Below are 220158 nucleotides of genomic sequence, written 5' to 3'. Positions count from 1 at the left end.
AGATATTTCCAGACCATTTCGATATTAGTACTCATGATTCAATAGGCGACTTTTCTTTATACCATATGGAAAGCTGCTCTGTAACTGGACAGGTGACCGCGATCCTGGCCTGAAACTAGGATATCCCGCAATACTGTGTCGATGATGTACATGGTCGCCAGCCTCGGGTCTGTTTTCAAACCCGGCTCCAGTCCCCATCCCTAAATCAGACCCTGCCACCCCTGCTGGATACATACTCTCGCGCTCACTTGCGTTTCCAGATATGACAGTATCGCCCTGAGCATTACTTCGAGCACTATGAGATTGAGGCAGCACTGAACCGTTGTTTGCAAAGTTGGTCCGAATAGGTTCCGTCATCATCATTTGTCGATCAAACCCCCGCAGGTGCATCGCAGCTTTCTTGGTATGCGTCCTCATATGGGCGGAGAAATTGTCCGAGCGGCTGAACGATTTCTCACAGCCATGGAAATCACATACAAACGGCCTTTCTTTCGTATGGACCAGCATGTGCCTCTTGAGGTGCTCAAATCGTTTAAAACTCCACCCACAGGTGGGAAATTTGCAAGGATGCTTATTGGATCCACCACTAGAACCACCATTATTGATACCAAAATCAGCATTGGAAGCATCATTAGTAGTAGTAATAGCAGTAGTAGCAGGGTAACTCTGACTCATAGAAGATGAGCTGGACTGGCTAGCATTGGAGGATATAGAGTTATTGCGATTTTTGCTCATTGTCATGGCTGGACTCTGATAATTGCTATTGGACATCCGGAGACCATTATTTATAGTAGCGCTAGCTGTATATGGGGCTGAATATGATGTGGAAGAGGACTCGTAAAGGTGTTCAGAAGGATAAGACCCTTCACGATGGTTGTAAGGTTGGCTTTGGTGGCGTTCATCAAAGCTATTGCTACTGTTATTATTGGCACGATAATCCGCATGGCTAACGGCTGCTGCATGATGATAGGCTCCACCGATGTTGGGACGTTGATGTTGATGGTAGTCGTCCCGGCTACCATGGCTTCCCCCGGCTGATTTCGCCGCTGATCCTCCGCCCCGATGATACAAACCTGCCTCTAACTCATGATAACTGGCGCTATATCCTGCCCAGCTTGACCGCGATCCGGCTTGTGCGGAATGATATGGAGGAGGGGCAGGAGGGCAATGAGCACCGCCAGGATGGCTGATGGTCACGCGCCGATCGATGGATGTCTTTCGGTCATGCTGAAGATGATGAAAAGAAGCTACATCGGATGCAGCCGAAGCGGCTGTTGACAATGAGGGTAATGAAGCTGAAGCGGAAAGTGTTGGAACAGAACTCCTCCTAGGCTCGTTGCCTGGTATGGATGGATAAGAGGATAGCGATTGGCTCGATGAGTTTGATGTTGTGGAGTCACCAAAATTCGGCGAGTAGGATATACTGTGGCTATAGCTGCGGTTATGATTATGGTTAAGAGTGTGAAAGTGGGGTGGAGGTTGAGAGTGGCTGTCTTGCTGGCCCTGGGTATGGCCATGGCTATGAATATGGCTATTGCTATGGCTATGGCTATGATTATGGTTATGGTTGTTGCTATGGCTATAATCTCGGGCTGTGTCAAAAGAATCTACAGCAGTAGATGATGTAAGAGGCGTGGAAGCTGTGGTCATCCTGTTTGGAACAGCGGGACAAAAGATTATTTGAGATGATGTTGAGGCAGAAACACGGATAGAGCTAAAAGCGGAAAAGGAAAAGAGGAAAGGTAAGAATAGTAGAAGGGAAGGGAAGCGAAAGAGAAAGAGAGAGTCGCGCGTTAATAACGCGTTTTTTCAGGATCAAATTCCGAGAATGATGAAAAAGGGGAGTTTTGACAAAATTGGTTCCTTCTCCAAAAAAAAGTATCCCTTGTTGTACACCAAGGGATGAAAAATAAGGGACTTCTTCATTTACTGTTAAATAAATGTGCACAAGGATGCTATTGAGGGACAGGGGAATAAAGACACTAAGAGGAACAGCCGGAGAGATTTTATAAAGCGATCCGAGCGCAAGTATTCTAGGGCTATAGATCATCTCACTAAAAAAAAAAAAAAAAAAAAGGTGGAAGGAAGAGATCAATCTGTTTGCGAGGCTGTGTGTGTGGATTCGGATTTGTGTATGGTTTCAGTGCAATCAAAAGGACCCAAGCACAAAGATGAACAAAGAAACATCTGGTAATGATTTCAGGGAGATGGGGAGAATGCAATGAATAACTTGTGGTTTTAACGAACATAGAAATTGTACTATTGAAATAGCAAAGAAAATGGTTAAGATCTTCGATCTGCAACATTTTTTTTTTCAGTACAATGATCAAACGTTAATCGTAATATATAAGGGGTCAAGGGGCCCCAACCACAACGCCAACAGGATATGAACACTAGGCAAGGGATTACGTACTGACAGAACAAACAAAAAAATACAAAAATACATCGGGTTGATCGATCAAGAAAGTAGACCTTGTCTTGCAGGTTTCATGAAAGAAACTATTTAGCTGTGCGTAGTGCTCTTTTTTTTTTTTCTTTACCACTTAAGCTGTAATAACTGTAGGGGGATGTGCAAGAGAAAAGGCAGGAGGGAGAAAGGGACAGGAGGTCCAAGCAAGGATCAAAATACTTTTCAGGAGGTGAATCAGGAGAACCACACACTCATCCAAGGAAAAAAAAAAAAAAAAAAAAAAAAAAAAATTGCCTACTTCCAGATTGATCGACAAGAAAAAAGATATTGAATTGAGTGTGTGAGCAAGTAAACGATCGGTTGTAGACTGAACAAAAGTAAATATAAGCTATACAGATAGATCTCCGCAAGAAGAGAAAACGACAAAACTGGTTTTGATGACCTGAAGGGCAATGGAGGAAGTAAAAATAAAATTAAATATAGGAGTAGGGGTAGTTGGTTTAGTTGAGGAAAATATCCAAACTGGCTTCTGAACGATTGAGATCAAACAAAGAGTATCTGCATGTCAATTCAAGGGCTTGACATGGCCAGTCAGATCAAACGAACAGCTCAAAGGCAATCGATTTAGCTTTAGAAACGCGTATGTAAGCCGCGCTCGGATGATATAGACAAATTCTTCTGTAATACCAACGACCAAGCCGACTTTTTTTCCCACTCTTTTTTTTTTTTTTTTTTTTTTTTTGCGCTCAACCACTAAAGAATTAAATAACTCTACTGTGAATAAGATCAAATATAGAGAAAGCTAAAGAAAGAGAAAAACAGATGTTGAGGACAATAAGCTTGATGAGATTATGATATGTTCTCCATCGCGTCTCTAGTACATTGGACAATACGCGTCGATGCAAGATAGGAAGACAACGGAGAAGGAGCAGAGAAGAGAGCTTGGAAGGCAGGAGGTAGGGGAGGAGTAAGAGGGAGAGAAAAAAGGAGCTCATGTTTGAAGAATAAAGACAGGCTTACAGCTGTGAGTCGAGTGTGCGATGTACTAGCTGTACGAACGAAGGCTTACAAGGGGTGAAGATAAAACAATCTGGGGAAAGTCACGATCAAGTCTGGTATTGTATTCAAATGAGTAGAGAAGGAAAAACGAGCGACAATAACAGAGAGAAGGAAAGGAAGAAAAAGCAGGTTCAAGAGAAAACGTACTATAAACGACAATTTTAACGATGAAGCTGAGTGACTTAATATTGGAAGAACAGTAAGGAGAGAGATGTGCGAGTGAGGAAGGACACACAGGAGAACGAAGAAGGATGTAAAGGAGGAAGGAGAAGAGGGGTGAATGAAGTAGTTCGTCGAATGGAACAGAGGGAATATGAAGATGAAAAGATGTGAGAAGAAAAGAGAGAAGGGAAAAAAAAAAAAAAAAAAAAAAAAAAAAAAAAAACAGGAGACAGACGGTGCGAGCACCCTGTAGAGGCCCATTGAATGGAGTATGAGTGAGGGAAAAGTAAAAGGAGAATATCGCATCGAGTAATCACAGAAGAAACATCTCGGTCCATTTTTCTGCTATCCTGTTTACTGAACAAACCGAGTTGAAAAATACAATCCAAAGGTGGAACATTCAAAACAAAGAGGATTACTCGTATTTACTCCACTATAAAAAAAAAAAAAAAAAAAAAAAAGAGAGATGCTTCCTATTCCAAACCTAGAGGGAAAAAAAAGGGTGAACACGACGAATGTGCAATATTTGGGATAAATGTTTTTGGTTACAACGGTTATAAGAGAAGTATAAATTCAAATAGAGAACAAGCTGTGGATCTCTGTGAAATAACGCATTTCCTATTTGACCGGCAATAGGAGAGAGAACTGGACAAATGAACGCAAACTTGAACGTTTACGATCCGTGCTGGGGCCAGAAGGAAAATGACTTGATACTTTTTCTATTCAGGAGTTTGGCTCGCGGGATGAGCGGGACAGAGGGCAGAGAGTGAATAGACCATTCACCCCCCCTATTGTCGCGTCTTTTTAGAATACAGACGTATCCAAACGACTAAAGAAAAAAGAAAAATACATACGCAAAAGAAGTTTTAAATTCAAGCAAAAAGTCCACCTAATTGGTCAAAGAATGTGTGGTAAAAGGAGCCAAGTAAGGGAGGAAGGAAAAAATATAGATTTAGCAGACTAGGAATAACATTTGGAAATGAAAGGCGAAGGGAGGAAAAAAAAGTGATGGATCAGTGCGGAACCACGACATATGCCACTGTCTTCCACTATCAAGGATTCTTTTGCCTTTGGAATGCGGTCATCCCATGCTGTGGATTACAACAATACCCGTCCAAATGTTTATAAGGAAAAAAAAAAAAAAAAAAAAAAATGATGTGGTTAGACTAGGAATAGCCGGTCGGAGGGAAAAAAAAAAAAAAAATAGCATTTGTGTACATGTACAAACGCGTTATGTGAATGATTTCCATCGAGATCTTGGAGAGAAACAAATAAGCAGGGGAAAAGAGAGGACCAGGGCGTGGGCATGTGCACGAGCACACAAGCATGGGAGGAACAGAAAAAAAAAACAGGGGGAGGGCAAAGAAGGAGAGGAACACAAAGAACATTAGAGATTCGATTGTGTTGCCAATCAGTCGCGCGGCGGGAGCTAATTTTGTCGCGTTACATTTTTGATCTCAAGCACCCATACTAAGTAGAAGCAACTGTTGTTGAGAACTAACTGCTATCATCAAGTATTATTGTTACAACGTTGCTCTCTGTCACTGTGTCACTAAAAGTAACGTTCGAAGTGTGTTCTACATTTTTGAATGAATATGCAAAGTATACTAACTTGAAGTGGATAGAAAAAGGAATGAGAAAAAGAAAAAAGACTGACAGAAGGATATAAACAGATCGAAGGCAGTAGCAGCAATGATAACAACAAAACAACAACAACAACAACAACAACAAACTCAGCGTTCCAGGCTGACAAGCGATATTCATTTTCCAGGCAGACATTTTAGGCAAAAAGGGGTGGTTTTTATGATCAGGGGAATGTTGATGAGGATTTTAGGATTCAAACATTTGTTCCAATAGCAAAAAGGGAGTTGCTCCACTTGTTGTTGCTGCAGTTTGCTGTTTATCAACAACTGACCATGTCTGTGGATCATATGTTGAAAACTAAGTTGCAGAAGGAGGCTTGATCCCAAGTGGAGGAAGTTTAAAAAAAGACTTTGCGCTCTTATTTCATTTCGTACTTTTTCCTTCTGCGATCTCTGAGCTCGGAACATTAACGAGTTGGTAACTTGATGCGAGTAAAAAAAAAAAAAAAAAAAAAAAAAAGAGATGTCTGACACACTGATGCAATTAATGATTCAGAATTAACAATCAGAACGTTGTTTACATTGTGTTAGTCTTGTGTTAGTGGCTACATGTCTGTTCATGTGCACGGAATAGAGCTCAAAGGTACTCTCTATTCAGTCTCTTTTCATGCAGTCGTTGTGCGTGCAGCATAAATAAAGAAGAAATGGATGTTTCGTAAGTGCTGACGGAGACATAGTACCAGGGGTTCTTACAAAAAACCCTTCGACATCAATGGGTAATACAAGGGAAGTGAAGGTGGAGGCGGAGGTGGAGGGAAAAAGGGGAGATGGTGCAAGCTGCAGGTGACAGGTTTACCGCCTGCAGGATGCAGGATGCACAATGTGCAGGTGCAGATTTTAAACGAAAAAAGGGTACAGTACACAGGGGTGGTGTAACCACACATCTCTTTCCTGCGAAATGGTTTTTTTTTTTTTTTTTTGGGGCAAGTGATATCTGAATGAAAGACATGTCCATTTTCAAAGAATAGAGAAAATAAAACTCATCCATCGATTTGGAATTGGTCCTTAGAGATGTGAAATAAAGCCTCCTATCCATCCAACTAATCACAATGGCTCTTTTTTCAATTTACGGTATGTCTAATAAGCCAAAATTTGGACGCATAGTCCTTTTCTCCTGACAAGGTGCCTGCATGTCATCTCCTTTTCTATGTTCCAGCTACTTTTTCATGTTGGGACATCATTTGTGGAGGAATAAAAAATGGAGTACTTTTTTTGTGCAGGATTATCTAACATGGTCATTAGTGAGCATTGAGAGTCTGTGCTGATTTTTTTTTCTTTTTATTTTATTTACGCTGATGGAGATGTGAATCATAACAATGCAAGAATGTGTGTGAATGCTTTGAATATCATTATGGTGAAAACTGTACAAACAAAAAAATAAACAAACAAAAAAAATTATTTACAATAGTTTAAAGGAGAATGCAAAATTTCGTGAGATAAAGAACGTCAAAAAAGATTGGAAACATGAAAATCCTTTAGAATCCTGATTGAGCCATGAATGCCTTAAGCTTTTGTTGCTTGGCGGAGGTGCTATGAAGGATCTTCCTTGCAATATCCACCTCATTTGCAACCTTGGTTGGTAGAGTAGGTACTGGCGGTATCGTCTCCTCCTTGTTTTTCTTGGATTTGCCAATGCTTAAGAGTCCTATACTCTGTTTGCGGCCTTTAGGTCCTGAAGATGGTGGAGAATGGGCCATAGAGAGGCCTTGGTGCTCCAGAATACGCTCTGCCATCTGGATACGCTTGTTTTCGCCTCGATCTCCAGTCCACTCCATCAAAATTGCTCGGCACAAATCTTGAGCTGCCTTCGAGGGTCGACTCTCACTCAAGGGTGCCTCCACTTGGTTTAGAGCGTAAGCTATGCTGCGTGGCTCTGAGCAGGTGATATCTGTGAGGAGGAATAGCTTAAGTAAGTCGACACGCAGATATCTTGCGGCCATACCAAGAGCATTTCCATCTTGGTGAGTCTCCATGCTCAGATTGGCTTCACCACGCTCGCGAAGAAGAGTGTAGAGTTCTGATGCTGCAACTGAGGGTCTGGCACTCAAATGTGGGTTCTTCAAGAACTTGTGGAATGGAGTAATGCCGCGGTTATCCGGGTCATTGACACTCAGCTTACATTCCTGAATCAAGAAAGCGCAGACTTCGAGCGCCAGGTCATAGTCAGTTGCAAATTCGAGCAAAATATGAAGTGCTGTTTGTTGCGTGATTGTGGTCACCAACTGCATAATCGCACCGTGATTTTGTAGCACCTTCAAGATTGCCATCAAGTTTTCGGGCTGATAAAAGCATGCAACATGGATAGGAGCAACCTCAGACAACATGGAGTACGCTGGTAATGAGATGACTGCATTTGGATTGGCGCCATTGAGAATATACCATTCTGTCAGATCAACATTGCCCTCTTGACATGCTTCCCAGATGGTTTGAGCACTACGTCTCTTAGGAAGGACTTCGTACTTAGGGATCTCGACTGAGCTTGACGATGACACATTAGAGACACGTCTAGAGTCGCGGGTAGGGATCGTAGGACCAGATGATCCTGATGAACTGCCACTGCTAATGGACATGGAGCGCTTGGATGGCCCTGGAGAGGACGCTGAAGAGGCTGCAGACACGGCAGACATCTTTCTTCTCTGAGATATCGGTGGGATGGGAGGGAGTGTTGGCTGTGGCGATGATGAGAGAGGGAATTCTGACTCACGGGGCGACAGGAGTTCGTAGGATCGCAACAGAGGGCTAGGGAGGTCCCTGTCATTGTCAATAGAATATGATCTAAATGACTTGACAGATCTGGAGGTACTTGATCCATGGGAGTCGCGGGATGATGTCTTAGCGGAATATGCAGGCCTTTTGGGTTGCTCTTCTGTTTGATGGGGAATAAAAATACGATGTTGGTTAGTGACCATACTTTTTTTTTTTTATCGTGATTGCAAGGTCATATTACAAATCTCCACACACCAAGACTAAGGTCCTCGACCATTCGGGTTAAGGCACCAGAAGGTTGCTTCAAAAGGACGCCAAGAGTCTGGATAATCCAGTCAATTGAAGGGCGCTCCAGAGGGTTGGAGTTCCAGCATCGGGTATAAAGGTCTTCAAAGATGGGGTCGGTACCCTCTACAGGACGCTCCCGACGACCCGCCATGATGCTCTGAGCCAAGTTCATCAAAGAGCCGTCCTCGACACTGCAAGCAGCAATCTGGTTCTCAAACGGAGGGCGTCCGCTTGTAATCTCCCAAAAGACCATGCCGAGTGAATAAATATCACACTCGATAGAGTAACGTGTTCCGTTCTTTGTAAGACGTTCTGGCGCAATGTATCCCATGCGAGCTGGGTGTTCCCGTGAAGAGATCACCTCTGCATCTCGAGTCGATCCAAAATCCGAGAGAACTGCGGATCCGTTGGTGTCGATTAGGATACTTGCAGAGTGCAGATGGCGATGACGGTAGCCTTTGTAATGAAGATAGCGCAAGCCAAGGGCAATGTCCATCGCAAGGTTGTACCGGTCGGTCCAGGTCAAGTGTGGATGAAAGTTGACGAGATATGAATGTAGGCTACCGTGCTCGTTGTGCTCTACTATGAGATATGGGATGGATGTGGATGGATCGACGGTGAATCCGTGCAAACGCAAAATCTGTGAACAGCTATTTCCGAGCTTGTAGAGCAAACGGACCTCCCTCTCGATCGTGGGCAGATCACCAAAGGGTTCTCTGATCTCGATATCGCGGTCCTTCCATCGCCCTGTGTGGATGTTGCCGAAGCGGCCGGGGATATATGCGTCATAGATGATACTATGGATTTCCTCAAAAGCAATATATGGCGCAGACTGCTGCAGGATCTGCAGGATATTCTGCTCGACCGGAATAACTGGTACGGTCATTGATATGTACTATCTTTGAGGTAAGAGTTAAATACTGCTATCAAGTAAAAGGAGAAAAAAAAAAAAAAAGGCACACATGAGAACCTTCTATCGATCATCCAGTCGTATAAGGTTATGAGAGAGGGGAAAAAAGATGATTCATCCTATTGGTTATCTCGATAGACGACCATTGATCATCATCCTTTCCTTCACTACTAAACGTTTAGAGGAAAAAAAAAAAATCTGGATCTCCAAAGGTGATTTCATTGGTACCACTGCGATGTTTAATAAAGTTCCCATCAATAGTAAGTGTAGTGACTTTCTATAACTGCATATCCAATTGTACTTTCTCTCGATGGAACCTGCTTTCACACACAAAAAGAACAGAATAGATAGCAGGATGGGAAACGCTAGAAATGTTGATTGTTTGTTGTACAATTCAGTGTAATTAATTAAGGAAAAAATATTATCTAGGCGCCCTATCATGAATCGTGGAGAAAGCTCTCCCTCACACGCCATGAAATACACACTTAATATTGAGCACAAGCGAGACAAGCCAACGAAACATTAAACGCTACATTGCAGATCACTTGAAAGTTTTGCACTTTTATACTATGCCTATCAGCAATGCCTCAGCAAGATAGACGATTGTGTTCCAAGATAATCTATTAATTTTGAATCTGTGTATCTGTGCTGGATTTATGGTACTGAATCGATACGGAGTACTGATCCCGCACGTGGCCAGATGAAAAAGTGCACAAAGATTTGTGTGTATTTTTTAAGGCGTCCAGAGTAGATAGACCATCCAACAGTACGCTCGGACGAATATATTAAAGGCACCGTGAATAGTGAAATTACTTACAATTAAAATGTGAGTAAGATTTTTTTTTCCCTCCTTTTCGTTAACAGGCTCTTTCTAATAGTTGTAATGGCAAGTTGGAATAATGAAGTTGACGAAGATGTTGAGGATAGAGCTGGAGTTAAGTCTAGAGGTTCGTGAGTTAATAAAGAGAGAGTGATGCTGGCTAGGTTGGTAGGGGATATTTAAATGAGTGGGATAGTTAGATGAAGATCAAAGTGTAGGTCGTCAATGAAGGATAAGGATGATGGCAATTAAATGCGGGGGAGAGAGAAAGAATGGTGGAGAGCGTAAAAGAAATAAGACGACAAGGATGTCGAGAAATGAAAGAGCAAAAGAAAAAAGGGAAAGGAAAAAGTGGAGGAAAAGGAGAGTAAAAAAAAAAAAAAAAAAAAAAAGGGTTTGCCAAGTCAAAGCCCGGTGATTATATAGGATATTAAATAAAGGGCTTTAGTTGGCTGGCCAAACTATGGTCTGGGTACTTTTTTTCAGAACAATGAATCGAGTGAACGGGCGATTGAATAAAGATCAATTGAAAAGCATGATTGCAAACAAAGTTTTATTTAGTTGAAATAAATCGCAACAAGACTACTCAACTATTCAACACACAGACAAATGAACCATTTTACTCAGGATAACAGGTAAAAGAAAAAAAATTATGTGAGCAGTAAGAAAGTAAGAGAGCACCAGGCAAAATAAAATAATAATTATAATTCAGTCAGTAGATGGATTCTCAACCATTAAATTAAGCCCGTCCGGAGTTCGAGTACAATATTCATTCCGTCCTATTTACTTTGTGAGGATGTCTTCGGCAGAACAATATATATTTTACATATTTACCTGCAATAAATTAACTCCTTATCTATTAGTTCCTGCAAGGGAAATGAAATTGGAGGGAAAAAAAGGCCAAAAAATAAAAAAATAAAAAAAAAAAGACTTTTTCCTCTGATGACATCTGCGAATAGCCGCCAGAAATGGAATTGACTAGGTTCCTGCCTTGGCGCGTCGCAATACTATTTTTTTTTTTTTTTTTTTTTTTTTTGTTGATGGTTCAAAACCAAATGTGGATGTAATCGCCCGAAGTGTCATCAAAAGTGAGCGGATGAAGAGTAAAAATAGGGGGACGGCCTTTCTTTTTTTATCTTTTCAGCGACATTGCTGAAGTAAAGGACTTTAGGCCGTTGGTCGCGGTGTTTGTCTGCTTACAAAACGTTCCTGATGACCCCTTATTTAAGCTATTGTTTATATTCCATATAACCCAATACCCAATTGCTCATTGGGTTGCTACTACCCCCATCAGAAATGGCGGGATAATAATAAAGCAAGATCGGCGACAAAAATAACGCTCAGGCGAGCCAAACGTGTCAGATAACTGGACCAACACGACCAGGACAAAGGAATGACTTTGAGGGGAAGGGAGACAAAGAATAGGAATAGGAATGAGGAACTGTTGGGTCTTACCAGAATTGAGATCTTACTTAATACCTAGATACTGACTTAATAAGATGATGGCTAATGATAGGAAAAAAAAAAAAAAAAAAAAAAAAAGTACAGTTCTGGTAAGAATCTGGGCCTTAGATGAAGAGGGAGAGAGTATGCATAGTGTGCTGATGTTGAAAAAAAAATAATAATAATAATAATCGCTTGGTACTCTCTTGTAAAATATCCCACGGCGTTAAAAAAAAAAAAAAAAGACAGATCAACGCGATTGATATCAGATCGATTCTATCTCTACTGGCTTTCTTTGGCTACGCTTTTTGACTCTGTTTGCATTGCCATGATTGAGGTTGCCTAGAACAAAAGTAGTCTTCGAGGTCATCGGTACGTTCTCATAACCCTAACATCAAGAGGTAAAACGGCTTTTGTTCGATGCAATCTGGCCAATTCATTTTAAAAAAGATACTCCTCTGTTAGTACACCGAGGATCGAGATTAAAAATAAAAAATGCAGCCTTTCATCATCTTAGTTGATAGCAGTACCCAATGGTCCCTGATGGGAGTATCGCACTGAATGATATCATCTATACAAGTTCCTTATTGGCTCCGCTTTCCCCATCCTCTGAAAGCATTGTCCATAAGGAAAGATGTCATAGCTCTTTGATTCTCCTACCGGCTGGCGGCAGTAGAGCAGGAACCTGTTTTTTTCCAGTACTAGAGCACCGTTGAAAGAGGAATAGAAAGCAATCAAGGTTCTACCATTAGTGCTATTACCTGCACTCAATCTTAAAAGTAGGCAGATCAAAAGATTAACAAGATTTTTTAAAAAAGGTAGATTGATGGGCAGATATGATATTCAATATAAATATATAATTTATAATAAAATGAATAGTTTTTTCTTTTTTCATGAATGCGCCTTCTCTCTTTCAGGGCTCAATATGGGCTTTTAATCCCATTGTCAGTGTCACACAATGAAATGAAATTAGAATTTAATATAACTCCATTGCCGAAGGTGAATGGATAAGAGAACCCAAAAAAGACAAGGAATCTTTCTATTTTGTCGGTCAGATCACGGATACGAGAATAACATGGATAATGCAAAAAGCATGAGCTTTTGTTGTGCATATTGTTCTCTTTAGGTGTTGTTGTTATTATTTATTTATTTACATCCAGATTTAGATGAACTATGTAAATGAGATATAGAAATGATAGATATTTCTCTCGTCCGACAGTCAACATGTCCTGACATATCACGAGAATACATGTCTCCAGCATTAGGCCCTAATTCCTTCTTTGTGCCCAATAATTAGAGATGTAGCGTAGATCATTGGGTAGAAAGACATAAAAAAGGACGGTAAGGTGCGCAAATAGTAAATAACATCACCAATGAGGTCGTTAGCCAGCGAGAATCAGAACCGTGCGCTGCTCATTGGAGTTTACAGAGGCTTACTGCGAAGGAAAAGGGCGCACTAACCCTATTCTTACATTAGGTTGGGCAATGAAGTGCAGAAAAAGATGGTCAATAAACCTTTCTTCTTCTTTTCATTTGACGTAAAGAATTACAGGAAATCCATTCTCTTTTCATAGATGAGAAGAGACACAATGAGAGATGGCTGCCCACCACATTAAACACATGTCAAAGCCAATTGAAATTTCATCCAACTAAACCATGGGAAAGAACTTTAATCTTCTCAATGCTGTAGACTAAAAAAAAAAAAAAAAAAAAAAAAAAAAAAAGCACCCATGCTCAATTTTACAGAAAATAGATGTTATTTATTCATGATTCAGTACCAAGAGGGTAAAAGAATGTCCATTTTGAAAAACGAGCTACTGCATGCCCTAGCCCGTAACGGAGCTTGAGCAAAGCACGTCATTGGACAAAAAAAAAAAAAAGGCACATTCGGATTCTTCTGGTGTCAGATAGACCATGGCCCGAGATTATTGCGAGTATAGATATCCATTCCTCTCAATCTGCTCACTTGTCCCCCGCTCGCTTTTGTGTGTGTTTTTTTGCACATGTTATGTGGGATAGATCAGTCCTACAAATATAGGATAGCACATACAAATATTGTTTATTTATTTATATATTTATTTTCTTGCTATAAATTCTCATTTCCTTACAAAACTCCATCATATGCATGTTGTTCTTGCCTCCATTGATATATATATATATAAATATGTGAACGCCAAGCGCCCTACTTGGATTGAATATTGAAACCAGGGCTCACATTGAAGCAGGAGAAAAAAGTCAAAGTCATTTCGCGTACGGGCGAAGGAGCGAGCTATTTTTCAGTATGCAGTATAAAATCAACAGACGCGTTTTTTTTTTTTTTTTTTTTTTTTCGCCCACCTTCCAAAACGTGTGTGGTACATTTCTGTACTCACGTCTCACCAGAACAAAAAGAAAATAAATACAACAGCCCAATAATATACACAACGTTGAATAAAAAAAGATCAGAAAAAGTTTACTGTTGTCAGTGTTTGATATCGCATGCGTTGTTAGCATATGAAAAAAAAAAAGTTTATTTTTTTTTTAAAGCTTCAAAGTGAAGGGCTTGGCTTCCAAATTGACAGCTCTCTGATACAACACAGAAAGGCTTTTCTCATGCCTTTCATGTGTAATCAGTTATGCATGTTTGAATATGTTTTTCTTCATAAACAATGAACATCAAGACATTTTTAAGAGCAGCAAGTGGAGCGTGCAGAAGAAATAGAGCCAACTTTCTCCTGCATGTGGAGGGAGAGGGAAAGGTGAGATTGTCATAGAGATAGCCAAAAAAAGATCAATGGGGTTTGTTGTTTAGTAACATCTGCTTTTTCATTTTTCAGAATAACCCAATCGCTTCCGACTCCATGTCTTCTTTAGGCGGTGCTGTTTCTCCTGCATGGGTCTAGAGAGCACCATTGTTGCTTCCTCTCCACGCAAATATTTCTTTAAAACATTGTTTGCTATACCCCACATGTACATGCGCATACACACATACGCATTTTGCTCTCTCCACATCCCATCAGAAGATAGGAATGTAATTCCGAGAAAGCCTCGGACCTTCTTTTTGTTGGGTTGTGTAAGGTAAACCATACCGCTTTATGAATATCAATAACTATGAATCAGTTCCTTCTTTTCTCCTTCACGCGCGTGGCTTTCATCCAAAACAAGATGCATTGTCTCTTTTTTTTAGCTTGTCTGTGCTCCGATATTAACTCAATTCTGTTTAGTGTTAATGGTATATGTGTATTTGAATGTCTATGATTGTATGCAATGTATAATGTACACTTTTTTTTTTTTTTTTTTTTTTTTTTAGCTCTCAACACCTGAACTAGAACTCAATCCTCCAATTTGACTTGTCTATTGCTCCTGCTGCTAAAACAAATTACTATTCTTATCGTTGTCGTTGTACGATGGTGTACCTGCTTCACTTCTACTCCCTAGCATCACGCATTAGCATTCTTGGCACGTGCAACCATAGCCATCGTCCAAGGATCATCCGCCATCAGGAGCGAGTTATTGTTGGTGATGCTGTTCGACCGACTGGAATCACTCACTGGTGTAGAATTCTCAATCGCTCTCAAAGAAGATGGAGATGGAGAGTGGGAATGAGAGTGATGAATCCCTAGTCCTACTCCTAGTCCACCTCCTCCAGAATAGTCCAAACTTGTCTTGCCTCTTGGGAAGTATGAATGACCATGGCTATAGTTGTTCTGAGAAGGCGAGGAAGAAAACAAGGGGTGCTGCTGCTGTTGGGACGTTGGTGAGTTGCGTCCATGGCTATCCTCCCCTCCAAAGCCATTATTAGCACTACCACCACCATAGTAACTGAATCCAGCACCGACCAGCTGTGGTGAAGGTGATCGAGGCACGGGTGTAGAAACATTAACGTTGACAGATTCCTGAGACTTAGATACGTCATTAACGTTGGTGTCAATACTAGAGCTGTTGTTATTACTGTTGATATCGCCTGCTATTGGTGTTGCTCGCTTAAAATAATAAGCCGAGGCTAAATTATCAACCGAGCGTGGCTGGCTCCGCTGATGATTAGCTGTTGCCCTTAAAGCTGCCGTTCGGTCTCGCAAGCTATTATTGCTGTCTCTATCTCTGCCTCTGTCCATGGAGTTGCTACGGTGGTCTTGCAAAGATACTGGCGTACTTGTTCGTGGTTTGAAATCTCCTGTTTTTGACGAAGATGTCATGATAGGGGGAGAAAGCGGTGATGGAGACGATGGCGATGATTCTTTATAGTTGGTGTTGCTGTACTCATCGTTTGGGGCTGTGGGAGCAAACGCTGGAGATACTGAGCCAAGGGATGATGACAACGAGCTTCGGGTCCCACCAGACGATGGCAAACTGGATTCGTTGCCACTATCTGCACCATTGCCAGTAATAGCCAATGGTGTGCTAAATCCAAGCCCTGTCGCTGAGCATGATCCAGACAATGGCCCTGGGCGATGTTCGTTTGCGAGTTTAGTATCAACATACATCACATTGCCATTGCTAGCGTCAGGCCTACTGGATAAGAGCGCTGCTGTGATCGCTGAGGCCGTGCCCTGGAAAGATTTGGACCGGTTCCAGCTCTGACGAGGAGGCGGGGACAATGATGTTTGTGGTGACACCTCTGGAATGCTGGGCTTGCGTACTGCTAAAGGTGCAGAGGTATTAACTGTAGCAGTGGCAAAAGCTGCATTGGCGGCTACTGTCGCTACAGGAACAGGGATTTGGGTAACGTCGATGCTAGGCCGCGATGGTGCTGTATCCGACTTGGAGCGGTTGCCTCTAGCTTTAGCCTTGGAGCTCAGCCTCCTGGAGTTAGATGAGGACCTCGAGAGCAACGAACCCAACGTTGAAGATGAGGTTTGATGCGTTGGAGTTGTTGTAGGGCTGCTGATAGGACTCATCGTTGTTGCGCTAGCAGATCCTGAGTAGGAGCTACTGGGGGCCATTGCAATCGCATTGGCAGGGATTATCAACCCAGGGGACGACAATAGACCTGAATCTTTCTTGGAGGATTTTTTGGAGCTCGTAGAACTCTTGGTCTTGATAGAAGGGGACCTGATAGAGTTGTGATAAAGATCCATGGGATCTTCGAGTGGACTAGCCATGGTCAATAGTGAATCTGAGGCCAATGGGCTGCTAGGAGAAGAAGTCTTGGAGAGGAAGCCCGAGTCAATGGTATTTATGGAACGAGGGTGGCTACTACTATTACTGCTGCTGTTACTCGAAATGCCAGCAGAAACCTGGTTGGGCCTTTTGAACTCGGCCAAGCTATAATAAGGATCAGGGTAATAATATTGCAATCCCTTATCTTCATCTTCCTCTTCCAAGTTGCCCAATGTAGTCTCAAGGGCCAGCGCCTCAACAGTAGCAGGAATAGTGGATCCGCCATGAGGCGATTTCAAGTCACCACCGTCGACTATCTTGTAATCATTGTCCTGCTCATTGAAATCTTGGCTAGGCCTGCTACGGTCCCCACTATTGCTCTTATGAACCCCTCCTGAAAGTTTGGAGAACACTCCCCGTCGAGGAACTTCCTTGGGTTTGTTGCCCTTTGAGTAAACCAGAGCATTATCGAGACCTGAAATGAGATGACTGTTTCGTCTGCTACTTTTAGTCTCCTCCATCGAAGACTCCAACTCGAATTTCTTGGGGGGCCCTGTACGGTCCGTATCATTCTTGTTACGGCTTACAAGCCATTTTTTTCGGAAGCCTGACATAGATTTCTCAGCTGTATTGCTATTTGTGGCTGTAGTAGCTGTGATAATAGAGCGGTAGTTGCTGGGTGAACTCTGGTTCCGAACACTGTCGCTGTTATTGTAGTCAAAGGCGGAAGACGTCGATGATGATGGACTTGTTGATAATCTTGTCCAATGCATAGGACCGTCTGAGTGGGCAGAGAGTGGCTGTTCCCGGTGATCAGTCACAGGAGGTTCACTCCATTCATCGATTTTATCTGCAACAATGCCACCAACTGCGTAATACTGTCGATTTGATGGTAGGTCATCATGCGATGTACGCACGCTGCCACTATGGTTAATGAGCACATCGAGCCGCCTACTATTGCCAGGATTACGCTTGCTGTTATTATCGGTACTTTCGTACATATCAAATGCAGATGAGGAAGGGCTATAGTCATCCATGTCCTGCATGGCCAAGACAACTGGAAGTAATGCGGAGCGGTATTCTGCAAGCTGTTTCTGCAGACCTGTCAGCTCTTGCGGCTGGTTCTGTCTCTGCTGCCTTTGATGCTTTTGTTGCTGCCTGCGACTATTACTTCCAGACCGGAACCCACCACTTGCGCTATAGGTATCTAACAGATCACCATAGGAGTCGACTTCTACAGCTGTGTTCGCAATCGTACTCGGCCCTTCAGAGTACTGTCCAAGTGATACAGTCGCATTTGAAGCCGTAGTACTCGTATCCAGGGATGGTGGGCATAGCTCTAAAGGGCTTGAAAGACTGTTCTCTATCCCCTCCTGTGATGTCTTTCGGATATGACCCCATCCACCGACCTCCCACCCCGTTGTTCCAGTGATAATTTCTGCTGTATCTTCGTACTTTTCCCTGTTACTGCTACTGGCAACGCCATCCTTCGATGGAACCGCTTCATCTATTTTGTGCCGATATTTAAGGTAATAATAGTAAAAAATAAAAAATAAAGGTCAGAAATATTCAATAAAGTATATAAAGCTTGCATGAATATGTATATCAAAAGGAAACTAAAGTCCCTAGGATATTCCCATACCAGGAATGGCACACTTCTCCTCAGGAACACTGCCGCTATCACTACCAGCAGCATCGGCATCCGATAATGAATTATTCATGAATCGACTCATTTTCCAAGAATTATTCATCTGAGATGCGCTGGCTGACGTCAACGCAGGTTCCGGCTTCTGAAGTGGTTCCATGCTAGATGGCCGAAGGCCTGCCAAGGGATCCTTGTTAGGGCTGTTGTTGCTGAAATGGGATGATGAGGCTTGATTGATCGCTGTCGCCTCATCTGATCCCCTAGCTCCCGCCGAGGCCCTTCCCATGTTGCTGTAGTATTGATCAAATGAGTCTGACCGAGCATGCCCGTGTTGATGACCATCCTCTTGATTAAAATCTTGATTGAATACTCTGTTGCTCTCCATTGACGCGCCTCGATTTCGGGATTGAAAGAGGCGCAAGCGACTGTAGGCGTTACTGATGCTGGTGTGATGGTTTCCATGATTATTACTGTTGTGGCTGTTGGTGTAGTAGTTGTTATGGCTACTGCCATCATCGGTGAAGCTGTGACATGGATTCACTTGGACAGAGCCATCGACGGAATCTCTTGGAAGACTGCATTGGTCGCCTTTATCTCCACTAGAGCGGCCACCAAGGCGAGATCCAATAGGAGAATAAGGCGATGATGTAGTGCCATTTCGATTTTCACTATGTATGAAAGAGTCCTGACCACCACCAAAACCGCCACCAAAATCACCAGTAGCAACGCATCCGGCGCTGCCATTCCTCTTGCGAGACGACGACCCACCATACCTGCTTCCTCCATAGCGACTTCCACCACCCACGCTGTTACCTTTGACCAATCGGTTGAAACGTTTTCGATAGAACCGAATCAAAAATGCCGGTGCAGGCAGAAAGAAGATAGGATTGGTAGTCGCTCGTATACACAAGTCGAGTGCTTGAGCCGAAGGTTCAAAAATGTCCTCGATTTTGTTGCAAAAGTAGATGTTCAGGATAGCATAGGCCTAGACCGCCATAAAAAAGAAGAACATAATGTGGTTAAGATCTCATTTTTAAATGCAGGGGGAATGGCGATTGAGGAAAAGCGCGCCAATGTTTAAAAAATGAGTGATGTTTCTTTAAGCTTACCACAGTAAGGATCATTAAGCAGCCCAAGTACCAAACGCCGACGGCCATCATATCGCTGTCGATGGGCCTGCCGACAGAGCTCTGGCGATGATGGCGAACCAAGGGGATAAAGAGAAAGGAGGAGACCCAACCCAAGGTGAAGAGCATTAGCATCTGATGGGTCAAGTATACCCATGTTACGGGACGGTGAAATACTGACTTTAACGCATGAGGTAGGTATTCATAATTAGGCACCCCAGTGATATTGTAGTCAAGGGGAAATAGCGGTGTATTGCATTTCTGGGCCCTGTTTATATGTCTTTCTAGAGTGTCATTGCCCATGATATTGGCGTTTAATATTACGTCCACTACATCTTGGATCTCACTTGGGGAGATGTGATGATAAATGACCTTTTGATACAAATAGCTCACAATGTTGCCAGAGGCTACGAGCGCATAGATAATGATCCAGGCCATCGCCAGCCGCCAAAAGATATTTTTCTTCCCCGCCATCGGGTAAAATCCATTTCCGACGGAGACAATTGCATACGTTAGTGCCACCATCCCTATGCTTTCAGCTGCAAAGTTCCAGAGCCAGAATGCATTGGACGGGACCTTGCGGTTGACATTGAAGGCCCCCATGATTGCAATCGAAAATGCAAGGAACGTACTAAAGCAGGCATATAGGCGCAGTCGAGTCCGCGCACGATAACATATTATGATTGCCGTGATCAAGAGCAAACCAATGTATCCCAATGAGACATAGTAACTTGTAGCTGCTGGGAGAAGATTCTCTCCCATTCCCATGCGTGTGCCTTTCCGAATAGATGTAGTATCGTTAGTGCACAACGACGCAGGGTATGCTTCAGCTGTTTGTGGTGGCGGCATGTTGTATTATAAGTACGAGAGGTTGAAGTATATGTACAAGTGCGGAATTAATGAAACCAAGGATTATAAAAGATAAATGAAGAAAGGCGCGTGCACAATCGTTCTAGAAATGAGAATGAAGAGAAAGAGTGAGTGAGGCTGAGAGAAAGGAGGCTTGATGATCGTCGCTGCTAAGGATGATAGACAATCAAGAATGGTGGAGGGAGTTTAATGCGCGTACACTATCATCAATATCAGTATTTTCTTTCTTGCTGTCAACAATCTCAACAGAAAAGACACCGTGCAGCGGCGAATGTCTGTCAATTAATGTTGAAATCTGATTGGCTGAAACGTCTTTTCAGGAACAATGGCAGATAAAAAAAAAAAAGTAGTGACAGTCAATTGGATGAAAACTCCTCCTCTCCAAAAGATACGAAAGTATGATGATGGAGGATGAGAGGAGGAGGGAAGAGAAGGAAGAGGAGGGGGAAAGCAAGAGAGAAGATGGGAGGGAGTGAATGAGATAGGGATAAGGCTATTCCGCTTTGATGAATAGAAGTGAGCAATCGAAGAATTAGTGTTTATAGGTGGAGAGAGAGAAAGAGTTGTGTGAAGAGAGAGTGGAATTGCGATCAATAAATGAATGAATGAATAAATGAATGAATGAATGGACGAATGAATAAGCGAGTGGATCAATGCCGATGGACGAGTAGATCTGCAAGGCGATGCTGGAGAAAGAGAAGAAAAAAGATAAAAAAGATAACAAGAATTGGTTGGGATAGGAGACACAAAGAGGCACAAAAGACAAAGTATTTGCAACAGACAATGTGTGCCGGGGGGCAATCTGAGTTGAATGGATGGGAACAAGCAATTAACATTAATAGCCATTCAATCATCGTTAATCTATTGCACCCGTATACGCCGTCCATTTTATGAACACTTCTATTGCTCTCATTTCGATGTTTCTGACTTTTCGCTTCAAAAAAGGCCTTGTTAAATTTTTGCCTGTTTTCTCGAAGCAAGTAAAGTGAAAAGGATGGTCGAATGCATAATCGATCTTTTTTTTTTTTTTTTTGCCCCTGCCTGTCGCTGCCGGTTTTTATCGTCCCTCCCTTGTCTGGTCTGCTGGTTAGTAAGTGAGTGGAGGAGATGTTTTGTTTGTTTGTTTGTTTGTGCCATTATTAATTTTATCTGCAATCAATAGACACATCAGCACTTTGGTGCAACAAATGGGGAATAGGGGTTGATGCACCATTCACAAGCACATCAGTTGCTTGTCCAACCCTTCCCAGTTGGCATTTCGCCGAATGCTGACCATAATAGTCAATTTAATCAAAAGTCCTTGAATTTATCATGTCCAATCGTGCCCATTCTTTCATTCTTTATAATCTTTGTGCTCGTTCCCTCGATCTCAAAGGTTAGGAAGGAGTCAGGGGGGAGTTTTCATTGTGATGATTTCTTAGGCTACCAAAGTTACAGCAAATAATGACGGCAGTCCAAAGAAAATTGGGCTGTTGGTACAGATATATTAATTTACACAAAAGAAAAAAGACTTCTCTGCCATTGTCTGTCCAAAAGAGAAGCGGATGTGTAAAAATATGCATTGCCAATAAATCATACTGCAGTGTGCTCTTTTTTTTTTTTTTTTTTTTTTTTTTTTTTTTCGTTACACCATCAACACTATCAGTGAATAAAATTCTTTTCCATAAACAGGTTCCCAAGGCTTATTTTTGCTTTGATGTACATTTACTACACACGTGTAGCGCACATCATGTTTAATACATAAATCTGTCCCAGCATAAACATTAACATTATATCAGCATCAACATCAACATCAACATCAACATCAACATCAACACCAACGTCAGTCTCAATAACAACAACAGTGCAACAGCAACAGCACCAGCAGCAACATCAAAAGAGGAAGCTTTGCCGATAACGATGTATCAGATAAGTGTAGGTCGGCCTGAGCCCAACCATATTTAGCTCTCTTTGAAAATTCTGCATTAAAACTTGCAGCACCACACTTTGATCGTGCGACCATCTGATATAGATCATGAGCAGATTGTTATCTGGTTGGCTTCGATCTGCGAAGGGTGTATAGAGCGACGAATGTATGCATGACACTCATGAAGCTTTTATCAATATTCTAAGGATAATTAATAATACTTCAATGATAAGACTAAATAGCGTTGTGGATAAAAGAAGAAAAAAAAAAAAGCACTTTTTCTTGTTACTCTTTCATATTCTTTCCTCCTTGAATATCCCTAATTCTTTTCATTTATATATATTATTTTCGTCCGCCTCAATTTCCGCCCCACATTCGGAGTTTTTGTTCTTATGGTTCTGTTGTAAACAGAGGAGTGAACGGCATCTCCTTGGAGGGTTGTAACCTAGAATTAATGATGATAAGATAAAAAAAACAAAAAAAAGCCCCCAAAGGAGAGTACCATGCGTGAATAATAAATAAGCAGATGGCGAATCAACATATCATTGGATCGATGGCTCACTCTAATAAATAACATTTGTACCAATTGTCTCCATCGTATTCTGCATTGCCTTCGATCACATGGAATGTGTAAATGTAACGACTCTTGTCGCTACGGTTAGCAGGAGATTTATGAAGGACAGACCCATGGATCAACACCAGCGATCCCGCTTTGCATTCTGCCAGCTCGAATTCTTCATCAGGAATCTCATGCTCCTTTTCACCTCTGAAAGTCACTCCTGTCGAACTAGGATCGCGGACAAATCGGCGGTTGACAGGATACTCTATTGGTCAACACGTTCAATTTTGTTTTCTTTTTTTAGTTAGATCACCCCTTGCTTCAATGAAGGAAAAAAAGATGCTGCCAACGACTTTTTTCTTTTTAAGATGTTATCGTGCCGAGATATTGTTTGGATGCATTCATTACTCTTATGAGAGCCAGGCGCAAATGAGAGAGCGCCATTCTGGGCTGTGCAATCTTCCAACGCGAACCAGAAACCACGAGCAGATAGCGGCTCGGTGTAGAGGAAGGTCGAGTCTTGATGAGGGGGGACTTCGCCACCAATCTTTGGTTGCTTGAAAATCAACATTGACTGCAGAACACGCGGATCCTTAAATTCCAAGTCTTGCGCAAGTGCCTTCATCTGCTTGGACAAAGACAAAGCGCGAAATTTGGGTTCCAACTCATGGAGGGCTGTACAAAAAAAAAAAAAAAAAAAAAAAAAAAAAAAGGTTTTAAGCTAAAAGAAGGGATTTGTACGCCCCTAAAATATCCAGAATAAAAAATCTCACCATGTCCAATCTTGTTGATGGCACGTGCTTTGGGCACGACTAGGTTTCCTTGTCTGTCAAAAGCTTCCTCTTCAAAGAAGTACCGAATCTTGTCGCCCGAATTCAAGAAATAGTCATCGCCAATATGCTTCTTTTCCTATGGATAGAAAGATTGGTGACGTCGAATTTAGCCACCGACGATAACGAACATTACAGGAAGTAGGTCTGTCTGTTTATAACTGGATATTTATATCTATTAGCACAAACCTCCCCTGTGCCAGTCGAGAAGGTGGTCATGGGGTGACCTTCAAGTGAAAAGGTCTCGAGCATCTCTGTTGCTCTGGCACGAAGGTCATCAGCAGTTTCCTTTGTGAAAAAGTTAGGAATAACAAGGTATCTACGAGTGATCCCGTTCGCAAAAACAAAATCGAAGTTGAACCCGATCGGAGGTTTCTTTATTTTAGTACAGGTTAAATACTCCATTCACTTCTTTGTGTGGGTGATATGGATAGTGTCTACAGTAAACTAATGATTGATCACTTTGCTTCGCTTTACTTACCCATCTTCATCAAACTACAAAATCATACGTGATGCATTCAACATATTCAGTTGCAGCGATTGTGTCATAATGGAGGTCAGCAGTTATGCTTTTTTTTTTTCATGTGCGGATACAGACTACGAATCATTAAATGAACGTTGTGCAAGTCCACAAACCTTTTGTTTCTGCTCAGGAGTCAAGAACTGAAGCTGTGTCATGGTGAAGAATGAGTCAGTATATAAAAATAAGAGAGAAGGGAAATGAATGGAGCGAGGCAAATGAATTTGGAAATGAGGACGGTTGACTTTGTTGCTTTTGGAGTTGATGTCCCACGGAGACGTTTTTCCCACATGTGACATGTTGTTAGACCATGTTAGATCAATAAATTGAACTTCCCCACGCCTGTATAAATATATACTTTGCCCCTGTAAAAAATGTAACCTCAGTCTCCGAAATGGCACACAGAATAAATAGCGGAGCCCTGGATGATACATGTGTAATAAAATATATAATATAGAAATGTATTATATATATATTTATCAATCTGTTTTACATGCACTTATATTTCCATGTGCATGTAAACCCAATATGTCTCTTTTTTCTTAATGCAAACAGCCTCGAGAGAAGACAAGACAAATGAAAATGATCCTTGCCTTCCTTGACCTAGACCGATCTTTCAAGGGCTTGTCATCTCAATGTTGAACCGTTAACAAGCAAAATTTATCAGGTAGATATATTGATGCATTGCATGCATTACATGATTATCTGTTTTGTCTCGCATTGAAAGTATAAATTTGAGCATGCGTCCTTTTTTATAGTTCAAGACAGAGTAAGAGTCTACCCGAACTGTACAGAACTAAAACAGAGTCCTCTGGATTACAGATCACTTTGTTACTCTTCTCATTCTCCATCTTGATTTGATTCTTCATTCTATTTGACATCGACATCAAGCCTCCATCATTCTTTTCCTTATTATCGTTTGCTTCTTTTCCCTGGTTAACAATTAACAAAACCAAACGACTAAAATACTCAACTAAACAAACCAACAGGCATTCAGCCATTTATTAACATTAGGCTCAATCTCCCTCCTCTTCCTGAGAAAGAAAAAACACATACACATGCAGAGTGCACATCATTGTCTTTTCTCTTCTCTCTCTTCTCCTCTCTTCTCTTTCTCCGTTTTTACTCTCACGATCTTTATTCTTTTGTCATTTGTTTGTTTGTTTGTTCATTGTCTATTCCTTTATTCCATCCTCATACTTTTCTTCTTTACGCACTCCATTCCTCTTGATTCATTCACATTCATCCATTTTCATTTATTTATTCCATCACCATTGACCGACTTTCAGGAACGCGTCTCTGAGGGCGCGCTTTCTCTCTCCCATTATCGCTGAAATTTGTCAACCTGTCAACTTGTCAATCTGTTTGTCTCTTCTCCCATTCTTTCAGCTCAATTATGCTTAAACACATGCTGAGCGCTATCTTATCCTCCGTTTACGTCTCCATAATCGCTATTCTTTCATGCGTTCAATTCCATCGGTCGCAGACCCCCTTGCGACTCGCTTCAGCAGTGATGGCTGTCATGGGTCTAACAATCGCTGCCATGTCAGTTGTCTATATCGCGGGCAGTGTATCCATTCAAGCTTTCTGGGTTTATCAACTTGTAGTCGAATGTGTGGCATTGACATGGGTCTTATCGACTATCATTCAACTTGGATATGCATTTTATCCTCTGACCAGGCACCAGAAATTGATCTGGCGCACTGCCTTGGGCTCTATCATCATTTATGATCTCGTTGCCGCTGCTGAGCTCATCTACTATTGCTATGGGGTCTGGGATCTACATGCACTTACGACGCCCATGCTCTGGATCTACTGGGTCCGACAGGTGATTAAAGTCCTTGCCTGTGTAGTCACCGTTGCATATCTTTTCGTAAGTGTGTCCATCTTTCACTTAATCTCTTTGTGCTATCTGTCAATCAATATACATGCATTTCTCCGTTGGCTCAGGACTCCTGCAGACACACAGATGCAGACACACAGACACTCAGATACAGGAACGAATACATTTTAGCTTGTGCTATTTCATCTTTTTTATTTTTCAGTCCACAAAAATGTGAATGAGGGATTATGGGCATGGATGTGTGGGCGTGCTTATCTTGCCTGTGCTTATATGTTTATATTACATTGTTGTTATGCGTTGAGGTGTTTCTGTGTGTTTGTTTATGCATTCGTTGTGCAATTGTGTAATTGACAAAAAAAACAGCATTTGGATTTGACTGTCCAGAGACCTGCCCTTATTTTTTAAGGCCGCTTTGTCTCTCCGCCGCTTTGTCACTCTCACTTTTGTGCGTGTATCGAACATCAATCCTTTTTTTTTTTTTTTTTTTTTTTTTTCAAATTCATGCTGCAGTATATCCATGTTATCAAGAGTCAAAATAGGAGGCGAAAACGTTGGGTATTTGTTTTTTGGCGGGGAGAATAAAGTGGGCGCAAATGTATTCCTGACAACTTCCTCCTCTATTGCAATGTTCGCCGTCAGTTTGCGCCTGCACCTGACTAGAGTAGAATTGCTCTAATGCTTATATGGATTTCTTTTTGACTTTTTTTTTATTCTTTAGGTGCCATTGGTTCGACACCACAATAGCAATAGTGTTGCTAATGCCAACATTGCAGATAGTAACACTCTAGCTGTCGGGACATGGTACTTGGCCTCCCTGGGTGCCACATTCTTGGTAGGCTCAAATTTATTTATTATTTACTGTTAAATGGTGTGGGACAATACTGGGATCACTTTCACTTCAGCCCTGATGTTACATCATTGTCAGCATACAGTTCGCCTTGGATGCATGAATTGGATCTATTTTTCCTTTCACTTGGGGGCATACAAGGCAAGATAATAGAAGATGAGCCATAATAATACAACCCAATATGATCACGGGGAGCCCACTTTTTTTTTTTTCCTTTCTCCTATTCGGCTCCTCCCTTATGCTGTGTCCTCACAGCTCGGTGCGAGTGACGCATTAACTCTGTAGGCTATTTACGATCGTCTTCATTCATGCATTCCAAAAAGAATACACTTGCCTCATATCATGATTCCGAACGCAATCTCTGTTTTATTTGAAACATGATTGGGCCACATTCTGTCTCTATTTCTCTCCCACGGCTTCTCTTCCTTCCTTTACCCCTTGAGACACCACGGCATGCGCGGCATGCACGGTGTTACACAGCGCCTCAACCCTGTAAACTGTGTGGTGAGAAAAGTTCTTCACCCAATCCAAGCTCGGTGCGACATCTTAGAAAACTAACCAATATATTATACCTCCCAACTTTTCATCCTATTCTATCTCCTCCCCCGTCGTTTACTCTTTTTTTTTTTTTTTTTTTTTTTTTTGACGCGGTGTCGTTATTTTGTGAGCAATTCAACTAACGCCGATATCCTGTTTCGATGGTGCTTTTACTTTTGTGCTTACTTGAGTAATTAGGCTTATACTATCATGCTCATTTTCTACATGACGCAGGGTGCAGATGTTTTTACTCAACACGCACAGGCTTTAGATCTATGTATCCGCTTGACACCTTGTCCAATCTTCTCACTGCCACCGCCACCGTTCCTTATCAAGTACTTCGAAAGTAAATGTGGCAGACCCGCTCGCGATAATAATCCAAGCACGATAATCGAGGAAGGTATCACCAGTGACCCGCGGCCACGAAGACCTCCTATGCTTGTCAGTTACCCGACCTCGTTTACTTCACGTCGAGGTAGTGGCTATCCTTTCGATCACCATTCTGACCATGGGGAAAGACGCAGCTTAGGAACTTATTCTCCATATGCTTCATATGATCGGGAAGATGGAGATCAGTTCAAGTTGTTTATTGAAGGAGAAACCTATATTGGGACGAATTCAACTCTTGGAACGACCGCAGCAGAAGCCAGCCCGAAAATGAAGGCTCTCTCGATGGCTTCCACCTCGACTCAGAAAGATATAGATTCATCAACAGTTGGTGCTGGTAAAGCGGATAATACGGTACCCAAGTCATTGTCCATCCCAACATTACCCCCTTTGGAGAGCTCACCTATGTCTAGCTCACCCACGAAACCTACCCAGCATGCACATACACCTGTCCTTATATTTGCTGCAGGATATACACCCGACAGAGATGAAGACGAAGAAGCTGCTGAGGCAGCTCGAAAGATATCCCGAAGATTGACTATGGAAGGACGTAAAGATGAGCTGGATATTTTCAATATCTCTAGTATGATGAAATGGCCATATCGTCCTAGCTCTACAATGCCAGCTCTTAGGTCATCTTCCACTACTATAAACTCCACTACTACAAGTGGATCTAAACATCCACGCCCTCCTTTACCAGCGCTTCTCACGGGAAGTAGTCTGTTTCGACCAAACCGCAACTCCACAAACGAAAACCATGATCGTGATCCTAGCGTCCCTGCCTCGGGATTGGAGAAGAAATTTCATAATGTAATCAACGGCGATAACTTTCCTAGGACTGCCAATAATAATGACTTGACATTAACAGAGTCCCATACAAAGGCACAGCTCTCTAATGAATACCAAAGTCATTCTAAAGCATCGACTCTCGACGCTGGATCAGATGATAGTGAAGATCAAACAAAACATCCCCACGCAGATCCCGAGACTGTCGAGCATGATACCCATGTGGATATAAAAAGTAAACACCCCAGCTTGTTACGTCCCAAATCATACGACCATTATAATAATGGTCATATCACTGGTTCCCTCGAACGTAAAGGTAGCAGTCGCAGCAACCGCCATCTCCGCTCTCCCTTGGGCGATAAGTTGTCCATGGACAATATTCGTAGATTCTCCCGAGACACTATTACTCGGCTTCAGGAAGGCGGTCTTGGAGCGGCCCTCAGTCTTCCTGTCGCGACGGGACCAATATCTCCGACGGTCCTATGCTCAGCATCAGTATCGGCAAATGGTGCTGACTCAGGGTCTGGGACCACTAGGAAGACAACCTCATGGGATAATGAGGACGTTGTCGAGACTAGCAGTAGTGACCATGCATCGTCTCTATCCCAGCGTCCCTCTCTCTCACCTCATTCGCAAACGCATGGCATCAACGTTTAACATGAACCATTTATTTTTATTTTATTTTATTTTTAAAATAACCAATCTCGCATTTGTATTTTTTTTTATTATTATTATAATCTTTAATTGCTCTTCCATTCATATCTTCTTTGTTCAAACCTCCCCTTTTTTAACCCTCTGTAATTGTATAATCTCTAACAAAAAAATGTCCTCAATTGCTACAACAGTCTCCCGTTCCTATTCTTCCTTCATCCCTGTCAATAGTCCATCAATAAACATAGTTTCTGTTGTGCCAGAAACTCTAAAACTTGTAAACTTGAGCAATGCTTTTTCTTTTTATTGTTTCAAGGTGATTAAAAAAACAAAAATTAAATAAATAAAAAAATTAGGAGAAGACTGCAACTATTTCATCTCCTCGGAGCTGCTCGGTGGCTGGAGACTAGAAACTGAAGGCTGCAGGTCAAGGGCTGAATGAAAGAAGGATTGGATGATCTGAAAAGAAAAAAAGAATAAAATCTATTTAAATAAGTTTCTTCTATTTCCGTTTAGCTTTGCGCGGTAGTTACTGAGCGGCGCAGTGATAGATGGTTGCTCAAGTGTCCTGTGGGCGAAATTGAGTGTTTTATAGCTCTCTCTTTTTTTTTTTCTCCGCCTTGTGGGATGGAGTATCGCCCCTGTACGGGAGGTTTTACTTGAGCTTGTGGGCCTTGTAGGTAGGACGAGTAACATCACTTTTTTTTTGCGAATATGCTGATGTTTTCTTGATTTTTTTTTTGTTTTTCTTTATACGGAATTATTCAATCCACTGCCTCGTGTCAACTATGCCGTAGATTGGCATTTCCATGGCTCTGCCTTAGGGTTTGTGCATGACTCAGATCACGTCTTTCCAGAAGTTTTGGGTTGAGTTTATGTGTGTGTCGAACACGACCAAAGCCATTGTCCTCAATGCCAGGGATGATGTTGTTGTTGTTGTAAGCAAAGGGATCAGATTCCATCTTTTGACGCTCCAGCCGTTCCAAGATCTCATTCAGGGTCACTTGTGCACGCTTATGAAGATCCGCATCAATCTCAATGGGGACTCCAAAAAGACGATGCGGACGTTGCTGCTGAGGATGTGAGACAGAGGAAGAGGGCTGCTCACGACGGCTGCCACGGCCACGGCTCGATTTTGCCCGTTCCTGTTCTAGCTCCAATTGAAGTTGCTCCAATCTCAGGGCCAGATCCTCTGCAGAAAGGGAGTGATCCAGCAAGAGATGATCATGGCGATCAATGCCATGACCCTCCTCATGTTGATTGATTGAGCTTGACATTGTTTCAAAAAAAATAAAGGAGGAATGAAGATCTTGTTGCTTTAAAAAAAAATAAAATAAAATAAAATAAAATAAAAAAAAAGGTTCTTTGACTTTGGTGGTGTGACAAAGAATAAGAAAAAAGAAAGTGAAAAAGAGAAAGAAGCACCATGCTTTTATACTTTTTTTTTGTTGAAGAATTTTGACAGTGGCGCATCAAACGAAACTCAATTGCGGCAGGCTTGGCTGGCGATGTAACAATGTTATTTATTATTTATTTATTTGTAAAAGGCACTTGCAGAACGACAATTCGCCCACATTTTTTTTTCTCGATTTTTTTCTTCCCATACACTTACACACAGACACAGATACAGAAACAGACCATGGGTAGGACAGAGAGCAAAGTGGCGAAGAGAGTTAAACTATTTTACGTACCCATAAAAACGGAACGGTAAAAAGGGGCGGTGACATGTCACAGTATGAAAAGGAACGATTTCTTTTTTTTTTTTTTTTTTTTTTTTTTTTTATCCCTTGATCTACCGCAGTTAAACCTTTTTTCTGTTATGAGATCAGGCACAAAGATCATGGTTAAAAGGACAGAGGCGTAATAGTCACAGTTTTATGAATCGTTATATATACATCATTTTCATAGTGGCGAAGCTTTATTTTATTTTATTTTTCTTTTTACAACGTGGCACCCAGATCAACTTGGCGTTTTTGCAGAAGAACGGAGGATTGTTCGGGAATGTACTTGAACTGTGCAGCTGCACTCTTTTTTTTTTTTTTTTTTTTTTTTTTTTTTGCCGACCTAATTTTATGTGTATCGCCATGCACATTCCTTTCTCTTTCCTTTTCAATTTCACTACGGCAAGCTTTCTGTACACAACCATACATTTAATATATCTGTCCCCCCCCCCCTCGCCCTCCTTCGCCTTTCTTACAACGCATTATCAGTTATCATTATAGAGAGGTGAAAGATGGCGTTTCTTGTATTCGAAGCAACAAACAAAAGCCTTATCTTTTTTTTTTTTTTTTTTTTTTTTAGTCTTCATGCTTCTCAAACATCTATTAATATGTGTAATGGTCTCTTTTATTTTAATATCAAGCTTCTATAAAGGCGTCTGCCTGGGGTGCCAATATATTGATCATAGGCGTACAACTCAAAAAAAAACATTTTTTTTTTTTTTGTAAAAGAACAATACAAAAAGACATATTCATAAATAATAATAATCACAACGATGATAGTTAAACGAAAGAAAACAAGTAAATATAATGAATATAATGTACAATCAATCAATGAAAGAAAAATCAAACAGAGAGGGGGTAGAAAAAAAAATCGCCAAGGCTCTTCATCTTCAGCCAAGAGTTAACGTAAAAATTAAACCATGGTTTGTGGTTTGTTGTTAGACCTATGTGTGTATGTGTGTATGCGCTTGCACTTGAGTTGCCTGCACTTGGTTCCGATGCTTCATCTGTAGCTTGTTGATTTGTCGCTGATGCGTCTTGACGTGTTGCGCTATGTGATAGAGAAAGAGAAAGAGGAAAAAAAAATAAAATTTAAGATTGATATCACAAAATCCTGCAAAAGTCATTATTATCTTGTTTGTTTACAAATTGCTTCAAATTGCTTACCAAGATTATCAGAACGTGAGAACCGCTTCGTGCAGGTAGCAAATGGACAGTTAAAGGGTCTCTCCAAGGTGTGAGTTTTAATATGCCGCTTTAAATGCTCTAGTCTCTTGAATCGCTTGGAACATCCAATCACAGAGCATGTGTGGTGTTTACCAGAACCTCCATGCTTACTACCACTAACGCTTGCTCCATTAGTCGCTGTTGTTGCTGTTGTTGTCGTTGTCGTTGCTGCTGCTGCACTGGCAGTTGTTGTAGTGCCAGTAGGCTGAGTTTTTGTAGTGGTGGGATCCGTAGTACCATTAACGATACTAGTCATGTTGGCTTTATCAGAATGAGCCGTAATAGAAGCCACATCTACGAAGGATGAAGACGATGAGAGGGACGAAGCCGAAGGCAATGATGACAATGAAAGAGATGAAGAAGAAGGAGTCATCGTACAATGAGTGTCCAGATACCGTGATGATGAGAATGACGAAGGTGATGATAGGTATGGGGACGATGATGCCTCTGAGTAATCAAGACTGGTAGATGGTATGGATGTTGCCATCATGGCTGTCATCATGGTCGGCAACGGATGATGCTGAGATGCCAACATCGGTGTCACTAGTCCTAAATCTGAGGTAGATGATGATGGGGACACCCCCTTTCCGCTGGTCGTAGCAGTGTCCGAAGCTGCGGTCTTTGTAGTCATCATAGGCGATGCAGCAGACGAAGAAAGCTGTTGTGATTGCTGTTGTAGCGTTTTTGTAACCGGCGATGAAGAGCGCGAGGGCGAAGCACCACGCAGCGTCGCTAGGTATGAGAACTGAGGCGAAAGTAAAATGCTACTCGGGTAGTACTGAATTGAGGACGCATCGACCTGAGCCTCATCTGTCGCGCTGCTGCTTTTGTTGTCTGTCTGCTGAGTCTGATTCTGCTGCTGCTTCCTCAAATTGGTTCCTTTGCCACTTGTGGTACTCTTACTGCTAGCAGTCGCTCCTGTAGTGCCAACGAAAAGGGCAGGCGAGGATGATGAATGTGATAAACCACCAGCCGTGGTATGGTCTGGAACAGTAGTTGAGAAGGGCTTCAACAAGCGTGGATCTAAGCACCGCTGATAACCTAAAAGGTCAGTATCATCATGATGATGAAACTGATAATCAGGAGAACAGGCATCCATAGAAAGCTGAGAGGGGTTCATAGGGTTGAATGCCTTACTGCTATTAGTTATATTGTTGGTATTACTGGCGACGTTACTATTGCTACTGCTGTAGAATTTGTTAATATTATTCAGAGAGAAACTTCTCTTCATGCACAGCCCTTTTTGCTTTTTGCCTCGTGAAACTGAGAGACTCGAAGACGGCCTAGTCATAGAAGTGGTTGCCGCTGACGCCGCTGTAGTTGATACAGTTGGTGTAGAAGCGGTAATCGAAGGCGTCGAAGATGGAACGGTGGATGATGTGACAACTGAAGAGTACATGGCCTCGTTCAACCTAGATGCGGGAAAAGCCGTGACAGTGGACAATAGAGGATGAGGTGGTAATGCTGTAGACCCAACAGCTGCATTGATTGGTGAGGATGAGAAAGAAGTAGTTGATGCAGCATGGTGTGGATGGAGTGATGGAAAGCTATGCAGTACTTGAGGCGCGGTCACCTTGGCATCAAAAAAATCAAGGTGAGTCTGTGTGTGGAAAGTATCTGGCTGTACATGTGGATGAAGAGGTTGCAATGGCCCATCCTCGTTCAAGGGCGATACTGCTGGGGTGTAATGGAGTTCAGGCGCTAGGCCATGGACAGCGTTTGTAAATTGGAATCCAGAGTGGTGGAGAGATGATGGAGTCGATGGTCCTGAAGGCAAAGACGTAAAAGAACCAGTGGAGTTACCATCATGTATGGTTGTATGTTGCAGTGGTTGAGGGGTTTGCTGATGTTGGTGTAAGCCTGTGTGACCAAGCGTTGGATATGTTCCATGCAACATTGGCATAAAATGCGTAGAGATGGAGGATGGGAACGCGAATTGTTCAAATTGAGGCATTGGCGATGGATGGGCCGACTCTCCGTTAGAGTCTCTCGTCGTTAATAGTGCTTGTGTATCACCATAACTCTGTTCGTGGGTATCATCGGGTGTGACCGATTTGAAATCTAGGCGTATAGTATCAAATCTAGGGACCATACTGTTTATAGTGTCCAATGGGTCCATCCCATACAATGAATTGCTTCCAAGCGGATAGCTAGAATGGTCCATCATACCAAGCGCCGAATCTTCTCCTTTTAAAATCACATCAGTCGCTAATGGTGTATCATCAGGTGATTGAGACCGAGATCTGTCTCGACCAGACTCAGATGGCTCTTGACTCATGAACCCTGACTCACCATTCTGCTGATCCCGGGGACTTAAAGTAGACTCAATATCGAAATCAAGTATTTCATGTTTGATATCGGTATCGTCGCAATCACCAGCTGAATTACTACTGTGCTGACGGTGTTCACTAGAGCTTTTCTTGGAATGTGTTCGAAGGTGAGCTGAAAAGTTATCGGAACGGCTAAAGGACTTGTTACAACCAACGAAATCGCAGACAAAGGACCTCTCCTTGGAATGAACAAGCATGTGTCTCTTGAGATGTTCATATCGTTTGAAGCTCCATCCACATGTAGGAAACTTGCAGGGGTGTTTGTTATTGGAAGTACTTCCTGTCGAGGACATACTTGTTGTCGAACATACAGAGTTATTGCGTTTGACCTTGATCCCACTGCTGAAGCCACTAGCCTCGTTACTATTACTATTATTGGTGTTATCCGGCAATAAATCTTCGATGGAAGTAGGATTCATACTGTTCGTGGCGGTCCCAGCCATGAAGCCCTCCGGCATGGGAGATGGGCAAGCGGATGACGGCTTGGGCGAGGGCATAGCTTGATTTAGGCTATGGCTCTGCAATACAGTTTGTTGTGGAAATTGAGCACGATAGTAATGCATTATTGCAGGATTGATGTGATTGGGATCCATCTGGTAAAAATTTGAAAGAGGCTCACTAAGAAACCCACTTATGGATATGGAGGACGAGGAGGAACTTGACCAGGATGCTTGGCGTTGTAAAGTCTTTTCTTCCGAGGAACTCTTATGCTTGTGCTCTACTTGACCAGTGCTAAGAGTAGGGACCGAGTTCCGCCGGGGAGGTTCATAAAGGCTGGTATTGTGGCCATGCATGGCCATAAATGCTGCTTTGGTAGAGCTGGGGATAGTGGAGATCGAAAAGTTGGTGGTATCAGAGGTCGGTAAAAGTCCTGAAGTAGTGTGGTTAAAAACAGGGTTGATATGAGTGTAAAGGGAAGTGGTATCTGACTGGAAGTGATTTAAAGAGTTATTTCCAGTCACCATGGGAAGCGTATGTGAGATAGAAGTTGCCCCCAGCATAATATTGTTCTTGGTACCCTTGTGAGGTATGAGTGACGAAATATGAGTGGCTATGGCGGCGGAAGCTGCTGCTTCGTTGTTGGCTGAAATCACTCCCTCCATAGGCGAGTTTGGTTGACCTACAGAACTAGGCTCATCCATGGAGTGGTCCGCAGCTCTGTTTATGCTTGAAGGGAATCCAGGGGCAATGGTCATAGTTGTGGAGCCCTCTATGTCAATGAGTATAAACAACAGAGCATTAGAGGGGCGTGGAGACTGAAAAAGGAGAGGGGAGAATGTGTAATAAAGATGACAAAGGATAGAAGTACTGAAAAGATTCGACCAATTAACCAACGCTTGAGTGTACAGCGCACACTGCATTTGTTTAAGATTTTATAACATCACTAATTACCTATGCTTTCAGCCATGGCTGTTTAAGAAAGAATAAATAAAGTTGAGAAATATAAAAACAGAATAATGCTCTGCTAGAAAGAAGTGACAGTTATGTTGGGATGCAAGGGAATGATGAGGGAGCGTATATTAAAGAGAGTAAAACAGAGGGAACAAAGAGAGGATGGAAGTGGGGGAAGGACGGAGAGAAAAAATGTAGAGAAGGAAGGAAGAAGGGGAGAGGAGGGGAGGAAGATGCAAGTGAAAAGGAAGCAAGGAAGAATATGCACGCCTAACAACGCAGGTTAAGATAATATGCGCGTCAATGTTAAAAAAAGAGATGCTGTTAAATGTGTCTGTGGGCACAAAACGAATGATGGTCCCCAAAGAAGCTCTGCCTGGGATCTATATTTATCGTAAATTGGTCTTTTGGTCGTGTGGGTGGGCCGTTGGGGTTTCTGGTATCCTATATTTCGTTTGCACTAAGAGTGTGTCCAGGCTTTTTTTCCTGCTGCTGCTAAAATATACGAATTGAACATGAAACACAAATATGCGGCACCGGAAATGAGAGATTGGTTAATGCGTGTTGACTGATGGCTTTGTTCGTTTGTGAGCACTTTTTTTTTTTTTTTTCTTTGCTTTTTGTTGCGTGCACAGAGCATGGCCGATGTTTATGTTTGGGTTTATGCTTCGTTTTGATCCAATACCCCTACTCAGATTTGCTGCAACAGAAATGTGGAGGGGACATGCGATGTGTATGGGGGCGAGGGTATAATGCATTAGGTAGCCAAAGAGGCAACGAGTACCAGAGAATGAGTGATAGTGGTCGTCAACAACTAGAAGAGGCGAAACGAGCGATGTGATGGGTGGAGTGATAAAATGAGATAAAATATCGAGCCAGTGAACGGTGCCCGTCGCTTGGTACCAGACTAAATGGCCCAATAGAAAGCATGCTAGTTTAGCCAAACAATTAAACGCATGCACATCTTTTACTGCCTTTTTTTTTTAGGCTAAACAAATCAGCAAGTAATATCAAAGCTTCCTTTCAAATCACCGCTCTTAACATTTCCAAATGGGGACAATGAAATTTTATAATAAATAATTAATATTTCTTTGTTCTTGTTGGGTAGCCCCATCTCGGTTTTATCAAGTTCAAAATTCGTGAGAGATACAAGTCGTATTATACCCCAGGACCGAAAAAAAAAAAAAAAAAAAAAAAAAAAAAAAGAAAAAAAAAAATCGCTGTTTGGTTGCATCAGATGAAAAGGAGCTGTCTGATTGGCGCAATTTGCATGCGTTCAATTTGGATGGATATTGAACCATGGGCCATGGCACACTTCACCCCCTCCTTTTCCCCCAAGCAAAACATTCTCTCACAGATGTACAGATGTTCAATGATTGCATTACACTAAAAAGCGAATGTTCCACAAATATCCTGTCGCGTAAATAGTGCAAAAAAAAAAAAATTTTAAACAAAGCCCCCAATCAGAATAAGCAGACCTTTGAAAAGGAAAAAATAAAGAGAACATCAAACTTATTTTTTTATATGAGGTGTTATTGTGTTACTTAATGTTTGAATGATTTACAGTTCGAATATGAATACAGACAATTGAATCCTGGGCGCTTAAAAAAAAAAGAAAAGAGGAATAGGCTGAAGAAGGTAGGGACAAAAGAAGATCAAGGTGTCTTTTGGTAGGACTCAAATGAAACAGAGAAGGAGATTCGATGAATGTTTTGTGGTCAAGAAGAGGAGCAAAAAAAAAAAAAAAAAAAAAAAAAAGAACCAGAAGGAATGGATAATAAGAGATTGGAAAAGTCATAGAGGAAAATGTAGTTCTCCTGCGTTGACCAGTATTCTTCTTCAAAGCTGTTCAACGTTAAAACTGAGCATGATATAAACGGTCCCAAGCAAAAAAAGAGAGCGAGAGGAAAGCAAGAATGTATGTCTTTAAGAAAAAAATGTTGCTCTACCTGCTGCTTCGAGTTGTGCTTTTTCTTATTGGTGTCTGCTTATAAAGCAAGGATCAAGTGAACTATGGAGCCAAGCAATGGATGAGCCAAAGGATGTAAAAAAAAAGAAAAAGAAAAGAAAACACGCAGATAAAAACAAGGGTGTGAGGAAAAGGGTTCGGAGGACAAGGAGGAATGATAAAAAAGACAGTTGGAATGAAGCAGATACCTTGAATAAATGAGATGTAAAAGAGAGAAAACAAAGGAAAAGAAAAAGGGAAGAGGAAGAGGAAGAGGAAGAGGAAGAGGAAGAGGAAGAGAAGAGACGGAGAAGGAGAGAGAAAGAATAGTTTAATCAAAGAATGGAAAGAAAGATGTAAATGCTGATCCAAGGTGGAAATGGAGTAAAGTATCAAAGACTCTTTTGGTTTGCTTTGGTTCTTACTGTGGACGTCTGGGAAATCAACAGGGAGTGGGCACGTGTGGAAGAAACATAAATCTCGCTTAGCCTCGACAAGCAAATAGGAATAAAGTGTAGATGAGCTTAAGGAAAATGACAACCGCACTAGTATCCTCAACTGGTCCCGATATGTTGCCTTGATGGCCTGCGATCAAAGACATCCTTTGGAAGGGCTTTGCAACACTGAAAGCCTGTGTGATGCAGCCATAAAAAAATAAGCGGTAAATGGCTTTTTGAGCAGCATACTATCACTTTGGAAAACGGTGAAATCTGTGCTCTATTGATTAGCTGATTGTCTAGGCTGAGAAATACACCAGAGACAGAGATAAATAAACAACAAATGCTGTAGAGTAAAGGAGAGCAAGGCTACAGTTTTGGGAGAGGAAAGGAGGTAGAAAGGTAAAACAGAGAACGAGCGTATCAGAAGAAAGGGGAGGGTACTGATATGAGTTGATGGACAGAGAGATCATGGCAGATGTATCATGCTATTTCTGCTTAGATTTAGAAAAAGGGGATGTAGCCAAAGTGAAAAAGAACAGAGACAAAAAGAGGAGAACTGGTTCCAGTCCATCAAGGTGGTGAGTGATAGATGCGTCGCATGTCGCTCTCTCGCTTGGCTTTTATCGCAACATTGCTTCCATTTGTCTTACGAATTAATAAGCCTTTTTTAAGAAGAACAGCCATCTTGGCTACTTTGATTAGGCCGGATGCACCATGCTGCATTCCCATCAAAGAGCTGTAACAGGTTCTACCGCGTTTGTTTATTTCTGTTTTCAATGACGCAAGGCCCTCTATTTATTTTTTTACCAACATCTCTTCTTTCACCCTTCCTATAACAGAAGCTCAGGGGTGCATCCCTCGTTCGATGTGCAATTAATGGCAAACCTAATGAGGCGGTCCTACTAGACTATGCACAGGATGGATCCATGATTGGCTATACAAATATCGTGTGGTGTCTATACTTTAGAGCCGTCTAAACACTTGAATCAGTAATGCGACGCGATTTTATTTTGTTTGTTTAATACTCTCATTAAAAAGGAGCCGTATGCTCAACTTTCGCACCAAGTTGCATCGCATTACGAAATTTTAAAGGTCTCTGGCTTTGTTGCATCACGCTGATATGCCTGTAGGTAGATATATATGGATCAGTTTTTACTCTGCAAACCTACCAATCAATTCCATACTCCCAAAACATTTGTTCTTCTGTACTATTGTCTTTTTGAATTTGATGTTGTTTGAATGAGATTTTGCTGTAGGTTCGTACGACATTGATGGCAGGGTAATAAATAATAGTTGAAAGAAAAATAAAATAAAATAAAAAAATGAAATGCAATCGCAAGGAGAAAGGGGCAACAAAATAGGGAACAAGAAGATTTTATCTGCGCGTTTCTCCCATTCCTCTGTTACAGGTGTGTAACATTCCAGGCTTGCTGCATTAGTTGGCATAGACTGCCGTCTTCATCCACATTAGGTTGTTATATCTCTTTCTCCCAACTTCACTTTTAGCTGCAGGATTATACTTCATAGCATATACATCCCATACAAAGCGTCAATTTCCCCAATCAGATACTATGAATGCTGCTTTGGATACATTTTTCTTCTTTCTTTCTATTGTTGTCATATTGGTTCAGCGGCTTCTGTGTCGGGAGGACAAGACACGATCACTGTTTGGCACAATAGCTATTATTTATTAGCACACTTCGTCACTACAAAAAAATGTATTAAAGTTCTTAGACTCCTTATTTTTTCTACCCCTTTCCCCTTTCCTAGAGGTCAAATCGGGAGGGAGAAATCGTTCTTCTGTACTTCTGTCCTTCCATCGTAAATACTCTGTCTATTTTAATGAAATTTCTTTGGTCTCATATCATTAGTTTCGTTTCCCCACTTCATGGAAGGTATGGCTACTCATTCCTATGTGTTCTCTTTACTGCCTGATTGTACTAGTACTCTTTGAGGTGCAGTTGAGCGAAGCCAGTTTAAGCGTTTTGATCATTCGTTTTCTAGCACTTCTAGAAGAACAAAAAAAAAAAAAAAAAAACAATAATAGGAAATTTCAGAATATCAAAATACACAAAGAGAGTGAGTAGTCGTAATGGGAGATGATAGGAAGAAGGAAGTCCAGAGAAGGAGAACAAAAGTCCTTTGGTACTATAATAATATACGCCACCAAGTATTGTACGTTTGTACGTGTTTTTAAAGCTTCTGTGTAACAAATAGAGTACCCACCACAATTGACTAAGTTTTTGCTGTATGCTCAAAACGAAGTGGATTGAGACAAAGAACTACTCTCTGCGCTTTTCTTTATCGTTATCGTTAATTTATTTCTCAAACACCCATTCAAGCAAGTATGACACCAACTGTTTAATCTAAGATCAGGAAGTTATTACTCCCCTTAAGGAGGGTCCTTCCAGCAGATAAGGTTGGTTAAAGACTCGTGCTTCTGTGGCGATCATCCGCCTAAATGCCATCGAAGATATCGTGAGAAAGCCAGCGGGACGTCCAAGGAAGGTTGGAGACGAAATGGCTCTACATCTTAAACTAGGGCTCAAGCGTGGTCTTTTTAAATCTTCTGTTGATGCTCAAAAGGAAGCCAACAAGTAACTACCAAGCCCTGCATCAAACACCGCCATCAGGAGATGCCCTAAGAGAGTTAGTATGAAGACAAGAAGGGTTGTCAAGAAGTCTTACCTAAAGAAGCAACACAAGAGAAAGTATCTCCAGTTCACTCTATACATCAAGAATGGATTCAAAAGACTGGAAGATTATCGTTTGGTCAGATGAGCCCAAAATCAACCGTATTTGCTCAGATAGGATGAATTGGGTCTGGGATGACCAAGAAAGAGCCATTAATGAGCGGAATGTTCGAGGAGCAGTGAAGTTTGGTGGCGTAGGGTCATGGTATGGGACTGCATGTCATGGAACGGACCTGGCCGGATCTGCAGGATTGAGGGAACCATGACTGCAGAAAAGTACATCGGCATCCCGAGGAAGGATCTGATGCAGTCTGTTCGGGACTCGAGTCATGTAGAGGACGGATTCGTCTTTCAACATGATAGCGATCGGAAGCACGCTGCGAAGACAATGCAGGCGTACTTGCGGTCAGTGGACTAACAGAAGAGCCTAAAAGGTTTCTAATGTGGCCAGCACAATCATCTGATATAAATCTCGTCGAGTACATGAGGACATAGCTCAAGAGGAGACTTGGAACTATCCAGAACCAACCAAAAGCTGCAATGAGCTATGGAGTCGCATTGAGAAGGAGTGATACTCAATTCCGCCAGAGTTCTACCGGACACTGACTGAGAGCATGCTAAGAAGGCTCCAGGCGGTTTACGAAGCCAAAGATAAGCACTATTACCTAGAGATGTAGAACTTTTTAGAGGGTACCGACATAATTGGCAAAGTGACTAGATTACCATTTATTGATCATATTGACACTAGGAATGACGATATTGGACCCAGAGTTGGATATGCTGTTTATTATCCATATTGTTATGTTCATTCAGTTCTTTGCCTCAATCCACTTCGTTTTGAGCATACAGCAAAAACATTTAGTCTATTGTGGCCGGCACTGTATGTTTGGCGTGATGGTTCTGTTTTTATGATGTCACGTTAATTGTTTGTGAAGTCTCATTGATCCCTGCCAATATCCGAGGCACTGCAGAAAATTGGAATAAAACTGATCATAATGAAGGCACTGTGGTCTTTACTGTCCTAATACAAAACAATTGTTACTCGGCCGAGTGTTCTAGCAACAATAAAAAAAGGAGTATAAAAGGCACTCTACAACAACCCTCATCTTCCTTTCATCAACTCCCAACAACAACAAACTACTCAACACTCACAAATAAAAAAAAGCCTCTTCTATTAAACAAAACTTCTCAAAATGTCCAACAATATCACTGACCGCGTCTCGCATGGCCTCTACTCAGGCATTGGGGATATCAAGAAAGCTACTGGTGAAGCCATTGGAAATCCTGACCTTGCTTCTTCTGGAGCTTCCCAGAAGGCTCAAGCTGATGCCGCTCAAGCTGATGGATATTCCAAGACTCACGCCGAGGGCGCTGGCCACAAGGTTCAAGGTCGTGTCCAACAGACTGTCGGCTCCATAACGGGCGACCATGATCCCCAGACGCGTGGCCATGCCAACGAGCTCCAGGGTGATCTCGAGCGCAAAGTCTAAGGAAAATGTCGAAAACTGTCCTTGCTTCAGACAATGTGTAGGACTAATAATTTTAAATTAATTATATATTAAAAAAAACCCTTGATTTTTGGCTTGAGAAAACATATACTTCGCTACCTCTGCTCACGTGTAAGTGGTTGCGGGGCTATCCTTACTTGCTCTTCCGCCAAGCATTATTCACTATTGTTTTATTTCTAAAGCTCCAAAGCTCACCAAAAATGACTTCTCAGAGTAAGAGTGTAAGAGATAAAAACATTTAAAAGAGGGCCAGACTCCTCGCCTGTCTGCAGATAAACAGACAGCCTATGACGCACCACGTGGAGACGGTGTAATTGCGCGTCCTCACCTGGATTGTCTCAAAGTCTAAAGCGGCCTTTCCGATCATTGAGTTCAACACCATCCATTAGGAAACATATCATCAAGGCCTATTTCCTGTAAAAGTTTAATGCGGCTCTAGTAAAGCCTGGGTGCCACCATGTGGCCATCTCATTTGTGAAGCGTTGTGTCGCGGCCTAATTTCCTGAACTGAAAAAACAATGACGAACTTCTGTTAGAGAGAGGTCTTGGTAGTAGAGAAGATTGCCCTCACTTGCAGAAATAAAACAAGGGTGCTGACCAGGTGAAGTATTATTGGGGCCTTCCGTTTATACCAACATCTTCATACCCGATTTGATCCTTTCTGGTCTTGCGGTGTCACTGTTGATAGTAGGTTTTTTTATTTCCTACGCTAAAATGCCGTGATGATGCTGGGAATGACGACAGATTTGCCTTAGTTACTCGGATAGGTTCATGTGCTCACTTTTACATGGACTGACCGTAAGCCAAGCGCACTCAGTTCATGCAATCGCTTGCAAATATCAAATGAGAAGGAGCTCGGTCTTAAACTTTGAATAGCGTGAACCTGCCCAAAGCGACTGCACGGGTACCCCGTCAAGGAGGAAAGAGTTGACACACTAGTTATTAAGCTCGTTGGAGGCTGGGACAATCTGAGCTGCGGTCCGAAGCCGAAGTAGGAGTCACCGCAGAAGCGTTAGGAATAGACATAAAAGAGTAAGGGTAGATACAGAGGGAAAAAGGGGAGGGGTCAGGGCAAAGGGCCCAGTGTGCATTGACAAAGCAGCACTACTGCTCCGGATGCTGTTCAATTTATGATCATTAGTGGAGATCTGTCACCAGCGCTGGCAGCGGGATTGACAGCAGATGTAATTCACTCAAAAGACGGAAAGGGATAAAAGACAAAGAAATCAAAGACGATTGTTGCTCACAGGAAAAGCGGAAGGGCTCTCACAGACACATGTTGCGAATGAAGATAAAAGTAGTGAAGACTTCTGGCGAAGTAAAAAAAAACATTCAACATTAGAGGTTGGATTATTTTGGCCACATCCTTCCTTTTATCTTTACGTTGCTTCTCTTCGTCATCTTTATCCAGCTATAACAAGCACTCAGGACATAGTAATACCAGAGCTAGAACATCGGATGCCGACCACAAGTGAGCTTGCCTTTGGAAGCATTCATGCTCAAAAAAGCTTGAAGCCTGCAGCCTAAATAGATTGTATTTACTCGAAGACATGGCAAGCTTTATTTTTTTTTATTTTTTTTTTTATTTTTTTTTTATTTTTATTTTTTTTCGATTATTGTTGTATCGTGGTTGTACATTTCTTTGATATAGATTTTAGTGGCAGAATTGTCTATAAGGGAAAATATCCTCGAATCTAGGAACCGTACCCGTCATTGATACTGGTTTACCGCTCATGGTTAATTGAAACGTCGCTTCGAATCGGAATTTTTATGAAAAATAAAAAAAAGAAATATAACTACGTTGGCATATTTTTCTATCTTTCGCTTGGAGCACGAACGCTGACTGCGCCAGCTCTAACAATCTCGATATTATCTGTTCAATTCAACAGTCTTCTTTGTCACTGACCTACCTCTGCGTGCAATCGTTGTCTAGAGTCGCATAGTTATTGGGATTTCAGTCCGAGCTATTATAGTGAAGAGAGTGATGTGTTCTCCTCTACCTTTTCCTGACTTGGTTTGTTGGGGAGCTAGATGAGGCTTCAATTGGAAAAAAAAAAAAAAAGATTAAAAAGCCTCCTCGCCACCAAATCTGAATTGCATTGGTCCGCCGTTGAGTTGCGCAACGGACACGCTAAAGTTAATCATGAAGAAAGTAATTAAAATTCATGTGCACAGATCGTATTATCTGCACTTAACCTTTGGGCTGTGCATCTGGTTCTCCATGTTCATGCTCACATTGTCGAGTCGACCATAAAAAAGAGCGATAGAGCCCTCCACTTTAAGATCTCTTTACTTGTGTTCAAAAGTAAATTGTCTAGAAGTCGAATACATGTTTGTTGGTGTCTTTTACGACAAAACGCCGCACTAAAAGTTTTAGGATTTATAAGAGTCTTTCATGCTTTGCCACCGTGCATTCCTTCACTGGATTGTAACATTCTTGCCTTATTTTTTCTCTTCTCTCTTTCCTTCTCTCTTTTCTCTTCTGCACCTCCCTCCAATACACCGCAGAGCACTCAGGTCCTATTTCCTCTTTCTTTTCGCAGCTCCAATACACAATTGCACATCCCTCCATTTCTCACTATCCACAAGGAATTAGGAATGAAGATCTCACTTTCAGCAGCGCTTGTGTTGGCGCTCTCTTCTGCAACGGTGTCTGCCTCGGTCATCACGTAAATACCATCGTCGTATCATTTTTTTTTATTTTATTTTTTTTTTTTTTATCATGCCTCCTTTTTTTTACAAGATTCAAATAACTATTGCAAACGTTGCAGTTTCAACGAGATATTGAAATTTTTCTGCGGAGTATTGAATGAGTTTCCTCTCTTTTCGGTCTACTCATTCCATTGGATTGTGTTTCCATTAAAGTTCATTGTCATTGTCGACAGATGTGATGGCACTGAAGGAAGGGGGAAAGTTGGTTCGACTTTCGGCTCTGGACATAATAGATTTATTTATTGGTCTAGACCTTAATGTTTGTTTACATGGAGAAAAAATCTCTCACTCTCCCTAACCAGTAGCTGCAATTTTTTTTTTATTTCTATCCAACAGACTACCTATCAAGTCATACAGAAATCAGGAGCATCTCAACGCTGAATCCTTAACCAAGCGATACCTTGAGAGACTCGAAAGGCGAGCTGCCCCTTCATTCACAACAGCACCATTGACTAGCATTCGTCAAGACATTGTGTACAGTACGTATCTTCTCACTCTCTCCTTCACTTGATGCTTTCCTCTCTTGTATCATATTAGTTGATTTAATCTTATTATATCAAATCCATCTCATACAGCTGTCCCACTCCAACTCGGTACACCACCACAAGACTTTAATGTCCTCATTGACACAGGCAGCCCTTACACATGGGTATCTTCTGTCGAATGTATTAGTGCGGCCTGCTTGAAGTCCAAGCGATATAGCTGTTCTGCATCTTCGTAAGTCTCTCTCTTTTTTTTTTTTTTTTTTTTTTTTTTTTTTGGTTGTTGTAGATTTTATACACTCTGTAACTCTTTGAATGCAGCAGAAAATTAATCATCGCCACCATTATACTTTTGAATTTTCTTTCTCGTCAAAAGGACCTGCCTTGCCTCAAACACAAGGTTCAAGGCGGAATATGTCGATGGAGACAATGTCTCAGGGCTGTATGTTGCAGTAAGTACCTCATTTACATGCACTTGGTTTAAAACCTGAAGTGATCGTTGATCTTTTTTTTTTTTTTTTTTTTTTTTTTTTTGTTTCAAAAAGGAAAACTATGGTATCGGTTCATTAAAGTTTCGAGCCATTGCTGCCATTGCGACTATTCATGAAGCTCGCATGCCCCCAACGGTCGATGGTATCATGGGGCTATGGTACTATGGAGCAGGAAGCAATATCCCAATCTTGAACGTGCTAAAGAACGATACTGTACTGACAGAAAATGTTATTGGGATCTGGTTGCAAAAGGCGCCTTCTGGATCTGTCACAGCACCTGGAGGAGAGATCACATTTGGAGGTGTCGATTCCAAGCGATTCACAGGATCGATCTCTTATGTTGACTGCATTCCCGGTCGACCATGGACTGTAAGTTGTTAAAAAAAAAAAAAAAAAAAGATTGGCCTTGTATTTTATTATATTTACAAATTTAACACACTTTTTTTTATAATAATGATAATGATATATCTATAGATCCCATTGTCAGGATTGTCTGTAAAAGGACAGAGTATCCCCGTACCAGGTGTAATGGCTGCTATTGACACAGGCTCGACAGCGATGCTTATACCCAAGTCTGCGTCTGATGCCATCCATGCAAACATTCCTGGTGCAGAACAGCTGGTAAGTTTCCAAACGACATAAATGTCATTATTATGATTTAAATAGCCCTTTGGTTTTATCTTTCTAATATAGACCATTCATCTATGAACATATGCTCTATTATCCAAATGCTAGATTAATCAAGGTAATATCTGGGTAATCCCTTGTTCTGGCAACACACCCGTCACCTTAACGTTCGGAAGCTTCACTGCCGATATTCCTTACTCCAGTCTAGCGATGCAAAGTACTCGCCAAATGACCTCTCAAGGAGAGTATTGTTTGAGTGCTGCCATGTTCCCAACGGGCACCACTGCGGTGATTGAGGAATGGATCATCGGAGATGTTTTCCTAAACAACGTGTATTCAGTCTATGATTTCCAGAATAATGCAGCCAGTGGAGGTAGAATTGGATTTGCACAATTGGTCTCTGGAGGGACTGGAGGAGGAGGAGGATCTGATGGTTCTGGCAGAGGTGGAGATGGTAATGGTGCTGGTGGAGATACTGGTTCAGGAAAAGATGGAAAAGACGGAAAAGATGGAAAAGGTAGCTCCGCAGGAAACAGAGTTCCCATTTTGTCCGTCCAAGCATCCGCTCTCATCTTGATCAGCGCAATATTTGCCATGCTTTAATTTTTTTAATTTAAGGGTATCACTTCATCAATGAGATGTCTACGTTAAAGACTTATTAAAATAAAAGATGTATAAAAAGACCAAGTGTAGTTCGCCAATACACCAATTATGAAAAGATGTCCTTACATGCTAAATACAGGCTACACGATTGATGCCTTGCAACAAAGTAATATTTATCGACTGCTATTTGAATATCTGATGACAGACTTTTTTTTTTTTTTTTTTTTACCAAGGATAGGAAATGGTGGCGGCAGACAAGTGGTTTAACATGTTAACATGGGGAAGAGCGAAAAAATACGTCGGATGATGATGACACAATTTTGGGCTTTGAAATGAACTTTATTATGAACTGTGGATTAAAACACATTACACAACAGCAACTGATACATGCCCAACTATGGAGTTAATTGATTTTTTTTCCATGCTCTCATGTCCATGCCCATACCCATGCGCTTCTTCTTACTGTCTTCACGCATTAGCTATTGCTCTCTTTCTTACTTTGCGACAACAGAAAATACATCAGACATAGCGTCTTTTTTTTTTTTTTTTTTTTTTTTTTTTTAATAACGGATCATCCTTTCGTAACGGTGGATCATCTTTCTGCCATCTTCCTCTTCCTTTTGTTTTCCTCTTCTGCATATTTGTCCTAATTCATTATTTCTACAAATCCTACAACCTCCCCCTTCTCCTTTCTTTCTCTCCTTAGTCCACATTGTTGTTACATCTTTGTTCTATCTCGCCTAATGAAGATCTTACTTTCTACAGCGTTGATACTGGCAATCTCCTCTGCTGTATCTGCCTCAGTTATCACGTAAATATAGCCCTATATCTTTTTATTTATTGGACTTGAGGCTCAATCAGCACAGAAAATTCAATTGGAAGAAGGAAGAGGGATTATTCAACAATGCCCTGCCTGCCATTGCCCTTTGACTTCCTTCTCCTTTGCTCGGTTCACAAGGCGGTTGAAATAAATACATAAACAAACATGCACAGCATACATTACAAACGTTTGTGATTATCTACATCGTTTTTATTGTGCAAAAGAAAAGGACTTCAGTTCCTCCATTCACAAAAAAAAAAAAAAAAAAAAGACATTGGAATTAGCGATGATGAAAGAGAATTTTTTTTTTAGCACAAGCTCTCCTATTTTTGGAAAGCGGTTATCCCGAGACCATTAAATTAATACATCCTGTACTGCGTTGACATTAACAAAAGATAAATTAAAAGAGAGACAACGTCAACGTCCTTAAACAGATTAGCAGCAATTGCAACGAGGAGATCATTGCCATATCAAAGAGAAGGCGAGAGAGGATGCAAGGCACGGAAACCAAAAAAAAGAGATACTTCGCCTAATTTCTAATGTTTGCACTATTTTTTTTTTTTTTACTTAGTTTACCTGTGCGATCTCAGAGGAATCCAGAGAATCTCAATGCAGAATCATTGACAAAACGATATCTCCAGAAGCGTGCTGCTTCCTCCACAAAGGTACCTTTGACTAACATTCAAAATGATGTCATCTATAGTAAGTAAGACAGCTACATGTCTCTTTGGTATTATTTTTTTCTCTTTTCAAGTTTTCTCTATCTGCATGTCTAATTTTTAATTTTCTTAATCGACAGCGGTTCCACTTGGGCTTGGTACTCCAGCACAAGAGTTTAATCTGATTATTGACACGGGAAGTCCTATCACCTGGGTCTCCGCCAAGTCATGTGTGATAGGCGGATGTCTCAGAACAAACAAGTTTGATTGTGCATCGTCCTCGTACGTTATTATCCATGAAACAAGCGAAAAAAAAAAAAAAAAAAAAAAAAGGCTTTGTGTCTGAATGACAAAGAGATTAACTATTTTTATTGACTTGATGATTATGATGCGTAATACGAATAGAACATGCAGGGCTTCAACAACACCATTTAATGTCTCGTATGTCAGCGGGCAAGGTGTACGAGGCAACTATGTTGCTGTAAGTCTTTTTTTTTTTTTTTTTTTTTTTGAAGCCCTTTATAGAAATCAACAAAGGCAGACGACCTAAAACGATGTTCTATAACTCATCATTTATCATCATCAACACCATCAATCTTAGGATATTTACAAGATCGGCTCATTGCAATTCCAAGGGATCGCAGGCGTGGTAACGACTAACCAGGCACGTTTGCCTGGAAGCGTAGATGGAATCATGGGTCTGTGGTACTATGCCAGCGGCAGTGACATCCCAATTTTGAATGTGCTCAAGAACACGACAGCATTGACAGAGAACATGATCGGCGTCTGGTTGCAGAAATCGTCCGGATCGAGCAGGGCTACATCTCCTGGAGGAGAGATCACATTCGGAGGCGTTAATCCTGCTCGTTACACGGGTGAAATCACTTATGTCGACTGTGTTGCCATGAGACCATGGAGTGTAAGAGACATTCATATTCTCTCTCTCTCTCTCTCTCTCTCTTAAAAAAAAAAAAAAAACTTGTTCAGTCTGGAGTAACCATTTCATTTTCATTAATATGGATGTGCATAGATCCCCGTAAACGGAATGACTGTGAACGGCAAGGATATCCCAACGAATGGAGCCATTGCAGCTATTGACACTGGAACGACCGCTATGCTTATGCCAAAGACGACAGCGGATGCCATTAACAGCGCTATTCCTGGCGCTATCAGCCTTGTAAGTCTACTTTATCTTCTACTTTTTGCCCAAAGTATGTGTGTTATATATTACATCTTTCACTCTGACATTAGCTTTTTTTTTTTTTTTTTTTTTTTTTTTAACTGGTATAGCCACAGGAAGGAGGCTTATGGGTTTTGCCTTGCTCGGGTGATGCTCCAATCACCATTACGTTTGGAAATTTCAAGGCAGAGATCCCATACACAAGCTTGGCGATGCAATCAACCCGTCAAAGGACCAGCCAGGGTTACTACTGTACAAGTGCGGCCATGTTCCCCACCGGTGAAACGGCCACAATTGATGAGTGGTTGATTGGAGACGCCTTCTTGACCAATGTTTATTCAGTCTTTGACTTTAATACAAATGCTGCCACTGGAGGTCGAATTGGCTTTGCAAAATTGTCGGGTTCTTCCTCGAATGGCGATGGAAACAACGGCGGTGGTGGCGGCAGTGGTGGCAACAATGCTGGAAACGCAGCTGCAGGTAGATCCATCAAGGGCGTCCAAACCTCTTCTATTATCTTGATCTTGGCTAGTATATTCTTTTCTATGTTGTAGTCTTACAAGAGGATAGACAAAAGGAGGAAAAAATAGTTTTGGTTGTAGCTTTATTTACTATCTCATTTAAATCAACAATGAATTCTCCAAAAACATTTCCCTTTATTACTATAACAGGGATTTGGAATCATCGCCAAATAACCATCTTTCCGTTTGCCATGCCACTGGCTAATAAAACACGATTTGGATGCCAGGCATTGACTGCAGGAACGGTTGTCAGAACATGAGCATCCTTGAGATTCGCCATGAGGTCGCCTGTGCCTCTTGAATAGATATCTACAGACTTGTTCATATTTCCGATCGAAAACCAATTGAACTGGTGGGCCCAGACTGCGCGCAACATAGTGACCCAACGGCCACTCTGGTTGTTGTGATGGATTCGGACGGGTTCTGGAATCTTTTTCAAATCCGGCAATGCAGGGTCAAAATTGTTAAAAATGCGCACTTTGTCATCATATGATGTGCTTGCAATGCTAGCGCCTGTTATTTCAATGTTAAACAACAAGGAAATAATTAATCGATCATTTAGCCTTGCTTTCCAGTTAATTTCTATTGTTATAAAGAAAAAATCAATACGTAAAACCTTACCATCTGGGCTCCACATGGCGCTTGTGACACTCAGTCTATGCGGAAACCCGTCCAACTCTGGGATGACATCGTCTTCCTTATTATATTGCCCAAATGTTCTGACATCCCAGATCTTCATCGTCCTGTCTAGGGAAGAGGTGACGATCAAGTGTCCGTACTTTGGATTCACGTTTACACATCCAACTTTTTTCTCATGCAGGATCTTGCGATAAACCATCTCGTCCTTCGGAGTACGAATGTCCTTGAGTGTAACAGCTCCATCATTGTCTGCGAGCCAGAGTTGCTGACCTGTCGAGTCGATCGAAATGGATCCAAGGTGATCTGACACATCAGGCGAGACCACATATGACTCCATGAACTTTTGCTTTACCAAATCCAGGTAACGCACTGAGCCATCATAAGATGTTGTGAAGAGCTTTGTAGGGTCTGTAGGGGAATATTGCATGCTGGAGAGTGTTCGAGTGTGGGCTTTGTATGAATAAATATTAGGCTCTTCGTCTAACTCTGGCTCATAATCATCTGCTAGAGATTCATCGAGGTCCCAGAACCCAAGGTTGCCGTCAATATCACCCCCACACACCAAGACCTTGTCCTTGTTTTCATGGATGGCCATACAGTAGATACGGCCTTGGCAGACCTTGACAGTTGGCCAAGGTCCTCGAATCTTGAGGGCTTGCACCTGTTTTCGCAATGATAGCCCCTTCCCGGATTTGGAGGATGATGTCTTTGTTGGGTGACTAACTTTACCAGCATCGGACGATGCGGTTTTTGAAGCAGAAGTGGAGGGAGAGGGAACAGTTGAAGCTGTAGCGACTGCAGAAGCGGCAGCACGTCTAGCGGGTCTAAAATACTTTCTGATCCCTTCCTTTTTCTCATTCCCATCTTCCTCCTTTTTGATCAATTTGTCTTCGCCTTCCTCTTTCTTGGTCAATTTGTCCTCTTCTTCTTTCTTGACTACTTTGTCTTCTTCCTGTTCTCTTTTGACTGCTGTAATATTATCGTCATTATCATTAATATTAAGCTCGCCATCGCTTTCATCCTCAATGTCCTTGACCCTAGCCTTTTCGGGGACATAGGTTGCTATTTCCGCCATCAGTTTTGCAAATTTGGAGTCATCGCCATATCCACTCGTGACATCCTCCAGTGAGAGAATTCCAGCACGACGAGCTTTTTGGTACTGATTTATTGTAGTGACAGTTTCTTTGTATTCCTCCAGCTTGCGCTCAGCAACAGGACTATTTGGCTACATAAACCAAAAATATTATTATTATTATTATTATTATTATTTTATTTTTTATTTTATTGGACAAAAAAAAGAAACAAATAAAAAACAATGCCACCAGTTTGATATAGGATGATCAAAAAGCAAGAGAAATAGTTTTTTTATGGGAAAATTAACGTTACCTCGATTTTTGCTAGGCGATTGGAAGTTCGTCTAGGTAAAGGAACTTCAGTGCTCTTGATTCGTTTTTCGCGCTTGACGCCTGGAGTGGGGGCAGAACGCTTATTCCGATCTAGACGATGTGATGATAACTGAACAGCAGATACGGCTTCTGGTAACTCGAGCAAGCGCATCGCTTCCCTGTTCTTCCTGATATTCTCCAAGCGCATGCGCTCGCTTGTTGTAATCGTATCAAAATCATATTAATGCATAAAGGAATAGATCAGGAAAAAGTGAAGCAGGATAAGAGAAAGAAAGAAAGAGGGGGAAACAAATGTGTATAGGAATCCAATGGAAATATGTCAGGCTATTGGAAAAGCATGTCTTTTGGCATGCAACGCCACCAAAATGTACAAAAGGTTAAATAATTCAAGTGAAATTACTATTCTGTAAGGCCATCAGCATGAGTATCGTCCTCCTCCTTCTCTAATTCCTCTTGGTCTGATTCTGAAACGTATTCTTCTTCCTTGTCATCATCGCTGTGAGCTTGTCTTTTTTTCTGATGTCTGGTTTTCATTTTTTTTTTTTTTTTTTTTTCTGAAGAGAATCTGAGTAAGAATGAATAAATAAAATCTTGTCTCAAAAAGTGGTGGCAAAAATTTTTTTTTCCCTCTCAATTTTTGTATACGGAGGGATGTGGGCACGAGGATAGAGAATTGGACCTAAAATGACTCGTGCCGATGCCATGCATCATTCACACCAAATTTCTAAACAAACAATATTTTCTCTTTCCTACTTCGCTTCGCTCCTTATTTTATTCCCCTGCAGTAACAGACTCATTTCCATCATTCCCATCAATACCCTCACAACTACTCCCTATTATAACTGTCAATAGTTTATTTCTCAATCACTCTTCTGCACAATCTCACGATTATTACCACTACTATTATCATTCTTTTCTATTTCCATTGATTGAATCCACTTCTCTCACTTTTTTTTTTTTTTTTTTTTTTTTTATTTCTTCTTTCCTGGTTCTGTAAACGCGTTTCATTCATCATTCATTCTTAATGGCACCCTTGACACCTTCAAGGCGCTCTAGTCAACCGCCTCCCGAAAGGAATGGCTCCTCCAAAGATTATACTCATATTACCCCTGTAAGGGCCTTTCTATTTTTTTTTTTTTTACCACGCGTCATATAGCGGGGTTATATATTTTTCTATGCCACAGAAAAAGTCCTTTTGAGAAATGAAGAGGAAAAAAAAAAAAACCATTGACGATTATTATTATAATTTTTCTTGGTCTCTTACTACAGTCAAGAAGTAGGTCCGCACTTGGCACAACCAGCATTCCACCTAGAGTCGATAATCTGCTCTTACCTGGTGTCATCGGCACAACTGTCGAAGGTCCTAAAACACCAAATCGTATGCGACGACTTTCCAATCAACTTCCTAACTCCAGTGTTAACTTCCATGGCATTAGCAACAATGACAGCATCAATAGCAACACTAACAAACGCAACAACAATAGCAAAGGAAGCAATGGCAGGACTACATCACACGTTTCACAATCTGCATCTCATGAGGATATGCTCTACACAACAACAACAGAAGCAGCAGCAACAGACTTACCTACTGCTAAAGCTTATCAGCAGAGCCATTCAATTCATAATAGCAACGGCATGTCGTCTCAGTACATTGATGTAGAAATCAGTAACAAAGGAACGTCCTTTGCACCTTTTGTCGACAATAACAAAGACCACGTTTTCTTTGGTACTCCGCAGGGAAATAAATACCGAAAGGCATTTAGGCCACATGATACCCCTATTGCGCCTTCTAAGCGACAAAGTAACAATCTCTACAGCAGAGAGTCAGCTGGTCATGACCTCCCCTCACCCCATAATTATCTTATTGAGGATGACTATGACGTTGATGACAATGATTACACAGAAGGCATTCGTTCCAATAATGCGGTTAGAGAGGATAATACTCTGAGACTAGAGTTATCGCCTCATCATAGGCCCCCTGAGAGCTTTCCAGAGGGTGTTGACATTAGCGAAGATCATGACGCCTTTGCTAGAGAAATGAACGGTCATCGTGAGAATCAATATCAGGAACTTCACTACGATAGAGACCAATACGATGACCAACACCATTCTCACTTTGTGGATGGGTATAACAGCAAAGGGCTCGACGCCGATGGCGGTTACGACAGCCCTGATAATAACAATGTCTATAGCAATGAGGATTATGACGATGGAGACCAAACACTTGACATCGGTGGATATGAAGATGAAATCTATTCCTACAATCGTCTTCGCCCGAATATTTATGCTGATCCAGCTATTGACGATGAAGACAATTCGAAATATGATACTGGGGTGGACGCCGAGATGGCTGAATTGAAACGAGAGCAAGAACAACTGGGTTTTATCAAGCGCATTGCCAACTTGTTGCGGAAGCAGCGGGACGAGTATGGCTGGAGTACTCCTAAAGGCAAAGATAAAAAACAACCAATAGATGATGGCTCTGATAGCGATATGGATAAGAACCTTACTAGCGCTCGTGTCCGCAAAGGATTCTATCGTAAGCAGCCTCGCACCCGTCCTACGCCTGTAGCGAGCAGAGCAATGACACCACCATTACCCGTCCGCCGTACAATCACACCAGCAGAGCTCCGCCAAGCTAGAACACCTTCTCCACTACCGTACTCGGTGACACGCCGTGTTTTGACCCCTCCAGCCACTGCTCGCCCATCCCTGACGCCACCCTCTGTTTCACTTATGAATGAGTATGTCAAGAAGCCGAATCCTTTCGAAGTCCCTATTATGAGACAACTCGACTCTGGTATTGCCTTGACTGCATCTCAGGACTCTGATGAGTATGATCAAGCAAGAGAGAGCCATGAATGGAGGCGAATGAAGCCTGCTACTTTATCTGGTGAACGTGTTCCCACACGACCTAAGACGGAGACGCACTTTCAGGATGAACAGGAAGTTGCGTACATGAGTGCGGAGAGTGACGCTGATATCTCAAAAGCATACGGTATTTCTTCGTCTACAACTCACCATCGCTATGTCAATTCAGGCCGTAATCTCCGTCAACCTTCCCAGACTCGTATGGGGCATAAACGAATCTATCCATGGCATGTGTTATGGCGTATGCTTCAGGATGGATTTCGTCAGCTTAGAGATCTATTATATGCGGCCATTGAAACTGCTCTATTTCTTTTTGGACTCTTGCTATCTTGGCTCTACCTGATCTTTGGCTGGCCATGGCGCCAGAGACAAGCTTTTTGGAGGACAGGTGAGGAATGGGCCCGTGCGGGCGTTGCAAGTGGCTTGCTGAGTCCAGGAACACTTTTTGGGGTCGCTCTTATGTGTATTGCTGTCTGGGGAAGTCATCAGTTGGGCTATGGTATCTCTTCAAGCCAGGGCCTCGGTGATTGCAACAACAGCAATGTCACTCAAAGCTCTGGCCAGACGCCATACATGAGAGAGAGGGTTTCGGATACATGGAGCAAGCTAAGCTGGAGAAATTCTAGCCTGAAGGACCGTTCATGGTTAAGTTGGATCCCTCAATTCCCTTCTATCAGCCAATGGATCCCATCTCGACCTACTGGTAAAAAGTCAGGATCGGCATCTAGCAGAATCCAAATTCCATCAGAGCAAATTCAGTCATTTGAAGAGCTCGAGTCGGCTGTCAAATGGATTCAAAAGACGTTGGTCGAGCTTGGCCAAGCTGACGATCAGCTTAGTAAGGAATTGCAGAGTAAATTTGACAGCATGTCGCTGCTCATTCAAAAGAAGCTCTCAGATCTTGAACAAGCAGATGAGGTGCTCAGTAAGGAGCTACGGACTAAATTTGACGGCATTTCGGTCTGGGTCTCTGGCGTGGAACACAAGTTGAATCGAGTCTCGGATCGGGTGGATTCGCTTGCACAGTACGTAAAAGATGGACGATGGATTGAGCAGACAGTTTTGGAGCAGATTCGAGATGAAATTCCAAAGCATTTAGTAGTTTCTAGGGATCTCAAAACTGGAGAGCTATCGATTCCGAGCGAGTTTTGGAATACAGCACGAGAACTCTTCGTCACCCCAGAGCAAGTCCAGAAGACTATTGAAGACAGGATTTCAAAACTAGACATGGACCCAGAAGATGAGCATGAGCAAGCTCCATCGTCATCGTCATCGTCATCCGGGAGATGGAGTTGGGGATCTTTCAGGAAGAGCTCAAAAGCAAAGAAAGGCAAGATTATGAGCTGGGATGATTTCCTGCAAGAAAATGAGCGTGCGTTGTCAGATTTCGTAGAAGGCCACATGTTTAAGGTCTCACGAGGCGAATTTTTGAGGCTCGTAAGAACAGAGGCTAATATGATCTGGCAAGGCGTGGAGAAAAATGTAATGGAGCTATTGGAGAAGCAAGGAAAACTCCATGGCAAAGAGGCACCTCGTCGACGGATAGGCTTCTATGGATCATCTTCTACCGTAAGTGGAAACCAGGATGGTCGTGGTAACACTGGTTTGACGGAGTTAGAGAAAGAGTTGGTTTCCGGGTTGATCGATGAGGCCCTAGAAAAATATTCTGCAGATGCAATTGCTAAGCCAGACTATGCACTCTTCTCAGCTGGAGGACGTATCATCCCCCGTCTCACATCTCAGGATTATCATCATACAGTTGCTCCGACCTTTTGGGGTAATCTGGGCCTCAAATACTTTGTCAAGCTACCACGGCGAGAGAAGCCAGCTCAAAAGGCGATTGAACCAGACATTCATGCAGGGGAATGTTGGGCAATGGAAGGTCAGCAAGGTCAGTTGGGGATTCGTTTAGCAAGAAGAATTGTAGTGACAGAGATTACGATTGAGCATGCAGACCCGAGTGTGGTTTTGGACATGGACAGCGCACCCAAGGAGATCGAGGTTTGGGGACTTCGAGGAAGCGAGGATGCAGCGCCCACCGCAACCTCTCACCATGCTTCTGTGGTGAACAATAACGATAAAAACAATGATGGTGAGCTGGAGATCAAGAACAAAAGGAACAATGGTAATGAGGGTATTAAGGAGCAAGAGCAAGATTCACAAGAGAAAAAAGAAGAAAATAATGAGAAAGAGGATTTGCCGTGGCCTGGTGCTATCCTATTGACCAACGTGGAATACAACGCTCAAGGGGAGGGGAAGCATACCAAACCCAAGACAAGGCAGACATTCTCGATTCCTTTGTCAATGCAGAAATGGCCCTTTGTCGGAGTTGTTCTCCGGATCAAATCGAACTGGGGACATCCCAAGTACACATGCATGTACCGTGTCCGGGTTCATGGCTATGAGCCTAACGCATAAGGTCAAAAAGAAAAGAAAAAAAAATAGTGCTGTAATGTCTGCTGTATTATTATATTACCACCATTCTCTTTCGTTCAATGTAGTCTCTTTTCTTTTTTCACTCGTCCTGTACAACTTGTGTATACTATCAACAACTTTAGTCTAGCCAGTTCAATTTATTATAGCGATAAAAATACTCTATTTTCAGCTTGCAACATTTTTTTTTTTTTTTTTTTTTTTTTTTTAAAAAAAAAAAAAAATGGATACAGTCTTTATGCTTTATAAGTTTATTGTTTTTATTAGTCGTACCAGTCGAGGAAGAGTAGGACAAAACTAGCAAGGATGAGGAAAAAGAGGATCCATTTTCGAGTGGTATTGCTCCGTTTACCAGCTTTAATTAACTGTTCGTTTCCAGCATCAATGTGACTGATTGCTGTTAGTGCTTCCTCGTGTAGCCGATTGGTTTGTAGTGTTTGTACCTCAAGATGCTCCTGGATTGTTGAGTGTAGCGATGAAAGCTCTAACATAGAGGCTTCCAGGTGCCTACCATTAAAAACAAAATGAAATAAAATAAATAAAAAATTGAAAAAGAATACGATAAAAGTGATTTTTTTTTTTGCTTGTATAATTTATACCTGACTTGGTTCAATTCTGTCTCCAGTTTTTGAACAATATTTTCATTCTCCATTTGGAGCATTTGTCTTTGCTCAGCAGTCAGACTATTTTCGAAATCTTGTTCATCATTGTCTACAAATCCACCAAATCCATTATTATTATTTCTATGGTTATGACTACCTTGATGATAATACTGTGCAGTTGAAACGCCTGTTGATGGTTGTGGTGAAGAGGTTCTACTGATATTTGTTGAACGATCATTAAGGTCGCTGTCTGTTGCCCCTGCTCCATTACTTGTTATCGTTGCTGTTGCTGTCGTTCGAGCATTAGTATTTCTCCTGTGTGAGAGCCCTGCATTGAATGATATTCCTGAGGTAGACTCAGGATCTTGTTGACGTTTGAGACCATAGCTATTCGAGACTGTCGGTTTTGGTAACGCTTTGTATAAAGAGCTAACATCATAAGGTTAAGTATAGGCAAAAAAAAAAAAAAAAAAAAAAAAAGTTTAATACAGAATACGTATTCTTTTTTTTTTTTTTTTTTTTTTTTTTTTTTCATTAATGTATCTACCTTTCTCTTTTCTCCATCTCGCGAGCTATTCTGGCCTCGTATTGATCTTTATGCAGTGTGGCCAGGCTTGCAAGGCGTTCATTCAGATAAAGAGTGACACCTTGTCGATGTTGAGCCAAGTGATCGACAGATCCTGCACCGCTAGCTGCCATACTCAACAACTGATTCAATCCTGCCACAGCGGCATTGCTGCTATTTGTAGTAGTGTTGGCTCTTTTCCTACGATCTATGTAATATAGAATATGATGTTGAAGATGGGAGGCGAAGAATAAAAAAAGGTACATTAGAAGTATTCTTTCATTGTTCTTTTGTTATTGTTGTTGCTGGCTGTGGTCGTAGTGGCTCATTTATTACCTTGTTCAAGTGACTCTAGTTCCTCAATAGCACCTTTGATCTGTCGCATCATGACTTTGACTTGTGTATCAATACTGTCTCGGTCCTTATCAGAAAGTGATGTCAATGACGAAACAGTGTCCAAGAGATCATTCAACACTTTGGAGGATGTGAACGATTTTGATAAGGTGTTATGGCTATTGTTGACATTGGGTATAGAGTCTGACCGTCGTGGTAAACGCATATTGGCGCCTAATGAGTTTCCTGATCCACCACGCGAAAGATTGAGATATGCAGGACGGGTAATGAGGATAAATGTTCGGAGATCCGCTATAGTCCTCGACTGAAAGTTGTAAAAAATAAAAAATGAGAACTTTCAGCTTAAAAAAAAAAAGTTCTTGGTCTTTCTCGATTCACTTACAATTTGGTGGGCTTCTCGTATCCATGGATCTGTTGGTGCCTTTGGGGTTGGTGGTTTCGATACAGCCCCAGAACGTACGCCAGAGGAGAAGCCTCCTGATGCTTGACTCAGGTCCTGGACTGTTGCATGAAAGATGTTGGTAAGGTCCGGCATGATGGGAGTGTTGTTTTTCTCTTTGTTGTCCTGTGCTTCTTCCTCTGTATCACTGCGCGGCTGAACAAAAAAAGAAAAAAAAAAAAAAAAAAAAAGTCCTTATAATGTCCGTTCCCTGGTTTGATGGAAGAAAAATGCAATAAATGTAACGAATGGAATTTTGACCGGACTCTTGAAGACTGGAGACGTGGCTTTTTTTGTGAGCAATTAAGTATGGTGTGATGAATAAGATACATGCTTTTACTTTTATTCGTTCTTTTCTTCAAAGTCGATAATCCTTTGATATGAGGATGTGATGAAAGTAAAGGGGGGTATATATAACTATCTTTCTTTTTACATGTTCAAGAGAGCTTGTAGCTCTTCTTCGGTCACAGCACCTTGTTCAAATAATTCTTCCAACTCTTCATCATCAGGAATCACAGGGTTTGCAAACCCTAAGTTGTGCTTCACGTGTGTAATATCGTTCTTCAAGGCTCCATCCCAGACTTGGCTTGCGTTCTGGACGAAGCCGGCTTTCAAGCTGCCATTGCTACGTGACGAGGTAGTGGAGGTAGTAGATGTGACTGAAGCCAAGGATGCAGTCGAGTGGAATCGATTTGAAGCAGGAGATAACAGATACATGGACGTTGCAACATCCTTGTTGTTTCCTGCGGAGATCGAAGATCTATGGCCCATACCGTTTACTACAACTGAAGGAAATCCAGCACCTTGCTCTGCATCTTCACCATCTTGAGCTTGAGTTGTAGATTTCACACCATTGCCATTATGGGAATCAACGCCCATCTTGTTACGTGGGACAAATCCTCGGATTCGATCAAAGCCCAAGAATTGAGTTAGCTGATGAGTTTCGATCGCATACTCAAAGTCTTCAAAGATACCTCTGTACTCTCCTCCGGAGAAAATCTGAGGCAGTTGTTTCTCGCCTCCATTCTTGCGGCGCATATACCATTTCGCATCCTCATCCACAGAGACATCCACGAATTCGAACTCAATATCGAGCTGCTCAAGAGTGTCACTGATGGATTGTTGTGCTCGCTTGACCTTCAAGTTACCACTGACGCTAGAGCCATAAATCTGCACCTGCTTCACTTTGTATCTCTTTGTGTTCTTGAGCCTAAATGCAATAATATATAATAAATATTAATAATCTTTGCCGCTAAAAATAAAAAAAACTCTTATTGCATTCACACAAACAAAATGATTGATTACTTACATGGCGCTGATAGAAGCATTTTCCAAATCATCTGTCAATTCATCAACACGCTTCTGAAGCTCTGCAGTCTCAGCTTCCTTGGCGGCCAAAAGTTTGCGAATCTCCTCCATCTCTGCACGGACTTGGTTCAACTGCTCTTGAGTTTGTTCATTGACTCGATTCAGCTCTGCCTCCACTTCTTCTTTGGCTGCCTTCGCAGACTTCAGTTCACTCTTGAGCTTCCCAATCAACTCGTCACTGGCGTCCGCCTGATGAGACAGCTTGTCCTTCCAGTCTTGGATCTGCGATGCGTGTTTCGTATTCAAGTCTGTGATTCGCTTCTCTTGCTCCTCTTCCAAGGCCTTAATCTGTTGTGAAAATGAGTCTTTTAGCTCCTGGATTTCTGCATCCTTAGATACCTGCCTCTTCTCTTCCAGGTCTTTTAACTCCTCTGCATGCACTTTTGTCAGTTCCTGAACCTTGGAGTCATATTTAGCTGTCCAGGCTGCTTCCATGTCCGCACGAAGGACCTCAAGTGCATCCGCATGCTTCAAAAGGACCTCGGCATGCTCTTTGAGAGATTTTTCGATTTGTTCTTCAAGCTCCTTGATCTTAGCATCCTTTTCGCGTTCAGTCAACTCGCCTGATGCTTTCAATGACTATCAATAATAATAATAATAATAATAATAATAATAATAATAATAATAATAATAATAGTAATAATAATAATAATAATGAAAGAAGGCGTTAATATTCTCCTGAGGAAAAACAAAAAACAAAAGGCAGAGAAACAATGCTGCATTATCATGCATGCATGCGTGATGATACAAAAATATGATTGTGCATATTGTTTACCTTCAAGGAATCAGCAATGGAATCTCGTTCCTCAATCATAGCCGATAAAAGCGCATCATGCTTCTCCTTGAGTTCTGCAATCTCCTTTTCACGTTGTGTCGCCATGTCCTCTAGTTGTTTTTGATGTTCTGTCTTGGCAATGCTAAACTGCTTGCGCAGCTCTTCCATCTCGTTCAGAACCTGCTGAACATCGGATGAGATAGGCTTACGTTGGGGTTCAGGCATCATCGTTAGTTCTGCGAGCTCTTTCCTCATTCGCTCCTCCTGTTCTTGAAGCAGTCTCAGAGTATTATCATGCTGTTTGTGATTGTTTAGCAATTATAGATATAAAGATGTCAAAAATAGAATAGATATCACTATTAGCTCACTGTTCGAACTCTCAAGCCCTCTTTTCATTATTTTTTCCCCCCTCTTTCGTGCGTGTCATTACAAGTGAAAAAAAAAAAAAAAAAAAAAAAAAAAAAAAAAAATGCTGTAAGAAATATGAAACTGTTTTTACCTTCTCTTGCAGTCCGTTCAATTGTGTGCTCAGCATTTTGACTTTGGCTGCATCCGTAATCGGACGAGTAGTTGTAGTACTGTTGGATGCAGATGCAGTACGACTAGTTGATGTGGTAGTGGTCGAGGTGGCTGGTGATTTGCGAGCTGTTGTAGCGCTAGTGCTAGTGTTAGTACTAATTCTACTACTTGTAGAAGGTTGTCGAAGAGTAGAATTTGGGGATGGATTTGTAGAACTAGGTGTCCTACGACTGGCTAAAGTACTTGGAATTGAAGCTGTGCCTGTCGATGTCTTATTTGCTGCTGCTGCGGTCGACAAAGATGAGGATGTTCCTGAAGAGGCAGGCGTGCGTCGTGCTGTGCCAACAGAAGAGGCGGATGCTGATACGACCGATGTTTGACTGGTTGATCGTGATAATGATGGAGTGGCCGATGGACTTGAACGCAAAGATGATACGGTCGCAACACCAGAGCTAGAGGCAACACGCCTTCCTAACGTAGCTGGAGTACGTGATGGACTACTATTACTAGTCGTAGCCGAAGTGGGCAAAGCTGGGGTTGAAGGAGATCTACGAATAGCAGGAGGAGCAAGTGTTTTTCTTGTGGATGAGGGTGTTGTAGGTCGAGAGGATGAGATCGATCCTACGGTGGGAACAGAAGAAGTGGAAGTGCTGCTTCTTAATAAACTAGTAGGAATCGGAGGTCGGGACCTGGTAGTCGATGACGAACTAATGGAAGAGGTCGGAGTCTTTGATAAAGACGAGTTGGCGGATTTGACCTTTGTGGATGATATGGTAGTAGCTGTGGATGCTCCGGCAGCCCTTCCTGCAGATACCGACAAAGGCTTCTTTGCGCTACTTGAAGCTGCTGCAGGCTTGATTAATTTAGATGGTTTAAGAACTCCCTGTTGCTTTTGAGATGGTGTGGCTATTGCTGTTGCGTTTTTATGACTATCACGGTCAAGTACAGGATTGATGTTCTCTTTATGACTATCGTCCTTGTCTGAGTTCTCGTTTGATGTTTCCTTTTGTCCGGCAGATTCTGTTGCTGCCGCTGTCACTATCTCTGTTTTTGTTTCTGATTCTGCCTCTGCCTCGATATCAACGGGAGGCAAGAGAATGATTGGCGGTGTAGAAGGGACCGTAGTCAATGTGTTTATTGATTCTGTAATAGATGCACTCTGTTCTATTACTTCTGCCGATACTTTCGTGGGATTAGTTGTCGTTATTACTGTCGTGGGTGTTGTTGGATGTAAGGTGTCAGGAGAGGATGGTGCTGATGAGACAACTGTGTTGGTATTGGAGGAAATGGACAGAGCAGGAACAAAAGGTAGAAATTCTGTTGTATCGCTAGATAAATTCTTGAGGCTGGTACTGATGGTGAAATGGCTGTCATCGTCGCTGTCATCGCTGTTGGGGTTATAGGTGTGGATGTTACTGCTAGCATTAGCAGGGACTTCTTTGCTAAAGTCGGCATTCTGAACTGGACTGAGCACATTGGTTGCAGTGATGCTGACTGTGGGGTTGTTATGTTCAGGGTCCATGATTTTGTCTCAGTTGTAATCAGGCTGTGGAGAGCTAGTTTGTGTGAGTGTAAACTTATTTTGCTACAGGTCAGAGAAATTGGGAATACGACGGAGGTAGAATAAGCTGAAAGGAAATGTGTGGAAATATATGTGGATAGATGTGGATTGGTGTGGACGTTGATAATAAGTTGATGAACAGAAAGTGAAAGGGTAAGAAGAAGAGAAAGAGAAAGCAAAAGAAGCAAAGAAAAAGAAAAAAAGTAGACGTTGCCAGTGATGGCAAATGTGTGATGAAGTACAAAAAAAGGGGGAAGGGCGAAGTCAGCAGAACAAAGTATTCGAAAAGACGTTCGAGAATACATTACATTTTGTCATTTAATGAAAAACTTTTATTGTGAATGTTGTGTTCATCATGTATAATGTATGCAAATGTATATATTTTGATTCAAATGCTATGCTTAGACAAAGGCGGGGGTAAAATGCATATGTAATCCGATCTTTTCAATGACATCGATGACAGGGGGTGAAAGATCATAATGATGCTCATAAAGAATTTATTATTAGTAACTTAAAAAGTGCAGCCCATTCGCTGCACAGGGCGCTTTTTTTCTTTCTCATGTAACTGCAAATGTGGTGCTTATTCCAAAGAAAAGAAAACCTTCTCTCTTCAGCCCATCATGAGGCAGTGACAGATCCTTTTTTTTTCCTTTCTCATTTTACCTTCTTTTATTGCTCTCATGGTGTGGGATAATACGAAAAATATAGACGATACATGATTAAAAGAGCATGTGTTGAATGGTGCGAATAGAGACGTGGCAACAAACGAATTTGTGGCCAAATAATACTTTGGAGCCCATTTTCATATAACCAATATCATAGTTTAATTTCTCTGAAATTGCACTTTTGGGATATCCGAGAGAGAAATACACATGTGGGATAGGAAAAGATGTTTTGTAATGGCAATTTGAAATAGCTGGGGGAGAGGAAGAAGGGGAAGGAAATAAAAATAAAAAAGTATGGGGTTCTAAGAATGCTCCTGGTTTCGTCAGCTGCAAGTGCCTCCAATGTGAGAAAGGAGACCTCATACTATACATGAAATAAATGTTACCATTGGGCTTAATTGAGAACTGTGCCCTATTTAAAAACAACTCGGTAGCCTGAAGAGCAAAGAAATCAACCAGATAGCACTAACCAACAGAAAGTCTCCAAAAACGGAGCGGCCATTCATCACCACTACGTCTGATCAAGCATGTGTAAGAAATCAAACTCAGTTCACCATAAAGGAAGTGGTTTTGACCCCTTGGTCTCGCTTCCGTTGACTCCTGAATATTGCTAACGATAATTATTGCTCCAGACTCCATTTGCTCTTTGTCGTGGCGCAGCCAGAAAAAAAAAGAAAGAAACGCACAGGCCATTCCATGTTCGAAATTGAAGCAAAGGAACATGGCAAACTGCTCTCACTAACACATGAGAAGGCTCTGTTCATTCATTCAAAAGATCCTTTCCCAACTTGTCTTCTCAATTCTAATCAACCCATGCAAAAAGGACACCATTAAGCAGACAGAGCAGGATTTTAAGTTGAAGCAAGCGTTTTTTTTTTTTTTTTTTTTTTTTTTCACTACATGACAGGTGCTTGTGAAAACCAGAATAGGATTCTCGAAACTTGGGATAGTTGACCCTCAACATCGTAATTTGTGGGCCCATATGCTTATTGCAAATGAAGTTGAAGGGTAGCCCTTGGATCCATTTTTAACTAATGCAATTTCACACTGGCTAGGCTTGTCCCTTATTTTTCAAAAATCTTACTCGGTCGAGATACGTGGCGGTTGACTAAAGTGGTTAATTTAAGGAGTTAGGATGATTACTGATCGAATGAGTGGTTCTTTGGTGGCCATAGCAACTATGAACACCTACAAGGGACATCAAGTTTCAGACAATAAGTTTATGCACATTCTTCTTTCAAGGAATGACGCCTATAAGGCCTAAGTTAAATGCTAATGGTGCGCAAGCAATGGACTCGAGTAGAGTGCATACACTATCTATGCCTTTAAGTACATTCAATACCTATCTCGTTGGTGCCAATATGGAAGTAAAATATTCCTCAACATCCATCCACGCTGGGTTAGCTGCCCCCACTACACGGTACCCAATATGTGAATCAGGTCGAATAACCACAATCCCCCCTGAACCTTTGCTCCAACTAAAGCCATATTTTCGATGCAATGCTTTTGTACTGTCCAAAAATAACTTCCCATCACCCAAGCTTTTAGTGGCCAACACATGGAAGCTCTTGCTTTTACTACTGCTGTCCCCCGTATCGTCGCCAGTGCCGCGTAGCAATTCAGTGATTGACCCGAAGCCGCCACTAATGACATGGAGCTTGAAGAGATCCTTGTGGTCCTCGTAACCGTCATCAACCTTAGAAGTATATGACCATTTGGCACGCCAGTGGGATAGATATCTGTTAATGTTATGCTCAAGCTCCTTTGCAGTCGTGGTACTAGCACCCTGAATAACACTGACAGACGCGCTTGTTTTGGATGTCAATAACATATCGGAAGTGAATACTAGAATGTGGAAACGACCTACACCATGTAGGATCTGGTGGAGACGGATGGGCTCCAAATCAACGCTATTATGTATTTCACTACATACTGTAGGGATCGGACAAATGGTGCCATCTCGGGCGCGCACGCCGACTTGAAATTCGGACTCAGGCACGGGCTGGACTGAATGACGTCTATTGATTTCATTTTCATTATACCGAATGTCAATCTTATGATATGACAGAATACAACATAGAGCGTTCCATTAGATAGTAGTATCCATTTGTCCAAAAATAACCATAGAAATCCTTAAGCAAACAACACTCTCAGCCAATCTAATAATTATTCCCATTACCATGCTGAGGTCAGTCGTAAGTGAAAGCGCTTTCATGACGCCAAAGATCAATGGAGCTAGAGTCGTAAATAAGCGCCCTTGAAGCGCTGAGAAATACCCTGCGGCTCTATTCCTGAAAATTTTCGATGACACTGCAATGGACCTATCTGCCGCGGGCTCTCGCTCTGCGTAGGTCTCCAACAGAGCCTTGGGCGCCAAACCATTGATGACTAATCCCAGTTTCCAAGCCAAGTTGTGCGCATCACATAGGCCCGTGTTCAGGCCCTGACCGCCAGCAGGAGAATGGATGTGAGCTGCATCTCCTGTCAAAAAGATGCGATTTTTGTAGACAAAATGCTCTGCACGGCGTTCGTTCACCTTGACAGCCGTCAGCCAGGATGTCTCCTTGATCTTTAATTTCTTGGGTGCAATGCATTCATTTACTAGCTCCTCAAATCTTTCGGATGTAAGTTCCTTGATAGTCTGCTCAAGGTCTTCCCCCGGTTCAATGGTGAAGCCTTCGATCGTGATACGCACTTGGCCATTGCTCAGAGGGAAAGCGGTAATGAATTTTCTGTTGACACCTTGCAGGAACCTAATAGAGGGCATAAAAGTTGAATATCAATTAAGAGTGAAAGGATCAACGTAACTTTTTTTTTTTTTTTTTTTTTTTTTTTTTAAATATAAAAAATTAAACTTACATCACATTCTTGATTTCGAGATCGCCCTCATATGTACCATCCCACAAGAATATCTTAAGGTCGAGCGTACGTCCTGGGAATCCAATGTTGAGCCTTTGTCGGACAGTCGACCGCCCGCCATCAGCAGCGACTAGATAGTCAGAACGAACTACTTGCACTTCATATTCCTTAGTTGCCTGCTCTGTAAGCGGATTGACATCTCCAAGCAGTTTTGGTTCATTTGCAGTGGTATCGTCTCCCGAACGGTCTCGTCGGATTGTGGTTTCTACAAATGATTTTTTCGTCCTCTTCCTGATCTTTTTCTTGCCGCCATCCATTTCAGCTATCTCTTCATCTCCCTTCCATTCTACTTTTTCTTCTTCCACTTCCTCCTCAACCACTTTTGTGTCAATGAGCTCCCAACCACGATCGACTTTCACCCCCATCTTTTCAAGCTCCTCTACCAAAATCTCCGATACCTTGGACTGTTCCATGAAAAGACAATAGCGGTAATAGCAGTCAATATTGCCCAAAGCTGGGAGTGTCACCAAATGCTTAGTTCCATAGTAGAACTGAAGGTGAGTATCAGGCCGTCCCCTCTCAAGGGCCTTATCGACCAAATCGGTAAATTCAAAAATCTCGAGGATCCGGGCTTGGAGGCCCAGAGCCTTGGATAAGGGAGAAATAGCCATCGCACGTTCAATGATGCGGACAGGAATCCCTAGTTTTGTGAGCAAGTAGGCCTCGAAGAGACCTACGGGACCACTACCCGATATCAAGATAGGAACTGAGGCTACGGCGCCATTAGTACTGCTTTGTGAGTGTATAGAAGAGTACGAAGAGTTGACAGGGAAATTAGAAGGAGCAGGGGCGGTCATCATGATGTGATGTTGGATAGGATAAAACTGAACGGCATGAATGTGAAGAAATGATTTTCTTCATTCTGAATTAGAGATGAGGCGGTATGAAGGCACCTTTATAAATGTATAGTGTGATCTTCATAAGGAGTACATTCGTATGAAATGTGACATTACTGCTACCGACAGGAGTATAAGACATCCTCCGATAAGAGGTACGATTTGAGAAACAATTCAGGTTTACACTCTCCCATTGCTTAGTTATCATAACCGAAATACATTCTACAATACTCATTGAATTGGCGGTTAAAACCCTTACCCTGCTTTTTATCGGTGCTCAAGGTCTCTAATATCTGAATAGCATTTGATGACATGTAGCCCGTTTCATTTGGTCATGATACCTTATATTTTTTGAATACTTTCGAGTGTATTGGCAGCCAATTGGCTCGCTTGTTGCGAGTATTGTTGCAAGTCCGTCACGCAGTGAAATGCCATCAGAACAATTCAATCATCGTTTTTACATTAAAAATATAAGGTATCATGACCAAATGAAATTGGCGATACACTCCAGTCTCACTGTTTTTCAAAATGTGGTATCGAATGCCGTATTCCATTTTCTTTTTTATTGGGCAACCTTAAAAAAATCTAGTCGGATAATAAGAAAGGCCAACTCAGTTTTATTAATCAATGACACCTCAGACTCCAATTGCGTATTCTTATCCACTAAACGGGGTATCACCCTCCAAATAAACACTTGGTGTTAAACCTCGATAGCGCAGCCACGCAAATAAACCCCTCACATCAAAACCGATTTCGGTCAAATTAAAATTGATTTATTCATCCTTCACTAGCTCTGTGAAAAGACAGTTCATAACATCCTTGCCCACACATTTCTTTTTTTTTTTGTTCACTTAACAAGAATAGATTCAAAGTATTGGTCAACTTCCTCCCATGATCCCTTGTTGGTACCAAGGACGCGGTATCCAATATGTGAATCCGGTCTGACGACAATGATGGCTCCTGGTCCATGTTTAGCATCCACTCCATACTTTTGATGCAGCAGCCCGGTCTGGTCCAAGTACAGTTTGCCCTCTCCTGGGTTGTTGACCAAGAGTGCATTGATGCCCTGTGCTTGTGTTTGCTGATTAACCCTATTGATACCATTTTGTCCACCATGGCACTGCGAAACTGAGCTAATGACATGAGCCATAAATAGTGATTTTACTTTGGGTTCAAAGGGGATCGCTGCTGACGACCGCGCAGGTGATGATGCTCCAGAATCGTTATGATTCACCGCTTGATGTGCCGCATCCGTATTTGAATCAATCAAAGGATATGCCCACCTTGACCCCCAGGCCTGAAGATGGGTCCGGATCTCATTGGATAGTTCTTCTGCTGAATCGATAGACTCAGGGGTACTCTTTTTGGCCGCTGGCTTTGGTGAGAGGAAGTTGTCCGAGGTAAAGACCAGGATATGGAAAATACCTGGACCAGGCATCAACTCGTGAAGTCGCACAACCACGCCTTCCACCGGCGCGTACCCCAGATCCTGTTTCTCGATGACCTGTAAATCACCATCGCGAGCTCTCTGACCTACTTGGAAGTCCTCGGAGACAGATATCTGTGACTTTGAACGTTGGTTGATGGCATTTTCGTGGTACCTAATCTTCAGCTGTTAAAGACGCGAGAAAAATAAAAAAATGAATAAAAGCGACTGTTAATGCCACGTATCGTAGTAGATAAGAGGGAATAAAGGTAAAAGTCGACAATGGTCTGTTTGGTATACCATAGGAACCGGATTATTGTCGGGAGAGAGAGTAGTGAGATAAGGAGCAACGTATGGAGCTATAGTAAATGCAATATTCCTGATAGTTCTCGTAATAAAATCGTTGCCCATGGCCATCCCAATCATGCTGTGTGACAGCTTGATGATTCCATCTGCTACAGGCTGATATCATAAAAGAGAGAAGAAATAAAACGAGACCAATGCCATAAATTAGAACACTGGACAAAGGCACCCATGGCCTTTTTTTTTTTTTTTTTTTTTGCTTCTTACTTTGCGCTCAATTTCATAAGTTTCAAGGATATTTTCAGGTGCATTTCCATGGAAAACGAGGGCCATCTTCCATGCCAGATTGAAAGAGTCTTGAAGCCCCAAATTCATTCCTAACAGAGATCAGCAATGTGAGTACACACACACCATATTCAGATTCATTAGAGAGTTAAAAAATGGGAGGATTTGTCACAAGCAAACAAAAAAGTATAAATCGAGTACCTTGGCCACCAGCGGGAGAATGCACATGAGCAGCGTCCCCAACTAAAAAAACCCTGTTCTTGTACGCAAAATGCTCTGCCTGCCTCTCATTGACGCGGTAGTATGTCAACCAACTGCTATCGAGACACTTGAGTTTCGCAGGTGCAACACAAGCTGATACCAATTCCTGGAACTTTTCCAATGTCGGCTCCTCAGATTTGAGCGCAGCATGTTGTTCTGGAGTCAAGGTGCCGTTATCGAGTATGATACGGATTTGTCCATCCAGCAGTGGGAACGCTGCCATAATATGATTATTTGCACCATTCACAACACTGACGTATATAAGTTGGTAAATAATTGTATAAAACAGATAATGCACTCAGATCACATTTTACAATAAAATATTTTTCCCACACCTACTTTCATATACTCTTTTTTTCTGGTTCAACTTACGTAATGTTCTCAAAGGGAAAGTCCGACTCAACATTTCCATCATAAATGAGAATGTTGTTATCCAGGGTTATTCCTGGAAATGGGATGTTCAACTTGTGGCGCACTACAGATCTGCCGCCATCGGAGGCAATCAGGTACTGAGATCGTACGATTTGGACTTCATACTGCTTGCCTACCTCCTCTGGATCTTCTTCAACTACGCCCAACACTTTGTTCTCTGTCTCCCGAATGTTGGTTCCGGTCAAGGCTCGACGGATCTTTGTCTCGACCCATGATCGAGTCTTGTCTTCCGGATCTTCCACAACTTTTGTGTCCATCAATTCCCATCCTCGATCGACTTTCATCCCCAAGGATTCCAATTCCTCTGTTAGAATATTGGTCGTTTTGAGCTGCTCTAAAAACAATCCAAAGCCGTAATGAGATTCCTTAGTGGTGAGTGCGGGGATGATTGCGACAGGCTTGGCTCCATTATAAGCATGGAACTCGGATACACGCTTTCCTTGAGCTAGGAACCTGTCTAGGATACCACACATCGCAAAGTTCTCCATCGTCCGTGAATGGACCACGAGAGCCTTGGAGAGAGGGGAGACTTTAAGGTGGCGCTCGACCACTCGACATGGGACATTTAATTTTGTAAGCAGAATGGCTGCAAAAAGACCAGCAGGACCAGCACCAGAAATGAGGACTGGAATATCGATATGGGGCGGAGGGGAAGACATGAGTGGAGTCAATATAGCGATGGATATTTTAAGTATGTATAGATATTGTATTTCCTTTTTACTTTAACTTTTTGGATGTGAGTTGAGTAGTTTAAAGATCGGAAGAAGGGGAAAAGAAGTGAAATTTATATGTTGCAAGAGCTACCACAAGACTTTGGTCCGTGTGCAGAGCTTTTTTTTTTTTTTTTTTCACTTTCTTTTCTAAGTCTCTGACAATTCTTCCGGAGGGTCAGACAATGATTTATGCTTTCCGTCGTCGTGCGTTCATGTATTGCGTGGCCCCACCGCGCGCGCAGTCGATCTCTTTTTCAATAATATTTTATATTATGCATCTTTGAAACATTACGATAAAAAAATAAAATGCTTAACGTGAACATGGTTCTGTGACAGGCTTATTTCCAACGGTTGTATCTTTTCCCGCCTGTCGACTTTGGTTTTACATGCATGTAAAATTTTCCGTTGTCTCACCATCTACTTTGGAGTGCTCACAAACCCTTTGGTCCCTTGATTTTCCATCGTCATCTGCTTCTGCGCAGCCTTTTCTTCCTTACCTTACAAGGCTTCCGAGCTTATGCAGGTTTACCTACATGTAGATTGTTAAACCATAGTATCCACTCTTCACTCCCCTAACTTCCTCATCTTTGGAAGGCACAATATATTCCACATCGCCTCTCTATTGCTTGTAATACTTCATTTATTTCTCAATTTAACGCTAATACTCGTAAGATGAATCTAGGGACAAGCATCAAAGATTGACTTCAAGTACTGATCCACATCCATCCATGCAGATTCATTCGTACCCAGCACTCTGTACCCTACATGTGAATCTGGACGGATGACCACGATGGCTCCAGAGCCCGTCTTCACGGGAACCCCATATCGCTCATGCACAATTCTCAAATGATCAAAATACAGCCTGCCCTTGCCTGGTTCCTTATTGGCTAGAGAATCAGCACGAATTTTGGAAGGATCTTTGAAATCAGGCCCAGAGATGGTCTCTGCCAGAGCGCTAATCACATGCACATTAAACATGGGTCGCTTGCTCTTCGTTTGCCTTTCTGTCAATTCTGTTTGAGATGATGTACTAAAATGAACAGCTCCATAAGCCCATTTGGAAGCCCATTCTCGAAGGTAGTACTCCAGATTTTTCCTCAGCTGAGATTCGGTTGTGAAGGCAATGCCCTGATGATCCGCTTGTTTTGATGTTGAGGCAGTGGTCCTGAGCATATCAGAAGTAAAGACCAGGATATGGAAGGTGCCTGGCCCATGGATCAGTTGGTGCAGGCGTACAGTTTCCTGGCTTGTCTGACCACCAGGCAATACCCTGAGCAAAGGGCCATCATGAGCACGCTGGCCCACTTGATACTCTTCAGCTGGCTTGCGCTGGGTCTTGTGAGGCTGGTTAATAGCGTTCTCATTATACCTGATGGACAACTTTATACATATTTATATATTCAAAGGAAATGGGTCATGAGTAAACATGTTGTGAACATTTCAAGCTTTTCTTGTTGTATCTTTCTTTTATATAAACGGACATCTTACCATAGAAACAGTAGCCGCTGGGACAGCAATAAAGCGAAGAAGAAAAGATGCAAATGTAGTTACGCTCTTACGAATAATTCTGTGATAGAGCTTCTGCGAGAATCCAGTCGCAAACATCCTAGAGGACATGTTGATCACATCCCTTGCGACAGGAATACGCTCCTCTCCGTAAGTTTCAAGTATCTTAGGAGTAGAAAGCTTATTCAAGACCAATGCCAACTTCCAAGTCAAATTGTAGGCATCTAAAAAGAGAAATAGCGTTAAAGGTTAAAAAAAATTACTATTCCGTCATTGCGTCTTAAAAAATAATCCCTGATCTTGCCTAATTGCTTTATTTTGTTTATACCTTGTAGCCCCAAATTCATGCCTTGTCCTCCAGCAGGTGAATGCACATGAGCAGCATCGCCCGCCAAAAAGATCCTGTTCTTGTAGGAGTATGAAGCTGCTTGACGCTCGTTTACTCTGTAAAACGTCAACCAGCTACTGCCCTTGATCTTGAACTTGTAAGGGTCAGCTGTAGCCTGTGCAATCTTTTCGAGGTCCTCGTTTGTGGGCCGCTTGGTTCGATCAAGATGGCTGGCATCTACCATGATACGAACATTCCCAGTACTCAATGGGAATATGTTCATTGTCTGATTATTTTTACCATTGATCACGCTATACAAAAATATCATGTTAGAACAACATCACCGAGAACAATATTTGTCAACTGATTTTCAAAAAGAAATGTCTGTCAGACTTACGTGATATCACCTAACTCTAGATCCGTTTCAATATCGCCATCAAAGAGAATAATATTATTTTCAAGTGTCCTTCCTGGAAATGGGATGCTAAGCTTATGTCGGACCACTGATTTACCACCATCTGCTGCTATCAAATACTGAGATCGGACTACTTCAATCTCATACTTTTTGCCAGCTTGCTCTGCGTCCAGTTCTATTTCTCCCAAGACCTTACTCTCTGTTGACCTGATATTGCTGCCATCCAAAGCTCTTCGAATAATGGTTTCTACCCAAGTCTGACCACTAGCCTGGTCTTCTATTACTTTAGTATCCATGAGTTCCCAGCCTCGATCGACCTTGCCGCCATGAGCCTCTAGTTCTCCATTCAGGATTGCTGTTGTCTTGGCCTGTTCCTGGAATAGTGCGTAGTTGTAATGTGAGATACTGTTGGCCAAACCTGGGAAGACTGAATGAACCCCATTAAAATAAACATTAAAAATCGAGAGAGGATGGCCTTGGGCCAAGAAACGGTCAATTAGACCTGTCTGATCCATGATTTCGAGCGTGCGTGCATGAAGTGATAGGGCCTTAGACATAGGTGAGACTTCGAGTTCACGTTCGATTAGTCTACAGGGTATTCCAAGCCGGGTGAGCATAATGGCCGCCAGAGTTCCCACGGGTCCTGCACCGCTGATGAGAACTGGAGTTTCTGATGTCCTGGAAGGCTTTGTCGTTTCGGTAGTCATGACTAGTTTCCTTATTGGCTGTTGGAAGGATTGGATTTTCTTTTTTGTTTTCTTTTTTCTTTCTCTTTCTCTTTTTTTTTTTACCGTTTTATATCCTTTTCATAAAGCGAAGTGATGAAGAGGATGTAAACAAAAAATAAAAGGAGCATTCTACATAGAAAAAAAAAGAAAGAAAAGATCGGACTAAAAGCGGCGTGAGATTGTCACTCACAAATCATAATATCTCCAAATGCGTGGGCATAAAGTGCCTATGGTTCTCTAGAGGAGCTTTTATGTGTGTATATATGCGCAGTAGGACGGACAACACTGAAAAAGGGAATGTTTCCGACAAGCTTAATTTAAAATAGAGGATCACTCACTTCTTCCTCTCCCTGTGTTTGAACAATAGCGTCAATAGCGAGGAGGCTCCATAGATATTGCAACTCGTAGTGCATGAGCATTACGTATTATACTTATTGAAGCATGTGTATTTCTTATGGCTGAGTTCGTTTGACAGGAATTTAGGAATCTCCCGATGACATTCTCTTGCGCATCCTAAATGTCATTCTGCTTGACTACATGAGGAGGGCCAAAAAAAAAAAAAAAAAACAAAGACTGAATACGTTCGATTTATTGCTATTTCTTCCAGGTGCCTGAATTGTTTTCCTTCTCAAGAACAGGGTAAAAATATTATAACGGTAGCTTTCTAAGACTTCATAGACACAAAGCCGGTTTGCACAACTGTTCCCTAATAAAGAGGGATGTTCTTTAGTTCTTTATGAATGAGCATCTACAATCCGCTCACCATATTTTATGTGTCTCTAGCATGGGAACAAAATCGCATAGCCGCATCGGAGTAAGGATGATCAACGCCACTGATCCAACCGTTGGGACTTCTCTTAGTCAAACCTTGCACATATGTTTAGAAGAGTGGAAATGTCGATCTATCAAAGCCGACGCATTATGCATTTATGTTTTAATCAGAGCTTGGTATTTATGTGATGGTCATGATGGATGCTACTTAGATGCGGCTGTGGCCACGAGTGCTGCTGCGAAACTTGTTATCATTCTTGAGATGGTCAAGCTGTAAATATGAATATTAGGATAGTTTGTAATACCGTAAAGTAAAGCTGAGAGTAGGATGATAAAAATGAGGCGAGAACATGAACAAGAAAAGAGGCCGAGCCTCAGCAGCATGGATTTATTATACTTGGTTCACGGCAACCAGAATAGATAATTGCTTTGGTTGCTTCAGTTGCTTCAGTTGTCAGGATATGGCTGCTTAATATCTTCATTTCACTTTGTGAAAAAAAAAAAAAAAAAAAAACTCGATAGACTATGAAATGCCCGAGTTCGTCCGTTGAAGCATGGAGACTCCAACCAAAGCATGTCTTGCAAGGAAGCGTCTCCACTCCTCTACTACTTTCCACCATCTTCTTGAGCGACCTGTCTACTAGAGTCTTCTTAATCCACTTTTATTCTGTCAGATAACGAATGGGTAGGAAAAGGTATGGTGAGTATTTGGAAAGCATTCTTTGTCCTACGTTCATGCATTCTCTAATTAACAAAGAATTAATAGTCCACTAATTCATTCCAAGGTATTTAATAGATCTATGAAGTCAAAGTGAAGCCCACAATTGTAACTAAATACCAATTAATGTAAAACTGGCTGTACTCTCTCCAAAACAATATATATAATACACCGCTTTTTTTGTCTTAGAGAGGGAAGATCTTTTTTTTTTATTGTACATATGCTACAAAAGTTCGCGCCATATGGAATCAAAATATTCATGGCTCGACCAGTTTTTCTTTTTTTTTTTTTTTTGCTGAAGTTACGTTCTCCTCTTTAGACAATGCGCTCAATATCGCCCTCGAATTCGTTGGCATGGCCTTTTGTCTGGAGCTCGCGATCACCAGTAGCGGATCCGACAACTTGCTGGGCACGGCCCTTAATTTGATCGCCGAGGCCTTCAGCATGAGTCTTAGCTTGTGCAGCAGCTTGGGCAGTATCGGCCTGGGTCTTCTGGGCAGCTCCTGAGGCAGCAAGGTTTGGGTTGCCAATGGTCTCGCCAATAGCTTGCTTGGCACCTCCAATAGTGGAGTTGGCGGCGTTGGAGAGACGGTCAGACATGTTGGACATATTGAAGTTTTTTTTGCGTGGTGAGTTGTTGTTTGTTGTTTGTTGTTTGTTGTTTGTTATTGTTATTTGATGTTGTTATGAGTTGGAGTAGAAAGTCTTGAGGAAAGCCTTTATATACTTTTTTTTTTGCACAGGGACATTGATCATCATGACCTCACCATGATTAGTTTTTTTTTTTTTTTTCAAATTTTAAAAATGGGTCTGTGATTCGAGGATCATCTTGAAATAATGGCATAGTGAGGGGGCCAATGGTATCCCAAAATAATTTTAATAGTAATTTTATAATGACATCATTGGTTTACAGGGGACAATGGGAACCATCTTCTCTCACTCACTTGCAATAATAGATCATAGGTTCTCATGTCTGCGCTTCACATTTCTATGTCATATGAGATTATGCCAATCCTTATATTTCACTAATCATATCGCGTAAATTGTCTGACTAAATGAACAAATCTACCTGTCACAGCCCGCTTGTTCTCAAGTCCAGCATGACTTCCTTCCGCCTTTTCCTCACGCCTACGCGCGCCAAATGGCATCTGAGACTTTGATCACATCTCGAATCTCCTTGACATCATGTACTCGAACGATACTGGCACCGCCAGCTACAGATGCTGTGCAAGCGGCTGCAGTGCCATATGTACGCTTCGTTGCGTCTTTCTGTTGTGTCAAGTGTCCAATAAAGGCCTTTCGGGAGGGTCCAACTAAGCAAGGATAGCCTGCCAAAGGGCTTGAAGGATCTTGGATCATCTCAGGTAAACGACGCAACACCTGCAAGTTTTGATCACTATCTTTTGCAAATCCAATACCAGGGTCCACAATGATATTCCAACGATGGAGGCCTGCTGCAATCGCTCCCTCGATCGACTTGTTCAATTCTCGAGAGATCTCTCCTACCACATCATTCTTTTCCCCATAATCTGTCTGAGACATCATGGTCTTGGAGTCCCCACGCATATGCATCAGGCATACTGGTACCTGCCATTTGGCCATCACGCTGTACATCATGGGATCTCGACGACCTGCAGAGACATCGTTAATTAAATCTGCTCCAGCCTCGATCGCCTTGTCGGCTACACTAGCTCGGAATGTATCCACAGAGATAGGTGTCTTGAATCCGCGGGAACGAAGCAGTAAGATCACAGGAACTACTCGTTCAATCTCTTCTTCTTCTGAAATTTCTGGAGCATTTGGACGAGTCGACATTCCACCGATATCAATGATATCTGCACCATCGTCTACTAGCTGCTGTGCACGAAGAGCTGCTGCTTCAGGGGTGCTGTAGTTGCCACCATCACTGAAGCTATCTGGAGTTGTATTTAAAATACCCATAATCAGCGTCTTTGCATCCCAATGTACAATATTCCCACGCAAAGGAATTGATTTATGGATGATATCGCTCTTGGTAATAGCAGACTTGTTCTCTTGTTGCTTGAGTAGCAACTGTGACAACAGTTGATTGATATGGCGATACAATTTGGGATGTTCCACATCCTTGGCAATGCTTTTTTTTTACAAAAAAAAAAAAAATATAAAATAAAAAATAAAGTTTCAATATCAAGTAGTAAAATGCCGCATGAAACACATGAATCATGAAATAGCTGCAATTAACATGTAACTTACTCGCAAAGTGGTCGAAGTACAAACTCGCGCTCCTGCATGGCCGCATGAGGGATGGTCAAGACATCATCATGATACTCAATATGGTCATACAACAAGATATCAATATCGACTGGACGAGGTCCATTTCGAATCGTGTTAAAGTCTCGACCCATCTCCGTCTCGATCTCCTTGATCTTCTTCAATAGATCCAACGGCTTCAAATCCGTCATAATCTTACAAGCTGCGTTCAAGAACGATGGTTGATCTGTCACATACATAGGTGGAGTCTCATACAAGAACGAGGTATCCACAACACGCACATGTTCACCTTGCTCTAGTTTTCGAAGTGCATTTGTCAAATTAGCTGCGGAATCTCCCAAATTGGATCCCAAAGCCAGGTAGACTACATGAGTTAGATGAGCCGGAACAGGTCCACGGGCCTCAACCTTGAGGCCTACACCCAATGTAGCTAAACCAGGGATGGCTGAGGTATGGGAAGCACGTCTTGCATGAGTCCTCGCTGCCTGGGATGCATTGGCAAAGAAGGCGCGATCGCGTGTAATTTCCACACCTGCGGAACCAGCAAACACGATTGCACTGGGTTTCTCCACCTTGACTGTGATCTTACTCACATGGCACTTCTCAATCGCAATCCTGGCCACAGAAGTCACGAAGGCCTCTACGGTCTTATAAGCAGAAGCCTCAATGTATTTTGTGATCGTTCTCACAATTGTACGGTAGTTGTGTGTCTTTGAGACATAATCTGCCTTACGATCCGAGGTATCGTCGAATCCTGGATAAATCTTCAAATTCACCACGACGACTTGCTCCTCTTCACGTTCCCAAGGGTTCACGCCGATAATACAGGACAACTTTAAATCCTTGACAAAGATAATGTCCTCATGATTAAATCGGAGAGGACTAATGGCTGTCCCAGCAAGCTGCTCCTCTGTGTAATCTGAGCGGGATCGAGTGATTTCAACACCTGCAGAGGCTGCATGCAACAAAGCGCGAGGCTTATCAATCCGAATCGTGAGTTTAGGTGCGTGACATTTAGTGATAACGACGCGGGCAATTGAGTCTGCCAAGGCTTCGACAGAGCGGAACTCGGTCTTTTCGGAATGCGCCTCCACCGTCTTGCAGAGAACACCATAGTGAATTGAGTAGGGCTAATTGTATCACAAAAAAAAAAAAAAAGTTTTACATTAGTACTGTTCTCTTGAATAAAACAAAAAAAAAAAAGTAGTAGACGATGATGGGCAACTTGTTGGATATTTACCAAGTGATCTGTATCTCCAGCCTGTGATACACTGGTGTAAACGACGATGTTAATGATGATAGGTTGGCGCTTAGAGCGTTCCCAGGCATCGACTCCGATAATGTTCCGGACAGTAAGGTCGCGAATGCAGATCTTGTCTGTCATGGGGAGGTCAACGATGGCCTCATTGCTTTTCTGATGCTGATCCATGAGATGCTAGGTCTATTCTGGTGTAATAACAGCAAATAAATACTTGAACTCAAATTTTTTTTTTTGTCCTCAGTCTTGACCCACGATTTTTTTTAATCTTTTTTTTTTTTGTAAAGCTCCCTCTGATCCTCTTGGAATATTAGTCCTGAGCTTCAAAAGTGATTTTTTTTTTTTTTTTTTTTTAGTCAAGGAAGGAAAAGAGGAGGATCAATGTCTTTTTTTTCACTTTAGCCTTGTACCCTCTTGACAGCTTGTCTGTGGGTGACTGTTTGACTTTTTTCATTTATTTCTCATGCGCACATACGATGATTGGCCGATGCGTCTTTCATACTCTATGGCTCCAACGAAAGGAGTCATCTTGTGTCGTCTTTGTCAAAACGAAAAGTTGAGCTTTGGAGGCTTATTTTTTAGTCGAAATGGTTATTTAGTATTTATACAACCATGGTCGGGTTTAATCTCATAAAACTATACAACCAGGGCCAAAAACCCAGGCTCAATTGCTCTTCCGCGTACCCCAGTCACCTACTATCCTCATAGATTCTTGATCACCCTTCGTCAGTCGCTCGTCTGCTAGTAGGCCTCCAAGACATTCCCAGGGGTCCTTACCTCCGCCCCATTTGAGGACATGTTCCCGCAGCCTCTCTCCAGCTTTCCTTGACGTTGGTGACGATCTGAATACTTTATTCCATATTTGGCCTGTTACGGTCCTTCCAAGTAAATACGAATAATACCCAGCTCCATACCCATACAAATGCCCAAATCCTGTCTGCCAGGCAGTCCCTGGTACCGGCGGTACTACTCCAATAGCCCTCTGTAAGTCTTCCAAACTTTTTGTCGAATTAAATGAAGCCTCGCCAACGATCGGTGAGTAGTACAGTTGATCTAGCATGGCCATCGACATTTGAGAATGCAACTCAATGGCCTGGAAGGTCGACCTATTAGCCTGGTGAGCCATCAATAGTCCTGCTGGTAAGGGTGCCCCTGTCTGATGATGAGTTGCAAATAGTCCTAGGACTGCAGGATCTGCCAAAAAGTGCTCCATCAAGATCGATGGGATCTCTACAAAATCGATTGGACACCTTGTTCCGGCCACATTATGGTAGTCTGCTCTTCCAATCATGGCTAGACCATAGTATTATTGATAATAATAATAGAACATCAGTAACGATATACAACCTTGGGTAATCCAAATATTACAAGAGAATAATTAGAACTTACAGTGCATAGCGTGTCCCATCTCATGAAAGAGCGTTTCGACCTCCACCCAGCTTAGCAATGCTGGTTTACCTCCTGCAGGTCTAGAAAATCCACAAGATAACACAGCCAGTGGAAGTTGGTACCGTCCTTCTTTACCAACCATACGAACACCAGGATCCGCCATTGCAAGCTCGATTCCTTCACGCAACACCATTCCCTCTGCAATATCATGTTCTTCATCATCATCATCCACTCGCCGTGAACAGCGTACGGTATAATGGGCAGCATTCAACTGTTTACTCGAACGTCCGTATAGATCGCAGTAGATGGTTCCAATAAGTCCCTCATGCTCGTCCACCACATCCAATTTCTGAACATCATCATGCCACGTCTCTCCTGGCTGGACGGTCCCGGGCACAAACTTGATCCCATAAAGACGTGAAAAGAGCGTTGACAGACCATCCATCGTTGTTCCTACTGAAAAATAAGCTGAGATAGGGTCTCCATGAGGCATTGTATTCGTCCTGCTGCTCACCAAACGAATATAGAAATCCCTGTCCCATGCCATCAGCTTAGCATCTTTATCCTTTGTATGCATCTTCTTCGCCTTTTCCAACATCATCAATTCTCCATCCACCTCTGCTTGGTGACTTTTGCGCAACGTCTGCAAGAATGCACTCACGTTCTCAGGGTTTTTAACCATTTTGTCACCTAGAAACATATGTCCATAACTGGGTAAGCCCACTAGTTGTGCCAATTGATATCGTGTCGTCAGTAAATCATCCAAGACGGCCACTTTGGCCTTATCCTCCGCCATACTAGCCACATACATGTCTCGACGGACTTTCTCATCCTCCACATGCTTCAACACCATCTGTGATTCCCATCCTGTGGTTGGCACGATGGCCACTTTTTCGCCATGTTTATTCGTCCTCGTGATCCGTTGAATATAACTCGGTGCAAGTCCCTGGAGACGCGAAGGTGGACTGACGGGGATAAAAGCCGGTCCTGGACCAGGTGTCGATGAATTCTGCATGAAATCCCTGCCTAACCCTACAATCTTATCCGAGAGCAAAACAAATTGTGCACGCTTTGCATCCGAAAGATGAATACCGGACTTTTCAAAATCGCGTAGAAACACAACCGCCACCTGTCGTTCTGCCTCCGAAAGTCCTTCTGCGATGCTTGGGGTATTCAAAACTTTATGGAGAACCTAAATGAAAAGGTTGTTGGTTTTTTTTAAAATTACGCATATATTTCAGAAGAGCAAAAAAATAAAAATAAAAAAAAAAAGAATGAAGCATAGAGAAACCTACATTGTATAGTCTTGGATCCGTGTTGAGGGTATTCATCCATGAAAAGAGTTCCTCATAGACAGTCTCTGCTCCTTGACGCCATGCATTATCAGGGTGGAGACACCGTACTACCTCTGCTGCATCAATCACCTTACAGAGCACGTCACTCAGTCGGTCGAATAACTTGATCACCTTTCGCATCTCATGTTCACCTCGTTCAGGTGCATTTGCAATCCTCTCCACTAACAAATGACCTCGCGCAATCGCTGCATTCACTGAATCCAAAAAAGTTTGAGGTGTTTTCAAATTCGGATACAAAAACAAGCCCTCTGGTGCAGAGGCTGAGGCATGTTTGGACCGTGAACTTGACACTGCTGGACTATCGAACAACTCACGGAGTGATGGTGTCGTTGTGGTCATCAATGCTGCTGCTAGGTTATCATTGAGTAGTCGTGGTGCCACTGCTGCTGCCGAACTTTGCGTTTGCGTGTTTACTCCAGACGCAGGGCGAGCGTGGGTCGTAAGAAAGGAGGCGCCCGCACGTCGTGGTATTGACCGTATTGTCCTAGGACAAGTTCTATAGAATGTACTCCATGTTCTAGCATTATTGCAGAGAATGCGGCCTAGTGCAGCCGACATTGCTAATTCCGAATTTGAATTGTGTTTGTGTTTGTTCGTTATAAAAATAAAAGACCAGTCAAAAAGTAAATAAAATGGGTTTCTTTTATGCAGCACATGAGCTCATCAATAGGTCAGCCAGCATAAATTCATACACCAAGAAGTGGAGAAAAAGAAAGTTTATTTTCATTCATTTATCGTGTGATGATGCACCAGAAGGCTTGTTTCTTCATGCTGATACACGATATTGCAGACCATTGACCTCCGGTTCAAGCAATTGGCTGCACATTGCTGCTTCAATCTCTTTAGCTTGCAGTTCTGCTTCTTGTTGTGTTGATGAGGAGACCTCCAGATAATACTTGATTTTGGGTTCTGTTCCGCTCGTGCGCAGCGTGAACACGCATCCATTCTCGAGATAGAATGTAATCATTTGTGCTGAAGGAGAGACAGGCAATGTTGGGACACCGTCCTTCTTTGAGGTGTCGTAGCCCAGAGTTAGATCACGCACATTTGTCACCTTGTGAGGTCCGATGTGAGTAGGATATGTGGGTTTGTGAGAGAATCGACCTGTTTCATCATTCTGCGGCGAAGCGCCAAATCGCATTTTGTTGAAGATCCTGTCAATCGTCTCTTTCTCATAGCAAATAAAGTAAGAGTTGGCAGACACAAAATAGCCATACTTCTTATAGAGGCTGTCAAGGTAGCCTGAGATCTTTACTCCTTTCTTATAAAGCGCAGCGGTCATCTGAGCAAAGCATCCTAAAGCACTAACACCATCCTTGTCGCGGACAATATCCCCCAACATGAACCCAATAGCCTCCTCATATCCAAAGATGACATTGTAACCTTCCTTCTCCAGGTCGATGGCTCTGTTACCAATCCACTTGAATCCAGTGAGAGTATCTTCCCAATGGATGCCCTCAGTCTTTGAAACTTTGGCCAACATATTGGAAGAGACTGTTGAGCAAAGCATTGCAACCTTGGCTATAGGAAGGACATGCGGACAAAAATAAAATTATAATCATTAGTCATCCTGTAGCATGTAGCGTTCTCAAACAACCCTGTTTGAAGAAGATGAAGTTGAAGTTGAAGAAAAAAAAAATACCATCACTCTTGCCAGATGATCGCCAATTTTCGAGAGCATTGCATGCAAACATAGTTCCGATCTGATTGCCAGTAAATAAGATCCATTCTCCATTGTCCTGCTTCTCTGCCACCGTGAATCTATCCGCATCGGGATCATTTGCAAACACGACTGTAGCTCCAACTTCATCAGCGGTCTTGAATGCCAATGCAAGTGCTCCTTTTCCTTCTTCTGGGTTAGGGAAAACAACTGTAGGGAACTCTGGGTCCGGCTCAATCTGCTCCTTCGTTGGGATCAAAGGCTTAAATCCGAAACGTTCAAAGACTTGCTTTGCAAATGGGTAACCGACTCCATGCATCGCAGTGTATACAAACTTAGTGTCGGATGCTGCATTATCTTCTTTGGCAATGCATAGCTTCTCAACCTGGTCAAAGTAGGCAGGAACAAGCTTATCTGTAGGGTCAATAAGTGCTGGGTTTTCAAAGGATTTGTAGTCCCAAACCCAGGGATCCAAGTTATCGAGGATCATCTTGGCAATACCCTCGTCATGAGGAGGAATAATCTGGCATGCATTTCCCCAATAAACCTTGTATCCGTTGTCCTTCTTGGGGTTGTGCGAAGCAGTAATCATGATACCGCAAGCAGCATTCAATGATTTGACACCAAAGGGCACCATAGGTGTGTGGACTAGATCCTTATACGCATAAACCTTGACGCCCTTGGAGAGGAACACACCAGCTGTGAGGCGGGCGAAGTCGTTGGAGTGATGACGATGGTCATGACCAATGACAACACCACGCTCCTTTGCATCCTTAACATGCTCCAATACATATAGACACAATCCCTGTGAGGCCTGGATGACAGTCAGGTCGTTCATGCGAGAGAACCCTGCTTCCATTGAAGCACGTAAACCTATTGTTTGACAAGATATGAGGAGATTAGAGATGAATTAGTTAAAACATAAAATTCCCTTGAGGAATCTGCCTCTTCTTTAAAGTTGCAAACGCAAGGACATCATACCAGCAGTGCCAAATTCGATGTGGTTTCGAAGACGAGCCTCCAACTCTGCATTGTTGTTGGTCTCAAGTAAAGTCGAAATCTCCTTGCGGGTCTCTGGATTCTAACATTAGAATGTTCATGAAATTGTCCATTAAAAAAAAAGTTTAAGGGACGGCATTATAGCCTCCATGAACAATCAAGACTGAAACATCCTGATGCTGTACCTGATCAAGACGCAACCATTCCTGTGCGAGTTCAGTGATGGAAATCCTGGATGCCATGAATGTTTTTTTTTTTTTTTTTTTTTTTTTTTTCTTTTTTACTTTTTGCGAAGGCGAATGGAAAGAAGTTTAGAAATGTGAAATAGATAAGGCGGTTGAGAGAGAAAGAGAGAATAGAGATCACTCCCCCTTTATTTGTCTCTCCTGTCTGTGTGCGCTATTTTCGCACGCTACTTCATTAGTCTATGGATAGTCCATTTCCCATCACGCCTCAGTCCCTGGTTCTGTTCAAGTGCCGAGTGAATACCCTGAAATGGCAAAAAAAAAAAAAAAAAAGTGGGTCCAAATTTGCGGGGACATGTCGTTCTTACAACCGATATTTGGAATACCCCTCCATAGTCCTAAAAATGGCGGTGCCTACCTGAATTGAATATTTCAGAAAGAGCCATTTTATTTTATTTTATTTTATTATATTTTATTAAAAAAGTTTATTTTATGTGTATTCTTTTTTTACTCTATTACATACGCTCTACAAGACGGAAGCCAGCAAAGACAAATGGGTAGTTGGACTGATACCAGTTTCTGAAGCTACGGCGTTCTGCGACCCTTGGATGGGTTGCCCAAGATGCACCGAGAACGGCCATATGCTTCTCATCAAAAAAGTCGCTTGAATATCCAGGATACAGCTTGGAGGTCTCAAATGCATCTCGTTCTACCAATGGAGCAAAAGGTGTGCAAGTCCAGTCCCATAAGGCTCCAGGGCCACTGAAGTCAGCAATGGTTGCAGTTCCAGTAGAGATAGATGACTTCTGTTCATTTGGCGCTGGATACCATTGACGGAATCCATAGTTTCCAAGACCGGTCCTAGGAGCAGTTGATTGCTTCAGTTTCAGGGCGATGGAGAGCTCATGCTCTGTAGGAAGTCCGTAATTTTGAGCACGTTGTTCAGAAAGCCATGCAATGTAACCCTTAGCCTGAATTTGAGAGCATGACACAGGCCAATCTCCTGCTACAGACATGGGTGCGGGTCCATAAACGGTCTTAATGAAAATGTCATCCTTGATTAGCCAGGAAGCCGGAATCCGATCATCCTTCTTAAATTTGATGGAGTCATCACTTGTTGCTTGTAAATATGTCAGATACTCCGTATTAGTCACTTGACGAGACTGGATCTTAAAAGTTGGTGGTGGTGTTCTAGTCGTGACCAAGGGATGTTCGTTGTCCCAGCCGAATTCAGACTGAAGATCGCTCTTCTTTGACCCAAAATCTTCTGCTTCTGAATCATCATGACCAAGTGTGAGGATAGCCTTATCCAGCTGAGAAGGATCAATAGTAATCCAAGAAGCAACAGGGGCCTGTGAAGGATTTGTAGCGTTGGTAGTAGATGCCTTGGTAGTTGACCAAGACGCAGGAAGTGATGGAGGAGGGAGAGTGTTGGGTGATTGAACCAACATGTACATAAGGGTTTCTAAGTGCATTACTTCATGCTCAAACGCCATGAACAACACACGGGCTAGCCGGCGGGTCATGGGATACTTCTCCTTGTTGTCCATAACTGCAAACAGTCGTTTCCGGACGCGATCGCGGAAATCAATGATGGACTCGATTTCAGGCCAGGTATCTGGCACTTCTGAATGGGCATGGCATTTGGTAGGATCATCCACATCAGGATCAATGCCTCTCTCAAAGATCAAATTGAAATACTTGGGCTCAGAATATTCTTCATTAAGCACCCTCGAGAGCTGAGTGTCCAGAAAGACAGGGATGTGACCCAAGTAGAAAAGGAAGGGATGACGCAGCGCAATGGGTTTCTCCAAGAGCATCGATGGATGTTGGATCATCGACATGGTGATCAAATCCCAGGACTTCCAGAGCTCAGTCCATTCCTGCTGCGAAGGGCATGCAGGTGATGACTCTGATGTCGCCTTGAAATAGAATGGGGTCTTGCGGACAATATGAAGATCATATCGATTACTGGGACTCGTGAACTGGGCAATCCTGGTCATCTCAGTCTGTTCAAAAAGCTCTGTCGTCTCTGCAAGGGACCATTTGTACGAATATTCTACATTGATAAGCTCATCTTTTACAAGTGGAATACGACTTTGTCTTTCCATACCCGACTCCGTCGTCTCTTTGTAAACGAGCTCGTGGGCCTCTTTCACTTGATAGTAAGCCTCATGACGACCGAGCTCGGCATTATACTGAGCGAAATATTGGAACTTGTTGCGGTCGATAAAGTCCTGCTTCAGTATGACGTTGATATGGTCCAGGCCATTCATTATAAAATCGCGGGTAACACCCTTCGGGTCATTGTATGCGATAGTGATTTCTTGCGGATCATTACGACGATCGATCCCAATGATCCAGTTATCACCAACATTGAGCGTCTTGCGATAGGAAGTAATAAACTCTTGTGCCTCTACCCGGGTCAGATTGCCAATAGATGAGCCTAGCCAGACAAGTGTTTTAGGAACGTCTGATCCGAAGGAACTAACAAAGGCCAGACCTTCTTCGTAGGTACCCCATAGGCCTGCGGTCTTGACATTGACGAAATTACCGAGAGATTTGAGCGACTAGTAAGAAAATACAGGAGACGGACAAACAGAAATGTTTGTAAGTTAGGGTCAATCTGGGATATCCAAATATTGACATAAACTTTATAAACTCAGGCAATTATGCAAACTGTGGTTGAAGTGTCCCATCCATGCTTGAATGCTCACAGAGGTGCATTCACACACATGCACCGCAAAATAGGTGTCAAAAGAGACCCGAGTGCATAGGAGAAAGATGGTTCATGGCCTCAGTAACACGCATAGAAGGCCAAGAAGGATTGGTTTCAGTCTGGAATACGTGCGAAAAATGGAAATATAATTTTAAAAAAAAAAAAAAAAAAAAAAAAAAAAAACGGGGCCAGTGCCTAGTCCCACGTTCGCTTCAAAGCACTGTTGCTGGCCCATATACGTAATCTTTGGCTCTAAACAATCGATACAACAATGCGATCATGCAAGGATGGCTCGGATAAATAGAGCAATTGAGCTGGGCTGACACAAACGCGAAACCACACGCACGTTCATGGGTCCTGGACCAAGTTGCAAACCATAACTACAACAAATAAAAAAAAATAGCGCCTCATCCGTCTCAAAAAATGCAACAAGGACCGTGGGAGCCTTGAAGATTTAAAAAAAGGGACAGACAATGGAAATGGATGGAGCAAAATGGAGTAACTTGTTTGGGAAATAAATAGAACAGCAAATGGCTCAGTTGCTTTATCCAAATGGAAAAGGGGAAAAGGAGACAATTCAACTGCACTACATATTCAATGGACATTGATCGTAAAAGGGAGGGATGCGCGAAATACACATGAATACATGAGCACTTTTTTTAGTCCAAAGATGGCGTCAAATGACGATTTTTTTTAATTTTTTTTTTTTTTTTTTTTTAAAGCTCACCTTGGTCAATTCATCCAACATCAGGTCAAGCGCATAGTAGCGAATGTTCTTGCGTTTCCTCTCGAGCGCATTCAACAACAGCACTGTCTTACGAAGAGAACTATCAATTACAATACACAATATAATTTTTTTTTTTTAGTCTGTCATTCTGGTGTAATGATGTGTGAACGTGTTTCAAAATATAAGATTAACAAAGTGATCGAATAAATTCAGGGATGGACAATTACCCTGCACCAAGCTCCACAACAACACTGTTGTCTGGAATGAGCTCAACAATCTTATCGCCATCGCGCTCAAGGATGTCGATCTCGTCCTGTGTGAGGTAATACTCGTCCAAATACGTAATGTCGTCAAACAGCTGTAGGCCACGATCATCGTAAAGAACCATCGTGGGAATTGTCTTGGGTGCACCAGGAGCTGCAGGACAAAGTCCGGATATGATCATCTTTGGCAGATCAAATGCCGGAGCTGATTCGGCTGCCATGACGTTGTCCTCAAGATCTGAGACACTGCTGTTGCTGTCATTCTCAAGAGTATCATCTCCAGACGAAGCTGCATCCATCATACTATCCGAGTCAGAGGATGAGGATGGGCTCTCTGCACGGGCATCAAGTCGAAGCTCGACCACGTCAGCTTCCTGGTTTAGCTCTTGGGCAGCCGATGGAGGACTTGGGTACGTATTCTGTACATTATTCTTGCTGGCTTGCTTGAATTTGTCAGGCCCTTTTGCGGATGAACGAAGATCAATGATAGTAGGAGAGTGCGATGTGTCAAAGTTTGGAGACAGTGGAGAAATGGGAGAGGAAACCATGGCTATAGAATATATTCAAGTAAATTGCTCAGGAGTGGTATAGGACTGCTAGGTCAGGTTTTTAAAAGGTGTTTGGGGGATAAAAAGGATTGTCTAAGGATAAAAAAAAGAGAGAGAGAAGAAAGTGTTGATATTTAGATCGAGGTATTTATTCGAACGCGTGCCCTGATATTGATTTCTCGGTTAAGAATTATTGAATTATTAGAATTATTAGAAGTAAAAAAAGGGTCCGTGTAATATGCCTTTGCAAACATCATTTGACATCATTCTTATTCTGATGGCTATTTATCCATGTATAGATGTTTATCATTTATCCTATTTATTCTATTTATTAATTTTCAATGTTACAGATCGCTTGCTGGCACAGGTTACCATGCATTGATCAGGCCGTGTTAGAAACTACTCAATCCCTAATCACGTTGACAAGTCCATATTCGAATACTTCAGTCTTAGGTTGTCCCACTTTCAGTACAAGACACAATGTTACAGCCCATTACCTCAAAGTAAACTAACGACGACTGCGCGTCTTGATAACAGTAAACCAAGACGGAATGTAGTAGAAAGCATTATTGATTTTAAAAGCGCCTTGCATCCAGTTAGTGTTTTTTTTTTGCGACAAAGCGCAAATAAATAAATAAAGGTAAACAAGGGCCACAGAATAAAAGCCAAGTTAAGCACAGTCTGAGGGGAAAAAAAAAAAAGCGCATGTCGAGGCCGCTGACAAATCTGAAAGTCCCTTTATAATTGGACCTTGCTATCATCAATTGACACTTCCTGCGGCAATTACAAGCCAAAACGAGGAAGTGAAGCAAGCACTGCGCAAGGTCGATCAATCAATGATCAATGTCAATGGATAGAAAAAAAAAAAAAAAAAAAAAAAAAAGAGCCTTGATCTCCGCAGTGTTCACTTTTAAATTGGTGGCGCACATCGCCAGATGAAGTCTGCGCAATAAGAAGGATCTTCTGTCGATCATTTGGATGCACATTATCATTTACTGAAGTCTTGTATGTAGCTCCTTTTTCATTCCGTGGCTTTCCATCGCGTTAGATCCATTCTCTTACAAAGCATTATGGCGAACGCGCGTCATTTTATCTACATTACGCGGTAGATGCAAAAAGAAAAAAAGAAAAAGCTTTATTTTCATTTGACTATCACATATTCAAATTTTATGAGATAAATTATTGATAGATTGTGATGGGAATCATTTACACATGACAGTCAAGTGAGACGAGGGTCTGTGTTAATGAGTAAAGCAGTAAAAGCGCGAAGAATTGACTTCAGGTCCAATGCAGACAGTGGCTTTTTTTTTTTTACTTTTATTTGACATGAATAAACTTCAAGCGTAATTACATTTGAGTTTGAGGAGATTTGGAAGCAGTTGGCAATTATCCTTTATCGGGTTAGCCTGTCATGCTGTTCTAAATGTCTGCTTTCTCTCTTTCTCTTTCTCTTTTTCTCTCTCAGCACCACTCCAGGTACTAAATCTAAGGTCTTGAACTCCTTTCCAAATCTAATGCTCGAGGTATAGGTTGTGAATTCCTCCGTTCCCTAACATTATTATTAGAATTTACTGTTTGATGATTTTGACCACTCACGGTGACCAAACTAATGGCACTTCCCGGTATTGTTGACGAGGTGCCTCCCCCTCCGCCTGATCCTCCGCCTCCGCCTGTGCCCCCACCATCATCTTCATCAAAAGGAGCAAACGTCCCTGGTTCCTGTTTCTTAGTCCATCCACTCCTGTACCTTTTCAGTGCGAGGCCTCCTACGGTGGCCAAGATGACTACTCCGAGACATACAAGAGTCCAGTTCCGCCAAAGGACAGCTCTAGAAGATGATCCATCCTCAGAGTCGGATTCGGCAGACGCTGGAGCTCCAAAAGGAGGAGGAGGATTGGCTCCTATGACTGTCGTCGGTGGTGGTTTTGTGGTCGTTGTAGTCGTCAAGGTGAAACCGGGAAATAATGTGACATTAGCAGTTTGATAGGCGGGTATTGAAATGATTGATCCATTCCAAACTGTTGTGACGATGTGTGTCTCCGTTGCTGGAGGCCATGTAATGCTTGTGTGTGTCGCTGGCATTTATTGCGGAAAAAAAAAAAAAAAAAAAAAAAAAGCTTTCGAGGAATGTCAATTATGTTTTTAAGTGGGCGTGGTCGTGTTAAAATAATAGCCAATTGTTTTGCTGATTGGTAGCCAAGTAGTTAAAAAAAAAAAAAAAAAAAAAAAAAAGAAATGTCATGCAAACATGTAGAATAAAAGAAGACGAGAGAAAGGAGAGGAAGTGGAGGGGAGTTGCTGGTGTTTCTGTTTCGGTGGTTCCTGAAATAATAAGACGAGTTTTTTGCTTTTTTCTTTTCTTTTTTCCTCTTCTTTGTTCTGAATATAGTTGCAAGTTGTTTTCTGAATGCGTTGAGAGGAATTGAAATTGACAATCGAATAGAAGGGCAGTCAATGAATAGGATAGAAAAGGGGAGGGAAATGAATTGGGCGAGTGCAAATAAGTGAACGGACGTTAAGCATTTTCCTTTCCTCCCATCATCCCATCCATGCATAATAAGCCACCAATCATAAGACATGAATGCAAAAAAAAAAAAAGCGCGGAGGTGTGTTTGTTTTCCAACAGCTTGTTCGCTCATCTTTCTTCTTTACTTTCTTCATCTCCCTCGCCTCATCCACTTCAGACTATTGCAATGGCTCAACCTGTTCGCTCCGTCGACCGCCGTTTTACCACAACCGCTTTTACTTACCCGGGATATCATATTGCAGCCTGTCATGGCGTAGTTCGAGGGCAAGTTGCGTGATATCCATAAACAACTTTTCATTGGAATAGAGGAGAATAAACATCTTGTGGGCGTTGTTTTTCTAAGGCTGTTGGATCTTTTTTTTTTTTTTTTTTTTTTAAAGTTACTTGTTCCAACAGCCAAAAACAATATCGGCAATATCGAACATTCCTCTTTCTAATTGACATTAATGTTTCTTTCTATAACATCAATAGGCTGACCGTTAGGAACCCTAATGTAATGGACATTTTAAAAAAAAATTTAACCAGAGAATAATAATGCTGGGACGCAAACACAGCCCCCCCCCCCCCCCTGCACACCCACGTTGACACGTGTACTCTTTCTTTTTTCTTTTTTTTCTTTTGTTGTTGGCAAGGCCGGAAAAGCAGTGATTGGTGCTTTCGCGTCTCTGGCTGGTGGTGAGAGCTCTACTTATATCGAAATGGCTGAGAAAGCCCGAGAACGTGCCTTTCTCAGGATGCTGGAGCATGCTGCCGCGGCTGGTGGAAATGCTGTCATTGGAGTTCAATTTACTGGCCAGGAGATCATTCAGGTAATTTAGATACACACGTGAAAAATGAAAAAAGAATACTGCTTTATGTTTTATTGCATGAACTTTACAAACTAAGCTAATAAAAACTAATGGGCATTTTTATCAAACTCATGATATGATAGGGGTAAAATTCAAGGCGTTTTTTTTTTTTTTTTTTTTTTTTTTTTTTTTCTCAGGTTTAAATCTTAAACTTCTAACGCGTTTCTTTTTTTTTTTTTTTTTTTTTTTTTTTTTAGAATGACTGAAGTCATGGCCTATGGTACTGCTGTCACCTTGGTTCCTGCTCAGCAAGTTGTTCCTCAACAAGCCATGTCACCCCAACCCATCTACAACGCTTCACCTTACTCACAACCAGCTTCGCCTTACTCTCAGGCGCCCCTTCAGCAACCCACAGGATCTATTCAAGTTCAGCAGCAGCCCTTTTCTCCACCCAAGAACTAAGCTGGTTACATTTCCTTCCTTTTTATCAAGGACGAGTAGTAATTAGTTAATTAATTAATAAAGTGGTAGTAGTAGTGGTAAAGAGAAATGTATTTTCTACTATTTCTAAATGTCAATATGTTTTGGAATGGGTCCTACATCTACACCAATTTCTTTTGCTAGCTGTTTGGCTCTCTTGATTCTGAATTTTTTGCTCTGCTCCCACCACTTACCCGCCCCATTCGTCAAGCGTGTAATCATGTTTGCCGCCTGTCCTTTCGTTAAAGGCCTATGCTGAGCTTTGAGTTGTCTAATCTTCTCCTTTGCCGCTGGATCATCTACTTCGGCCTCATCCTCATCTTGGATTGCGTCATGGTCATATCCTAGTTTGCGCAAAAACCTCAACTGTGATTCACTTGCTGGTTTCTTGCGCCATCGGGCATGTCGTCCCAAAATATCGGGAAAGTGCCCAATGTTCTTGGCGACCCACGTATCTACTCCACGAAGGCAGTCCTGTAATGTGTCAGATTCAATAGGCAGCATGGTTGCTTTAGTCATAAAGTGCCTTGACGGACCACCCTCTTGATTGTTATCATCGATGCCTTCATCCTCCATCCTCTTCTTTGCGGCAGCTGCAGACGCATAATAGTAATTCTTTTGAAAAGGCGATGCAGCATTTTTATCCACCGCTGGCGCCATCATCACGCGTTTTTGGCATCTAAACAGACCATCCTCGGGTGATTTTTCAATCTTGAGCGATAGTGATTGGACGTTGAGCACAAATGTATCTGGTCCTACATTCACCCACGCATTAGGGGACATATTCCACAGACGTTTTGGCATTCCACTACAGTCGTTCAAGATTTGATAGGGATTTTCATATTCCAGCACACGAATACGTGCCACCTTGTGACCTGTGATAGGATTTATTGACTCCACCACTTCTGTCTCTTCTGAGTACTGTGCAGTTGCAGCTTGGGCGATCTCAGTCTCAAGTGTGGTGATCTGCTCCTTTTGGAGAGCATCGACATCCTCTTGACTGCTAATGGCCGCTGTTTCTACAAGGATTCAAACATATTATGTAAAGATTAATGAAAATGATATAGAGGGTAGCTTTAATTGTGATGTTCGTCAGTATTAAGTATACAGCATAATATTGAACTTACTATTAGCTATGGCACTGGCATCTAGTCCAAGCAATGTTGGTAGATTAGCAAGGCCCTCGCCTTTGACAATGTCCACAAAGTCCAAGACGTGGCAGTCTTCTTTGCCAGGATGTAGCCTCATACCACGGCCAAGCATTTGTAAGAAGAGAACATTTGATTTTGTAGGTCTCGCCATCAAAATACAATCAATTCCAGGAATGTCTGAAATAGAAAGGTAATGTTAAGGAAACATGTGCTTCAGTTAAATACATTGGAGTACATCAACTCATGAGCAAGCACAAAGCTCTGTACGGGATCATACCTGTGCCCTCGGTCAAGATACCACAGTTGACGATTATAGGGAACTTTTGTTCACGGAAATCTCGTAGTAACCGTGCCCGCTCTTCGTCACTTGTATTGCTAGAAACCCCTCGTGCGTCGTATCCATATTTCCGAAACGTTTCTGCAAGTGTTTCTAGGTGAGCAATGTCGACAGCGAATACAACTGTCGACTTGCGTCCCGCTAAAATTAACGACAGCGAGGTTAGTTGATGGTTGGAGATATTACCGGACCAAATTAAGTCGATTCGCAATAATGAGCACGATTTGGCTAAACAATATATGGGCATATCCATTACCGCAGTATGTCATGTAGCTCCGGACAACGATGTCGTTGCGAATAGGGTCATTGACTTTGATAGAAAGTTCTTTTTGCGCAAAATCGTCCCCCCTAACCTTAACATCTCGTAAATCAAACTCGGTTTGGATTGCTGATACACGAAGGCCACAAAGCCTAAATAAAGCAAGCAATCAGCATTCCATGTGATAATTTCATAAACTCAACCATTCAGCTCTAGATCACTTGAATACATTCAATGATGGAATCCGAACTAAAGCTCATATTACCATTTGTCTTCAATCATAGTTATGAAACCCTTGTGATATGAGATGTAATCAAATGCGCCTCGGAGCATTAATCCATCGTGACGCCGTACTGTTGCTGAACAGCCATAAACGAAGATGTGAGTATTTGGTGTATGTGCTCCGAAATGTTCCAGAATCCTGATGTATGACTCTGCAGCTGCATGATGAGCCTAGCATTGTTGGCCCCAAACCATAGAAGCGTGGAACAATTGTCAGCCACTAGCCATTATTCAATGCCAAGTCTTGCAGTCAATATGCGAAAAAATGCACTTGCCTCATCGATAATGATGCACTTGAATTCTTTAGGATTATACTTCAGTATTCGTGGTGTCCCAGCTCGTCCCAGCGTAGGAACGCTAGCCACAATCACATCTGCACTCATATCTGCACTACGCTTTCCTTGATCTATTGAGACAGTCTAATATGTGCGTTTTTTTTTTTTTTTTTTTTTTTTTTTTTTTTAAAAAAAAAAAAAAGAAATCATTCGATCGTTGAGCTATTTGGTAAAAAATTGAGGATCTTAAATGGCTTCTCGTAATCAAATGTTACCAGCCCTTCGCCATTGCGGAGAATATGTGAGCGGGTCTGTTCTAAAAGCTCCTGTCGATGAGCCAAGACTAATGTCTTGTTTGCACCTGGGAATGGCGCGGGAACTTTTTTCATTAGGTGTGAAAAAATGACCTGTAGATGAGTATAAATTGAAGAATAAATAAAAAAATAAATAAAAAAAAGGCTTTCATGTAAGTTTCTATGCCTTCAATTCACTTTCTGAAGAACAATCACCTCATATACTGGGCATTACCGTTTTGCCACTTCCGACAGGAAGTGAGACAATCTGTCGCATAGTGCCCTTTTGTAAATTTGAAAGGCATGCGTCGATGCATTCCTGTTGATAGGGGCGCAGTTTCGTTGGCGTAGGTGGGCTTATTGGCACCATGGTAGCAATAGGCTCTTCCGCTACTTTGATTGATTTAGATGATTTTCGAGTCCGAGTCGCTTTTGTCTTCTTCGCTGGCTCATCAGCAGTGACGACATTTGGTTTGTTGGCTATCACCTTCCCTTCTTGATCATGAACAGTTGATTTTTTGTTGCGGGTGGACTTTTTTATTGTTGCCGGTGCTGGTGCTGTTGCTGTTGTTGGCGCTTCTTTTCTGGGTGAGATTATAGTCCTTTCAGTCAGTACATTTTTCTCTGACTCTAATTCGGTCAGAGAACTTACACGGCTCTTCCGTGATATCCGAGTAGCGTTAGGAGAAGGGTTCGTCCTTACAACATTATTCTCATTCTGAGCCAACAAAGCTTCAGTAGTATATAGTCTAAAAGTTGTCCTCGGTGCTGGTAAAACTCCACGCGTTACTTGTCCCAACGCCTGTGCTCCTCGGTTGACACCCGATCCATATTGTAAGTTCTTCTGAGTCGAGACACTAAATAGGCGAGCCGAGCTATCCCCATTCCTAAAACATTGATGAATCCGTTGAATGCGCAACATTGCACGTTGTTGAAATGAATGGTGGCAAACTTCTGTAAAGAGTAAAAAGGGGAGAAATATAAAAAAGTGACTTTTTATTGTTATAGCCCTCTATTGTGATACACCAATTCCAAACACGGCCCAACTTGTCACAAGTAGCACAGACCACACCATTATCCAAAAATGCGCTTGTCTTTTTTTATACTGTGGCACATCGTCCTCGCCACTTTCAATGTGTACACCGAATCGATGCTCCCCACTCTCTTCGTCCGATTCGTCTGAGGAAGACGAATAATCCTCGCGCAGACGATCGCTTTCATGTCGTACCCGGTCATGGCCATATATTATATCTCTATCGCCATCTTGGTCGCGATTTCGAGCTGCAGGATATTGGCTTGATGATGGTGATTGTGATAAATTATTAACTACACTTGCTCCCATCCTTTGCTGAGCAGCGGGTCGAGGGGATCCAGGGTCCTTTGTTCCAATTTCAGTCATTGACATCTCTTCCGCATCCGGCTCGTCCTCTAACTCAAAGATGGGCTCCATAGTCATAGCTTCCAGGACTTCGTGGCTCCTTCGCCGTCGCCTTCGGTTCCTTCTTGAACGTTTCGACGGGACTCGACTTGAAGACCCATCCTTGTTATATACGCCATTGACAAGGCCTGTCTTGCCGCCTTCTCCATCAGTCCAATGGTAATCGCCCCACACAAACACTGAGCATGCAAGGAATAATACAATTCCTACAAATAGAAATAGGCCTAATAGTTGGATGTCTTCGCGCTCCTGCTGTAGTTTGTCTTCTTGAGGCGGGAAAAAGTGATGATAAAGGCGATCGAAAAAGCTTTCGGATATTCCCATGCCATCTTCTTCGACAGCCGTAAAATCTTGCATCATCCCTACAATGGTTCCGAACAGAGTGGCACCAATGCTATCAATAGAACGATGTAGTCCCAGGCCTGTAGGAACATGTTTTGTAAGCACAGGCATACTAGTGACAATAGAGAGAGTCCCCAGTGACAGAGAAAGCGCGAATAGGAACATGGGTATGGTTGGGGGAATGGCGTAAGTCGTGAAGGGTACGAGAAGAATAAGGTGTGTGCTAATGATTAGGCCCGCTGTCACTAAAAGTAACCATGCACGCTTTCCAACATTATCAATGAATGTTCCAAGGAAAGGATAAATAATCGGAGGAACTGCCAAGATAATTGAGGCTTCCCAGGCTGCTTGTTTGTCGTCAAGGTCGTAGCGATGCTTTACGATGTTACTATAGATCACGATTGTTTTTTTTTTTTTTTTTTTTTTTTTAAAAAAAAAAAGAAGGGACGCGTGTCAGTCTGTACGTCCTCAGCAGTGTTTTTCAATCTGCTTTAATTTACTGCCATCAGGGACTGTACCTTGCTTGATGCATGAACGGGTTCCAGCTTGCCCCGACCAGGAAACTGATCGTCAGCAATGACCACAATAAAGTGGAGAACCCATATACTTCTCTCCAGCCAAGATGTGTCCGTTTCTCTTTCAGTAGGATCGTAATTTTGGTCATAGTGTCGGCGTCCTTCTTCGGTTTTTTAAGAAGTAACAAAAACACAATATTCATCACCCATGCAATTACGGATATAATCAATGCTACTACGAAGGGCGTGACGAATCCAAAAGGCTGTAAAGTACTTAGAGGAACCGATGTTGCAAGCGCTAAGAATCCTGCCTTTCATTTCGAAAGATCAAACCCCGCCACAAATAAGAGTTCTGTGAGCTTTTTTGCTTTTCTGCTTTTCTGCCAACAGCCAAGATCATAGCTAAAAAAAAGACGGCCAGTCAGTATGCCGTACCACTTTTCCACTAGTCAACCCCAATGCCAAGACAAAAGCAAGGTTATGCTTCCGGAAATACCTAACCCAAATAGTTTCTTGGATGATAGTAATAGGGGCTGCTCCTAGGCTGTATTATTTCATACGTTATTAAAGGTTGTGGATAGATAATAAAGCGTATAAGCATTCATTTTTAGTGCCAGAACCATCATTGCTCCAGGTTATGCAATAAAAGCAGTTAGAACTCCTTCACCAGGCCTTATTAACATTATATGCAACTTGATGTCATACCCAAATAGACAATATCCTATAATCATGGTTCTGATAGAGCGCGTCCAGCAACCCAAAATCGCAATAAGCTGTCCTAAAATGACAATCGAGGTAAATGCGATCGAACTAGGCCCTGTCCCATAGCGCTCGATTAACAGGCCTCCAATAAGTGGGATAAGTGTGGGGAACAATGTTAACGATGACTGTAATAGTGAGAATTGTGTGTTGGTAATGTTCATGTTCTACAATAAAAAAAATAAAAAAAAAAAAAAAAAAAAAAAAAAAGGATTTGACCATTAGCAATCTTATCCTATAGAAGCCTACACATCCACACACATAGTAAGTAAAGTTCATTTATACCTCCTTGAGCACATCTTTCAGTGGCCCTGTGATGCGCAATGTAAAGTGAGTTGAAACACCAAGCACGACTGCACAAAAGAACGCCTGTATCCTAATGGTCCAATCTTCAGTGTCCTCTTCGTTTGATTTTTCATTACTTCTGTCATGATCCTGTGAATCTATCCTAAAAATTTGTTGTTGACGAAGATGTTCGTCGAACTCTCGCTCTGATGGCCTAACTAACTCCTGGATCTCTGATGCATGGGTCCCTTCACGCTCTTCATCGTCCTCTCCGTCCGGGCCCCCTTGTCCGCCAAAAGGTGACTGGTCTGCTCCTGGTGTGTGTGGTGGGTTACCAAGACGGTATGCCGGAGAGTCCAGTACCTCTGAATGAAGCGGCTGATAATCAATGCCTCGATTCTCGGACATGACGAGAAAAGTTTAAAATGAATTTTGAAGTAGATGCGTGGTCAAAGATGAAGCATTCAGTGAAAAAAAAAAAAAAAAAAAAAGGAGTGTTTGTGACGCTCTGTTTCACAAGCAAAGGATGTAACATGTCGCAGGATCAACATGTTCTCCACATAGGCCTACAGACACAAGGCACTTGGCTGCTCAAGGAGTTGATTGATAGCCAAGGCTCCAATTGATCATACTGAGAAATCATACTGGGAATCTGGACTTGTCTAATGAATTGCGCCATCTTTTGGACTATCTGAGAATGAAGGATCCTTTCCTCTCTACCTTTCATTCGTCATTCTCAGCTCATTTTTAAATGACTCTGAAAAAGTCACCATAAGAAATGGTCACCGACAGTTGTTCAGCATCGTAAAAGTAAAATTGTCTCGGATGAGATATTTGAAAACATTTATTATCGCATAACGTTTTATCATCACCTTTCTGCGAATTAATGAGAATGGGATTCCTCAAAAACAAAACCGAGATTTAGAGTTTCGTCGTTTACATGTACTTAGGGCCCTTAGATCATGTTGTTTATTAGCTCTTAGATGAAGAAGAAAATGCAAGCGTAATCAACCGTCTTCATTTAATCTTATCATACGTACGTGCCATGCACCTGTGTGTTCACATTTGTGGAGGTTGGTTGAGTCAATGACAAAATAGTTTATATTTATGCGCCCCACGATGTCTTTGTTGACGCTCCGCGTATTCGGTACTAAAGTGATCAGGACTGATTTTACTGACTACATATTGGAACTAAACACATGTAAGAACCTTTACTGAGCATTGTGTTCTAACTGCATCTAACGTAAAGGTTACACTGTATTTTTTTTTACAGCAGACATGGGGAAAACGTAATATTGAACGGGATATTGTTTATCTATGACAAGAACAAGATTCAATCACTTTTGTACATTTAAACAAAATGTGGTATGTGTCCAAGACAATTTATCATTGCCCACTTGATTTGAAAACTCCTTGGTGCAAGGAAAAAAAAAAAAAAAGAAGCTCACAAATACATTCATATTTCCTTCCTCGGTCTTTGTGAAGTTGTGCGTAGATGTTTATGGGTGTAGAAAGGAAAGATGGACAGGGAAGTGCCAGTACATGGTGTATACATGGAGTGATCCCATTGTTTGTATGCAAATGTGTTGATTTGTGTGTGAATGTGAATGTTCAAGGTTATAATATGGTGAGCCGCAGCGATATTAAGAGAATAAGAATAATAGAGTACACATTATGATAGAATTGGCGAGGGCTTGTGTATTTATCCGTTCTCTGCCGTATCCTTGCTCCAGACATTTTCTCTTTGTTCCTCGTTCGCCCTACCCCCTTGGTCGTTAGATTCGCACGGAAGTATTGGAATAAAATATATAATTGTTATTATGCTACTGAGTGCTATTATGAGTGAGATATAGTATAATGAATTGCCTGTATATGACATATAATAGGTTCACCAGCTTGGTCTAGTCCCAATCACTGTTCTGTTATATTATTTATTTATTTTTTTGTAGGAGGAAAGGGATGGATCTGTGTATGAATGAATGTATGTCAACCTTGTCTGCAAGCCAAAAAAAGGACATTGTTGGAGACAGCAGCGATTGCATACAGCCAGCAGTAGTGGATTTGAATGAGACGAGCCTGCAGAAATAGCACTCACATATACCACACATATACACACACAGGAAGAACGAATCACAGTGCACTCTCCCCTCTCTTAAAATTTTTTTTTTTTTTTGGCTCAGTTGAATTGTGCATGTGTGTGGTGCGGTGTTGACTACGATCACATATACACAATTCATACAATCTACAGAATAGTTCAACATAGTAATAAAATACTCAATCGAAGTCAGTCAGTTTGTGAGTGTAAGAAAAGTAAGAGAAAGTAGGAGTGCAAGTAGCACAGTGTCGAAAGATCCTGTCCAAATAGAGCGCAATAATGTAACTATAGTCTCAGTATAGGTCACGCTGGTACAAATGCCCCTCGCTCAATTTTTGCTGGGCCATCTGTCTGCTCTCTCACAAAAGGACAGCCAAAACCCGCATTCCCCCCGCTGAATTTTTTTCTCTCTTCTCTCTACTACTTCCACACTCTCTCTCTATACTACCACATATACTCACTCCACTCTACTCCCAAGGAAAACTCCATATTGTAAGTAATCATATCCTCCATATGCTCGTAATATGTTAAACAACCACAAGACACAGGCTTGATTTTTATTATCGCCAACTAAAGAGGCGATCGAGAGGAGAAAATTCATATCCATATCATTCATCCTCACTGCTGGAACGGACCAAGGCTCATCCCCATACCCGAGCCACCATCCCTCATTCTCATCTCACTTTCTCATCCCTAACCCGTCATAAAAGGCTAAATAAAAAAATATAAAAAGACAGACAGACATACATATACACTCCTACATCCACTCCCACACAATATTTCGGAGCTTCTTGCTTCACACAAAAAAAATCAAATATTGCACTTGGAATAAATAACATATCCACGTCAATTTTGCAAACATGCTTTTGCGTGGGTGTCTGTCTGGTGACGGGTAAAAAAAAAAAAAAAAAAAAAAAAAAAACTGATCTGGGAGCTGAGATGACTGACAAACCAAATAAAAAATAAAAAAAATTGACTATTATAGATAACGCATAATGCCCAAGGTCGCAAAGAAAGACGCCAAAGTGTCAAAGCGTGGCAAGAACGAGGAAGTCAAGAAGAGGAAGAGAAAGGCCAAGAAGGACCCCAATGCTCCCAAGAATCCTATGTCTGCCTACCTCTTGTTCTGTGAGGAATGGCGCGAGAAGGTGAAGGCTCAAAACCCTGATTCATCCTTCGGTAAGTCATTCAGGATCCATCGTGAAATACGGTGAAAAAGCAAAAAAAAAAAAAAAAAAATAGCCTTTTTTTTTTTTTTTTGAAGTATAGTGAATAAGGCTTTCTAACTGAATATGTGGCTGGCTGCATATGTTCGCTGACGCGTTCATTCCTTTTTATTTTTTTAGGTGAGATCGGACGTCTTCTCGGAGAGCAGTGGAGGGCATACACTGAAGACCAGAAGGCTGTAAGTTGACCCAAATTGCTTAAATCCGTTTTGACTTTTTTTTGTTTTTGTGACGCGTCGCGTGTTGCTAAATTTTTTTTTTTTTTTTTTTTTGCTTGTCAAAAACAAAAATTAGCCTTACGTTGTAAAGCACGAGAAAGCCAAGGCCAAGTATGCCACCGAGAAGGCTGCCTACGATGCTAAGAAGGCCCAGGATGACGAGGAGGATGAGGATGAGGAATCTGATTAAATGAGGAGGTTTTCTTTTTTTTTTTTCTTTAACATATACTTTACGAGTTTATTAGTTTATTCAACTTGTTCTTTCTCGCGGTGGAGAAATATCTCTATCCGATCCCTTCTTTCTTCGTCTATTTGTACGGATAGAAAACGTTGTACTATTTTCTTTCTCATCTTGTTGTCTTCATTAAAAATATTGCCTTCATATCAGATAAGATCCCATTATGCAAGAAAAAACAAAAACATACATATCACACATCTACGTTATGTGTTGGTCACATGATCTAGATCCCCTTTTCCTAAAAGGAAAAATCATTTTCGAATTCATGCGTTCATTTTTTTTTTTTTTTTAAACTTGCTTTGTTCTCATTTCACAACAACAATAACAACAACAAAAAAGAAACATTCCTTTCCTTTTCAAAATGTCATTCCGGCTTCCGAAGAGTACCATGATTACCATTTTTCATGACCCTACCTGCAAGCTCTCAAAAGAATCCTTGCGGCTTCTGAAGAGAGCAGCTATTACACACAAGTTTGACGTGGATGTGGTTCAATCAAAGAAGATCCCTCCAACGCATGCTCAAGTAGCTGATATTATTCGCTATCTCGGCAATGGATCCGAGGCAAAAGGAGCATCGTTGATTCTCAAGGAGGATGCTCCAAAGGTATCCACTATTAAAGAAGCGCAACTGGCTTTGGATGGTAAACCAGGGTTATTAAAGAAACCGCTGATCGTCGACTGGGATAATCGCTTCGCCATTGTTGCAGATGTAAGTATACCGTCCTTTAAAAAAAAAAATAAATAAATAAATAAATAAAAAAAAAATAAAAAAATAAAAAAATAAAAAAACTTTGTGGCTATAAACCCATGCACGTTTGATCATCGATTCATAAGTCTAAATTCCTTTCTTCTTTCTCTTTATTAGCCACCATCATTGGTCCAAACGTTTGTCGATCATATCAAAGATAGGAGATAATTAATTTCAATAACAATCATAATGATCACATTAATAGAATAATAGAATAATAGAATAATAATAATATCAATTCAAATATTTCAAATTAATTTTTGTTTTATCAAAGCAGCTTAATACAAAAAACTCTATACTGCATGGAAGACACCAAGGAGACCCATGGAGATGCCCTTCATGAACCCAATCTTGTATTCGCCAGGCCTCAGTGTCTTCTGTAACTCATACAATCCTTGTCCTATCTCCTTCATCGGATCAGGCATAAACCCGCCCACCAATACGGGCCTAGGCGCCGTTTCTCCCTTCTGTACATTAAAGATCTTGACGCGGATGGTCTGTGTAACACCACTTTGAACGCGTGCTGTAATAGGCTCCATGATTGAAAACGAAAACCCCAGTACATCATACGTCTCCATCATGGGCATTGCGTTTGCCCCACTACCATTATTCACGATCTTGTACTGCAGAACGTTGATTGAGTGACCTTCAGTGCTAGTCGCAGGCATTCCATAGACCATCAGTGTCCCGAATCCTGGTGTGGGGCAAATACATTTGATTGTCATGATGATACCCTTCTCATCTTCACGAGTCCAGTGACGAGCTGCCTTGATTCTTTCGCCTGTAGTCTTCCAGTCCAGGTGAGATGCCATGAACGCAGTTGCTCCATTCCATGCTTGTTTCTCAAGCAAGATTTCAAGCTCAAAGTAATCATTATCTGTATACACCGTGTGCGTGCTATTCACTCCGATTGGGACAATACCCAGCGTCCATGAATCTATCATTCGGAAAGGCAGCGCGCGATACACATCCACATGAATAGGTGGGTTCAGAAATTGATCTTGTGGTTGATTTGGCCAATGACTATAGATTAACCACTCTGGGCGTATCAGGAAGTACTGTGGTTTAAACATCTTGCTCATTCCCGTTGTCGGATCATCTGCTCCTGCACCCCATGTCGAATCAATTAATAGGCATTCTCCTGAAATCGTTACCGCATTCCACGCATGTCCTGCACCCAACGAGTCACCTCCAACCTCGACCCCATATCCACGAGCAACACCCGTCACCTGTGTCACACCCAACTGTGCCGGAGCCGCAAGAGCCATGAAAAGATTTGAAAACCCTGCACAGACTCCAGTCTTGGTTCGGAGGACGGTCTCGGCAGAGTTATCGCCAAAGTTACCGGATAATAGTCCCTTCATGTTATACTCAATATTAGTAGCGAGCCATGTAAAGATCGTCCTCAGTTGTGCCACTTGGTCACCTTGGAAGGGCGATGTCAAATAGTAAGAGAGTCTAGCAATGCTTTCCTCTTCGGACCGTGGACATGACCTGGCATGGTCGTCCATCGCTGAAAAATCTGCTAGGCTTAGATCTAGTCTCTCACCATTGAATTCTGGTGTAAACATTGGTGAAGTTCGATTGAGTGCACTGACAGCATCTTCGCCTGACTGAAGCTCAATCAATGACGTGCATGATACTGAAGCCTTTTGTGAAAAATGACTGGAAAACCCGTTAACTGTGGTTGTTGAGGTTTGTACGCTCGAGAAAGACTGTGAGGATGAATGATGGCTATGTGTCGTAGTCTGCTGCTGCTGCATTTGCTGTCCAGGGCGCTTTGGTAGAGGGGGACGCTGAGGTAACTCTGGTCGCCGAGGCAGTTCTGGACGTTGAAGAGGTTCGGGGTGTTGCAGTGTTTCAGGACGTTGCGGCAGCGTAGGGCGTGGAGGAGGAGGGGGAGGAGGAGTTGGTTTTTGTGATATAGTTGGGCGCCTTTGTGGAAGAGATGGTGGTATAGGTGCTGGGATAGGAAGAGGCGGCTCGATCTTGAACTGCGTTTGTTGCACACGCTCCGCTGTCTGATCATCACGAACTGGAGTAATGCAGGGTAATCTTCGTGGTTTGGAAGGTGGCAAGGGTGGGTGTGGAGGTGCAGGTGATTCTTCATTTAGATGTAGCTCCTCAATCTTCTTCAAAATGTTTGATCCCGACCGGTTAGGAATAGGTGATAGTTTGTCTCCCTGCGTTGACTCTGACGACCTTGGAGTAACTGGGGATCGGGGCACGGCGCGTTTAGGTAGAACTACACCGGTTGTCTGTGTGACGGAGGACGTGGTTATTGATACTGGTACTGGCTTTGGAGATGTGGGTGTTGTGTGTTTTAGTGAATGAACGTGTGTTGAGGGCACAGGGACCAGATTTTTCTGATATCCATTCGTTACTAAGGTTTGAGGTGATTTTGAAGTGGAGATGACTCGTTTCGAAGATTCGAGAGGTGTTTGAGCAGAATCTGAAGAGATATGACTTGAATGCTCGGCTGGCGGTTTCTTAGTAGAATTCAATCCAGCTCGCCTGTTTTCCAGTTCAGCTAACCAAGGTACAGCAGGCATAGTCGTTGAATGTATCGGAGACATTGGTGCGTTATCCTCCCTTGGCCCTTGCTCTTGCTCTTGCACCTTCACTGGTCCATGCTCCTCTTCGTCTTCTTCATAAATAGAAGAGGTATGTTTTTCAGATGTTCGGATTGAATTGACAGAAACCATGGATGACGGACGAATGATTGGTGGTTTGGCCAGTCCTTCAATAATACTGAGACGACGCGGCGATGGTACTGGCGCAATCCCGGTTGGGGTCTCAGGAGTTGTAGGAGCATGGAGAGTTTTCTCATTATCTTCGCTTTCGATGTGGGTATGAGATGGTGCTGGGATAGAGGGTATAGGTCGATTGGGCTTGGTAAGAGAGACAACAGAGAGCGGGCGTGGTAATGACCGGGGCGGCGGTGCTATGCTACTGTGCTCTCTACTGGTGGGTGGCGTTGGTGGTGGAGGCAGCGATCGCTTTGGAGACGTAGCTGCAGCCTGGGGTAATCGTTCATCATCAGTTGTTGTAGGGAGAGATGGTACTGGTCGTTTTGGTGGTGTAGCTGTTGATGAAGGAATAGGGGGTGGTGGAGGAAGTGAACGTTTTGGAGCCATGATCAGATCGCTTTTCGGGTGGGGTGTAGAACTGTGCGTGAATGAAGACCCACTGTTGTACATTGTAGTGGTCGTGCCGATACTGGAGAAGCGACTCATAAAGTCAGGTAGTTATTGAATATCAGTCAAGATTTTAATGGGATGCACAGTTGCCACGTTTCTGAAAGATATTAAAATAAGAGTACAGAAACGAGAGAACGAATTGAACTTCCAATGGAATGAAATGAAGTAAAAATGAGTAAATGAAAAGAAGGAAGGATGGCCCAGGACAAAATTTATTGCGGTTTTTCGTATCGTACATAGATTTGATACACCGATGCGGGCGAATAAATGAAGAGGCGCCACCATATGTATTAATCCGCCAGGGAGCCCTGTGCGACCTTCACACATCACTGTCATTGTTGAGGATCTCATGTGACAACGGGTAAACCTTCTCTTTTTTTTTTTTTTTTTTTTTTTTTTTTATTTCAGGTCAAAGGGTGGCAAAGTCAGTCACATGATCATTGTCTACTTACCTTGCATCCTTGCCTTTGGAGGAGCGTTAAAGTTTTGCCTTTTCCACCACTCGAAGCAACGACTTGACTTCTCGTTTTCTCCACTCATTCCTTTTTTTCTTTTCTTTTTTTTTTTTCTTTTTCTTTTTTTTTGTTTCTTTCATCCACAAGGTCACCGTATCTATTTCACCTCCTTTGAATCATGACAGCCCATAGTGAATCTAGCCCTCTTTTACATAGCAAACCCAATGCCAACGATACACCCTATACCCCCTCCACTTTAACTTCCTCAAGTACTGTGGTTTCTGCTTCACCTGAAGCTACTAAAGATAGAACTACAGCAGTAGCAGCAGCTCTACAACGCCATCAAGAGACGAGGGGTCTTTTTTATATGACCCTTTCCGCCTTATTTTTCAGTTTTATGTCCCTGTTGGTCTCTCTGACCGCGAAGACCATTCCTTCTTTTGAGATTGTTTTCTTTCGAGGTGTTGTGCAAACATTTCTTGGTGTTATAGCCTGTCGATGCCTCAATGTTTCACCCTTTGGAAATAAAGGCGTTCGGTTTTTGTTGTTCTGTCGTGGATTGGCAGGATCCTGTGGATTGGGGTTTTTCTTTTATGCGTTGAGTGTCATGCCTCTGGCAGATGCGACCGTCATCTTCTTTTTGGGACCTGTCTTCACGGCGATCTTGGGTAGGATTGTTCTCAAAGAGCCTTTCGGTCCATTGGATATGTTGGCTTCTGTGGTTTCGATGATTGGAGTCATCTTGGTCGCGAAGCCCTCAGTCCTGTTTCATCAGGATCCAAAGAGCTTCAGCGACAATAGTTCGTCCGCTGTCATGATGATGTTGCTACAGAGACAAGGAGAAGATCATCATCGACTCTATGGTGCTTTGGCTGGGATTTGTGGAGCAATGTGCTCCGCTGTGGTAAGTCATTTTTACAATAAAAAAAAAAAAAAAAAAAAAAAAAGGGAAAAGGGGAGATTCCAATAGCACTAATAGTAAAAAAAAGGGTCATTTAATATGCTATGCTGAGCTGGATTTGTCAACACACAAAATACGGCAGGCACTAGCGGATCTGGCGATGCAAAAGACAAACCCAATCTTTCTCCGAAACAAAAGCAATTCTTTGATCTGCATACTGCGCAAAAAAAAAAAAATCCGACCTCTTTTCTCTCTTGATTTCCTGTACATGTATTTTTTGCACATCAACATGCATATTTTCCCATGACGTTCGGACTTTTAAGCATCTTGCGGGATCTGAAGGTCTCCTGTTAACTTTTTTTTTTTTTTTTTTTTTTTTTTTCTCCCTTTTTTTGTTTCCTTTATTTAGGCATATGTGATTGTTCGCAAGATTGGAAAACAAGGTGCCCATTCCATGCAACACGTCGTCTACTTTGGTGTTGTGAGCTGCTTTGTAAGCATGATCGGTCTATATGCTCTCCAAGGTGGCTACAAAGCACCACAAGGTACTCTTGTGTGGACAGGCATTATCACCCTCGGTGTCGTTGCATTTATTGGACAGGTTCTTTTGAACTCGGGGTAAGTTTTTTTTTTTTTCTTTTTCTTTTTCTTTTTTTTTTATTTTTTATTTTTTTTGAAAAATGATAGCGTGTACAAACACGAATCTTAATTCTAATACGATGACTTTTTTTTTTTTTTTTTTTTTTCCTAATGTTCAGCCTACAATTGGCGCCTCTGGGACCAGGAACTTTGATGCGCATGAACGATATTGTATTCGCATTCATATTCCAGATCACCATTCAGCATGAAAATCCCGATTTCTTCAGCGTCTTGGGTGCCTCTCTCGTCATGCTCTGCACCGGCGGTATGGGTCTCAACAAATGGAGACTCGAAAAGAAAAGACAACAACAACAGCAATTGTTACAACAGCAGCAACAAGAGCAAGAGGCATAAGACAGTCATACCTTCTTGATGATTGTTCATATTTATCGAGTATACTTCTAGCTTTGTTTAGACAATGTATATACAATAGAACTTTTTTTTTTTTTTCTTTTTTTTTTTTTGTTTAGATAGATTACGTTTATGTTGTTCAATAAAAATATACAACAGGTTAGACCAAAAACAATAAAAAAAAATGGCGGATGAAAATACAAGTGGAGGTTGATGTGTTTAAAAAAGGATGAAAAATGAATGAATAAGTAAATGAAGCTGGGTAAGTGAAGGAACCCTCGTCTTTTTCTTTTTTTTTTTTTTTTCTTTTTTTTTTCTTTTCTTTTCTTTTCTTTTTTTTTTTTTTTAATGATTTTGGCCAGCTCCAGCAATCTTGGCCCGGTATTGTGCAACGAGCATAGCATGTGCCTGCTGCTGCTGCTCTATCGACATCATCCCTGTGGAAATACCCAGTTGAGCTCCCGCACTAGTTTGCAATGATGGTGAAGTCACACCTGCTGCAGCCGCAGCCGCAGCAGTTGTACTCAGATCCAAATTGGACCAGTCCCCATTAAACATCGCCATCGGATTCTGCACTCCTACTGTCAGTCCACTAATACCTCCAGACCCACTTCCCAAAACATTTTCAAGACCAGTCATCACGGTTGGCCCAAATGGTGCTGCACTCATCATCTTGCCATTGGTCGTGGTCATGATGGGAGGTTGTTGTTGTTGCTGCTGCTGCTGCAGCAAAAGCTGCTGTTGTTGATGAAGGAACTGGATCTGTTGTTGCTGCTGGGGTGTAAGAGAGCTATCCATGCTTTGGATTTGCTGCTGACGCTTCAGGTAGGCCATGATTGCCTGTTGCTGTTGCTGTTGGAGTTGCTGTTGCTGGAGTTGCTGTTGACGTTGTTGCTGCTCATGAAGTTGCTGTTCCTGCTGCTGACGGCGACGGTTCAACATATCCTGGTACATCAGTTGCTGCGCACGCTCCAATGTTGCAACGCCTTGCTGTTGTTGAGAGAGCGGCAGAGTTGTGAATGCATAAGGCAATTGAAGTTGATTGGTCTCCAACCCTGCTGTTATTGATCCTAGACCAGTCTGCATCTGATCTTGCTGCTGCGATGATAGCCTTTGTTGCTCTGAAACAGCTTGTTGCTGCTGCTGCTGCTGCTGCTGCTGCTGCAAGATACTTTGAGAGGATGGGTATCCCTGATGACCTGTATTCGAATGCTGCTGTTGCTGCTGTTGTTGTTTAATCTGCTGCTTTTGCTGCTGCTGCTGTTTTTGCTTAGCAGACAAGGGCCGTGCTGATTGACTCTCTGCATTTTGTGCCTGGGCTGCACTAGCCATCGCTTTGGATTCTGAAGAGTACCTTCGTTGACGCTTGGGGAACGTATGTGTCGAAGTGAACGTTGTGGTCCCAGAACTCATTGTTGTTGGTATCGATGTGCTGATTCCACTCATTCCATTCACTTGATTCGAGCCATCTGTACCGACATTTAGCGCTGCTCCTGTAGGCGTGGTTGGTGCAGAACTAGCGTTCGAAGAGTTCAGAGGACCCGAGTTTGGGAGATTGAGATTCATTGACTCCTTCTTGTCTTGAGTACTAGTTGCCGAGTTGAGCTCTATACTTTTACGCCGCTGTGCATTCTTCGTTGGCTTGTTCGGTGCATGCAGGTCGTCTGAGGATTTTGAAGCTTGCGTAGAAACAGAGCTAGATCCATCAGTGGATTCTCCATTTACTCCAGCTGTCTGCCCAGTACTAGCATTAGCTCCGTTTTGGCTCGTGCTGTTACTGGCATTCGCATTGTTTCGGTTTCGTTTCTTGATAACGTCTGTTTTGAGACTGAGCGGGCGGACAACGCCATGCAACTTCAGGAAGAGACCACAGGCATTGCAAAGTGGCAGACCTTCTGGGTTACGACGCCAAAGAGGTGTGTTCTGAGTACTGCAGTTGGTACATTTTGTGGGTATCAGTGGTACAGAAGATGCATTATCTGTAGCGGAATTAGAAGTCGAGATCGAGGTTGAGCTCGAGTTGGGGGTCGAAGTTGATGTTTCAGAAGGATTGTTATTCGGTGTAGAATTAGCAGGTTTCTCAGAGGATTCCTCGGAAAATGCTTTGGCCGTTGAAGTATCAGCTTTTATTTCTGCAGACTGACGAGCATGTGCACGAGAGCGCTTTCCAGGAACGATAGATGAGCTTGATGATGTTGGTGGTGTCTTTTTAGTGATGGGTGGACTGTCAGTGGTCCATGCAGGTTCCTGGTGGTTAGAGCTTAATGAGCTTGGGGGTATTGATATTGGTGGTTTCTCAGCCTCATCTGTGTCCATATTCGCATCTTCTCTCATAACACTGTCCGAAGGAGTCGATTGACTGATAGCAATCCCATTTGAATCAAAGGAAGCCGTCTGTTCGCTAAAGAAAGTGCCCGGCTGGCTGGTAAAAGGCAGCAGCTGTGCCGGGTCGATGAACCCGGAAGGCTGTCCTGTTTGAGAGGTAGCATTCAAATCATTTGCCGCATTGAAAAACCGTGCGTCCAAAAGCTCGGGATCCTGGATAAACCCAGATGTACCATCAACTCCCCCAAAGTTCATCATGGAGATCAAATCTCCATAATTTACTTCACCAAACGCATTAGTCCCTTGTTGTAACTGCTGCTGAAGAAGCTGTTGCTGTAAAAGATGCTGCTGTTGCTGCTGTTGCTGTTGCTGTTGTTGTTGTTGTTGCTGCTGCTGTTGAGCAGCTGCAGCGAGTAAATAGTCGGGATAAAAAATATTTTGATTTGACGTGGCAAGGGTATTCGCGCCTAAAAGATTGTCATCTGTAGTGTAGTCAGGTACACTTTCAGTCTTAATACCAAAGGAAGGAGCACTGGATGGATTTACCAAGAGCTTCTTTTGGGTCGGAGACTCTTGCTTAACAGGTACTTCATCTCCAGATTTTGATCTGGCTTTTGATTTGACTTTTGGTCTCTCTGAGGATTGGGTGGGGAAGACTGTTGTTGGGGAGGAAGGACGGGAAGATTCAAAGTCTGAGTCACCTGATGAAGCATCGTGAGGGATATTGATGCTTCCGAGGTATGGGTTGGGCATAGGGCTGCGGAATGTGCCTGCTGCTACTGACTGGAGGTTTGTTTGTTTGGCCGCCTGTGACTGAGTAATTTTATCTGTTGCTGATCCCGACGACGCCTGTTTTTTTTTTTAAGAAAAAAAAAAAAAAAAAAAAAAAAAAGTTAGAATAGAGGATAGTAACTGTAGTATGAGCATAGGACAATAAATTTACATATGCTTGCATTTAATTTACCTTGCCCTGGTAACTTGATAGTCGGTGTGTGCTATTGCGTGAACTTGAATGTCCAGATTTACTTCCTGTAGAGCTTCGAGAAAGGGTCGGCCTACTACTGCTTCCAGAGCTTCTATTACTTCCAACAGAGTTGAATGTAGTGCCAGCACCAGCGCCAAAATCTATAGAGATGGAGTTGGTTGGTGAGGGTGTCACTCCATTCATAAACGACCCTGTTGTGGGGCTTCTGCTTGGCTGGTTGGAATTATTATTATTGAAATAGCTATTGTTAGTGTTGGTGACGTTGATGTTGTTGCTGACAGACGATTTCTTTTGGCGGGAGGAAGGGGAAACAGATGAAAATTTGAAACCATTTTTCTGTGAGCTTGGAGGACTCTTGATGGGTGTCATCGTTGGAATACCACTAAACCTCATCTCTCTGGGCGAAGACGCTGTAGAAGACGCGTTCGATTGGGAGCCGTGGTCGTCGTCAGAGTCGGATTGCATAGTCGCATCATAAAATCCTGAGGTAGTACCGTGATGATTTGGTGCAGGAATGGCGATGCTCATGCTAGGCATGGGTTTGGAGCTCATGGTATCCATATGACTACAATTTTATCAGTAAATACGACACAATCATAGAGATAATAATGAGTAAAAAGGATCAATGCAGATGACTGGAGGGTCGCTCTTCCTAAAACGCTGTAATCAAGGCATCATGCTTTTCATGATGGACAACATGGCTCAATGTGATATTTAATATACCTTGGTTGACCAGCGGGGACAGGACATTCCAGCTCCATACTTTGTTCCCGCTCCTTGTCTTCCTTTTCCTTATTCTTCTTATGCAATGTCATAGCCATCATACGCCAGGTGAGATTCTCAAGCCGTTTCCCGTTAGGCAAAGAGTCTTTTGCCTTGGTATACAAGCGCCAGACTTGAGCAGCTAATGGATCCTCTTTCGCCTGCTTGACAGCCTCGTCCTCTTCAGAAGTCTCCTCATTAGTAGCCTCACTCGTAGGATGGACATTATGATAGTCAGTTCCGGATATAGGGCCTGGCGATCCCACCTCGGAAGGGTGCTTTTTCCTTGGTTTTGGTTTTGGGAAATCAATGGTGGAGGAGAGTAGAGACTCAGGGAGGCGAGCTGCAGAGGCGGGTTTTTTGCCCTTGGAGCCAGACCTATAGCTGCCGTCGTGAGAGGGTGCGGGGGATGAGGGAGAAGAGGGCGTGGGCGAGGCGTGATCGTAGCCTGGTGAAGTTGGGTAGTGTGGTGAATTATGATTCATGGCGGTGGAATGCTGGTTGTCAGTGGTTTATTCCTGTCTTTAGCAATGGATGTGGAATAGGCCAGAACAAAACCACTGCCTAGAAGGAACAAGTTTTGAGGAAAAAAAAGAAAAAGAACGAAGGGTAAGGATGGTTAGAACAAGTGGCAAGGGCAAAGTGTAATAGGAGGACAAGGATGGATAGAAAGTGATTGTGTTTAATGGCAACATCAATCAACTCTAAAAAAAGAAAAGACTGAAAATGTTGGATCCTTGATTGTGCATTAAGGATTTTAACGAGTATTATTTTTTTTATTTTTTAATTCCTGTTGGGGAGGTTTCAGTGGAGAGAAGAAAACGGACAGCGAAGGAAATTTCAGTGGAGGCTGAGGATGAATTGCAAATATGAAAAAGGGCGTATGCTTACAAGACAAAAAAAAAAGGGGGGGGGGGATGGAAGCGAAGGGAGATGCAATTTGCAATGATGAAAATGGAAGAAAATGATTATATGAAGGAAGGAAGGAAGAAAATGAAATGAAGGAGGAAATGAAATGAATAAAGAAAAGTATTTTTTGACGATGGAATGTGTTGGTTGGTCAACGTCCTTTCAAGAACGGATAGAGAACAAAGAGGGTGTTTGTGTGTAGATGAATAACCAAGCCATTGATTCTACTTTGTATTAAGGTGAGCTGCAGGAAAATGAGAATTGGGTAAACAGGAAAAGAGGAAGATAAAACAGGAAAGCAGATAAACAGGGGCAACCTGTGTGTGGGGAAGAGTCCCTGATAATGTTGGACAAGCAATCGACATTCGGGGCAACGCAAATGTGTTTTTTTGGTTCCTGCCATTGAAAATTGCTACTAAACCCAAAGGAGTCAACAGTGCAACAGTTTGGCTGATATTGAAGGCTTTCTTTTTGACTTTGTTTTTTCTTTTTCTTTTCTTTTTTCTTTTCTTTCTCACTAACTGGCCTACTGGTCTACTGGTCTACTGGTCTACTGGTCAAAGAAGGATTGCAATGGTGGTGGCAAAAGAGAAGTAGGAGGTACCATCATCATAATAATAATAATAATAACTAATAATAATAATAACTAATAATAATAATAACTAATAATGATAGTAATAATGATAATAACTACTAATAATAATAACAATAACAATAACAATAACAATAATAAAAGTAAAAGTAATAAATAGGAATAGAGGTGAGAAATTCTACATGTACATTACATTCTTGTGTGTGAGGAGAAGGAAGAAAGGGGGACGTGTCTTTTCAAGGGAATATTAAGAGATGCAAGTGGGGGACAGGCTGCAAAAGATGAGAGCACTGACAGGATAGAAAAGATTATGATGTTGTGATTTATGAAGTATGCGTCTGTATGATGTTACGGAGTGTACGGGGCTTTTTTTTTTTTTTTTTTTCTTTTGGGATATCTCAAATGCATGCATTGGGAAAGAAAAAAAAAAAAAAAAAAAAAAAAGAGAGAGAGAGAGAGAAAGAATTGGTCTAGGGAGTGCAAAGTACAAAGAAGAATAGGAGAGGAAAAAAAAAAAAAAAAAAAAAAAAAGACACCAGGAAAAGGGGTTGCAAAGAAGAATGTGTACATGTGTACATGTGATTTGCATGAGAATGGAGGCAATCGTGTCAGGCAAAGTCAGAAGAGGAGGTTTGTTACCTGTGCAAAGAAGAAGAAGAGAGAAAGAAAGAAAGGGAGAGTGAAGGTAAATGAAAGGAACAGAATGACTACAGAAACGAAAGAAGCAGGTGGGATGAAAGGAAAATGGATCGACAGCAAGATGAGGAAAACCAAAAAGGACTAAAAGGAATAAAGGATGCAACAGATACACCACAGGAACAATGGTCGATGCTTTTTTTTTTTTTTTTCTGCGTGAGTGTGACGGAAGAAAGAAAAAAGAGAAGAGCTTTGCCTTTCGGTTTGTGTTGGCGAGGGGCTGTATAGATCTCGAGATGGTCATGAAAAGATCGGGAGTAATATGAAAATACAGATAATTGACCATGTCTGGTCTTAATTTGCTGACGACCACTCCACATGACATGAGATCTGTGCTCGTCTTCTTATTTGTGCTGGATCTAATTAAACTCAACTACATCACACAAGCCAATCTTAAAGGCACAGCATCGTCGTCAAAAGATGGTTCTTTATTTATTCAGATTACTATAGCAGTTATCATGCATGAAAAAAAAAAAAAAAAAAAAAAGTGTATCTTGAACTTTACTGATGGACAACTGTGTCAGGGTTCAATCGGAAATCGCTGAAAGTAAGGAAAAAGAAAAAAATACTGGATTAGAATCATAGAATCCCAGATACAAACAAAAAATTTTTTAAGAAAAGAAAAAAAAAAAAAAAAAAAAAAAAAAAAGTATTGTCCTAGCTTTGAATGCTTACATAAATCCAAGACTTCCATCTGAGCTCATCGAGGTCATAAGCGATCGCTTTGGGTGAAAGGCTGCTTTGAAGACGCGTTTCTCTATGTTCACAAGCGTTTGCAGTGTTTGCAATGCTAGTCAATTGACTCCTAAAGACTAATTTCTTTCTTTTTCTTTTAATGGCTCACTTTTTGTCAAAACGTTAATTCTTACCATGAACATCAATTGATTGGCCTGCACCTCGATGGACATCCTTCCATCGAATATCCCAGATATTGATCTTGGATTCAATCTGCATTCCACTGCTAACGATAGCACCAGCAGGGTGCCAAGATGGCAATATCTGCTTTGAAAGTCTGTCCGCACTGTCAAACCCGAACTCGAGAACTGGCGTTTCAAACCTTACTCGGGTATCATGCAGCAACAGCTGGTTATGCGTTGTAGCTTGGCTTATCAAAAACAAATTCGGATCCACAGGATTCTGCAGGATGGAATTGATTCGACCATCCTTGTTTTTGTACTCCACTACAATCTCTGATCGGACCATGTCAAAGCCAATAACTCTACAGTCGCACCCTCCCGAATAGAGGACATTGCTTTGCGAAGCATAGCATAAAGCTTGTATCGTACTAGTGTGCTTATTATGAAGGGGGCTTTGTTGGATCGGAGTACGATTTCCGTCCGTATATTGTGATGCAAACTGCCATTTGACCTGCAAGTGAGAAAAAAAAAAAAATAAAAATAAAAATTAAATAAACACAAAAAAAAAAAAAAAAAAAAAATTAATACAAGAAATCCTTGAGCCCTGACATTTTATCATCATAAACGAGTCTCATGCAAAGTACCGCAAAAGACTAAACTTACAATTTGCTTATCCACACCAGCAGTAACCAGAGACATCCCATTCATATCTTCAATTAAAGAGCTAACACACACAATACCACCTCTGCTCCCATCATGAGGTGATTCTCTTAAAGGTTGAATTGTCCAAGAGATCGAGGTAGCACTCATCCCTAAGGCTGATCTATACGGTTTGGCTTTCTCAACATGAACAAGTGCCAATTGATGCTGGAGTGGGACACCTTCCTTGTGAGCACTTGCTATAGCTAGCGTATTTTGACCCACCCAGCACATATCCTCACACCATGGTTGGTTCAGGTGGCTTCGAGGAATTGTCGAGATCAGATGACGGTTCTCGAGATCCCAGAATTGAATAGACCTACAAATACACATAGCGTACGATATCCACTCTTAGTACAAGTACAAGTAGCAATTTGATCCGCATTACTAACGCGTATTAAAGAAATAAAAATAAACCATGCAGCGTACCCATCCAAGGAGTTAGCCACCATAACCTCTTCCATATCAGCTCCAGCAATTGAAGAATGCATAACCATATTTCTTGGCTTCCTCGCAAAAGCCTTATTACGGATATCGGCATGAATGTTTGTAAAAGTCTCCACGACATTAGACGCAGCAATCCTGATGCGGTCGTCATGCAAGGATGGCCCGGCAGTAGAGTGCTCTCTTTTCGGAACTCTATCTCGGTCGGACGTTGAGAATACAGGTCTCTGAGTCTGCTCACGATGAGATTGAGCTGATCGGGATGGAGAAGGTGGTTGTGGCAAGCCTTGAGTTCTCTTTGTTGTTGTCATAGAAACAGTATTTCTAACAAATGATGCCAATGTGACTCTGTCATTGCTGTTTGGAATACTAGGCCGTCTTGTAAGGGATGTCCGATCCGAGCCAGGACTCGCGACCAGCGTATGCTCACTCATATGACGGAAACGTCTCTCGAGTTTTCTGCTAAGATCCCTAATTTTTTTAGATGAGGTTTTGACTTTATCACTGTATTTTGCATGTTTGGTTCGAGTGCGCTCCAACTAGTTGATACATTTAAAAAAGTACAATGCCAATGAGATTTGTGCAGACAATTAAAAGCATGAACACATGTCCTTATGCAGTCATAATCAAGAAACCCATACCTCAAGCATCAGATCATGAATAACACCATGCATCTTGAGTGCAGAGGCATTCGTCGTTTGTAGCTGTTCATGATCCGAATCCTCAGAGCTGGACGACTCAGAGTCCGAGGTTGATTCTGCTGAAGAGGAATCTTCTTCTTTTGTCGACTTTTTTCGTAATCTCCTGGATAAATCAGGTGATTGACTACTTCTGGGCCTCTTTTGACGACTATCTTCTCCTCGCTGGGGCATCATTTCGGAGGGTGTGGCTGAAGTGGTGGCCTGCGTTGACACTGGAGGTTGAGTTGAGGCTGGAGCAGGGACTTGGGTTGAGGTAGAACTTGAAGAGGAGGGTGGGTTCCTGTCTCGTTGGAAGACGGAGGTGGCGAGTAAGGAGAGAGGGATAAGAGGTTTACCATCCATACTGGAAAGAGATTTTGTGTGTTCAAATTATATTCGTCGTCAGTTGCCACCAAAAATTTAGGCACAAAAAAAAAGCTGTTCTTCTTCTTTAATTGATTATTGGTTTATCAAAATTTGTATTCAACGGGTACAAATAAGCATACAGAACAGAGCAGTGCAGCAATCGAGATGGTACGACAAGGAATGAATTGAAAGTGGAATGAGAACGAATGAAACAAAGAAAATAAAGACCTTTCTTTTTTCTTTTCTTTTCTTTCTTTCTTTCTTTTTTTTTTTTTCTAGGCGGAGCTGTGTTCTGTTGTTCTGTCTTTTTTAGAAAAAAGGTGTGGATACCAAAGTGGCTTTGTCTAGAATACGAGAGCTAATTTATATATTATACTTTATGCTTCTAATGAGATGTTATTAGGCTCGTCACCAGCCTGAGGGTGCAGATGCACATCCTGAAAGGCAAATGTGGCTTGCTCTTGCAGACACTACTCTCTCACTCAGGCTGGTGGTGACCCTAAGATGTTATTACAATATTTGAACCGTTCATTCGGATATTTGGTATTTGGGGCCTACCTGAGCAATTGTCCATAACTGTTATCTGTCGATTGCGGATGAACGCTCATAATGGGATTACGGCTCTGCAGTTTTTTGGCTGTAACACAAATAAAGGCCTTCAGACTCATAGAACTAGCCTTGCAGTCCGAATAGGAATGTTTAAGCTTACAAAGGATAGGGCAAAATACTGACGGCCGAAGTTTGTAAACCCAATGCAATCGAGTTTTAATTGAACATGGTATTGTGGGCCTCGTTGCTTCGGCCTGCCAAGATTGAGTCCATTGTGCCTGTCGTGTCACATCCGCAGTGTTGCTTGTTGTTCCCCTCAATTTCACTCACTTTCCTGAGGTTGCGTCGCGAAACTCCTTTTTGTTCAAGTCTCTTTTCGCATCTACACTGACCATGCACGGCCTTTCAGACTTTGTCTTCACTCGAATGCTCAATGAGGACCCTGTCCTCAAGACGATCGCTATTCTCGGCACATTACCATCACCAACAGACAATAGTCTTGTACAGCCTGCCATCTTGCTCATTGAAAAGACTCATTTCGCAATACAAACCACTGACAGTGACATTACTCAACGCATCTCGGATCTAATCTCCACTGGCAGTAATGACATTTACAATTGGTGGAATGCCATCCTCTCTCCGGGAAAAAGCAATGACCCTGATCTGAAAATGACCGTTATTTATCCGGCCACTGAGGCTGTAAGGAACTTGGCACAGTAAAAACAAAATCAATCATTCTCTTTAGCGAACTTTAATATTGACGCGACGCGTAACATTGTTTGAATAACATAGCATATTGCCAAGTACTCGCACCAAACTCGTAAGATGATCACAGAGACTGCTGAGGTCTACAGGACGGCTGTATTACCATGGATCGAGAGTCAGCCCAAGAGCAGAATCCAATGGGTGGAGAATATTCTAAGTGGTCTTAAAGAGCAAGAGAATGTCCTCTTTCGAGATAACGATCCCAATACGGGATTCATTATTTTGCCTGACAGGTATATTGTCAAGATCAGCTTTGAGATTGTCGCTTTTAATTTTTAATTTTTATATTAATTTGTTGAAACAATCATTCCTTCTGCGATTGTAGTAAATGGGACAAACGAACATTGTCCTCGCTCTATTTATTGGCCATCTCACAGAGGTCGGATGTACGTTCCCTGCGCGATCTTAGGCCAGAGCATCTGCCCATGCTTAAAAATATTCGAGACAAGGTTCTGGCTATGGTCCCTGAAAAATTCCCCGGTGTAGCCTCTGATGAAATCCGCATGTTTGTACACTACCATCCCAGTTACTGTAAGTTTCCGATATCCAAATGTTCTCACCTCTTCTGTTAGTAATATTATGAAGCGCGTAAATATTAATGCCAAATATTGCCGTGTGTGTATATGTATATGTATGTATGTGTGTCTAGATCACTTCCATGTCCATATAACATATGTGACAGCTCATGTTCCAGGCAGCACTGTCGGCCAGTCTCACCTGCTGGACACCATTATAGATAACATTGAGAATATTGATCGGGAGTATTACAGCAAGGCTTCGCTTCGTTTTGCTTTGGGCGTCAACCATCCCATTTATGAGATAATTACCAAGTCCCAGATCGCAAACTGATGGACGTCACAAGCCCATTTCGATGTGCAACTAGACTACGCATATAACTTTCTGGTCCAACATATGATAGTAAATATATATATATTTGCTCTTTTTTTTTTATTTTTTTTTATCAGCCCAATGTTCATGGCTGAGGCTCAAAAAAAAAAAAAGAAAAAAAAAAGAAAAGAAAATCGTTAATCCGAATGTCGTTACGAGGAAGATTTGCTCGTCTCTAGTCTTTTTCTTTTTTATTCTTTAACCCCTGATCAACCAATTGGCGTTGGAGACTTGAATAAAAAGGTCGATTCCACTCATACTACCATGTTTGGTCAGTCCGCATGAAAGCCTCCTCTTCATGCTCGTTTTCTTTTTTTTTTTTTTTTTTTTTTTTTTTCATCCTGCGGTCCAGACAATTGACAACGATGTCGGATTATCAATATGCAGTTGAGCTGTTTTTTTGTTTGTTTGTTTCCACGGATGAAATCAATTCCGTACATTCGGAAGCTGTGCTCCAAATGAAGTTGTTCATTTTGCATGTGGACATGCAGTACATGTATATACATGAATCCCGAATCCTTTCTTTTCCTTTCTATTCTTCATCAAGAAAAAAAAAAAAAATTTTTTTTCTGTTGCCTTCGTCGATTTTCTTTTTTTTCTCTTCCCCCTTCCTATCCCTTCTCATCTTTGCCTTTCATTTCTTTCTTTCTTTCTTTCTTACACTCTTTGACCTAAAAGCGTGCTCTTATAAAACTTTTCTTCTCCAGCACAGAAATATATATTAACCCTCCTCCATTTTCTCCATTTCCTCAATTATTGATAAAATCGCTCTAAACCTTCCATTTAACTCTTCTTCAATTCTAGAAAGTTTCTTTGGAAGATTGTGAAATACATTAATGCCATAAACCCTTTTCGACTTTTAACAAACGGACAAATAACAGCATTCAGTTTTTTTCCCCCCCCCCTCCTCTTATTTTTTTTTTTTTTTTTTTTTTTTTTTTTTACAGATCACGCTAAAACCCGTATTTTTTTTTTTTTTTTTTTATTTATTTCAGGAACAGAACAGAAAGAGTTAACGGATGAATCTATCACCATCAGTGCAATTGAGGAGGAGATGCACGTCCCTCTCAATATCTTCCCACCACATGTACAAACAAAATCATAAACAAAAAGATCATTATGAACAACAACAACAACAACAATATGAGCTGCGCCCACCTTCAAGTAATTTCCTTCTTCAACTTTGTATCCTTTTCTGTGTGACGACATCCATGATGGCTTCTACAACGAATGCATACCCAATCATCGCACTTGATGAAGGCCATCGAGTTGGGGCAGCTCAATTCATGAACGGAACACATAATCCTATAAACGGCTTTGACGGTCCAGTGATCTTGGACGTTGGTCAGAAAACCAGAGTGACCTCCGAGAATGCCATCCTTGGGATCATCCTCATCGCCTTGGGTCTCGTCCAGGTCTTCTTTGGCTTCAGACTCATCCGCGCGACCCTGGTCGTAACCGGATTCGTATCCTGGGGTAAGTTCTTTGAAATGAAATGCAAAAAAAAAAAAAAAAAAAAAACTTTTTATTTTTATTTTTTTTATTTTGCTCCCTGAATTTTGGGGGTAGAGTAGGCAGAGCTCCTCCAAAAGACCACTCCACTCTGTCATCATCCTGCTCACACTTTTTATTCAATTACTAACTTACATGTATATATATATTATATGTATATTTGTATATATATTTCATAGCTTTTGCGGTCATCATTCTCATGGTGACTCTGAATTGGAACATCACGTATCTGCTCCTCAAACCTGAATACTATTATTTCTGGATGTGGTTCTTGGCAGGAATTGTCGGAGCGATCTTGTCATTCCGTTTCTGGGACCTCGGGGTAACGTTTTCTGGAGGGTTCGGAGGCTTTGCAGTCGCGGTTGTGATCATTGCAGCGACGAACCATACGATGTCCGGTGCGGGCCGGTACACACTTTTAGCAATCTTTATCCTCATTGGTGCAGCCATTGCCACATTCTTTGAACGAATCTCCATCATCATTGGGACCAGTTTCGGAGGAGCGTTCTTGTTCATGTATGGGGTCGATGAGTTTGCACAGGTCGGGTACAGAGAGATGTTGGTCATCTTTGAAATTGCGGGGAAATCTCTAGTCTACCATCCGAATTCTCGGGTGTATCTCATGTTGGGGGGCTGTCTCCTCTTGGCCTGTGTAGGGATCGCATGGGAATTCTGGCATCATGCAAAGCCTTTGTGGGTCAGTCGTGAAGCTGTCTTTAGGATCTATGGTCGACCTTTTGGGAAGAGACCCCACGCATTGGCAGGTCAGCGTTTTTCACAACATATTTCCCAGATGGATTGGTATACCTATCTGGTGGGCTGCCTCTGTCTAAGGAGAAAGACAGCAGAAGAAGTTCTCTACGAGGATTATGAGGAAAAGGAGATTGAAGACAGCGACTTTGTCGTCGTTGGAGCCACTGCTAGCCAAAGCCATCACAAGTTGCCATTGAAACTACCACCTCAGCCACATCCTCAACTCCAACTACCGCAATCACCACCTATGAAGGAGGAGGAAGACTCAATAGTCGTTATCGTTGAGGCGGAACATGGTATCAACAGTGGTAGCAGCGCTAACAGTTCAGGGAGTGAGAAACTGTCGGACTCTGAAACTATTGTTCCAGGTGAAAGTGGTATATCCTCCATTAAGCCACCGAGCCATGTCGATCCGCTTGTACCCGAGTCGTCACCATCACCATCACCATCACCATCACCATCACCATCACCATCAGTAGCGCCGGTCGAGGTTGTGGTGGAGGAAATAAGCTATCAGGATGACAGTGGTGAAGGGGTGGTGGTGCCTGCTGAGACGTATACAGAGTCGATTGTTCAGTCCAGTGATGGCACGGCTGTATCTGTATTAGAGACGAAGACAAGCACAATGTCAAGCAGCTCTTCTGAATCTCATGCCTGTCATAGTAGCTCGAGGAACGAGCAATACCAGTATCACCATCAAAGCTCATCTAGGATAGCTACTACTGCTACTACCACTACCATTACTACTACAATTGGCACTAACAGCAGTAGCAGTAATAGCACCGCTGCTGCTGCTGCTGTTGAAATGGTTTCATCTCAGTCCATCTCTTCGTCACAGACAGCTTTAGAACAACAACAACAACAACAGCAGCAGCAGCAGCAGCATGATCTTAACAGTAGTTTAAATGTGTCCTCAACTTCACGGACCGAAACTGTGCCTCATTCGGCGTTGCCTTCTCTGAACAGGTCTAGCATCGCTGTAACGTCGGAAAGTCATCATGTTTCCTCCACGTCGACATTTACTTCTTCCTCTTCATCATCAACAACCGTGACAAGGACTACAGCTACTGAGGGAGGGCAAATATGAAGGCTGCATCAGAAAAAAGAAGCAGCTTGAGCATTTTCCATTGTATTTAGACCAAGGAACAACTTGTATATAATATTCGCTGAATAAAAAAATAAGTAAATAAATAAAGTAGACTAGAATATGATTTTATTTTTTCATCTTTTCTTTTTATCTTACGATATGCATTTTCTGATCCGTCCTCCTTTTTTTTTTTTTTTTTTTTTTTTTTTAGACTTATGATTAATAGTTCTTCATGGCATCTGCAAAGATCTTCTCCAATGCTTCAGAACCCGTTTCTAATGGAGCCAGTTTAGTCACGCGGTGTTGAGGCAGCGTTCCCTTGACCAAGGCTGGGATATCGTCCTTGGTGTAACCCAAGGCCTCCAATCCATTGGGTACGCCTAGGTTCTCCAAAAACTTTGTCAATTGTTCGGCTAATAAGGGTCCTGCACTCTCGGCCTTCCGCACCTTGGATGAAACATCTGCGCCAAAGATCTCAGCCGCCTTGAAATGGCGATCAGGACATGCCTCGCCCGTGTACCGGAAGACTGCTGGTGCTGTTACCGCCACGGAGATTCCTAAAGTGGGGAAAAAAAAAAAAAAAAAAAAAAAATTAATGGAATATAAACGGCCATGCAAAGGGAGCAGGATGGATCACATTTAGTTGCCATTTCATTACCATGGGGAACGATCTTGTGATCGACATTGTACTCTGGATGTTTGTAGCTTTTGTTAAGTCCACTAATGGCTATAATTCAAAAAAAGGGTTTAAATTGATGAATAAAAATCCTAACTCTAGCTAGACCTTGCCTAAGAAAGAAAAAGAAAAAAAAAGAAAAAATGCGTAACTTACGATAGCTCATTCCATGACAGAGCTTCATGAAGTTTGGGGGGAGGAAAAATAAATTTTGGTTAGTGATTTATCCGAGGGAAATATTTTTTGCGACATTTTTTTTTTAATATTTTTACATTACATGAACACCCGCAGAGCCAAATCCAGTTCCGGCAGCAGAGGCAGCTAGACACATTTCAGCATTGGCCTCCTTATCCAAAGGATCATTAGCAGATCGTGCCAAGTACTTGACAGTCAATCTAAGGGCTTCCAAGGACCAAATGTCCGAAATTGGGTTGGATCCTTGATACGCTGGTCGTTCTGCTGGGTTAGTAGGACGGGGGGTGCGTTCGTTATAAGGTATGGCTGTGTAGGATTCGAGCGCATGGCACAGTACATCCAGACCTGAAGCAATTTTGACTTGGCGGGGCATGGTCTGTGTGTTGAGTGGATCGACAATTCCCAGGGTGGGTCGCAATTTACGATTGGCAATGCCTGTCTTCACATTCAGTGGTTTGTAATCAAAGATGGCCGTCCCCGTGGTCTCACTTCCTGTGCCAGCTGTTGTTGGAACTATTGGAGGGGCAGAAAAATTGATTTGAGAAATTTATGTGTGATATTCCCACGGTGCTTGTTCCCTGTCCCATTTTTTTTTTTTTTTTTTTTTTTTTTCACTCACAACTCCACTCTTCACTTTACCAGCAATCAATGGCGATAATGTCTTGTGGATCACGCTGCCCTTCCCGATCGGCGAATTCACAAACTCAAGTAGGTCTGCTTCAGGATAATGCATATACAGGTTGGCTGCTTTGCAGGTATCCATGACAGAGCCACCACCTACTGCCAAAAAGACGTCTGGTTTATGTTGCTTAGCAAAGTCAATGGCGTCCTGGAAGCTTTGGTCGGATGGTTCGACCCTTGTACGGTCATAGATTACGAATGGGACACCATTCGCCTTGAGAGACTCGACTACAGTCTTCATTACAGGCAACTTTGCAATGTTGGGATCGGTCATGACAAGCACCTTTTGCGCTTTCATATTGGCCAGATCCTGACCCACCTCTCTGGTCACCCCTTCACCAAAGCGCATGGTAGAGGAAGCCATTTCGAATGCATATTCTTTATCACTTTGAAGGTGGTCATGACCGCATTCTTGAGTGTGATGATGGTGTTTGGAAGTGTGATCATGTGGCTGTTGACTCTGAAGTGTCTGTTGTTGCTGTTGCTGTTGCTGTTGTCTTTGGACAGCGCGAGCATGGGAATGTGCAGGACAGGTACAAGACTTATTCATGAGTGAGATCAATGACCTGATCGATCCCTTTGAGGACTGAGCTACTCTGACAGCTGACATGGCTCTTAATATACACTTATATTTTTTGTTTCCTTAGCTCTGGAGAGTATGTGTGTGGCAGTATATGAATGAAAACAGAAGCAGCAGAAGAGAAAGAAAGTGAGAGAGAAATTCGTAAAAGAGATGAATGACGACGAAATAAATGAATGGATGGCTGAATGAGTGAATGTATAAATGAATGCGAGCGAGTTAAATGCAAGAACGTAAAGCGAGCCGAACGAGACTTCTCTCACGAATTGCTTGTGTTCCCCTAAGATTGTGTTCCCCCTCCCTCTCTCTTGGTTCGAGGAGTGAAGAACGCGTCTGTGCAATGTGTGTCTGTGTATTGCATTGTGTATTTGTGGTACGCGTTTTTTCACATGGAATCCGTAGTCAATGGAATATACAACTATGCAAATACGTTGGTACGAGTATCTTGTCTTTGGGGCACGACCTCATCGGTTGTCTGGGAGAATGTTACAAACGTGCAAAGCAAAAGGGTCCTGTCAAAGTCACGTCACATCTGATTCTGACCTGTGCTTTAAGGTTTATAGAGAGATTCTCTAAATGGGATTGAACTTGCAAAAGAAGTCGACTCGGAGATGTGGGAAGCTGTCTGATAACTCATAACTGAAACCTCATTTCTTTGGACTCGATCAAACCCATATAATCGACAATATTGCTGAATAGCATGTTCTTATAGTTCCTCATCACCTTGGGTGGTTATGGTGGTGATGGTGGTAATATGTGTGTGTTTGGAAAGATAGGCGACAAAAGAGGACGGTACGAATGAGCAAAGTAGAGAGGAAGAAATAATTAATTGTGGAGACAAAGGGTATCACCAGCTTTTTAGTAAAACTTAATTCAGGAGGAGATGGTGTGTCCGTGTGCGCGATTATAAAAAAAAGGCGCGTAGATACACGCGTCATATTGTCGATTAGACCACTTTGGTCCTCCAAGTGGAGTGCGTTTTTTATTTTTCCTTTTCAATCCGTTATCATCCGCTTCTTATCATTGTGTAGGAGAGTGCCATGTAGTTGTATATAGCTAACCTCTTATTCATTTCCGAATGTATCGAATTAGGGAAGAGGAGGAGGAGGAGGAGCAGGGGAACCTATTAGCTTGTTGTATATACATGCATGAGCCACGGGGTGAAAACCTTTTTTTTTTTTTTTTTTTTTTTTTTTTTTCGGTATTCTTGATGAAGGTTGTTTTTTTTCTTTCCTGGCTACAAAAAGCTCTTTTTTTTCATATTAGCACATGTACCACGGGGCTTTGAGTTGTACAAGGGTGCAACAAGTGGTACTACAGCACAAAACTCATGCACAACATGCGCGTTTCGCCAAAGGAAAATCTCATTTCCTCCACAACAAACAACCTCAAAAAAAGTAATCCGAAAAAAACTAAAAAAAAAAAAAAAAAAAAAAAAAAAGGAATTCATATTGTTATGCTATGCCAACAATAATAACAAGCTTTTATTATTACTGTTATTTATTTTTCCTTCATTCTAAGGGTTCCACGGGTAGATCGAATGTCTAGACTATAAATTGCTTAGGTCTAATGCCGTTTTGTCCAATCGTAAAAAAGCCAGCCAATACACAAATGCAACAACAACACACACATATGATGATGTCCATTATATATCTATCTTTTTATTCAAGGGTTTGCTTGACTACAAGACAAAGATTTTAATGTGGGCTGTGAACCTAATTGCAAACCATAAAAATAAAAAAGTGTCGCAATGGGCTAGTCTACCAATGACTTTAGTTTATAGAGTTTAAAAAGAATTTTTCCTTCAGCCGCATGGGGATTGTGCAGAGCACAGAGCAGAGAAGCAGAGAGTGGAGAAGAGGAAGGGTGAGTGAAAAGACAAGTGCCATTTCTACGAAATGAAAAGCCACCTTATATTTTAGATTGAATTTAACAACAGTGTTTGCCTTCTGATGGCCCTGACAACCAATTTTCCGAATGAAAAAAAAAAAAAAAAAAAAAAAAAAAGAGAGTTTGTAGTCCTATGACTATAGGCTGACGTATGGGGGATGTGCCTGTGAAGGTGTGGGGGATGTGGAGGATAAGATGTGCATTACTAGTTGGGCACACATCAAAGCTTATTGACAAATGAAGAATCAAAAAAAAAAAAACATCCGAAAGGAAAAAAGAGGATCAAACCCTTGAAGTGAGGAAAAGATTTAATTTAGCGCTGTAATGACAATGCTGTAACAACCTGGTTCCTTGATTTGAATAACAGGCTGCAAAATTCGATAGAATGAAGGTTATCTTTTGTAGCGTATGAAACGGAAAGTGTGTCTCTCCAGCCACGCGGCATACCTGTCTGGTTTCCCTTGTGTCCGATATATCCAATAAATATGTATCCTTTTCTTTCTTTTTTTTCCCTCCCCATAGAGATTACCAACCGATCATCCCCCTTTTTTTTTTAAAAAAAAAAAAGAAACCCCTCTTCCCACCACGAGACATATAAAAAAAGTCTGGATCAAGGATTTGGACTGCCAATGGACAATGGGGTGAGTGACAGATAATGCAGAACGATGAGCCTTCAGAGGATCAAAGTTTAAAGATAAGGCAATGTTGTACTATAGTCAGGCCAGTAATAATGATAACAATAGTAAATAATATATTAATTATATATAAATATATTGAATATTTATTTTTTATAATATATACATTGTGTATAATGGACCCATTCCTTTGTACTCCATTGGGCAAGTATTGATTCCCTGGGCATGTATGTATATATAAGACAAAGCAAGTCAGAGAGACACAAGAAGGAGAAACACATCAATAACCAGACCTACGATAGATCGGGAATGTGGAGGAGTGTGAAAAGAAAGAAGCAAAGATGAATGTCGATGCAAAGCAAGGAATGAATGAATAAAAAGATCTGTCCACAAAGAAGGACCTTGGATGACGCATGGTATCAGGAACATGTTATTGTTCACAATGTAATGTAATCCCTTTAGTTTTCTATTTTGGATCCGACTGGACCGCATACTTGTTTTTATCCGATCCGGTTAAAAAAAAAAAAAAAAAAAAAAAAAAGCGCTTCTCTTACTCAATATGGACCTGCCTTCCCACTTTCTGAAAAATGAGTAACCACTTGGAGTACGCGATCTCCTATTTTTTTTTTTGCTCATTACGACAGAGGTATAAATGTGAGATGGAGAAGAGAGGATGGGTAAAGGATAAATCGGGGCATAAAGGCAAAAGCTTAACGCCAACAGCGAAAAGAGGTTGTTGTGATGATTTATAGTTTTATATGTATATATTTGTATAAATACAATATCCAACATGGCCGAGTGAATTGAATCCTTCCACCTTTCTAATTGAAAGTCGGTTCCTATTATATAAAAAATATCGCTTTATAAATATCGCCAATTTTATTTGGTCACGATACCTTATATTTTTAATCTAAAAACGATGATTGAATTGTTCTGGTGGCATCTCACTACGTGACGGACTTGCAACAATACTCGTAACAAGCGAGCTAATTGGCTGCCAATACACTCGAAAGTATTCAAAAAATATAAGGTATCGCGACCAAATGAAACGGGCTATATAATATAATAGCAAATAGAATAATAAGGTTGAGTTTTATATCCCTTATTATATACCAACATCAATGGAGTACTGTTTGGATGTATAGCTTGTTGTGGAGGGGTGAGGATCAAAAATTAAAATGGACATTTGCCTCTAAGCAATTGTTTCCCAACTCGGTTACTAAAAAAAAATTTCTTTGTAGTGATGACAATCATTTTGGGGAATGAAGGGCTCTTAGGAAGCAAATGAAACCTGTGATGAGACCCCCCCCCTAGGCCAGAATAGGCTTGAGATCAGGAACAAAGGATGACGGAATTGAAATCCGATGAAGCTGGTGCTTGATGTTTTATGGAGAATATGAATAAGGAAAGGAATGAAGATTTTTTTTTCTTCTCAATCAAATATGCCTAACGATTTTTATGTTTGTTTTAACGTGCGTACGATAAGGGTGTGTGTGTGGCAGGGGAAGAAAGATGAGGCGTTGGTCAACATTGCAATGTCTGTATCTGCGGGTGAGAAAGAGGGATGGAGATAGAGATTGTGAAATGCTTAGATAAAACAAATGTGTCAAGTATATACATAATACATAAGAAAAAATAATTGTTAATTGTTGCAACCGCAATATAAGGTTGAACAATAGAATTGAATATATCCTTATAGACGACCAAAACAATCGAGGTCCAATGCCAGTCGTATAAAAGAGGCACAACAACATTCACCTTCTCTCTTTTTTCTTTCTTCTTTTCTTTTCTTTCCTTTTCTTGTGCTCTAGCTCATCTTTATCTTTCCTCTCTCCTCTCTCCACTCTTCACTCTCTTTATTTCTTATATATCTTGTACATATAAACAATCTTTTAATCCTCGCATTCAAATAGAAAAAAAAAAAAACACGTCAAGGTAAGTTTGTCGAGGAATGAACATGAATGAGCAAATTGAGCGAATGAGTGAATGAGCAGTTCACAACCATCGCGATGGGTGTTGTGAACATTTCTTTGCAAGTTTGTTCCTAATGATATTAATGTTGTCCCCTTTATTATTATTATTCTTGTTATAGGAAAGTAAATAAAAATGTCCGAAGGAGAAAATACCCTGTACCCCGTCCCTGCCAGACTCCACGATGCATCCCAATGCCCTGAGCCCTATGTCAAGTCTGTAGAGCAGTACAAGGAGATGCACCGCGAGAGTATTGAGAATCCTGAAAAGTTCTTTGGAAAGGTATAAAAAAGTGGCAATTTTGTTATTCCCAATCAATCATGGGATTCTTAGAATGCCACAGTATATACGTGCGTAATCAAGATATGAGAGAACCCTCCCCCCTGGGAAGCATTGCAGATGACTGGAAAGCTTGCGGACTAATATCTTGCTAGCCCCTGGCTGGCAGATTTACAAATCTGGATTTGGTCCTTCACAAAAAAAAAAAGCACAAAGCAGGCTATCCAGGCTCATCTCGCTTGATAATGGCGAACAAAACCCGTGTGTTTTCTCAAAGTGGATGTATCCATTTCTTTTGGGAAATGAAAAGTTTTTTTTTTCTTTTTTTTTTTTTCTTTTTTCTTCCTTGTTAATGTGAACAATGGATCGAGGAAATGGATCTAGGAGAGATATCTTCCTTCTTTTCCCCAATGGTTTTTTTTTCTCCCCTCCCCTTTTGTTCTGCTGTACGTCCTATAGATAAATAATGGTCTTATCAATTGGTCACAGATCTTGAAATGTTGGATTTCTGGTTCCTTGTGGCCAGTCGTTTGCTCACTTGAGCCCAAGCCAATTTCCCTGACATTTGCTTTCTCCAATCATCTTATTTCCATTCCATGATATTCTATGACCTACGATACTCTATGACCCCCTTCTCCCCTCAATGTCTCTTTCAATAGAAACTAATCTTGATAAAATATTTCATACTCTTCCCTTTTGTCTTAGCTGGCCAATGAGCTCCTCACGTGGTCAAAGCCCTTCACCACCGTCAAGCATGGTGGACTTGAACATGGTGATGCCGCCTGGTTCCTTGATGGTCAATTGAACGCCTCCTACAACTGTGTTGATCGTCATGCTTTTGCTGATCCAAACAGAGTATGTTTATATTGACATATTTAAAAGCATATCATCAGGATACAATCAATCGCCTTGATCTCTAACTTTATCCTCGGTTGTTGTTGTTGTTTTTTTTTTTTTTTTTTTTTTTTTTTTTTCTTTTTTCTTTTTTCTTTTTAAGGTTGCCATTATTTATGAGGCTGATGAACCCAACCAATCCGAGAATATCACCTATGGTGCACTTCTTCGCGATGTCTCACAGCTCGCTGGTGTTCTCCGTGCCCGTGGCATCAAGAAGGGAGACACTGTAGCCATCTACATGCCTATGATTCCCGAGGCCGTTATCGCTTTCTTGGCCTGTGCCCGTATCGGTGCTCTTCACTCTGTCATTTTCGCCGGTTTCTCTGCTGAGGCTCTCCGCGACCGTGTCCAAGATGCCGGCTGCCGCTTGGTCCTGACTGCGGATCAGGGTAAACGTGGAGGCAAGACCATCGAGACCAAGCGCATTGTCGATGAGGCCCTCAAGGCCTGCCCTTCAGTTGAGACCGTCATTGTCTGCCAACGTACTGGTGCTGATGTCCCCATGACCCCTGGTCGTGACTATTGGTGGAACGAGGAAACCTCCAAGCGCATGACTTACCTTACCCCAGAGCCCATGAGCTCTGAGGATCCTTTATTCCTTCTCTATACCTCCGGTTCGACCGGTCAGCCCAAGGGTGTCTTGCATACCACCGCTGGCTATCTCTTGGGGGCCGCTGCCACTGTCAAGTATGTTTTTGACTACCATCCTAATGACATCTTTGCCTGCATGGCTGATGTCGGCTGGATTACTGGTCACTCTTACATTGTGTATGGACCCCTGGCCTTGGGCGCAACCACAGTCTTGTTCGAGTCGATCCCAACATACCCTACCCCTGCTCGCTACTGGGAATTGATCGCTAAGCACAAGGTCACTCAGTTCTACACTGCCCCTACAGCCATTCGTGCCCTCCGCCGCCTTGGTGATGAATGGGTCGAGGGACATGATCTCTCCAGCCTCCGTGTCCTCGGCACCGTTGGAGAGCCTATCAACCCAGAGGCCTGGCACTGGTACAATGACAAGGTCGGTAAAGGACGCTGCGCCATTGTGGACACCTACTGGCAGACCGAGACTGGTTCACACATTGTCACACCACTCCCCGGAGCTATCCCCACCAAGCCTGGTTCCGCCACTGTTCCTTTCTTTGGTATTGATCTCGCAATCTTGGATCCAGTCACTGGCAAGGAGCTTGTCGGCAATGATGTCACAGGAGTGTTGGCTGTCAAGAAAGCCTGGCCCTCAATGGCTCGCACAGTCTACGGCAACCACCAACGTTACTTGGAGACTTACTTGAAGCCCTACCATGGTTTTTACTTTACAGGTGATGGTGCCTCCCGTGATGGCGATGGATACATCTGGATTCGTGGTCGTGTAGATGATGTGATCAACGTTTCAGGACATCGTTTGTCAACTGCTGAGATTGAATCTGCATTGATCATGCATCACTCCGTTGCAGAGACAGCCGTCATTGGCGCTCCGGATGATGTCACCGGCCAGTGTATTCATGCCTTTGTCTGCTTGAAGCCCGGTATCTCTCAACACTCCACTGATCTCACCAAGGAGCTGATTCTTCAGGTCCGCAAGGTCATCGGACCATTTGCTGCTCCCAAGAAGATCTACTTGGTTGAGGATCTGCCAAAGACTCGTTCTGGCAAGTTGATGCGCCGTATTCTGCGCAAGATCATTGCTGGTGAAGCTGATTCATTAGGCGACATCTCCACTTTGGCTGATCCTAGCGTCGTTGAAGTTTTGATCGCCAAGGTTGCCAAGGCTTAAAAAAAAAAAAAAAAAAAAAAAAAGAGTAATAATAATCATCATTTCACCCTCTTCTTCCTTTCCCATCATTCCCATTACATTGTAAAAAGAAATAAGAAAAAAAAAAAAAAAAGAAACCCAGAACAACAGGTTGTCTGCATATGGATAGAATGTCGTGGTTTGTAAAATTTGTAGAATTAAATAAACATATAAAATACTCTATACACACACAAATATATATTTATTGAATTGCTGAACACGTGCACAGGTTTGTTTAAATTATATCATAGGCTGCGCGCTCTTTAAAAAAATCAATTGATACAATTATATATATATTTATTGAGCTTCGTCTACTTTGAGAACTGTGCTCCTTCCAATTTTTCAAAATGCTTTCTGGCAACACTGATGTTCATAAGAGTTGCAGCAGATTCTATTCAGGGTAACCATGAACCAAAAGGGGAAAAAAAAAAAAAAAAAAAAAAGGTTAGGATATGAGTGATCAGATCAGACTTCCATTTCAGAGGTGTTAAAGGAGTAAGGGCCTTACGGATAGTTGGGTCCGACATGATAACCATAACATATGTATTGCCTGTCAAGTAATCGATAAATCCTGCAAAGTTGGAATGTCGTACTTCCATGCTTTGGAAGCTACCCTGTGTCCTACTGTAAAATATCATTCATCCATTACATTAATAAAAGGTGTGTTAAAACAGCATGCCAATGTTGGATTAAATGACCATTTGCACACAAAAGCTTTTTCTTTTTCTTTTTTTTTTTTTTGTAAAAGGCGAGCAAAAAATAAAGAAGACAAAAAAAAAAAGGAGGGCACACATACGAGCACGACAGCTTGAATTGCTTGATAATGTTGCTGATTTTTTCAAACCGATGCACATCACCATAATCAATACGTGTGGAATGTGCAATCACCAAGAATGTCATTCGTTCAAACAGGACAATTTCATCCGCTTCACAAATCCTACAAAAGTTGTCCAAATGACTCTCCAAAAGTTGAACATTTGGGATCAGTGAATACACAATGGATGACCATGCCTATGAGCACGATAAAAAAAATTTTAAATAAAAAAAAAAAAAAAAAAATTAGAACCATTGATTATGAAAAAGCTTATTGATGATGAAATGATAGTGCCTGGTAATACTCGTTAAGGCTGGCAGCTGATATATACCTTGTACAATGTCTCATCCCAAATTGAAGTCCTGAAGGGTATCACTTGAAGAGGCAAAGATCGTGTCTGTAATTCGAGGACACGTTCATTATAGATCTTATCACGTTGATCCTCCTGTACAAGATCCATCTTATGAATTAAACAAAAGATCTTTGCATCTTTGGAATTGGTCATGATGGCTTCCAAGCATGATTGATAATAATGCATATCCTTTTCAACATCCCTGCTTTCCACATCGAAGACATAAATTAACACTTCGACGTTTTTAAAGATATGATCACGTTGCGATGCAAAGTAATTTTCCATGAATGCCTCCTGACTGTGTCGTACAATTTTTTTTTTTTTAAAAATATTAATAATAATAAGAAGAACGCCAATTAGTTTTTTTATGCAATTGATTGACACTTGATGAAAAAAAGCAAGCTGAAGAAAAAAAAAAAATCTTTGACCTTTTTTTTGCTTTGCCATAAAATAAGCTCTCTTTCCAATTTGTAATTGACTCACCCTCCACAATCCCACAAGTTCAATACCAAGTTTCCAAGAAAGCGGACGTGTGAATTCTCGACATCAACTATCAAAAAAACAACAGTTAATTGATTATGTTTAGTTTCTTAGTTACAGCTGTAGCAATCATAAAAAAAAAACAAAAAAAAAATGTAGACGAACAAATATGCACATGCATTAGAATGCCCTTTTTTTTTTTTTTTTTTTTTTACGTGTATGCATGTTTCCTTACTGGTTGCACCAAGACGACGAGTGTCTCTTGCAATATAATTTGAGAAAATGATGGAGCGCATGGAGGTCTTGCCTGACCCACTCTTTCCCATCAATAGCACCTAAAAATCATTTTTTTTTTTTTTTTTTTTTTTTTTTAGTAAAGACATGCATCCTCGTGTAAGCTTTTTTCTTTTTCTTTTTCTTTTTTTCAATAATGTATTTTTATTCTCTTGGAGGAAGAAGAGGGATAGAAAAAGGCATTTACTTTTTTCTTCATGGTTCTTCAAGGAATATATGAACTTGAGGCTTGAGAAGGAGAAGGAGAAAAACAATGAAACAATAAAGGCTGTTAGAGGATGGCTGTCGTGTGCTGATTATTCAAATGGAATAGAGTGTCGTGTATAAAAGAGAAAGAAAAAAAAAGATGCATGAGGATGAACGTGAGAAGGTGTGAGCACACATCGTGTTTTTTTTGGCTCCGCCGATCACGTGCGCAATGGATCACGAGCGTCTGGAGGGTTGCGCTGGAAAAAACAATGTTTTAACTTTTAATACGCTTCAAAAAAGCAGATGTATAAGCGCCCGTGTTAGTTGATAAAGTCTTTATACAAAACACGGCATTTCTACACCTTGTATAGCACTGCCTAGCCTGGCTCTTTAGAGCCCTCTCTCCCTCCGCCTAAGACTGAAGGAGACACTACCTGGAGATGATCCAATGCAGTCTGCAATTTCATTTAGGCCTGTTGTCTTTGTAGAAAACTTTACATTTTTTTTTATCCCTACACTCTTACAGAGTCACCGCGCAAGGCTCCTCTCATTTTATCATTAGCTATCCTGCCAAGTTCATCCTTAGTTCATGTCCTTAAGAGCCTACGTTTAACGAACGGTCTGGATTTGATTGACATTTATAACAACATAGCTGTCCTCAATGTTATACGAGTCTCTGGAACCATATCCATTTTCCCAAACGGATAACCGAATCAACTAGCACAATTGTCCAATAAAGCAGAGTTAATTTACTCCATATATCTTTCAATGAGGAGCCAACAATTGGCATCCATCTTGGTTGTCTATCAAGGAAAAGGCTTTATTGACACTACAGCAGAAGAGACACTGGTGATGACCGAATCCATTACCGCAGCTACATTGTCGACATACAAGATCAAAAGAGAGAAGAGAAATGAGAATGTCCGGATTTCAGATTTATTGAACAACTTATGATGACCACTGTACTTGGCAAATATCATAAAGCGATAGATAGGCACATGCTCGGAGGGTGTCGAATCGACCCTTTTCTGTTGGTTCATCCTGTGTTTCTTGAAAGGGAGACAGATTGCCTATGCCATTGTTCAACAGCGATATAATGTCATGACCACTCAGTTGATAGTGTAATAGCTTCATCTTTTTCCACTGACGTTTGAAACCTCTCATCTTGGGTAGGATCCCTGCAAGGAACAGAAGTGCACACACAACAAGTCAAAGTTAGTTCAAACATTGATGGCTATTGCTCGAGCATACAAAGCATACAAAAACTATGATTGTTTCACTTACAATTCTGTGAAGGGAGAATCAGTCTCCCAATCATTGTTGCCTCGAGCGCTTAACAGCGCTAATGAGGGAACCCCTCGCAGTTCTCGCTACTGCCATACTGGGTTTGGGCTTTCCGGACCGCATTCGAGATGGTATATGTGCGAGACACATCCCACCAATATTTCCGGCACCAATCGCATCACGATCAAATACACCATGCATCTGCGGTTGTATTTTAACCGTAGTAGAACTGATTCTAGGGAGCTGGTGCGGTTGTTACGGTGACAATGTACACTAGTGCGAAATCTATGAATACCACCTAACAAAATGGCCTAATGCTATTCTCTGCTGGAGACAAAGATTCGAGCCTGCAATCAAACGATTTTCTAAATCTCGAATGTCAGCCGTTTTTAGATCAATATGGAGATTCGTAACGTACCTCTAGTGAAAAAGGAGCCGGAAAGGAGGTAGAGAATAATAGAGACAGCCACTGATGTTTTGCTTGTCTTTAGTCTGGATAGAACAAGGTCAAAGTTGGGGGATGTCCAGAGGAGCCGAGGTTATTTAAAGATGGATGTAGTGCATCGTGATGAGTATAGGCTTGATAAATGGCTTTTGCTGGTTTTTTTCTTTTTTTTTTTTCTGATTAGTTTTGCTGGTTGATTATTTTAGTCTTTTTTATTAGCTTCCTAAGCATGCAAATCGAGTAGGTCGGAGCACCGGCATTGCTTCTACCCACCATAATTATGACCTGATATGGTCGATAAGATGCCAGTAGCCGGTTGTTTCCTGCTCGTAGAAAGCACGGAAAACTGGATCTGGCCTAGCCATGAGTTGATGAAAGCTAAATGAGTAAATTTGCCCGTTTTACAGTCCAAGGGGTGCACTAAATGATTAAGCCCAAAAGAAGTACCAACATCTTGGCCTGTGCGCCACTGGCGCAAGTCCCTTATTTTTATTTTTATTTTTATTTTTATTTTTATTTTTATTTTTATTTTTATTTTTATTTTTATTTTTATTTTTATTTTTATTTTTATTTTTATTTTTTGGAACGCATAGATGGATTGGACTTTTGAACAATTTAGAAGAAACCGATCAACTATATTACATATCAGCACTGCCAATGAAATAAAAAAGAGTGCGTATGATAATTTCATTCTCTTGATAGCCATACTCATGGCACAGAAATATTCAACGTCTTTAAGTGTCCAATCAATTTAATCATGCATGCGTACCAATGGGTGGAACAAGCCAATCATTGAAGCCTGGTTATATCATGGAGGCCATGGATGGCGTTTGAAGGAACCCATCATCGAGCTCTGGTCATTTTTGGACGGGCTTAAAACGTATTTATTCAAGACTTGTGATTTTTTTGTAATGTCTCGTGCCATGGCCGTGATGTTGCTTAGCACACAACCACGGATCCTTACGACTTTAGTAAATAGAAAGTGATAATAACAATAATGAAATAAATAAATAAGGTAAGCATATAAAATAGGTAAGAGCAGGTAAGAACAGGTAAGAACAGGTAAGAACAGGTAAGAACAGGTAAGAACAGGTAAGAACAGATAAAAAATATGGAAGAATTGGTAAAGAGATAGGTAAAGAGACAGGGTTACTTTTTTCCATTTTTTAATATTCTTATCCTTACTTTTTTCTATTATCCTTTTTTACTTTTTTTTTTTTTTTTTTTTTTTTTCTAATTCTCTATTCTTTTTCATTACTTTTCATTATGTTTCTTTTCTTTTCTATTTTTCCCTTTGAGATCCAGTGATCCAGTAACCCACGAATATATCATATTACGAAGCTCCTTGTTGTAATTTAGGTCATATTGTTTTTCCTCACAGCTCTCACAATATACAGCATTGATATTTTTAAGAGGCAAAAAGTAATTTATAATATTTACATTTATTTCTGGTCTTAACATGTTTAGTATTGAGAGTCGTTATTCCTGTACACAGTTAACATCATTCCTAAGACTGATTTCATTCCATAAGTCGATCCCCATGAATTGCCCCTTCTCTGGATCCTAGAAGCCTTGAATGAGCTGTCTATTTCCCGATGGGGCGTGACGCCTTCATGATCTAGTCAGCGAGATGAGGTCCAGATGCCTTCTTGATTGGACCGATTGGGACCTTGATATGCCTATCCTCCTTGACTGAGTCATCATCGAAACGAGGTCCCTTGAGTGGCTTGACTCCATAATCATATCTAGCCTCCTTGGCCGAGTCATCATCGAAACGAGGTCCCTTGAATTCAATGGGGAACCGTCTAGATTCCTCTTTGACCGAGTCAACGAGATGAGGCCCAGAAGCCTCCTTGACTGAGTCATCAATGAGATGAGGTCCCTTGTACCAGATGGGGTGTCTAGCCTCCTTGGCCGAGTCATCAACGAGATGAGGTCCCTTGAATGGCCCGTGACTCGATCCATATATAATTGTGCCCCATTTAGAATCCTCCTCGACAGAGTCATCAACGAGATGAGGTCCCTTGAGTTCAATGAGCTTCCATCTAGATTCCTCTTTGGCCGAGTCAGTGAGATGAGGTCCAGATGCCTCCTTGACTGTGGCGAGTGGGATCTTCTTGATTGGGCCAGCTATAGAGTTAAATAGGACAAGATGGTAATGAGCTGACTATTAGCATACTTGAACAGTGTATAAATACAAAACACGCAGACGCAAACATGCACAGGAGTATGGACAGGTGTAAAGATCTTACCTTCGGTAGACATAACCAAGGCGGCAGCAGCCACGGAAAGGGCGGCGGTGATTGAGAGCTTCATGATGTGAAATGGATAGAGAAGACCTGAGGAGCTTTTTACAGTGTTGTGATGTGTTTGAAAGAAGAAAAGGAAGAGGAGTAAAAGAGTCTGGTTTTATATGAAAAAATACATGGATGGTGAAGCACTTGGTACACCGAGCTTGACACACCGAGCAACCAATAGGTATCTTCAAGTCAAAGATACTTTCCTGTTTGGCTATCTATACTCTATCTCAGTAACATCAGGGATCTGAAACACTCACTAGATGTAGAACAGATCGCTTGTGCCGCTATGACAATGTAGTGGGACTATTAAGATATGTAGTCAAAACGCTTGTTTCACACATTTATGGCTATTCACGTTTTATGGCGCGTGACATGCTCCTCTAACAGTCGTCAATTGAAGTCAAACAGCATTAGTCGAAGTGATACGCTTATGAAACACCCAATCACGCAAGTCTTGTCGTCATACAAAATTAATGAGGCAGATAAGGTAAACGCAGGATGGGCAGCATATAAATCCTGTAGCTAGAAAGACATAGCACGCATGTAGGATAGTTGGGGTAGTTGAGCAGCAGGATGCAGTCATGTATTACAAAACCAAGCAGACGAAGCTGCTTACCTTTGCTGCCACTATCATGATCGATGCATTTGTCTTTGGGATGCTCAATCAGGGTCTAACTGTTCACACTATAGAGGCACAAGGCCAATGCGACAGTATTCCAGTCTTGGGGTTTTTTTTTACCCCTTGGTAGCCAATTGGCCTGTCTTTACTTGCACATATTCTACAGAAGAATAATAATAGCAGGTATGCTACCCCTATCTACTGATTACTAGATTTGATTGTTTAAAATGTTTCTAATGATGAACCTAGTTGAATCAGAATTACTCGAGAAACTTCCTGTTTGACTTAAAAATCACAAAGCTTATCTAGGCAATCCGTCCAATAGCTAAGATATAACACTTATCTAGGGCTGAAAACTAGAACACGAGCTTAAAGCTCGACTCCATCCTTCTCAATCTGGGGAAATGGAGTTGCCCTTGTTTCGGGTTAAATAATCTAAACATTTTCACGGTAAATGCGGCTTACAGCGTCCATGATGAAATGAAGCCAAAGTACGCTAGGAAAATCATACCTCAAGTAGTGAGGCGGTTCAACACTGAATCGAAAAGCCTGCAATCCCTTGGGGCGATTGAAAGCATATCGTTAAAAACCTTTAGAGTCTCCTAGTTGCTTTGGTTGAATAGCTATCGAGTTTCTATACTGAGGATGTTTAGCGCAGATGTGCCTAGACAAATATTCAGCAACAGGTTACAAAGGTTCCTATCTAGCTTCTGCTTGAAGATGAAGAAATCCTATTAAATATTTTCGAATCTCTGAATAATTATAAGTATCAATAGAGATTATGGTTCCCTTATGCTTATTTGGTGTTTACTATGAGTAAATGAGGTCACCATATATCGAGATGTCAACAGATCTTCAAGAAATGATGTTTTATGTTTGAATACACGGTAGGGCCAGGTCCACTCTTGCAAATCCAAGAACCCCTACCTAAGAGGTTCAAACACTCCCAGCTGCAGTCTAGACTCATGTTCCCACTGGATGGTGTTCTAGCTGAGGCTAAAGGATACGCTTGCAGCAAGCCCAGTTCATGAAGCACTAGTGATTGGAGCACGACATGCTATCTCTAGTCAGAGAACTTGTGAAGCCAGCTTTGATCTTACAGGTAGGCCCTTTCGTGAAAAAAGCTCCACCCGAAGCGTATCACTTTCCCTTCAGCAAATACAAAAAACCAAACTTTTAATCTCGATATGTTCACGCGTACACTGAATAAGAGCTCCTCCTTCTGTGCAGCATTCACCTAGCATCGTTTACAATACCTCTCATGTACATTTTCTGGAAGATTCAGGCTCGACTTATGCGCTTTACATGCCCATCGTATAATAATTTTCTCATTTTATCAGTAGTCAGATTATCGACTTCATTCTAATACACATCTACGAAAACTAGAATTAACGTATAGATATTGTCTTTAATTTATTATCAAGCAATGAATAAGTTTTCAATTCAGACTAAAATGCAAGGCTAGCTAGGCTATCCGCTTGGTCACTTTCTCTTTCTCTGTTGTCATCCTCCCCACCTCAGCAACAGCTGCTTGTCCTTGAACCTCTGGTAAATCCAGGTGTTCTGATATATATAACAACATAGTCTTGGCTATATATGGCAAAGCTGCACTTGTGGTGGCTATCATCCTGGTATGTATTTTTTTTTTTTTTTTTTTTTTTTTTTTCCCCCGGTAAGCAGGTTATTACAACGCTTTCTCCATGTAGAGCTTGCCTTTGTAACCTGTTGCTGAATATTTGTCTAGGCACATCTGCGCTAAACATCCTCAGTATAGAAACTCGATAGCTATTCAACCAAAGCAACTAGGAGACTCTAAAGGTTTTTAACGATATGCTTTCAATCGCCCCAAGGGATTGCAGGCTTTTCGATTCAGTGTTGAACCGCCTCACTACTTGAGGTATGATTTTCCTAGCGTACTTTGGCTTCATTTCATCATGGACGCTGTAAGCCGCATTTACCGTGAAAATGTTTAGATTATTTAACCCGAAACAAGGGCAACTCCATTTCCCCAGATTGAGAAGGATGGAGTCGAGCTTTAAGCTCGTGTTCTAGTTTTCAGCCCTAGATAAGTGTTATATCTTAGCTATTGGACGGATTGCCTAGATAAGCTTTGTGATTTTTAAGTCAAACAGGAAGTTTCTCGAGTAATTCTGATTCAACTAGGTTCATCATTAGAAACATTTTAAACAATCAAATCTAGTAATCAGTAGATAGGGGTAGCATACCTGCTATTATTATTCTTCTGTAGAATATGTGCAAGTAAAGACAGGCCAATTGGCTACCAAGGGGTAAAAAAAAACCCCAAGACTGGAATACTGTCGCATTGGCCTTGTGCCTCTATAGTGTGAACAGTTAGACCCTGATTGAGCATCCCAAAGACAAATGCATCGATCATGATAGTGGCAGCAAAGGTAAGCAGCTTCGTCTGCTTGGTTTTGTAATACATGACTGCATCCTGCTGCTCAACTACCCCAACTATCCTACATGCGTGCTATGTCTTTCTAGCTACAGGATTTATATGCTGCCCATCCTGCGTTTACCTTATCTGCCTCATTAATTTTGTATGACGACAAGACTTGCGTGATTGGGTGTTTCATAAGCGTATCACTTCGACTAATGCTGTTTGACTTCAATTGACGACTGTTAGAGGAGCATGTCACGCGCCATAAAACGTGAATAGCCATAAATGTGTGAAACAAGCGTTTTGACTACATATCTTAATAGTCCCACTACATTGTCATAGCGGCACAAGCGATCTGTTCTACATCTAGTGAGTGTTTCAGATCCCTGATGTTACTGAGATAGAGTATAGATAGCCAAACAGGAAAGTATCTTTGACTTGAAGATACCTATTGGTTGCTCGGTGTGTCAAGCTCGGTGTACCAAGTGCTTCACCATCCATGTATTTTTTCATATAAAACCAGACCCTTTTGCTCTTTTTCCTTCTCTCTTCTTCAAGCACCTTACAACACTGTAAATAGCTCCTTAAATCTCCACTATCCATTTCACATCATGAAGCTCTCAATCACTGCCGCCCTTTCCATGACCGTTGCCGCCTTGGTTATGTCCACCGAAGGTAAGGTTTTTACACCTGTCCATGTGGATGTGCATGCTTGTGTTTGTGTGTTGTATTTGTACACTGTTCGGGTATGCTAAACATTCAGCTCATTACCATCTTGTCCTATTTAACTCTATAGCTGGCCCAATCAAGATGCCAATCGCCGAGTCGGATGGAGCAAAGAACTCCATCTCCACCGACGGCACCCATATTAAAATCCCTCCAGTCGCTGAGTCTGCTGATAGCATCCATATCAAGATCCCTCCAATTCCCAACTCTCATATCAAAATTCCTCCTCAAAGCATCACCGAGGCGGATGGGCCAAAGGACCCCACTTTCACCGACGATATTCATATTAGAATTCCCCCAATCAAGCCTTAAATGGAGTGAACAAGCAAGGATACCACTCATAGAATGAAGTTAGCCTCAGGGATAATTCGAGTCGGCTAGTGGTTGAAATCACGAACCTCTTACTCTCGATACTAAAGAGATGAGGCTAGGAATAATAAACATTGTAAACATATACTATTATGAACTACTCTTTGTCTCTTAGAAATATCAATGCTGTACGTTGTGAGAGCTGCTGTAAAAGAAAAATAATCTGATCTAAAATATAAATTATAAATTACCGTATAGAAAGAGGTCCACAGACGGAGGGAAAGTCATTTTTAACAAGAAAGTCGCACTCCTTTTTCCTCTGCTGTTTTTGCTTCTGGCTTTTTGTCTGCCCTGTTTCTGCATGTTGACTTGCAGCTTAAGCTTTGCGTAACGTAGAAATGGACCCTTAAACTAAAAATTTATACCACTCTTCGACTCCTCTGTGACTCTCTAAGAGCGGCGTTTTGCTTCTGGTAAACAAGCAAAGTATTATATCCTACGCAAAGATTGAACTCATTCTGATATCATATGCATATACTCGACATACATCTCCATGCTGATCATAACGGTTGCAATCCTCGTTATGTCAAGACAGCAATGTATGAGTTGGGGAAGCTCAAATATAATTTTAAAAACCTTGCTAGACATTATTGCACAGTCATACGGTCTGGTCGAACTTTTTGTCAAAGTGGATTTTATAAACTCGTCACCAGCCTGTGTGGCTTATGTACAACGCACTAACGCTCAATGACAGACTGGGACCAAAGTGAGAAATTTCTAAGCGGCACAAATCACTTAGAAGGAAAATCATTCCCTTGTGACCTATATGACAGAATTTGTCAATGAGCGTGAGTGCACCGCACATAAGCTGCGCAGGCTCGTGAAGAGCCTCATTTTTTTTGATAAAGTGCATAACTGACAAAAAAAGGGAAGGGATACCATTTTTTGCAAACTGAAGGTTGCATATTTGAAAGTCCTTCATAGTGTTGACGCTTTTGTTCTTCTTGATTGACCCAAAGTAATCTATCTTACAATTAATCCAATTAATCCAATAGGCAAGCAACGCAGGCCTCCTTTTTTTTTATTTTCAGAAAAATCGTTTTCTGAGCTCGGTTTCGTTATTTGTAACTAACATGCATGCATGCATGCAGCGGATATTAGTTTTGCCAAAACATCAACGAATTCTCTATTTGGATTGGTCCGGCTTTCCAAATGGAAAAATGGGAAAATTATAGCACGAACCTAAAAATGGTATTCACGTTGTATGTATACCATTACGCTCTACAACTTTATAGCTCCTGTTCCGCAGTCAAGACGCCCCTCGTTGCTCCAGATAAGGTTTTTTTTTTTTTTTTTCTAATCAATCATGCAAAGATCGGGCAAACGAAATAGAATTCTAAGATCGGGGATACGTAACCATTATTCTTTAATGACAAAAAGGTCAAAAGTAAAGTTTAGTAGCGCACTCTAGAACCAGCAAAGGCTTATTAAAAACGGCAGGTGAATTGACAGCATCTACGATGTAGCTAAACAAGCGCACTAATTGGCTCCTCGATACAAATAGTTTTAACTATGAGTTACTGACAAACCAAGACGGACAGTATCTCAAATGAGCATTGAAGTAAAAGTATAGACAGGCAGACAGGTAGAAAGAGGTATAAAAGCTGAACGTCGACCACCAATCTTTATTTTTTTTCAACCTCAACATAACACACCATAACAAAGAAAAAAGACATTATCCCAAGTCCAAATCCAATTCTATATCCATTTCCAAACTAAATCCACACTTCCTAATACATAAGAAAGAATAACCATGACTGTTTCTAATACCAAGGTCTCCGAGGACACATCTGTCACTTTCACCGGATGGGCTTCTACTGGAGACCTCACTGTCAAGCCTTACTCATACCATCCTCAGCCATTGCGTCCGGAGGATGTCGAAATTGAGATCACTCACTGTGGTATCTGCGCCTCAGATACCCACACCATCAATGGCGATTGGGGCCCATTGAAGCATGGACCTTGCATCGCCGGACACGAACTCGTTGGGAAAGTGATCGTTGCTGGCAAAAGCAGTCGTCATCAGGTCGGTGATATTGTTGGCGCTGGTGGATTGATCGAAGCATGCGGTCAATGCAATGAATGTAAAAAAGATCTAGACCAGTTCTGTAAGAAGAAAACCTTTATCTTCGATGACACGTACAAGAACGGACGCAATGGCATCAGCTACGGTGGCTTTGCTGATCGTATCCGTCTGGACAGCAAGTTTGTCTACAAGATCCCCCCACAGATCTTGCCTGCTGAAGGTAAAACACACGCGAAAATAGAAATAGTAAAAATAATATTAAAGAAAAAAATTAACAATATTTTAATCTACCATTCAAAATTAGCTGGTCCGCTAATGTGTGCTGGTCTGACCACTTATACTCCCCTTAAGCATCTTGGTGCTGGCCCTGGTAAGAAAGTCGGTATCATCGGCATCGGTGGTCTCGGTCACTTGGGTATCCAGTGGGCTAGAGCTATGAACTGCGATGAAGTCGTTGCGATCTCCACCGGTGAGAGCAAACGTAAGGAGGCCAAACAACTCGGTGCTACAAGATTCCTGAATTTCAGTAAACCTGAGGAGATAAAAGCAGCTGCTGAGTTATTAGATATTGTCCTTTGTACTGGTTTGCCTGACGACGCTGACTGGGGTCAATACTTATCCCTCGTGGCCAACCATGGCAAGTTTGTGGTCTTGTGCGTGCCTAACAAGCCCATATGTGTACCTGGTTTGCCCTTGATCTACCGTGATGTCGCTGTGGTTGGATCATTGATTGGTAGTAGGAAGGACAACGAGGACATGTTACAGTTTGCAGCCGAGAAGAACGTTCGTCCTTGGATCGAGAAGATGCCAATGAGTGACGCTAATGCTGCGCTCAAGCACTCAAAAGAAGGTCGTCCTCGCTATAGAGTTGTTATGGAAACCGTGGCCGCTTCCCGTCTCTAATAGCATCATTCCATTCCTCCTTTCCTTTTCACTTGGAAAAGTATCGCATCAGTCCACCGGTCATTGATCAATAATCTACACAAGCACAAATAAAAAACATAATTGATATCCTTAATTCAAAATAAGTTAGTTGTCCTATCCATGTAAAATGATCTATGCAATCAACATGATCTTTGACATCAAGGAAATAAGAATGATGGACAATAAACGCTAGGCGACGTTGCTAGAAAGGACAAATCAACGGTAGCTCTGCTGCTCATATTACCCGTTATGCTTTGAAGAATTTTTAAATATTTCGTTTTGCATTCCAGATACGAAGCTCTTAGTCACAGTATTGCAATAAACACAGTGACTAAAAGGCAACTTTGCAAGTTATTAGCAGGTAGGTAAGAATTGTTCCACATTTTAGATACTTCCAGGTTTCGAAAAAAAAAGAACATGTCGAATGACTACATTTATATTTGTTAAAAAACTATCCTTTCCTTATTTCTATTAAAGCGCCTTCAACGCCTCCGCTTATTCAATGTGAATCTTAATTGATCTTTTACTTTTTTTTTTTTTTTTTTTTTTTTTTACAAACGACGTGCCTTGGGTGGTCTGCATCCATTGAAAGGAATAGGGGTAGTGTCAGATATCCTCTTGATATCCCAATTAGTTTTTGCACGGATAGCCTTGAAAGCAGAATCGCGACCTGGTCCAAAGCCCTTCATCAGCACATGAAGGCTAAGAATCTGTACGTTCTTCTCTTCAACCTTTTCAATCACTTTCATCATGGCTTGGTAACCAGCTTCAGGTCCCGCACGGGCTGATTTCTTCAATCCTGCAGTTCCTGCACTTTGAGTTGTGATAGGGTCTCCATTCGAATCAGATAAGGTGATAATCGTGTTGTTCATCGTTGCATGAATATGTATATTATGTGAGCAAGGTTGAACTTCGCTGAACAAATGACGGCCGAAATCTCCTAGTCCACCACCACTCTTTGAGTTCAAAAAGCCGGTAGAACGCTTCAATGATTGTTGTTGACGGTTTGTGGCTCGGGATAGGGTCTCCAAAATGAGTTCAGATCCTCTACTCATAGGTGCACTGCTGCTGCTAGGACGATCAGATGATGGTGATGATGATGATGGTGTTGTTTTTGTTCCCGAAGTTGAGGAAAGGATGCTCAAAAGCGATTCTGAACTTTCTGATTTATTCTCTGTATTGTTTGTATCGTTGTTATTGTTACTGTTGTCATTGCTGCCTGCAGAATAATATCTATAATGTTTAGTAGAATTAATTGACACAAGCAAGTGGAATTAGGAAGGGTAATAAAAATCCTTCTTTTTTAAAATGTCCTGTTTTCCTTTTTCCCAAACTAAAGTTGTATCTTTTTTCTTTTTTGATACCTGATGCTGCCGACAGACTGCATTGCCCTGACATGGGAGGCTCTAAGAGCCTGGCGAGAAATGGTGGACAACATGAAGCTTACGTAACAGGATGTTGATCTCCAACTGCGAATACTATTTCTATTCTAGCTTGCTAAGGGATCACTCTTCCTTTTTTGCTGTCACTGAGAGCGGGAGTAGTCCAAAATGCCGGAAGGATCGAATGAGGAAGAGATTAAGACTTCAGTAGGTAATGTGATCAAGGCTCCTTTTTGTTTTCATGTAAACAAATTCTCGCAGTCACACAGGTAACTTTGGAGAAAGTCGATTAATTCGCGCGCTCACTCTCTATTTTTTGGTCTTGCGAATAACTTGCACAATCATTCTTTCTGTGGAAGAGGTCAGATCGGGTTTTCCCTTTACGAGCAGTGTAGAATACGTGCATATCTCAAGTGTATTAATCAAATAGAAAGCAATTGTTTGACAGTTGTCAAAATTTTTTGTGGTCGACCATAACGCTGATCCATTGCTCTGTTACTCCGTTGCATGTTCAGTTGTACTCTAGGCTCAACTGGGACTAAACAAACTGAGTTGATAAGATAAATAAATTATAGAGATAAGCAAATAAGTAAATAAATAAAATAAAGTCCAAGGCTCCGCCCGAGCAGTTAAGATAAATCGGGCGTGGCATGGGGCTAAAGATTGTGCGAACTAATTGATTACAAAAGAAAAGCACTGTTGGTCCTTTTTTGGAGACATGGAGCGGATGTGGCCATATAAGAGCCCCAACAATCAACTTGGTTCACTTTTTTTTTTTTTTCCTCTTCTCATTTCGCTTCATTCATTCCTCTCCTCAGCAACCAAGCCTTCATATTTTATTTTATTTCTCTATCAAACGCAAAGTATCATAGCTCCGATGATTGAAGACAGTATCAATTCCAGTCTCGGGTGGATGTCGTCTCTCGACATTGATAATCAGCCTAATAACACTCGCAAGACGTCCATCATTTGTACCATTGGTATGTATCAAAAGATCGGTGTCTCTCATTTCTCTCTTTTTTTTTGCACTTCGCTAAGTACTTACAGCTTCCTCGGGGAATGATAGGTCCAAAAACCAACTCGGTCGAGATGATTACCAAGTTACGTGAAGTTGGAATGAACATTGTCCGCATGGTGAGTTTAGCAATAACTTACACGTTTATGTGCATTTAACTTTATTTTGCTTCAAGTAACAGCATTCCCTCAATGGATCATGGAGTTATCTCTGTCCTGTCCGATGTAAAAAATAAAAGGGGCTGGAATCACGATTGAAAAAAAAAAAAGTGCCTTCCAGTGGAACCATTACTAGTGAATAATTACATGGATTCAAGCGTCATGCCATGCTACATCATATTCTTTTTATTCTCCTTTGGATGGAGGTTGAAGACTTTTTTTTGTTCTCCTTTATTCATTTTTTTTTTTTTAATTCATCTGTAGAATTTTTCCCACGGATCATATGAGTACCACCAATCCGTCATTGACAACACTCGTAAAAGTTGTGCCGGTAAGTTTCACAAATGATCCGAATTATTATTGGACTCTTGACTCGAGCATGGATCGAACGAAACATGACAAAAAGAAAAAGAAAAAAAAAAGAAAAAAAAAGAAAAAAAAAGACAAGGGTGTGTCTGTATATGTCTGTGTATGTTTAGGGGTGAGGATCTTATCTCTTCAAAAAAAAAAAAAAAAAAAAAAAAATACCGCGATTGTTGGTGAAAATATGCTGTTCTCTGCTTTTTCTGTAATTTTTAACGTTAGCCTCTTTCAATTTGATTGCCCGCTTAAAAAATGGCGATTTTTTTTTTTTTTTTTTTTTTTTTTGATGGACGTTCGGATGGATGGGGGGATGTTCCTCTTTATTATTCCTTGAAATACATGGTATAGAATGGCACTATTGCACGAGATATCCCGAATGCAGAAGAGTTCGTGGAACCAAAAAAAAAATAAAAAATAAAAAAAAAAATAGCTAGCTTGGGTTCTAATATGTCCTCATTGTATATATTATTATATCGATAGAACACCCTGGTCGCCCCATTGGCATTGCCTTGGATACTAAGGGTCCAGAGATCCGTACAGGATTGATGAAGGATGATGTTGAAGTCCCCATTACTGCTGGTCATAGGATGGTTTTCTCTACCGATAGCAAATATGCTGAATGCTGCACAGGAGAGGTGATGTACATCGACTACAAGAATTTGACCAAAGTGATCGTTCCTGGAAAAGTGATCTATGTCGATGATGGTGTCTTGTCCTTCAGAGTCTTGACCGTTGAGGAGGATCATATCACTGTCGAGGCCATCAATAATGGAAAGCTGTGCTCTCGAAAGGGTGTAAACTTACCCAAGACCGATGTAGATTTACCCGCACTCTCGGAGAAGGATAAACAAGATCTCATGTTTGGTGTAAAGAACAACGTCGATATTATTTTTGCATCCTTCATCCGTCGTGCAGACGATGTTCTGGAGATCCGTAAGGTTTTGGGTGAGCAAGGGAAGCACATTCGGATTATCAGCAAAATTGAGAACCATCAAGGAGTCAAGAACTTTGGTGAGATCTTGGAAGTGACAGACGGTGTAATGGTCGCCCGTGGCGATCTTGGAATCGAGATTCCTTGTGCTCAGGTCTTTATTGCTCAAAAGATGATGATCTCCAAGTGTAACTTGGCAGGCAAGCCTGTCATTTGTGCAACCCAGATGTTGGAATCTATGACCGTATGTTTTTTTTTTTTTTTTTTTTTTTTTTTTTTTTAAAAAAAAAATCATCGCGCAAAAGGATCGATAGTTCATTTCTGGCTTGCTCATCAATTTTTTTCTGCTTTCATAGTATAATCCACGTCCAACTCGTGCAGAGGTCTCTGACGTTGCAAATGCTGTCTTAGACGGAGCTGACTGCGTCATGCTCTCTGGAGAGACTGCCAAGGGCTCATATCCACTCGAGGCTGTCCATACTATGCATGAGACTTGTATCTTAGCAGAGTCTACGATCTGTTACCCACCACTGTTTAACGAGCTGCGTATGCTTCAGAAGCGTCCCATTGAGACCACAGAGACTGTGGCTTCATCAGCTGTCTCTGCTGCCCATGAGCAGAATGCAGGAGCAATTGTTGTGCTTTCTACTTCGGGTGACACTGCTCGCTTGGTCTCCAAGTATCGTCCACAGGCTAATATCATCATCGTGACACGTAAAGCAACAACTGCACGCGCCATTCATCTTTCCCGTGGATGCTATCCATTTCTCTATACGGAGCCCAAGGTTGCAGATTGGCAAGAGGATGTCGACAAACGATTACGGTGGGGTATGAATCAGGCCATCCAGGTTGGCCTATTGAAGCCCGGAGAGTCTGTCATTGTCATCCAAGGATTCCGTTCTGGATATGGAAATACCAACACAATGCGCATTATTGTTGCTTAGATGAGAGCAAAAAAAAAAAAAAAAAAAAAAAAAAAAACGCCCTCCATTTTGCTGTTATAGTCATAAACAAACTAATTTTTTTTTTTATACACAAGCGCGTTCTCTAATGCTTCATAACCATTCTCACATTAGTTGGGCGAAGCAAAGAACGGAACATTTGGGCGTTGTGTAACTTATGACATATTCAACGCGAACAGTGCGTTTTGATAAATCTACGCTGGTGAATTGTAAAAGGGATTGGAGGAAACATTGCATACGCGATATTTGTGGTAATGAGGCGTATTGATTATGAGATATTCGATGCGATTATAGGGGGTACTCATAAAGGATTAGCAATGATGATGTGGGAGGAATACTAAATGATCCGGAGGCTAGAAGAAATATAAAAGCTGGAGCCTCGATCACCGCTAATTATTTCACTATACTTCTTTTCTGATCCATCAATACTTATTCCCCAGACTTGCTCATGCACAGCCTCCTGAAAGGTCGTTAGGAGAGACACAAACTAACAAGCAAAAAATAAAAAATAAAAAAAGGTCTCACCTCGCCCCAATGAAATGTCGTTGTCGTTCAATGACAAACATAATAAATTTTGGCACTTCGGTATGCCAAACTGGTTCCACTTTTATTTTTATTAATTTTCCTTTTGCCTCGGGCCTTTATTTCTTGCAATGTACAGTACTGTACTTTTTTAAATCCGATTTTACAATTCTGTAACTTTCTCAGTTTTCTTGTCATTGTCCTTGCTAGCTCGACGTGCTTCTTTTCTTCTTCGTTTCTTACACTTGTGGCACATACAAATTTCACCGACATCGCTCTCGCTTTCAGTCGAACTCACATCACTATCATCACTTGAGTCCGAACTCGAGCTGCTTGAACTACTACTATCATCAGTAGACATTGGAAGCATCGGAACATATGCAAGTGACCTACATTTGTCTAGCAAGTTCTTATAATAGCATCGTCCTGTCTTGTTATACAGCCGTTCGATTTCAGATCGGAATTTCCTGGCTAGCTTAGGACGCGCATGTCGTGTATAAAGCCATACTCCTTCGAAATTGGCTGGAGAACAGAAGTTCTGTGTGATCGCGATTGTAAAGTCTAAGCAAATAATAATAATAATAATAATAATAATAAAAAATAAAAATAAAGGAAGGAAAGTAAGATTGTATATCGCTCAACGCTTTGTCATACAACAACAGCATTAACAAGAACAGCAATAATAATAATAAAAATTATCTCGTATAGACACATATTTACCAAGATTCATCACGATATGTGGCCATCCGCCTGGAACAAACATGGTTTCACCAGGGCGTTGAATGACTTGAATCATACCATACTTCTTGCCAAGCTCAAAGTCATTTGCTGCGAAGCGTGGATAGACATGATGAAACCATGAGACAGCCTCACGATCGAAAGGCTTCATCGGTGGATCATAAATGGCTTTGGGTATTCCTGGAGGGAAAAGACACCATCGCTTGTGTCCCGTCGTGAGTGTGTTCCAAGCAGAAGTCCCTGAAATATTTTATGTTACACCAAGCCACTGTTAGTATTTTTTCCTCTTTTTTTTTTTTAAGTATTATTTTTACAATACAAGCAGGGGGCCTTACCTAGTGGATCAATGTGGATTCCAGTGCCACTTCTTGGTCCGCCCATCACAAACCAGCGGTATGGCGGTCTCCTACGATCTCCTGCTAGCCTAGTAAACACCAAAAAAAAAAAAAAAAAAAAAAAAAAAATACACGCATTAGTAAACTAGACTGGTATCCAATGGGAAAGCCTTTTTTTTTTTTTTTTTTTTTTTTTTTTTTTTTAAAAAAAAAAAAATATTATATATATTTAAATCTCCATACTGGAAAAGATCATCTTTAAAGTACTTAGGAACCATAAAGTCATTCAGTAAAGTGCTTGCATGTTCTTCTTCCCGCTTTGATGGTCGTCCACCTGTACTAAGCGGCATGGGGGTTCCTATTCGACTATCGCTGTTGTAACTGTTGCTGCTGCCATTCTCATTATTACGCTTCCCAAATACACGGATAATTTTATTCGAACCACTTGAAGGCGAATTGGAGCGTGAGCGAGCCCTTTTCGATCCAGGGGTCACACCATTTGTCATCCACTCATTAGCGCTGCTTGAAAAGTCTGCTGTTGCTACTCCACCATCGCTACCATCATTTCCTCCTTTTGACATCAAAGAAGGGGAGGAGGGCGAAGGTTTCGTCGCAGTCTTTTTCCTTCTTCTTCCCGACGATGATGAAGAGGATGACGAGGCAGATCCAGAAATCCGTCGTTTCTGTACTGGTGTCAATTTACGTTTTACAAATCCCGAATCGAAAATATAAAGTGGTGAATCGTCCTTGAGTCCATCCGTCTCTGCATATTTGAGAAAGTATTTCATTTTAACATAGACATTATTACCGTCATCGTCCTCGCCGACTTTAAATGGCTGAGAATAATATTTTCTAAGGAATGTCTTTACAAATAGGACAAAGAAAAAAAAGGATCATGAGTTTATAATTTATATTACTGATAAAGATGAAAAAGTACTACTTTTATAGGCGCAAGAGAAAGGAAGGAGTATTCTATTTTAATTATTATTATTACTATTGTTATTATTATTACCTCTTTATTCCAATTCTTGCAGGCATCCCAGTCTTCCATAACACCGCGGATCACTACAGGCTTGTATTTTTCTTCATACAATTCAATAAACTCTTCCCTCGAGACTTTGTCATAATCGATTCGCTCAAGGGTATCGTATGAATCGGGGATAGTAAAGTCATGTTGGGCGAATTGGTGCTTATCCCATTGAAAAATATCCAATTCTTTAATTTATTTTTTAATAATAATAAAAAAAAAAAAAAAAAAAAAAAAAAAAGAATTGAGAGGTAATCCCTGGTTGACAATGTGACATGACAGGAAAAAAAAAAAAAAAAAAAAAAAAAAAAGAGTAATGGAGGAGAGAGAATTTGAACTAACCTGACCTCGCCCTCAATTTGGCGCGACGAATCCGTCGATGGTAACGGGTCATCATAGGAGGCAGCATTTTTTTTTTTTTTTTTTTATAAGAGGCAGGAGTAAGAAAGAAACAAAAGGCTGTTTATTTCGATTTAGATATTTTTTTATTTCAAATCGCAGTCACCCGGATTTGCTTGGGTTGATTTTTGAAGAGAAGGTCCTCTACTGCTGATATTTCTTGTTGTAGGACGTTTGGGTCTATCCCAAGGACTTCGCAGCCATAACTCAAAACCCTGCCATAATTCCCAAGGTAGTTGCTCAGGTGGTCTGCCTTATAGTGAACAAAACCCTCGCCTAACCTCAAAGGAGGAGGTCGATGCGGATCAATTGACGTCTCTTCATCTGGAAGTATCGCACTAGAATAAAGCTTTTTGATAAAGGCCTCTAATGCTGGTGATATTTGATCTTGTCCCGAGTATTTTTCTGATTCCTGTGGATAACCAGTCGTCTCTTGAAAAAATTCAAGTACACTGGATATAATAGGTTCTAGAGCATGAATGATAAAGAGAAAATAAAGAAGTCAGTTCGTCAGTTCAGCCTAAAGAAATAAGAGCAAGTTTATTATTATTATTACTTGGTTTAGAAGGTGGTCGCATTTCATTTTTCACGTATTCGGCGTAAAGGTCTGGGTTGACTTGAATAAGCTCTTCAAATTCTCTGTTGTAGAAAGAACAGATAATTCATCTTATTAGCAAAAAAAAAAAAAAAAAAAAAAAGTTCGTTCAAAGCAAGTCTGCTATTTTTTGAGACATTACCCAGACCAGACTGGCACTGTCGTTTGAGCTTGTGCGCTATCATAGATATCCATCATACGGAGCCACTGATCCTCCCTGGGAAGTGAGCCGGGCCAGCTAAGTGGATCACCAACTGCTCTATATATTCAGTAGAATTGGTCGAGAAGGGGACATTCATTAATCAATACCGTATGTTATCCCGTCTCTACTTTTTTTTTTTTTTTTTTTTTTTTTTTGTAAAACGATACTTTACCGGCTCTTTCCATCCAGAGAAAACAGAAATTTAGCCATAATGATCACTATAGCCATGGCGTAGATAGGATCTATTACTGGAGGATTATAGCCCATTTTCCAGTGACCTATTGGTAAATAGGTAGCTTTACGAAGTCTAGTAATAGTCGCAAACAATCTCTTTGATTGATAGATGGCAGGCGAATATATTTCCACTAAAAATCATTCCAAAAAAAAAAAAAAAAAAAAAAAAAAAAATAAGAAAAAAAATTATTATCAAATGACTTTGTTCGTATTCATGTCATCAAGGCAAATGAGTATGTTATTACCAGGCAGCATAAGTTCCTGAATAAACCGGAAGACAAAAGGAGGCATGTTTGCACGTGGTGGAGTTATTCCGAATTTCTTCCTGAACCACTCTAGTAAACGTGTCGTGGCTGACTCAAAGACATCTCGTTTCCTGTGCTGTATTTCGCCCAAATACAAATATGAAGGAGAACAGAGTCAATTGCAATATGTCATTATCATAAACTCGTTATATGACTAAACTGATCGGTAACAGATTCATTCTCGGCCATTATTACCTTTGGTATCAAGAGTATGCGCTGTTCACCCACTAATCGACACCCCATTTCTTTTGGTAGCGTGTCAACTGCATTATAGTAAACAATTTTCCTATCCCTAGTCCATCTATCGAATAGAAAAAAGAAAAAAAAAAAAAGATTTCATGGAATTATGTAAGGGCAGATACTCTTTTTTTTTTTTTTTTTTTTTTTATCTTTATTCATCAGCGAATATCCTGCCCTATTGATGGGTCCTCACCGATAAAAGTCTTCAAAGACGACGGGTATGCGCAAATGATGCGCTGATATATAGCAAATGGCAATCAAATATGACATCGAGAACTTAAGTCCATTACTCCTACGATAGTAACGATATTTGGTTTTGGACCCGTCATTTCCATTTTCTTCCTCAGGTAGATCCTCATCCTGAACTCCTGGTGATGGCGGTACTGCATCATCATTCTCAGAATCATCCTCAATCTCGCTTTCTTCTGATGAATCATGATTATCATGATATTCATTCATTGTATCCAGCTGATCAGGTCTAGACTCTGGAGCGGCTGTCTTGTCTTTAAACCTGTCAGGATTCAACTCCTGTCCAGATTCAACATCTGTTTGCTCTCTCTGTGTTCCCGAATGCTCATTATCACTATCCATTTCGTTCTCATTAACTGTAGTGTCAGTGGATAACGACTTTATCCCTGATAACTGCCATTTGTCCTGAAATACTGTAAGAAGTGACATGTAAAGTGTCCAGTATTCACGTGCAACAGATTCCAACTCGGGTGGGAACCCAAGATGATGAATCATGTCATGAATTTGATGTCGAAATATAAGCTGTGCTGACTGAACTAACAAATAGTCCGCATGTGCTCCGACAAAGACTATAAAAAGAGCTTCCATCGAACAGGTTTCATGATCAATGAACAATTCCTCCTCACAGCAATAGCACTTATTTGAACTAAAGATCAGGATTTTGCTGTTCTGTGATACCTGTCAGCTCTTTAACCTTGCGTTTCCGTTTTTTGACCTTTAGCTTTCTATGATGCATACTACCAGCATTGGCATCGAATTCACCCTCTTCCTCTTGAAACCCCTAAAAAAAGAATATTAAATAGGTTTTTAGCCGTGTTTTATTGCTTAAGGCCGAAAATCCCTTTTACAAGTTCTCAATGGTAAAGGAAGAGGACGACATGCCTCCATTTGATGTCCAAATTCGCAGACATAGAATCCAAGACTGTTCTTTCGCCATTTCCTGGATCGGCAAATTCGACAGGGCGGTTTACTTGACTTTTTTGATTTATTCATTGACAGGATTCTGTTCAAAAGAATAATTCTACGGTGCTCGTTTAAAAAAAAACAAAACAGTGGTTTTAATATTTGAATTCAGCTTTTTTCAATTTAAGTTAATAAAATTATCCTACAAGTTATCCGAATGTGTCTAAAACAATATCCTCCTTTCCAAACATGATAACCGAACAATTATCCAAACATCGTGTCTTTATAAGCAACACAGATGAGCGACCTGACAGACATATTATCCTATCCATTGGTGTTTTTTCTTCTTTCTTTCTCCACTATAACTGTAACAGCTAAACTTTTGTTATTAAATTAAAAGATTTCTATGTCAACCAAGGGGGTTTTTTTTTTTTTGTGAGAAAGCAATGAAGGGTGACTATGGTTGGCATCTTTTTTTTTTTATGCATATGTGTATACAAAACTGATATGTGTTTGGATGTGCATTATCCTTTCTGTAGCTGTGTGTAATCAAGCTTTTATTGATGCTCGAGATTCTAGAATAAATGGTGAAGGATGTCTGAGGTAGCAGTGCATCGCAGAGCACTTGGTCAAGCAGGCTTCTCAAAAATCGCCGCTGCTTCACTTCCAGCTTATCTCACTGTCTCCAACCCAGATACAGCATGTAGAAAATGGACTAATAATAATGGGGAGTTGATCTGACAATTAATATGCCTCGAAGAATCGATAAAACATGCAAGTCCTGAAGTCTCCTCACTCACAACTCACAACTGAAGATTCATGCAGAGGATTCTTTTTTCTGTTTTATATTTTCATCCTGCTATCTCTCTATTTTTACTGATATGAAAATGTGGCGAATAAATTAGGACGATGTGCGATTTTGGAGCATGGAAAGCTACACTGCGCCACAGCCATGTAATTATTAATGATCATGCCAAATGCAGTCAAAGTTTCGCCATTGCGCAGAATGATGCAAGACTTTTTTCTGTTCAAAAGGGAAATGTCGCAAAAATAAAAAAAAAAAAAAAGAATCCATTCCTTTGCCTTTTACCTCAATTTTCGGTGGAAAAAGTAAATAGCTTCTATTTTGTTCTTTCGTTACTAATTGTATAAAATGAGTCGAATCACTGTACGAGCCCTGATCACTTCTTCCTCTTCCTCTCTCACACATTTCTCCAACACTCGACTTCAACAGCCGAATAGTATCTTAACAGTTCTTGGTACAAGAGCGAAAACAACTTTAGCCTCGCGATTCTCAAGACAAAAAAAAAGTATCTCAGGGATCTATTCTCCTCAACAACAACAGCGGACTTATTCTTGGTTCTCGAGCCGATCGCAACCTTTTACTTCTTCTTCTTTCAATAAAAAGTCAGCCACCACGGGCAACTCTACATCTTCGTTTTCGACTGCCATTCCGGCGTCTCAACAGTTTCAAAAGGAAAAAATGACCCAACAAAAGACAGAGGAAGAATGGCGTGCCGTTCTCACGCCTGAACAATTCCGAGTACTTCGTCAGAAGGGTACAGAGATGCCCTATTCGGGTGAATACACCAAGACTAGAGAAGAAGGTGTTTATCGATGTGCAGGATGTCAAACTCCTTTATACACTTCTGGAACCAAGTTTGATGCTTGTGGATGGTGTTCATTCTACGATGCCATTCCTGGTAAGTTTTTTTTTTTTTTTTTTTTTTTTCTAATTAGTTTGTGGACCAGAAAGGTGAATAAAATATTAAGTAATATAAAACTTACATTCTTTTATTTTTTTCTTTAGGTGCTGTGGGTCGACACCCTGATCCAGATGGCCATCGCGTGGAGATTGTCTGCAATGCCTGCGGAGGTCACTTGGGCCATGTGTTTAAGGGTGAAGGCTTTGGAAATCCAACTGATGAACGTCATTGCGTCAATAGCATCAGTCTCAAGTTCCAACCTGGTGACGTCTAAAAAAAAAGGCGTTTTATTATTTATTTATTCGATCTACATGAATATTCAAAATCTGAACGAAAATAAAGTGTTTATTAATTATAGATGATGATGATCTTGGCTTACAAATGTTTCTTTTTTTAAAATTTGACACTTTGGCTTGGGGAATTGGGAGAAACTCCTGAGCCAGCTGAGCAGAAAAAAGATTTTCTGTGTTCTGTGATTTGCTGACATGAGCCAAGCCAAGAGGCGAAGGCACAGCCCGCCTAAAAACTCCACTGCATGGAAAAAAAAAAAAAAAAAAAAAAGCCCTTGGCCTGAATTGGGCCTGAATTGCTCTTTTACTTTCTTCTCTTTTCTTCTCACACTTTTTATTTCCTTCCTTCTTGATACTTGATACTCGCCTCTCGTTTTTTTTTCTTACTTTTTCCACTTTTTTTTTCAACAAAGCGTTTCAACTTTTTTTTTTTTATTGTAGAAGGAAAGAGAACAAATAAGAAAAAAACCAAATAATAATAGTAACACAGGAACGATGGATTATCTAGGTTCCCATCTTCAGGAGAGTGCACGTCGTGCCGCTGGATCATTTCTCAGTCCATTGACAAACGCAATAGGCGAGCAACGTCGATTGATCGACAGTCTTGCTGTTGTCTCCAAAGTCCGTGTTGAGGAGTGCAAGCATATGATGGTTTGGAGCAAAGCTCAGGTAAAGGGGGATAAATGTTTGTAAATATAAATGTACAAAGGATTGTCAAATGAATAGGTGATGGGCTTTGAAAGAGGGATGTAGATGGGAATGGCGAATGGTGATGGCGTTAGTAATGGTGCACAATACGACACGAGCACTGACACCTTGTTTTTGCGTGTGAATGATTTTTTTTTTTTTTTTTTTCTTTTTTTAATCTTACAGACTGAAGACCTTGGTGATGTTCTATTGAAGCTCAACCTACTCATCCGAAAGATCAGTGACTATGAAATCCGGTTTGGAACCCAATATGAATCGTTCCGTGAAAAGGTCAAATATCTGCGGACAAAGGACGATTCACTTTGTGAAATGGGCCGTCGTCAAGTCGAACTCCAGAACAAGATCTTGGATGCATCGAAGAGTCGTTTGCGCTCGGCAAAGGCCATGTTGTTACAAAAGGAACTGGATGACATTCAAAGGGATAGTGCACCCACAGAGACAAAATTACAGAAGTTGAAACGAGAACTCATCAAGGGTGCATATACTGAACAATTGAACGCTATCATTGAGCTCGGCAAAAAGATGCAGATCATTGGAGAACATGGCAAACAGTTGTTGGAGCATATTGACTTACCAAATGGTCAGAACGATGGTAAAAACATATAAAAAAAACTGAGAGAACAGCAAACTTTTACCTCGTGGTCTTTTGTTGGCTCTCCTTTTTTTATTTCCTAATGGAAGCAATGGAAGCAATGGAAAATGCTGATAAAGTTCTTTTTTTTCTTTCTTTCTTGGGTTTAGATCGCAAGACGGAGGATATCCTTCAGTCTGCTCGTATTGCGCTTGAAAACTGGGATAAACTAGTCATGGTCGAACCGCATCCAATAGTCGTTCATCCACCTCCTCCCCATCCTCCCAGATCATCCACTCAATCTTCTATCGCCAGCAGTGTACTTTCGCTCGCTGTCTCAGCAACGCCCTCGAACACACACTTAGACTCGGACGCTTCTGATAATGATGAAGAATTTGTACCTGCCCCTTCCACTCCACTCAAGAGCAAACCGTCGGTAGCACTGTCGACATCCGATGATAGCGTCTTACTTTTGCAAGAACAAAGCGTAAAGTCAAAAAAGCCTGAAGTCGAAGTTGCACTCAAATCACCCCCAACATCAGCATCAGAACCAGCACCAGCACCAGCATCAGAACCAGAACCAGAACCAGCACCAGCACCAGCACCAGCACCAGCACCAGCACCGGTAGAAGTCACATCTACACCTGAATCTGAATCTGAAAATGAGTCTGAAGTTGAATCTGAATCTGAATCTGAATCCGAACCAGAACCTAAACCTGAGGTCGCAGCGCACCAAGTAAAAGCAAAGGAGGAGCCAGTTGAGGCGGAGGAAGAAGAAAAAGAAGAAACCCCCAAAGTGCCAACGCCAGAAACCCATCTTAATGTCGCGTCCTTTGGGTCAACGCTCGTGCCAAAACTTACTCTTACTCCAAACAAGAACAAGGGCTCAACATCGACTCCACCAGGACCTGCTCCTTCAGATTGGGCTGCTGAAGCCACTGAGGCTTTGGCCAGTATCCAGCTCAAAAAACTTGAAGAGATGATGAAAAATGACACCTCTGCTTCCGAGGCTGAGACACTTCGTCGTCTGGAAAAACTCGAGTTGAAACAGGCTCTTGAGCTCAGCCTTACAGAATCCACGAAACCCCAGGTCCAGAGCGATAACGGAGATCTTCAACTCAGTGCAGAGGAAATCCGGTTTGTGATGGGCGATATCGCTCCTAAAAGGTCTACTAAGATTGCAAAGAGACAGCCCAGAGGCCCTGAAACAGATGGCTTAGCACCTGTCGTAGTTGTCCGTCCTGGCTCCAGAAGAAAATCCAAGAAAACTGCTGGCTCAAATGTTTCTGTCGACACAGAAAAGAGTGCAACAGACGGAGAATCAGAACAGGCCCTGGAAACACCCAAGGCTTCGAAACCGCAGCGTATTGTCCGTGGACCTCAGGCAGCTGAACCCGAAGGCAATAAAGTTTCTCAACAAGGACCTCGTCCTTGGGTTCCAGGTGAAGGTGATGAGGATGATGACGACAGCGATGACACAACGTCTGAAACGTCAACAGTAGATCTACAAGGACCTGAAGAACTAGCTAACTCCACAGACGTTGTAGAAACTATGGGTGAGGGCGATCATGGAGCATCCAAAAAGAAATCTGCAAGCCAGACAAAGGTACTTGAAAGTTTAGGTCGTGAACCCGAGAGACCTCTGGAAAGTATGGGACCTGAGCCCGAGAAGACGTATGAAAGCATGGGATCCGAACCCGAGAAGACGTATGAGAGCATGGGCGACGACGGTCGCGTCCCAACCGACACTTCGTCGATGCCTTCTGCCTCAACTACTAGATCCAACACCACAGCATCAGACATGTCTGTGCCGTATGTGCCAATGCCTCAGGTGCCCTCACTGGAAGAGATTCGCCAACAAAAGATACTTTTGAAGCAACAGCAACAGCAACAGCACCAACAGCAACAAATGGCTGCGTATGGTCTCTCTCCCGAGCTACAGTACCTTCAACTCCAGAGCTCTCCTCAGGCCATGAATCAGCAGCTACAGGGATATCAAGGACACGGCTCGCCACAGACGCCTCATAGTTCGATTTATACTGCATCACCCGCTCAGACTCATAGTCGTGTGGGCAGTAACTACCAAACTCCTAACTACAAGCCCTCAACAGCATATGTCCCTCAAGCATCTAAACAAAAGAATCGACTATCAGGGTCACATACTGGCTCCTCTGGCTCCTCTCCTCAGCCCCAGCACCAGCAGCAATACTCCAACCAACAGTACCCGCAACAGCAACAGCATCACCAGTATATTCAGCAACAGCGACAGCAACTTCAGGACTTTTTCTACACTCCCTATGAACAGGAATATCAGCAACAGCAGTATCAACTATATCATCAGCAACTTCGTGAACAACAGCATCAGCGTCAAAGCTCGGTTTCGTCTGTTGGAAGCAATGCCAGCGCTCAGAGCAGTATTGGAATTGCACCCTTGGGCTGGAACTTGCCAGGTATGGCCCCTCCCCAGATTACAGATGATGACTTGAGATATTACCAGCAACAGCAGCAGCAAAAACGACAACAGCAACAGTACCAGCATCATCAACGTACACCATCTACTGCTGAATCAGTTCATAGTGATCATGGTGGCAATGTTTATCCCGTATCATCAGGCGTTCCTTCGCCATCACCATCGCATATTTCATTGATCCCAGATAATAACAGTGTTTCATCTGCAGTTCCTTCGCCTGTCATGGCTTCTGTTGCGCCTCTGACGCCTCAAAAGCAGCAGCAGCAGCAGCAGCAACAGCAGCAACAACAACAGTCGCAATTGAGTCCAAGTCCAGATGATTACAAAGTCGAAGTCAAGTAACCAAAAGTCATGAAATGGATCTTTAAACTATATATCAGTAAAAATAAAGAGATAGCATAATTAGAATAAGCTTGCTTCATAGGATGTAGGATGAAAATATAAAACAGAAAAAAGAATCCTCTGCATGAATCTTCAGTTGTGAGTTGTGAGTGAGGAGACTTCAGGACTTGTATGTTTTATCGATTCTTCGAGGCATATTAATTGTCAGATCAACTCCCCATTATTATTAGTCCATTTTCTACATGCTGTATCTGGGTTGGAGACAGTGAGATAAGCTGGAAGTGAAGCAGCGGCGATTTTTGAGAAGCCTGCTTGACCAAGTGCTCTGCGATGCACTGCTACCTCAGACATCCTTCACCATTTATTCTAGAATCTCGAGCATCAATAAAAGCTTGATTACACACAGCTACAGAAAGGATAATGCACATCCAAACACATATCAGTTTTGTATACACACATGCATAAAATAAAAGATGCCAACCATAGTCACCCTTCATTGCTTTCTCACAAAAAAAAAAAAAAAAAAAAACCCTTGGTTGAGGTTGCATCTGTTTTAGCAATTTTAGTGTTGCCATAGAAATCCTTTAATTTAATAACAAAAGTTTAGCTGTTGCAACTTATCACTCCAGCCAAAAAGTCAAGTTTGGTCCCTGCCTGAGAGAGAAGTGTCTGCAAGAGCAAATCACATTTGCCTTTCAGCACCTGCATGTGCACATGAACTTCGTCCTCAGGCCGGTGACGAGCCTAAGGGTTCCCAATGGTTTCGTGTAAAGAAGTGTTGCAGAGGAACCATGGCACAGTAGAATGTTTAGCTGGGTGCTAGGACGACAATTATACAGCGTTTTAATCGTTTTATCTACATGTACTTTAAAATTAACTCTATCCGATTCTATTTTTTATTTGAACTGTTCCAATCTCTAAAATAAATTGTCCAAAGTAAAGTTAAAAAATTAACCGAAAAGGATGGAGAAATTTATCATAACTAGCCATGGGACCTTGTGATATTATCGGCGCGTCCTGAAAATTATCAACCGCCTTGGGTTTTTTTTCTTCAGATTCAAAAAAAAAAAAAAAAGGAAAAAAAAAAAAAAAAAAAAAAAAAGGAAAAAAAGAAAAAAGGTCGTCAATTTATTTTTATTTTTATTTTCACCTGTTTCTGGTACACCATGATTTGTATGAGTTGACATGCTTGTATCTAATAGCCGCAAGAAGAGCGGCATCCAAGAACGACTGGACCTCACCTGCGCACACTATAGTATTGGCGAAGTCACTCGAAGTGATATATTGTGAAAGCGAAATGGAGTTTCCATTGTGATTGCGGGTGATACTAAAATCCATTCTCTCATCAACAATGTGAGTTCATCTTCAAATATTGAATACAAATAAAATAGGAGTTCCATGGTTCCTCCCGCTTTATTGCCCTCCTTGTTTACTATTAAGATTTATGTATAGCTGTATGATTGTTTGGGAAATATCGCCTTCTAAGGACTTTTTTGCAATGACATGTTTCGTCTGTAGCCTTTTTTTTTTTTTTTTTTTTTTTCCTTCTTATAGCTATGTCTGACATTTATTCCCTTTTAGCGACCGGGCAAATCATGCTATTGACTTGTGTGACTTGGTAGAGACTGGTCGTTCACCACCTGTTACACTGTTAGGGCCACTACCACTGCCACTGCTGCTTCTGTAGATAGCTTCACCACGCTCTTGTTCCAGGGATAACCGCGAAGAACCAACTACCAATAATGATGAGGGTGGCGCCGCGCCCGAAGACCCACTGCTTTGGTTAAAATACCCAGTCATATGTGTTGCTTTGGTTGTCAACGACTCTATCACCTTGCGCGCGGTCGACGTCCTCTTCGCCGCCTTGCTCTCCTTGTCTTTATCCTTGCCCTTGTCTTGTGAACCTTCGCTCAGTCCAAACGCTTTTGAGAAGAATGGTACTGGACTTTTGCTATGTCCCTGCGCTGCCTCAAGTCTAGCCGCCATTTCTTCTGCAGTGACATTGTTGTGTATCAATAACTCAGTATTGCGATCCGGACCAGGTTCTGAGGCAGCTGACCGTGGAAGATGTGAAAGCGGTTCAAGATTTGATCCCGATATCGAACGTCGTCGGTTTGATCCCGATATGAATGCTGCTAGCTGCGGTGTCGAACTCTCTGGTGGAGGTGAAATTATGTCTTCCTCACTTCCAGACAAGACATTGAGGCCTGCGGTGCTCTCGGATCCTTCGCCTGCAGAGTTGGCTCCACTGGAGATAGACTGTTGCACAACACACCAGTCTTCCTCATCCTTCGCTTCCTCAACTCTGAAGCTAACAGGTATGTCATCCGACTTCTCCTTGCGCTTATTGAGTCTCTGCTTTGCAAGATCTAAATCATGATAAAAGTACTTGATAGCCTCACCAACACCATCCTCTTTACGGATTTTTTCGCCAATCAACTTTGCCTTCCTGATCATCTTTTCATCTGTTGTAATCGTAATAAGGGCTGATGTGAGCTTCTTGACTGTCAAATCGTGGCACCACACACCAACTCCAGCTTCCTCCAAACGTTGCGCCCAAAAGTATTGATCACCAAAGAAGGGCTTGATCACTGTTGGAATACCAGCCCGCAATCCGGCTGCAGCCGTACCCGCGCCTCCATGATGAACACAACCTGCCAATTGAGGGAACAACCAGTCGTGAGGCACAGATTTGAGCATGTAGATGCAAGTTGGATAGACAATCTCCTCACTAGCTGCCTTCTTGGCAGCACCCGCGGCACCATCCTGAGCTGTCACACGATCCGACCATCCTTTTGAAATGATGGCTCGGACCCCAGATTTGACAACAGCCTCAATGATAGCTTTAGTCATACCATCAGGATCAGCCACCACCATGGACCCAAAGCCAATATACACAGGCTTCTTCTCAGGTTCTGCATTCAAAAACGCAACAAGGTCTTCAGGTGGTGTCCATGAAAGGTCTGGATTGTCCAAAAACCAATAGCCTGTGACGTGGATCCATGAAGGCCAGTCCATAGGCGCTGGTACAACATTTGGACTCCAAGAGTATAAGCTAGGGACATGATGAGCATCCATCTTTTCTAAACTGGTGGGCCCGAGACCGAGTGTTTCTTTGCGCCAGCGATTGATTTGTCCAGAGATACCTTTCCAGAAGACTTGCTCAATCATTACGTAAGTCATATAGTTATAAGATCGGCCAAGGTTGTGTTCAGGAACAGCAAATGGATGTGGAAACGCACGAGTACGTGTCCATGGGAAAGGAAAAGCTCGGAAATATGGAATGTCGAGCTTCTCAGCAATGTGAATGCCAGCCATGGCAGATGGTGATTCAATCAGGACATCACTGCCTTGGCAAGCTTCCCAAGCCGACACCATAAGCTCATCCAACCAGCCGCGGAATCGTTTGAGGCCTTCGCGAATAAATGACACTGTAAACATGCCATTCTCCACACATAGCTCAATAAGCTCACCTGGATCACCCTATTGGTTCGAATCCAAAAAAAATAAAAAAATAAAAAAATAAAAAAAAAAATAAGTATTCGCCCTTTCCTTAATCCAAAGTCCAAGAAAATCTGTATAAAGTAGTGAAAGGAAAAACTTACTCCGACCAAGCCAAACTCAATACCATGGCCTTCGATCCAATCCTTGTATTCACCATGAGTTGAGATGCGACACTTATGGCCGTCTTTCATCAATCTTTTGCAAAGAGCAATATAAGGTTGCACATCACCTCGACTTCCAATAGTCAAACAGGTAATACGCATTGGAGGGCGTGCCTTGAATTCAGGATGCGATGACCAAGACATAGCCTCCACATGAACAGGCTCATCGCCCAACATCAGTGAATCCGTGACCCGCGACCCGATAGGATCGTCTATCTCCAGCGACGGGGTTTCTGCGATTGCACGTGCTCTCTGCTTCATACGACGTTCCTGAGCAGCTGGAGAGATTTCTTGCTGAATAGCGTTCAGGATCTTGTCGCGAGTCTCGGGCGTTTTGAATTCTAAAAAGATTTCCGCGTCCGTTTTGGTAAGGATTGCCAATCCATGAAAAAATAACTGGGTTCCCTTTTGCTTGTCCACTTCTCTCGCATCAGCCAACGGCATAATAAGGATCGTTTTCGTAGGCACGTTAAACTTTGACTTGAAACATACATAGTTTTCAGAGACATAAATTCGTCCATACACAAGCATGCTACGTAACAGATAGCCCGAAACGATTGTGTTCAATTCTTCAGAGTCCGGTAGCGAAAATTCACGTCTGAAGGCTTCCTTCTCCTCATCGTTCAAGATCATGTTCTCTTCAGAGACATCTGTGCCAGATTTGTGATCTGTAAGCCAGTTAGTTGTTCCTCGAAGAGAGAAAGGAAATGCGAGCCGCGACTTTTCCTTTTCGTTTTCCTCTGTGTCAGATGAAGGTTGAGATCTGCTGGGGCTATTGCTTCTGGATCTCGATTTATTGTTGGGAGGATATAAGAAGTTGCGCGAGATACGGCGCCCTTGAAAAAGCGAAGATTGTTGCGACGAGGTGGAAGCAGTCTGGGCGAACCTCTTTGTTGCGCCAATGGTGGGTGAGGTGCTGTCGTAAATTTTATTGTCTTTGGCGCTACCATATGTCTTTGATCGCTGGCATTTCTCATGCTGTGCTTTCATTGTCTCCAATGCCATCACCGCGTCATCAAAATAGGCGAAGTGGTACTAGTGAGAGCCAAGTGGTAATAATCATTAGCATAACCATGGTTACTTCATATTTCGCCAGATCAAAGTCACTGCACATATCCACGACCGATATACCTCTTCAATAGCAAGGGATTCTTCGTTTTCTAGTACTCTGACTTGAATCGCCTCTGCAAAATTCATATTATTCATTTCCACTCCCAAGACAATGCTCAATGGGATTGAAATCTAAATCACAAATGTGAAAGGAAGTGGAGACTGCAGGTATTAGTAAACAGTAAACAGAGAGAGCAACCAATTGCTTTTGTAGGAAACTGGTGCCGGCATACGGTACCTTGACTTTGTTTCCCTCCATTGTGGCATGAAGGATAGATTTTTGAATAGCTTTAACCCAATCTTGCCTCGAAAGCCCAGAATCCGTTTTAAAAGTGTGCTTGCGATTCTCTGTAAAGATATGGAAAGTCAAGTCGTTGTTGGGTGAAGACTCTGCATGAAGGGCATGCTTAAGATCGATCGTATTGAGTGGGAAATATACATCGGATTGATTGGCGTAGTAGCTCAAGACATCGTTTTTGAGGACGAACCAATGACGAGTAAATTGCATAGTGGTCCTAGACTTTTTGGAGAAAAACCCTTCCTTTTGTGTGGCATCCTACATATCAGCAGGCAAGAGGGCGAAGCAAATAAGCAGGAGTTAATAAATTAACGTGAAAACAAGGCAATATTAGTCCAGGCTGTGCAACTCAAATATGCAGTTTACCTGACTGTCGGGTAGGTTGGCATAGAATAAGATGTGCTCCGTCGTCAAATATAAATGACCAGGAAGAAGTAATGAACGCGCCAAATAGCACGGGTATTCTTTTAAGAATAATCATATTAGAAAAAGATAATGGAGTCGGTAAATTAGGTAAAAACCCATCAACACTAAACAGTCGTCTAGGTTCAGAATATTCTCTACCTCCAATAACTTGTTCTGTTTCTGGCAATCCAAATGCCACCAATAACTTTTCTACCATCGTTATCTTATCGCGGGAGGCGCCAAATGAAGCGGCGTTAATAATTTTCATAGTATCATCGCCATCGCTTGATGATCGCTGCGTCTCTGGATGAAGAATGTCTTTATGCTGTTTGTTCATTTGGAAATAACGACCTTCTTCGTCACTGAAGCCTTCTTCTTCGCCATCTGAATGAATGCCTAGGTCATGGACAGATCCATGTCGATGCTTTATTTTATGGAGATCATTGCCTATTCGATTAAAAAGAAAAAGAAAAGAGTCAATCATCTGTATCAGCGCGAAACACTGAAATCACGACTGATTTTTTTTTTTTTTTTTTTTTTAGGTCCTCCTCAGCGTAAATCAACATACCACTCTTATTCACGTGGACCATGTCATCTTCCTCTTCGGAACTCAATTCGGACCTCTGTTGAGAGTCAGCCATGTTTTCCTAATTGATAGAATTGATAGAGCATTAAAAAAAAATGTACAAGTCAGGATATACCTGCCATCTCGTTTATCCTCGTGAACAGTGACGCATTCTTTTTCTTTTTTTTTTAAAAAAATTAAAAGTTGCATTACTAAAAGACCGACACAGGCACTGTCGATCTTTGCCAGTGATCAATGTAATTTTTTTTTTTTTGTGTGTTGACACGACAATAATCTTGTTCATGACAGAGTTGCATATTTTGTTGTGCCTTCACTATTTTTTCTGCCTCTCATGACTTTGTTGTCAGGGTCACACTTCCTTCTTTGTTTCCTTCTCTTGTCCAGTTTGTCATTGTCTGTTCCAATAGATTTTTTAAGACACAGCCTCTCTCTCTACTTCATCCCTTCTTCCACGGTCATCCCCTGGGACTCACCGGTCAAATCTCTCTCTCCACAATTGCCCCCAAATATGCATGTGGAAGATTGTAAACATAAATTTGCTTACACAGTTAATTTGAAAATAAAAAATAAAAAAAAAGATTAAAACATTAACTGATAACAGACCTCTTTTGATATACGTATAAAAAGGAAACTGCCACCTCTTTAAAAGATATCATGAACCAAAACACTTTCTTTCTTTCTTTCTTTTTTTTTTTTTTTTTACCTGTCGTAGTGCTGCGGCTGCAAATTGCAGGAAGGCAGAGCCACTTGTAAGTGGTCTCATGAATCTGTTGCCGGCACTCATTTGCTGATAATATTTAATAGTTTACTTGGTAGCTTGCTGCGCCTAAAAGTTGTTCGCTGAGCAGGATCTTTTATATATATATATTTTTCCTCAGCGCCTGTAAAATGGTTGAGGACCAATGGAATGAATGTCGAAAAAGAAAAGAAAAGAAAAAAGAAAAAGTAATGTTTGTGTAGTACTGTAGTACCAGCGAAGAAACTAAAGGGCGAAGTTTATAGTGGCGAGGAGGAAGTGAAGAAGAAAAAGAAGAAAAAAAGGGGGAAGTCTGATGAACAATCAAAAGAGGTTAAAAAAGAAAAACAATGAGAAGATGGAAAGAACAGGGTTCTCTTCTTCTGACATTGCATTCTAATTAATTTATATAAAACATGTTGCCCCACCCATTCCTCTTACTTGTTCTACTTCTGTGATAAAATGCACGGAGAAAGAGGAGGTTGCTTTTTTTTACGTGTCCACGTGCGTTTGCTGCAGCCCCACTTGGGCTATTTTAGTCTGGCACAATGTCAGGACATTGCCAACATGATTAAAAACATTTGAGCAAACCTTAAATCCTGATCCCGCCAAGAGTATCAAGTGCCAAGCATGATTGCATATCAATATCATGCCATGTCTTGCACCAAAATCCATTTTTTTTTAATTCCAGACAACACAGCCAACATTTGTCTCAATTAGCCATATGCAACCAATGCACTGAAGGTCTTTTTTATATTTGTTTTTTTATTCATTGATTATCAGAAGACTTTATGGTCGGACATACTGGGCATCGATCTGCTTAAGCTGAGGCAACATGATCTTCATCTTGAGTCGATATGTTGTGTAGTTGTTGGTTTGAAGAGGGTTTCCTTCTGCGTACACAGTCTCGAGCTTAGGACAATTGTCCTTCAATTCTGACTCAAAGTCCTCAAAGGAATCGAGAAGATTATTGCTCGCCTAGTTTTATAAAGCCATATTATACATTGGATCATCGTTAGAATATCAGAGAACGTCAAATGTACACAAAAAAAAAAAAGATAAAGTCTTTTTTTTTTTTTTTTACCCAGAATTCTTGCAACTCTTTCAAATGGCCAAGGTTTTCAAGCTTCGAGACTCTATTGTTGCTGATGTCAATCGTGGTCAATTTGGTCTAGAGTACTCAGATGACAGATAGCAGTTAGTAATTACCAAGCTTTTTTTGTTATAAAGTGATAAGCAAAACCTCAAATCAGTCTTTCTTACATTTTTTTCGAACCCTTCAATCTTCGATATGCCATTATGGCTTAGATAGATTTCCTCAAGATTCTCCAGTTCTTCGAGTCCTTCAATTGCGGTTAATCTGTTTGATTGAATGCTGAGGATCTTGAGTTTCTTGAGGTTTGATAGATTCTACAATTATTATATACATATAATATTTAATAAATAGGAATGTCTAAATGTAAATTTTCCTGCATCCTCCAATCGAGCTAATTCCAATCTCCAACGGACTAATATTGAAAAAAAAAAAAAAAAAAAAAAAAGTTACCTGTAGTTTGGTAATTTTATTTTTTCCGAGCCACAGCTGCTCCAAATTCACCAGACTGTCAAGGTTCTCGATTTTCTAAGAAAGGGAAAATATATATCCATTCGACAGTAAAATTAATTATCTCTTCTTGATATATATAAGCAAAAAAAAAAAAAAAAAAAAAAAGAACACAAGCTTCAAGAACACGCTTTACTCTGATGCGGTTGGAACCTAGCTCAAGGTTCGTGATGTTCACCAATGTACTCAAGTTCTCAATGACAGTAATTTTGTTGCTGACGAAATACAAGTCCGTGAGTTTGACTAGATGATCGACATTGTTAATATGCCGGATACCGTTGAAACTCAAGTCCAAGGATCTAACAACAGTTAAAATTTTATATACGTATATATATAAAACGTTAATATCATTCTACCGAAATATACATGTCCTTTTGTTTTCAAGAACTACTTCTTACGTCAACTCTGTCAAATTTTCGAGTCCTTCGATTTTACTGAAGCGGTTATCATATAGATCCAATTCTTGGAGTGATGTGAGCGTTTCGAAGCCTTTAATCTTGGGGATCAAGTTCTGTCTGAATGAAAGTCTCTATTGAGCAATATATTAGCAAATATAGTTATGAGTAAAGCAAAACCATAGCCAGGGAGCTAATAATCACATGTACAACAGGCGGAGGAAAAAAAATAAAAATAAAAAAAAAATAAAAAAAGTACACATTATGCAAAATACCTGAAGGTTCTTGAAACGTTCAAGATGTAAAGATGGGACATCATCGATCCTAAGATGCGTTAACTCTAGTTCCTTTAGTTTGTGGAAGAAACGTTGTACAATAATGGTGAGCAAGTATGATTAATAATCTATGAGAAAATAAAATCCTAAAAGCTTTTAAATCCTTTGTTTCCAATGTATCCTTTTTTTTTTTTTATTCTATTGACAATTCTCCAACGAACCTCAGTATCGTCCGGGAAATCTGATAAGAAATCTAACGATGGAGAAGGGATAACCAATCAGTCTTTATTTTCTACTTTTTTATTCTATTTCTTTATCGATACAGACTAAAAAACGCGCTTTAGCATCAAGAATGTTATGAATGGTTGAACGGTATAAAACTCCTTACCTCCATCGGGCGTTTGAGGCTCTTCTCCGCCAGGAATACCACGGTGCACTGCTCCATTTTCGTTCGCACTTTCGTCGCCTGAATCTTCATGCTGATCAGCGTGTGAATTGCTTTTTGCCTCTTGGAAAAGCCTATTTTGCTCTTCAACGTCGAGGTGTACTTGTTTCTTCTCTGCCATTGTCTGAATGAAGAAAAAAGAAAAAAGAAAAAAAAAAAAAATGGAAAGGTTGCATGTAATGTAATGAAGTCATTTCATTTCTCCGTCTTTTTGAGTTTGTGACTTGTACTGAACACGGCGCGTCGCAGCCGCGTAAATTAAATCCTCCCCCCCAGGATCAAGTCGTCGCAAGTTGTGAAACAGCGCTGCCAATATCCTCGATACGCGTTTTGCCGTGTAGTCTACGTAGGGAGATCCTACAGAATGTATTGCTTCTTCAGAACTCAGTCCCAAAACGTACTACTACTTGGCGCGCTTTAAACTAAGGTTGAAGCTGATAATGGTTAGGCTCTCCTAGGGAATGTAGCCTTGAAAGCAAGAATTTTTTTATACTTTTTTACAGACCTACTCCATTCGGGCATCTAGGAGCCACATCACTTGATTGTAAAAAGACATTCATATTTGACTTTTCAACGCGCTTAAATCATCAACCACAAATCTGGTTGCTGACACTAGAAGTAATGAGGAACAACACAAGCATCTGCACAGTCAGTTCAAAGTGTACTGATGATGTTGAAACACATGAAGCAACATTAGACAAGACGCTTTTAATCCTGAAAACAATACAATAAACATGTATTTGTTCTACCAGGCTTCATTCGTACAGATGGCTCTCGCCTCCTATGCTTTTCTAATATAAGTAAACAACAGAAGGTAAATTGCCCTCCTAGGGTCATGTCTTTTGTCAGCATTGTCGACTATCTCTTCGCTGACGTTCGGGCAGCCTGAAAACGAAGGAGAATGTACTAGATATTTTGAAGATGTAAACACAAATACATCAAAGCCATAGGATTGATATTAAACAAGTGTGTCTGTGGTTGGGGTACGCGCATTATTACCTGACTGTTACAAAGGAATGTTTAGTTAACTGATTAACAGTGTTAAGTTAAGCTGTGGATATGTACGCCAAGTAATTTGGTGCAAACGAGGCAAAAATGTCACTTATCGTGGTGCTTTTTTTCAAGCTGTTAAATGAAGAACCTGTTCCTTTAGGCACAGGGGACGTTGAGTGGTCTACAAGGGAATGGATCAGTGAACAATTCTGCGCATTCGAAGAGCTTTGTATTAAAATAAGAATGAATAAAAATATGCAAACAAAAATGGAGTGCGTACTGTAAAATAGGAATATTATAGACTTGACAAAACAATTTATTTCTGTGCGTAATGGCAAATTTATATACAGAGGTTAGAAGGATAGGGATTGGAATAGAGTGGGGGAGGGGGTGTGAATATTTTTTCAGTTTGCCTATACTGAATATGCTTATGGATAAGGGAAAGGATAAGGATGATAGTATTTACAGACCACGCTCGCGGTCACGAGCATTGGCTTCCTCCTTCAAGGACTGTTCGTGCCAGAACTCAGCTTCGTCTTCAAGCGACTTTTGGATACGCTTGTTGATATTATGTTCGAGATGCTCAACGCCATCAGAAATCATATGAGCACGCTTTTCCAAGTTCTGCAAGCCATGGTGGATATCTTTCTTGATGCCACTGGCCCTTCGAGCGATACGCTCGGGAATCTTTCCAGTGTCCTCTTGATCATCCTTCTCCTCAGGCTGGGCACGGACGATGAACTTTCCATCCCTGTAATCACTAGCAGCAGCTTGTCTTGAGAGCTCGAGAGGATGCTCTTCATTGCGACCCTGGCGGTGTACAGGAACAGAGGCATCGACGACGTTCTGGTGAACCTTGCGAGCAGTCTCTTTAGCATCCTTACCTAATGAAGCATTGCGGTTGACAATGTCATCATGGCCCTTGACAGCAGCGGCAGCGACAGTCTTGTCGACTATAACATTGTGGGGCTTGTTATACTCGGGATCAGTCGATGTCGACGTTGCCGTCACAGTGACGGTCGTCCTGGGGGCGGTCACGGGGGACACGGTCGGGCGCGACCCATCAGCTGCAGAATTATTATCGTCGGCCATGGTCTCGATCTCCTTTTTGGATTTTGTGTGATCGTCTGAGCTCCTCCACCAAGCCCAACGAGTGGAAGAAGGTTTCTCAGGGACGCTGGCATTGTTGCTGTTGTTGTTACCGCTGGTGTCTCTGAAGAACGCCTTTTCTTTCTCATGCTGACTCAAATTACCAAGATGACTGGCGGTGTTTTTGGTTTGGTGGGAGATATTATTGAAGTCAGATTTGACAGTATCGACCATCGATTCGCCTTTCTGTTTAAGATCGTGCATGGCTCCTTGAGCCTTTTCACCAATATCAGCAGAAGTCTTTTCGACAGAGCTTAAAAGTGTTCTTTTGGGCGCATCAGAAACAGGTGGGGAGGTGACAGTCATTGAAATAGAAGAGTTAGTACCAGCATCGGCACCATGTTTAGCTGTCGAAGGAACCACAGGAGTCCAGGCATTGGTCATTTTATTTGCATGCGTAGGAAGGAAATAATATCCTCCAAGTGCAGCAAAGGTCAAGGGTGTCAGGATCTTGACTGGAACACTTTCTATCGAAAAAAAGAAGAAACAAAAATAAAAAAGAGGTAAGAGATGATATTCGAAGACTTTTTTTTATTTTTTTTTTATGTAGCATAAAGTGAAAAGCAATGTAATAAAATAAAATACTTACTAACGCGGTGGACAAGTGCAGCACCTCCAATAGCAGCAGCACCGACATATGCCAATCCAGGAAGAAGAGAGCCTTGATCGTCCTTGAGGCGCTGAACTGTATCCTATAATCAAAAAGTTGAAAAATATCCAAATGTTAGAGAAATCTCGGAGATTCGGAAATTTAGTGTAAGTTTGGATGATCAGCTGAAGGATTTTTTTTTCCTTACACTGTTGGAAGGGTTTTTGTTCATTGTTGAGAGATGTGTTTCGTTAAGATATGTGTGTGAATAAAAGTTGGTTTGAGAGTGGGGTGAAAATAATGAAGCGAAAACAAAAAATGGTTGTCAAAGATGGGAAAAAAATGAGGATAGGTAGTAATCTTCATCCTTTATATATATTTATGTTCATTGATAAAAAAAATAGTGTAAGTAGCAATTAGCCCGATCAAGAAATTGTACACACAATGGTGATGTATATGTGGGAGACGCACTCACCCGTCATGTTTGACTTTGACTATGATTGTTGACTTTGCATAATACAATAATGACGAGATAATCATTTTCGCGCTAAAACAAAAAAAAAAAAAAAAAAAAAAAAAATACCCAGAGTTATGCACTTGACGGATTTTGTACTGTTACTCTCTTATCATCATTGCTGCCCTTTTTTAGTTTTATTGCAGCGGCTCATCAATGTGGGAAGCTCTATAATAAAAGAAGCGAGCTTCATAAAATAAATATGAGTAGCATAAAAAGGTACGCATGATGTCACATTGCGCACTTTTGTTAATGTGTTAATGTGTATTACCAGGATGGCGGTGTATTTCCTCTTTAAACGAGGTATAGACCCTTCACTGGTATACATTATATACTGTGTTGAAAATTCAACTTTGGATCGCCATAACCTTACTGATATTGCCTTATCGTCATTGAACAGGTCAATCCCTTTCTCTCCAAAAAAAAACAGCATCGTATGCAGGAATAGAATTAATACTGATGTTTACTAAATGCAAGCTGATCACGGGCTCCATCCTCCATTTACAACACTATATCCCTGCAATTATGGAATGCTTTTTTTTTTTTTTTTTTTTTTTGGGCAACACAAGCTTTAAAGTTTGTTTGTCTATTCCCATTTTATTCATTCATTCATTCATTAATTACATGTAAAAAAAAAAAAACATTCATCGCTTTCTTCCATTCTATCGACTATACTCAACGTCAATTTTCTTTTTTTTTTTTCTCTTTCTGTCTCTCCCTCTTTCTTTCTTTATTTTTTTTTTTTTATCTTTTTTAAACGACCTATCTTTTCTTTTATTCCATGCAACCTCCATATTTTCATTATCAACATCTGTAACATTTGCACATATACACCTCAGTGAATTCAGAACATTACATTAATGACGTCCAACATCAAGATCGGCCCTTATATGCTGCTCGAAACCCTGGGTGTGGGTTCATTTGGCAAGGTCAAACGTAAGCAGAGTGCAGGATGCTGAATGAAGAACGCTTTTATCATATAAGTAAAACGCGCCACAGGAAATCAACGAAAATGTGACTCAACTTTATTCATGTCTGAATACACAGCGTGGGCAAAAGAAAGAAAAGAAAAAAAGAGAGCAGAGAATACAGGACTAAAAGGTTTAAGAAAACAACATCGAGGGTAGCTGAGATCCTTCCTTCGCCTCTTTTTTTTTTTTTATTTTATTTTCTTTTAAGAAGAGGAGGAGTTAGGGCTTGTAATAATTAAATCGATAAAGACAAAGACTTCACTTTTTCTCCTCACATGGGATGACTTTACACTCGCACGTTCATTTTTTTTTTTTTTTTTTTTTTTTTTGCACGAGGAAAGAGCGCGGGAAAAAAACCCCATCGATCTTCTTTGGAGGCAAGAACACATGTTTGGAGCAGTATTGATCTCTTTTAGCGCATCCTTTTTTTTTTTTTTTTTTTTTTTTGTTGCTTTGGGCACAGACTCCGAACACATGTCATTGTGTAATTTATCAGGTCCTCTCATGATCTCTCCCTCTTTCCAATCTCCCCAATGCTTTTATTTTTTTTCCTACGCGATCTCTCCTTTTGAGTGTAGATAATTTTTTTTTCTTTTACTTGACAAAAAGATGATGAGATTAAATATGGTGGATTGTACAGTCAAGAGAACTATCAAATGACGGGAAAGTGCCAAGGATTGCGTTATGTTTGGAACAGAAAGATTCACAGACCAATGGAGGCTATAGATCACCAACATGTGCTCAGTCAGGGAAAAAAAAAAAAAAAAAAAAAAAAAAACACTCAGGGTGTTTGTGTTTATGATCAAGCTGATACTAATTCTTTTTTTTTTTTTTTTTTTTTTTTTTTTTAGGCGCAGTTCACTCGCTCACAGGTCATACGGTTGCCATCAAAATTATTAATAAGAGCAAGGTTGTGAACCAGGATATGTTTGCGCGAGTTAAACGAGAGATCCAATATCTTAAATTACTACGACACCCACATATCATCAAATTGTAAGTCAAGGAGAAGGACTCAATTCATTTGAATCTCAAGCAAAAAAAGGATCATAGTCAGACAGGCAGACAAACAGACAGACAGATATGTAGGCAGGTACAGAGGCAGACGGAAAGACAGAAAGAGACAGTGAGAGACAGATGAAAAATATATACATATAAGAAGAATAGAAGGACAGGAAATGGAAAGCCTATCTCGGTTTCATATATTTATTTATGTATTATTTTTTTACACGGATCAGGATTAATGGAAACACAACTAAGTTATAGAGACGGCTATATCCGATGATACGAATTGATAGCAAAAATGAGAGCCTGGCAACAACAGATGGACCACCACGCCAGTAATGATTTATGCCATAGGCACATGCTCAAGCAATGAAACAATGGAAACAGAAAAGTGGAAGCATACAGTCAAGACACACACGCATAAAAAAAAAAAGCTTGATCTTACTATTGGCTCATGTCCATCTCAAAATTAGATACGAAGTCATCTCCACACCTACTTCAATATACATGGTCATCGAATATGCTGGAGGAGAGCTTTTCAACTACATTGTAGATAATACAAGGGTAATAATGCAAAGCTTGGTTCTATGAAGATTGAAACGAAAATGGCGACTCTTTTTTTTTTTTTTTTTTTTTTTGTGGCAGTCTGCTAGTTATGCTAACTCTTGCTCCTTAATTTTTAATTCTTTTTTTCTTTTTTTATGACCCATCCACCTACGCTCCTAGTTATCTGAGGATGAAGCTCGGCGATTCTTTCAACAGATTGTATGTGCTATCGAGTATTGTCATCGACACAAGATTGTACATCGAGACCTCAAACCAGAGAAGTAAAGATGGAAAAAAAAAAAAAAAAAATTGCGCAAACTTTCTTCCTAAATGAGCACTGTTTGACTATTTGTCTAATTTTTCTTTTCTTCCTGAACTCTATCTTTCCATTTTTTTTTACGGCGTAGTCTTTTATTAGACCCGTCGATGAATGTCAAAATCGCTGATTTTGGCCTATCAAATATCATGACGGATGGTGATTTCCTAAAAACAAGTTGTGGAAGCCCAAATTACGCTGCTGTAAGTCGTAAAAAAAAAAAAAAAAAAAAAGGGAAGCTTTATATCATGGACTGAAGACCTTGACAGGGATGCAGGATAGATATTCATTTTTGTAGAAAATAACGGCTAACAAGCTCTTAATTCTTTTTTTTTTTTTTTTATTTTTATTTTTATTTTTTTTTTATTTGGTTCATTATTTTACAACTGCGAATGTTAATCCGGAACAGCCTGAAGTCATCTCAGGAAAGCTATATGCAGGACCAGAAGTCGATGTCTGGAGCTGTGGAGTTATTCTTTATGTAATGTTGTGTGGACGACTACCGTTTGACGATGATTATATTCCTCTTCTGTTCAAAAAGATCAATGGTATGTCTGTCTATCAGATTTAGAAAAGTAGCTAAAACCTCTATTTTTTCCAATTATATAGTAATGAACTCATTTTTTACTTTTATTTTTATTTTTTTCAGGTGGGATCTACTCTCTCCCATCGTTTTTGTCACCTGAAACCAAGTATTTGTTAACATCAATGCTGGTGGTGGACCCGTTGAAGCGAATTACAATTGCCGAAATCCGTCAAAACGCATGGTTTAATGTAGGGTTACCAGAATATTTGAAACCGTTGCCTCAGGGAATCTCTGATGATATCTTTTGTAACCTACAGGAAGATATTATTGAAGAGCTGATGAAAAAAATGAATTTTACAAGAGAGACAATCATTCAAGCACTGGAAGAACGACAGAATAATCAGATCAAAGTGGCATATCAACTTGTTGTTGACCATCGACAGATGATTGAAAATGGTGAGCCAAAAAAAAAAAAAAAAAAAAAAAAAAATCTTGGAGCACATTTATTTTATATTTAATTTCTATATTGTGTTCAAACATTTGATTAATTTTATGTTGCTTTGGATCTTTTTTTTTTTTTTTTTTTTTTTTTTATGAAACAGCATCACATATGTCTCCACAAAAACCATTCCAGAGCTTTTTGGCAACATCACCACCTCCATGGAATGCGGCCGATAACAATAGCTCATCACCTAACAACAGATCCACAACAGGATCTTCTGCAGGCTCAGCGCTAAAATCCGGTGGCAATGGTAACGCTGAAGGAGGAGGGGACGCCTCCTCGCCTGATGTTGACTCTCTAGATTCGCCTGTCCCATCCTCCATCACAGTCCTAAGCACTAGTTTGCCAGGAAATAGTCTAGCCAAAGAGTTGCACAGGAAAGCCTCTTTGAAGAACACACGGAGAGATCGCTCTACTAGTTACTCTCAATCACAATCATCGCCATTCAGTGGCTCAAATGGTCACCAACCAACATTGTCGTCCGCTCATATTGGCGGTGGAGGAAGCACCAATGGGCAACATCATGAGCATGGGACAACTGCAGCTTTTCACCAAGCGGCTGTGTTAGGCAACGGTGGGATCGGAGGTGGGATACCGATCCCAACAAATCAAACACCTGGCTCTGGAGCAACCTATTTAGGACCATCTGTTGGAGGCAAAAACAACCACAGTAATAACCATAGTAACAATAATAGTATGTTGGCGACCGCTACTGCAGCCCAACGACGCATCAAATCTAGACCAAAATGGTACTTTGGAATCCGGTCCAGGAGCGCCCCTTTGGAGGTGATGGCGGAGATTTATCGAGCACTGTCAAACCTATCGATGAAATGGAAGATTATCAACACATACCATCTACGTGCCAAGTATGAGTATGCAGAAGGATTTGAGGTCAAGATCGAGCTACAGCTATACCGATTGGACAGTGATAATTATCTAGTGGACTTCAAGTATGTGGGACAACATTCTGCAGCAGAGATACAGGCTCGTGCAGAACTAATGAATCGCATTAATGAGGAAACACAACAACAGTTTGCGAGACATTTGTCATCTTTATCTGCCAAGGAACCTGTTGGAGAAAATCCATCAATTAACAACAATACCGGCGCTGTAAAACCTATAGAATCATCGACAACGGCAGTAGAAGCAGAAGTAGAAGCAGAAGCAGAGGATAGTGTAAGTGGCAAAGAAGGCAGTAGTGCGGCAGTATCGAACCCACAAGATATTCCTCAACCAACCACGGCACATGGTAGCGTAGTAGGGGTAGCAGCCATGGATAATCATCTACTATCACATACCGCACCTGTATCACGACCTCAACCCCTTGTCAGTTTTAAGCCCAATAATGAGGCTCGTCTAGTGCCCGCTGTTGCTTCCGGTTCAGGAGGATCAGACTCCTCTCCTTCTGGTGGAATGCTGCTGCCCTCGATGCTGAGTATGTCATTACCAGCCACAACCACCGGCCCATCATCATCATTGGCGACAGGGCCGGGGATCCTATCTTCGTCATTAATGCAAGAACGACAATATCTTAAAGAGATCAATGAACTGCAACAGCAGTTGAAGCATCAACAACGACAACGAGATATGAATCGACGTCCGACACACTTATTATTCCCCAAGGCTAGCTATCAACTAGCTTCAGCAAAAGATGTCACTTCACCCTTTCCATTTTTTGATGTGTGTGGTAAATTGATCACAGAGCTAGCAATTGGAAGTGGATGAAGCTGGGGGGAAAAAATAAAATAAAAAATAAAACGTAAAAAAAATAATACAATCTTTGTCTTTTTTTATTCTTTTGTTCACAATACATTCATCTAAATAATCTACATTTGAACCCTTACTACAGCTATTGTTGTTGTTGCTGTTGGGATGATTGTTGCAAATCTTGGTTCGATCTTGATCGTGTGGGACCTACTGCAGCCATTTGATCTGCTTTTAATGACGAGGGTGAAGGTGGGGAGTTGGTTCGTCCAGTATTCCCTTGCCATCCATCGTTATTCTGATGATATTGAGGCGGCATATGTGGTGGGGGATGATATGATTGCTGCTGTTGCTGCTGATATTGGTGTTGAGGAGGAGGTGGAGGCGGAGGCTGGTATGGGTAAGATGAATGTTCCATTGTATTGGGTGATGGCAGTGGTGATGTGCGGGGATGGCTCGTTGTAGTGCTTGCTGCTAGACTATCCAATCTTGGCATCAATTGTCTTCCTGCTCCACCGCCGCCACCTTCAGTGGGGGAGGCAAGATTGGTGTTGCGGTCCAAATTAGCGCTGGATAACTTTCGAGAGCCGTCATATGGACGAGGAAGCGAATAGGTACTCGCTGAAGTCGCTACAGAGAGTCTTTGTTGATCCTCCAATGAGAGAGAGCTCATCCCTGAGTTGGTACGAGAAGGTAATTTGGGCAAGACATTAAAAATAGTGTCACTGTTGATAATTAAATCTGACAGAACCATATCATTGCTCCAGCTCGCTGCGGTCGAAACTGTGTTAGTTGGTGGCTGAAATGATGGTGTAGTGGTGGCCGTCGTCGTAGAGTTACTGGTTGCAGCACTTATTTGTGTGGTCTGGGCGGGTTGAGCGGTGCTCAATAATGGTGAGGTTATCGTGCCAGCTGCTGATGGTTGTGGTTGAGACACAGCGGTCGCGCCTCCTGTTGCTGAGCCCTTATTCTTGTTGTCACTAGTTCCGCCGTTGTGGGTTCCTGTCACTGGCGGATACCCTGGAGGTGCGTCAGAGATCGCCTTCGGTGATGAAGGTGAAGAGCCATGGGGAGAGTATTGGGGCGGTGGATGGTACGACTGAGTTTGTTGTTGCAGATTCTGTTGATCTGATGGATATCCTGACCATGGTGCTGTTTGTGTCCCAGGTGAACCGGCCGTAGTAGCCGGTGCAAATGATAGAGAGGTCAACGATAAGTCTCCTGGTTGTTGATTAATTCCTCCTGCAGCCTGAGGCCCCGGGACCATGGCACTGTTGAAATCGTGGAAAATAGCAGGCGTAAAGATCAAACAAAGGTTGTCAAGTGTCATCTTGTTGTCTTCCACATGTTCGTAAATCCTATTTTTTTTTTTTTTTTTTTTTTTTTTTTTTCATTATGGTAGGAGATCAGTTGATAGTCAGCAATGGTGGGATGGCAAATAATGGTTTTGAAAATGACATTTTGTTTTTGCAAGCGGCTATGATTTCCTACCTGCGTAAATGTCGAATTAAGAACTGTAGAGTATCGATATTACAATCTGGAAGCCGTTTCAGCCGCCCCTTTAACTCCCCAAGTCTAGCATTTTTATCCATGATGCCTAATGAATCCAGAGATACATTTAGTATGATATACAGATTAAAAAATAAAAAGGAATAAAACTAAAAATAAAAAAAAAGGCGTACCTGAGTAACCAATACGTTCGTTCAATGGGAAAGGGAACAAAGGCTCGGGTAATTCGCGGAGATAAATCTTCAAGACTGCTGCAATGGAGGCACAGTCTTCACTGACAGCGTCCGTTAGATCCACAGCGTTTTCATTCGCTTCAAACTGTTTTTTGAGATTCATGATCTGCGCGTGTCGTCCAGATACTCGATAGATCCCTTCACGACGTAATCCAACACGGTCAATAGCTTCAGAGCATTTGACAATTACCAATGGAATTGGATGTCTATACTTCCGGACATACTCTGTCAGACTGAGTCCGAAAACACCCTCTGAAAATTAAAATAAGAGATATTTCAGACTAGGAAACTGATACCGCAATAAACTTAGATCCTAATAAATTAAACAGGGGCGTATTTTTTTTTTTTTTTTTTTTACCTGGAGGAGCCTTTTGATAGTAATTTTCATAATATACTGGTTTGGGATGTGAGTTGATGTCCTTTGTGAAGGTCAAGCTGATCTGTTCTGTGTCTCCTGCAGGCTTGATACAATCCACCATCACCGAAAATCGATTCATGTCCTCTTTAGCACCCTCCATCAACCTGCGTTCTTCAGTGACGTAGGCTTTAAGACATTCCTGACATTTCATTCCACGCTCTCTGACCATATTTTGCATGCTCTAAAGCACAACGTATCATAATGACAGATTAGCCAAAAGAAAAAAAAAATAAAAATAAGATTGAAAAAATGGCAGCAATTTTTTTTTTTTTTTTTTTTTTTTTTTACTTGGAATGAAGAGTCAAAGTAACGTTCACGTTGTACACGGAATGCTTCCAATTGTTGCACAGCCGTCTTGTACTCATTATCTATTTTGATTGTTGATTAAGGCAAACACAAAACAAACGCACAGGATATTTTTAGGATCAAAAGAGTCGAATAGTTTCACCAACAGACAATCTTGGTCGATAAAGAACTGAGAAGTCAAACACATTAGAGCAATGGACATCGCCACAAGGGCGAATACACACAGCAAAAAACAAAACAAAAAAAAAAAAAAAAAAATAGGATTTTACCTGCTTCCTCCAAGTCCCGCCTACTTTTGACAAGTCGCCCTGCGGCGCCAGTTGAGCTTGCCAAATTCTTGAGCCTCTCACGTACAGGAAGATGGTCACTGTCCTCCATAGCAAGAACCTGCTCGACATCCCTGCATCGCTGTTCATATGCTCTCTTGAGCTAAGATAACCAAAGCAATAAAAAAAAAAAAAAAAAAAAAAAAAAAGTTAGTGGGAATAGGAGCTTAAGTATTCTCATGGTGGCAATTTTTTTTTTTTATGCCTGCGCCCACTTTATGTCATAAAGATTTAATTGAATTGAGATATAAAATATGTACCTTTGGGACTGTAGAAAGCCTAGTTTCTGCATACAGTTGGAAAACAGGTCTAGCAGCCTCCTTATGGCCTTTGCGCTGTTTCTCATGGCTCTCCTACAGAAAGAAAAAATAGACGATAGAAATATACACATGTTTCATGTCAATGTGTTTTCACAAGGAAGTACATGCAGCGTGTTCATTATCAATCCCACAAGGTACATCCAATTTCGAGACTGGAGATTTTTTCTGTCTCGGGTAATTTTTTAATGTTTTTTACCTTTAACGTAGCAAGTGCGCCCATAACGTTCTTGAGAAGCTTGACAAAGGGCTGGCGTCGCTTGCACAGCTGCTGCGTTGTTTCCAGTAGAGAATTATAAGCCATGTGTAATGTCGTTGGGATTTCATCTGGATCACCATTACCTCCGTTGATGCTGCTTCCTTGCCCCGTACCTGCTCCTGCTCCTGCTCCTGCTTGTCCTGTCCCTTGTGTGTTATTACCGTTATTATTGTTATTATTGTTGTTATTATTGGCTCCCGTGTTCCTGGAACTACCTTTAGCACTTGCAATCAATTTCTCTAGACCACGAGTGTACGCTTCTTCAATCTCGAGACGAGCTTTGAAATAAGCCAGATACTTCGCAGTGTCTTCGCCTTGCATGGCCTGGAATATCCTATTGAGAGATGCATCCCATGCCTGAGCTTGTTCTCTAGACTCTTTAGCCTCACGAGTCATGGGCATCCCTAGAGGCATAATTGGAGTTGCACGAGAAAGAGCTGGGGTCATGAAGCTTGTTGATGTTGCTGCTGCTGCCGTTGAAGTATCGCGGTCGCGATCGCGGTCACGTTCACGGTCCGCATCGCTGGACATACGACTATGTCGTCCGGTCATTAATTTCTCTTTTCTTTGTCCACAAATGGGGAGGAAGGAAAGTTTTTATCTGTTTCTTGTTGTGGACTGTGAGAAGTGAGAAAAGGGAATAAAAAATAAATAAAAAAAGAGAAATGAGGTTGACTTCTTTGGAGGGAGGAGAGTGAAGGAATTAAAATGAAACGAAACGAAATGTAATGAATTGAAACGAAATGAAATGGATTCAAGAAAAGAGATGATGGGAGTGCGTGAAAAGAGGGAAAAGAATAGGCACAGAACTTCGTCTGAATTAGCTTTTTTTTATTTGTTTATTTGTTTATCTAATTGCAGACTACATTCATGTTATCGCCCTGGGTCTTGGACCTTTTTTCAAGTCTAGAAGTGGGCAATGCAATGCCCTTTTATTGATTTTATTATTTATTCAGGGCCCATCGGTGAAATTGGATTGGCATTCCACCTGTCCACCTTTTTTTTGTATTTGATGACTAATCTTTGCAACCCAAATTAAAAACACATTGATTAAATAAAACAAAGTGTATGTTTTTTAAAAAAAAAAAAAAAGCCTAGGTTACTATAGACCATGAGCAGAAAACGCACGCCACGGCTATCTGCCATGGGAATGGGATTATAAGCGCCACTTTTATGGCCAAGTGAACATCATTTTTGAATTTACTTTTTTTTTTTTTTTTTTTTTTTTTATTGGAACCAGCTCATAACGCGCTATGAACGCGTCATCAACTGGTAAATGACCACCTAACGATACGCAGGATACGCAACGTCACCTGGTTTTTCCCAACTAACTTACACGGTAGTACGCATAGTCAGCTGGCTTAAAACTGAAAGCATTGGGTGTCCTATTCTTCCAGTCTTTTTTTTTTTTTTTTTTTTTTTTTACATTGGAGTCGAGTTATGTACAAATAAGAGTTTTTTTTTTTTTTTTTTTTTCCTCCTTAGACTCTGCGTTCCATGTCACCCTTGGCCTCGTTGCCATGGCCTCTGGCTTGTTGAGAAGTGTCTCCGGTCATCGAGCCCATAGCCTTCTGAGCCTTGCCCTCGAGCTTGTGGCCTGTACCTTCGGCATGAGACTTGGCTTCTGCTCCAGCCCTTTGGGCTTCACCGTGAGCCTTCTGCTCAGCTCCAGAAGCTGCCATGCTGTTGTCTCCAAGAGTCTCTCCTACAGTCTGCTTGGCTCCTCCCATGTACGATTTGGCAGTGCCAGCAGCGCGATCACCCATGTTGGACATTTTGAAGAGGTTTTTGTGTGTGTATGTGTGTGTGTTGTATAGATGTATTGATGTGTGTAGTATTTTACAAGTGTGTGTGATAGTTGCTTGATTGATGATGAGAATGATAAAAAAGTAAGGCCTTTTATACCTTTTTCTTGTTCTTATTTCCATGTGAACAAACATCAAATGTCGACAAATGACGACGACGAATGACTAGGCCTGCAGAGATGGAATATCAGCTCACACTTGGTCAGCGTGATATCATCAGCACTTCACCAGCCTTTAAACGCGTCTCTTTTCGCCTCAAGCTCAATAGATCAATCGTTCTCCCCGCCAACTTCTGCCCAACGAGCATTGATCTCTTGGAAATGATGTCCAAAGCGCCAATCACATTAGACAATGATGCATACACACTATGGTCCGAGCCATTTTTTCATTTTTCATGCAACTTTTTAAAATAAAATCAACTGCAATCCAAACAGGAACTTGGACGTCTCAAATCTTCTGATTGACGAGTTTCTCTTTAGATATTGGTTTTTTCTTACTCATGATGGTTGATTTTATTATTTTTTTCTTTTTTATGGTCAAAAAGGATAAACAACACATAGTTTGCATCATCTTCGTTCAAGGGACCTTTTCAGTCCTTTTTTTTTTTTTTTTTTTTTTTTTTTTCTTAGTTTAGTTTAGATCTTGCGCTCGAGATCACCTTGAGCCTCATTCGCGTGACCCTTGGCTTCCATGGATCTATTTCCAGTCATAGCGCCCATAGTCTGTTGCATTTTGCCTTGGGCTGTGTGACCGACACCCTCTGCATGAGTCTTGGCATCTGCTGCAGCTTGTCGGGCCTCTGCCTGACTCCTCTGTTCTGCTCCTGACGCTGCGAGGTTAGTGTTTCCAATGGCCTCACCAACCGCTTGCTTAGCTCCTCCGACGTACGAGTTGACAGTGTTGGCAATACGGTCAGATGCGTTGTTCGACATGATCGGATATGAGAAAGATGTTTGTGTTTTAAAAAAATAAAAAAAAAATAAAAAAAAAAAAAAGTGAAGCTTTAAAGAATTGCTGGTAAAGTAAAGTAAAGGATGATAAAAAAAAAAAAATTCACGAACGGGGAGCCAGCAAGGGAATTTATATTTATCCTTGATAATCCTGCCCAGCTTCCTATCAAGAGCTACACATCCATAACTCCATAATATTGGGACCTAGACTGAATAAAAGCTCTAAGACCCCAGATCAAAAAAAAAAAAAAAAAAAAAAAAAAAAGTCAAACAAGCCTTACATCATTTTTACTGTTTTGTCTTACGCACCAGCAGAGTTCAACGCCTAACGACCCCGTTCAGTTCCTCACCCTCTTTTCTTTTTACAGGTATATTTTCAATTGGTCCAAATCAGGAAAAAAAAAAAAAAAAAAAAAGTCTTGAACTCAATGCATAAAATGAAAATGACAATTCACGCTGGTTCTAGCGCATTTTTGGTTTCAGTTGCAATTTTTGTTTTTTATTTGATATAAGGGGTGAAATAATAAATTCTAAGACATGGAAGAGTGACAGGGTATATTTCAATGAGTAGCATCAAATGAGGATGGAGCACTGGGCGTGTTCAATTGCAGTGTCATCTGCGCTAAATAGGGCGGTGGAGGTGCGTGCAGCATTGCTTCCTCATCTTCACTTTCACTTTGTTCCTTCCTCTCTTCCCTTTGAGATAGATGCGGCTGTTCTAGTTGTAATTGCGGATGTGCTTGCGATGTCGATGACAACGACGGCGACGAAACATTATTATAGTAAAAGGGTCCTTTAGATGTCCGCATTCCAGAGCCAGAGCTATAGTCTTCTGAATCATGCATATATGTCTTCGAGGACGGTGGTATTAACCCAGTGATGGAGGACTCTGATAGTGGTTCAGAGTACAGGGGCTGAGAGTATGAATCTTCTCCTAGGATGACATCCTGATTCTGATGAGCGAGATGATGAACATATGTCTCTTTTAAATGTGACTGGTCCAGCAAGAAAGGTGCTGGTGAAACTAAAGTTGTAATAGGTGGAATGCTACCCACAAGAGAAGTGGTGGGAGGTGCTAATGGTAGTGCAACACCTTCAGAGGCATCAACCACGACAGCAGGAGTAGGACCAAGCCTCATCCTCTGCATCTTAATCTGTGCCTGATCGTGTTGTTCTTCTGTTGGCATAGAATCGAACATAAGGGGTTGCTGAGATGAAAGTAGGGGTGGTGCAACTATATCGCTTGAGGTGTGCGCTGATGCCGGAGTCTGATAGTTTATCCCATTAAATCGCCGAGTGAGTTCATTGATCTTAGCTGGACGTTTACGGCATCTACGTCGCCAAAAGAAGAAAGCTGCTATCATCAACACAAGCGCCACACTGCCCACGATACCTCCAGTAACATCATCGCTGGACTTTTTAGCACCTCCAGCATCGGTATTGGAGTCCGGTTTGGTCGGTTGGGGCGGTTGGGTAATATTGCTAAATGAAGCCGAGTCGCCAACGATATAGTTCGCCGTATCGAAAATTAGTCCATTAGGTCCTATTGTCATTCCATAAATATTGTCATTCATGGCCAAGATCAAGAAATCAGTTCCAGGAATAGAATTTGGCGAGCTAGAGACTGCAGAGAATGCTGATATATTGGACTGTACATTGGGAGGAGTTATCCAAAAAGGACCATAGAGGGTTGTTCCTCTGAGTGAAAACACACGAAATTCTGCGCTTGGTATAACTCCCTAAAAGCACTCCCCATGTAAAATGAATACGTTTAGCAGACGAAAAAAAAAAAAAAAAAAAAAAAAAAAAAAAACTATTTCTTATAACCACTTACAGTGCAGAGGAAATAAAGCCTATCTTCTACCGCGGTAGAATAGAGCCTATATGAACTAGAATTCATGCATTCGTCTGACAAGGTAGTAAGTGAATTTTTCTTGACGGTGGTTGAATTGATGGCTTGTTGCTGCGCCAGCAGCGTGGTAACGTTGTTTGCAGTCGTGTTTACAGGGAAGGCGTTCAAAGTCTTGTCCGATCCCAAGACGTAGAGCGTGTGATTGCTAAATGTTATTGCTTTTGGAACTCCGAATGAGGCCTCCTAAAAAAAAAACAAAAGCCCAAAAGCCCACGTCTCAGCCACAATAGCATCTTTCACCGTTTTCATGCTTATCCAAATTAAACATTGACTGTTTTTGCAAGGCCAAGCAACTTTTTAGCTCTTACCAGAGTCCAATGAACATTAGACTGTACGAGATTATCACCAGACAAAAGGCCAAGCGCTATTCCAGCAGCATTGCTCAGGCCTATAGCATGAACAAAAACACCTTGTGCCATTGAAAACAAGGCATTGGCTTTACTTTCATTACTCCATATATAATTTCCTAGAGGATCTAAAGAGCTGGTGGAGATGAGTGACCAAGTCCCTTGAGAACTTTCTCCTTCAGCGCCAGGACTGTATTGTACACCTATGGGTTTAGTAGTGACAATGGTGGTTTGAGACGGATTGGTAGAGTCCTTTGCAGCGGATTTAGCGCTAATCCAGATGAAATTGCCTCTAGCATCCACTTGACAGTTACTCATCTCCAACGCAAAGTCTCCAACGAGCACATCATAGTTATTGGTCGTTATTGCAGTACTCTTTGGGGGATATGAACCAACAATGGTCCAGGTGTTAGTTCCGAATGAAGTAGGATAGGACGTGGACCGAAGTAAGACGATGCGACGGGTAAAGGCAGATCTAGCAGGATCATCGTTGGGTACAACTGAGCCGCTATCTAAGGGTTGAAGACTGATGAGGTAGAAACGCTCCCCATTGGAGGCTACACAATAGGGCCGAAAGTACCCCATGCACCGATTTTGGTAAAAATAAAGCCCAATTGATCGATTAGTATTATAAACGCGATAAAATTGAGGCGGTTGTACAAAAAAAAAAAAAAAAAAAAAAAAAAAAAGGAAAGGGGAAGGAGGATGTAGAAGTAGCAAAGAAAGAGAGAGGAGTGAGTAGACTAATGAGTAGAAATGCGCAGAGTAGATGGAATTGAGAAGCTCAATGGAGTTGAAAGATGAAAAAAAGTGGACATGGGGCTGAGTTTAGGGCAAATATAAGGAGGACAGGGGAAAGGAAGAAAGCATACCACATATTCTATTCCAATTAAGAGAGCGGAGTTGCAACATCAAGTCCTCCTCCCGCAGCATGTGTTCACCTTTGACAACCTTAATCTGGGATGGCGCCAGAAGTCTTCCCATCAGTTTCTTTCTTGACTGGTAGAAGAGGAGAGAAAAAGAAATAAAAAAAGGCTAGACAAAGTTTATTGTCTTCATTAGTACACTGTACCTGAAAATGATAGCTTCTTCTGGTTGCTGTTGTTTATTTATTTTATTTTTTTGCGTACAGCGAAATCCTCCTCTCCGATCCTAGCAAAATTATGGAAACAGAGCGCTTACAACGCGTGGCCTTCAAAAATGCCAAACATGCTTAGGACAAATAGTATAGACCAATGGCTTACTGTCTTAGAGCGACTTTAAGATCAAAGTGAGAAGCCGCTAGCAAGGTCATACTTCGTCACCTTGAGAGGTGTTATTTCTTTATCATCAAAAACCAAGATGTTATTCGGAAAACAGCACGTGGAGGTGCCCCGGCCCAGGTCGTGCTCTTTTAGGTCAGGTTTCATGGTTGTGTTGACGCCCACATTTACATACACCCTTTAGCCTATTTCCACCCATCCGGCCGAAGGACTTCACTACCACATGACTCATTCAAGAACCAGACTCGATGCATGCTCGTTCGAACCTTGGCTATGCATCGTTGCTTTATTATATAGTCTTTCGTGTTGGTATGAGTATGAGTTCGTGTACATGTGCTGTTGCTATATCAATTTTTTTTTATATCTTGGTCGTTCGCGTTTGTGTTTGTTTCTTTCTTTTTTCCTTTTTTTTTTTTTTTTTTTTTTTTTTTTTGATTTTTATTCTTTGACATTTTTTTAACATTATGACATTTCTGTTAGGAAGGGTTTATTTTTCTATCATGGTGGGTCATTCGACTTTTCTTTGGCTTCGTTCTTCAGCTAGCGGTACCGCTCTTTGAGTATAAGCGCCTTCCAGAGTACACCGAGAAGAGATAGCCCGAAGAGATGACCTGGCTGTGTAGACAAGGAGATGTTCTGCCTGCTAGGAGGCGGCGAGTAGGCGAGTTAGCACCTTTTGTTCAGGGGAACACTATTTGCTTGTGGAGTTGGCTAAAGCCATCACGCTCTAGTTGGTTTTTAAAGTGGATGCGTACTGCTTACTGCTTTAAAGGCGATATGGGAGGAGAGAGATAGACAGAATAAGAAAGTCAGGTCGAGAAAAGCACAGTATAGAGCGAGAGAACTCAGCGCTTTAATATTCATAACATACCTCTAGTGAAAAAGGAGCCGGAAAGGAGGTAGAGAATAATAGAGACAGCCACTGATGTTTTGCTTGTCTTTAGTCTGGATAGAACAAGGTCAAAGTTGAGGGATGTCCAGAAGAGCCGAGGTTATTTAAAGATGGATGTAGTGCATCGTGATGAGTATAGGCTTGATAAATGACTTTTGCTGGTTTTTTTCTGATTAGTTTTGCTGGTTTTTTTTTCTGCTTAGTTTTGCTGGTTGATTATTTTAGTCTTTTTTGTTAGCTTCCTAAGCATGCAAATCGAGTAGGTCGGAGCACCGGCATTGCTTCTACCCACCATAATTATGACTTGATATGGTCGATAAGATGCCAGTAGCCGGTTGTTTCCTGCTCGTAGAAAGCACGGAAAACTGGATCTGGCCTAGCCATGAGTTGATGAAAGCTAAATGAGTAAATTTACCCGTTTTACAGTCCTAGACCTCATTGCTTGAATAACAAAGTAGATAAAAAATTGGCCGTTCGTTAAACGTAGCCTCTTAAGGACATGAACTAAGGATGAACTTGGCAGGATAGCTAATGATAAAATGAGAGGAGCTTTGCGCGGTGACTCTGTAAGAGCGCAGGGATAAAAAGTTATCTACAAAGACAGTGACGTTGAATTATTTCTCTTCCACAGTTTTTTTTATAAAAAAAAAAAAAGAAAAAAAAAAAAAAAGAAAAAAGACAATCATAAACCGCAAACAAAACTGTGCCATTCCATGTACAATCTTCCATGCCTATCTTAATATACTTTGCCCAACTGGCACATATAAAAATAACGAGCTCATAGGTTCATGGATTATGAACATTCGCTTTCTCTTTTGTTTCTTTTATTCATTATCCTATTACCAAAGCACACATAGTGTCTAGATGGGTGTCTTTCCTTTTCTTTTTTTTTAAGTTCTCACAACGTACAGCATTGTCAATATTAACGAAGCAAAGAATGGTTTATAATATCTATAATATTTATTTTTGGTTTCAACGCCTTTCGTATCGAGCGTAGAAATCCGTCATTTTGATCACCAGCGGACTTGAGTTATTTCTGTAGTTAGCTAGCATCACCTCTAAGGCTGACTTCGTTCTACGAGTGAGCTTCTTGCTTCTCCACCTTATTTAATAATAAGGCTAGACTCTAGTGTTGAGTGGGGGTTGCGACTTTCCCTATAGTGATTATGATTTTGTCATTCTCTACGTCATTTGCGGCAGCTATAAGGTCAAAAAGGGGTGTGTTGAGGGGGGCAGATGGCAGACAAAGACGAGGTGGTAACCAAATGGGTTGTTCTCACTTGCACGTACTCTTCAGGGGAACGGTAGTAGCAATAAGTGTGAACTACTCCTATCCAATTATTACTAAATTAGATTGCTTAGGTTGTTTCGCATGATGAACCCAGTTGAATCAGAGTCACTTAGAAAACTCCTGTTTGACTTAGAAATCGTGAAGCTTACCTAAACGAATTGCCCAGTAGAACGGGATTTCAAGGCTCGACTCCATCCTTCTCAATCTAGAGAGATAGAGTTGTGGTCCTAGGCTCGCAACCAGCCTGGGGCGAAACTGCCGAAGATATAGCAGCGAAATGCTTTTCTCTTAGGCTGGATGCAAATGTTGCTTATTAGCGAGTCAAGCCTTGTCGGCTGTTTTTTTTTTTTTTTTTTTTTTTTTTTTGAGGAGGACTTACTACTCTCTGTCTCATAGTTATTCTGGCTTTTCTTTCGTTCTCGCGCTTTAACCTCGATATCTGTTCCTCCTTTCACGTCCAAAGTAACACGAAAACCAAATATATTTTATAATTCTTTCTTAATGAATATTGGAAGGAAGGAGGGAGGACGAAAAAAAGAAAAAATCCGAGAGAGCGAAAGAAAAGCCAGAATGACTATGAGACAGAGAGTAGTAAGTCCTCCTCAAAAAAAAAAAAAAAAAAAAAAAAAAAAACAGCCGACAAGGCTTGACTCGCTAATAAGCAACATTTGCATCCAGCCTAAGAGAAAAGCATTTCGCTGCTATATCTTCGGCAGTTTCGCCCCAGGCTGGTTGCGAGCCTAGGACCACAACTCTATCTCTCTAGATTGAGAAGGATGGAGTCGAGCCTTGAAATCCCGTTCTACTGGGCAATTCGTTTAGGTAAGCTTCACGATTTCTAAGTCAAACAGGAGTTTTCTAAGTGACTCTGATTCAACTGGGTTCATCATGCGAAACAACCTAAGCAATCTAATTTAGTAATAATTGGATAGGAGTAGTTCACACTTATTGCTACTACCGTTCCCCTGAAGAGTACGTGCAAGTGAGAACAACCCATTTGGTTACCAAGAGGTAAAAAAACCTCAAAGACTATGATGCCATCACATTGATTCTTGCCTTCAAAGTGTAAACAACTAGGCCTGATTGAGTATCTCAAAGACAAATTTTGCAATACATGAGTACACCCTGCTGCTCAACTATCCCGACTATCCTACATGTGTACTATGCCTTCCTAGCTACATGAAGCCATATGTTGCCCATCCTCTGATTACCTTATTTGGATCATTAATTTTGTATGACGACAAGACTTGCCTGTTTCACACGCGTATCCTTCCACCATTGCTGTTTGACGTCAATTGATGACTGTCGAAGGAACATGTTACACAGCATAAAACTAAAATGGTCATAAAATATATGGATCAAGCATTCTGATTACATAACTCAGAGCCTCAGTACATTGTCATGTCAGTACAAGCGATCTGTTCTACGTTTCTACGTTTCAGGTCCTTGATGTTACTGAGATATAGATAGCCAAACAGGAAAGTATCTGACTTGAAGATAGCTATTGGTTGCTCGGTGTGTCAAGCTCGGTGTACCAAGTGTTTCACCATCCATGTATTTTTTCATATAAAACCAGACCCTTTTGCTCTTTTTCCTTCTCTCTTCTTCAAGCACCTTACAACACTGTAAATAGCTCCTTAAATCTCCACTATCCATTTCACATCATGAAGCTCTCAATCACTGCCGCCCTTTCCATGACCGTTGCCGCCTTGGTTATGTCCACCGAAGGTAAGGTTTTTACACCTGTCCATGTGGATGTGCATGCTTGTGTTTGTGTGTTGTATTTGTACACTGTTCGGGTATGCTAAACATTCAGCTCATTACCATCTTGTCCTATTTAACTCTATAGCTGGCCCAATCAAGATGCCAATCGCCGAGTCGGATGGAGCAAAGAACTCCATCTCCACCGACGGCACCCATATTAAAATCCCTCCAGTCGCTGAGTCTGCTGACAGTATCCATATCAGGATCCCTCCAGTCGCTGAATCTGCTGACAGTATCCATATCAAGATTCCTCCAATCCCCAACTCCCATATCAAGATCCCCCCAGTTGCTGAATCTGCTGACGGCACCCATATCAAGATCCCCCCAGTTGCTGAATCTGCTGACGGCACCCATATCAAGATCCCTCCAGTCGCTGAGTCTGCTGACAGTATCCATATCAAGATCCCTCCAGTCGCTGAGTCTGCTGACAGTATCCATATCAAGATCCCTCCAGTCGCTGAGTCTGCTGATAGCATCCATATCAAGATCCCTCCAATCCCCAACTCTCATATCAAGATCCCCCCAGTTGCTGAATCTGCTGACGGCACCCATATCAAGATCCCTCCAGTCGCTGAGTCTGCTGACAGTATCCATATCAGGATCCCTCCAGTCGCTGAGTCTGCTGATAGCATCCATATCAAGATCCCTCCAATTCCCAACTCTCATATCAAGATTCCTCCTCAAAGCATCACCGAGGCGGATGGGCCAAAGGACCCCACTTTCACCGACGATATTCATATTAGAATTCCCCCAATCAAGCCTTAAATGGAGTGAACAAGCAAGGATACCACTCATAGAATGAAGTTAGCCTCAGGGATAATTCGAGTCGGCTAGTGATTGAAATCACGAACCTCTTACTCTCGATACTAAAGAGATGAGGCTAGGAATAATAAACATTGTAAACATATACTATTATGAACTACTCTTTGTCTCTTAGAAATATCAATGCTGTACGTTGTGAGAGCTGCTGTAAAAGAAAAAATAATCTGATCTAATATAAATAGCAAAGAGCTTTGCAACATAATACATTCACCGGATCACTGGATCACTGGATCATAAAGAAGAACAAAAAGTCATAATAGTGCTGATAATAGGGGAAAGTAAGTAAAAAGAAACCGATAATGAAAAGTGATAATATAAAGAAGTTTAAAAGCGATAATAAAAATGATAATCAGAAAAATGAATGAAAAAATGATAATAAAGCGACATTAAAACCAATAATAAGAAGTGATAATAAAAAAAAAGTAGTTTACAATGATATGCACACTCGCTTGGCTACTCGGCTATAGTATAATATAGCCTTTTGGGGACCCTCTTCTGGCTTTTAAGCGGACAGTTCAACAGCATCAATGTAACAATATTTGACAGACACAGTATTGGGGCTGAGAGCCGGGGTCTTTTGAGTTGGTCATGAATCTCTAAATGAAACGATTTGCTCTCGATGCTTTGGTCACCAAGTCAGCATGGAGTTTTATTTGACTTCCACCATAGCATAGCGTGGTTCTTTTCATGCATCCTTTGAAGATGAATACAATAATTATAGGCCCTCGATACGCAATCTTGGTTAAGAAGCTATTCTGAAGTGACATACTATATTTGCCTATTGATAATATTGTAACAATGTAATAAGAATGGCGAAGGAATGTAAGGCAATCATAATACAATCTCTACGGAATCATACTTTTTTCACAGACTGTTATGGAAGTGAGGAAAAAAAAAAAAAAAAAAAAAAAAAAAAAAGTAATCGGCTAGGAACACATTGTAGTGACATTCAGCTAAATATACAAACTGCCTCCAAAGAAAAGAAGCAAAGAAGTGTCTCTAAAAGAGATATTAAGATGAAAAAAAAGAAGGAAAAAAAAAAAGGTCAATGTATATATCTATATAGCCAGCGTGGGTGGAGCATATTAAGGTTAGGAAGGATTAATGTGCATGTATATACATGGTGTGTGTGGTATTTGACAGCGAACGAAGATGATAACTTTGATTATTTTTTATTGAGAATTAAGAACAAGGGACATCCAAGCGCAGCACATCTCTAAGGTTATAATAACTGGCTTGTGGCAGCCAAGCATTCATAGCGACGTTGGTTTTTGATCCTTCGATGTCGGCTCTTCCTATTATACTGAAGCAAAATTCAGTAAGCGTTGGATTGTTCACTCACTAATACGGAACGTGAGCTGGGTTTAGGCCGTCGTGAGACAGGTTAGTTTTACCCTACTGATGAAATGTTCATGCAATAATAGTAATTGAACTTAGTACGAGAGGAACCGTTCATTCGGATAATTGGTATTTGGGCCTGCCTGAACAGGCAACGGCCCGAATCTATCGTCTGCTGAATTATGGCTGAACGCCTCTAAGGCAGAAGCTGTGCTAGAACGCGACGATTACCGCCTTTCCCGATACTTAGTTGAATACGAATAGAGCTTCGGCTCCTGAATCATGCTACGCGGGGTCATCATGCAGGGCGGAAAGGTCTTGTGTAGTGCCTGCTAATGCTAATTCCAAAGATTGGAAGAGATAAATCCATTGCAGACGACTTTAATTGAACGGGCTATTGTAAGCTGTAGAGTAGTCTTGTTGCTACAATCAGCTGAGATTAAGCCCACTGTTCTACAGATTTATTCGAAAAGAACAACATCTCTCTTCCTCTTTTTTTTTTTTTTCCTCTCTACCGATTAACTTAAGAGGTTCCGTGCAATCCAACAAGTATTCTTCGAATTCATGCTTCATGACACTATCATGCATGTGTTTGAAACAGTTCCTTACCTTGCCATTCATTTATAACCCATACCCAACATGTCAACATATGATTATCACCAAGGTGCAAAAATGCAAAAAGTACCTTCCGTGATAAGTAGGCCAGTCTAGTCGAATGTTCAATGGGAGTTGTTTGGGTACAACCAGGATGACTACGTTCTTTGTGCAACTTATTGCACTTGTCCACTAACCTCTTTTGTTACCCCTTGGATACCACTTCCTTTATTACCACTAGAAAATTTGAGTCGGTGAACCCGTTAAGAATTTTTAACCGGTTCCAATCATTTATTTCGAGCAAATGGAGAGACAAAGTAAGATTCCAATTTTTCTCCTACAAAGATTGCTTTAATGAACTTTGTTTAGACTATTAGAAAGGGACATGATTCAATGAGGTGGCGTCTATTAACTCTTATATTTGGTGGGACTGAGATAGATGGAGCTTGAAAAACGCCGCTCCCTAGGCAAGGGAGATTTATCACGGTCAGAGTACAGTTGGAGCAGTTTTCTTTTTGTACTGATTTGCTTCGACTTGTCTAGGGCTTCATTTACCTCTTGCTCTGAATCAAGAAGGTGCTTCTATTAGACATCAGGCATCCGATATCGGATTTCATATAATAAGTGTCTTGAATGAGAGCATTTCATGATCTCCATTGTTTAAAATTTATACAACGTACCATTATGGCTAGGAGCGATGCTATCAAGTCTCCATCTCTAAGAAGTTCTTTCAACTCTGTTGCATTTCGTGGCACAGACAAATAGTCAATGCACTTGCTTGTGTAAACGTCCTTAAATGACTGAAGTAAAAACACACATCCAGAAAACCCTATCCAGGAACATGCGTAGCAATAACCATTAAAATAATCAATAAATGCGCCATTACTTCAACCACCATGAACCACCATGACAATTCAATTACCTTGAAAGTCTGCAAATACTATCCTTGGCCGGGAAACACCGAGCCGCCGCAAATGTTCAAGAATACACCGATTTAACCTGATGTTTTTTCGATTCTGTATCAGCATCTCTGATGGCGGCGTTCCTTCTGCCTTGAATTCGAAATTGCACAGCTCAGACTTGGACTTAAACAACATATCCGCTTTGCGACCATATGTGCTATGGTCACCAAACTCTTTGTTCAATATCTCTTGGACACCTTTCGCTGCAATGACGACGGTCTCACCACTAAAATCATATCAAATAAGCATGGTGTTAACTTTCAAAGAAAAGTGCTGGAGAGCCATCAAGCTACTATCGCAACAAAAAAAAAAAAAAGATACCTCTTTATATAGACGTTGGTGTCTCTGAGGAGGATTTTAAAGATACTCCTCCAGATATCAACAACTTCCGCCTCCGAAAATGGCTCCTCTACTCGCATTTCTGGGGAAGCTATAAAACGACATCTGGATGACAGGAATTAGTAAGACTGAAGTTGTGAGACACAGATGGTGTAATTTATCCATAATCATGTATAACAAACCGAAAGATTTACAAGCACTCAATTATGTCAGTGATTTTTCCTTCCATCTCATTATCCTGGCCGGCTTCCATCAGCTCAGCTTTGCGTTTTACCGCAAACTGTAGGAGTTTGGAAATATCCAAGTCGTTCCTGCACAGGTTCTCATGAAATGGCTCGAGCAAGTTCGCAATCTTATTTTGCTTGTTGAGCAGCTCGGTATCATGGGCTGCCAATTCCAGGATTTCTTTTGAAAAATACGATTTTAAATTTGGACCAGAGAGGTTCATTGTGCAGGAGAGCGCCACGCTATACATAAAAAAATAAAAATAAAAATAAAAAATAAAATAAAATAAAATAAATAATAATAATGTTTGTCAATTAAATAGGCCTCGATATTATGGCGGCGGTGCTCCATGCTGTTCCAGTGAAGTTGAAAAAACAATATACATACAACGCGTCTTTTAGTGTAACGATGTCCTCTCCATTATCTTGGAACAAAAGCAGCGAATCATAAGCGTGTTGGAAAAGCCCTGCTCTTGTTTCCGACATTGAGGACAAATCATATTCAAGACACGGCATTGATCGTTTCTGGCTCTATATTAGGCAGGAATCAATAATATTAATGTTGTACGCTTGAGGCATTTGGTCTAAATCATCACAGCATATCTTACAACTTTCTGGGCACAATCTTGTAGGGTTTGCCATGGCTCTTCTAATAACGGTGACTTTTGTTTGGTTGCCTTTATCGCTTGAGTAGATAAAGACGCAGCATTGATTGATGATGAGCTTGCAGATGAGGGGACAGCGTGAGCTGATGATATTGAATTTGTGGATGATGATGTAGTGTGAGTCGATGAACTTGAGTGAGATACTATAAAGTGAGAGATAAGATTTTTTGTTAATTACAGTAAGATCAGAAGCATTTACGCAATATAGTTTGAGTGTTAAAGACAAGACTAATTACTTTTTTGAATTCGATTTGAATAGATTTTTACTATAGCTAAGATTTTTACCCTTTTTATTTAACGAAGATCCCTGGATCATAATAAAGACATCTTTCTTTCGTTCTCGTTACTTATTATGATCCTGGCATATTTCATTCTTGTTCATCAAGTTCATTCCAGAAAGCGTTACGAATCTTAGCAGTATTTAACCAATTTGCTTTCAGTCGTCGCTTCAGATTCAGGTTCTTGAGACGGTCTACTCCACGAATCCATGCTGCAGACATCGAGCCGCGGTCCTGGCACATAGCATTCATTGAGGTAAAAAAGTCGATCGCTCCAATGTCCTTTTTCTTTTTTGATGATGCGATTCTCAGATATTTTGCAACTTCTTGATCCATCATATCTAAATATAGGATAATCAAGAAAATATCATTTCAGCATTCCAGTGCAATCTTAACAACGCTGATAAATCATTGTAGCTCACAGACTGAAGAAGTGCGATAGCATCCCTTGTTCATGTTGAAGAGCAACCAAGCACCCTATTCCTTTTGCTGGGTCAAGTGCTAAAGGAAGGAAAGGTGCACGGTCTGCTAAGCAAGGATACTGATTCCTTCGCTCGCAGTAGGATGACGAACAGTACAGCAATAGCAAGCATGCTCCATGGCTTGACTAGGTCATGCTGCCGTAAATTGCACTGTAATGGCCTTACGTCGCTCATCTACCATATTCGCAGGACCAAGGCGATGGTACAAGGCCACTGTCATGGATATTGTGAGCCCAAAAATGCTGAGTAAGAGAACTTACCTAAATTTCCTGTTCGATCAACCAGATTATTAGAAAGAAGTGCAAAGGGAATTAAAAGATTGATAAACACCAATGCACAGATTCACACGGTCATGTCAATCCGCGTACTTATTTCTCACGAGCACGCGTTGAGGTAGTTAATTAGTGCAAGGGATTGTAAATTATAATCAAGACAGATATAATCATGGCGTGAATGATTATTAAATGGTAAAGAGTAAGAGAGTATGCGATTATGGTAGAGAGGAATGCAAAGAGAGAGGGAAAAAAATAAGTGGAGAAGAGAGCGTGTGAGAAAAAAAAAGTGCGCAGAGTGAGAAAAGAGTAAAAAAAAGAAAGCAGAGCGTAAATGGGAAATCATTCGGTACTCAATAATTTGTGCTTGAGTCATCATTTATTTTTATTTTTTTTCCGCACAAATGTGTTATGGTCTCATCATTTTACAATAATATATAATAATCACGTTCCTTCCACATTTATATAATAAAAGGCGTGGTGGTGACCCTCCCCAAGATGCCCTTATCACTAGCTTTATTTTAAATGTTAATTGTTCATTTTTTTATCCTTTATTGCTTGCTTACTTTTAAAGAGAGTTAAATCAGACTGTCAGCACTCACCTCGGATCCTAAGAATAAGAGAAGAGAACCAAGAGGAACGTTATGTGGCCAATTTTTTTTATTACCTTTTACCTTATGTTTGACTTTCTATCTTTTTTTTTTTTTTTTTTTTTTTTTTGTAAATCTTCCGTCTTTTATATTTTATCTTTCAGCACAAATATCTTATGAGTTCATGTTGATAATAATCTTGCAAAATAGGCTCATCATCCTTCCTAAGGTCTGACGCGTCCTGGATTTATCTCTACTGCATAGCGCTGGCTAGATCTCAGTGAGCACCAAAAACTTATTCGCGTTTGGATATGTACAAATTCTTCAAAGCCACTGATCAATGTATTTTCGATCTGATCGGTGGTGGGCACATCCTTGATAGCGATATTTGCAGCAGCTATTGTTTTTTGGGCTGGCAAAGTATTGGACAAATATATGGTAAGAAGAATGAATACAAGATAAAGAGTCGGGATGATAAGTAGTGAAGAATAGCAAAAAAAAAAAAAAAAACGTCATCTTTGGTGTACATACACAAGGAATCTCTTTGACTGCGGAGCTGGAATTAAAAAGTTGTCATTTTTGCTGATAATTCTTCCTTTTCCTGGAAAGCCGGACCAATCCAAAGAGAGAATTCCTTGATAGTTCTGGCAAAACTAATATCCTACCTGCACCACTGATGTATGAATGCATCTAAGATTAAAAAAAGGGCCTACCAGATCTGACCGATTACTAATCGTTCAAAAGAACTTTCAACGTGTAGCATTAATCATGTGGTTTTTTTAATTCTTTGCCCTTTACAATATCTGGATATTAAAACCAAAAGTACATACATACGGTTTTTTTTTTTTCCTCAAATAAGGGAAAGAAACGAAAGCGCAAGTGTAGCCAGTTGAATGATACGAATAAAACGACAGAGTGATGGTAGAAGTAATAGTGTTAAAGTAGAAGTGGAGAAGTAATACATGGAAGAAAATAAATTAGTGAGACCCCGATCTTAAAAACGATGATCGATTTGCTAACTAAAAAATTAGCGTTTTTCTTTTAACGTTCCCGCCTATCATTCATCATTTCATTTCCAAGAGGGTGTATATATTGATTACAAAGAGCTTTTTACATAAATATGACAAGTCTTGATTCATTTTGATCCAAGATTAGCCATTTACATATGTTTTTATTTACAACAGCGCTTGTATGAATTATTAATTAAGAACTAGTGGACCGGTACGATACTTTTTCAAATGGGAAAGAAAGTAGGAAGGAGTTTTTTAGGCATGAGAAGCGGTCTCAGTCTCCATGACGATTCTGTAGCGAGGACGCCCTTCCATCATATGCTTTACAGCGGCGTTGGCATCATTCATAGGCATCTTCTCGATCCATGGTCGAACGTTCTTCTCAGCTGCAAACTGCAACATTTCAGCGACCATCTCTTTGCCTCCAATCAAAGAACCCACCATAGATACACCTCGTGAAATCAACGAGTTTCCGGGCACCTTGATAGGTTTCTCAGGCAAGGCCAAGAGAACAAACTTGCCATGGTTAGCAACCAAAGAGAGAAGCTGGGCCCAGTCTGAATCCAGTGCAAAGCTAGTACAGATGATTATATCCAAGGATTTAGCAGCTGCCTTCATCTCTTCGGGTTTCTTGGAGTTGATGAACTTTGTAGCTCCGAGTTGCTTGGCCTCATCACGTTTGCTATCACTGGTAGAAATTGCAACGACCTCATCACAGTTCATAGCTCTGGCCCACTGGATACCCAAGTGACCGAGTCCTCCGATTCCGATGACACCGACTTTCTTGCCAGGACCAGCACCGTACTGTTTAAGAGGGGTATAGGTAGTGATACCGGCGCACAAGAGAGGTGCAGCTTATTGAATGAAATAGAGAACAATGGATTGTATGTTAGCATATTAAACATATTAGGTAAAGAGTTGGTTTGAGGATTGTCTATTTCTCTTAACCCTATGCATGATGATGAATTATGCACACTTGAGGCTTTGTTTTGTTCTTACCTTCAGCAGGTGAGATCTGAGAGGGGATCTTGAACACAAATTCGCCGTTGACACGGACTCGGTCAGCATACCCTCCATAGGTGTAACCACCACGCCCGTCCTTGAAAGTATCATTATAGGTGAAGGCCTTTGCCTCACAGAACTGATCAAAGCCAGTCTTACATTCTTCACAGCTGCGACAAGAATCGACCATGGCGCCGACACCGACTAAATCACCAATCTTGTGAGGGCTATTGTCACTACCAGTCGCAACGATCTTGCCGACGATCTCATGTCCTGGAATACAAGGTCCATTCTTTAACTTTCCCCAGCCTTCTGTGATGGTATGGATATCAGAGCCGCAAATGCCACAGTGAGTGATCTCAATTTCGACATCCTTAGGGCCGAGAGGTCGAGGGTGGTATGAAAATGGTTTCAAGTTGGCAGTGCCAGTCGAAGCCCAGCCAGTAAAAGTGGCAGAAGTATCTTCAAATGAGTTAATGTTGGATGGCATGGTTGAAATGGTATGGAATTAGGTGAGTATCTGGTGAATAGAAACAAAGGGAGTTTTTTTATGATTGAAGTGGGATAAGAAAAAAAATGTCGTCCTTTTATTCTCGAATCCCTCTCTATTCACTCATTCAGCTCCTCCAATAGACTCCATACATAGAATGAATGATGCTGTTGTTTTCCTAAGAAAACCTTTTTTTTTTTGTCATTATTAAGCATCAAGAAAGAGAAAGTATAAATGTACAGATGTATATGTATATATTTATATATACGTACAGGTATAGAGTATACATGTGCATGGAAACTGTGCTAAAATCTGCTCGTAGTCTATGCTTGTGCGTGCAATCGTTACTTGCGGAGATGGAAGAATAGAAAACTTTATCCAGTCAAAAAAAATTCTGCCAAAATAAATCTCCATTTGGACAACATTCCGCAGCCACATTGTACTCCAAGTAGCAATAAAGAAAGTTTTTATTTTGCGGCGCTGTTGAGATCGACGCCGTCATACATATACATGTATACTTATTTACACAAAAAAAGAAAAATACGAAGGGCCCTTACTCCAACCGCTGCCATGAATAAAACAATAGAAAGAACTATTCCGGAGGGTGGGTCTAGGCATTTTTTTTACTGCAGGATCTTCCAATCAATAGTGTCATTTAAAATTAAGTTTATGCAATGCTGAGAGCCAAAGATTTTTCCAGCATCCAGATAAGAATGGGAGTGACTTGGGGGACAGTTTAATACAACATATTAAAATCAAACCTTCAAATCACTTTTCCTTGGTGATGTTTTACAAGCGTTTACTTTATTTGATTACCGAACATCCGAACATGTTACAAAGAAAAAGCGAGTTCATCAGAAATAATATAGCCCTTGGGGATATCACTAAATAGTTTTTTTTTTTTTTTTTTTTTCAGCAGTTCACCAGCATTCATCTTCCCAAACTAAACGGATACATTTATTAGAGGCACAAGGAACACTTTGTATCAAAATACAAGGGCATCCTTGGTCTTGTTTTAACCATGGAGATATGAGGATACAAATCCTCTCCATATTATCATCGGTGTCGTACCTTTATGCTTCTTGCTTTTATATTCGGTAGATACTATCAGATAAAACAATACATGACCAATTCAACTTTAATATTACACTGAGTGCACCAGAAAAGATGGAGCTTCGAGATAGATGTATGTATACCAGTGTTCGGTGTGGGTGATTTGTGTTCGTAGAAATTGGTTCAACCTCCTTTCTGTAGAGTGTGCTGTGCAAAAGTTGATGTGGAAACCTGATGGTTTTTGGAAGCCAAGGACTCTAAAACTAAATTAAACAGTGACCCTTTACTGTGCAATCTCCTTATTTCCCGCTTGAGGATCCAATTAAAACCAGGCATATAAAGAAAAATCAATATCAACTACGGCTGTCTCTGATCTTTATCTTTCTTTCAATGCGAAAGGAAAAGGAATTAAGAAAAAAAAAAACCCCCCCTCCAATGAAAGAGTATGTAAAGACGCTATCTATCGTCTTCGTAAAGCATTGTACGTCCCCATGAAATGTGTAAAAGTTCTTTACGACTTCTCCTTTTCTACTTATTTCTTCCTAGTTTCTCCCTCTAAATCTTCCTTAAAAGGAATTTATATACCCATTGTTCATTAATGATTAAGATAGGAAAAACTTTACGATCATTATATAAGCTTAGCTTAGTCCAGATGAATCAACAGAAAACATTAATTCACTTTTGTTTTTTATTACGCGATTAGCATTGAATTATATATCAAGAGAGTAAAGAGAGGTGATAGAGAAAAAAGGTAAAATGCTGATAATCGAAAGGAATGCTTTACAAGAAAAAAAAAAAACCCCCCTCATCACATTAAAATGTACATAGAGAAAAGGTCAAGACCTGTTTTTTTTTTTTTTTTTTTTTTTTTTTTTTTAACGAGGAAGAACATTGGCCTGGTTGTTGGAAGTCGTGCCTGTGGTATTGCCGCCATGACGTCCATGGGCATAATCATTGTCATAGCCTTGGCCATAACCACGACCATAGTTACCATCAGTAGCATGATCACCGTTCACAGCAGCCTGAGCACGCATGTACTGAGCATGGTTCTCAGCATCGATACCGGCTGTGTAATGATCATAATCCATGTAACGGAAGAGAATATACATTCCTGCACCAAGGATGGAGCCGCAGAGTGGTCTTTTTTTTTTTTTTTTTTTTTTTTTTTTGAGACAGAAACAAGCAAGAAAAAAATATTAGAAACATTTTTTTTCTTCTAAATCGATCCTCCACTCATCTTTTGAATCTTCTTACCCGAACCAGTAAATCCAATGATCACGTGAGAAAGAACGAGCTACCACCGAGGTACCAAAAGCACGAGCAGGGTTGATGGCTGCATTTGTATATCGAGTCGCAAACAGATGACAAGCCATAAGTGTCAGACCATAAGGAAAAGCGGACATGAAGGTCGACCGATTCTTTTCATGAACTATCATATGATAGACGAAGCATAAGATCGTGGTCAAGAACATCTCGAGGAAGAAACCACGAGCAATGCTCTCTCCATAGTACTGGAAGGGGGAAAGGGCGAAGAGAGAGAGATGAGGGGGAGGTCAGTATTAACAAATATTAATAATTATTGGCTTTGCTTTCACTTGTTTAAAGATAAGAAGAAGGAAAAAAAACTTACAAGTTCATTTTTTGAGTACCCGAAATATTGACTCGAGGGCGTAGTTCCACGAGCCAAAGCAATGCCCACCATGGCTCCCAAGAGTTGGGCAATGAAATAAATAAAGAATTGAGGAAGCTTTAGATGACCTGTGATCAATGAGCTCAGTGAAATGGCTGGGTTGAAATGACTCCCGCTGATCCGGAAGAACGCCCAGGAGATGCACATCAGAGATACCCCAAATGCAATGGCGGATCCAAGGATGTTGGCTCCATAGCCTACGCCTAGTGTGATCGCATCTGCTGCACCTACAGCTAAATACAAAAACATAGCCGTACCCAGAAACTCGCCGATCGATTGGACAATCCAACCCTTAATGCTTGATCTATGATCTCTATGATCCATTTTTTGTTTGTTTTCAAGATGGAGATTATTGGTGATAAGAACTACTTCTTTTTTTTCTATTTTTTTAATGGGACCTTTGCGTGAAAAGGAATGAGAGAAAAGGGTTTTAAAAAAAAAAAAAGAGTGTAAAGGGACAATAGAAAGACAGAGAGGAGAGGGAGTGATCTGGGGCTCTTCTCTTTAATACTTTCTGCCTTTAACTCCTAACGTAAGTATAATGCCACCAAGGCTGCAATTCTGGCGTAATGCAGAACCCGTTTTCGGTTTCACTTTTTTTTTTTTTTAAAAAAAATCAAATGCGTACAACAAAACGCGAGGAAGAAAAAGCGGTGTCAGTCCTATAGTGTCATAGTATCAGTGTCATATCCGGTGTCTCATATTTCAAAGTAATCATTTTGCGGTCATTATCGCTAACGCTATTACCATTGGAGACTTTTCATGTTTTATTAAGAATGTTTTATATACTTATATACAAGATGGTCTTTAAAAAGGACGGGGAGGATTTCTAAAAGTACATATACACATTAAATTATACAGATCTGTCGAGCATCTAAGTTTTTTTTTTTGTTTTTGGTTTTTTACTTTCCACCTCCGAGCTTCATTTTTGCTTCAAAACTTCCTTTTCTTATTAACCTTGCATGGTCTGAGTGAACTGTTGGTTCATCCAGAATTGCTCCTGTTGCTGTTGCTGTTGCTGTTGCTGTTGTTGCTGAAACAATGGACCCATATAGCCCATAGAGGCCTCGATATTGCTGCCACTACTGCCGTTGTTGGGACTTATCATTGTATTAATATTTGAGGCCATTAAGTCGTGAAGCGTGGTCCCTGGCATCATCATACCAGTCGAAATGTTACTGCTGCTGATACTGCTGTTGCTGTTGTTGTCGTGGACTGCTGCCGAAGGCGACATGGAAGCATCCATCATTGGCGAAGCAGACGAGGATGAGCCTGTCACTGCGGCGACAGACATGGCATTCATGTTGGCAGTAGCCTCTTCAGGCGTAAGATCATCAAACAAATTCTCAATCCATACAAAATCTTCACCCAAAGCATCCATCATTGTGAAATCCTGAAACAAATCTGCGTCACTGTAAGCTGGATTTAGGTTAACAGATGGTACCGCATAGTAGAATCCGACTTCATGACCATCCTCATCCGTAGTTGTGATCACCAGAGGCGGTGGAGGAGGAGCTGCAGAGTCATTACCATTATTACCATCGATGATGTTTTCGGAGCCCAACTGAGGAGACGTTGATGTTCCAATGCTTACCCTGGTAGGGGTAGATCGCCCCTGCTGCTGCTGTTGCTGTTGAGTAGACATGCTCAGACTACTGTCAAACAAGCTTGAGAGGTTTTGGTGACTGTTGTTAAGATTTGAAAAGTTTGTGTCGATAGTGAGCGACAGCTCCAGTGGACTGGGAGGTTGAGGAGAGTGATACGTGGGACTTGGTGCTAGTGGACTATGGGGCAACGGGCTTGTACTTCTGTACCCATTTTGTTGCTGTTGATTAAGGGCAGAAGAAGCTTGGAGGCCTCCAGAAAGCTGACCAGCTGTAGATAGCGAAGGTAATGTAGCCAGCGCTTCTGAAAGGCGCCTTTGATAATGTGTCATAGCCTCATTTGGGCTGAGTGAGCTAGGACTTGATGGCATGCCATTGGCATTTGATGCCATAATGTCCATAGGTATGATCATTGGACTCTTGCCCGCTCGGGAGGCCTGCTGTTGTTGCTGGCTTTGGTCAGCTGATGGAAGGTGATTTTGTTGACTCAATTGCTGCTGAAGTTGACTTTGGTTTTGGCTTTGGTTTTGACTTTGATGAGCATCAATCAAGGCCATAATCCTAAACTTTTGTGGTCCCTGTGTGGGCGATGTAGTCCTGTTATTACTGGATGCATCCTCCCCACCATCATCAGCTTCAAACGAACGTTTCGAGCCATGTATGGGGGATTCGGAAGACTAAAAAAAAAAAAAAATTGAGCGACGTTACACAAAAAAGTAGTCGTGAGAAAGCTGGCGAAGACATTGGGGCTACGAAGAAAAAAATAAAAGAGTAGGTGTCAGTCTTACCAAGTCAGGCACACCTTGATCATTCTGTGATGACATTCGATCATCTTCCTCCTCCTCTTCTGGCAATCCAAGTATCTAGTAGAATTAATTTGTGTTGAACAGTGCCGATTAATAAGAGCAATGATTTTTTTTAGAGTCAATGTTTTTTTAACAATGCTCGCGAGAGCAGACCACTAATTAACTTACATCGTATGCAAGAAACGATTTTATACGGTTATTGTAAACAAGCAAGTTAGGTTGCTTCTGGATAGACTCATATAGGGCCTGATCTATTTCCGAGTCCATATTACAGACAATAGGGATCTCAATGGTCTTGTGCTTGACCTCCTTCTTACGACCTCCCATCGCCTGGATGACCTTGGCTCGACATTGATGACGACCTACACAATCCGCGATGTGATACAGATGGACTGTGGGAGTAAATGTGCAGGGACGCTCATCCTTTGCACACCGTCCACACTTGTCACCTGTGTCGGTCGCTGTTCGGACTTTGTCACATGTCTTTCGATTAAGAAAGCAATGATCACAACTCTTGCGATTGATCGCAGCGGTGGTCGCCAAGCTGACAGAGCTGTCGGCTTGGAATTCAAATACTTGCATTGGCATTCTTATTTATTCGATCTCTCTTTCCCCTCAGTTCCTGGATAGTTTATTTGTTTTGTTGAATTGGATTGATATGATAAATAACGACAGGTGATGACAAAAGATATTATCAGAATGTCAAAAAAAAAGCTTGGCCTGTGTTTTGGTATATAAATGCGTGTGTATGATAATAATTAAAAAGTCGCGATTTGCGAGTGGAGTGGAGAGGTTGGGATTAAAAGTTGAAGTAGAAGGACAGAAAAAACGCCCTTGTTAACTATTCTTTTGCAGAAAAGGAAATGGGGATGTGAATGTGAATGGAATGATGAATGGAGAGCAAGCAATTACAAAAAAAAAAAAAAAAAAAAGGTTATGAAAAGGAGCTCGTTATTTATGTCTTTGCGAGTTCAGAGAGGGGGGCTGCGCATTTTAGGTTAACAAGGAGCTTAAGTTAACAGGTGATGATCGCTCAGCCCTTCTTGCCAATGTTTGAGAAGTCTGGCACGCTGTGTTAGGTAACAAACTCAATTTATTGTCCTTAACAGAACAATGCTCGTCCCTTACGTAGTATCATATTTTAGACTTCTCGGGTGAATACGAAGACGACGGTTCCGCAAGGCCCCTTCCTTATTTAGCCTCATCCCCGAGAGCAACGGCACCACTATGTTCCCCTCCTCTCTCTTTCTCTCGAACGAGCACTAACATCCTATTTTATTTTATTTTATTTTATTTTTTTAAAAAAAAAAAACACATTTATTTGATTCCTGACAGTAGGGTAGTAATCGTGGGAGGTTTTTTTTTTTTTTTTAGTCGCAAAGTAGCTGGATGATCACTTCTAAAAAGCGACTTTGTTTCATGTGAATAAAAAGAAAAAAAGCCTTGGGGCATTTCGGCACAAACACTTTGTTCATGGAAGATAATTCTATGTTGTTGCACCTTTTCCTATCATTTTGAGACTCACTCACTCATATCGCGCATATGCGCCGCCAATGCAAGCGTGGAAAATATAGACTCGACCAATTCTACAAAACGAGGGAGACCTCGTGAATCAAGGCAATTAATTTTAAAGTCAAAGAGTAAAAAAAAAAAAAAAAAAACTTTGAGGGATTTCATAACAAAGTTTACCAGCATTTGACGATCCATGGAAAACTAAGAATGTAGCAATAACCAGTTTAAGCATATACATGTCACAGCCCCGGTAGTTTTCTTTTTTTCTTTTCTTCTTTTTTTTCTCCAGAGTTTGATCTGATAGAATGTTCAATTATGAATTCTTCCGGAGAAAAAGGGGAAAAAAAGAATGTGTGACAGAAAGTCAACGCAGAAGAGTAGACAAGCGTTCTTTTTTTTTTTTTTTTTTTTTTTTTTTTTTTTAAAGGATATCACGATAAGGGCTACCAAGCCATTGTCTTTTTTTTCCTAAATACTGGCTAAACGGCGCATGGATAAAAAGGGTCGACAAAAAAAGAAGAGTGGAAGTTACCAAATAGAAAAATGGGAACTTTTTGTCCCTTCTATGAACACAAGACCTCTTTTGAGAGCATATATTTATATATTATATCTGTCATATAAAATATATATTCTTATATACTATCATATATACTGTTTGCTTTTATTTAGAGTTGCTTCATTCAGTTTAGCCACAAACGCTGGAACTCCTTCGTGCACGTCCTATTCTCCTTATTTTCTCTATCCTCCCAATTCGCTCGATAATTTTCCCCTCTTTACGTGCACAGCGCCAACACAAGACACCGGAGGGAATTGAAAACTAATAAGAACGGAAATAATAATTATAGATAATGAACTTGCCTATCAGTTATTGACATGTATTGATGAGGCATTTTAGAAAAAGATAGAGAGGAGGCATTTTCAGAAAGAACGTTCTCGCCATTAGGTTTAAATATTTTAATTATAAAAAATGCTAATTGACATTGTTCAACGCTACACACACACATAATCAGGGATGCACAAGAGAAGAAGTTTCCCCCCACTTTGTTCGGGAGAGAAACGGCGTGGCTAATGCTTTTGAGGCTCGGGCACTTTAGAGAAACTATAATTTAAGGTTGTCGACTTTTGGAGCAGTCACTCTTTCAGTCAAGTGTGCAGAAAAGTTGGGCTGTAGTTCCTCTTCTGTCTTTGTCGTGAAACAAATTTGGGTTGTAGGTGCCACGAGGTAAGCAGCACCTGACCACATGGTGAGAGGATATGATTTTAACCTTTAATGATTGTGGTTAATGATGTCGCACAGCAAAAATAAGGAAAACATGCTTTCAGGGCCCCGAATTTTTTGACTGCGGACGAGGATGGTTATGACTCAATGCATGAGGTTCATCCGTCTGAATAAACTTACCATGCGAGAAAAAATAAACTTTTTAATAGTCTACCATATGGTTACATTCATAGAGAAATCTCTCCATCCCCATCCATCTCCTTACCTTATTCCGAATTAATATGACACGGATCAATTACCAGTAAGTTTTGCCGTGGAAAGGAGGAATCGTCATAAAGACGCCATTCTCCATATCCTTGTCGGCTCTTCCTCTCAATCTTTGTAGAGAACCATCTCTCTCTCTCTTTCTCTCTCTGTCTCTGCGTGTATCTATCTCTTTCTGTCCTAGTATGGTTCTGTAAAACGATTTAGACTTGAAGCGATCCAAACTGTGGAAATTTCTTTTCTGTTGCTATCTTCTGTTACGAATTATCTTTAGCGTCAATGATCTTTCCTCTTTTCATGACTTTAATGGTCTAGGTCTTCGTGCGACATTCCTTTGACTTTAATTTATACGATATATACAACAATGTTAACCACAACAACAACAGCAACAACAACAGCGAAATTAATATCATAATTTCAGCATACAAATATATAAAATAGCCTGACTTTCTCATTGTTTTTGATTTTCTTTTAATTACAATTACTACAACTATCATGGTTGTAGTAGGGGTAGAGAAGGTTACTATAGTACATATTTGGGTGGAAGTGAAACCGAAGCTAGCTTAAAAGGCCGCAAATGTATAGGGAAAAAAAAAAAAAAAAAAATCAAGTATATACATGAAAATGAAATGAAGTTTATAGGTTAGGAGTAGATAGGAGAGATGAAGGGCTGAATAGTATGCAAAGAATAAGTATGTGAAGTATGTGTGTGTGTGTCTTTGAGCGTGTATGTGTATGTGTGTGAGTGAGATAAAGCGAATAGTTTTATATAATGGCTTTGGATGCGGATTCAGCTTGAATAGACTTGTATACGTTAAACTCGACCGAGTAGCGGCTATGATTGGCAATCATGGTGGCGAAGCACGTCAGAACTGCAGTACAGGTTGCAAGGGCAGAGAGTATACAACGCGCTCCAGAGCGTACTGCTGCTACACAACTCAAAAGTACCATGAGGAACAAGAGAGGGGAAGTGTCACGTCTATTAATATAGAAGATAAAAGAAAGAGAGTTAGCTTGATATGGATCAGGGCTCATTGTGTGATGATGGGGATCAAACTCAACCAATAATCCATGCATGCATATGTGAGGTAATGGGATTCAGTCCGCCAGTGATATTGATTGGTTGTGCTTAATGCAGATGGTGCACGGTCACCTTCATCCCCTGTCCTTCGGGTATGAGAGAAGCGATGACATGCTGCCGATCCTATTCATCTGATTCGCTAAGGTGTCCCCCGTTATCTGAATGGATATGCATGCTCAACACTGCCCTTTGGCGCAGAGCAATTGAGGCATAATCATAGAGTGGTAGACGGGGGTTGCTTTTGAGCGACTGATCGAGGTTGGATGGAATATTCTCCCTCTTTTTTTTTTTTTTTTTTTTTTTTTTTTACCCATGACATTACGCAACGAACTTTGATGTTGCATTGTTACTCTTCTCCGATGAAATGCAAGGTTTGTTTTTTTTTTTTTTTTTTTTTTTTTTTTTTCTTACCTGGCCAGATGACTTGGGATGTAGACCTTTGCGGCAGTTTGTTGCACAATCAAAAGGCTGACGAGACATCCAACCCAGATGCCTAGAACAAAACCGCGGAGCTGTTGCTTGGAACGCACTAAAGATATTTTATTATTAAAGAATGATATAATACATAAAAATAAAGGTGAGTCCAGGTAACCGACAATCCGCACCAAGAGATTATAGATTAGATAGGAACAGAAGTCACTGATGTCATAGGGCTATCTCCCAATCGAATAAACATGTTTAAACACACTGGCACTGACGGATGTTTAAAAAAAAAAAAAATCACAACAAACATGTATGCAAAAGCCAGACAATCACGACAACAACATGGCGCCTAGGAAGACAAAAATAGATCACAATTTTTTTTTTTTTTTTTTTTTTTGTAGACTCACACGTCGCGTTTTCAACTGTCGCATTTTTTTTTATACACACATTCCCACACAGCCAAGTGGCGTGCTTTTTACAATGCAAAACATTTGCCCTTTTTTCTTTTTTAGATCCCAAGACTACTTGTAGCTCAGCGCCATCAAATAATGGTTATTCCGTCTTACCATAGCATATAAGACAAATAGGTTGTAGACAGATAAGATCGTTTGATAAAATAAAATAAAATGATAATGACAAGTGCTGGTAATGGTCTAGAGAGAAAAACCTAGACCCTTCTCTTTTTTTCTAGACTCCGCACATGTAATGTAATGAGGCATGAGTCTGCATGGCTTGTTAAGCATGGACATAAACAAGTGATCATACACTCGACGAATGTGGCAAAGATGGGCAAAGGCGAAGACAAGGGGATCGATTTACACTGCCCACAGCCCGGACAGAGCCCGATTTTTTGGGCATGAAAAAAAAAAAAACACACACACACAGACATCGGATTTACGAACAGCCAAAAAAATAAAAATTGCAGTGCCGCTTCAAGAGTGGCAATGAATTTTTTTTTTTTTTCGGGGCTTTGATTTGAGTGAAAAGCTAGGGTCTCCCATCCACAAATAAAAAAATATGTACTCCGGCGTTCAATTCGTGAACTCAAGAGAACGGAACTCTGAGTAAATCCTTTGAGTCCTCCCTAATTGGATTTGACTCTGATGTGTACTATGGTTGTTTCTCTGATCACTATCAAAAGCAATTGTGTTTCATTGTTCGGTGGAACATTTGTTGGGTTTTTTTTCCTACCTTGATAAGCTTCACGTCTCTCCATCTCGAGCTTTCTCTGGAAGGCCTCGTCGGGTCCGTTCTCCCAAAGCTTCTTGTCTTCTAAGAGTTGTTTCTCACTCAAGAAGCTAACAGGGGACTCGACTAGGTTGGGAGAGAACAATTTCAGACATGTCTGATCACCATGCTTGATGACTGTGAATTTTTGAAGGCGTTCCTGAGAGGTGTCAAGGCTCAAGCGAGGACCTCCTGCACGGCCAGGAGGGGGAGATGGCTGTTGTGAAGGCTTCTCCTGGAAACGTTGCTGTTTCTGCATCAATTGCTGTTGCTGTTGCTGTTGTTGTTGTTGATGATGCTGCTCCCAGAGAATGTTTGAACTTGGAACGGAGTGTCGATTTGATTTATTGACAATGTTAGATTGTATATTAGTCGTGGTAGAAGTAGATTCAGGTGTAAAATCATAGATGAAGGAAGGGGAGGCAGCTGTGGTTGTGACAGCAGCTGTAGGGGTGTAGACGAGTGTAGAAGCCATTTTTCAAAAAGATGCCAAAATGAGGGATATGCAAAATAAAGAGGGTGGAAAGTGTGTTTTGAATGAGTCAATGGATGTGGATGGGGACGAAGGAGTTACTGAGCCGTTTAGACAAGAAGGAGTCGAGAAAGAGTAAGAGAGAGTAAGGGTGAAGGAAGGTGTTCCTGAGAAAAAGAATGAATAGAAGGAAGACACAGACAGAAACACATACACATAAAAAAAAAAAAAAAAAAAAAAAAAGAAAAGAGGGTGCCCTTCGACTGGAGTGTATTTATATTTGAGGCCAGGTTTTATTTTAATGTATTTTATTTTGTATTGTGTACTGCACCCTTTTTTACAATAGAATAAAATAAAATAAAATAAAGAAAAAATATACATACAAAAATACGAATAAAGTTGACCCTGAACCTCGTCCTCGTCCTCCATTCCTATGCTATCCCATTTTAAAAAAACAGCTATCACCCATTCCTCTTCACAATACAGCTGTCTCCATCTCGTTCTCCACCCATGTAGCCCGTCTTGACCCCATATCTCAATCCTTTATAGCAAAGCCTATGCCATATCTCCACATCCCTCCTAAAAGACAAAATAAACTGTGCCCTAACTTCCGTTGAGTTGCTGTGCCTCTTCTATAAGTCCAGTTAAATAAAAAAAGAAATTCTCCCCCCCCCTCCTTCAAAGCCCAGTTAAAAGATGGAGAGAGAAAGAAAGAGGGGGGGAAAGGCTGCATCCAGGCTCCATGGAAGACGAACAGACCCTACAAGCCTCTCCTCGCTCACTATTTTTTTTTTTTACTTTTACTTTCAAATGTTTATATTCCAATATACATGCCAAACAAATGTATAGCCTAAAGAACAGAAGAAACATGGGTCTCAGACATATCTTTTACATCAAAGATAAAGAACCATGCTAATCAAAATGTCATTCATCATTTCTGCTAAATCACTCTTACCGCATCATAGTGGGCCTTGTAACACAGAATTGTTCATTGATTAACATATACGCCTTTTTTACATGGAAAGCTAGTCATTGAACGGTATGACAGAGGACACAGAAAAGCTCATATACCTTCATCCTAAATTACTTTTTGATTGAAGATAAAAAAAAAAAAAAAGAGCAGCAACATCAATGAGAGCAATTACAACGATCTTTCTTTATCATGGTCGCAATCTCCTGCGGGCGAGGTACAAAAAAATAAAGAAAATTACAATGTACATGTACACGCTGCAAGAAATGAAAACTTTTCCTATTGTCCTAGTCAATGTTGTCAATGCAAGGCATGGCGACGGCTCTCTTTTTTTTTTTTTTTTTTTTTTTTTTCTATGCCGAGGTGCCGTCCCATTCGTGTAACTGGTCTAATAGTGCCTTATTATTCCAAATACTTTTGGATTGCAGCTATTGCAGAGTTCTTCATTAATAACTCCTCAGTCTCCAATCCCAATTTCCAATTCCCCAATCACCAATCCTTTTCCCTCTTCTTTAACTGATGAGGCTCAGAAGTTGCAGCTGTACTGTACACCATACACCACCGTATACCATACTGTCTATCTTTCTTCATAAGAAGCTAATCCCTACCTCCATGCCGACTGTCATTATCATTCCAATCGGGTTCGGAAAAAAAAAAAAAAAAAAAAAAAAGAGGGAGAGGGAGAGACAAAAGGAAATAGAGACCCAACTAAGGGACCAAGACTGTTATGGAGTCAGCCTCATCATGCATCTCAAAAGTTGGACCCTTTCTACAGATTTGGCACAAACCGTCCAGCCATCAGTATACATTCATATCAATACAGTGATGTGTTTCGCGATATTTTTTAGAAACCATTGTGTTAGTCTGCATAGTAGTCTAATCATGCATTCATAGACGAGACTAAGTTTTTTTTTTTTTATTTTTTTTTAATGGAATGTAGAACAGGGAGAAAGCGAGCTGACCGATCTATGAGTTTTTGGGTGAGATGTATGGCCTCGTTAGCTTATTACTATATGGTAATCGTCCGAACACTTTTACTTTCGGTTCGTAGTATAATAGAGTCCTCGCCAGAAAGTCATGAACAAATATATTTGTCACGTTTTTATATTGAATAGAATACTTCCATTTTTGGACATCAAGAATTTTGAGAATTTTTTTTTTTTTTCTATTGTATCTAATTCAAAAAAATATGTGCTTTTCAAGCTTCGTACGTAAAATTATGTTTTTGCAAATATTAATTCAAATTGAATACTTTAAAAATATATTTGTTCATGACTTTCTGAGGACTCAATATACATGTCTACGATTCATATGCTCGATTACAAAGTATACTTCCATAATACTCACGACACTCACGATACTCATACACACGATACTCACTATACTCAACACAACAAAAAAATAAAAAAATAAAAAAAAACAAAAGTTCCCGCTTTTTTAGCACGTTGTCGGGTAAAGTGTATAAACATGCATGCACATGTACACGAAGTACACAAGGAAATTGAACTTTTTTTTTGTTTTTGCAAAAAGACTTCTTTCCCCTATTCTTCACCCCTACTCTTGCATCCCCCCCCGCCTATTATAAATAGAAAGAGTTTTTACTATTTACCTTTTTACTTTTGATCCAACCTTTCACAAAAGGTAAACAAACGTCTGCAACCACGCGTCTGTGTTTGTGTCCAGACATGCTCTCTCTCTCTCTCTCCTTTAAAAGTCCGTGTTGTCTGAATAAAATCAAAAAAAAAAAAAAAAAAAAAAAAAAATGTGAAGGACTGCTTATCTCAACAAAGAAAACAGGCACAGCCCGGTCCGGAACACAAAAAGAAAAAGAAAAAAAAAAGTTATAAATATGTATAATATGTCATCTCTTCACTAGATGGCAGGATTAATGACAATCAAGGTAAAAAAGTTTTTTTTTTTTTTTTTTTTTTTTTTTTTTGATAAGGATAGCAAATGAGAAAAATGTACATGTTCGTCCTTTAGATTTTTTTTTTGATCTACGGGTACAATAATGGTAAGGATGATCATTCCGAACTTGAAAGAAGTTCCTCCTCCTTTTTTTTCCTTTTACAGGCGGAGGTGATAAAAGAAAGTAAAAATAAAAGAGGATTGGGGCCATAAATATGAGATCCGTCCGTCAGGGCATCACAGGATTTTCCCTTTGTTTTTGGTGCTAATTGCAGGTGGTTCTTAAGCTAAAGAACGTATGTTGGTGCGAGAAGAATGCGGAGATAGTTCTTGGCATCTGGAGCGACCAAAACAGAAAACAGCAAACAGCCACAGTTGAAGCATGAACGGTCAAAACAAGAACAATTGGAACAAGGAGCCAAAGGAGCTGTTTCAAGAGTACCAATTGGACAAAATGAAAGAACAATTGGTGTAAGGATAGGAGTAATAAAGCAAACAGGAAATAGGAAAAAAAAAAGAAAAAAAAAAAAGGAGTAAAGGACAAAAACTCTCCGGCACAACATACCATGGGGGAGAAGCGTAATAACAATGTGAGTGACTTAAGCAAGTTTTATAAAGGAGGGCGCTAGATTGCTAGATTTAGTAACAGCATGAGCGTGAGACACATAGTCAACGCGTTTCTTGAGGAGGCATAGACGAGAAAAAAAAAAAAAAAAGAAAAAAAAAGAAAGGACTATAAATATGTACATGATCCGATCGTGAAGGTCAAGAGCCCGCTGGCACTAGGGCCCAAAAATAGGATTTGCAGAAGCAGCAATAACAACAACAACGACTACAACTTTGAGATCGAGACCATCACTCTCCTATTTATTGTTTGTTATTCCTAATGAAGCTCCTCCATTATTGCTCACATCAATTCGATTCCACTATTCAATCACAAAGATTTGTTTTCTGCCGAAGGTTGTTCGTTGGAAAAGAAATATTTATAATTTGATATGCATAAGAAACCTTTAGGTTGCTAAATTTAGGTAGTCGTTGCCAAAAAAAATAAAATAAAATAAAATAAAATAAAATAAAGCAAAGCAAACAATCTTGTGGGCGAATTAAATTGCTCCAATGAATAAACCGCTTTTAATTTTGCAGCCAACGGTTCAAAGTCTTTGCCTTTTGAAATGTTCATTCATCCAATGTAACTCTCTCTTTCCAGCAAAGCACGATGAGTGGAAGCAA

At 41.2% G+C, this 220158-nt stretch overlaps 62 protein-coding genes across 62 annotated transcripts; 20 read left to right on the top strand and 42 right to left on the bottom strand.

The window, feature by feature from the left end:
- Positions 1 to 8296: 8296 nt before the first annotated feature.
- BCR41DRAFT_297410 (kinase-like domain-containing protein) lies at positions 8297 to 8857 on the bottom strand (the record flags this gene model as incomplete). Its single annotated transcript, XM_022020454.1, has 1 exon — positions 8297 to 8857. A coding segment is annotated over one exon (561 nt), but the record flags the coding sequence as incomplete, so codon positions are not given.
- Positions 8858 to 9238: 381 nt separating this feature from the next.
- BCR41DRAFT_45915 (hypothetical protein) lies at positions 9239 to 9923 on the bottom strand. Its single transcript, XM_022030859.1, has one exon. It carries the CDS (start codon positions 9650 to 9652, stop codon positions 9305 to 9307), a length of 348 nt encoding a protein of 115 aa, XP_021882147.1. The 5' UTR covers positions 9653 to 9923; the 3' UTR covers positions 9239 to 9304.
- Positions 9924 to 14860: 4937 nt separating this feature from the next.
- BCR41DRAFT_395593 (hypothetical protein) lies at positions 14861 to 20141 on the bottom strand (the record flags this gene model as incomplete). The annotated part of the gene is made up of 3 exons (XM_022028741.1): positions 14861 to 18027; positions 18163 to 19150; positions 19275 to 20141. 3 exons carry the CDS (start codon positions 20139 to 20141, stop codon positions 14861 to 14863), a joined length of 5022 nt encoding a protein of 1673 aa, XP_021882146.1.
- A 2179-nt stretch (positions 20142 to 22320) lies between these two features.
- Positions 22321 to 24228, bottom strand: BCR41DRAFT_352230 (phytanoyl-CoA dioxygenase). The gene is made up of 7 exons (XM_022023924.1): positions 24094 to 24228; positions 23939 to 23952; positions 23647 to 23776; positions 23401 to 23536; positions 23036 to 23302; positions 22652 to 22892; positions 22321 to 22513 (listed from the first exon to the last, which is right to left on the bottom strand). Exons 1-7 carry the CDS (start codon positions 24133 to 24135, stop codon positions 22459 to 22461), a joined length of 885 nt encoding a protein of 294 aa, XP_021882145.1. The 5' UTR covers positions 24136 to 24228; the 3' UTR covers positions 22321 to 22458.
- A 948-nt stretch (positions 24229 to 25176) lies between these two features.
- BCR41DRAFT_45794 (hypothetical protein) lies at positions 25177 to 26903 on the top strand. The gene is made up of 2 exons (XM_022030857.1): positions 25177 to 25850; positions 26539 to 26903. The coding sequence occupies exons 1-2, from the start codon at positions 25374 to 25376 to the stop codon at positions 26683 to 26685; spliced, it is 624 nt and encodes a 207-aa protein (XP_021882144.1). The 5' UTR covers positions 25177 to 25373; the 3' UTR covers positions 26686 to 26903.
- BCR41DRAFT_45847 (hypothetical protein) lies at positions 26866 to 28870 on the top strand. Its single transcript, XM_022030858.1, has 3 exons — positions 26866 to 27203; positions 27403 to 28401; positions 28500 to 28870. Exons 1-3 carry the CDS (start codon positions 27045 to 27047, stop codon positions 28506 to 28508), a joined length of 1167 nt encoding a protein of 388 aa, XP_021882143.1. The 5' UTR covers positions 26866 to 27044; the 3' UTR covers positions 28509 to 28870.
- Positions 28871 to 29810: 940 nt separating this feature from the next.
- BCR41DRAFT_370148 (hypothetical protein) lies at positions 29811 to 30305 on the bottom strand (the record flags this gene model as incomplete). Its single annotated transcript, XM_022026510.1, has 1 exon — positions 29811 to 30305. The coding sequence occupies one exon, from the start codon at positions 30303 to 30305 to the stop codon at positions 29811 to 29813; it is 495 nt and encodes a 164-aa protein (XP_021882142.1).
- Positions 30306 to 31693: 1388 nt separating this feature from the next.
- BCR41DRAFT_304479 (hypothetical protein) lies at positions 31694 to 32232 on the bottom strand (the record flags this gene model as incomplete). Its single annotated transcript, XM_022020761.1, has 2 exons — positions 31694 to 31800; positions 31917 to 32232. The coding sequence occupies 2 exons, from the start codon at positions 32230 to 32232 to the stop codon at positions 31694 to 31696; spliced, it is 423 nt and encodes a 140-aa protein (XP_021882141.1).
- Positions 32233 to 44708: 12476 nt separating this feature from the next.
- BCR41DRAFT_352226 (aspartic peptidase domain-containing protein) lies at positions 44709 to 47283 on the top strand. The gene is made up of 7 exons (XM_022023923.1): positions 44709 to 44956; positions 45336 to 45478; positions 45575 to 45716; positions 45858 to 45933; positions 46027 to 46341; positions 46447 to 46593; positions 46708 to 47283. The coding sequence occupies exons 1-7, from the start codon at positions 44886 to 44888 to the stop codon at positions 47200 to 47202; spliced, it is 1389 nt and encodes a 462-aa protein (XP_021882140.1). The 5' UTR covers positions 44709 to 44885; the 3' UTR covers positions 47203 to 47283.
- Positions 47284 to 47754: 471 nt separating this feature from the next.
- On the top strand, positions 47755 to 50612 carry BCR41DRAFT_352225 (aspartic peptidase domain-containing protein). The gene is made up of 7 exons (XM_022023922.1): positions 47755 to 48013; positions 48594 to 48724; positions 48822 to 48963; positions 49087 to 49162; positions 49283 to 49600; positions 49712 to 49858; positions 49972 to 50612. The coding sequence occupies exons 1-7, from the start codon at positions 47946 to 47948 to the stop codon at positions 50413 to 50415; spliced, it is 1326 nt and encodes a 441-aa protein (XP_021882139.1). The 5' UTR covers positions 47755 to 47945; the 3' UTR covers positions 50416 to 50612.
- BCR41DRAFT_45690 (WD40-repeat-containing domain protein) lies at positions 50479 to 52977 on the bottom strand. The gene is made up of 4 exons (XM_022030856.1): positions 52828 to 52977; positions 52408 to 52621; positions 51004 to 52246; positions 50479 to 50895 (listed from the first exon to the last, which is right to left on the bottom strand). The coding sequence occupies exons 1-4, from the start codon at positions 52959 to 52961 to the stop codon at positions 50543 to 50545; spliced, it is 1944 nt and encodes a 647-aa protein (XP_021882138.1). The 5' UTR covers positions 52962 to 52977; the 3' UTR covers positions 50479 to 50542.
- A 3806-nt stretch (positions 52978 to 56783) lies between these two features.
- BCR41DRAFT_304655 (UNC-like C-terminal-domain-containing protein) lies at positions 56784 to 57716 on the top strand (the record flags this gene model as incomplete). The annotated part of the gene is made up of 2 exons (XM_022020766.1): positions 56784 to 57359; positions 57558 to 57716. 2 exons carry the CDS (start codon positions 56784 to 56786, stop codon positions 57714 to 57716), a joined length of 735 nt encoding a protein of 244 aa, XP_021882137.1.
- Positions 57717 to 57971: 255 nt separating this feature from the next.
- BCR41DRAFT_385997 (hypothetical protein) lies at positions 57972 to 59869 on the bottom strand. The gene is made up of 5 exons (XM_022027743.1): positions 59635 to 59869; positions 59235 to 59556; positions 58881 to 59106; positions 58331 to 58762; positions 57972 to 58238 (listed from the first exon to the last, which is right to left on the bottom strand). The coding sequence occupies exons 1-5, from the start codon at positions 59785 to 59787 to the stop codon at positions 57995 to 57997; spliced, it is 1377 nt and encodes a 458-aa protein (XP_021882136.1). The 5' UTR covers positions 59788 to 59869; the 3' UTR covers positions 57972 to 57994.
- A 13-nt stretch (positions 59870 to 59882) lies between these two features.
- BCR41DRAFT_45614 (hypothetical protein) lies at positions 59883 to 62219 on the bottom strand. The gene is made up of 3 exons (XM_022030854.1): positions 61835 to 62219; positions 61001 to 61638; positions 59883 to 60901 (listed from the first exon to the last, which is right to left on the bottom strand). Exons 1-3 carry the CDS (start codon positions 62087 to 62089, stop codon positions 60121 to 60123), a joined length of 1674 nt encoding a protein of 557 aa, XP_021882135.1. The 5' UTR covers positions 62090 to 62219; the 3' UTR covers positions 59883 to 60120.
- Positions 62001 to 64254, bottom strand: BCR41DRAFT_45617 (hypothetical protein). Its single transcript, XM_022030855.1, has 2 exons — positions 62334 to 64254; positions 62001 to 62150 (listed from the first exon to the last, which is right to left on the bottom strand). Exons 1-2 carry the CDS (start codon positions 63873 to 63875, stop codon positions 62127 to 62129), a joined length of 1566 nt encoding a protein of 521 aa, XP_021882134.1. The 5' UTR covers positions 63876 to 64254; the 3' UTR covers positions 62001 to 62126.
- Positions 64255 to 65837: 1583 nt separating this feature from the next.
- BCR41DRAFT_421579 (hypothetical protein) lies at positions 65838 to 68430 on the bottom strand. The gene is made up of 3 exons (XM_022030050.1): positions 67439 to 68430; positions 66759 to 67332; positions 65838 to 66632 (listed from the first exon to the last, which is right to left on the bottom strand). The coding sequence occupies exons 1-3, from the start codon at positions 68296 to 68298 to the stop codon at positions 65922 to 65924; spliced, it is 2145 nt and encodes a 714-aa protein (XP_021882133.1). The 5' UTR covers positions 68299 to 68430; the 3' UTR covers positions 65838 to 65921.
- Positions 68431 to 68874: 444 nt separating this feature from the next.
- Positions 68875 to 71883, bottom strand: BCR41DRAFT_421578 (FAD binding domain-domain-containing protein). The gene is made up of 5 exons (XM_022030049.1): positions 70982 to 71883; positions 70550 to 70860; positions 70331 to 70440; positions 70061 to 70222; positions 68875 to 69946 (listed from the first exon to the last, which is right to left on the bottom strand). Exons 1-5 carry the CDS (start codon positions 71698 to 71700, stop codon positions 69182 to 69184), a joined length of 2067 nt encoding a protein of 688 aa, XP_021882132.1. The 5' UTR covers positions 71701 to 71883; the 3' UTR covers positions 68875 to 69181.
- A 489-nt stretch (positions 71884 to 72372) lies between these two features.
- Positions 72373 to 74840, bottom strand: BCR41DRAFT_352214 (FAD binding domain-domain-containing protein). The gene is made up of 4 exons (XM_022023921.1): positions 73986 to 74840; positions 73589 to 73899; positions 73243 to 73484; positions 72373 to 73134 (listed from the first exon to the last, which is right to left on the bottom strand). Exons 1-4 carry the CDS (start codon positions 74708 to 74710, stop codon positions 72433 to 72435), a joined length of 1980 nt encoding a protein of 659 aa, XP_021882131.1. The 5' UTR covers positions 74711 to 74840; the 3' UTR covers positions 72373 to 72432.
- A 1673-nt stretch (positions 74841 to 76513) lies between these two features.
- BCR41DRAFT_352212 (hypothetical protein) lies at positions 76514 to 76849 on the bottom strand. Its single transcript, XM_022023920.1, has one exon. The coding sequence runs from the start codon at positions 76827 to 76829 to the stop codon at positions 76536 to 76538; it is 294 nt and encodes a 97-aa protein (XP_021882130.1). The 5' UTR covers positions 76830 to 76849; the 3' UTR covers positions 76514 to 76535.
- Positions 76850 to 77191: 342 nt separating this feature from the next.
- BCR41DRAFT_380782 (Dihydropteroate synthase-like protein) lies at positions 77192 to 80032 on the bottom strand. The gene is made up of 3 exons (XM_022027276.1): positions 79711 to 80032; positions 78453 to 79600; positions 77192 to 78333 (listed from the first exon to the last, which is right to left on the bottom strand). Exons 1-3 carry the CDS (start codon positions 79897 to 79899, stop codon positions 77349 to 77351), a joined length of 2322 nt encoding a protein of 773 aa, XP_021882129.1. The 5' UTR covers positions 79900 to 80032; the 3' UTR covers positions 77192 to 77348.
- A 115-nt stretch (positions 80033 to 80147) lies between these two features.
- BCR41DRAFT_352209 (hypothetical protein) lies at positions 80148 to 83141 on the bottom strand. The gene is made up of 3 exons (XM_022023919.1): positions 82413 to 83141; positions 81118 to 82309; positions 80148 to 81021 (listed from the first exon to the last, which is right to left on the bottom strand). Exons 1-3 carry the CDS (start codon positions 83028 to 83030, stop codon positions 80393 to 80395), a joined length of 2439 nt encoding a protein of 812 aa, XP_021882128.1. The 5' UTR covers positions 83031 to 83141; the 3' UTR covers positions 80148 to 80392.
- A 33-nt stretch (positions 83142 to 83174) lies between these two features.
- BCR41DRAFT_335626 (hypothetical protein) lies at positions 83175 to 85388 on the bottom strand. The gene is made up of 4 exons (XM_022021997.1): positions 85317 to 85388; positions 85114 to 85213; positions 84115 to 85005; positions 83175 to 83993 (listed from the first exon to the last, which is right to left on the bottom strand). Exons 1-4 carry the CDS (start codon positions 85371 to 85373, stop codon positions 83239 to 83241), a joined length of 1803 nt encoding a protein of 600 aa, XP_021882127.1. The 5' UTR covers positions 85374 to 85388; the 3' UTR covers positions 83175 to 83238.
- Positions 85389 to 85810: 422 nt separating this feature from the next.
- Positions 85811 to 89683, bottom strand: BCR41DRAFT_352206 (hypothetical protein). Its single transcript, XM_022023918.1, has 3 exons — positions 88990 to 89683; positions 88763 to 88862; positions 85811 to 87886 (listed from the first exon to the last, which is right to left on the bottom strand). The coding sequence occupies exons 1-3, from the start codon at positions 89571 to 89573 to the stop codon at positions 85832 to 85834; spliced, it is 2739 nt and encodes a 912-aa protein (XP_021882126.1). The 5' UTR covers positions 89574 to 89683; the 3' UTR covers positions 85811 to 85831.
- Positions 89684 to 90930: 1247 nt separating this feature from the next.
- On the bottom strand, positions 90931 to 91701 carry BCR41DRAFT_45389 (hypothetical protein). Its single transcript, XM_022030852.1, has one exon. The coding sequence runs from the start codon at positions 91653 to 91655 to the stop codon at positions 91059 to 91061; it is 597 nt and encodes a 198-aa protein (XP_021882125.1). The 5' UTR covers positions 91656 to 91701; the 3' UTR covers positions 90931 to 91058.
- Positions 91702 to 92193: 492 nt separating this feature from the next.
- BCR41DRAFT_352202 (putative heavy-metal-binding-domain-containing protein) lies at positions 92194 to 93433 on the top strand. Its single transcript, XM_022023917.1, has 4 exons — positions 92194 to 92364; positions 92572 to 92593; positions 92733 to 92909; positions 93144 to 93433. Exons 1-4 carry the CDS (start codon positions 92267 to 92269, stop codon positions 93348 to 93350), a joined length of 504 nt encoding a protein of 167 aa, XP_021882124.1. The 5' UTR covers positions 92194 to 92266; the 3' UTR covers positions 93351 to 93433.
- Positions 93434 to 93455: 22 nt separating this feature from the next.
- On the bottom strand, positions 93456 to 96335 carry BCR41DRAFT_304346 (P-loop containing nucleoside triphosphate hydrolase protein; the record flags this gene model as incomplete). Its single annotated transcript, XM_022020757.1, has 9 exons — positions 93456 to 93910; positions 94058 to 94381; positions 94511 to 94696; positions 94797 to 94997; positions 95113 to 95267; positions 95381 to 95555; positions 95669 to 95816; positions 95948 to 96079; positions 96201 to 96335. The coding sequence occupies 9 exons, from the start codon at positions 96333 to 96335 to the stop codon at positions 93456 to 93458; spliced, it is 1911 nt and encodes a 636-aa protein (XP_021882123.1).
- Positions 96336 to 96970: 635 nt separating this feature from the next.
- On the bottom strand, positions 96971 to 99770 carry BCR41DRAFT_352200 (major facilitator superfamily domain-containing protein). The gene is made up of 5 exons (XM_022023916.1): positions 99305 to 99770; positions 98966 to 99186; positions 98696 to 98804; positions 98264 to 98571; positions 96971 to 98133 (listed from the first exon to the last, which is right to left on the bottom strand). The coding sequence occupies exons 1-5, from the start codon at positions 99710 to 99712 to the stop codon at positions 96978 to 96980; spliced, it is 2202 nt and encodes a 733-aa protein (XP_021882122.1). The 5' UTR covers positions 99713 to 99770; the 3' UTR covers positions 96971 to 96977.
- A 2624-nt stretch (positions 99771 to 102394) lies between these two features.
- On the top strand, positions 102395 to 103033 carry BCR41DRAFT_370130 (high mobility group box domain-containing protein; the record flags this gene model as incomplete). The annotated part of the gene is made up of 3 exons (XM_022026509.1): positions 102395 to 102578; positions 102746 to 102804; positions 102920 to 103033. 3 exons carry the CDS (start codon positions 102395 to 102397, stop codon positions 103031 to 103033), a joined length of 357 nt encoding a protein of 118 aa, XP_021882121.1.
- Positions 103034 to 103384: 351 nt separating this feature from the next.
- Positions 103385 to 104034, top strand: BCR41DRAFT_421568 (hypothetical protein). The gene is made up of 2 exons (XM_022030048.1): positions 103385 to 103790; positions 103947 to 104034. Exons 1-2 carry the CDS (start codon positions 103443 to 103445, stop codon positions 103995 to 103997), a joined length of 399 nt encoding a protein of 132 aa, XP_021882120.1. The 5' UTR covers positions 103385 to 103442; the 3' UTR covers positions 103998 to 104034.
- Positions 104035 to 104102: 68 nt separating this feature from the next.
- Positions 104103 to 107230, bottom strand: BCR41DRAFT_352195 (hypothetical protein). The gene has a single exon (XM_022023915.1). It carries the CDS (start codon positions 107063 to 107065, stop codon positions 104123 to 104125), a length of 2943 nt encoding a protein of 980 aa, XP_021882119.1. The 5' UTR covers positions 107066 to 107230; the 3' UTR covers positions 104103 to 104122.
- Positions 107231 to 107662: 432 nt separating this feature from the next.
- BCR41DRAFT_335616 (hypothetical protein) lies at positions 107663 to 109463 on the top strand (the record flags this gene model as incomplete). Its single annotated transcript, XM_022021996.1, has 4 exons — positions 107663 to 108284; positions 108330 to 108388; positions 108795 to 109003; positions 109144 to 109463. 4 exons carry the CDS (start codon positions 107663 to 107665, stop codon positions 109376 to 109378), a joined length of 1125 nt encoding a protein of 374 aa, XP_021882118.1. The 3' UTR covers positions 109379 to 109463.
- Positions 109464 to 111154: 1691 nt separating this feature from the next.
- On the bottom strand, positions 111155 to 111328 carry BCR41DRAFT_283392 (hypothetical protein; the record flags this gene model as incomplete). Its single annotated transcript, XM_022020253.1, has 1 exon — positions 111155 to 111328. A coding segment is annotated over one exon (174 nt), but the record flags the coding sequence as incomplete, so codon positions are not given.
- Positions 111329 to 116133: 4805 nt separating this feature from the next.
- Positions 116134 to 118881, bottom strand: BCR41DRAFT_352191 (WD40-repeat-containing domain protein). The gene is made up of 6 exons (XM_022023914.1): positions 118286 to 118881; positions 117630 to 118183; positions 117165 to 117519; positions 116514 to 117012; positions 116320 to 116401; positions 116134 to 116185 (listed from the first exon to the last, which is right to left on the bottom strand). Exons 1-6 carry the CDS (start codon positions 118685 to 118687, stop codon positions 116146 to 116148), a joined length of 1932 nt encoding a protein of 643 aa, XP_021882116.1. The 5' UTR covers positions 118688 to 118881; the 3' UTR covers positions 116134 to 116145.
- Positions 118882 to 119542: 661 nt separating this feature from the next.
- On the top strand, positions 119543 to 120971 carry BCR41DRAFT_321698 (HIT-like domain-containing protein). The gene is made up of 4 exons (XM_022021447.1): positions 119543 to 119938; positions 120032 to 120237; positions 120330 to 120535; positions 120654 to 120971. Exons 1-4 carry the CDS (start codon positions 119633 to 119635, stop codon positions 120851 to 120853), a joined length of 918 nt encoding a protein of 305 aa, XP_021882115.1. The 5' UTR covers positions 119543 to 119632; the 3' UTR covers positions 120854 to 120971.
- Positions 120972 to 121884: 913 nt separating this feature from the next.
- On the top strand, positions 121885 to 124358 carry BCR41DRAFT_421562 (hypothetical protein). Its single transcript, XM_022030047.1, has 2 exons — positions 121885 to 122368; positions 122584 to 124358. The coding sequence occupies exons 1-2, from the start codon at positions 121912 to 121914 to the stop codon at positions 124242 to 124244; spliced, it is 2118 nt and encodes a 705-aa protein (XP_021882114.1). The 5' UTR covers positions 121885 to 121911; the 3' UTR covers positions 124245 to 124358.
- A 105-nt stretch (positions 124359 to 124463) lies between these two features.
- BCR41DRAFT_377555 (alcohol dehydrogenase, iron containing, 1) lies at positions 124464 to 126160 on the bottom strand (the record flags this gene model as incomplete). Its single annotated transcript, XM_022027111.1, has 5 exons — positions 124464 to 124801; positions 124903 to 124971; positions 125077 to 125098; positions 125198 to 125628; positions 125755 to 126160. The coding sequence occupies 5 exons, from the start codon at positions 126158 to 126160 to the stop codon at positions 124464 to 124466; spliced, it is 1266 nt and encodes a 421-aa protein (XP_021882113.1).
- A 4573-nt stretch (positions 126161 to 130733) lies between these two features.
- On the top strand, positions 130734 to 133822 carry BCR41DRAFT_335604 (acetyl-coenzyme A synthetase; the record flags this gene model as incomplete). The annotated part of the gene is made up of 4 exons (XM_022021995.1): positions 130734 to 130836; positions 130994 to 131154; positions 131857 to 132006; positions 132149 to 133822. Exons 2-4 carry the CDS (start codon positions 131008 to 131010, stop codon positions 133820 to 133822), a joined length of 1971 nt encoding a protein of 656 aa, XP_021882112.1. The 5' UTR covers positions 130734 to 130836; positions 130994 to 131007.
- A 236-nt stretch (positions 133823 to 134058) lies between these two features.
- On the bottom strand, positions 134059 to 136131 carry BCR41DRAFT_335601 (ras-related GTP-binding protein A-like protein). Its single transcript, XM_022021994.1, has 7 exons — positions 135968 to 136131; positions 135722 to 135821; positions 135490 to 135556; positions 134986 to 135304; positions 134637 to 134851; positions 134349 to 134464; positions 134059 to 134231 (listed from the first exon to the last, which is right to left on the bottom strand). Exons 1-7 carry the CDS (start codon positions 135977 to 135979, stop codon positions 134152 to 134154), a joined length of 909 nt encoding a protein of 302 aa, XP_021882111.1. The 5' UTR covers positions 135980 to 136131; the 3' UTR covers positions 134059 to 134151.
- Positions 136132 to 137199: 1068 nt separating this feature from the next.
- BCR41DRAFT_370118 (hypothetical protein) lies at positions 137200 to 137677 on the top strand (the record flags this gene model as incomplete). The annotated part of the gene is made up of 2 exons (XM_022026508.1): positions 137200 to 137499; positions 137531 to 137677. The coding sequence occupies 2 exons, from the start codon at positions 137200 to 137202 to the stop codon at positions 137675 to 137677; spliced, it is 447 nt and encodes a 148-aa protein (XP_021882110.1).
- A 1639-nt stretch (positions 137678 to 139316) lies between these two features.
- BCR41DRAFT_395560 (hypothetical protein) lies at positions 139317 to 140014 on the bottom strand (the record flags this gene model as incomplete). The annotated part of the gene is made up of 2 exons (XM_022028740.1): positions 139317 to 139828; positions 139951 to 140014. The coding sequence occupies 2 exons, from the start codon at positions 140012 to 140014 to the stop codon at positions 139317 to 139319; spliced, it is 576 nt and encodes a 191-aa protein (XP_021882109.1).
- Positions 140015 to 143579: 3565 nt separating this feature from the next.
- Positions 143580 to 144213, top strand: BCR41DRAFT_45140 (hypothetical protein). The gene is made up of 2 exons (XM_022030851.1): positions 143580 to 143693; positions 143815 to 144213. The coding sequence occupies exons 1-2, from the start codon at positions 143630 to 143632 to the stop codon at positions 144054 to 144056; spliced, it is 306 nt and encodes a 101-aa protein (XP_021882108.1). The 5' UTR covers positions 143580 to 143629; the 3' UTR covers positions 144057 to 144213.
- A 1542-nt stretch (positions 144214 to 145755) lies between these two features.
- Positions 145756 to 147133, top strand: BCR41DRAFT_335598 (hypothetical protein). The gene is made up of 2 exons (XM_022021993.1): positions 145756 to 146359; positions 146444 to 147133. Exons 1-2 carry the CDS (start codon positions 145867 to 145869, stop codon positions 147040 to 147042), a joined length of 1092 nt encoding a protein of 363 aa, XP_021882107.1. The 5' UTR covers positions 145756 to 145866; the 3' UTR covers positions 147043 to 147133.
- Positions 147134 to 147614: 481 nt separating this feature from the next.
- Positions 147615 to 148850, bottom strand: BCR41DRAFT_335595 (hypothetical protein; the record flags this gene model as incomplete). Its single annotated transcript, XM_022021992.1, has 2 exons — positions 148428 to 148850; positions 147615 to 148296 (listed from the first exon to the last, which is right to left on the bottom strand). The coding sequence occupies exons 1-2, from the start codon at positions 148499 to 148501 to the stop codon at positions 147615 to 147617; spliced, it is 756 nt and encodes a 251-aa protein (XP_021882106.1). The 5' UTR covers positions 148502 to 148850.
- Positions 148851 to 149237: 387 nt separating this feature from the next.
- BCR41DRAFT_352178 (pyruvate kinase) lies at positions 149238 to 151863 on the top strand. Its single transcript, XM_022023913.1, has 5 exons — positions 149238 to 149425; positions 149512 to 149579; positions 149883 to 149949; positions 150462 to 151156; positions 151269 to 151863. The coding sequence occupies exons 1-5, from the start codon at positions 149323 to 149325 to the stop codon at positions 151854 to 151856; spliced, it is 1521 nt and encodes a 506-aa protein (XP_021882105.1). The 5' UTR covers positions 149238 to 149322; the 3' UTR covers positions 151857 to 151863.
- A 643-nt stretch (positions 151864 to 152506) lies between these two features.
- BCR41DRAFT_352176 (hypothetical protein) lies at positions 152507 to 154930 on the bottom strand. Its single transcript, XM_022023912.1, has 6 exons — positions 154839 to 154930; positions 154482 to 154684; positions 153713 to 154332; positions 153470 to 153558; positions 153117 to 153374; positions 152507 to 152957 (listed from the first exon to the last, which is right to left on the bottom strand). The coding sequence occupies exons 1-6, from the start codon at positions 154903 to 154905 to the stop codon at positions 152560 to 152562; spliced, it is 1635 nt and encodes a 544-aa protein (XP_021882104.1). The 5' UTR covers positions 154906 to 154930; the 3' UTR covers positions 152507 to 152559.
- Positions 154931 to 154962: 32 nt separating this feature from the next.
- BCR41DRAFT_352174 (hypothetical protein) lies at positions 154963 to 157693 on the bottom strand. The gene is made up of 7 exons (XM_022023911.1): positions 156665 to 157693; positions 156427 to 156532; positions 156172 to 156307; positions 155865 to 156057; positions 155633 to 155749; positions 155452 to 155534; positions 154963 to 155363 (listed from the first exon to the last, which is right to left on the bottom strand). Exons 1-7 carry the CDS (start codon positions 157306 to 157308, stop codon positions 154987 to 154989), a joined length of 1656 nt encoding a protein of 551 aa, XP_021882103.1. The 5' UTR covers positions 157309 to 157693; the 3' UTR covers positions 154963 to 154986.
- Positions 157694 to 158683: 990 nt separating this feature from the next.
- On the top strand, positions 158684 to 159693 carry BCR41DRAFT_421553 (methionine sulfoxide reductase). Its single transcript, XM_022030046.1, has 3 exons — positions 158684 to 158733; positions 158858 to 159326; positions 159434 to 159693. The coding sequence occupies exons 2-3, from the start codon at positions 159107 to 159109 to the stop codon at positions 159601 to 159603; spliced, it is 390 nt and encodes a 129-aa protein (XP_021882102.1). The 5' UTR covers positions 158684 to 158733; positions 158858 to 159106; the 3' UTR covers positions 159604 to 159693.
- A 301-nt stretch (positions 159694 to 159994) lies between these two features.
- On the top strand, positions 159995 to 163832 carry BCR41DRAFT_421552 (Eisosome component PIL1-domain-containing protein). Its single transcript, XM_022030045.1, has 3 exons — positions 159995 to 160288; positions 160493 to 160919; positions 161069 to 163832. The coding sequence occupies exons 1-3, from the start codon at positions 160115 to 160117 to the stop codon at positions 163708 to 163710; spliced, it is 3243 nt and encodes a 1080-aa protein (XP_021882101.1). The 5' UTR covers positions 159995 to 160114; the 3' UTR covers positions 163711 to 163832.
- Positions 163833 to 165252: 1420 nt separating this feature from the next.
- Positions 165253 to 170978, bottom strand: BCR41DRAFT_352171 (hypothetical protein). Its single transcript, XM_022023910.1, has 8 exons — positions 170478 to 170978; positions 169757 to 169835; positions 169348 to 169635; positions 169150 to 169247; positions 168724 to 169041; positions 168507 to 168617; positions 167316 to 168410; positions 165253 to 167193 (listed from the first exon to the last, which is right to left on the bottom strand). Exons 1-8 carry the CDS (start codon positions 170556 to 170558, stop codon positions 165304 to 165306), a joined length of 3960 nt encoding a protein of 1319 aa, XP_021882100.1. The 5' UTR covers positions 170559 to 170978; the 3' UTR covers positions 165253 to 165303.
- Positions 170979 to 171281: 303 nt separating this feature from the next.
- On the bottom strand, positions 171282 to 173398 carry BCR41DRAFT_380769 (hypothetical protein). Its single transcript, XM_022027275.1, has 9 exons — positions 173172 to 173398; positions 173005 to 173036; positions 172784 to 172855; positions 172512 to 172642; positions 172250 to 172412; positions 172057 to 172131; positions 171774 to 171920; positions 171595 to 171681; positions 171282 to 171488 (listed from the first exon to the last, which is right to left on the bottom strand). Exons 1-9 carry the CDS (start codon positions 173347 to 173349, stop codon positions 171300 to 171302), a joined length of 1074 nt encoding a protein of 357 aa, XP_021882099.1. The 5' UTR covers positions 173350 to 173398; the 3' UTR covers positions 171282 to 171299.
- Positions 173399 to 174545: 1147 nt separating this feature from the next.
- Positions 174546 to 176304, bottom strand: BCR41DRAFT_421549 (hypothetical protein). Its single transcript, XM_022030044.1, has 3 exons — positions 176168 to 176304; positions 175960 to 176062; positions 174546 to 175837 (listed from the first exon to the last, which is right to left on the bottom strand). The coding sequence occupies exons 1-3, from the start codon at positions 176189 to 176191 to the stop codon at positions 174684 to 174686; spliced, it is 1281 nt and encodes a 426-aa protein (XP_021882098.1). The 5' UTR covers positions 176192 to 176304; the 3' UTR covers positions 174546 to 174683.
- A 905-nt stretch (positions 176305 to 177209) lies between these two features.
- Positions 177210 to 182095, top strand: BCR41DRAFT_385964 (hypothetical protein). Its single transcript, XM_022027742.1, has 9 exons — positions 177210 to 177409; positions 178054 to 178188; positions 178296 to 178437; positions 178920 to 179010; positions 179173 to 179273; positions 179400 to 179511; positions 179718 to 179856; positions 179958 to 180290; positions 180437 to 182095. Exons 1-9 carry the CDS (start codon positions 177334 to 177336, stop codon positions 182059 to 182061), a joined length of 2754 nt encoding a protein of 917 aa, XP_021882097.1. The 5' UTR covers positions 177210 to 177333; the 3' UTR covers positions 182062 to 182095.
- A 19-nt stretch (positions 182096 to 182114) lies between these two features.
- On the bottom strand, positions 182115 to 186207 carry BCR41DRAFT_421547 (hypothetical protein). Its single transcript, XM_022030043.1, has 8 exons — positions 185349 to 186207; positions 185093 to 185185; positions 184776 to 184935; positions 184489 to 184568; positions 184141 to 184381; positions 183723 to 184034; positions 183532 to 183637; positions 182115 to 183398 (listed from the first exon to the last, which is right to left on the bottom strand). Exons 1-8 carry the CDS (start codon positions 185958 to 185960, stop codon positions 182186 to 182188), a joined length of 2817 nt encoding a protein of 938 aa, XP_021882096.1. The 5' UTR covers positions 185961 to 186207; the 3' UTR covers positions 182115 to 182185.
- A 678-nt stretch (positions 186208 to 186885) lies between these two features.
- Positions 186886 to 187269, bottom strand: BCR41DRAFT_321662 (hypothetical protein). The gene has a single exon (XM_022021446.1). It carries the CDS (start codon positions 187181 to 187183, stop codon positions 186890 to 186892), a length of 294 nt encoding a protein of 97 aa, XP_021882095.1. The 5' UTR covers positions 187184 to 187269; the 3' UTR covers positions 186886 to 186889.
- Positions 187270 to 187846: 577 nt separating this feature from the next.
- Positions 187847 to 188203, bottom strand: BCR41DRAFT_352163 (hypothetical protein; the record flags this gene model as incomplete). The annotated part of the gene is made up of 1 exon (XM_022023909.1): positions 187847 to 188203. Exon 1 carries the CDS (start codon positions 188143 to 188145, stop codon positions 187849 to 187851), a length of 297 nt encoding a protein of 98 aa, XP_021882094.1. The 5' UTR covers positions 188146 to 188203.
- A 444-nt stretch (positions 188204 to 188647) lies between these two features.
- BCR41DRAFT_352161 (hypothetical protein) lies at positions 188648 to 191083 on the bottom strand. Its single transcript, XM_022023908.1, has 3 exons — positions 190384 to 191083; positions 189998 to 190258; positions 188648 to 189902 (listed from the first exon to the last, which is right to left on the bottom strand). The coding sequence occupies exons 1-3, from the start codon at positions 191005 to 191007 to the stop codon at positions 188724 to 188726; spliced, it is 2064 nt and encodes a 687-aa protein (XP_021882093.1). The 5' UTR covers positions 191008 to 191083; the 3' UTR covers positions 188648 to 188723.
- A 4402-nt stretch (positions 191084 to 195485) lies between these two features.
- Positions 195486 to 196553, top strand: BCR41DRAFT_421544 (hypothetical protein). Its single transcript, XM_022030042.1, has 2 exons — positions 195486 to 195595; positions 195717 to 196553. Exons 1-2 carry the CDS (start codon positions 195532 to 195534, stop codon positions 196394 to 196396), a joined length of 744 nt encoding a protein of 247 aa, XP_021882092.1. The 5' UTR covers positions 195486 to 195531; the 3' UTR covers positions 196397 to 196553.
- Positions 196554 to 198800: 2247 nt separating this feature from the next.
- BCR41DRAFT_421543 (hypothetical protein) lies at positions 198801 to 201200 on the bottom strand (the record flags this gene model as incomplete). Its single annotated transcript, XM_022030041.1, has 9 exons — positions 200861 to 201200; positions 200519 to 200718; positions 200299 to 200441; positions 199881 to 200153; positions 199669 to 199791; positions 199308 to 199573; positions 199066 to 199214; positions 198941 to 198967; positions 198801 to 198848 (listed from the first exon to the last, which is right to left on the bottom strand). Exons 1-9 carry the CDS (start codon positions 200889 to 200891, stop codon positions 198801 to 198803), a joined length of 1260 nt encoding a protein of 419 aa, XP_021882091.1. The 5' UTR covers positions 200892 to 201200.
- A 2154-nt stretch (positions 201201 to 203354) lies between these two features.
- On the bottom strand, positions 203355 to 204753 carry BCR41DRAFT_321660 (chaperonin 10-like protein). Its single transcript, XM_022021445.1, has 2 exons — positions 204207 to 204753; positions 203355 to 204061 (listed from the first exon to the last, which is right to left on the bottom strand). The coding sequence occupies exons 1-2, from the start codon at positions 204697 to 204699 to the stop codon at positions 203463 to 203465; spliced, it is 1092 nt and encodes a 363-aa protein (XP_021882090.1). The 5' UTR covers positions 204700 to 204753; the 3' UTR covers positions 203355 to 203462.
- A 2075-nt stretch (positions 204754 to 206828) lies between these two features.
- On the bottom strand, positions 206829 to 207742 carry BCR41DRAFT_281120 (aquaporin-like protein; the record flags this gene model as incomplete). Its single annotated transcript, XM_022020231.1, has 3 exons — positions 206829 to 206892; positions 207007 to 207263; positions 207383 to 207742. Coding segments are annotated over 3 exons (681 nt in total), but the record flags the coding sequence as incomplete, so codon positions are not given.
- A 474-nt stretch (positions 207743 to 208216) lies between these two features.
- Positions 208217 to 210752, bottom strand: BCR41DRAFT_421541 (hypothetical protein). The gene is made up of 3 exons (XM_022030040.1): positions 210021 to 210752; positions 209835 to 209909; positions 208217 to 209723 (listed from the first exon to the last, which is right to left on the bottom strand). The coding sequence occupies exons 1-3, from the start codon at positions 210438 to 210440 to the stop codon at positions 208395 to 208397; spliced, it is 1824 nt and encodes a 607-aa protein (XP_021882088.1). The 5' UTR covers positions 210441 to 210752; the 3' UTR covers positions 208217 to 208394.
- Positions 210753 to 213998: 3246 nt separating this feature from the next.
- BCR41DRAFT_44693 (hypothetical protein) lies at positions 213999 to 216277 on the bottom strand. Its single transcript, XM_022030850.1, has 3 exons — positions 215543 to 216277; positions 214340 to 214457; positions 213999 to 214110 (listed from the first exon to the last, which is right to left on the bottom strand). Exons 1-3 carry the CDS (start codon positions 216051 to 216053, stop codon positions 214083 to 214085), a joined length of 657 nt encoding a protein of 218 aa, XP_021882087.1. The 5' UTR covers positions 216054 to 216277; the 3' UTR covers positions 213999 to 214082.
- Positions 216278 to 220158: the final 3881 nt, after the last annotated feature.

Source organism: Lobosporangium transversale (genome assembly GCF_002105155.1).
Source record: "Lobosporangium transversale strain NRRL 3116 chromosome Unknown BCR41scaffold_15, whole genome shotgun sequence".
Lineage (NCBI taxonomy): Eukaryota > Fungi > Mortierellomycota > Mortierellomycetes > Mortierellales > Mortierellaceae > Lobosporangium > Lobosporangium transversale.
This window is presented reverse-complemented; position numbering and strand designations above follow the sequence as displayed.

Coding starts and splice junctions, on each gene's coding strand:
- BCR41DRAFT_421549 (XM_022030044.1), bottom strand. CDS start 176,191: ATGAACAAAAACCCTTCCAACAGT. Junction 176,063..176,167: donor ACAAAAACCCTTCCAACAGT/GTAAGGAAAAAA, acceptor TTTTGATTATAG/GATACAGTTCAGCGCCTCAA. Junction 175,838..175,959: donor TGCACTTGTCCACCGCGTTA/GTAAGTATTTTA, acceptor TTTTTTCGATAG/AAAGTGTTCCAGTCAAGATC.
- BCR41DRAFT_352176 (XM_022023912.1), bottom strand. CDS start 154,905: ATGCTGCCTCCTATGATGACCCGTTACCATCGACGGATTCGTCGCGCC. Junction 153,559..153,712: donor TTTAAAGATGATCTTTTCCA/GTATGGAGATTT, acceptor GGTGTTTACTAG/GCTAGCAGGAGATCGTAGGA. Junction 152,958..153,116: donor ACATATCGTGATGAATCTTG/GTAAATATGTGT, acceptor TTATTTGCTTAG/ACTTTACAATCGCGATCACA.
- BCR41DRAFT_352191 (XM_022023914.1), bottom strand. CDS start 118,687: ATGGATGGTAAACCTCTTATCCCTCTCTCCTTACTCGCCACCTCCGTC. Junction 117,520..117,629: donor GTGGCTAACTCCTTGGATGG/GTACGCTGCATG, acceptor GTGTATTTGTAG/GTCTATTCAATTCTGGGATC. Junction 116,186..116,319: donor GATGGAAGTCTTGGATTTAT/GTAAGCATTCAA, acceptor CCTTACTTTCAG/CGATTTCCGATTGAACCCTG.
- BCR41DRAFT_421562 (XM_022030047.1), top strand. CDS start 121,912: ATGAATCTATCACCATCAGTGCAATTGAGGAGGAGATGCACGTCCCTC. Junction 122,369..122,583: donor AACCGGATTCGTATCCTGGG/GTAAGTTCTTTG, acceptor TATATTTCATAG/CTTTTGCGGTCATCATTCTC.
- BCR41DRAFT_321660 (XM_022021445.1), bottom strand. CDS start 204,699: ATGCCATCCAACATTAACTCATTTGAAGATACTTCTGCCACTTTTACT. Junction 204,062..204,206: donor TCAGATCTCACCTGCTGAAG/GTAAGAACAAAA, acceptor TCATTCAATAAG/CTGCACCTCTCTTGTGCGCC.
- BCR41DRAFT_421568 (XM_022030048.1), top strand. CDS start 103,443: ATGTCATTCCGGCTTCCGAAGAGTACCATGATTACCATTTTTCATGAC. Junction 103,791..103,946: donor GCTTCGCCATTGTTGCAGAT/GTAAGTATACCG, acceptor TCTCTTTATTAG/CCACCATCATTGGTCCAAAC.
- BCR41DRAFT_335601 (XM_022021994.1), bottom strand. Junction 135,557..135,721: donor TCGTCGTCTTGGTGCAACCA/GTAAGGAAACAT, acceptor TTTTTTTGATAG/TTGATGTCGAGAATTCACAC. Junction 135,305..135,489: donor AACTTGTGGGATTGTGGAGG/GTGAGTCAATTA, acceptor TGTACGACACAG/TCAGGAGGCATTCATGGAAA.
- BCR41DRAFT_352212 (XM_022023920.1), bottom strand. CDS start 76,829: ATGTCCAACATGTCTGACCGTCTCTCCAACGCCGCCAACTCCACTATT.
- BCR41DRAFT_352225 (XM_022023922.1), top strand. CDS start 47,946: ATGAAGATCTTACTTTCTACAGCGTTGATACTGGCAATCTCCTCTGCT. Junction 49,601..49,711: donor TTGCCATGAGACCATGGAGT/GTAAGAGACATT, acceptor GGATGTGCATAG/ATCCCCGTAAACGGAATGAC. Junction 49,859..49,971: donor TTCCTGGCGCTATCAGCCTT/GTAAGTCTACTT, acceptor TAACTGGTATAG/CCACAGGAAGGAGGCTTATG.
- BCR41DRAFT_352174 (XM_022023911.1), bottom strand. CDS start 157,308: ATGGAAGCTCTTTTTATAGTCTTTGTCGGAGCACATGCGGACTATTTG. Junction 155,750..155,864: donor TCTCTGGATGGAAAGAGCCG/GTAAAGTATCGT, acceptor CTGAATATATAG/AGCAGTTGGTGATCCACTTA. Junction 155,364..155,451: donor GCGACCACCTTCTAAACCAA/GTAATAATAATA, acceptor TTCATGCTCTAG/AACCTATTATATCCAGTGTA.
- BCR41DRAFT_352209 (XM_022023919.1), bottom strand. CDS start 83,030: ATGTCGGCTGCACTAGGCCGCATTCTCTGCAATAATGCTAGAACATGG. Junction 82,310..82,412: donor CGGATCCAAGACTATACAAT/GTAGGTTTCTCT, acceptor CTTTTCATTTAG/GTTCTCCATAAAGTTTTGAA. Junction 81,022..81,117: donor GATGGGACACGCTATGCACT/GTAAGTTCTAAT, acceptor ACTATGGTCTAG/CCATGATTGGAAGAGCAGAC.
- BCR41DRAFT_45140 (XM_022030851.1), top strand. CDS start 143,630: ATGAAGCTCTCAATCACTGCCGCCCTTTCCATGACCGTTGCCGCCTTG. Junction 143,694..143,814: donor CTTGGTTATGTCCACCGAAG/GTAAGGTTTTTA, acceptor TTAACTCTATAG/CTGGCCCAATCAAGATGCCA.
- BCR41DRAFT_421553 (XM_022030046.1), top strand. CDS start 159,107: ATGACCCAACAAAAGACAGAGGAAGAATGGCGTGCCGTTCTCACGCCT. Junction 159,327..159,433: donor ATTCTACGATGCCATTCCTG/GTAAGTTTTTTT, acceptor TTTTTTCTTTAG/GTGCTGTGGGTCGACACCCT.
- BCR41DRAFT_45389 (XM_022030852.1), bottom strand. CDS start 91,655: ATGCCAGCGACACACACAAGCATTACATGGCCTCCAGCAACGGAGACA.
- BCR41DRAFT_352206 (XM_022023918.1), bottom strand. CDS start 89,573: ATGGTTTCCTCTCCCATTTCTCCACTGTCTCCAAACTTTGACACATCG. Junction 88,863..88,989: donor GTTGTGGAGCTTGGTGCAGG/GTAATTGTCCAT, acceptor TGTAATTGATAG/TTCTCTTCGTAAGACAGTGC. Junction 87,887..88,762: donor TGTTGGATGAATTGACCAAG/GTGAGCTTTAAA, acceptor TTTTCTTACTAG/TCGCTCAAATCTCTCGGTAA.
- BCR41DRAFT_321698 (XM_022021447.1), top strand. CDS start 119,633: ATGCACGGCCTTTCAGACTTTGTCTTCACTCGAATGCTCAATGAGGAC. Junction 119,939..120,031: donor TTTATCCGGCCACTGAGGCT/GTAAGGAACTTG, acceptor TGAATAACATAG/CATATTGCCAAGTACTCGCA. Junction 120,536..120,653: donor ACACTACCATCCCAGTTACT/GTAAGTTTCCGA, acceptor ATGTGTGTCTAG/ATCACTTCCATGTCCATATA.
- BCR41DRAFT_45690 (XM_022030856.1), bottom strand. CDS start 52,961: ATGAAAACCAGACATCAGAAAAAAAGACAAGCTCACAGCGATGATGAC. Junction 52,247..52,407: donor ATCGCCTAGCAAAAATCGAG/GTAACGTTAATT, acceptor TGGTTTATGTAG/CCAAATAGTCCTGTTGCTGA. Junction 50,896..51,003: donor CGCCATGTGGAGCCCAGATG/GTAAGGTTTTAC, acceptor TTGAAATAACAG/GCGCTAGCATTGCAAGCACA.
- BCR41DRAFT_352195 (XM_022023915.1), bottom strand. CDS start 107,065: ATGAGTCGCTTCTCCAGTATCGGCACGACCACTACAATGTACAACAGT.
- BCR41DRAFT_385964 (XM_022027742.1), top strand. CDS start 177,334: ATGACGTCCAACATCAAGATCGGCCCTTATATGCTGCTCGAAACCCTG. Junction 179,011..179,172: donor ACATTGTAGATAATACAAGG/GTAATAATGCAA, acceptor CTACGCTCCTAG/TTATCTGAGGATGAAGCTCG. Junction 179,857..179,957: donor TCTGTTCAAAAAGATCAATG/GTATGTCTGTCT, acceptor TATTTTTTTCAG/GTGGGATCTACTCTCTCCCA.
- BCR41DRAFT_421544 (XM_022030042.1), top strand. CDS start 195,532: ATGAAGCTCTCAATCACTGCCGCCCTTTCCATGACCGTTGCCGCCTTG. Junction 195,596..195,716: donor CTTGGTTATGTCCACCGAAG/GTAAGGTTTTTA, acceptor TTAACTCTATAG/CTGGCCCAATCAAGATGCCA.
- BCR41DRAFT_321662 (XM_022021446.1), bottom strand. CDS start 187,183: ATGTCCAACATGGGTGATCGCGCTGCTGGCACTGCCAAATCGTACATG.
- BCR41DRAFT_421578 (XM_022030049.1), bottom strand. CDS start 71,700: ATGTCTTCCCCTCCGCCCCATATCGATATTCCAGTCCTCATTTCTGGT. Junction 70,861..70,981: donor TTTCCCTTTGAGAACATTAC/GTAAGTTGAACC, acceptor TATATACGTCAG/TGTTGTGAATGGTGCAAATA. Junction 70,223..70,330: donor CTTATGAAATTGAGCGCAAA/GTAAGAAGCAAA, acceptor TTATGATATCAG/CCTGTAGCAGATGGAATCAT.
- BCR41DRAFT_352161 (XM_022023908.1), bottom strand. CDS start 191,007: ATGGGGTACTTTCGGCCCTATTGTGTAGCCTCCAATGGGGAGCGTTTC. Junction 190,259..190,383: donor CTAATGTTCATTGGACTCTG/GTAAGAGCTAAA, acceptor TTTTTTTTTTAG/GAGGCCTCATTCGGAGTTCC. Junction 189,903..189,997: donor GGCTTTATTTCCTCTGCACT/GTAAGTGGTTAT, acceptor GAGTGCTTTTAG/GGAGTTATACCAAGCGCAGA.
- BCR41DRAFT_352226 (XM_022023923.1), top strand. CDS start 44,886: ATGAAGATCTCACTTTCAGCAGCGCTTGTGTTGGCGCTCTCTTCTGCA. Junction 44,957..45,335: donor GTGTCTGCCTCGGTCATCAC/GTAAATACCATC, acceptor TCTATCCAACAG/ACTACCTATCAAGTCATACA. Junction 45,479..45,574: donor TCGTCAAGACATTGTGTACA/GTACGTATCTTC, acceptor CATCTCATACAG/CTGTCCCACTCCAACTCGGT.
- BCR41DRAFT_421547 (XM_022030043.1), bottom strand. CDS start 185,960: ATGACCGGACGACATAGTCGTATGTCCAGCGATGCGGACCGTGAACGT. Junction 184,569..184,775: donor GCGGGACTTGGAGGAAGCAG/GTAAAATCCTAT, acceptor CAATCAAAATAG/ATAATGAGTACAAGACGGCT. Junction 183,399..183,531: donor TTAATTCGACATTTACGCAG/GTAGGAAATCAT, acceptor AAAAAAAAATAG/GATTTACGAACATGTGGAAG.
- BCR41DRAFT_45614 (XM_022030854.1), bottom strand. CDS start 62,089: ATGAGGAAAGAGCTCGCAGAACTAACGATGATGCCTGAACCCCAACGT. Junction 61,639..61,834: donor CCATTGCTGATTCCTTGAAG/GTAAACAATATG, acceptor TATTATTGATAG/TCATTGAAAGCATCAGGCGA. Junction 60,902..61,000: donor AATGCTTCTATCAGCGCCAT/GTAAGTAATCAA, acceptor TATTGCATTTAG/GCTCAAGAACACAAAGAGAT.
- BCR41DRAFT_45794 (XM_022030857.1), top strand. CDS start 25,374: ATGCTTAAACACATGCTGAGCGCTATCTTATCCTCCGTTTACGTCTCC. Junction 25,851..26,538: donor TCACCGTTGCATATCTTTTC/GTAAGTGTGTCC, acceptor TTTATTCTTTAG/GTGCCATTGGTTCGACACCA.
- BCR41DRAFT_385997 (XM_022027743.1), bottom strand. CDS start 59,787: ATGCCGGACCTTACCAACATCTTTCATGCAACAGTCCAGGACCTGAGT. Junction 59,107..59,234: donor ACTAGAGTCACTTGAACAAG/GTAATAAATGAG, acceptor TATATTACATAG/ATCGTAGGAAAAGAGCCAAC. Junction 58,239..58,330: donor ACAGAATTGAACCAAGTCAG/GTATAAATTATA, acceptor TTTTAATGGTAG/GCACCTGGAAGCCTCTATGT.
- BCR41DRAFT_45847 (XM_022030858.1), top strand. CDS start 27,045: ATGATTGGGCCACATTCTGTCTCTATTTCTCTCCCACGGCTTCTCTTC. Junction 27,204..27,402: donor CTTCACCCAATCCAAGCTCG/GTGCGACATCTT, acceptor TTGAGTAATTAG/GCTTATACTATCATGCTCAT.
- BCR41DRAFT_352178 (XM_022023913.1), top strand. CDS start 149,323: ATGATTGAAGACAGTATCAATTCCAGTCTCGGGTGGATGTCGTCTCTC. Junction 149,950..150,461: donor CACTCGTAAAAGTTGTGCCG/GTAAGTTTCACA, acceptor TTATATCGATAG/AACACCCTGGTCGCCCCATT. Junction 151,157..151,268: donor AGATGTTGGAATCTATGACC/GTATGTTTTTTT, acceptor CTGCTTTCATAG/TATAATCCACGTCCAACTCG.
- BCR41DRAFT_421541 (XM_022030040.1), bottom strand. CDS start 210,440: ATGCCAATGCAAGTATTTGAATTCCAAGCCGACAGCTCTGTCAGCTTG. Junction 209,910..210,020: donor AATCGTTTCTTGCATACGAT/GTAAGTTAATTA, acceptor TAATTCTACTAG/ATACTTGGATTGCCAGAAGA. Junction 209,724..209,834: donor ATCAAGGTGTGCCTGACTTG/GTAAGACTGACA, acceptor TTTTTTTTTTAG/TCTTCCGAATCCCCCATACA.
- BCR41DRAFT_44693 (XM_022030850.1), bottom strand. CDS start 216,053: ATGGCTTCTACACTCGTCTACACCCCTACAGCTGCTGTCACAACCACA. Junction 214,458..215,542: donor GAGACGTGAAGCTTATCAAG/GTAGGAAAAAAA, acceptor AAATATCTTTAG/TGCGTTCCAAGCAACAGCTC. Junction 214,111..214,339: donor ATCCCAAGTCATCTGGCCAG/GTAAGAAAAAAA, acceptor GCCAAAGGGCAG/TGTTGAGCATGCATATCCAT.
- BCR41DRAFT_45617 (XM_022030855.1), bottom strand. CDS start 63,875: ATGGACCCTGAACATAACAACCCCACAGTCAGCATCACTGCAACCAAT. Junction 62,151..62,333: donor TGAACGGACTGCAAGAGAAG/GTAAAAACAGTT, acceptor ATATCTATAATT/GCTAAACAATCACAAACAGC.
- BCR41DRAFT_352202 (XM_022023917.1), top strand. CDS start 92,267: ATGGCTCAACCTGTTCGCTCCGTCGACCGCCGTTTTACCACAACCGCT. Junction 92,365..92,571: donor TGTCATGGCGTAGTTCGAGG/GCAAGTTGCGTG, acceptor TAACATCAATAG/GCTGACCGTTAGGAACCCTA. Junction 92,910..93,143: donor CTGGCCAGGAGATCATTCAG/GTAATTTAGATA, acceptor TTTTTTTTTTTT/AGAATGACTGAAGTCATGGC.
- BCR41DRAFT_352214 (XM_022023921.1), bottom strand. CDS start 74,710: ATGACTACCGAAACGACAAAGCCTTCCAGGACATCAGAAACTCCAGTT. Junction 73,900..73,985: donor CTAGAGTTAGGTGATATCAC/GTAAGTCTGACA, acceptor ATTTTTGTATAG/CGTGATCAATGGTAAAAATA. Junction 73,135..73,242: donor CAGCGGCTACTGTTTCTATG/GTAAGATGTCCG, acceptor ATATGTATAAAG/TTGTCCATCAGGTATAATGA.
- BCR41DRAFT_421552 (XM_022030045.1), top strand. CDS start 160,115: ATGGATTATCTAGGTTCCCATCTTCAGGAGAGTGCACGTCGTGCCGCT. Junction 160,289..160,492: donor TGGTTTGGAGCAAAGCTCAG/GTAAAGGGGGAT, acceptor TTAATCTTACAG/ACTGAAGACCTTGGTGATGT. Junction 160,920..161,068: donor ACCAAATGGTCAGAACGATG/GTAAAAACATAT, acceptor TCTTGGGTTTAG/ATCGCAAGACGGAGGATATC.
- BCR41DRAFT_352200 (XM_022023916.1), bottom strand. CDS start 99,712: ATGTCCGAGAATCGAGGCATTGATTATCAGCCGCTTCATTCAGAGGTA. Junction 99,187..99,304: donor TGAAAGATGTGCTCAAGGAG/GTATAAATGAAC, acceptor TTTTTATTGTAG/AACATGAACATTACCAACAC. Junction 98,572..98,695: donor GGTTGACTAGTGGAAAAGTG/GTACGGCATACT, acceptor TCGAAATGAAAG/GCAGGATTCTTAGCGCTTGC.
- BCR41DRAFT_421579 (XM_022030050.1), bottom strand. CDS start 68,298: ATGATGACCGCCCCTGCTCCTTCTAATTTCCCTGTCAACTCTTCGTAC. Junction 67,333..67,438: donor CTCGAAATCAAGAATGTGAT/GTAAGTTTAATT, acceptor GCCCTCTATTAG/GTTCCTGCAAGGTGTCAACA. Junction 66,633..66,758: donor TTACGACTGACCTCAGCATG/GTAATGGGAATA, acceptor TCATATCATAAG/ATTGACATTCGGTATAATGA.
- BCR41DRAFT_335598 (XM_022021993.1), top strand. CDS start 145,867: ATGACTGTTTCTAATACCAAGGTCTCCGAGGACACATCTGTCACTTTC. Junction 146,360..146,443: donor ACAGATCTTGCCTGCTGAAG/GTAAAACACACG, acceptor ATTCAAAATTAG/CTGGTCCGCTAATGTGTGCT.
- BCR41DRAFT_335626 (XM_022021997.1), bottom strand. CDS start 85,373: ATGGCATCCAGGATTTCCATCACTGAACTCGCACAGGAATGGTTGCGT. Junction 85,214..85,316: donor AATGGTTGCGTCTTGATCAG/GTACAGCATCAG, acceptor TTCTAATGTTAG/AATCCAGAGACCCGCAAGGA. Junction 85,006..85,113: donor CATCGAATTTGGCACTGCTG/GTATGATGTCCT, acceptor GTCAAACAATAG/GTTTACGTGCTTCAATGGAA.
- BCR41DRAFT_45915 (XM_022030859.1), bottom strand. CDS start 9,652: ATGGCGTGTGAGGGAGAGCTTTCTCCACGATTCATGATAGGGCGCCTA.
- BCR41DRAFT_352230 (XM_022023924.1), bottom strand. CDS start 24,135: ATGACACAGCTTCAGTTCTTGACTCCTGAGCAGAAACAAAAG. Junction 23,537..23,646: donor TCTCGACTGGCACAGGGGAG/GTTTGTGCTAAT, acceptor TTCTATCCATAG/GAAAAGAAGCATATTGGCGA. Junction 22,514..22,651: donor GAATACGATGGAGACAATTG/GTACAAATGTTA, acceptor CATTAATTCTAG/GTTACAACCCTCCAAGGAGA.
- BCR41DRAFT_380782 (XM_022027276.1), bottom strand. CDS start 79,899: ATGGATCAGCATCAGAAAAGCAATGAGGCCATCGTTGACCTCCCCATG. Junction 79,601..79,710: donor CTGGAGATACAGATCACTTG/GTAAATATCCAA, acceptor TGATACAATTAG/CCCTACTCAATTCACTATGG. Junction 78,334..78,452: donor GTACTTCGACCACTTTGCGA/GTAAGTTACATG, acceptor GTAAAAAAAAAG/CATTGCCAAGGATGTGGAAC.
- BCR41DRAFT_380769 (XM_022027275.1), bottom strand. CDS start 173,349: ATGGCAGAGAAGAAACAAGTACACCTCGACGTTGAAGAGCAAAATAGG. Junction 172,856..173,004: donor ATTTCCCGGACGATACTGAG/GTTCGTTGGAGA, acceptor CACAAACTAAAG/GAACTAGAGTTAACGCATCT. Junction 171,489..171,594: donor AAGAGTTGCAAGAATTCTGG/GTAAAAAAAAAA, acceptor TTATAAAACTAG/GCGAGCAATAATCTTCTCGA.
- BCR41DRAFT_352171 (XM_022023910.1), bottom strand. CDS start 170,558: ATGAGTGCCGGCAACAGATTCATGAGACCACTTACAAGTGGCTCTGCC. Junction 169,636..169,756: donor GGTCCACGTGAATAAGAGTG/GTATGTTGATTT, acceptor TTAATCGAATAG/GCAATGATCTCCATAAAATA. Junction 168,411..168,506: donor AATCCCTTGCTATTGAAGAG/GTATATCGGTCG, acceptor GGCTCTCACTAG/TACCACTTCGCCTATTTTGA.